Source organism: Corvus moneduloides, chromosome Z (genome assembly GCF_009650955.1).
Source record: "Corvus moneduloides isolate bCorMon1 chromosome Z, bCorMon1.pri, whole genome shotgun sequence".
In the NCBI taxonomy this organism is placed as follows: Eukaryota; Metazoa; Chordata; class Aves; order Passeriformes; family Corvidae; genus Corvus; species Corvus moneduloides.
The window spans coordinates 66,362,755-66,651,112 of NC_045511.1; the positions used below are offsets into that span (position 1 = coordinate 66,362,755).

General features: G+C 38.9%; 4 protein-coding genes across 18 annotated transcripts; all 4 read left to right on the forward strand.

Moving 5' to 3' along the window:
* The first annotated feature begins 17,061 nt into the window (after positions 1–17,061).
* TNPO1 (transportin 1) lies at positions 17,062–91,267 on the forward strand. Of its 3 annotated transcripts, XM_032095438.1 has the most exons (26): positions 17,064–17,174; positions 34,115–34,297; positions 34,473–34,586; positions 37,192–37,267; positions 54,404–54,553; positions 57,959–58,065; positions 59,191–59,324; positions 61,588–61,669; positions 62,344–62,466; positions 62,946–63,064; positions 65,387–65,447; positions 66,048–66,216; positions 67,734–67,886; positions 69,108–69,333; positions 71,954–72,125; positions 73,351–73,437; positions 74,215–74,322; positions 74,499–74,657; positions 74,751–74,838; positions 75,808–75,906; positions 76,121–76,216; positions 79,046–79,121; positions 79,912–80,011; positions 81,374–81,448; positions 84,125–84,267; positions 85,807–91,267. In XM_032095438.1, the coding sequence occupies exons 3-25, from the start codon at positions 34,482–34,484 to the stop codon at positions 84,230–84,232; spliced, it is 2,673 nt and encodes an 890-aa protein (XP_031951329.1). In that variant the 5' UTR covers positions 17,064–17,174; positions 34,115–34,297; positions 34,473–34,481; the 3' UTR covers positions 84,233–84,267; positions 85,807–91,267. The 3 variants fall into 3 exon arrangements, with proteins under 3 accessions (XP_031951332.1, XP_031951329.1, XP_031951331.1); XM_032095440.1 differs by lacking the exon at positions 17,064–17,174 and having other exon boundaries at positions 33,930–34,297; XM_032095441.1 differs by lacking the exons at positions 79,046–79,121; positions 81,374–81,448; positions 84,125–84,267; positions 85,807–91,267 and adding an exon at positions 79,208–79,280 and having other exon boundaries at positions 17,062–17,174; positions 79,912–79,986.
* A 17,816-nt stretch (positions 91,268–109,083) lies between these two features.
* Positions 109,084–195,071, forward strand: FCHO2 (FCH and mu domain containing endocytic adaptor 2). 8 transcript variants are annotated; one of them, XM_032095122.1, is made up of 27 exons: positions 109,090–109,218; positions 118,004–118,095; positions 123,929–124,003; positions 125,323–125,464; positions 125,558–125,710; positions 129,764–129,868; positions 131,842–131,940; positions 133,001–133,097; positions 152,118–152,162; positions 153,903–153,975; positions 157,002–157,026; positions 164,452–164,506; positions 166,955–167,133; positions 167,732–167,746; positions 168,153–168,177; positions 168,875–168,917; positions 169,855–169,949; positions 173,185–173,694; positions 174,305–174,408; positions 177,331–177,460; positions 182,764–182,875; positions 183,489–183,644; positions 184,568–184,700; positions 187,473–187,672; positions 189,889–189,953; positions 192,405–192,569; positions 192,798–195,071. In XM_032095122.1, the coding sequence occupies exons 1-27, from the start codon at positions 109,192–109,194 to the stop codon at positions 192,818–192,820; spliced, it is 2,943 nt and encodes a 980-aa protein (XP_031951013.1). In that variant the 5' UTR covers positions 109,090–109,191; the 3' UTR covers positions 192,821–195,071. The 8 variants fall into 8 exon arrangements, with proteins under 8 accessions (XP_031951020.1, XP_031951013.1, XP_031951014.1 ...); XM_032095123.1 differs by having other exon boundaries at positions 167,735–167,746; XM_032095124.1 differs by lacking the exon at positions 167,732–167,746.
* Positions 195,072–210,859: 15,788 nt separating this feature from the next.
* Positions 210,860–226,203, forward strand: TMEM171 (transmembrane protein 171). Of its 6 annotated transcripts, XM_032096970.1 has the most exons (7): positions 210,860–210,979; positions 211,245–211,439; positions 213,817–213,908; positions 216,305–216,433; positions 216,894–217,587; positions 219,223–219,364; positions 225,882–226,203. In XM_032096970.1, exons 5-7 carry the CDS (start codon positions 216,957–216,959, stop codon positions 226,108–226,110), a joined length of 1,002 nt encoding a protein of 333 aa, XP_031952861.1. In that variant the 5' UTR covers positions 210,860–210,979; positions 211,245–211,439; positions 213,817–213,908; positions 216,305–216,433; positions 216,894–216,956; the 3' UTR covers positions 226,111–226,203. The 6 variants fall into 6 exon arrangements, 5 of the variants coding, with proteins under 5 accessions (XP_031952861.1, XP_031952865.1, XP_031952864.1 ...); XM_032096974.1 differs by lacking the exon at positions 213,817–213,908 and having other exon boundaries at positions 225,882–226,129; XM_032096973.1 differs by lacking the exon at positions 211,245–211,439 and having other exon boundaries at positions 225,882–226,129.
* Positions 226,204–226,427: 224 nt separating this feature from the next.
* TMEM174 (transmembrane protein 174) lies at positions 226,428–238,003 on the forward strand. The gene is made up of 2 exons (XM_032096976.1): positions 226,428–233,399; positions 234,334–238,003. The coding sequence occupies exons 1-2, from the start codon at positions 232,768–232,770 to the stop codon at positions 234,434–234,436; spliced, it is 735 nt and encodes a 244-aa protein (XP_031952867.1). The 5' UTR covers positions 226,428–232,767; the 3' UTR covers positions 234,437–238,003.
* The last annotated feature ends 50,355 nt before the right edge of the window (positions 238,004–288,358 follow it).

Genomic DNA, 288,358 nt, shown 5'->3' on the forward strand with positions numbered 1-288,358 from the left:
TCTAACTAAGGCAATTTAGTGCTGAGAAAGAGTGAATGCTGAAAAGAAAAAGTCCTTCTCTTCTAGGCATTTTATGTAATGCAACTGTGTACATGAAGAGGAAGTAAAAATTCACACTACTGGCAACCTGATACACCACTGATGTGTCATTGTTGACATTCCCAGAGAAATAATTTTGCCAGCAAGGGTGTGTCAGATGTAAGGAAATAAAATTTGGATTTGCTATTCTGGTTGTCGCAAACAGAGATCTTTACTGTTGGAAGCCAGCCTCCTAAATACCCACCATTTGAATCAGCACCTCCTTTTCTTTCACAAACCAGACCTTTTTGTGTTCTTCAGTACTCTTATTTATGATTTTTTGGGATATTTTGGGAACCCTTTTGGAAGATAGTTTCCCCAGCATTATGCTGCATACAGGCTGCCTCAGAACTCACCTACTCACCTCTTGAAGTTCTGAAGGAGAGAGAGAAAATAGGGTATAAAATGGAGGAGGTAGAAAGGGAATAGATGTGTATGAGGAAAAGGAAAAGAACCTGAAATAATTATCTAGGAGATTAACTATACCTGTAGCCTTAGTCAGTCCTTGGTGTCTCATTCTCCCAGTAACACAAATATATACCTTTCTGTTCTGTTGAACCAATGTAATTATGTACGTCTGCTTCCCAGTCTGTCTAACTTATTCCCAACCATTTCTTTTCAGATGGACCTTTCCACAGTCGAATGGTCCATAACTTTAAAATTTTCACTCTGGTATCATTCAAAACCTCATCAGTCCATTTTTGATTTCTCCAAAGCCTCAAATAATCCTTTAGCACAGAGCCAATGTAAACTTTTAAGCAAATAACTGGAAAAAAAAATCAATTTGTCGATTTGTCTAAAACTGCTTTTTCATTCTTATGCTCCAGAGAAATTCCTGCAGAAGATACTATATTATAATTTTAATAATTACTGGGTCATTTTAGTATACAAGCTTGCTTTGGTTGCCACATTAATTACCAGATAGCTATAAATTAGGAAAAAATTGCTCCCCAAAGCATTTAGCATTTCAGCAAACACTTCATGATGCTATCAGCAGCAATTTTATACCCTCAAATTAATAACTGGAATTATATGCTATTCTGTGTCACAAAATTATGCCAATATTCAGGTGAACTGTGTCCTGGATTTTTATGGTATTTTTATTATATTGATTTCCAAAATATATTTAGGCATTTGCAAATCCAAACATCATTTTTAATATCTCAGATTTATTGAAAAAACAGTTGAACTATTGACCCAAGAAACAAACCACCGAATAAATTTGTCAGATTTCATAAGACAACCCAGATATTAACTTGCAAGGAAACAGCAGAGTACTTAGAAAGACAAATTATTTATTATCTATTTAACTGTAATTTCTTTAGTCATAAAATAATGCAAAATTCTTATATTAAAGAAATGATGGTTCTTCTCTTTCTTTACATTTTCAGACCCATTACAATGTCTCGGAGTACAGTCTAAAAGTTACTTTTAGAACATAAATGTCATTCGTTCTATTATTAGGGGCTAAAAGGTACCCAAGCAATTAGGTCAATGTGTTTGTATGTGCTAAAACAAGTAAATCTTCAGGAAGTGAAGCTATTTCTTATCCCATGGCCAAACATTCTCTTTACTGACTCAAAAATTAGAAGAACAAGTCAGTAAGAAAAAGATACATAAATAGGCATTTTTTAACTGATAAAATGTGACAAGGTGGTCTACTATAGATAAAAGGCATCAGTACTGTTATGTTCCTGTCATCTGGCTTTCCTGATAGGCTACTTTCAGCCTTTATTTCATTAATTTATTATCAGTATAAATATATTTTTTAAATTGTGATCTGGACCTGTGCCTTTTTGTTTATAGTAAAGACTGTTCTCTTAATTACATTGTTAAATATAGCTTCATGAATGGACAGGAGCACAGAGTATAACACAGTGCAGTCTGGGTTAGGGTCATCAACAGATTATCTCCAGATTATCTGGATTACATGATTACCCTTGTGAAATGTAGGTGTGTTACAAATTGAAAATTAATCAGATTTTACAAAAACTATTATTAAGTCAAAATAACAATGGTTGGCCTACATGTATTTAAGTCATGATGTATTTTAGGGTGGATTTGATCAATAATTCAGTGAAGCACAAAAAGAAAGTTCAAATTTTTAAAAGGTCTTGCACTGTCTTTACTGAGTAGTCTCAGTACAGGGGTTTTGCTGTTGCTACCCTTCCCATTCCCAAGTGAATTTCAAATATGTCTTTACCTTGACCATTTTTCCCTCCTACAACATTCTGCCAACACTTTTAACAAAGCCAACTTCATTTTTTCTTGGCAAGTTGGAGATCTGATTCTCCTTGGAATATAGTGCAGAAAAAGGCTCAGGCATTTCCCCAGCTATGTGAAATTCAGTGTAATGTGTTGAAAAAGTTCAATGACTTCGGTGGGGAAGACACTGCAGAACAACCAATATGATTGATAAAAGCAAGCTCCGTTTATTAGCAATCCAGAGGCACTTATATAGTATCCCAGCTTGTTAACTGTTAAGTGGCTTAAACCTATCCAAGCGCATTTCTGCTTCTACATAATTAGACTACCTTGGCAAGCTTCTACTAGTTATGCTATGATTAAAGAATTCAGAGTTCACCCTCCCTTCTCCTGGTCAGTACATCTTACCTGCACAGCTGCACATCCTCAAAGCTCCCTTTTTGTTCCCAGGCCTGTTTCTTACACAGGTGCTTTCTCATGCAGGCAGTTTCTCACACAAACCTTTGCTTGCAGGCCTTTTGCTTGTACAGTTCTGTTATTGATTTGTTCCCTTTATCAATAATCCATGTCCCTGATCCTCTAATCATTTTGCAACAGTAATGGGTCAAAAATGTTGTGAAGGGAAAGAACTCCTTTGGAATTCTTGTTGTGAACCAAAATGTCCATTCCATAAGATCTCATGCTCTGACCAGAAGAAGCAAGTCCATTCCAGGGATTATCCAGGAAGACTGGCACATAAAATAACCCTGCTCACCAGCAGCTGAGGGCAAAACTCACTGATCCCTCTGCATTTCTTGGGAAGAAATTACTTGATGAAATTGTGGTGAAGACAGAGTTCCACATTGTGCACATATCTTAACATTTATATACAGAGACATTGAAACCCTTTCTGCACCTATCATGTAACAAAAGTTACCTTTTAAATAAAGGACTGGAAAATAAATCAAAACATACCTTCAAAATTAAGTATAAAGCTTTCTTGCACTCTTCACTAGGAAACAATCCATGTTACAAAGGTATTGCTAAGATCACTTCTTTAAATAGGATATGTACTGGAAAATGTAAGCACAGAGACGGTTAGTGCTATTCTGACTGTGCACTGTGGGACCTCAGCCCAATAAAGGAACTACATGAAAATACTGACTTAGGTATGAAGGTCAAATTTAGTTCAGTCAAATTTACAATAAAGCAAATATGAAATCAATGAAACCACTCAGAAGAGACAGCTGAATGACATGAAAATATATGAAAATAGTATCTTTCTATTCTTAATCATTAAATACTCCATGTGAAAGGAATTGTATTTCTCCTGCCCAAATAATCGGGCCCAAAGTCTGTGGGTTAGCAAGGTTAATAGAGAAAGACATACACAGATCATTGAAAAGCTCTTCTGGACATGCTTAAAAACTACTTGCTAGTTGTAATATATCTATGTGTGATTTAGGATTTCATTATTTGTAATGCAATCTAATTACTATTTGCATATCTACCACTGAAGATTGTCTTTATTGTTTGTTTTAATTTGCATGCTACCCATGTTTTTGGCAAAATAATTTTGATATCCTCAGATGTTATCTTAAGGAAGTACTTTGTCAACAGCTGTCAGAGCAACCTCAGAAGTCCTGGGAGAGACCAAGGCAGTCACAGGTGATTCAGGATTTGCTCCTGTAATAGCCTGTTAACAGCAGTGGTGAAATTCTGAACTATTTGTCCATTATGACCAGGCCTGAAAACCAAAGTTTTTTGGCTTATAGCCTTGTAAAAATCAGGCTGCAATTTTCTAGCTGTTTAAGCTTGAAAGTCTTATTTAGATTTTAGTAGGTAAGAGACTTCAATCTGCAGTGTATCCTACCAGCTGTTAGACACTACTATGGAATTTGAGAATGCCAGCACATCAGTGGATACATGCAGAATCTTTCATGCTTGCCTCTGTGCATAAAAAGCTTAATGGCCTGGACTTCACTGCCACATATTTATATTTCAGCTTTTACAGGGAGAAAGGCGGTCATATATTTCACCATTGTGATATATTAATAAGTGGAAATAGAACACCATTGTTATATAACAATTTCTATCTTCTCTTACTTCATTATTTTCATGATTAGAAGTTTTATTAGAAGGAAAACTATTGGTAGACTACTGCTATGACATTTTAATTTCTACTGTGGGTAGGATTACTGATACCATTTCATGGCACCAGCATACATGACTACAGGATTTATTACTCAGCTCATGTCTGCTCTTATATGGATTTCATCCAAGAGATGCTTGAATACCAAGCTCTTGAAATGTCTCCCTTGTGGTGATTCAACTGCACTGAGCTGCATCAGCAAATAGCATTGACACGAAGGCAGCTACTGTTACATTACAGCATAGCTTGATTTAGAGCAGAATTTTTTTAGATGTATTCCACTGTAACCCTTTTTTACCCATTACTTAATGCAAGCCAAGTCAAAATATCAGTTTAATGACATTAAAAAGATTCCAGTATTCCTCTGAAATTTTATCTTGCAAATATGAAAAAATAGCAGCACATGTATGATTACTCATGTGAAGAATAATCAAAATGCACTATATTTTTTTCAAGTCATGCTTAAGTACTTAAAGAAAAATGGTTTAAGAAATCTCTAAACAGCTAGCATTTTTGTTTACATATTCAATGATGAACTGAGGATATCAAATAACATTCAGGAAGCCTGATGCATGCATAAAAGTACTTGTGAGTGAAAATTTGGGCATGGAATCATTGACACATCATTAAATATTTGGCTCTAAGCTTTACACTGGTACGTCAACATGCAGTGAATATAAAGCAGGTTAAAGGAAGGGGTCAGTATACTGCTAGTTCACTAATCAGCCACTGGCCTCTTACCAGAAACAGCACGTAAATCTCATTAAACTGCTCTTTATCTAAGTGGGGGAAGAATGTATATCAGCTGCCTTCATTGAAGGACAAATGGCATACAAGTGCTAAGACTCTTACTGCTCTCAGTGGTAGAGGCAAAGAACAAAAACATAAAGACAAATAGCATCGGCCAGATGTTGTATTGTAATTGTTAAATAGTGGAAAACACTGGAACTAGAAAAGACAGTGGCTGGAACCTGATGACAAGTATGAATGAAGCATTCTCAGTTTTGTGGTTATAAAGTGCAAGTCTCAGATCTGATAGATTAAAGTCAGTTTTACCATAGCACAAGTTTCCAAAGCACTGTATGAACTTCAAAGCAACACTAAATTCTGCATGTCAATAATAATTCATTTATGGATTTTGTTCTGGGAAATTATTAACTGTGCTGAAATTATTAACTGTTATAACTGTTCTGAACTACAAAACTGATGCACTAGATGTGGGGTATTACTTGGAAACTACATCTAATTATGTACTACAGGTTAAATAGTGAAGTAAATCCTGTTTATGGTTGATTTTAGAAAAATTACTATCATTACATTGTCCCTGACAAAAGCACAGGAATAACAAATGGAATGTCTTAAATGCCAAAAAAAAAAAAACAACAAGGTAGTTTTCTCCAAGTAAGTCTCTTATAAAAAAAAAAAAACAACAAAACAATACAAGAACATGATTTCTTATGTAAAGACCTTGCTATAAGGAAGGCTAATGATATCCTGGGTGGTATTATAAGTATTACCAGCAGGTCAGCGGGGCTGATCTTTCTGCTTTCCTCAGCATTGGTGAGGCTGCATCTGGAGTGCTGTTTCCAGTTCTGAATAGTGCATTGCAGGGCGGATGTGATCATACTGCAGAGAGCCAGAGAAGGAATGTGAAAATGGTGAGGGGAGAAGAGAATGCTCAAGGGAAGTATCATCAATGTGATCATGAAGGAAGGGTACACAGAACAGGTGTCCAGGCTCCTTCCAGTGGTGCCCAGTGACAGGACCAGAGGCAGAACCAGAGAAGATTCCTTGTGAATGTAAGGAACAACTCTTTTTACTGTGAGAATGACTGAGCACTGCCACAGGTTGCCCAGAGAATTAGCAGAATCTCCATCCTTGGAGATCATCAAAAGCCATCTTGGTCCCAGGGAACCAGGTCTAGATGACCCAGCTTGAGCACAGAAGCTGGACCAGATGACTTCCAGAACTGCCTTCCAACATCAACTATTCTATGTATGAAATACATTAGAATTTGAAAAATACCTCCAAAAGAAAATAAAGCCATTTCTGAAGTTTATATGGAATCACATGCTGTTATGTATTCAGAAATGTGGTTTTTCTCACCTAGAACTGCCATAGCCATATGCTTCTTCTCTTAACAGCAAATTATTTACCTCATCGTTCCAAAATTAAGCATACCAAAGGAATGAAAGAAACATGTTAAATTGACTTATTGTAACTAAACACATTTTCTGGTTCGTAACTTTTTTTTTTTTCTAATTGGTATTTTGAGGGGGTTTTTTATTATTTCTCAAGAAGGGTGCAACACAAAGTTACAAACATGGGAAATCGGTCTTGAAGAATTATATCTATGAAGAAAATAATTAGCACAGGTTTTAAAGAGAAAAAAAAAGAAACTGTTCTCCAGCTGGGCAGTAATACAAGTTTTGTGAGAAGAAACGTCAGTAATGATTTCATTTTTAATTGCTAGGGAAGAGAATATATTTTTATTTGATGAATATAAATTCTATTTAAAGATGACAGGCAGAAAGGATGCTTACCCTCCCTGTGCAGAGGAACAAATAGGTTCACTAGTATGCAGTATTTTCTATGGAGTAAGCACACTGGCTGTTGAGCTCTGCTGCAAGCTGCTGTCTAGGGAAATGATTTCCAGCCTGAAACTACTGATGATCCATGTGGTCATGATAAGTGGTCACAGACATATAGGGAACAATATAAGCCAGCAAAAACAAAGATGTGGCATTTAAAAATGTAATGTTAAACTGTGCAAAAAAAGGAAAAAAGGCCACAAGAAAATTAGAGGGCTGACAGAAGTCAGTTAAAGTCTGTAGGAAAGGGCTTGCAGTAATGCCAGGAAGCTGACAGAGTCTGAGGTCTGCAAAATTATTACAAGCTCCCCTTATGACAAGAGGATCTACATATAAACTAAATTCACAATCTGAATATGACAAAGGATGAGACACTTTAAGAATTTCTTAAGACACTTAAAGAATTTTCTTAAAGAACAGAGAACTGCTTGGGACTGAAAACTACCTTGTTAGTAACTTGGAGAACAAAAATAGCTTTTAACAGCCTAGAAAGATTTCAAACTAGAAATGTTAATGTCTAAAATTTTTATGCTTATATTGATTTTTTAACAGAAACAAAAATTCCACAATTGTAAAATGTTGCCCATTATGGCTGTTCTTCCTTTCAACAGCCAAAATTAGAAAATAGCACTGGATGAAGATCATGAGAGCCTTTTACTGTCGGCCAGTGAATGAGAGCCACAGACATTGCATAAAAATAGATTAAGCGTATAGACTTTCTTTTTGTAAACGAAAACATTATCTAATAACAGTGCTAAGAAGATTGAAAGATACAGACAGCTGACTTTCATCCCTGATGGGGCACATTCCTTTCCTCAGCTCCCACATCTCCAAGGGAAGTAAGCCTGGTGCAGAATGAAATGCCACTCTGAGAGCCGTTATGTGTCTTCCTGGAAGCATCCTTTCCAAAGTCCAGGCTCTCAGAGGCACTGGAAGGGTATGTGGGAGAGGACCACAGCTGCCGTGTCCTCCTCACTCCTTTACCTGTGACATGAAGGCAAAAACCAGCCATATTACGTGCCTGAAGGTATGCAAAGGGAATAAAAGACCATCGTGTAACCTCCACCCCTCCTTTGATATCTGCAATACGACCAGGCACAGTTTGCTCACAAATAGTGAAATTATCATTGCTTTCAAACTTCACAAGTGAGTTCAAGGAAGATTGCGCAATAAATGCCTTCAGTAATCTCTGGAATGATTCTGGACAGCAGTCAAAATGCCTCTGGAGGTCATGATAAAATACATGTCAAATCGAGAGCTCTGGTGCCATTCAACCAAACTTAATGCCTCATGTACTCTAAATTAACTTAGTTCTGTTAATGTCTGTTAGGAACTATGATTTTTTTTTCAGGCTCATCTCTGATATTTTATAAAAGGCTATTTTGCAAGGAAAATGTCAGTAAATCTATCTCCAAACATGTTTCCTTAGCGAGAATTTTTATAGCTTTTACAGGAGTGCTTTCAAGGGACGCTTGTTCTTCGACAAATTTCCAATATTCAAAGTAAATTCAAGTCATTAAGTTACTTATTCTTTCTTTTGGGAGCTTAGGGAGAGGGAAAAATTTTTTCTCTCATGCCTAATATGTTCACAATTCTGCCTTTTTTTAAAATCAGATTTGAAATCCTTGTTTTTTATTGGGGAGAAAAGAGAGTGATGCTTTTTAAATTACAGTGATTGTGTCTTGCTAAAGAGATGCTATTAGACTTATTGAAGATGGTTGCCACAGCAATACTGTGATAACAAAGAGTTCCTTTGGAATTATTTTTCTGAGTTAAACATAAGCATTTTATTAAATGTTTGACCTCATGATTATATCTTGGTGGATATTCCCATGTTTAAAAACTTGATGCCCTTGAGAAATTCAATTCTTTGCCCTATTGGTCTACATTGGGCACTGAGTGAAATCCTAGTACCACATAAAATGTGGCAATGCTGCCAATGCCTTTGATGAAACCAGAATTAATTAGGGACTATGTCATAATTTTATATTTACTATACAACTTTCCTGACTATCGAGACCCAACCATTACTTGAATGCTGTAATATATTTTAAATTGTAATTTTGAAACACATGTAATTTCTTCTTTATATTTGTAAGCATAACAAAAAAACCTTAAAAATTAAAACAGAAGAAAAAAGCAACCTAAGTTTGTTTGTAATACTGAGATGTTTGATAATATAGTTCTTATACTTCTTGAAAGTCACATTTGCAATGTCATCATTTTGGCTTTCAGTACTAAGTTATTTACAAACATGACATGCTGGAATGCAAACAATTGATTTCTCTATTTTTATGTCATCATGGCTGAGTACTTGGGATCATGTATCATAATGGTCCAGTAATTGAATTTCTTCTTAATACAGCATAATGCATATGAGGATACACAAATGGCAGCTATATCAAACCTGGCACAAATCTAGCTGACCTGTCTACAGATGGAATTTAATAGTTAGGGTATTTTTCATGCATGAGATGAAGATTCATTGAGCAGAGTTCTGAGAAAGAAATAAAATTATTATGTTACTTGAGAAAAATACTGCAAGCATGTGTTTTTATCAGAACATTCAGGGGCAAATATATGTGTGTCCTTGGGTATCTCTTGCATCCAGAACCTTGAAAATACCCCAAAGACAGCACACTCTCTGTGTGTGGCACTTCCAGTAATCACACAAACCAGTAATCTCTGCAATTTCTAGGCCACTCTTTCCCAAAATCTTTTTAGCCAAAGACTCTCTTCAAAAAATTAGTGGTATTCCACGGAGTGCTCATTCAGCATCCCATTCCTGTCACCACCTCTCCTTTTCCCTGTCAGCTGTACTGCTGGTGCTAAGAGAACTCTCACCCAGCCAGGCTCACCAGCCAGGCAAGCAGGCAGGATCCTGCATCAACAATACAGACAGATCTGCCCTGGCTCCCCAGCACACTTGTCGCAGGAGCACAATGCAACAACTCCCAGGCTGCTTCTCCAGGCCAAAATAGTTTCACCAGGTACACTCCATACCTCATCATTTGGAAAGTGGTGCTTTCATAGAATCACAGAATCATGGAATGGTTTGCATTGGAAGGGATGTTTAAAAGTCTTCTTGTCCAACCCTCCTGCAATGAGCAGGGGCATCGTCAACTAAGCTTAAGTGAGGCATAATAATTTTTATTTCTTGTTGTTAGCACAGACATTATCTTGAATAATTACAGAAATGAACATTAAAATAACCAACATCTCAAAATCTCATGGAAGATCTCAATTTCCTATACAGTTTTCCATTAAGTTGACATGGAATTGCAAAAATCGGTGATTTAAATATTTTTTAATTAGTAGTTATCATGCAACATAATTCTGAATGTAACACTTGAATCATCACAAGCATGAACTGAAAACATGAGAAAATCCTACCCTAAAATTTGATCCTACCCTAACAAACAAATAAAACCACTGAAGATTAATAGTCTTGTTGTTGAAGTCTGTTGAAATCAAACTCCTTTCACGATTAGATTCTAAAAGTTCACAAAAATGTAAATCAAGGAGTTACAAATTAAGTTATAGAACACTTTATCATAAGAAAGAACTAGGTAAATTACAAGGAAAATGAGAGACCTGGCAATATTTCTCTTCCCTTTCTCAGAGTCCTTTTTATTCCCAGCTTCACTGCTCACAAATCTTTGATATCTACCTGACATCTTCACTAATTAACTCAGTTTTTTTCTACTTTTTTTCATCTTTTTTTCATCTTTATCAACTTAGCCAATCTCTAACCTCTCATAATATTTTCTTTCAATCTCCTCCAGCACAGTTATCTTGGAGATAACCCACATAGAGACCTTCACCATTGGTTAATGTAGTCACCAGCACTGCTCCTGGAAAGAGGAAAAGGGGCTTTCAACACTCTTTTACTGCTGTTGCCTCCACTCCCTGTAAAGACAAAAGTAGGAGGACTATGCCTGTGTCTATACACCATGAAACAAATCTTTGACTGGTAAGCACTTACATCTTTTCTGCTGGTTCTACTACTGTCCCTTTTCCACTCATGCAAACGAATTGGAAAATAAAGCAGTCATAGAGACAACAGATTACATTCTTCATGCAGCTCATTCTGTGCCTTCAATTATCTCCAAAGATTTCTTCTCAGAATTCCTGCTGTTTCCAGATGGAAAAATTAACTTTATGAAACATGAATCAAACAGGTTCCACTGAAAAAACTCCAGTGGCCAACCAAGAATAACATGAGGATTTCAGAAAATGTTCATAAAGAATTTTCTGTAAAAATGGTACCTAGACAGATGATGAATAGTTTTTTTATGTCAGCAACTGCTACCAGCCTTGGTTTACATGTTGATGGCCTCCTTCACATATTTTTCCTATTCTTTTATTTAACATACCAGCTTTTAACTTTTTTGACCTTCAGCCAGCCCAGTGAAACTATATGCTTAAAGCATATATTTAATTTGTTTTAAACGCATTATAATCAATACAACTTGACATTTATTCCAGAATATTTGTATTTTAAATTCTACTTGAAATGTACTTGGCATGCTATGACTAATCTCAGAGAATTGGCTGGTGTAGAATGCTTTGGGCAATAACAGCTTTAGTTGCTACTGCTAAATTTATCTTCAATTGTGAATCAAAACCTTTAGGAAAGCAGCTTATTCCTTTGTAGTGATACAAAATAGAAACTAAGTTGAAATAGATCGCAACAGCTAACACTAAACACCATCTTGTCAGAATGTAGTTGAAAAAATATTTTTAGCTAAAAAAAAAGTGGATCAAATTCTTACAAACAATTCCACAAACACAAAAAATTGATATGAAATTTCTCTTAACAGTGAGTCCCCATATAGAGATAGTTCATGAACTTCACTAAAATGAAGTACTCTTTGGATAGGCAAAACAGCAGTGATATTTTCAGACTCTCGCAAACCAGGAAATAGTTAAGGGTGTAACTTTGCACATACTGAAAATCTATTAAAAATTTTGTCCATGAAATTAATTAACCATGCCTATGAAATTAAGCAATCTGTGTTATTTCTGTCTGACCAGGAACACTGGTTAATCATGTATTTCTCACAGGTACTGACCAGGTCTTTGCCGAGGTTACCATTTTACTTTGTTTTCATATATAATGCTTCCAAAACATGTAAACTGCATATTGTTGAACAAATCCTGCTTTATTTTACTATAATAATTAACTGTATGTGAATATATATTTCATTTACTACTTAAATCTTCCTTCCTTCCTTCCTTCCTTCCTTCCTTCCTTCCTTCCTTCCTTCCTTCCTTCCTTCCTTCCTTCCTTCCTTCCTTCCTTCCTTCCTTCCTTCCTTCCTTCCTTCCTTCCTTCCTTCCTTCCGAATTCCTTCCTTCCGAATTCCTTCCTTCCGAATTCCTTCCTTCCTTCCGAATTCCTTCCTTCCTTCCTTCCTTCCCTCCCTCCCTCCCTCCTTCCTTCCTTCCGAATTCCGAATTCCTTCCAAATTCCTTCCTTCCTTCCAAATTCCTTCCTTCCTTCCAAATTCCTTCCTTCCTTCCTTCCACCTTTTTTCTTCTTATCGCCTTAAAAACAGTGTAACAATGCAAATACTCACATTTACACCTTGTTAATCTTATTTATGGGAGTGGTTATCTGTCAGATTTCTCTCTTTTTTTTTTTTGTTAGGTTTCTTAATCTGTGTTATTTCTTGTCTGGTGACTGCTACTACTCTGACAAATTTTCCAACATTAAGTAAGAATAAATGTCGGAGACTCACAATTTTTGATTGTTTTCCTGGTTTTGATGATCAACAAAACAGTAATATTAGCATTTAAACATGGTCCATGACTATGTAAATTGGTATCTCACTGATACGTATTGGACAGTAACACCTCTTTTGCCTGCCATTTTCCAAATTGCAAATTCATGCAAATACCAAAACATCTTTACATTAATTTCTAGGTTTTATTCAATCCTAACTTATTCTTACTTATAAATGGAAGACTAAACCTGGAAAAATTGCAGGACACATTATCAGCATCTGTACAGCACCTCAGGTTGTTTCCGATTCCTCTGTACAACAATCCAAATACTCATTTAAGTCATTCTTTGTAAGCTGGAGGGCAAATTTTCACGGGAACTGCACAGCTTCATTTATTACTAAGAAAACTGCCCTTGCAGTTTTCAGATGATGAATCTCTGTGCTTTCAGATGATGAATCTCCATGCTTGATCCTGTCAAGAAAAATCAGGTGCTTAAAATCCAACAAATGATAACAAATGATAGTGAAAATAACTAAGTCTGCTCCAAAAAAATAACCTGCAGTCACACAGACAGAACTGCAGTGTCAAATTAAAAAAAATTTAAATGTATATCTGTATAATGCATCATCAGCGCAATGTAGACATGATTAGGCTGGTTTCAAATAAATTTAGGAATTGTTTAGCACAGCCCTTTGGCTTTTTCAGTCAAAATTATTGTATTGAGAAAACAGATAAATTAGCTCTGCCTTGCTATGTGCTATCATGACTAGGCTGCATCTAATACCCAGATACCTCACCATCCCTAAAGACTTCGATGCCTGTATGTGAACATGGAGACAATGCTCATTTTTCAGTAACCTGTTTCCTTCATGTTTTGCTGATAGCATATAATCAGCACCTGAAAAGGACCACCAGGGAATGACCTTCCTTTGTATGGAAGATGTCTTTCACAGATGATGTCAAGTGTGCATGGAAAGCAAAACTATTTAAACATACTCTGCTGCAATCTATCACTAGAGTAAAATGGATACATAGATTACAGTTTTATTTGCCTTGTTTAAGTACAGCAGACTGGTGCATCAGGTCTGAAAGTGCACTTCAACGAAAATGCATTACTTGCTTCTAATCTTTCATTTTATGAAAACAAAGAAATCATTAGAAACTTGGCAGAAAGTTAGTAATCTGCATTTACCTTAAATCTGGTTAAAGTCAGGCAAAGGTAGGTCTTATCTTTCATTCTTCCATTCTACTTCCAGCAGAAGGACACACTAGGCCTGGTTCATTTTAATGATGCCACCAAAAAAGCATTTCTGCAGTTGGAGATGGTGATGTACACCAGCAGTGTGGTCACACTGGCTTCTCTGTCCCCTTTAGCAGAATCCTTGAGTAGTTGACTATGCTGCTTTTGTAGCTTTCTTTTACTATAAACTGGTTTAAAATACCTATATCAGGTACCAAGACATGCATCACAACTTGAGTATTTGTAGTTCCCCGTCCCATATCCACTAAACCCTGTTACCACGAGCTCCCTCCCACATCTCTGGGCAGACAGCTGGGCCAGAAACAGTATTACAACTCTCATTTTAAATTATGCATGTCGGCTGGACCAACTAGTATGTTGTCAGTGATAAATTAGTAGGATATCAAACAGGCAGAAACTATCCCTTCCTTCTACTATTTCCAGCATTTCCTCATTATCCCAGCCCCTCTCCTATACCTAGCTCCCGACTCTTTGTCACAAGCCTTGAACTTCATTATCTTTTGGAGACCCTCACCTGTCAGTCAGATTTGACTGCAGCTGACCAACAGGTTGAAAACTATCAGGAAGAAAACAGCAGAGGATTTGGCATGCAGGCAGACCATGATCACACAGAATCTTTTCACAAGGAAAGCAGGCCAGCACTTTGCCAGCAGATTGCTGGCGAAGGTGGAAGTAAGCTATAGGACATATGTCTCTGTACTCAGGAAGGCTGAACTGGATGACACAGCCCCACATACCTACTTTCCTGTTAGCTGAGAGATTTTATTACAAGATAATGAATATACAGTGACTGTTGCAGGTGTAAGTATTAAAGTATAAATCACAATTCAGCATATAACTATATTACAATCTGCTCAGAACAATACACAGTAAAATAATACTTGCGGAAATTAACTGGTATTTAATTTGACTGTGTGGGCAGGAGTTTCAACAGAGGGAAGCAGTCTTTTGAATGTGCACATAACACATCTTCCTGCATGAGGAGATTTAGACATAGTACTGAAGTGTTAGTATTTGCAAGATTACCAGACATATCCTATGAAAAAAAATAAATTGAGATAAGTGTTGGAGTAATAGATGATGAACGTATCACAAGTCTAAAATTCTGGTGTTCAGACCAGTTGTGTTTTCAAGTTTTCCTCTGCAACAACAACTAGGAAATGTAGTCTGGCACAATGCTAGAGCTGACCTTATGCAGCAACATTTGAGTGCTGACTTAGACAAGTGGCTGGGAGAGCAGCTCCCTTTATGGAAGACACTATCAAAAGCTTTTGCTTGTTGTGAAATCATAGTAGTATGTGGGATTGTGGAAGGGTTATGTGTATGCCAAAGAGGCAGACTGAAAGGATTGTTTAAATGAGGACTGAGAGAAGACTATGTGTTTCCAAGAGCAGAAGACACACAAGGGGACCACAAGCAAAGTTACCAACTGCATTTGTCTCAAGAATGTGCTTTTCTAAATGGTCTATAAGCTTTAGAAATTGGGTAAATGTGGTGATGCGATACCTTTATTGTATTTTTATATAAGTTTTCTGTACCCCAATGGTTCATCCCTACCTTCCCCACTCCTATTCCCAGTTGGCTTCCCCCAGACCCAAGCCTCTCCCCCGGTGCTCCCTACATGGTTGTTCTCCTCCCCTTGTTCTAACTCTTTCCCTATCAATCACCCAAACCCCTCCTGTTGTTCCCGAAGGTCCAGTGTCCATCATCTGAAACCTCCCAATTTACCCTTATGTGGTCCCATCAATCCCCCGAGACCCTACCCCTCTAGATACCTCCCCCCTTGGAAATCCCCTAAACTTCGATGTCCCATTGGGGCATGTGATCCCTTTCCCTCCTCCCCTTGAGGCTATTGGCCCAAGGAAATATCTATCCTCGTCCATAGCCCTCCCTTAGAGATTTCTATTGGTCCCCAGTTAAGCCATCCCCATTGTAACACCTCCCCTTATAAGGGGTTCCCTGGAGCTGCTCGAGGCTTTGTCTCCTGTGAGTTGCTTCCAGTAGGTTTGGGTTTTCCCGTGTGGCAAGCCTCCTTGCTACTTTTTATCCTCTCCCTTGTCGGGACTGCTGACAGCCACTGTGCCTGCAGCTTCAGCTCCCGTGGGCAGAGCTGAACTCCCGAGGAGCAGCTTTAAAGCCGAGAGCCTCCAGCTGCTCCCCACTCCTGTCGCACACCGCAGGGGCTAGCCTGCGCAGTGGTCAGTGGCGGTCATTGCGACAGGTAAAAAATATCAGCTTTCATTGTTTAATAAAAAGGTAGCTAGTGCTTACAGTCAAGGAGAGAGTTTTGCAGCACAATTAGAAATTGCTACTGTAACGTGCTGGGACGCCCACAGCCATGAATGAATATGCAGCAGTCTTCTTGCCAGGACACCTGGCTACATCATAGAATTATAGAACACAATGGTTTGGGTTGGAAGTGTGTTCCTCTGGACCTGCTCCAACAGGTCCATGCCTTTCCTGTGGTAAGGACTCCAGAGCTGAATATAGAAGCCAGACGGGAAGAATCACCTTCCCCAGGCTGCTGGCCTCATGTTTTTTGATGCAGCCCAGTATGCAACTGTCTTTCTGGGTGGCAAATGCACATTGCAAGATCATGTCCCACTTTTCATACGCCAGTACCACCAAGTCCTTCTTCTCGGGGCTGCTCTGAATCCATTCACTCCCAGAGAAGTCTGGGAAGACCCTGGCTGTGCACTTGCACTGCCTGCCTATGATGAAATCTAGGGTGCTCTACCTTTGCTATCTAGACTTTAGCCTCATTTTTTTGTTTTCCGTGATTTTGGCACGTGTCAGGCACCTTCTGTGGAGCGGCTGCTGCGGGAGGGGTCCGGGCGTGAGGGGGTGCGGGCAGAGGAGCCCGACCTGGGGGGCCCAGGGGGAAGGATTCCTGTGCGGAGCCCGTTCGTGCCGGGGTGCCGCGGCGTGCGAGGCCGGGCGGGGCCGGACGGCCATTTCACCGCTGCCTCCATCCCGCCCGCCGTTGCCGCGGTGACCGGGGCAGCGGCGCCCCCGCCCCTGGCACCGCCCCACGGCCAATCGAGGGGCGGCGGCGGCCGAGCGAGTTCCCTTTGTTCAGCCATTTCGGGGGCCGGAGCGGCACCGCGCGGAACTGCGGAGGGAGAGGTCGGGCTGCTCCCTCGCCACTCCCCTGCCGCCGGGCTCTGGGATGGTGTGGGTACGTGTCCGCGTTGCGAGGGGCGGGCTGGGACGTCCTATCCCCGGTAGTCGCCGCCGGGTCCCCCGGCCGATGTCAGGGGCCTCCACGTCGCTGTTGGGCGGGGAGCCGTGGGGTCTCGGCCGTGGGCTGCCTCTTCCACTCCTACCGGGGATGGATTGGATGGAATGGATGGATGGATGGATGGATGGATGGAATGGATGGATAGGTGGGTGGATGGATGGATGGAGAGATGGAGAGAGACGGGTCAGGCAGCGGCTGGAACCTGAGGGCCCACGGCCTGGGTCCTGGGGAGGCCCCCGAGATACCCCCCAGCGTTTCCCCCGGCTCCTCCCGGTGTCACGGCTGGCGCCGTCTCTGCAGCACTGGAGAGAGCCGGAAAGTGAAAGTCGCTTCAGGATAGGGAACGTGGCCGTATTTCCTACCCTGGTTTCTGGCGCGCATGGGGTCCATGCTGTACAGATTTGGATAGGTGGGGTTTTAAATTTTTATTCCGAAATACTAGAGAGGCGAGAATTCTCGTGTTTGTCTAGTACTTTCGTTTGCATGGGAAGGTTGTTAATTTAACTGCTGGGCGGAAATTGACAATGGAACTTGTGAACCTTTTGTGGGGTGACTGTAAAAAGGACAGGAACGCTTTCTGGATTGGTATAAATGGCTTGATTAGTCCGCGAGATGTTTATCTCCTTGCTGGGAAGGTAATAATTCCTCTCACTTGACTTTCTGCTCAAGACCTGAGAAATCCTCCTACTGTGAGGATTGTTCTGCGATGTATTCAGGCCACCACAGCTTCTTAACCTGTTTGCCTGTCCTCTTGCATAGCTAAGTAGTCCTTAATGTGGCATTCGAATGCATCATAGGTGTGGTTAAATCTTTACAAAATGCACTGAACAAAAGGTTGACTTGCGTTCCTTCTGTAAATGAGTAATTGAACAGAAAAAACAGTCGTATTCCCGAACTCCTAAAAGGAGCCTTTGATAGAATTGGAAACTGAGCCCATAAGTCTTCATTCTACATCTGCTGTGTGAACTGTAATTATTTTTGAGTGATATGTGGGAGGATGGAGGAAAGGTGCTTACAACTGGGAAGAATAGTTTCTGCGTTATCAAAATTACTCTAGAATGCATTTTTCAAGATTGAGCTAACTTATGCTCAAAGCAGGATAAGACAAAAGAATAGTTATGATGTTGCAAAAACAGGGTTACAAAAGCAGTTTATTGACTGCGTTAAAGGAGGAGGGCTCTGGTTAGAATGAATATTGACTAAGGACCGTGATTACTGTTGGATACAGGCAATGACACATTTCATGGACTAATACAGGTGCAAGCACAGCTACTACATTGTGCTATGCCTTTTGACAGAGAGGTTAAAACAACATAATAATGGCTTTATGAATGTAGGCTTTTACTGGCTTATCTGACACACTTTTCTGTTATATTTCTTTAGAATCCAGTTTAGGAGTCCTTGTATGTGGGTATTCAATAAAGCAGGTATGTGTGCTTAACTTTTAGCTCCAGGGATGGAGCTACCTTTGAGTGAGGTGATAGGTATGCACAGAACTGTTCAGCAGAGTGGCAGAGCTGTGGTAGAGTATATGCTGTTCATGCTTCAGGCACACCAAGATGCTATGGCTACAAATCCTCCTTCATCGAATTCAGAATCTTTCCAGTTAAAGATTGGGGCTGAAATAAAGACTGACATTTTATCTTTGAAATGTCTTAATAATAAAGATCTTCTTTCATAGACCCAGTGTTGTTGTCAGTGTCATAAAACAAATTGTACAACAGGTCTGTGAACTTGGTATGCACTGCGCAATGCATTATTATCAAACTATGTCAGTAGCATGAAACAGGGAGGATTTTTCCTTTGTTTTTGAAAGGGTAGGACTGCTTTTTCATTACTTTCATGCCTTAAATATGTTGTTGTTGTGGTCAGTTTTGATCCCAGAAATTAATTTTACCCATTAATTTGGTTCCAAATTCTACAAACATTTAAATACATGTAACAGTAGTATGTTTCAATCACCAAATCCATTGCTTTCCACTGTTTTATATACTGATTTGGGTAGTCCAGGTAGCCTTTCTACATATATTGATAGATTTCAAACATATACTATACAATATTTTTATTGCATGTATTGTACATATATAATAATAATATGTTCATATACAGAAAGATACTAATATCGCTATATTATACAATTCATACTGAAATTATTTTAAATCTCTCATTGAAAGAGATATAGTTGTGTAGATCCACTGTTTAGCTTAGGTATGTTAGGTACAGACCTGTCATGTACATGGTGAAACACTGTACATATTTATACTTGTATACATGGATGCCTTTGAATATGGCATTTGTAATAACATTATGAAATAAACCTCCAAATGTCACTTTTAGCCTTTAGGAGGTTTTCTTTTCCAAACCAGGCTCCAGAGTGAAATTTAAACAATTTTAGAACAATTGTTTGTTAATTTCCTGTGTACTGAATGCATTTGAAATTTTGAGTTTGTGTATGTGTCTGTGTCTGTTGTATATGTCTGTCTCTATATGAGTGAAATCTCAAGGCATAAAATCAAATAAAACTTGCGTTTAAAGAAAATTTTTGGTTTTTAAACCTTGACTATAGAACAGAAAATTACTCTTAAATTATTCTCCTGTTAAGTAATTTAGTTTTGTAGAGCATTTTCTACAAGCCACTGTGAGATACCCTTAAACACTGAAAATGTGCTGCTTATGGTGAGCATGCCACTGAGTGCATTAGTTTAAATATTAGATCAGTGCTATATATGAGAGAAGGAAAGGCAAGACAAAATGTTTTTGGCAGAGAATAGAAAATAGATAGTAGGTGGTACAGAGATGCAAGAAAACTTACTGTGTTAGAATTCAAAAAGAACAGACTTGCAGAAGTAATTGTGAGACAGTACAGACCAGAAGTTCCCAAACTTACTTAGTAGGTATGTGATTATCATCAGTCACTTCTGGTATCCAGGGTCACATGCTTTTCCAACCATGCCAAACTAGAGCCTCATCTATGGCTCTTCTCCCACCTTCCCTACTGCATGTTCCTATCATTCAAGCTAGAATTGCAGTCCAATGCTCACATTTAAGCTTCCCTTTCTGTTTGTGCACCCATACAAGTTTATTCTTCATTTCAGACTTCAGTCATATCCTTTCTCCTTCACGTACATACCCATATCATCAACCTTCACCTCCAGCAAAATCAAAGTGGAACCTTGGCTTCCTCTGCATGCATGTACCTCCTTAATCCTGTTCTTCCTACTTCACCATGTCTTGGTCCTCTTCTTCTTCTATCCTGAACCAGCAGTGCAGGTCTGCATGGGGACAGCAGAGCTATTCATTATGTTGAGTGTGGGTGGTGGCTGCCGTAGTTCCTAACTGTTCCCACAGATTTTGTGGAGGCCAGGGGGGCATTGCTGTGCTGGCTGTATATGAGCAGTGAGACCCAGAAGCTGTGCCTCGGTTAAGTTTTGAATGTAGCATGGAAGGAAGCATAAGTGGCATCTGCACTACACTTTGACCACCTCTTTTACAGATAAGGAAGAAAAGTCAGTAGCAGACAGGTGTGGGAAGGCAAGAGTAATTTTCATCAGAGACTAAAAAGAGCACATCTGCTTCTTCTACCAGATAAGCTAAATCAGTGCAAAAATCTAAACAGATACTTCAGTCTGTTTTACATCAGTTTTGCTTGAGTCAATTCATCAGGGGAAAAACAAAGCCAACCTTAAATTACAATAAATTATTCTTTTGTGCAGGCAAGCCTCAAGCCATGTCTCTGGAAATCAGGAGTGACTGTAGTCCATTAAGTGTAATGTAAATAGATGAATTTGGCATAAGAGATGGAAGCTTCAGTTGTTGAACCTGGCCCACAAAAAGTAGTTAAAACCAAACAAGATGAACTTTGAGTGGGAGCTTTTGGACAAATGGGAATCACATTAAAAAGAACACAAGACTCATGTAATTGCATTCTTTACTTGCATGTAAGAAAACAGTCATTGCTAGGCAGAAAACATTGGTGTCTGAAGCAGAGATGCTTTTGGAGCCCCTTGGAAAAGGAATAGAAGTAGGTCAACTGATGACAGGAAATAACCATTTTAAACCAGTTTAAAAATACTTAATTGTTTCATTATTCTCTCTAACATAGAGAGCATGTATGCTCTTCGTGCAAATATATGTGTGTTTATATATCATATGTTCAGATGTCTTCCTGTCTTAAAATCTTTTCATCTTTAATAAGTAAGAATTTATTTGGTCATGTGATTACATTGACAAATTACTTCAGACACCCTCCTTACAAAATCTTCCATGTATCTGTAGAAGACTTTATATTGTCTCCTTGTTTCTCCACCAAAAACTGGGTAACACACTGTAACCTCAAAATTCTTTGCTTCTGGAGAATCCCCTATTTCCCCAGGAGATAACTGTTGGTTTTTGAACCAATGAGTACTTGTAATATATTTTACAATCTGTGATGATAGTATGTTTTTCAGTTTAGCAAGGAATCCTATCAGGTTAAGCATTGTCTATTCCAGTGATTCTCTTAATTTCTTGGTGATTACACAGAATCAAAATAGCAAACAAAAATTAAATACAGCACAATTGGCAATACTTGTAGCGTCCCTCATTTGCATTGTACATTTCAAGATACTCTTGTTCTGGTTGCTACTTCCACTTGCAGTCTTTTCAGATGTGGGGTGGAAAAAATGATGCTGATGAGGGGATTCTAGGTTAATCTTGCCTATAACCTCCACAGAGTTCAGCTGTTGTGTGGATTGTTTTGTTTGTTGTTTCTATTTTTATTTTTATTAATTGCTTTATGATGTTTTAAAGATGAAATATTTCACTTAGATATGAGAAAATTAATTACTATATGAAGCTGCATTTTTTAATATTTTCCCAGTTGAGAATACGAATTTTTGTATCAGCACATGAGTTTGAGAATCATCAGATATTGAGGATACTGTCCTTGCTTTGTTTCTTTTGTTCCAGGTAACAGGGATAATGGATCATAATGAGTCTTTGATAATTTTAGCTCCATTGGGGTGAGATTCTCTCTCTCTCTTTTTTTTTCTTGTTTTTTTAAAGGTTAAATGAGATAGCAGAGGCTACCTTTTGATGATCTCACTGTAGGTAATAATGGTTTGGGTAATAATGCAGATTTAATTGAACATAAGGACAATTTCTTTGCCACAATTTTTTCTTGGAGCTTAGGAGAAAGAGTATACCCATGGGACCAAATAACTACCCTGAATTGTGTGAGGGCATACAAGTTGTACTTAAACTGTGGTGGAAATTTTAAATGTTGGCCTGTGAATTATTCGTCATCTGACTTGCTATTTTCACAGATAAAATGTGACACTTATATATATGTTTGGTTCTGATGTAAAATTCTACAGGTAGAAAGAGCAATAATAGAAAATAATATTTGTATTTTTCTTCATATTTTCTTCTTGCTCTTGTTTTATCAGAGATAATAGCAGAAGCTGTAAGAGTTAGAATTAAGTGTGATACAGTGATAAGTAAGGTGAGACATTAAAAATTAATTTGAGAGTTTGATATCTGTGATAAAATATTACACGTCAGAAGGAATTCTAGAAAAGGTGCTGTAGTACATGGTTTTGTGCTCTGCAACATCCCTTCTAGTGTCTTCTGTGGAGCTTACAAAAAGGTACCTCAAGTTCAGAGTGGTTAGATATAGTGTAATATTTTCATTGCAATTTAATCCTTGGGTCCTCCAGAAGATGATATCAATGTAAGATAATAAAATTCATTACTCTACTGCATCAGTACTGTGTAGATTAATTACTTCAGCCCTGCTAGGGCCAGGTAGGTCTGAAAGAAGGCAAACAAATTTTTACTTCAGTGAAGCTCAGCTGTCCTGTTTACATTTTCAGTAAGTGTTAATTAGAGAGAACAATTTATTATACAAACGTCCTTTCAGATTATGCTAATTTAGTTATGTGTTTGAAACTGACCTCAGATTTCCTCAGTTAGACTTTTAAGTTCAATTTTGAAATCCTGAAAAAGTATTAAAAATCAACATTGGTCTTATCTATACTGAACAGCTTTAACTCTCTTGGTGTTAAACCATCAGGCAAGACCAAGTTTTATGAAAATGTTTTTATTTGTGTATAAGACACCTTGTTTATAAGACATTCAATACATTGTCAAACAGTCAGGTTTGTTATTGAAGATAATTTGAAAGAAGTTAAAAAAACCTGGCTGCCATATTATGCAGAAAATTGCTCAATTTTTTTTTGCAATTTAATATGTCATTTTATACTTAATTTTCAGGTATGGTAGTGCCCAGAAGCTCTACATATAAGGCTCTAATGTGTCGGGCATGTAACGAAACAGCCTTTTCTGCATACCATTTACAACTGAATGACAAAACAGAATATAAATGTTTTCCAGTAGGCAAATACAGGGAGAATGAGAAGTATGAGAGAGACTTAAGACCTCTGTGAACATTTCACCTAAGGAGAATTTCCACATAAAAAGTGAGAAAGGGCAGAAAGTATCTTGGAATGCTTTTTGTATTACACATTTTAAAGGGCATCATATGACAAAGCATGGTGCAGGTCAATAAATTGATTCTCAAGGTGAAGATCATAAAATCACTAGCAGGAAAAAAAGCCTATATTCTGCATTATGATAATGTATAAGAACTGTTATATAGGGGAGAGGTGTTAATTTATTCTTTTGGCTATACACAGTTCAGCCTGTAACTGTAGTTTCAACTCTTCATAGCTTTATGTTTCATGTAGTGGTTGCATACTTTTTAAAGACAAAGATGATTTGTAGAATGCCAGTAAGTTTATTTAGTGGAGTTGGTGAAGTGATTTGCCACCAGTTTTTATGAAAAACGTATTTTAAGTGGCCTTCAATTTATTAAATGACCTGTGCATTTAAGACAGATTGAATTATTTTAAATTACAGTTTCTCCACTAAATAAATTTCTTTTATCTTTGGGCGAGGGAAAAAGAAAAGCAAACCTTTAAAACCCTTGAATTTTTTTTTTATTGGTTGTTTTGTTTATAGCATTTCAAGGGAATTCATTTACATATGTATCATTTAGAATAAGGAACTGATCACAGCAGCTAGTCTCTGATTCAAATACATTCTGATATCCTTCACAAACCAACATATAAGTATTTAAATGACTAAAATATTGAAAACTTATGACTTAAGAATTACAATTAGATTCTTCATCTAATTGCATTTTTACATGTTCAGATTCTTTCAGTCTACCTCACTTTTCTAACCCGAACGCATAATGTACTTCTAATTTAATTTTTTGTTTCTAATGTTTCTTCTTTCATGAAATGCTGCATTTGAACCAGAAGGACGTAAAAGAATTGCTAAGGGGGCTGGTAGCAAGTTGATTAAGGCTGCATAAAACTGCTCAAGGAATTTTATGTGATCATTCATCTGTACAATAACAGTCTCTATCTGTGCATTAACAGCAATGTAGCCACTTCAGCACAGGAGCTTTAGGTAAGGTGAATTACTTGCATTCAGATTTGCTTGCAATTTCCTTTACACTGGTTCAATATTGTTTCAAAACTGATCTAACAGCTACAGTTGAGAGGCTAGAAATGAGAGAATACAGTAAGAATTAAACTGTTACACTTTTGTTTTTAAATTGCTTCCTATATTTGTGCCTTGTTTTAACTAGACAGTATAAGTCCACCTGTCTACTTGTAATTATTCAGTGCTCTCTTAACATCCGTTGCTGAAAAGGGCCATGAAGATCTGTGTAGAACAATTCTTTAGGTTTTATTCTGTGATATCTGTTGGCTTCAAACTATAACAACTTGAATATCTTGTTTAATTGGAAGTCTGAGACCTCTCTAAAACCTCATCTTCAGATGTCATATCCAAGAGCATTAATATGCTTAAACTGAAAAAGTTAAAGCATTCTTCCACTGGTTATTTCTACTGGATATTCAGTGTGCATCTATTAATGGAAATAGTCTTCGCTCTTAAGATTATGCTGCTTTCCTTGCCACAATATGCAGTCAGTTTTATTGCTTTGGTCAAATGAAAACTGGAAATCTTCTTTAGGAATTTTTAATATTGTTTTAATTTGTATTAATAATGTGTCTTCAATAAGACAGACATTTCTCTGTTCTTCTGTAGTTGTCTCACAAAATTTCTGTCAAGTTAATTTTGAAGCACTTGGATCATACTGTTCGTTGTATTAAACAATAATAAATTCAGCTCATATAATTACTTATCTGAAAATATTGATGTTCAGAGAAGGCAAAAACATTGGTTTTGATGTGTCTGCAAATTCCACTGTTTATATAGATGCAGGAACAGTTTGGGGGTGGCAGTACTTCTGCCTTTATTTACTCCCTTGTTTATCTGAGGCTTGAGAAACAAGGATTGTGCAGTCATTCTTTAGCATTCTCATTAAGATCAGTAAGTCCTATTTGCTTATTTACCATAAGAGTTTTGCTTCTTTGGTTAGGGTGGTTAGGGTATCATCCTTTTGTTTATGTGTATGATTGGAGCAGTTGACTGCTCCCACTGAGGAACACATTCTCTTTTGGAGGGAGCTTCATTCCAGATCAGTAATTATTTCCTCACTCTTTTCCATGAGAATGTAGTTTCTTTATATTTATCTGACATTAGAGATTAGAGAACACCCTGTACTCAGGCTCACTGGGTAAGACCGAATTCCAGTTTCTTTCTGAAGGTTTGTAAATCTTCTTCCACTAGTGTACCTGCCAGCTCGTCTATGACTCCACCCATAAATCCCTATGCAGGACAGATACCTGCTTACTGGAGACATGCAGGGACTAATAGAAACTGAAATACTGCCATTTCCTTGAGGCAACAGCATCTTAAGAACCTTAGATAAGCCACTCACTGCAGTAAGGAAATTGATCAGCTATGCAGGGAAGAATACACTAGCATTCTATTACAATAACCAGAGATAATGATTTAGCCAGCACTGTTGCTGTCAGTATTGCACATATCACCAAAGCACCAGTGTTGTCACCAATGACAGATCAGACAGTGGTAGTGTCACTGACAGTCGCATGTCTTAGTGCATGTTCTGTGTGTAAAGGTTTTAAAACACATGGAGTGTTCAGAAAAAGTCTGGGAGGAAAGTAGGTGAGTGTGTGGTTCTGAATTATGTGTATCCTGGGATGCAAGGTATTTTGCCAAGAAGTAAAAATAAAACCTAATCCTGATTAATCAGGTCTTAAGGCTCCCAATATAATTTTTGTCTTGAACCCTGTACTGAATTCCTAATTATGCCTGATGGCCTTTCCAGAGGAGACTTCTCAGTTTTTTGAGGCTTCCTTTGTACTCATTTCTTTACAGTTGGTTTCTTTCCAGTGAGTGCATACCATGAAAAGACAGTGGTCTGATTTAAACAGTGTAAAATAACTAATTTTAGTAATTTAAATTGGAAGGTCAAAAGATTTAATTTTGTGTATTTGGTTTTAACTTAGCTTTTCCACAATAGATCATTTTTACCTCATTTATGCATCAAAACTTACTTACAAATAAATACGCCACTTGACGTGTATTTGTTACCTCTTTCTACTAGCAAAAGGTCTTCAGCACCTTTACAAGTTCTGTATCTTATTTAATGAGATTCCTAATTTTTACCTTCTAATGTATTATTATTGTTTATGATTGTTAAGATAGTGTTGTACAAGAAGGAATTTAAATTTGTGAACTGTTTCATGGGGAATATATACTTTTTAATATACATTTTGCTCTAAACTTGGTTGGTTTATAAGTGCCTACATTTTGACAACAGTTGGAGAACTTAGATGTATTTTAGTTCATCATGGTGCAGACATTTTCAAAATTATCTTAAAAACAGATCACTGCTTACTTAGATTAAGTTTTTTTAATAATTGTGAGTAACTTAATTTTAAATAAACAATGCATTCTTTTCAGGGCCAAGAACTTCCCCAAATTTGGCACTATCCCATGATGAGGTGTTATCTCCTTTACGTTTGCTGGTTTTAGTAGCAGAGATGACTTTGTCTGCAAACATTACTGAAAAAGAAGAGCAATGGATGTAAATCACGTGCCTGTGCCTGTCTGTCTTGGCTGAGCCATGTGAGAGGAACGGGCACCATGGAGTCTCTCACTGTATGACTTTCTTTCCAAGATTTGCAGGGGCTAGAACCACCTTTTCAAGCATGCAGTAAGTCAAAAGAGGAATCTTGCATCTGTTAGTGTCTTTATTTTTATTAATCTCTGTTAGTTGATAAGAATGAATGCATAACTGAAGGAAAGTGAATGCTAGAATTTCAGGGACTGCATCTTTTTTCACAGTCTTATACCCATCCAGGTATAAGGATTTTTTAAGCCGTGACTTCATTTTTAAGTTATATCTGCTACTTGTCTCAGATGTTTTCAGAAGTCTGCATTCTGATCTGTCATGAGGAACAGGTTCCAAAGCTGTGTATCATTTTGATTTTTATCTGCATCTTGAGGAAGCCTGAATTACTAATTAGAAAAACAGAAGTTCAGCAAAAATCCTCCAGCAGACGTCAGTTGCTTTGCCTCCTACAGCTCAGAGAAAGAAATCTTACTCTATACTTTAAGTAGGGAGTAGAATAGGGTTCATGTGCACTTGACACTAACCATGTTTAAAAGAGTTTTAAGCTGGCAAAAATTGCATGCTGGATTTCAGACATGAAATTTGACAGTAGAGGTTTAAATAAAACTGGGCTCTCAAGAATGATGCCTTTAATCCTTTGTACACCCACTTACTCCCTTTACTAATTTCGATTTCAGCTGATTGATCTGGTATTTTCTGTCACAAATTCATGAGGTGATGTTTTTCTCAAACAGCTCTCCATTTGGTCTTAGATTGTTTTCTGACTGCCACCATTAAAAGCATGTCTAGATACTGCTGTTGTAGTATCCAACATGTGTGATTTCAGTGGGGCAAATCATTAGCCGCACACTATTTTTCCACTTGGTATCTCTAGCTGTGGAAATGAAATTATCATAGAATCATCAAGATTGGAAGGGACCTACAAGATCATCTAGTCCAACCATCCATCCAGCACTACTACTGTCACCCCTAAACCACTAAACTACATCACCCAGTGCCAAGTCCAGTTGCCTGTTGAACACCTCCAGGGATGGTGACTCCACCACCTCCCTTGGCAACCTGTTACAATGCTTGATCACCCTAATAGTGAAAATTTTTTTCTAATGTCAGAATCTCTCCGGTCTCAGCTTAAGATCATTTCCTTTTGTCCTCTCATACTGGTACCTTTGAAGAAATGGTGCATCCTTGTCTAGATTAATTGATCAAAGGCATTTTAAATCTAGAGATCTTTGCAGTTTTGCACTGTCTACTACTTTATTCAGCTGGACTTTTCATGAATTACAAGAATGGTATTCCATCCTGCATTCCATCAATCCTTGATTTCTAAAGCAGAATTCAAAATCAAAATGCTTCTGATGATGTTCTAGTTGGTGAAAGCTTGACAGGTTTTCGTCCCTGCAGCTGAAAATGTTACGTATCTTATTTAGCCCATGAACAGCAAGAGATTTGGGTTTCAGTTTTGACCTGTACATAGGCCTGTGCTATATGTTGGTGTTTGTTACCCTAATTTGAATTAAGTCTTACTTGTTCTACAAAACAAGAAATGTTAGTGCATGCTGAGGCCAGCGATCCATTTTATCCGCAATGGTGTGATGGTTTTGTACCTTCATATATATGGAAACTGTATTGCTGTGCTCTTTCCTCTATGCTCGTTTGATGCATGAGAAGCAGAGGTATTCATTAAATAAAGAGGGAATGTACTTCTTGTCAGTAGAGTGGAATTACAGGCTGTCAGTTTATCCTGAGTACTGTTTCATCTGTTCGATGGGATTCCACGGCGTAGGCTTTTACAGACATTATCTGCAAAAAGAAATACTGCTCCTCACCTTTGAGAAAAGAAACCGTGAAATCGTGGATGGTGATTGCAACAATAATGAGCTCTCCCTTTCACACAGGCAACAGTGTAACAGATTTCATGAGCAGATATGTTATTGTAACTGTAGATATGCTTGGAAAAAGTCTATCATCAAACTGATGGCATTCCATGGACAGCAAATCACATTACAGGTTTATTTGCCTTGAATATTGAAATGCCAGTGTTCCATTATGAGGTGTTGTACTGTTGGAACATTTGTATACATACACAATTTCTAGTTTCATATACAACATAAGACAAAACGAATTCTGGCTAGAATTGTCTCAGGAGAGTAGAAAGCTAACATAATATCTCTCAGTTTCTTCAGCTTCTTATTCTACTCCTAGACCTACTGACCAGAGAAAGTGAATAACAGTAGGAAATAATGGTCAATTAATGGTACACAAGTCTGAAGTTATATTACCTGAAAGCCCATACATTTGCTGCTTTGAATGTTAATTGTATCAATGAAGCAAATTCTTAGTTTGCTACATCCACAAAACTTTTTTCTTTATTCCAAGGCTTATGATTATATGGTGAATCATGTTGAATTCTTTTTATCTTCTGCTAGGTGGTTTTCCTCTTGGCCTTTTGTCATCTAATGTGACATTGAAGAATCTTTAAAAATGGGGGGTTTTTTGCAACCGTTGTTACCAGGAAAAGATTCCACTCCTGCATTTGGCAACTTAATATCCTTTGTGCCAGTCTTAACCACAAAGTTCTACCTTCAACAGAATTACACTTGCAATAGTGGATTGGGTAGTGTTGCATTAAAAAACAGTAAGCTTACAGCCTTTTTTGGCTCCCATTTTTATACAACTCAACACAAATATGAAGTAATGTTGAGATCCCATCTTAAAAATATTTTTCTGAAGTTTGCTTGGGCTTCTGTTTAAAACAATCCTTCTATCATAACCAATCAGCTCTGGAAAAGTAGAAAATTAATTTCATGGATGTTTCAGTCAGGAACACAAAATCCTTTCAAACTGTCTTCAGTCTCCTTAGTACCCTCTCTGGTGCTTCGCAGGGTTAAAGTGTCTTCTTCTTCAAATTAATTGTTGTGTAATAAATACTGATCTTGTATCGTACGGCTGAACTCAAAGACTGCACCAAATGTTTTAGAATGGATGCTCATTTGATATGTTGGATGTGAGGACTATCAGTATTTTTTTAAAGTGAAAACTTAGGGCACATCTCCAGGCACAAGGCATTGCAAAATAGTACAGCAGTAGCTATTCTGCATGAGCTCCTTCACATAGACACATTTATTCTGTGTTATGAGAGCTTTTCTTCTGCTTAGCTTAATCTACATCACTCTTAGCTTGACATAAAAGGGTTTAAACAGAAAGCTATTGTGGAATATCTGTTATTTCCTCTGTGCATGCAGTCCTATGCAGAGAAACACTATAAGCAGTTTGTGTGGAAATTCAGAAGCCTGGATTTTAGCAACTGATTGAATGATTGATTACCATTAATAAGTACCAATATTACAGGTTAAAATGCCTGAATTTTATGACAAGAAGGTTGCTATTAGAATTCTCTCAAAATTAGAAAAAAAATCCAATTTTACCAGTGGAATAACACTGAACAGTCGGAAAAATTTTCTCAAGGGTAAAGTAGCTGAAACTGTCTAACAGTTCTGAAATGATGACTATTTTGAGAATTAATATTTATTAGAGAATAATTATTTGAAACTAGTTTCAAAACCACTGGCAGTGACAAGTTGTAGTTCCAAATATACAGCTTGGAGACTATCGCATTTGAGGGATGGGACATTTTCCTAGCAGTGCAGATCTCAGGTTTTTTTCTGATTGATTATTGGGAGGGATTTGCACCAGTCTCCTGTTTCTTTTTTAAGTGCACTGAGACTATGGAGCGATGGGGTGGGTATTCTATAATGAATCTCCTATTTGTTCTGTCTATATGTGTTTTGAGTATCATCTATCAATTAATACATGTTGCTGATCAGAAACCAGATTCTAATCCAAGTTCCTGTTAGTATCTGTTTACAACATAATGAAAAGCAACAAGAGAGATTAAAAGACATAGCATCAAATACACTCTAATGTGATGGTAAGGACACTTAGCAGAAAAAAAATTGGGTTAATCACCTTAGGAAGAAGCAAGAATCAAATCCTGTCTCATGCATTCACAGCTACTACTCTGAAAAAACCTGGATTTTGAATCGTGTAACAGCGGTACATATGGTAGTCATTTATTTTTTTCCTTGTATGCCATGTATGTGTCATTTCAGCGTGAATTAATGGGGAATTCTGAGAGAAAAATGGAAGAGAAACTGAAACAGACAACGGAAGATAATTTCTTGTAGGCTTGTTGTGGACACTTAAGTAGCAAACTGCAAGGTCTTTGAAGAGAGAAATATATTAAAGATATAGGTTAGTGTTTGGGCTTGTAATTGTTTTGTTTGTTTGTTTCAATATTACACATTGTGATAACAGTGGATTATGGCTAGTGCATGACTTCTGAAGTCTGCATAACAGAGAAATCAAATTTTAGCCTCAGCATTTGTGCAAGAGTTCTGTCTTCAAAGAACTTCTGTAATCTTAACATTTATAGATGAAGTGTGTCAAATTCAGTTCTGCTGCATTTTGCTGATCAAGTGGGATGAACCAGGCTGTGTTTTGGAGGGTAGTGTTTAGTTTAGCATTGATTCTGATTTCTTTTCTATACAAGAAGATTCTTGCTTGGGGAAAACAGATAGTAGAAAACAAAAAAGGCAAAGCATACATATATAAATACAAAGCATACAGAAATAAACAATTTTCTGGGGGGGTTTTTTCTGTAATGCTTTCAACCTGAAGTTTTTTTTCTTGGCTCAGTCAAATTGTTTTGACTTCTTTTGCTTCCTTACATAATTTGAAGGACTAGAGATAGGTTCCTCCTTAGGTTTCATATGTAGAAGCTAAAGGAGACACCTCATCTTGCAGAATATCTTCTCATCTTGATAATGTCTCATAAATTATTCTCACCTATCTTAGAGGATGATCATGTAAAGCACTTAGATGTCTCCACTAGAGGTCTTCTGTAGAGGCTCCCAGTCATACTTCAATTTGTAGGCCTTTTTCTCTCCTTTTCATTGCAGAAAGTGGAAATTCTTACCAGGATTGAATTCTAGTTACATTCTTGGAAAGGAAGCCTACGTTATTCTTAGTTATGGATCCATGGCGTTCTTCTCTAGCTGTTCTTTCCTGTTCTGTATCTCACCCTTCCTTTCTGATCACTTCCCTTGTTTCCCATCTTTAATGTTGTTCTTGAGCACACTTGGTTTCCAGATATTAGACACATATAATCCTTGTGTCATAATTTCTGAATAGTAACTTTTGAAGCTCTAATCAAGTTCAAACAAACTTGACTGAAGTGGGACAGAAGTCTCAAAGAAAAATCAAGTTTCTACAACCTTATTGCTAAGGCGCAGTTAGGGGCATGAGGCTCACGTTAGCTCTTCCTTGATTTGCTGGACTTCAGCTTTCACGTGTTCCAACTATGCATGCATCCCAGAAAGATGTCTCCTGCCCACACAGTGTGACCCATTAGCATCAGTTTTAGTGGTCTGGGTCAAAATCCTTGTTTTGACATGTTCCTGTACTAGAGGGAAACCAGTGGAGATTCACCCTGATCACAAAAATCTCATGTAAATCTTGTGCCCATTCTTTCCTAGTAAATGGTGGCATGTCTTTATGTACCTACCTTACTGACTTCATCTTGGTTAGGTGCTGTAAACTCTCAAGAGGTGCTCAGCTTTTGTAGTCTCCCAGAAAGTCCTTTGATAATTACAGCAGTTGCTAAAATAGAAGAGCTTAATAAATATATCCCATTATTGGGGTTTTTTTCATAAGCTGTTTTTGTTCTCTCCATTGACTTTATCTTGTATGCTATGCAGCATACTTCTCTGCTCCTTACTCCAGTGTGCATTCTTTCCTGGTTCATCAAAATGTCTCTTTCACTGTACTCATCCACATATGTAGTATAAGTACACTACCTGTCTTCTTGCCTATGATGGCTCCTTTTGCTGTTTCGTTGGAGACAAAATCAGTATTGCATTGTCTCCTTCAAGAATAGCATCACATAGTAATAGAAGGAAAATTAGCTAAGAACACTTCTTAGCACCTGAGACTGGACAGGTGACTGTCAGTGTTGGGGAGGTGAGACAAAGAGCCACATAGCAAATAACCTGGGATGCATCCTTAGGAATCAGTATTGATCCCTGTCCTCAATGCCTCTGAACAGTTGTTACGGCTGAGATGTGTAATGTTCAGACTGAGTTCTGTACTGCAGCAGAAGCAGTAGAAACTAGTTTTCATGTCAAGTGAGGTGCTTACAAACACAGTGACTAAAAGTAAGATAATAAAAAACCAGGGAATTACTGGCTTTCATTTTCCCGTTTTAGACCAGTTTTAAACAGCACGTATTCTTTCTCGTTAGGATAGGTATAATACATTAAAAAATCTATATACATACATGTGTAATGCATATTTTACATATATACATGTGTATATATGTATCTAAATTTTTAATTTTAACCTGAGATCTCCCCTGATATATTTTGGGGCTAAGTTTAAGGTACGGTAGGTATTCAAAACAGTTTCTTTTGAGTTTGCATGCCCCAGCCTCCCCCTCCTTCCCCGCGTACTTAGTCCTGTTCCCTCTTTACACGTGGAATTGGGAACATCTGAGATCTGCTCAGTACTCAGACAAATGACGCAGAAGTGCAGCAGGTACCACGTTCGTGACACCGGTGTCTACTTTCGCGCCCGCACTTCTCCGTGGCGGGAGCCTCTGCACTCTGCCGGGCGCTGCCCCAGGGGGCTGGGCCGCGCCCGGGGTGCCCCTTCGCCCCTCGCCTGTCGCGTTCGCTGGAGGTTTCCGTCTATTCTCGGGCGGGCGGCATGGGCTCCCCGTTTCCCGTCGGCCAGGATTGAGGTGCTCGCGTTCTGTCGCCCGCAGGCTGCTGGCAGTGTGGGACGCACCGGGGAAAGGCGGACGGCGGCGCCGGCAGCCCCGAGGCGGCCCGGGCGGGCGGAGCCGTGCCCGGCGCTAGGACCCAGCAGGACGCGAGGCGACTCTTCGGGCCGGATCACAAATTCGTCGTGACTCAGTCTCTGCTCGGCGCGGAGGCAGCGGGAGCAGGTCGGTGTCCTACGTCTATCCGGCGGCTGCTGGGGTGCGTGGGGGCACGAGAGCCGGAGCGGACCGAGCACTGCCGCGCCCCTTCCCCGGTCCGGCCTTCCTTCCTCTACGCCCGCCCCCGCCCGGGCCCTGCCGCGCCGCCAACCGCGGCCGCCTGTTGTCTGCTGTTTTCCAGACAGCCAAGATGGAGTACGAGTGGAAGCCCGACGAGCAGGGGCTCCAGCAGATCCTGCAGCTGCTCAAGGAGTCCCAGTCCCCGGACACCACAACGCAGAGAGCCGTGCAACAAGTATCCTTGGCCGAGGCTTGCGGGGCCCCGAGAGTGGGCCGGGGGCGGCCGAGGGCGGGCGGGGGGGAGCGTGGCCTGCGCGGCAGCGGGGCCGGCGCTGCGGCAGCCGGGCCTCCTCGGCCGCGGAGCCGCCGCAGCGCGGGGGGCCGAGCCCTGGCCGGGGCGGGTGGCGTGGCGCGGCGTTTGAACCGTCGAGGTGGGCCGCGGGGCCGTCTTCACCCGGGGGGCACTGGGCACCTGTTGCGAGCCCGGAGCCAAAGGCCGCGTTGGGCTTGGCCGTTGGGGGATTTTTTTTTTTTTTTTTTTTTAAATTTGTTTATATATTTTCAAAGCCTGTGCTTTGTTTCGTCTCCGCCGATATCCGCCGCTCTTTCGGATTCCCCCGCCCAGCCCCGAGGGCGGCCGGGCGGGAACGGGGCCTTCGGCCCGGCGGGTGCCGCCGAAGGGGCCGGGGGTGCCCTGCGCGGTGTGCCTGCTGTCCCCGCGGCAGGGCGGGGGCGAGGAGGGGCCTCTCGAAATAATCTGGCGCCGGGAATCGAGGTGAAAGCCGTAGCTGGTGGGGGTAGTGCCGCTGGCAGAGCCTCTGCCTGCCCGCCCTCGTGGGCCTGCTGGCTCTGACACTGCGCAATTTGGTACCTGGTGAGGATGTTTTTATTTGCCTGGAAGCCTGATCCTGAAACTGTGCTCGTTAAAATTCACGAAAAAGGGGAGCTCTATAGCAGTGGCTTCTTGTGCTGCTTTGCAGTACATTTGGTGTTGGTGTTGTGGATTGTTGGGGGTTTTTACCCTCGCCCCTCCCCCCCCTCTCCCTCCCCTCCCCCCCCCCCCGGGTCACTCTTGATTGTAGAAGTAATGAGTAGCAAGGTTTTAAGGAGCAAGGATTGAGAAAGCAAAACGTTAAAATTAAGACTAATAGAAGCACAGGCCTTAAAAAATAAAGCCTCATCTATTGTCTCCTGCTCCTTGAGCTAGCCATAAGTGCTTTGAAATTTATAGAAGTGCTGAAATTCTATGAAGGATGTGAGTTTGTTATCTGGATCCCTTTTTATTTAAGGCATTTTCTTGAAGGTTTCCACAGAAAGCAACAGAATTTATTTAAGTAGGTAAGAACATATGCGTGTCTGTATATATTTATATTAAGTGTTTAGCTTTAAGCCAAATTTGCTCCACTTCTAGACTTTTGTAGCAAATGCAGTGCAGATCAGGAAGGCTTCTGCTCCTGTCTGAAAGGTGAAGGTCCATTTCATTTTGATCATCTTGTTCTTTCAGCTGTGTTCCAAATTTTTAAAATGTGATTGCTTTCTTCAAAAAATCCTGAGCAGGAGAGTCCAAAGAAGTAGTGTTCTGATAATGCCCCAAGCTTAAACCGGTGCTCGTTTGTATTTAAAATACCAAAGTGTTTATAGGACCAGTGTTTATGGTGTAGCTGTAGTGTAAAATTATATTTTAAAGCTTTGCTTCAAGTAATTTAATTACGTCTGGTTTGTTTATTGAACTATAGCATCATATATGCAAGATGGGCAGTGTAAGTGATGCTGGGTGTCTTAATGATGTATAGAACTTGACCTTAGTCAAGTCCTTTGAATAGTCTTTTCAACTGATGCTTGAAATTCTTTTTAAGTGGTAGTGAAAACTCCGTGCTGTGTTGATACCTGTTCTTTCTAGTAGGTCCTCATATGTTGGCTTGTAAAGGTTGGAGAAGTGGGATAGTTTTAGCAGCGTATTGTACATCAGTTTGGGAAAATGGTCTAATACAGGCCGTGTCCTATAATCTAAAAAAAAAAAATTAAAAAAATTTATGCATGTCCTTTGAGACACACACACACGAAGTTGTGATGTCTTTTGTATTGCAGAATGCTGTTTAGTAGGATGTCCAAGAAGGGTTGTGATTAATGGTTTCGAATTTAAAGTACACTTAGTCTCTATTTTTTGGTAGAAAAATCAAAAAAACTATGTGTTTATTCTGTAATGCTGTTTCTTTATGATCCTGTTTTAGCACACTTGGGTGTTTTGATGTCAAATACAATGAAGTGGGCAGTATAGGTTAGCTAAAATCCTTTGCTAGTAAAGATATGAATTGGTATGGTTTCAGATATTTTTCCAATTAAGTTATTGTATGTTTCATGGAATAAAAAAAGAAAAGTTAAGTGGGTGAAGAAGTTGTTAAGAAAAATAGTCTAAGAGCTGGTCTTCATTTTTTAGACCAAGTAAGTGTTTTCTCATTAAGTTTCTGTTAAATACTGCTCTTTCTGTTCTTTCTTCTTCTTTCTGATACTTTTTGATCCATTTGAATACACAGTTGTTGGTAATGTTCAGCTGCCTGTTTCAGTGATATTGCTTTATAGATATTTTTAAGGATCTATTAATTTTTATGTCTGTCCATGGATTATTCTTTTAGACTTCCCCATAACTAAAAGCTATTGCTTCAGTAAGAAAATCACAGAAACTGTTTTTAGGTTGTTCATATTCTGTATATCGTGAGCTTATAGTCACAGCTGGTTGAAGTGATGTAGCAGTACATAACGAATATAACAACCTTTGTATCCAGAAAGCTGTAAATGTTGTATGTAAAGATTCAACTTTCCTTAACAGTTTCTCTCTTCAGAAACTAGAACAACTCAATCAGTATCCAGATTTCAACAACTACCTGATTTTTGTTCTTACAAAGTTGAAGTCTGAAGGTAAGTTGTGAGATAGTGACTGTTTTATTTTACTTTTCTTTGCCTTTAAAAAAAAATTATATTATTAAGCTTCAAAGAAATAGAAAGCTGACTCTAGTCAGTTTGCTGGTTGGTTGAGCTCCATACTTACGCACTTGGGGGTCTTTGTGGGGAAAAAATCTGATAACTTACCAGTACTTGCAGTATCAGCCTTAGAATGGAATCCATTCTAAATGTCCTATGAAATCTTCTGAGAAATGTTAGAGTGTCATACCTCTATTGGACTGCAGTGAAGTTGGGGAATAACTGTGATGAATCATGACTGTATACATTATAAAACATACTGCTAAGTTCAATTATCATAATTATCTCCATAGTAATGAGACTGCTAAATACTTTGAAGACTACATATTTAGAGTTGTCCAAAGACGTCTGTCATAATCTTCACTCTGAAGTTTTAATTGTAGCAAGATACAGTTAGAAATCAATCATGTTGTTTTATTGTTATGGACATTACAGTACAGGCTGTATATGGCATAGTGTGTACCCTCTACCAGTCGGTAAATTCAGCCAATTCCTTTGTGATCAGGTTGCATGAAAGATTATCTTTTCCTTGTACTACAGCTATTGTTTTGAGATGTCTTTGATAGAAAAACAAAATTTGTTTCAAGATCTCTTTAGCACATCTGTCTTCTTTACATTTGTTTGTAATCATTGTGTTTGGTTGTTTGGGTTGTTTTCTAGGTTTTTTTCCTTTAGTGTTCTGCTACTAGTACTTTTTCTGCCATTTAGTGTTTCAAAACTTTGTTTGTGAATGCTTGCTTTTTACCCTTTGATTTTACTTTTGTGTGGCCCTGTAATGTTCAAAGAATTGTCAAGAACATTTTTCTACATTTTAACTACTGGTTTGGTTGTATCAGCTTACTTCAGGAGGAGAGAAATGGAGAGGAGTAAAGTATGTTTTCCTGTTTGAAGGTTAGAGTACATCTCAGTGCTTTTGTATGTTCTCTGTAGGAAGTCGCCTGTAAAGTCCTGGGGGAGTGCCTTAAGTCTGAGAGCGTTTTCAAGACTTAAGTCAGGCAGGATACTGAATCTTTGAGTAGGGCACCAGTGTAGGTACACCATGTCCTTTATACCATTACCAGAAAAATGAAAAGCAAAGCAATTCCAGTAGTGGGATATGGAATCTGTACAAAGGATGTGACAAGAGGGATGTTTCACTTCTTTTTTTTTTGTCCATGAATTTGTTTTCTGACACTAACCCAACTTGCTAATTTCCCTTTCTTCATTCACTATTTGAGCCTCAGGTTCTAGATTGTCACAGATGTTTGGTGTTTAGTGGTGTGTCAGGATCTCCCTAACAGAACTATTTCAGTTATTCAGTAGTCATCTTTTCCCTTCCTAATGTTTAATCACATTGACCTCTTTAGAATTGGATAAAGAGTGGGAGATGCTAGCTGTTACAAAATGGTTGTGTAAAGCTGTTTTATCTGAGGGAGAAAAAAAGCAGGTTCCAGTAGGTTAAGGGGCCAAGCAAGCTGGGAAGAAGTAGCAAGTTAACTTCCAGGGAGAGGTGCTTTGGATCAGATTGCACTGATACTTCTCACAAATGCATCAGGCCTTTTGTGAGACTGCTGAAAAGCATCTGTTATTTTGATGATGCTCTTGTCCTGCATCATGACATTTTTAGAGTCATAACCTTTTGTCCAAAGCAACTATTTTTTAACTTTGTGTTTCTGTTTCTGGAAATTTGCAAAATATTGAAAGTACCGTAACCAAGTCTGGTGTTGGTATTTTGCATAGTGTTTGCTGGATTCTAAATACCCTGTTGCCTTGGTTGGGTGGGACTAACGAAGAATGGCAGAAGATTGTTGATTGGATTTGCTTTGAATCCAACCAAGAGCCCTTCATCTTCCCTCATGCTCAAGTAAGGTAATGAGACTCTTAGAATTGCTGGTCAACAGCTGCAGTACTTGGATGGACTCATCCCAGTAGGTGCCTGTCTTCAGTACTAAGAAATCATTCTGCTTTTTTCCCTCCTAAAGCAGGTTCTCTTGGCTGTCTGTGTCTACAGCCTTTCCACAGACCAAAAGCATAGATATTCATACTTTTCTATTCTAAGATTTTTGGAGCCATACTATCCCAGCAGAAGGAGCAATAAAAATAGGCTTACAACATCTCTGACTATCATGGACTATCAAAACACCTTAAAAACGAAGGTCTTTTGATAGTCCGTGAGAAATCTTGGCTTGGTAGCAGATGGAACTAACCTTTGATTCAGGTTTTGCTACTGTTGAAACTTCTGCTGAGAAAATGGTGCGTAAGGATACATTTAGGTGACAACTCCTGATTGTGGTCATTCTGTTATTTCGTTGGTTGAAATGTGTGTTAAATAGTATCATTGTATTGCAGTGAAGAGGGCACCGACTTACCTTTGACCTGAGTCTTGCACCTCTGTGGACAATTAACTTTGCAAGAAAACTTCTTTTGCAAAACTGGCTTTCACTGAGTCTTGCCTTTAAGATACTTAGGTAAACCTTTTGTGTAGGAAATTTCCTTTGTTTTAGCAACAGAGGGTTATTACTATTCAGTTGAAAAAACTGTTAACTTCTTTTCCTCTAGTCTTAGTGCCATCAGGCTTATGTTTCTGAATACTTGTGACTTACTGGTTCAGGATCTGTTGTGATAGTCCTACATTTAAGTAGGGGTTTTCTTAGTTTTGTATTGAAATTTTTCTGGGCCCTGTCAAAGCTTGTTAAGCTTGCGCCTTTCTGGACACAGGAATGCCCTGCTACCATTTCATCAGTGAAAATATATGGCCTGGTTTGCTGCTACAGCATGTCTATGCCCAAGCTTTAAGCACTTAATTTCTTTTTTCTTGGTTTTCTGGATTTGGGGTTTTTGTTGGTTGGTTGGTTTGGTTTTGTTTGTTGCAGGGGGAGGAGGATTGTGTTGTTTTTGTTATATTTGTTTTGGTTGGTTTGGTTTAGGTTTTGGGTTTTTGTTTGTTGAGGTTTTGTTTGTTTGTTTTGATTATTTTAAAATTAATGTGCATTTCTAAGAATAGTGTTGGGAATCTGAATGAACCCCAGTGTTAAAAACATCACAGCATAAAAATTGTTAAGGAAATTCAGTTAGGCATTCAGTTAGCATTCAGTTAGGCAGTAGGCAGGCTGATGAAAATAAAATAAGATCCCAAAGCCATTAAAGTTTAAGATACAGATCTCTAGAATGTACTTCCCATGAAGTATTGTGCTCAGAGATCTTTCTTATGTAGGTAAGATGGAGTCCAGATTGACTGAAAAGTATATGAATGAAAAAAGTGTTGTTTTGCTAATTTATCTGTAAATGAAAATATTTCCTGTAGGCACTGTTAGTGTAGTTATTCCTTCTTGGATAGGAAGGTAAAAAAATCTCACAGATAATGTAGTGATACTGCCATGTATCAACAACCACAGTGTTGATACTGTGGTTTTATTCTTTCAGTGTCCCCTGAGGTGAGCTCAGAATCCTGTAGTCTTCTGTATTCTGTTAATAATTCGTTTTCTGGAGTGTATGCATGTTGCTTCTGCTTCTCAGATGGTTTTCTGGGTTTTGTGTGGTTGTCTGAAACAGTCCAGTGCTACACGGAAGCATCAGTTCTGCCTCTGTTGTTGCTTTTTTCATTTAACTGCAGCTTTCCTGCTTTGATCCAAGTCATGCATCTAAATCCCCCTTTCCTTGTTTGCATTATTGCGTCCCTAGTCCAAGTATGTTTCTTTGAAGGAAAGTATGAGAATGTGTTTTCCTAATTTCAGCCTCTTTGTTGTCTTACTGAGACCTGTTCTAATCTCTGCTTAAGGTGTATTGAGGCAGTTTTCCAAGATATTTGAAGCCTGAGGCAGATCAGGACCTCTAGATGTCATAACATGAATAGTTCATATTGCAAGCAGAAGTACTGAGTTTGTTTCAGACCTTCTTGACTGCAATGATGAAATTTTCAAAGTTGGCTGTATGAAAACCTGTTTATGCCTTTTGTAAATCAGTGTTTGTAAGATACCTCTTTCTCCCTCTGCTCTCAAAGAGACAGGCAGAAATGGCACCCTTCTTAATTTCCATTGTTCTGTTGTAGGACAACTTCATCAATTTCCTGGTGTTTTCTGCTTAGGTGCAGTCCAGAGTTACACCATGCTTTATTTCAAACAGCCTCCTCAGCTTTGTGAATGGGAGATGGATGTGGCTTTGCACTAAATTATCAAAAGATGATGTCCGTTGTTATTCAGTGGGTCATGGTTAGTTTTTCATCGTTTCTGTAAAGTTCTGCATTCATCTCCCCATCCGCTGGGCTCTCAGCAGGTCCTGCCCTAATGGGAAAATAGTGAGATAAGTGCATGTTGGTCCTGATACTTTCTGCTGGCTTGTGTAACTGCAGTTGTCTATCCTGCTGCAGTTACACAGTGGTGATCTTATGAAGGTGCTTTAGTGACTGACTCTTCATCCCATCCAAACATGAGAACGCTAATATTTATTCTCCACAGAGTGTTATCTCAGTAGAATGACTGATCACAATCAATGGTGTAAGGCTATTGCAGTCAAGGATCAGAGTCCTTGAGATGATCTCTTACTCTGAAGGTGGATGAGCTGAAGCTGAGAACACTGCTTTAGTACTGTTTTTGTCACAGGCTTTGAGGATGGTCTTTTGAGCTCACTTCCAAAATACTTCAGGTTTTTATAAACCAGTTGAAGATGGAGGAACAGTGTCTCTGAAGTTCTTGGTCTTGTTTATGTGATGATCTAGTCATTCAGAGTACTTTACTTTGACCTGGAACATTACCACGGAGAAAGGTCCTGTCCCCACCCTACTCCCTCCCCTCCCTTCCACACCAAATTTTTGTTTCAATGGAGCTTTTCCCTGATGGTAATTTATGTTCTGGTAATCATGACACTAATAATTAATCTTGTTTTGCACATATAATTTGAAACAGCTTTTTATAAGGTATTACTGGAATCCAAAATGGTCATGTGGGTTTGATGTGAATGTTTCTGATGAGTCTTGAAATTTAGCTTGATCCAGAGAACAGTTTTCATGAGTCTATTCCATTAGGTTCTTTCTTGGCATGTTGGTGTTGAAAGATAATTGAAGCTGAGCAAAAAAAAGACCATTATGTGAGATCACATGTTAATTTGCCAACTACCCATTTCAAGAAGACATCTTTGATTGGAAGGATTAATCCAGAAAAGTGATTCAGGAGTTTTAGTTGTTAAATTAAAAAAAAAAAACCTCCCCTACGACTTCCCCCTAGTACAGTTACTACATATCATTATTAAATATACAAAAATAATTGTCAAGTAGTGGGTCTGATTGCATTACTATTCAGAAATCAAGTCAGATTAATGTGCCTTTACAGTTTAAAATGCTGCATACCCTACATAGTGTCCTACTAACAGCAAAACATTTTCTTCTCTGAAGTTCAGATACATGAAGAATTACAAAAAGACTGACTTTTACTAACCAGTGCATAAATCTAATAGTTGAGTTGTGTAAATATCTTAAAGGAAAGAGTAGAATTACAGAATGTCCTGAGTGGGAAGGGACTCACAAAGTTCATAGAGTCCAACTCCTGTCTCTGCACAGGATGCCCCCAAGAGTCACACCATGTGCCTGAGAGCATTGTCCAAATGCTTCTTGAACTCTGTCAGGCTGGTGCTGTGACCACTTCTGTGGGGAGCCTCTTCCAATGCTCAGCCACCCTCTAGGTGAAGAAACTCTTCCTGATATTCAACCTAAACCTCCCCTTACACAAATTTAGGCCATTCCCTCAGGTCCTGTCACTGTCACCACAGAGAAGAGATCAGTGCCTGTCGCTCCCCTTCCCCTCACAAGGAAGTTTTAGACTGCAGTGAGGTCTACCCTCAGGCTGCTCCAGGCTGAACAGAATAAGTGACCTCAGCTGCTCCTCCTACGGCTTCCCCTCAAGGCCCTTCACCATCCTCGTGGCCCTCCTTTGGATGCTCTCTAGCCTTACGTTAGGCTATTGTGGCACCTAAAACTGCCCCCAGCACTGGAGGTGAGGCTGCCCCAGAGCAGAGCAGAGCGGGACAATCCCCTCCCTTGCCTGGCTGTCGATGCTGTGCCTGATGCCCCCAGGACACAGGTGGCCCTCCTGGCTGCCAGGGCACTGGTGATTCGTGTTCAACTTGCCATCGAGCAGGACTCTGAGGTCCCTTTCTGTGGCACTGCTTTCCAGCATCTCATTCCACAGTCTTGTCTGCACATCCAGGGTTGCCCCATCCCCAGTGCCAAATCAGCACTTGTTAGAACTTCGTACAGTTGGTGATTGTTCAGCCCTCCAATTTACTGAGGTCTCTCTGCAGGGCCTCTCTGCCTTTGAAGAAGTCAGCAGCTCCTCCCAATTTAGTATCATCAGCAGACTTACTTAGTATAATATGTATCATGTGATAATTAATTATGTAAAGTTACTAAAAATTCCATTACTTCCCCCTATATGCTCGCTAATGACTCCTTTCCATGCTTCTTCAGGGATACTGTAGTGCGGGTTTAAAGTAAGGCTTCTCCTAACAGATTATTCATTTATTTAAAGTCGTGTAAGAAACTGAATTAGATTGTGGATTTGTTATGTGATTCAGTGCTTCAGGAACACTTCCCTGGAGCTCCTTATTGTGAACATCCAGAATCAAGAGTATGAAATCTCCATTGTTACCTCTTTCCGTGTCCCTGAAGCCCATACAAGGAAGGAATTGGTATGTCATTGCCTGAAGTTCAAGTAGTTACGGATAAGATCTGTTTTGGCCTTAAAAGAAATCTTTAGGTGTAAGGGGGAGGCATTTAATCAGCGATTTCAAGCCTTTCCCTAATGTGTCTTTACAAGCTGAATGTAGTCTTCTGGAATGGGTATTTCTTTGTATGCTTTTTTAAAAAGCAAACTCTAATACTTAGTAATGTTTGGTTGTTTTTTTTACATTAAACCTAGGTGTACTTAAAATGCCAGTATCAAGCATTCCTGTGGGGTGTTTTCCTACAGAAAGCAAAAGCATTGCCAGTGTTTCTAAAGGGACTTCTGTTCACCAGGTGGTATTTGATTTAATGCAGTTCAGAGGTGCCAGCTCTTTGGAAGGACCCACCAGCTCTTTTAGCTGGTGTATGATTTAGGGACCTAGGAAGCAATATTACCACTTTGTTCCAGATTTTCAGGAAGCATACTTGCTGTGAGGCATTAGGATGATAAAGGTGTTTCAGCATGTGTGTTAGCTTGCAGTGCTGGGCCAGATGCAACTGTATAGACAACCACTTCTATAAAGGCAAATTGGCTTTAGTAAAGGAATACCCTTTACCACTTTTCATGTACAAGTTAAAACATCTTTCCTTTAATGTCAGAAGAGAGTGGATCCTAAAAGAAAAAAAAAAGACTTTTAATACTACAAATAATAATACTCACAGTATGTTTTTCCAGCTCCAGAAATGAGTATCTTTACTGTCCATCGAAAAGGCACATCTTGATTCCACAGTTTCACACTAGTACCAGTAACAGGATAAGCATTACTACTGCTTTTGCAAAGTATTTTAAACGCCTTTCTTCTCCTTCTATAATAATGTAATTCACACCCTTCACAACTCTCATGAAGCTCAGGCCTTCTGCTTTCAACAGGCATTCAGGAGCAACTGTGCCATGAGTTACATAATCATCAAAGAATGATGGGTGGTTTGGGTTGAAAGGGACAGTAAAGATTAGTTCCAACTCGCCTGCCATGGGCCATCCACTGTATCAGATTACTCAGGGCACTATCCAACCCTTGAATAATTTCAGGGATGAGGCATCCACTACTTCTCTGGGCAACCTGTTCTTGTGCCTCACCACCCTCTGAGTAAAGAATTTCTTCCTAACATCTAATCTAAATCTCTCCTCTTTTAGTTTAAAAATCTTTTCCCTTGTCTTACCACTATCTGTCTGTGAAAAAAGTCACTCTCCCTCTTTTAAGTACTGAGAGGCAGCAATTGAGGGCTCCCTAAAGTGTTTTTTTCTCCAGGTTTTACAACCCCAGGTCTCAGCCTGTCTTCACAGGAGAGGTGCTCCAGCCCTCTGATCGTCTTTGTGGCGTTCCTCTGGACTTGTTCCAACAGGTTGTTGTCCTTCCTGTGCTGGGGACACCAGAGCTGGATGCAGCACTGTGGGTGGGGTCCCACAAGGACAGAGTAGAGGGGGAGAATCCCCTCCCTCACCCTGCTGGCCATGGTGCTTCATATGCAGCTGAGGATAGAGCTGGCTGTATGGGCTGTAAGCGCACATTGTTACCTCATGTCCAGTTTTTTATCCCTTACTCCTGCTGCACAGGGCTGCTCTCAATGGCTTCTTCTCCTTGTGTGTACTTATATCTGGGACTGCCCTGACCCAGGGGCAGCACCTCCACTTGAACTTATTGAACTTCATGAGATTCTCATGGACCTATTTCTCAGGCTTGTCCAGGTCCCTCTGGGTGACATCCCTTCCTTCTGTTGTGTCAACTGCACTGCTCAGCTTTGTGTCATCTGCAAACCTGCTGAGGGTGCACTCAATTCCAGGTAACAATGACTGCAGTCTGCACTCAGTTCTGTGTAGGGAGTTTATAACCGCTTTGCCCTACAGCAGTTGTCTGCTTCATCTAAAGTGTCATACACTGGCACTTCAGGCAAGTGTAGATTCAACAGGACAAATTTTTGTTTTGATACCTCCAAAGAAAAGGCATTCACATAACTTCAAGTGATGGGTGTTTTTCTCTGAATCAGTAGATACACTACTGATCAGAGAAAATTCTTACTGACAAGCTGTAAGTCTCAGGAGCTTTAAACATTCCAAAATGATAAGAGCTCCCAGTTTTCCTCATTTTCATCCCCTTATAAAGAAAGAGGACTGATGAAGTCATAGGTAGAAACTCAAAACTAAAGAGACTGAAGATGGATTTCTAATTGCTTGGAGTAGCAGTATGGTCACTCAGCAAAGCATCTCATTTTCACTCATACTCTTAACCTTCCTAATAAGAACTCCTGTTGTAGTGGTTTGGTACCAAAATACAAAAAAAAATAATCTGAGTTCCTAAAATAATAACAATAGTAAAATATTAAATGTATGAAAGTGTATTGAATTAAAAGCAGGTCTGTGCTCTTTATTTTCGTGTTTTAGCTAGATACACAGCTGCTTAGGAAGAACACCGGCAGTAGTGCCAGAACTATGTTCTGATGTTTACTGGAGTGCAAACTAATATTGCTAATTAAAAGTCTGATGATATTACTCAGAAAAGTCAGCCAGAATGAACAGGGGAAAAAAAAAAAGGAAGCACGCTGAGTACAGTGTGGAGGAAAGGAGGAGGTTTTCCTTTCACTAATTAGTCATTATAGAGGAAGAAGCCTTACTTGCTGGTGAGGGTATCAGAGAAACAAAGCAGTCTGGCTTTAAGACAACATTTACGATTGCATGCTACCACACAACTTTCTGTTAAGCTATACCTGTAGGATATAGACAGGAGGAAAACTAGGCAGAACTTCCACTGTGCAGCACCCTGTACAGCACCAGTGTTGTGAGTATCCTGTATTTTGTGTTTTCCAATACTCAGCAGTTTGAATAGGATTCTGAATTACTCATTTTGATAACACAGCCTTATTTTACTCATTCAAGTAATCCTTGTGTACTAACAGCTATTCAAATGACAGATTATCCTATATTTTAATATATAAGATTCACCTTCGCTATTCAGAGAGTGACAAAACCTCTACTCATCTGACGAGGCAATTTCTTCAGATAGATTAATGACTCTAAATCTGTATTCATTCACTGCCAGATGCTGTCTAAGCAAGTTCTGTTGGGAACGTCATAATTTCCTTTTCCTATGCACTTGACTAAGTGCAGAAGTCCATGTTGTTATCCTCTTCCCCGCCCTCAGAAAGTAAATGCCAGAGAGAGATGACATTACTTTTAAAATGTTTTCAAACTACTGCACTATCCTGCATTTGTTGTATAGTTTGAGACCTTGTAGTGAATCATGTTCTCATCACGCTAAATCCCTATTTCTTATTAAGGATTCTTCTGCTTTTGATAGAATTCTAGGACTATTTTAACTGCTGGATCAGGAGACAACACATGAGACCACATGAGAGAGGAAAAGTGCTGGGACAATTGGTTTGTGGAGATTTGATAGAGAAGCTGAAAGTAGGAGTGAAACCAGAAAATTAGTTCTTTAACCTTTTCTTGATTTTGCAATTGTAGAGATATACAGAATTTGGCACTCTGATTACATGTAGTAATTATCAGAATACAAAACCTTCCAGAACTAATTGTAGTGGGTTGACCTGGCTGGATGCCAGATCCCTGCCAAAGCTGCTCTGTAATTCCCCTCCTCAGCTGGACATGGGTGAGGGAGTACAACAGAAGTCCCATGGATTGAGAATAAGGACAGGGAGAGGAGAGATCATTCACTGATTATTGTCACAGGCTTGGGGAAATACTTTAATCTATTGCCAGTCAAATCAGAGTAGGGTAATGGGAAATAGAGCCAAATCTTAAAACACCTCCCTTCCACCTGGGCTTAACTTTACGCCCACTTTTCTCTACCTCCTCTCCCCCAGTGATGCAGGGGGACAGGAAATGGGGGCTGTTGTTAGTTCATCACACATTCTCTCTGCCACTCGTTCGTCCTCAGGGGGAGCACTCCTCATACTTTCCTCCTGTTCCAGTGTGAGGTCCCTCGCACAGAAGACAGTCCTCCACAAGCTTTTACAACATGAGTCCTTTCCACAGGCTGCAGTTCTTCACAAACTGTTCCAGTGTGAATCCCTTCCATGGAGTGCAATCCTTCAGGAACAGACTGCTCCAGTGCAGGCTTCCTATAGGGTCACAGCCTCCTTTGGGCACCCGTCTGCTCTAGTGTGGGGTCCTGCATGGACTGCAGGTGGATATCTCCTCCACCATGAACCTCCGTAGGCTGCAGGGGGACAGCCTGCCTCATCATGGTCTTTACCACAGGCTGCAGGGGAACGTCTGCTCTAGCACCTGGAGCATCTCCTGCCTCTCCATGTCTGCAAGGCTGTTTCTCACACATTCTCACTCCTTTCTGCTCTGGCTGCAATTGCTCTTGCATAGTAACTTTTTTCCTTTCTTAAATCAGAGAATCATAGAATATGCTGAGTTGAAAGGGACCCATCAGGATCATTGAGTCCAGCTGGCCCTGCACAAGATACCCCAGGAATCACACTGTGTGCCTAAAAGTGTTACCCAAAGGCTTCTTGAACTCTGTCGGGCTTGGTGCTGTGACCTCTTCCCTGGGGAGCCTGTTCCAGTACTCAGCCAGCCTATGGGTGAACATCCTTTTCCTGATAGCCAACCTAAACCTCGCCTGACTCAGCTTCATGCCATTTCCTCAAGTCCTGTCTTGAGGGTGAAGAGATGGGCACCTGCTCCTCTGCTGTTTTCCCACCATTGCTGATGTGCTCAGCCCTGGCCAGTAGCAGGTCCATCTTGGAGCCATTTGGCACTGGTTCTGTTGAACTTGGGGGACACTTCTTGCAGCTTCTCAGAGAAGTCACCTCTGTAGCCCCCATTCCCCTACCAAAACCTTGCCACATAGACTCAAATGTACTAGCCAACAAGTTTATTTCTGGTCAGCAGTTCAATACTCCTCCCATATTGTCCACAGTTCAATTTTATTTACACCATCATGTTAAGAAGTGTAACTCATTATTCAATAAATATGCAAAACTCAGTATCAGCAGAACATTTCCAGCTTTGTTGTGGTCTCTTACAGACATTCCTAAGCTTAGGCAATTGAGTTAAATTATTTTCCATGACTCACATAAGTCAATGGAGAGCACTGATTAACTTCAGACTAGTCACTACATTTCAAGGTCATTTATGTGTTGACATACACTGAATGTTTTGAAATACCACTCCAGCTCCAGACATGATAGTAACCATATCCATTTAAGTCAAAAGACTTACACTTAAGGCATAATCCTATATAAAAAAAAAAGCAGGATTTTTTTTCTGCTAGGAAGCTTGTGAAGCTGTTTTTGTACTGTATTCTTATATATCAGGATAGAAGAAATTGTTCATTTTCTGCTTCCCATATTACAAAGTTCTTGTAGAATTCTTATTTTTTTTGATTTTTTCTCTTTTAGCAGAGTCAGTCTCATTAATGCATCAGAAATCTTCATGTGCAGCAGTGACACTAGTCATTGTCAATACACATTTTGTATTGGTACATAGTAAATCCATATTGATAGTTAAAACACAGAATGAGCGCTTATTTCTGGAAAAGGCTTTACAGCTTTAAGATGGAGATTGACAAACAGTTTTGCCTTAGGAAACGTCTCACCCTCACATCTAGTGTTGCCAATATCGCAAAATACCACAGCAAATACAGCCATGCTCATAAATCATTATATCACAGCTTGTGAATGGACAAATGTTCTCATCCCAGTCAGTCAGTTCTTTTAGTGATCTAGCAAGTTATGTTTGACCTGCTGGTCAAACTAAAGGGCAAGAAGAAAATGCACAGACAGTGAAAGCAGGGGCGCAGCACAGGAAAGACTTGGAACAGGTCTAGAGGAGGGCCACAAAGATCATCAGAGGGTTGGAACACCTCTACTATAAGGAAGGGCTAAGAGAGCTGGGGTGATCCAGCATGGGGAAAAATAAGGCTTTGAGGAGATCTTACTGCAGGCTTTCAATACCTTATAGAGGGCCTATAGGAAAGACAGGGACAAGCTTTTTAGCCAGGCTTATTGTGATAGAACAAGGTGTAATGATTTTAAACAAAAAGAGAGTTGGTTTAGACTAGATCTATGGAAGAAGTTTTTTACAATGTGGGTAGTAGGACACTAGAACAGGTTGCCTAGAAAGTAGTGAGTGCCTCATCCTTTTAAACATTCCAGGTGAGATTGGATGGGGCTCTGAGCAACCTGATTTAATTGAAGATGTTCTTGCCCATGGTGAGGATGTTGGATGAGATAACCTTTTAAGGTGCCTTCCAACTCAAATCATTCTATGATTCCTAAGGCATGGTGAAATATATACTTCTCTGGGCTTGCAAAAACCTTGTAGCTTTCATATGTGCACCCTTTGTCATACAAACCCTCAATAGATGAAATGTGGCTGTTTGAGGACACACTTTGGCTCTTAAAAGTACTTTAGTAACCCTAAAATAATTTGTGTACTGTGGCTATGTATCTACTTGCTCTGTCTGTTATTAAAATTTGGAACTAGTATGAGAGTCTTGAAACAGAATTGAAAATTTATTGAGAAACAAATGACAATTGTTATATGGTTTCGTTTTAAAGTGAGACAATGTGAGAGATGAATCTTCAACTGATTAACTGATTTGGCACCAAAAATGATACCAAATGCCAGAGGTCTACTTCACATTCCTTCTTTTTCTTGTACTATATGTTCTTGTCAACTCTATACTTCCAAGTTGACTGAGATAAAAGGAGACAAGACTGTGAGCTTTTTTGATGGCTGAAGCATATGGCTGACAGAACTAATCACAAAATCTATGAAGACTAAGGAGTGTCTTACTCAGCTTTTAAGCCATCTGCCTGTAATTTTGGTGTTACAGCAAGAATTCCATCCAGGCCTATATTACTATCTTCTGACAGCGTAGCTGTTAAGTTGTTGAACACTGTGGATTCCATAAATAACCTTGTCCAGTCATATCTGAAATTGTTTTCTCAAACTAAGATTTTAACTATTTGTTATTTGTTTATTTTTTTAATGCTTGGATATCAGATTTGGGCTGCTTCTGTAGCTCAAGTGGTTGGGGGTTGTTCAGCAAAAAGTCCTTTGTGATTTTTGCTTGTCATCTCTCAGTCTGTTGATAATTGATTTTGGTTTTATTTTTAATTTTTCTTCTTTTTCTCATTTTGTTACTTCATTTGTCAGATGCCACTTCCATTATGAATCCCATGGAATCTTTGTTGCAGATATGTGGGATAATCATTCTATGAAGAATACTTTTTCTGATATCCTGTCTAAAAGAATGGATTAAAGATATTTTGTACTGCCACATACCATAGAATAGTTCGTGAAGAAAAAAAAAATGGTCCTGAAGTTTCACCTTCATGCGACCTTTATTTTTATCTAAACCAGTTGACTAATCTGTCTGTTTTTGACAAAAGGAACTTAATAGTATGTGTATCTCTGCTTGGTTAAATTGAAGCTGTTGCCTTGTCCCTTTTGTAGCTGTAGCCAGGCATTCTAATGGATTAATGTTTTTCCTGTTTATTTAATGTACTGTTTAATATTTTCATTCCTACTAGTGACTAGCCTACTGTGTTCTAATCAGACATTGGTTGTCACTGATTTCTTTCATACCAAGATAGTGCTAGATGATGAAGAATTACAGTGACTATTGTATTTGGTATCTGTGGGTGCTAACAATAATGGTTTTTTGCAAAAGTTTTAAAACATTTGGAAATTAAAGGAGGACTCCTTTGGCTTCTTTTCTCCCCAGGCACAATTTTAAGTAATTGTAGTAATTTATGAATGACTGAATTTCTTGAAGGTGTGTGTACCTATCAATGGAAGTTACGTAAAGCAATCAGAGTTTGACATCCGTTATTGGCATAAGAATTGATGTGAAGATTTTACTTTTAATTCAGAGACTACTGTGTCAAAATTACTTGATTTGACTTGCCAAGTAACTGTAGTAATACTTGTGACAGCTCACAACTAAGTTGTGTGGTGGAGAAAAGTTTGTGCATGCATACAGTCTTTAGGTTTTTATTTAAAATAAACTCTTGCTTCCCTCCTTCTCCCAGAAAAGATGCTGGCCAATGTAGTGCTGCACAAGTGAAATGAATTTTATTTTTTACATTGTTTATAAGTTGATACTTAAATCATATAGTGTAGATAAAGTTGTAGAATTGTCTCAAATATGTATTCATTGGGTGGCTTCCTGGTTTAAGAAGTTACTGAATTCTAAAGGACATGTTTGTTTCTGTATCAATACATTTGTAGTTCTGGAGCATTCTAACTAATGCTTCTTTAAAAGAACTGAAATATGAGCATAGAAGACAAGACTAAAAGGTGAATGAAGGCAGTCTGGTTTTGGCACTCAAAATCAGTTGATTTAAATGATTTTTAATTTCTGATCAGCCAAACAATTCCTTCTCTTCTGTAAAGTTCTGTTTCTCTTCTAACTGGTATAAAGTGTCTAATGTCCATCAGTCATGTCAGTCAGACATCCAGTGTTGTGAGAGTCTTGGTGTTCTGGTACAGTAGCTTTAGTTTGAAAGTACTTTATATTTGAAAGTTGTATCTCTTATTTTGCTTCTCCTTATTTCTTTTGGGATAATAATAGTTTTGAAGGGCTGGAATAGATCCATGTGTAGACTAATTCCTGGCACAAAGGAATTCCTTATTTCACCCAAATCAGCTCTTCATATCAACAAGTGGTAAAAATGCTGATTAAAATTAGCCTCCAGTGCTATTAGGATTGCTGTAAACTGTAAATTTAAATTTGTTTATACTGTAAACTAACCCTTTCTATATAGAACATTCAGATCTCACTTTCAACATATCTCAGATGTAATACAAAGTTACTCATGCCCTTGGTTAAGAACCAAACATGAATCTGCTCCACTATAAATGAAAAAGCTAGGCTGTTCTTTTTCCATTCCTCTACTTGGCCCAGTAACTTAGAGAAAGCCCAGTGAACAGAATTCAAACTGTTGCCTGAACTCCAGTTCTTACTCAATTCAGGTCAATTCTGGTTGTGTTTATTTTATGGCTCATACTGTGTAACACTTAACCTTATAATGTTGTCTAAAGATCTCTTTTTTCCTTCTCCCTCTAATTATCAATTTAGTAGATCAACAGAACAGCTCATTTCTGAAGGGATTTAAGTACCTTACTTTGTAGAAAAATTGAACATTATATTTCTGTGGGAATATGGGTAGAAGTTTTACTGCACAGTCCCTGCATCATTTCCATATCCTACTGTGGTGAAACCAGGTTTGTCACCAGTTCCTTACAATATCAGTGTTGCAGCAAGCCAGTCAGTGTAATCAGAATATCTGAATGTCTTTGGCTGACAAATGTCTTTAATAAAGTTTCCTATATCCTGTGACTTCAGGTCTATTCCTTGCTTACACGTCTATTCAAAACTTTCTCTTAAAATGTAGAGCTTGTAATCCAGTATTTTAGTTTTGAGTGAATAAAGATAGTGTATCACAGAATCAACACAATAGGCTGAGTTGGAAGGGACCAACAAGGGTCACCCAGTCCAACTCCTGGCCCTGCCCAGGACACCACAGAATCCCCTGAGTGCTTGAGAGCACTGTCCAAACTCTCCTTGAACTTTGTCAGGCTTGGTGACCACTTCCCTGGGGAGCCTATTCTAGTGCCCAGCCACCCTCTGGGTGAAGAACCTTTTTCTAATACCCAACCTAAATCTCCCCTGACACAACTTCAGGCCATTCCCTTGGGTCCCGTCACTGTCACCCGAGAGAAGAGATCAGAGTCTGCCCCTGCTCTTCCCTCACAAGGAAGTTTTAGACTGCAGTGAGATCTGTCCTCAGGCTGCTCCAGGCTGAACAGACCAAGTGCCCTCAGCTGCTCCTCCTACGGCTTCCCCTCCAGACCCTTCACCATCCTCGTGGCCCTCCTTTGGACACTCTCCAATAGCTTTGTATCTCTCTTATCCTGTGGCACCCAAAACTGCCCCAGCACTGGAGGTGAGGCTGCCCCAGAGCAGAGCAGAGCGGGACAATCCCCTCCCTTGCCCGGCTGGCGATGCTGTGCCTGATGCCCCCAGGACACAGGTGGCCCTCCTGGCTGCCAGGGCACTGGTGATTCGTGTTCAACTTGCCATCGAGCAGGACTCTGAGGTCCCTTTCTGTGGCACTGCTTTCCAGCATCTCATTTCCCAGTCTGTCTGCACATCCAGGGTTGCCCCATCCCCAGTGCAGAATCTAGCACTTATGCTTGTTGAACTTTATGTGGTTGGTGATTAATTTGTGTACTCTGAACCTGAAAAGGTTTGCTAGGTGAATTGATGGGTGTAGCTGGAAAGAGAGATAAGGAAATTAAGATTAATATCTCTATATAAGCTTTGATCCTGTGGCATTGTTTTGAAAATCTGCTTTATTCCTATGAGACGATTGAAGGGTTGACTAATTACTTTCTGTTGCAGATGAGCCAACACGTTCCTTGAGTGGTCTTATCTTGAAGAATAATGTAAAAGCACATTTTCACAACTTTCCAAATGGGGTAACTGACTTCATTAAAAGTGAATGTCTGAACAACATCGGTGATTCCTCCCCCTTAATTAGAGCTACTGTAGGTAAGTTTGTTCTTAATGCTGCCCTCTGCATACTGAAAATGTTACTGATTTGGGTGAGAGCTGTACTAAGGCTATAAAGAGTTACTAAACTCCTAAAATTTTTTTGTTTCTCGTAATTGCCACAACTTCGCTGTGTTTCAATGATATTTGTCATTATTGTGAATATAAAGATACCGCACTTTAAGTTCCTATTATTTTAGAAGTGATATAGCAATTCAGTTCATATTTCTTGACATGTAACTGAATATAAGTTTATTTTAATCTACTTAAATTCAGCTTGCTGCCGGCTTATATACCTAAAAACAGGAACACAGTAAAGGTCTGACTTAAGAACTATTCCAGTACTCTGATTGCATCAATGAAAACATTTCTGTTAGCTGATTTTCTACAACCCACCCCCTGTATGCACACATACGCACATCCCTTCAGGGAATCATCATACCATGCCTAAGCCATTCACATAAAAAGCTTCTCTTAGAAAACAGTAGATAAAGTGTGGTGTACAGAGCTTCATAGTGTCATAGAATCATGAAATGGTTTGGGTTGGAAGAGACCTTAAAAATCATCTAGTTCCAGTGAGAAGTTTTATTTGTTACATGAATTTTTGATTTTGTAAATACCTTGTTTTGATACATATGTTTCATAAAATAGGTATATTTGTATTATTTTGACTTAGTTCAAGGTAAAGTTGCTTTTCTGTCTGTTCTTTGAAAATACAGTTTCCTCCAACATTGTAGTAATTTTCCTGCTCTGCTCAAAAACTAGAAAAACGTAAAATACATATTTGAATATTGAAAGTACGTATGGGTGTCATTTCAGAAAGAAATTGAGCTTCTCTCAGTTGACTCCTCTTATAAAACAATCTACCAGTTACTGTTCTTTTGGAATCATTTGCTTTTTCTGTAGGACTCCCTCTCCAGGCATTCAGGTTACGGACTAACCTAAGACTAGAGAAAATTACTCATTTCTTAGCTTTTTCCTGCTGTCTTGTCAGTTGTCAGGCTGCTTTACTATGAATTTTATTAATGTCCAATATTCTAATGAGAGTAGAAACAAGTCTTTGAGTGGCAGGTACTCTTTGAATTCCAGGATGTAGAAGATGCTTACTTCTTTGTTCATAGGAGTTTTCAGTGGAGTACTATGGAGCTAACTAGGGAACATATTCCAGCTCCATTTGGTTTGGTGACTTAGGGTTGTTTGGTGATGGTCTGTGGGATGTTCTTTTGAGGAATGTGGGGGTTGTTTTCAAGCAGTTACTCTTAAATTTTTCCTGATAGGAAATGCTTGTGGATTAGTAGCTCAATTATTGTTCAGCTTTAAGTGATCCTTGCAGGGATTATTCAGCATGTATGAACTCTCAAGATGAATAGCAGCTGATAAGATGCATGCTTGCATAATTGTTGCTGTTTTGCCTGTGTTTGGCACCCTGCTGTTTGAATTACTGGATCCTTGTAGCTGTCTGACATTGGTCCAGTACCCACTGGTTTCTTGGTACTAGCAAGGTGTAAAGATATTACTGCCTACCTAGACTGCCTTTAGCATGAGTTGGCACGTGCAGATTAGAGTTGCTCTTTCTGATGAGTATATGTTTTTGCAATTCAAGCACTATCAATTTAATGAGCCAAATGCAAATAACATCTCGGGAATTCTGAGAGCAAAATGAGCAAGTATGTCAAAATGGCATCAGGGAGGATTTAATGCAGTGTTCACTCTCCTCTGTGGTCTCTAGCATCTAGTGCTAATCAGACAAAAGCAGATACCTTTTGGCCAAGATGGAAACAAAGTGATTATTCCCATCTTCAGAAGTCACCTTGCTGAGGAGAATAAGTGCATGCCTTGAGACCAAATGATAGCTACGCATTGTTTTATCCTTACTTATCCTTATTCTAATCCCCAAATGAGTTACAGAGTGTATCTTCTCTGTGCTGTTAACCTGTGGTACAGGTTTTAAAACCCCATGTGCTAATCTTGAAATACAGATTCAAGTTTAAGCTGCATTTGTTCAGGACGCACAAATCTACCAGGATATAAATACATCTCATTAGAAAGTGTCTGCAACTGTTCTTAAAGCTTTCTAGGAACTCTAGTCTGGGCAGGACCTTAGTGTAGCTCCTGCTTGGAAGCAAGCAGGGAAAATAGTGTTTGAAAGTAGTGGTGGAACTGGAGAGCTTCACTGCAGGAGGAAATTGAAAGCTAATGATTGCCCTATGAGGGGGAATTTTGTTACGAAGTTCAGCTTTTAAAAGTTAAGGAGTTGAGAAATCGACTTCAGGCATTACAGGGGCAAACCACCATCTGTACAGAAAGTTCATAATGACATATATGGTCTGAATTGCATGCTATATCATTTCATCCTCTGAAACCACTTCGAGGACCTTGAAAAGATCCAGCATATTGCATCAAAGGAACAATGCAAAAGTATCTCTTAGTTACTGTGTGTCCTGTCCAGAATGTCTTTTGCTCTGTAATGTTGTCCTCTATTCTTGTGTATTTAACAAGAATTTTAGCATTTTATTCCAAAGAAAAATTACATATTGTGAGTAGACTCTTTTTCCATCACTTTTTGCTTGGGAGATTGCCCCTTATAGTAGTATTGAGTTCTTCTGTGTTCGTACTCATTAGAAGTAACTGCCAGTAGCATTAAGGATTGTGCTAGCTGTTGTATTTTGCATTGAAGCAAAATGGACTCATACAAATTAAGTCCTAGTTTATAAGTAGCTTTCTCTGTCCCTGTCACCTAACTAGTTTTCCCCCAGATTTCTATATATGCTGGAAACAAACAGAATTAGTGACACTTTGGGCTAACCTGTCTGTTTACTGGCTCTCACAGCTCCTCACTGGATGACCTACCATAGTGTTTAAGCTCTTAGTAGGTATCTTAGTCTTAGAATGTGTCCTTAAGGCTTAGTGTAAACACAGTAAAGTTGTGAACACATAATTTCTCACTGGGTTGTAAGTTCATTGAATGACAGATTCCCACATTCATGCTTTTGTATCATAGTAAAAAAGAGGTGACTTGGGGAGGATACTCTGTACTTATTAAAGGTCCAGATTTGTACAGTGTTTAGTAAACTTAGAGCCAAAGCTGCCCTGCTATGTTATTAATTATAAATTATACAGATATATAAATGTTGTAATTTCCTTAAGTGAAGTTACTTGGTGCTTGATTTCTAATGTGTGATCCCTTTGTAGCAGCAGGAAGGAGCAACCTGCCTTTGCTGTTCAAAGCCCTTCAAATAACATTTAGAATTAAATGTACTTCCTCTTCTAATGTGTGCCAGTCTTAACAAAACCATAACTTTCTTAGTTCTTTAGATATTTAAGAGGAGGAAAATAAGAAAAATTGATATGAAACAAGTGAAAGCATGTGAGATCTCATTTTCTCCATTCTTCTGTTTCTTTTAGGGATTCTGATAACAACCATTGCCTCAAAAGGGGAGTTACAGAATTGGCCTGAACTCTTGCCAAAGCTTTGCAGCCTGTTGGATTCTGAAGATTACAATACCTGTGAGGTAATGAGATTTATAGAAAACAGAAGATGATCATCTGAATTTTATTATTTTTATCTCTCTTCACACACACTATGTATATGTGTATATACATATATATCATGTGTGCATGTCTGTATGTATTTATACGTGCCCATGTGTTCTCCTTGGAGAACAGTGGCTCAGATTTGATACTTTTTCTTCTACCTGTGGTCCACGTTCTTACTGTTCATTCAAACAAATTCATTTTCTTTGCATAAAAGCAGAATAAGATTGCAGATGGATAGTCGTAGTATCTCAGCTGAGAAGTCTCCTGAAGTTACCACTTCGTGATGCCTAGTCTTTTAGGCACCATTAGCATCATTAAGATGATGCTGACTTTTCTCTTACATAAAAGCAGTGTTCATTCTTCTTGTAACTTAACCTGGAAAAGTGATTGATTGCTATATCATGGTGAAATGAACTGTTTTGTCCAGTCTGTATGAAGGGAAATAAGTAAATAACAGTTCTAAACTATGAGAAAAAATGTAAAGCTATGTTTGATGTGAAAAAATATTGTGATCACACCATTTGAATTACTTGATAATGTCTCCATGAAAGTGTGAAGCATTTTGTATAAAGTGAACCTCAGAGATGACTAATGATCCAAGATGCTGCACTGTTATGTAGTGTTTTGGTGCTGCTTTCTCTTGGAAAAAAACCCTTACATTTGAAAGTGAAACTCAAATTGACGATCATCTCTGTTTTGCCCCATATTGAATTATGAAAGGAAATACAATTATATATGCAATTAATTTGAATACTTCTGCCTCATTCTACTCACTTCTCAAATAAGAATTAGCTTTAGCTTTTAAGTATTTTTTTAAAATATATTTGGATAGAGGAGCATCAAATCAAACTAAAATTACCACTTACTCATTGCTGACTCTCCCAGTGTGAGAGCTGACAGATACTCAGATGCTGGTTTAAATAAAATGCCTTTAAGAATATTTCAATTTAATCTTAATTAGTTGGCTGCATTTATAGTATTAAGTAGCTACATTTACTGTGTTGTGCTGAAGTTACCCATTCAATATGAAGTCTTCAGTTCTGTTTTTCTCAAAATGCGAAAGAAGATACTTATTTATTTGTTTATTCATTTTTAAACAGGGCGCTTTTGGCGCTCTTCAGAAGATATGTGAAGATTCTGCTGAAATTTTAGATAGTGATGTATTGGACCGGCCACTCAATATCATGATACCCAAGTTCTTGCAGTTCTTCAAGCACAGCAGTCCAAAAATACGGTAGGTTTATGAGTTGTACTTACAGTTACCTGTTAAAATTTTACTTAAATTATTTTGTAGATCTGTTTAAAACCTACTTAGCTTTTTAAAATGATCCTGCAGAGACCCACAGAGATTCCATGCATCAGTAATTTCATGTTTATCTTCATAGTTAATACAAGAATGTCACCTCCTCATACAATCAGTCAATGATTCTGAAAATCAGATAGTTTCAGTTTTTGCATGTTATTACAAAAAATTCAGTGTTGTGCTTAGAACTTAATATTCTGATTAGAAATAACAATTTTACTTTCCTTTTGTAATGGCTTCAGCAATGGAAGAGTGAAAATTCTTCTGCTGACAAAAGTTTCTGAGTTCTGACAGAAACAAATTCTGCATTTAACTGAACTTTCAGCTGAATCAAATTAAATGGGTTCATCATCCCTTCACTGTAAAACTGTATTAATCTCTCCAAAGCAACAATATAAAAGAAAAATTCCAGAATTAAATTGGTATTTGCTAGTATTCACTACAAAGAGCAGTAGCTCTTTACCCTGAATTGAGCCAACAGAGTGTCCCTGCCACAAAGAAGGCTAATGGTATCCTGGGCTTGAGTATTGCCAGCTGGTTTAAGGGAGGTGATCCTTCCCTTCACCTTCCAGGTGGGGCCACACCTGAAGTACTGTGTCCAGTTCTGGAATGTTCAGTGCCAGAGAGGCATGGATACACTGGAAAGACTCCAGCAAAGGGCCATAGCAGGAAATTACTAGGGACTTGAGACTCATCAACATATGTAAATACTTGAAGAGAGGGAGGAAAAAAAGTGTCCAGGCTCTTTCCAGTAGTGCCCAGTGACAGAAGCAGAGGCAGTGGCCACAAACAGAAACTCATAATGTTCACTCTGAATATCAGAAAATAGCTTTTTTTACTGTGAGAATGACCAAGCACTCGCACAGGTTGCTCAGAGAGGTGATGGAGTATCCGTCCTTGGAGACACTCAGTAGCCCGCTGGATGTGGTCCTGGGCAGCTGGCTGTAGGTGGCCCCGCTTGAGCACAGGCATTGACCAGATGACTTCCAGAGCTGCTTTCCAACCTCATCTGTTCTATGATTCTTCATGATTCTGTGAAATGTGTTTTATCTTCTGTTTGAAAATTATATCTGACGGCTTTAAGGTGGTAGTTCTTTATTGCCAAGAGTAGTAGATAGTGAAGACTAAGATGAAGATTATAACTCAAGATAGGATTCTAATACAGTTCAGAAAATCATCTATAAAAGAAGTTTGCTAAGAAAATCATGTAACAAAGTGTGAACTTGGTCTTGTGGAAAGATAAACGTAGTAATTCTCTGGAGCTGGAAAAGAGGAAGAAAAACATTCTTTTTTCCTCACCACACTGTATGGTCTTTCACTTCTTTCCTGTGCTGTGATGTTCATGGCTTTGAAACTTAAACCAGTTTAAAGTTTAAAGCAGGCTACCTGCCAACCCGCAGCGTAGTTTCAGTACATAATGCTGAGGTATGAAAAGGACTAGTAGTGTCAGTGCAATACTTCTATTCACTCAAAAGACAACTTTTGAACAATGTTTTATGTCACAGTCTTCCAGGAAATGTCTAAACAGAATAGAAATTTGGAGTTACAGTAGTAAAAATACTGTAATGAATATTCAAAGCGTTTTACAGGTAGTTTTGCCTTGTGCCTCTACCTTGAGAATTTGACTTCTGTGTTGGAGAATGAAAAAGACCTCTTAAGTAATGGCTTTGCATAAAATGGGTTAGAAGAACAGTGCTTCATTTCTTAGAATGTTTCTTCCACAAGTGTTTCAGTAGGTATCCAACTACCAGTGTGTTTTTGTTCTAAGCTACATCTACATTGTGGACGTATTCTGGTCTCACTAAATTCTAAACGTATTGCAAAGGTGGTCTCAACAGCGAAGAAGGTCAGGCTAAAATATTGCCATGTTGACTTGCATGGAATTATTACTATCTGAGAAGATCACAGTCATAATATGCTCAAAAAGAACATACATACTGTTCAGAGCAAATACACCAGCTGTAGTCATCCTACCCCATTCACTGAATACTTTTAAATATTTATTAGGTATGTAAGAGTATAAGGCAGTACTTAAAATGTAGTTTAGTAATTTTGCTTGGTAATGCTACAGGTGCATAGATTTGTTCTCTCTTGCCTTTGAAGATACTTGGTTTATGCTTTTGATGCCTGAGTACAGTTTAAAAAAATGGTTTTAACTCATGAAACATATATATTTTAACTGTTTCTGTTGTAGGTCTCATGCAGTGGCATGCGTCAATCAGTTTATCATCAGCAGAACTCAAGCTCTTATGTTGCACATAGATTCTTTTATTGAGGTGGGTGTGTATTCTTGGTCGGAGGTTTAAGTCAAATTACCTATCTGATTTATCAAGAGGTTTGAACTATGTTGTGCAACCCCTCTACCCCTAAACTCCGCATTTCTGGCTGCCCATTCTTAGCTTCAGTCCCCATGGATTGAAGTTCATTCTGTATGCTTGTGCTCAGAGCTAACCACTCTGTAAGCGAAAGAAGTAGGTGTATTTCAAAAGATTTTTCCTAATTAGGGGAAGCTCTTGTGTAAAGGTGCAAAAGTAATGGCAGCAGTCTGTCTCTCTTACCTGTCCTGAGAAGTGCATGTCACTGGGGCCTGTCTGCCTGTCTGAATGCTGTTACTGAACTTGGATGAGAAGGGCTCTGGATTGTCTGGACTATTTGATTTGCTCCTCTTGTGTACTGACACAATTTATGTTTAGGAGGTAAAAATAATCCAGGAAGTACTGTTTCTGTGCCAGTGTTAATACACAGTGTCATGTTCATGTATAAAATACACACTGAGAGACTGAAGTGTTAATTTGCTAACCCATACGTCTTTAAAAAATAAAATAGTATTCTGAGGTGTGGGTTGGGCAAGTACAAAAGTACATCTCCTTTAGTCAGCCAGTAATGTCAATTTTCATACAAGCTGAACGTGATGAACTGAGGTTTTTCAACTGTTACTACTTTCCAACAGAATCTTTTTGCACTGGCTGGTGATGAGGAGCCTGAAGTACGCAAAAATGTTTGCCGTGCTCTGGTAATGTTGCTGGAAGTTCGGATGGATCGCCTGCTTCCTCATATGATTAGTATAGTTGAGGTGAGTCTCCTTTCCTGGATGTTCTGCAGATTCCCCTGTTTGACGTTGCAAAAATAATAAATAAAAAGCATTCTTTAGAACATGTATGTTGCTCTTGCACTTGCCGATTCTTTGTTTCCCTTTAAGACTGAGATTACAAAACTTTATTCTTATCTAATTGCCAACTTGACATTGTGTTTGACAGGCAGTGCATATGGCAGTTGTTTATTCTTCATTAAATTAATTATCCTGAAATGGCTGGGATCACAGCTAGGCATTGCTTGACCCTAAGTGAGAAGATTATGTTAAAAATCTAGCACTAGTGCTGAAACTGCTTCAGTTTACACATTGAAGCTGTCTGTCACTTTTTGGGGTGTGTTGACCATAACAAGGTTAAGGCATGTTATTTTACATTGCTGAGATGCTCTTTGGGCTACTAATGAAAAGTTCTTACGTAAATGTTCTATTTTATACAAGTAATTAATTTTTATACTGTGTAGTACATGCTTCAAAGGACCCAGGATCAAGATGAAAATGTGGCTTTGGAGGCTTGTGAGTTTTGGCTGACTTTGGCTGAACAGCCGATTTGTAAAGAGGTATTATGTCGGCATCTTACTAAGTAAGTATCAAGAATTACAACTCATTTATTTTAAGACAGTTCTCTTAAAATTTCAGTGGACTTGTTCATGGATACTCTTAGAGACAGTGTATATGTCATTGCAGCTTAGAAGAATTCTTCCATAGCTAGTTCTTGTGCATAGTAAAATTGAAAAGACTTCTGAGGGTTTCAGACCCAGTGAACTCCAGAAACAACTTAACTGTGTTGCTGTAGTGCTTGCTAGGAAGTTAACAAGCTGCTACGCTTCACATGAATGCAAAGATACAGTTAAATGCACTTAAGCTCAAGTGAACGACTCCACGTGACATTACCCGTAATATCTGGTGTGTACCATGAACGTGTTGTCTTGACTACTGCTGATGTAGGCATCTCTGTGCAATGCTTCAATGTGCATAGTCATGCAAAGGATTCTTCATTTTAAAAAGAGCATAAACCAAAATGACATGACTTTGATTTAGAAATCAATTTTGTATCAATTACTGTTACAATTTAAACTTGAAGAAAGCCTGTACAATTTGTTCCTTCATAGTTATGCAGCCTGATAGTAGTTTCAAAACCTACTTTTTTGAAGTTTCAAAACCTACTTTTTTGAAGTTTCAAAAAGTTTTCCTATGCCTCAAGAGATAGATCTTTGATTGAATGGGAGTAAATATCCATGTTTGGAGTGTAAACATCTTTATGTCTGCAACAGTGCTTGCAACTTCCTCCAGACTGATTTGAAGTCTTTTACAACAGGAAATTAATTCTTCAGTGTTGACAGAAAATGAATACTCTTTCTTTTCATATATGCACTGAAGATTTTTAAATTAGGAGAGGATTCTCTCAAGATTTTGAGTGGAAGAATAGAATGACAGAAGAGACACACCCTTCTCAGCAGAAATAAGCATTGTAGATGTGAAGTAATTAAAAAAAGGAAGCAAAATTTCAGTTTTCTTAACCAATTAAAAAGTAGAAAATTGAGATTAAAACATGTACTGTAGCAGAGAAAGAATAGGAGTTAAAACCAGGGGAATAAGTTGTGAGAAATTATTTTTAAATTTTAAAGTGGTCTGATTTAATTCCTACTTTTGTAGTTCAAAAGCAAAAGAATGATAGTACACAGTACAAATTCCCAACACAAATCACATAGTTAATAACTACTAGTATTAAATCTCTTTTGGCCTACATGAACCTTGACACTGCAACAGCATCATACTCATTTTTTTAAGAAAGCTTTTACATTTCTAGAAAAACAAATTATTATTGAGTCACAGCATATTTTCCCCAAGATCTTTCAGTGTCATATGTGTTTAAGACAACTTATTTGTTGGCGAGTCCTGTTTCACTAGGGAGCTATGTAAGCTTGTCAGTACTTGGTAATCTTAAAATTTTGTAAGTTAAATTAAAAGTGGGACAAGATCTTCTTAAAACTTGTTCATGTGGTTTCTAGTATCTGTTCCATTTTATGCCTGTAGCTTTCTTATACAATGTATACTTCACAAAGTATGCTGCAGAAATGCCACTGAATTGGTGATAATGTTTATACTTATTATTCCTTCATTCAGAGTTTAAAATGTAATGTGGCATTGCAGTGCGTGAATATTAGAGCAAGCCTGATACCTTCAAAAACAGTACTCACCTGCAGAATATAGCAAGATTGAGTCTGTCACTGTTGCTGCGTCCATCCATGGTTTCCTTTGGCTTATATATTCTTATGGATTTTTTCTTTTGTTGTGGCAAACATGTTTTTATGGGAAGTATTTGACTTTTTCCCTTACTACTTTTTTAGCTATATATCTGTGCAGTTGGAGCCCCATAACCATAACCTGTTTAATAATGAAGTAAATCCTAATATGAATTAGTCAAGATTTCTGCAATGTTGAAGGCTTGTCCTCCTGAAGTAATCACGAGGTGATAGGAGAGCTTTATGTAGTTAGGCCTCCATCTTTGACAATGATGAGGTAGAGTCTTCATTGACAGGTAAATAAAGTGACAAGTACTATTGGCAAGAATCAACTTACGCATATTATGGGAGTTTGAATTCTTACTGGAAAACCTACAGATGTAATTTCTGAAAGTTGCTTCAGGATAAGTTCATCAGTTGTGCCATCTGGCTACTTCTATTTAAAAGTTTGTAATTTGAAATAACTCTTTTTCTCATTGCAAAGTATTGATGAGTCTTATGACATGGAACTTGATTTCGTTACTGCTCTTTTTATCAGGCTAAGGTATTTCTCTTTTGAGTTGGAGGTGAGGGTCACAACCAAAATTATGGCCCGTATAACTGAAAGCTGGCTTGCTTTTTTATGTGTTGTTTTGATATGTATAAATATTTCTTTGTAGGCTGATACCTGTGCTGGTAAATGGTATGAAATATTCAGAGATTGATATTATTCTGTTGAAGGTGAGCATCAGTTTCTTCTACTCTGTTGGAATAGTTGGTTAGGTTCTGTCCTATAAATCAGAATGATTCCAATCAGAATGGGCAGGCCTAGCCTACCATCTCTTCAGTGGAGAATTAGCTTTCTGGGGCAAGGTATGCTGTTGCAATTACTAAATGCAACTGATGCCATGTTTATTGGAAAAAAATGTGTGGCTCTCCTGCTTTGCCCCAGTCCCCTCTCACACAATTTAGGCAGTGCTGGGATACTATTACCATAAACTACTGCAGGAACTCATTCTAATGCCTTCTAGGTTGAATACATGGCTTTTTCCATCACTACATATGTCTGTGTATCAGAATTTCTCAATCACTTCTTTCTATTTCATTCTCATTGAGTAATTGCTTAACAAGAAGTATACTTTGTGGGTGAGGGTACCTCTCTTGCTTGTATCTTCTTTTGTTTTTCTGGTAAATGCAGCAGTAGAACACAGGAACAGTGGTATTTTTGTATGGGATGTGAATCTTTTACACATGTACAAAATCTTGAACTAAAACTCCATTGTTAACTTCCTTGAGCAATACAGTTGGACTAGTTTATCTGATAAAACAATTTGATCACAGGGGGATGTTGAAGAAGACGAAGCTATTCCAGATAGTGAGCAGGACATAAGGCCTCGTTTTCATCGTTCAAAGACGGTGGCTCAGCAACATGAAGAAGATGGTATTGAAGATGATGACGATGATGATGATGAACTTGATGATGATGATACTATTTCTGACTGGAATTTAAGTATGTCAAAGTAATGTGTGAAATGCTTTAAACTAGAGCTACTTTTATAGTACAAGAACCACAGTAAAAAGACAAGTTTGTGTATAGGAGTACTGAGGCTTTGTTTTTGACTACAGAAATAACTATCTGCTGACATAATTGGTGGGTATGTTGGAGGGGGAGCCTTTCAGATGACACTTTGACTTTATAACTGTATTGACGAAAGCTATCCATCTGTAAGCTTATTTTTAATATGGCAGATCGAGTTAAAAATATTTACTTGATACAATTCAATGGAGCTTTTGGACTTAGAATTTTAATTTATGAAATAATAAAAATCCTGTATCACTTATTTAATTTCAGTATAAAAAGAGAAAAAAAAAAAAGCTTAGTAATGCTTTCTTTAATTTCAGTCCTCTCTCTGAAATTAAGTTTCATTCAGTTTGGTTTGTTTTTTATTCCCACGTGAACATTCTACTACCTGTGGCCATTACAAATATTTTTTTTCTCTGTAGGGAATTTGCTTCTGACCAGAATACAGTACTTTAGTTTTTTTGAAGGTAGGAGATGGCTCTGAGGAAACCAGAGTTCAGATGGCCTGTTGTGGGGGTCATAAGACCTTTAGGCTAATAGGCCATGTTACAAGGAAAGAAAACACCACAAACTGTTTTTTAAGTTCAGTGACAGGAAATAGCTAGTGAAATTCTGACGAATCTGATTTGAATATGCATTGCGAACAGCCTCATTGTGGAATAATGCTTTGTGATGTGGACATAGCCATATAGGGTTTTCTTTCCTAAGGCCACAAGTTTTTAAAACAGGTGAATGTAACTTCAGGGTTATGGTTAAACAATTTTGAGACGTATCTGGAGAATTATTGTTGTTGAAAATATGAGTGCAAATACGCTTGTTTCTGTAAAGCTGCATCTTGGGAAAAAAGTATAGTTTTATATTCTTAATGCTCTTCTTGCCACTGCTGTGTGTAGATATTGCAGAATTAAATACGCCTTTTCTGAAAAAAAGCTCAAATTACATAAGGTGCCCTGTGATGCATGGTTTTGATTAAAATGGTGAGAAAGCTGAAGTTGTTCGGGAATGGTGGCCTAGAAGAGAAAGAGTAGAACAGTTTAGAAATCTGTAATGTTATATGTTACCTGGATTTGTGAAAATTTTAATTATCTGAAAATCAGAATTGTGTGCCCTATTTCGTGTCCAGTGTGCCGTATTTGACTTCCAGTATGAGCAGAGAGGAAGCACCAGCATAGCTTGACAATTAGCAGCATTGCTTACTAATGAGACCAGTGCAATTCTTTATGACAGATCAGGAAGGAACTGATATTATAATAAAAATTACTTTCTAAGAGCTGTGGCTTTGCACAGGAGCACAGTGTATCTCTCTGTAGTGTAATGGAGTGGAAGTGTGTTTCCTGCTCATGCACTGAGAATCCACTGGCAGCTCAGAGTTAAAAAGGGGATTATATTGCCTAACTACAACTATTTGTATAATAAGCAGAGATTAACACTGTAATTCCCTTCAGGGAAATGTTCTGCTGCTGCTCTAGATGTCCTAGCTAATGTGTTTCGTGATGAACTTCTGCCTCACATCTTGCCACTGTTGAAGGAATTGCTCTTCCACCCCGAGTGGGTAGTTAAAGAATCTGGTATCCTTGTTCTTGGTGCAATTGCTGAAGGTAAGGCAACAGTTCATATCAGGTTGCTGATTTTTTAATTGGTTCTAAAGCAGCTCGGGTGAACTTACTAATGCAAACAAGTATATGTCCTTGGCTGATTTGGTTTTGGTGATTAATCTTGTCATATTCTGATAGGTGACTGCAGTTATTTTATTTTTCATTTTCACACTTAGGCACATTTGGGAGGCTAAACAGATTACATAATTTCTTTTATTTCTTCCTTTTTAAACTTTGCAGTATACAATTGTTCGTCTCTCCCAAAATACTACCTTGATTTCATAGAAGATAACTATTTAATAAATTTTAGACTTAGATTTTAAGTGTTTTCAGAAATGGAGAAGACCACTCCTGTGATTTCAGTACACTAAGATGCCTTTTGTAGATGGTTCTCCAATTAAAATAGGCTAATTTCCATTCTTTTTTACTTACTCACAGTCTTGCTTGGCTTTTTGCCTGGAGTTCCAGCATCTCTGTTCCTTTTGAATGCTAAAGAAGTAGATTTGGGTCCATGCCTGGATTATATTTCTTTTCCCACAGTGTCTAATGAACATACTTTTTTTACTGCTACTAGAAAATTTTTAGTCGGTTTTGATTTGAAGTCCAGCAAGGTAGAAGTTAGTACTTCTGACAAATCTTGGTGTCTTACTGCCCTTGCAGACTTGAAGGGTGCAGCTTTTATTGGTGGTCAATATTTGTTCAATTTTAGGAAAAACAAAGAAATTTGAATTTCTTAAGGAATCCTTTTTCATGTGATGATTTGTTGTCAAGACAGTCTTTCTTTGCTTGGTATTTTCTTGCTTACTCTGAGTAGACTGAAATAGGAACTTCAAGCTTTAGAAACTTTATTTGGATGTACTTGCTATACTGCATTGAACAAAGCAAAATTTCTGGAGATTGGGGAAGCACTGAAGTAGAAATGTAATTGAAAAAATATAAGTTTAATTGAAGATTTTAATTATTATTTAAGAATTTTAGTATTTTACTTATATAATATTATAATTATAATACTTATAATTACTATAACTGTTATTTATTTAAGGGGTTTTTTTAGAACTTTATATAAATTAGGTAGACTTGCTTTGTTAAAATATTTGTATTTTTAATTTCGCATGTTGTGTTCCTCTGTGATAGAGAATGAAAATATGTCTCTCCATCAGAAACAGAAAATAATGGAACTTTTCATTAATTCTGGTACTGCAATAGCTATATTTTTCTTTCCAGGCTGCATGCAGGGTATGATTCCATATCTTCCAGAGCTAATCCCTCACCTTATTCAGTGCCTCTCCGACAAAAAGGCTCTTGTGCGCTCCATTACATGCTGGACTCTTAGTCGCTATGCACACTGGGTAGTTAGTCAACCCCCAGACACATACTTGAAGCCATTAATGACTGAGTTGCTAAAGCGTATCTTGGATAGCAACAAGAGAGTACAAGAAGCTGCCTGCAGGTAAGCCAAAGCTTAAGCAAACATCACTATCCATGATGCTAGTTTTTTTTTTTCCTGTGGGAAGCTATTTTAATGCCTTTATGAGTGAATACGTGACTCCATTTCTAGCTCTTAATGTATTTCTTTCTCTTACATTGGAGTAGATGCAACTTTCTCCCAAGTTATAATAACATGAAAAAAGTTAACATCTATTGCTCTTGTGCACTTTATTTTCAGAGTATGTAGAACACCACCCTAAATAATACATTGTAGTAAATTAGCTGTTTGCAGCACTTACTTTCAATATATGATGTTTCGTTGAGCAGAAATTTGGCCTTTTTTAAAATTGTCTATGAACATGGGCAGAACTGATTACAGTGGAAAGCTATTCTGTAATTGGATTACTGATACTGTTATACTTAGCTCAGCATTACCAAAACATTTCAGATTATTTCAAGGCATATTATCTTTCTCCTGAAGCAAGATGTTGGGAGATAAGATTCCCTTCTCCCCCTGGTCTACTTCTTAAAAAATATATATATATTGCTTAATTAGTGGACGCAACATTAATGGAATGGGAATGGGTGCACCCCTTGTGCACGTGGCTCAAAAAAAAAAATGTACATGTCAGTTTTTGTCAGACTGGAGTGTACACAGCAAGTTTTTAAGGTTTCTTCAAGAAGCAGTTACATCTGCCTCTGAACACCTGAAACTAATAGTAGTAATAATAGATAATAAATGATAATAATAGTAGCAACTGCCAAGTGTCAGTAGTGCCTAAGGACAGTGATGAGTTCAGGGTTGTTGGGCTAAGCTTTGCTCGAAAGGGGTGAGTATATCCTTGCCTGAGAACAGATACAATGACTTTATGAAAAGTACTTAGTGAGATTGAGGAATTAAATACTGTTTCCTTGTGTCTCCAAACGTTTGCAAAAATTTGGCTAGCAAATTTGGGTAGCTTTAATGTCTTCTCTGTTTATTCTATTAAAAAAAAAAAAAACAAATGCAAAACCCAAAAACCAGATAAAATAACCAACCAAGCAAAAAAAAAAATCCCCAAAGGAAAATATTCCACTTCTCTTCAAACTTCCCTTGTACAAAACATGGCTGAAAATCTGCATTTAGTTAAACACAGCTGTGTTGTAGTGTAGTTAAATAACCTCACATGGTGCTTATGAAGGATGTGCAATGGGCCGTGGAAACTTTTATAGTAACAGGGAATCTAGAATGGAAATATTAAAAATTACAGTATGCCTAATTTTTTTTTCTTTTTTTAATAAAAGTTCACTGTCAGACTTAGAGCATATTTTGAGATACTTTCTTTAGAACAGAGATTCAGTAAAATCACTGTTGCAGCTAAAAATAAACTGTCTGGGAAACTTAACTGTAAGGAAAATGTAGAGTTGTTACAAGTCAAAATGTATTTACTAGCTTTTTAAATTGTAAGGAAATACAATGAACCTTCTTGAACAACAACAAAAAGCTTCATCCCAACAGTGAATAGTTGCATAGATGTTAATGTCTACCAAATTGAAGATTGGTCACAAGATACTGTGTGTTTTTGTCCCTAACTTCTATATGGTATCAGATGTCTGAAGTTCACATCTGTGCTTTTAAGAAGTTGCTCCTTAAGTTGGCGACACACAAAATGAAATATAACTGAAATACCGTTTCCTGCACAAGTTGTATGCCTTCAATTGTATTCTGAAAGAACACTTCATAACAACAGAATAAAATGATAAATAAGTAAATAAAGTAAGAATGCTAGCCATTTAGTGTTCACAGTTCCCTTCTGTTAAGAAAACGGCATTTCTGCATTTGGTAGCACACACCTCGCGCAGTGATGCATGCATTTTTAGTGCAGAGACAAGCTAATAATAATCTTGTTGACAAAGCTAGGCCAGTAAATCTTCAATAGCTCCATATTATTTTCCTTTCATTAATGTTTCTCTGAAGCAGCATGTCTGGTGTGGGGGGATTGTTTTGTTTTGTTTTGTTTCATTTTGGATGGGTTTTCTTAATGCTGCCGTTCAAACACTGCATAGACAAGCTGAAATGTTTCCACGACGTCATGATGTGTGCTTTGACCAAGAGCAGCTAAAACTGTTCATCCTCTGTATTTGCTTTTAGTTTTCCATGTCTTTCTATATCTTTTTCTATGTGGTGAACTGCTGAGAGTACAGGCTGATGTTTGCATTGTATTGGCACAACAGCACCAAAATATCTAGGTGCAGCTACTGTATACATTAAAGATAGTAGTCCATTTTTAACTTGATAGTGGTCCAATTTAACTTAAATAATCAGCTTTTATTATGGTTCCTTCTATTTTAATTAGTATATTGTAACTTTTCTGCTAATAGTTCTCTTTATAGTGGGAGGCTTCCATATCCCTAATGAGTTTTATGGCAATATTTTAAAATTTCGTTCTTTACAATGTAAGAGCTGGATCCTTATGGGTGATCCTGTGTTCAGTCAAAAAATATCGAAGTTATCTAAGTATTACCTTTTTGGAAGCATATCCTACATGAATTCGAGGACTAAATACAGCTTTATGTTTAAACAGAAATAGGTTAAGTAGGGCATTTTGGGGTCGTCTTGTTTCATTTTGTCCAAGGTACTAACTTGTTTTATTGTCCTTCAGTGCCTTTGCTACTCTAGAAGAGGAGGCTTGTACAGAGCTTGTTCCTTATCTTGCATATATACTTGACACTTTGGTCTTCGCATTTAGTAAATACCAGCATAAAAACCTGCTCATTCTTTATGATGCTATAGGAACCCTAGCAGATTCTGTAGGACATCATCTAAATAAACCGGTGAGTATACTTTATGTTCTGTAGAAGGACTTAGCATATTTGAAAAACTTGTTCAGTGTTTTTTGTAGTATGCTTTACATGTTATAAACCAGAAGTGCTGATATTTCCATGTACCTTTTATTGTGCTCCATGTTTACAGATTAAATACATAGACTGCACATAATTTTCCTACTACACAAATATTTGCCATTTTGAGTAAACAAGCAATAGTGTGTGGTGTGTTGTGATCTCATCATGATTTCTCCTTCATGCTCAAAAGTTTTTTAGCTCAGAGGAGATATCAGTATATATACCCCTTTGGACAGGCAAATGTAATGGGGTTTTTTTTAGTGTACCTGTATTAATTAGTAGAAGATGTACATGTCATATGTTGGCATCTTATGATGGTTATTGAGACTTGTTTCATTTCTCTATAGTGTTTCTAATGACATAAATGCCCTAGAAAAAACATTTTTAGTTGTTTCCATGGTATTTTACTTGCCATCTGGACCCCACACCATCAAAGGACCTGTTTTTCAGTCTCTCTCTGAGCCTGGCCATCTTGGCATTTGACAGCAGGAGGAAGCTAAATGGCAGCTCCTCATGAGGGTGGGACTTTCTTTAGTCATTTAGAATTTTGTACCATTGGACATAGCAAAATCTGTTGACTCTTTAGATGCCTTCTGGGAGCAACAGTACTCTAGACGTGCCTTGCTTAATGTCCTTGTGACACTGTCTGTGCAGTGGCAAGTAAACCAGCTTTATATAGGCCTAAGTGCCTCCTTCTTGAGAGATAGGAGATTACTTTTTTCATGGGTGGTTGGTTTCAGGAAGAAGTTTCAGAACTTGTGGTCATGGAGATAGGATTGTAGTATCAGGACAGTGGAAAGTGGTTGAGAGAAGCAGGTGGCAGATGTAGAGCCACAGTGTAAATGTAAAAATGTTTTCTGTATGCCTTGAGGCAGTCAGATAGAATCATAATAACCCAGGCAGCTATGCTGAAACCAAACCTGGAGGAAGAGACTCCCTTTGTAATGGTACTTTCGTGCTTTAGGAAAAAACACCAAAACAAATTGTAAATTTTAGTATTAAAATATCTGTGAATTGCAACAGTGATTGAATTACAGTACACCTGATATTTCGTTTTTTTGAAAAAGTAAAATATATTTCAGTTCTTCTTTAGCTTTGAAATAAAATAGTATGCAGTAGAGTGTTTTAGCAGCTGATACATTTTCATCCTCAACAGGAATATATTCAGATGCTAATGCCTCCATTAATCCAGAAGTGGAACATGCTGAAGGATGAAGATAAAGATCTCTTCCCTTTATTAGAGGTAAATGTTAAAATATGCATATTTTGTATCAACTTATTTTAGAAACTATGTTTTCTACTAAAGGTGTTCTTACTAGGAAATATGACTATAAAAGCTGACAATGTTAGCTATTTTCCATTAGGGAAAATATATCCTGACTGTGGTAAGAAAGTTTTATGACTGAATAAATGTCCTTAGGTTTAGCAGAAATATTTAAGACTTTTTCTTGCCATTTTGGAGTGTTTTCTGTCATAGGATTGTTTTGGGGAAAAAAAGGGTTCTATCCTCCTTTTATTCTTCTCTTTCCTTGCCCTCCCTTCATCCTTCCATTAAAACTATTGTCAGACAAGCTGAAGAAGGTATGAACCAGGCTATGTAGTCTAATGCTCTGTATTTTCTGAGTGTGAAGCAGGAAAACACCTCTAGAAAAATTAGTTTTGTAACTCTTAGGTTATATTAGGGCTTGTTCATGGTCAAGATACTGCAGTTTGGTGTAAGTGCTGTCTGAATTATCGTAACTGGTTTTGTATGCATTTCCTTGGCTACCTCTAAGAAGATGCTGTTGCTGAGAAATTTTTTCAACTGGCATACACAGGAGTGAGTAACAACTTGCTGATAGTTGCCTTGGCTCAGCTAATCAGTACTGCCTTTCTAGGTTGTGTTTACTTAATCAGTTACATGTTGGTGTACTTAAAATCCTAATGTCCTCCAAGCTGCCTCTCCCAAGTAAAAGACTCTTCAGGAATGTGAGGAAACGTAGTGACTGCTTTCTCTCTCCTCTTTTTTTTTTTATTCCAGTGCCTGTCGTCAGTTGCTACTGCCTTGCAATCTGGCTTTCTTCCATACTGTGAACCTGTGTACCAGCGTTGTGTAAATCTGGTGCAGAAGACACTTGCACAAGCCATGGTATTTTGCTATAACTGTTCCCATGATACTTCGCTAAACCAATGTGTTAACTGTGTGAAATCAGAGGTTTGCAGGGAAATTGAATATCTAAATGAAGATGCAGTTCTGGAACTTTTTTATGCATACTCCTGAGAAAGTCTAGTATAATTTTTAAAATGTGTACTTATTTGTTGCAGTTGCATAATGCACAGCCAGACCAATATGAGGCTCCAGATAAAGATTTCATGATTGTGGCTCTTGATTTACTCAGTGGTTTAGCTGAAGGACTTGGAGGCAACATTGAACAGCTAGTGGCTCGCAGCAATATCCTGACACTAATGTACCAATGTATGCAGGTGAGATGAGTAAGCTATTTGAACCAAACATTTTCTTTATGCGGAGAATCAGAAACTCTTCTAGAATTGTAATTTTTTCCTTCCTCTCTTTAGGACAAAATGCCTGAGGTACGGCAGAGTTCTTTTGCATTGTTAGGTGACCTGACGAAGGCATGTTTTCAGCATGTTAAACCTTGCATCGGTATGTTTCTTTTACGTGTTTAACAACTTGTTTTGTAAGTGTCTAAGGGGTTGTATTAGCCATTGTTAAACTCCCTGTTCTGTGGGTTGCCTTTTTAGGGTGTTGTACACAGTCATTTTCCTTTATCAACAAGAGTCTGTAGTCTTTTGTCCTTTGAATTGTATATTAAGAAAAGTTGTTCCTATTTTTGTAGACAGTGCAAAAGTTCATTTTTCTTCTTTATTTTTATAGCTCTTTTTGTTCTACTGGAATTTGTTGTTAAGTAAAAATACATATATAAATCAAAAAATGGGCTAGAGGATAGGTTTTACTTTGTTTTTCTGCTTTGTTTTTTATTTCTGTGGGAAGTAGCATTGGTGATACACTTCCACAATATTTGCTCTTTCTTCCCACAGATACTGTTGAGATGCACTTGCTGAATAAATGCTTGGATAGGCTTGGAATTTAAAATTTTATTTGGCAGATGTTATAATGACCTTTTTGACTAATTTTTCTTAAAATTTAATCAAAGATGTGATTGCCTTCTGGTCTTTCTTGTTTTCTTAAGGGTAGCTGAATACATGGTTATCCAGGTGATTTGGGGGACGTTCAACCATATGATAAAACCGCTAGTACTTGTAGCTGGGTTTTGTTTCTTCTCTTCCTCTCTCTGCTCCCACCTGAGCAAGGGAAGGAGAGAAAAAGGTTTCTACATAAAAGTTACATAAAGATAAAGCCTGTTAGGAAGATTTTAAAAGCATAATTTGAAAATATTTGCATTTATCTGCTTAGGTTGTAAATTCCACATTAATCTGATATATAGCTGGACTATAGCTCCTGTTAATTTACATTTAATACTTTCCAAGTATTTAAATAGGCTTACATTATCTTTTTCTTAAACATTCCCTTTTTTTCCCCCTCACAGTCCTAAACTAATGGGACAAGATGGTTGTATTGTGTGATGAGATTTTAAAATGTTGTTCTTTCTAGCTGATTTCATGCCAATTTTGGGAACCAACCTAAACCCTGAATTCATTTCTGTGTGTAACAATGCCACCTGGGCAATTGGAGAAATCTCTATCCAGATGGGTAAGATTTAATTTTTTCTTTAAGTCTCTGCACATTTAGAATTATTTGTCTGGGTGTTCTGGGTGAAATTTTTTCAAGTGATACCTGTATGTTAAGATTTAAATTACATTTGTGATTCTTGTCCTTGTTAGTAAGTTAAGTGTACATGTTCTGTTTACATTATGTATATTAATGGTCATTTTCTTCTGAATTTCTTTTAAAATTGTTGTTTCAGGTATAGAAATGCAGCCTTATATTCCAATGGTCTTGCACCAGCTTGTAGAAATAATTAACAGACCCAACACACCAAAGACGTTGTTAGAGAACACAGGTACCCAAAAAATGAACTGTACATGGTGAAGGAAATGAGAAGACTTTTTTTAAAATTATTTTTTAAATTGCATAGGGGAACCACACCAGAACTGATTTTGTTATGTATTTGGCTTTTATAAGTAAAAACAACTCTGTTTTGCACAAGCTCTTACAAGTCTCAGTCTTGCAGCAAATCATATATCTAGATTTGAAAAGTTATTCCTTTTTCTTTTATAGCATTTATTATATCTATTTATCATCTGCTTTCCAGTTTTTATGTATTAAATATGACAAATTTTTCCAGTTTTATTTAAGTATTAAATATGACAAATGTATGCAGTAACACTTAAGAGACTTAATTTCTCACTGATTTTGATGTATGCATGTCTTTACACATGTACTGTATATGTATGTCTAGTGAAAAAAATGTAATTGGCATATATAAATCAATGAACTCTTTGAATTTACAAAAAAATGCACTTTTTTTTTAAAGATAAATTTACAATATCATGCATAAAAATCTAGATCTGTGATGGCAGTTTTACCACGACATAACAAAAATTATGTTTAATTTCTATTACCTGGTCACTTAATAACAAATTCCTGGAAGGAATTCTAATAATGGCATGCATATTTTATGTTCTGGCTTTGCATTCCAAACTCGGAGTAATTCCCAAATGCCTTACTGAATTGGAATTTCTGAGGCTTGTTTCTTTTGCATTTATAGAGGGCATGTTCTGGTATGAAAAGCACCTTCCATACTTGAGCAAAAATTTATGGATAATGCAATGGATTTATTGTTCACTATTTTACTAACAGAGGAATTTTTTTCCTTTTGTTTGAAAACTGTCTTGTAAGAAAATGACAGTTTAGTTACTATGTCTGACATGATTGAATATGATGCAAATACAATGGTACAGTTACACTTTTTAAGCAAAGCAAGAGATGATTTGGAGAGAGATTTTTCAAAGCATATTTTTCCTTCAGTATTCTCTAAGCTTAAAAGCTGCACTTTCTCTCCCCCTCTATCCCATTTAGTATGGAAGGTGAACTTGAAGGATAATTTACCTAGTTTTATAGCATATTATATCAACTACTTTCTGAAAAGAAAATTTTGAATCAAATACCTAGTTGTGGAATATACTATGGAATAGTGTAACAGTATAATACTATGAGAGTATAACAATATAAATTTTCCTTACCCCTGCCCTGACTCCCTTCTTCTGCACTGATGGATGTGTAATACATGTAACTGAAAGGCATCCAATACTTAGATGTTTGCTTCCATCATTGTTAAGAGAATTTTTGGAAGCATCCAAACACTGGTTTTTATTTATTTATTTTTAAATTCTCTTAATAGTTACTTTAAATGTGGATGGATAACTGCAAATAAATGTTGAGTGTGTTGTACTTATTATAAGTTTGTTGTGGGATATTTTGCTGTGTGCCACTAATATATGCAAGAATATTACTGGTTTTGCTGTAGCTTGCTATGTAATTAATTATGAAAACTGTCCTGAAAACACATTTTGACAGAGATTTCTCTACCTTGTTTATGCTGTAGCTCTAAGAATTTACAGATTAAGCTTAAAATTGTGTTTTCACTTGAGCTTCTGTGAAGTTTTATAAGATACTAAAAAATTTTAGACACTATGTATGGAAATTAAGTAACACCAGAGCAAAATAGTACATTAACAGTGAGCTGCGTCACACGGAATTAATATGTTTCAGACTGCTAGTATATCCTACACCAAACTTTTATTGGAGAAAGCATCATCTGCTTTATTGCATGTTTCATGAAACTGTTCACAAATGCCTGTTAATTAGAGTGTTGCATAGTATGTCCCTTGAACATAGGTTTCCTTTTTCTGCTTCATACAAATCTGCTGGATTTTAGTATTATTCATGTATTTTGCTTCAAGTAATCCTGATACATTATCCCCCACCCTCTCCTTTTTCTGAAGATTAATCTTTCGTGAGTTGAGCGAACACCATTAAAACACATTTGCATAATGTTACTTTCTTTGGTCTGTCCCTCGGAGCAAAGAACCAAACTACGTAATCATGTGATGAAGCAATTTTGCTTTTCATGTGTCCTCATGCTTTGGTATCAGAAATCAGATTCGTGTATATCTTATGAGGAAAGCTTTTGTGAGCAGGAGAAATACTAGGATTAAAGAATTAATGTTCTGCAGTCAGTTGCTTTGAGTTAGCAACCATTTTTAATTAAATTTACTATGAGATTATGAAGAAGACAAACATTTGTTGCTCTTCAAGAAATGTTCCATCTGTTTAGGATTTTCAGACAGACCACAATATATTCCATATAAAAGTATTTGGAAATGTATTTTACTGATAGATAAGGTCTCTAAAAACCTTGAATTCTAAATATTGGATAAAATAGAATGTTTAGAATACTTGATACTAAAACTGAAAATTGTTAGTTTCTCTTTTTAAAAAGTATCCATTATAGTACATTTCAATAAAAACTTTGAATGTGTAGAGGTCAATTTACTTAAATGTAGCAAATGATTACGCTGAGGAGGGGACAGAATGACTGCTTACATCAGAAATCCTTTGGATTTAAAATTGTGTTTTTGGTGTTCTCTCATACTTCTTTAATTTTTCTTTTACCTTGGAGAGTATACCATATATGTTGCTGCCTCTTATTTAGGGGGTGGTAATAAACAGCACTGGTGAAATCTTATGTTTATTATCATACACAGATTCTGTTGGTTTCTGTTTCTGAGTTATTTGTTGTTTTTTCTTTATTTTTTCTCCTCCCCCTTCATTTGCTCATGTCTTGGTTGGCGTTTGGTGGTGTATAACCGTGATTGCGTTACCTTAGCAATAACAATTGGTCGTCTTGGTTACGTTTGTCCTCAAGAGGTGGCCCCCATGCTACAGCAGTTTATAAGACCCTGGTGTGTATTATTCAATCTTTTTTTTTTTAATTCATTTTTCTTCACTCTCTTTCTTTCTTTCTTTCTTCTCTCTATCTCACTTTTAGATATATTTTCAGTTGGTTACAAAATCTCAATCCTTAATCATTGCCAACCATGTGACTAATCTTGTCCTATCAGGTTTGTGAGTTTTTAGTAGCACCGTCATGTATTCTTTATGTTGTGGCTAACGACTAATTTATGCATGGGATAAGATTGTCACATGCTTGCTGTGTTAAAGCTTGACTATGAAAGAGCATTTAAAATCCACCAGAATGATAATACAATGCATGCAAATACTGTAAAATTTAAACTGTGCATTACTTAAAATTCAGTCTGAGGCTTGAAATGCTGTAAGGAATATATGTTTATAGATTTGTTACGTATAAAATAGCTTGCTTGCTGCTGTTAAAGTTCAACAACTGTTCTGTAAGTGGTATCTGACATAATTCATACTGTGACAGTATTTCATGTTCTGCTTCTAATAATGATAGTTTCTGTAAGTATTCCAGATCCATGTTTCTTTTGTATTTAATGGAATACAGGTCACACTTCCTAACTACAGTTAGCAAAAAAGTCAGATTCTGGAGGTGATGCCTAATGGGATTGTGCTAGTAAAAACTGTGTGCAACAAGTGTTTTTTTAAGTGTTCAAAATTATGTTGCAGATCATCTTATCAGTGTGACTTATTCCATCAGATACTGTCATCTAGTTTTGACTTGATTGAAGAAAAGTAATAGAGTTATCTAAGTTTTGCTTTCCAACTTGGTAGGTGCACCTCTCTTCGAAACATAAGAGACAATGAGGAAAAGGATTCAGCATTCCGTGGGATATGTACCATGATTACGGTCAACCCCAGTGGAGTAGTTCAAGTAAGATACATTAATAGATGCTAATTTTCCTTTGCTCATGTGAAATTTAGTGAAAAATGTATGTGGAGTATGAAAAAGTTTGCCTTGAAGTGATTCCCTGCAGTATGTGATGTAGCTTTATTTTGAAGTCAAGGAGCCCAAAATGTTTATATTGTGAATATGTATCATGATGCTTCAGTAATTGTCATCTAAAAAGGATAGAAGTATTGTTAAAATCAGTTTTTGTCTTTTACTGGCAATGAATATGTAAATAATGAACTTTGATTAAAATAACTGTATTTTGATACTTCTGTCAGGTTGTGGTCAGGATCTGTGTGCAAATATAAGGTAAAAGCTGACATTCTGAAACCTATTTTCCAGATGTAACCTAGGCTTTTAAAAAAAGTAACAGAATAAAACCAGTAATCACCCCTTCATTCTTAGCACTAGGGTAGGGAAGATCCTGTTTCAACTTTAGATAAGTTGTTCAAATAGTCAATGTGACAAGGAACATGCCTCTCTTTAAAATAAATGGTACGACTGAAGAATAGAATATGACCTGATCTTTAATCTCCACACCTCTAAAGTAAAACTGTATCAATGTAGTATTGTCTAAGAGGAAAACAAAACTGGTTTTTCCCTCTTCTCTGCCTGGAAGTGTTCTTCCTGAAACACAAGAATCAAGTGTTTGCCTTGGTTTGAAATTTTCAATTCATTTCATTTATGCCTCATTCTGTACTTCACATTTCAGTCTTTTACTGTCTGTTCATTCATGTAGCTTACAAAGAGGGGTTAAATAAAAACCCATTTCATTAACTCACATCTCCTCTCTAGTCATCATCCTCAATTCCTACTGAAATTATATGCATTAGCAACATATATTAAAGACTGGTGTTCTATTGGTGTAGGAGGACATAATGCATGACAGCAGATGAACAAAGTGTAGGGATTTTGAGGTGGCTTAGTTTTGAACCTATATGATAAATGTTCCCTGTGTCCCAGAAAAAAAACTACTTAAATAAAACAGCTTTTTTCCCCTAACTAGAAGTGTGTGGGAGATGCATTTGTTGCTTAGACTAAAGTGAGTAGATCTTGCATTTGTATGTGTACTGAAAGAATTGAAGTTATACTAGTGTGGTGTAGAGGGGAGAGTTGGGGTTGGCTTCACTGTGGTTTAAGACACTCAGCAATTTCTGTTCCTGAACATTTAGGCAATGCAATAATTTACCATTGTCTGAATTAAGCAGAAAATAAATACATAAAAACAAAAGGAGTTGTGAATTGGGATCAAAGACTATCCATGGTTCATGGAATGAACAGCAAGCATTGTTTTCAGATGTATAAATTGAGGTTTCTAACCTATATGATTGTTTAATCTTATAGGACTTTATTTTTTTTTGTGATGCTGTTGCATCATGGATTAGCCCAAAAGATGATCTTCGAGACATGTTCTGTAAGGTAAGGTTTCTAAGATAACAGTATATTCTACATCCTCTGGTTTCTTTTTTTTTTTGTTTCACTGCTAGCACTTACTGTGTTTGTGGTCATGGAGGTTTCTCTGCGCTCTGTGGTCATGCAAGGTCGTAAATAGTCAGACAAAGCAACATGAAAATCCTGACTTTTTTTTAAGCTGTATCTTCTTAGATGCATTTGGATTATTCCAAACTTTTTTAAATGGCTGAAAAGTTCACCTGAGATGGTTTTTAAAGGGCTAATCATCCTCAAACAACTTTTCATAATGTCCAGCCTACTATGTTTTGCCTGCATTTGGAAGAACAGTGGAGTTTATACTACATGTAAGACTGTTTTTTTCAGAAAATGAGATTTGTAGGGTTCAAGACTACTTTTTGCCACAGAGATGGCTACTTTATTTTGGAGAAATACATGAGTTTCAAATTAAAGATATCGGAGTGGTATCTTATTTGTTTCTCTAACTCCTGCTGAAGATAATGGCTTGCTTAATCCTCCTCAGAATCCTTCTCGGTTGAGCTAGATTCAAGAAACTAACATACAGTGATACCCAAGAATACATCCCTAGAAAAAGTGTCAATAGAATTTAAACAAAAGGACTGTTTGCCTTGTATTAAATAAGTAAAACACAAAAAAACCCCACCCAGAATATGATATATTGTATTTTGGCACTAGTATCTTAAATTTGAAAAAATTGAGAGAGAGACAGGGAGAGAAAAAAAGTGGTTCACCTCACAAGTTCTATAGTGAAATCCCAATTTTTAGAAAGTTGTATGTCAAAAGTAAAGTTCATGATATTCTTAAAGCAAAAATGGAGCATATTCTTAAGGACCTATTAGAATCATAGGTTGGTATTGTGACTTTTTCTTCAATTAGTGACATGTGTGAGCATCAAATCAGAAGCTGGAACTTTTCTATCCCATCTTTAAGAGCAAAGACAGAAATCTCACTGTCCTAGTTAGTCTCTCAGATAACCAGTCTCCTTCCAAGGAACATTAGATCTAGAAAATGTACAGCTATGAGTATTCTGACATCAGCAAAACAAAACAGTAATTACAACTTAAAAGGAGGTCCTGGGTAGAGTCTGTCATGATTGCCCAAAGCAGTCTCAGTGCATGTTTTTGCACCAGTCCTTCAGCAAGTTAAACTCCTCTTTTTCAGATTCTTTGCAAGTTACCCATTTAGGAGACAATGCATTCAAACTAGACAGAGTGGTTCTTGGTCACTTGGCATAAGGACATCCTTGCTTTTTTAAGCAAGCAATTTTAAAGTATTTTTGTGGGTTTTGCCTTGCAGGAAAGGAGACAAAGCTTTCTTCAGTGATAGCATGCAGGGTTTTTAGACTACTTCTTCATGAATACATGATTATTGTAGTCCAGTTAGATGTTTTTCCAACAGTAATTTTGACTTTAAGGAACAAGGGAGAGAAACTGGATTTGTCCAGTTTTTGTTTTGTTTTGTTTTATTCTTTAGTACTAGAACTGGGAGTGAAAATACTTTCAAGAGCATGAATAGATGAGCTGCCAGTGTTAAAATCTGGCTCATAACCTTTTGTCATATCTGAGCATTCTTAGATTTTCAGTAGTTTCTTAGCACCTGGTTAATGTGACTCTTTGGGTTTAGGAAAGAGCCTGCTTGTGGGAAGGGAGAAAAGCAGTAAGTTAACTGGTTGCATGTAATATCATTTCTACTACATCTGTTTAAAAACAGCTCTGCTTGACAGTCCTGTGTGGAGCGTGAACTTGTTACCATGAGCTTTAATTTTGACATTGCTTTTTATCTGAGGATATGTTCCGGACAGACTTCCACAATTCAGTTATACTGAATGTAAAAAAGGAAAACAAAACTTCAGACTTTCTTGGTATAGTTTTCCATGAGGAACAGTAATTTTGTCTGGTTTTGTCCTTTCTAATATTTTGCGTTTACTTACTGTTTTAAGGGACATACTAAGGTTTTTTCTGATAGTATAATTTCATTTTCAGTTAGTTTATTGCATCAGAAGGTCCAGACTGAAACCTGTAGATTCTTGATTTTCCTCTTTTACTGGCTTTTGATTGCCATTGACTGTGGATCCCTGTTCTTTCGAAACAAAAAATATTTTAAGAGCTTCATTTTTAGTGAAGTTGTCTTACAGATTCCATGCAAAAAACAGAACTCTAAAAGATTTGACATATGTGCTAGAAATTGACAAAAGCTGGCTGCAGTTTCACCTCAACTTCCCACAACATACTTCCCATTTATTAAAAAATAAGTGTGAACACAGTAATCTTAACATATATGAGCTGTGATGGATGGATGGATGGATGGATGGATGGATGGATGCATGGATGGATGGATGGAAAATGAATTGAAAAACTTATAAATAGAGATTCTGAAATGGCTTAACCCTAGGTTTTAAGTTACCTATTAAAATACATACAAATAGGAATACACACACTAGTTTCCATGGGTAGCTGTATTCTTTATGTCACCTTTACAGAAACGCATTAAGAAAGACCTTGCTGTATCTACTTCCTTTGCTTCTTTGTAGCATTTCACTATGAAGTTGGAGAATTCAGTGGCCAGATGTACAACTCAGCAGTTTGTGGCTTACTGCATATGAGGCTAGTAAATAATGTACCCTCTGTTTTTTGCTTATTTTGACTTCCCCCTTCTCATTTGTAGATTCTTCATGGATTTAAAAATCAAGTTGGGGATGAGAATTGGAGGCGTTTCTCTGACCAGTTTCCTCTTCCCTTAAAAGAGCGCCTTGCAGCTTACTATGGAGTTTAACCTCATGCACTGTAGCTGCAGTCCCATCATTAGAGGTAAGCACATGAGTCTTGCTTGCTAAACAGAGCTTGGATGTCCTTCCTGTTTGCATCATATAAAACATAATTAATTAATCGGTCTAGAATTGCTGATCTACACTGGAGGAGGTATCTTTCCTTCCTGTATGAAAGGAAGAAAGAGGGGATGATAGTATACTTAAATGATGGTGGCTATAGCAAAAGCATTTGTCTGATTTTTTTTGTTGTTACAAAGAGAGAAAGAAAGAAAGAAAAACTGAGTCTGTGATACACACATTAGTTTATCAAGAAAGTTGGAAGTGTAGGTATAACAAAGTGCTGGTTCAAGTTTAATAAGCAAAGTGATGAATATGATCCTCAAGTCATCAATACTAAAGACACAGGCTACCTTATATGTTATGAATTAAGAGATGGCAGATGTGGTCTAAGCAGGAATACTCTTTTAGGATAAGAAAGCAGGTTTGTTAACACACTAGCTATGAGAAGTCTAATATACTCCTAACTACATATTGAATGATCTTTCCACTGAATAAAGAATGCTATGCTAATATGTAACTACAGTAACTGTAAGACTTTATATTTGGGGGTGGCTGATGTGTTTATTATTGCTGTGTTCCATTTTATGTGTCAATTCAGAAGTGTTTGACAGTTCTGTGTGGAGAATGATTCAGCTTCAAAAAGGAACAGTGGAAGTCCATTCCAGAGTAGCTCTATTATTATTATACCACCTTGCTTTATATGCTACCTGTGTACACTGTATAAAGCAAATTTCCCATGTGTGATACTGGGAAGAGATTATTATATTAGCCAAAAAAGAGAATGAATTAAGTTTGTTCATTTAGTCTTTATACAAATTTCATACTTTGAGTAGAATTTTTGTACTGAAATTACGAGAGTGAATCATGCAGTTCTGTTTAGTGTTGGAATGGACAACTATTTAAAAGTCAGTCCAAGATTTTTTCGAAGTAAGTGGCATAAAAAATCCTATTTGCATTACATGTTACATCAGAACAATGGATTAAAAATAAACTTTTCAAACAGCTACATACTTATCAATGAGGGCATTTTAGTTCTGACGTAAGGGTATTTTCTCCTCCTGATGAAAAGGAAACCAAAGTGATAAAATCCGCCATTATTGTCAGTTTCAACTTCGGAGAAACTCTGGCTATCTTGTTTAATCCACCTGAAAGGGAAGCTGCTGGGTCAGTTGCAGATATGTTTAATATTCTTTCTCAATGTCATAACTACTTCATAATTTTGAGCTAAAAATGGAAAAACTGGTTAGAATATATAGGGCTGCTTTTATCTTAAATCTAAGTTCAGCACAGTAGTGGAATTGTCAATGTAGTTTCAAAGCATATATTGTTGTTTCATGAATAATAATTTATCTGATACAAACAGGCTGCTTTCTTAACAGACTTAAAAGGGAACATTAGGCATAAATCCATTTTTAAGTTAAAGGTTGGCACTTAACTGCTTGAAAAAGGCTCTTTGTTTATGCACCTGTCAAATGTTCAAGGTAAGATTTAATTATACCTTTGTCTTTTCCTTTTACAGGTCCTTCAGTCTGGGAGACTATGAGGGAGCCTCTGCACCCAGGGAAAATGTTACCCTTTACTGGGGGGAAGGGTAAACCAGTAGGGAATACAGTACAATCCCAACCCTACTGGGAGGGGCGGGAGGGAGGTGTTGCCGTCACTGTATTAAGTCGATGTTGGGAAATGTTTTAACATCTGGAGCCTTTGTGGGTGGAAATCTGTCTCCTATTACACCTCTGCACTGGATGTGAAGAAGAAAAAAAAAAGAATCTAGTCACAAAACAGCACATTCTGGAATATTGTGGGGATTTGTACCAAAATAAGAAACCATATAATTGAACCATAGGGATACGTAAAGAGGAATAATATTTTGCGCACAATAAAGGAAACCTAAGAATGGGGGTCACAAACAGTAAAAGGCTTTCTTTTTGTTTTCTGTTTTTTTAAGTAAGGGTTTTCTACATTATTTTCATCCTGCTTGATGGGATTCCTAGGTATTTGCATGTTAATGAGAACCACACAAACGAAGTTAGTACAGTTAAAATGCAGCTTGTGTCTGTATTAGGAGCAGGCACTTGCAGTGTACAGTATAGAAACCCCATCATAAAGTAATAAAGTTAACTTGGGCAAAATGAAGCAACCTGCAAGCTGCCAAATAAGTCACTCCTTTCATTTTGGGGGTAAGAAGAGGGACACTGCAAAGAAAAGATTGACATCTTAATTTTTATGTTAAGAAAAACAACCAAGGTAGTGGATATGATTTTATTATTGTACTTTGTTAGTTTTAATTTCTAGAGTAAGGCATTATTCTTAACTTGCAGTTTAAGGTTCAGGCATGCGTTCTGGCTCATAGTGATCAGAAGTAATTTTAATTAGTGGGAAAGTAGCATGCTTGCATCACATAGAGTGAAATTGGTATACATTTACCTATGTTGCGCCAGTTTTGTGTTGCAGTTTACCAATTCAATATAGCCCTGCATTTAAAATTCCTTTTTAAGATTCAGTGGAATTTATTTTTATTAAGAATATAGATATAAAGTACTGTAGTTAACAATTAGGCCTTGAAATACCTTTTTAGGATCTGTTAAGAGTAAGATTGATATTGTATTGTGTGTAACCTGCACAATGTGGAAAGCTGATATAGCTGTGCAAAATATTTGCCTCTGTGCTGTCAGTGTGATGTGCTTTCTGCATGGTTATATACTAGTGATTTTATCAGAATCTCTAAAATTAATTACATGGTAAGACCCGTTAAAGGCTGCATAAATGTTAGTTGGCACGTAAAGACATTTGTAGAAGTTGATGACAAGATTGCTATATTTGTGTTTATTCCCACTCAGCGTATTACCTTCTACGCTTTCTTTTTGTTCAAAGCATGATCTTAAAGAGATGTTTAAGTTAATGGATGTAATGCAGGGTATCTACACTGTATTGGCGCATGTTGGTGGCCCTTTGTGATGTAGTTAAATGCACAAGGGTGCAAGTTTAAAGCTACAGAGTGACAGTTGGTTTGGATCCTCTTCATTTCATTTGTTTAGCTTTTCTGTTGTGTTTTTTTTCTCTACTTACATGTATTCCTGTGAATAAATCCTTGTTAAGTTAACCCTTTACTTTTCCTTCCATGTGTATTTTCTTATGTACTGTGAATGTGAAATCCTAACTGGTACACTTGATCTTGTGTCCATCTGAAAGTGGCAAGTCTTTAATAGTTTAGACTGCCTAAAGAGTATCCCATGATGATAAAGGAAAATGGAGAGATTTTTAACTCTGCTGGTCAGAGGTGAAGCCACACCTTTCCATTTTTCAAGTGCTGCATTATTAATCTGCAAAACAAAATTAAGCCATAACAGCCTTTTTGTAGATTTAGTTTCTCACCTTTGCATTGCAGAATGGATACTGGATAACAGTTTCTGGTTTAGTTGGTGTTTTCTGGTTTGGTTTTTTTGTTTGTTTTCTTTTTTGTTGTTGTTTTTTGTTTGTTTTTTCATTTTTTGTTTTGGGTATTTTTTGGGATTTTGGGGGTTTTTTTGGATTGGGTTTTTTTGGTTTTTTTTTTAGTTGGGGCGTTTTTAAGAACTTGCTCTTCTTTGCATGGTTCTATTCTTTGACTGTTGAATGATTTAGCCATTGCACTGAAGTTTGAGCTGTGTGAGTGTGAGCTTACAAATGCTGTTTAAAAAGTTTAGACCTTTTTTTTTCAATGCATGGTCACATGCATGTTTTATGTTCCTCCCCCTTTTTTTTGGCTTTGCAAATTTTAATGGATTATGCCTGAAGCATAGTTTGGTCATAAACTGTATGAAATACATTTGATAGTGCCAGTAGATAGTATTTATTCAATTTGATCAAAATTGCATATGATAACTTGCTTTCAAGTTACATTACTTTGATAGCAAACAAAAAATTCCTTCTCAACTAATAACTGATATAAATTACTAAAAGTCAATAAATAACCTTTAATTTTGAAAGGGAACACCCCTGCCCAACATTTAGCAAGTTGGAATATTATTTTGGACCCAAACTTGCTTTAATATTGAGTGCATTTGAACATTAAGGAAGAGTTTCAGAGAAATGACATTAAAAAGTTTGTAGAATAGAAAACCTACCCAAATAATATAGTAGCATAACAACTAAAATGTGGGTTTAACTAAACTTCTTAAATTTCAGAAAGCCCCTTTAACCAAATAAAACCACTCCGCCTCACCTTGGATTAGCTTAGGATGCCACTTTTGTACATATTTGTTTTAATAGATATTTGTACAGGTGTGAACTGATCTGGTATGACAGCAAGGAAAATAATTTAAAAGGTCAGGAATAAACAAAATAGTCTTCTGTATCAGTAAATTCTCTCATGGTGTATTTTAAAGCAAATAGACCGCATTCCTAATGCATAATATAGTGCAGAGATTTGCAGAAGCCTTTTAGGGTGTAATTTGAGGTAAGAGAAGTTCTGAAACAGCATTAGTATTTAAATCTGAATTATTGCATCATGGGATATATAAAAAGCATCTTAATTCTTGTGGTGTAGTCTTGACAGTTCTTGAATGTTGACTGAATGTTTATACTGCTAGAATTGTGAGTTTGTCTTTGTTACATTCCAGTGTTTCTGCCTCTTGGCATGCTAAAAGCACGGCTTACTTCATTTGCTCCTTACACACTGAAAAAGTGCTGTTAGTGTGCTAAACTACAGAAATAGCCGCTGCTACGTAATGGTGTAGATTTTCTACTTGAATAATTTTGTTGTAGGAACCTCAGGAGGTCAGTGTTTACTGTTTTTATATATGCCTTTTTCCTGTTTTGAGTTTCCCTTTTTGAAGGATTCTGAGAGTGAACAAAAGCTGCTGATCAACCTAAGTTGGTAACAGAAAGTGTATTTAAAATCCTTATAAATGCATCTTTTTGGCAGTTCAAAATTGCTGTTAAATTAGTCTTAAGTGAAGTTCAATATGAAATTTTTTTCATAACGCAGGCAGGAAACAGCTCATTTCATTTTGGAAACAGATTAGACTAGTTCATTAATTTAACCAGTGCAAGCAAAAATAATAAATTTTGTATTTTTTTTCCAAAGCTTGATTATTTTCTAAATCAGTGAATATGTATATATTTAAATTGTAAGAAGCTAATTCTTGTGCTTTAGTTCACTGCTTCTCGAAGCTTGTACTCAGAAGATCACTTTTTGAAGAATAGGTTAAAATTTGTAATCGTTATAATTTTTAAAAGTTATGAAGTAGCATAAATTTTGTAACTAATAATACTGACACACACTGTGATTTTTTTTTTAGGACTTTTATGTTAGCATCAGTCTTAATTACTTAAACTGCATATATTGTATAATAGTGAAATGTATATTTTAAAACTTCAAGTGGCTTTCCTCAAGCAAAACTCATTGCTACGTAGAAATATTCAAATACTAGCTTTATCTCAGGTGAATACTCTTGTACCCTTTTTGTTCAGAACACATGCTAATAAAAATGTGTTGTAATTTTATTGGTTATGTATTTCATTTAGGCAGCTCCTCTTGTCTTAAACTCACTCTAAATTAATCTTCTACTGTGGGACAATAATGAATTTTGTTTCACCTATATTATTCATATTGAATGTATTAACAGATAAGGTGCAAAAAACATTCTTCCCTTAAGGAGAATGCATCCATATTCAAACAACTGAAATATTTCTTTAAAAATGCTTTAAATGCAAAATTAAATTGGACATCTTTTGTTTCAGATTTTTCAAGGAAAGAAGTTGTAACTTAACACTAACTGCTTCCATACTGTCTCTTTCATGAGGATGATAGATACATAAAGCTTTTATATAGGGTCTGAAGAGTGACTTTTTGTCTTAGATAAAGGATAAGCTCTGCAGTGAAATGGCAAAACATCCTGCAGTTAATCTCAGATAGATGCTGATGTAGTTTGCACACGTATTTGTTACAATCTTACATAACCTCACCTTAAATAAATCTTGTTCAGTAGCTATGTATTTCACTCACCTATGCATTCTCCAGGGTGACTTGCATCCATCAGTCTTCTATGTATTCTCCAGTAGAAACTCCATTTTGTCTGCCACTGATGTTTGCTCTTTGCACTTAACGGTTGGAGCAAGCCAGTTTTAGTTTATCATTTTAAATGGGGAACGGAGGCAAGTACTCTTGTTGCTTGCCTTGTACATTCTGCTAAAATACTGATACTCACTTGAATGTACTTACATGAGGGAAGTTTGAAATGGCTCTACAGGATGAATATCTGTGTGGTGTTACAGTATGCTTTAAGTAAGCCAAATCCACATCTCAAAGAATTCAGCACTTACAGTATAGTATTGTTTTTCTATAAACTTGTTCTGTTGTGCTACTTTGCTTTAGCTCTCTATTTCCTTATTTCAGGTGAGCAACAAAATTAAGAAGGCTTGGGTGTTTTTTGTGAGGACAGCAATGAGAATAAAAAGATTGGTATGAGGGGGTTTATTTGGCTGTTGAAATCTGCAGTGTAGTATCTTTTTTCATGGAAAGAGATAGTTATGTTGTACATTGTCTGACTTAGTGATACTAGACACTTCTAAAATTTTAAATTGGATGAAATACACAAAATAGTTTTAAATGAAAGGTGACTGAATCTTTCTGCTGACAACTTAGGTTGTATAAGTTTTGCTTGAAAGCTTTAAATCTTATGTTTCTGTATCTGCCGCAATGTCGGAATGTTTCCTTCAAACATATCCTCCTGCAACCTCTCAAACTGTACTAAATTGAGTGATACTTCTTGAAGTCTGCCTATGTGCTAACAGAACTTCATTTTAAATAGAATATGGTTTTAATTTTTGATAAGCTGCTGAATTTTAAGGAGTTTTTGGGGCCACCAAATATTTTGGATCATGCAGAGAATATATATTGTACTGTAGTAATTTTGTATTTACATTTGTATGATGTGACATAATAGATGTGAATGTTAATCACTGCTTGACTATGTTAATAAAGTTGTTTAAATATAGATGTTGCATTCCAATTTTTGACGGGCGATTAAAGTTTTTTGTTCAAATTATTTTTTGCCTGACCCAATAGTGCGCTCTTCTGATTCACGCATGTAAGTACTAGAGCCTCTGAAATAAGGATTTTAATTTTATCAGAAAGAGAATGGTCTTTGGATAAGTTAATGTTAGTTTAGTTTAGATACTTCATGCTGCTTGAGGGCAGATCAATGTAGAAAAAAGGTTTAGGTGGATTGAAATGGAAACTTGCTGGGTGATAACTGGTAGCTACTTTACTGCTGAGAAATGTTACAGTAACTTTGTTTCTTGAAACAAATTATACTTGCTAAGTCTGTCCAAATGGGAAAGGAGAGAAAAATTTTGGTCTTATTCCCTGGGCTATCAATAATGTGCAAAATTAAACAAGGGGTAAACTAGAAATAAATTAAAATTATTCAAGACCTCGAACCAAAATTTGCAGTGGTCTTAGTCTAATTTTATCTAGCTTTCATGGGATCATGGTAATACAAACTATTTAAAGAAGTGTCCTTACAGAGCTTTAGAAACAGGAGTCTCTAAAACAAAAAAATGAAACAACAGTTTCTTTCAATCCACTCACATTGGTTTGAACACTTTATGTTCACTCCCAATCTTTAGCAGTTGGTCAATAGGATGTAGACAACTTAGACCATATGTCTAGCACAGATTGCTTATCTACTGAACATTTTATTGAACTTAGTCATTACACTGTGTAAGCAATCTGTGCTAGACGTATGTCATGGTGTAGGTTGTCTATATGCTATTGACCAACTGTTAAATATAGCAATAAAATGCATAGATATAAATACTTACTGTAATGAAATTTGTAGTAGAAACTAATTGCTCCATACTTGGCTGAAACTCTGCGTAATGAAGGACTTTGATTTCCAGAAACAAGAGAAGGCCATGGAACAGCAGTGTAGAGACAAGCTGATTAGCAGAGATACCAGTTCCTGGTGGCTGAACACATCGTTGGCTGTGTGGGAGGGGATTGGGGAAGTTTTGTTTTCTTTCAAATAGCCATTCCCACTCACCTTATGTTCTCACAGCATACTGCTGTCAGTAGTTTTGTTAAAGTCTCCTGCTATCAGCTCAAAGCCTGATTTTAAGCTGTAGCCTCTAATTTTGAGTCAGAGGTTAATTACTACCTGTACTTAAAAACATTAAAAGGGTGAAGTACATTTTGAGTAAGTGAAATGAATGTTACTTCAAAGCTTGTGGAACAGTGCAAAGGATTGAACTTTCATTGTACATCATGATATTTATTAAAAATAAAGACATTTAAAGTTGTACTTCAATGAAGAAGGATTTCAGTAGGCATAAAGGGTGTATAGAATAATTTATATATGTTAAGTGGTCACAGAATAGTTGTTGGTAGCTTTTGTTACTCCAGAATGACTCCCAGTGAAACATACTGCATATAGAAAGGACTCATCTTTCACAAGCATTTACCCTTGTTCTGCATAAAATGAGCAGTATAGCCAAAAGCCATCCAAATGTTAATCTGAATAATGACAGACTTAAAATTGAGTCATTTCCAATAATCCATCCAATTTAAGGAAAACAGATGTAATTATGCTGTACATGTACTAAAACATAGGTGTGTAAGTGAAGGCATATAAGGAATTATTCTTGAGTCACAGTTTTCCAGCTTTTTTGTGATGTCAGCTCTTTGTCTACCAGACTTCAATTTGAATTGTAAAAATTAAAATGGAGTTATTTATGTATATACATATATCTTTATCTGTAGATATAGGTGTCTTCAGGTATAAATACTACTTTTCAAATCTTAATTTATAATTTTGAAATATATGGAAATACATATTTCCATACTTCAAAATATATTTTAAAAAATGAAATAAAATGTTGAACTTTTATACCCACAGTTTTACCCATTTTTTACTTTTCTTAATGCCCCTTGGCAAAGTGAGTGGTCATAAATTTCCTATATTAAATACACAGGGGAACTTGAAGTCCTCCTGTGTTTAAAGCATACAGGTTAATTTGGATGCATAACTACTGCAGTGTTACTGTACCTTACACCAATATTTTAAAATTTTCCATTATTTCTCTCTGCACCCCCTATGCTTAATAGTACAATTTTGTTTCTGTGATAAAGTACACAAATAGAAATGAGGTTTATTTACCTGTCCTTTTACCCTGGAATTATTGTTAAGGAATATCTTTACAGGGTAGTGTATATTTAATTTACAGTTTTCTCAATCTATCTTTTAGCTTTACCTTTATGTTGGCTTACTGAGAGGATTCTGTTACTTACAGGTATAGAAACTAAAGGGTTCTGCAGTTTGAAATCTCAAAACGTAGTGAAAGATACCATTAAAAAAGGGATTTTGCTTTTAAACTAAACCACTAAAAAGAAAAAGTGCAAAATTGTTTTGCATCTTAATGTGGTATTTTTCTTCCTAGGAACACATCTTTCAGTGTCTTCTTTTAATAAAATCATCTCAAAAGGAAGTTTTCAGTCATCTTACATGGTGGGGTTTTTTTTCTCCTTAGCATATTGATGGTTATTGTCTTGCATGTTTTTCATTCTGAAATGTACATGCTCAAATAAACATTTTGGAATCATGTGTGTAAATATATACACCTTTTACTTCTACCTTTGGAAGATCAGAGGAACCACGTGACAAACTAAAAATTCAAATATTCAATTTTTTAAATTCACATACCTTAGCATAAGGCAGTAAGATAGTTGTATCACTTTCTCTAATACTCTGCCATAGAAATATGTAGCTAATTTTAGTTTTGGTTATCTTCATCCTCCTTATCAAGGCCTTGCACACCAAAACTGTTGTCATCTTTGGGCGAAAACCGGATGGAAGCTAGCTGGAACCTTAGACCATAGCTCTCATTGTGTCCCAAGCATTCACTTGGGTAACTGTTTCTCATTCCATGAAAAGGCAGAGTTGAACACAGAGAATTGCCTGAGGTAACAATTCAGAGCTTAGTTATTCTAATTAAGACCCATAGGTATCTTGACTACTTTTGTACCATTAAAACAAACAAACAAACAAACAGTAAACACAGGGGGGAAAAAAAAAACCACCAAACAAACCTCAAATGTCTTCTGTGTGAGCAGACAGGAGGCCTTCCAGATCGGTACTGCAGGTCTTCAGAAGGAATTAGGCTTTAAGAGTTTTATTGAAGTGACAAGGACACTGAAGTTCACGTTTCTTCTATTTGCTGAAGCTGGTGGCTGCCATTAGTAGGCACTAGTATGTCAACCTATCGGTGTTAAGAATCAAAGGTAAGAATCGTTTTCACATAGCACTACTTTTGCCCAAATGCAAGCCGTTCACTGACCATCCTGTTCATACTGACATTCTGATTTTTAATGTTCAATCCTAATTAAGGATTTGTATAGCCAAATCATTTTACTTCTTTCACAATAATTCAATAGCTACTTCTTACCTAGACAACTAAAATACCTGTCCAGACCAATATCTTTCATTATTTCATTAACTGTCTTGCATGAACTCAATCCCAAGCAATTGCTCTTCCGTTAGTGTAGTAATACTTAACAGCTATCTTTGGTTTATTAAAAACACAGGCACCATCTGTTCTTATACTATGGTGTCCTAAGAATACTTTCTTGAGATACCACGTAATCTTAATAAGCTTGGCTTCACACCCTTGTACCACCAATTACCTTTTCTGTTGTGTATTATAACAAGAGTGAAGATCTTTGTGCTCAGAACACCACCACAGTACGTGGTGTACTATGGAGCACTTTGGTACTAAGTATACAGTCAGAGCTTGCTCTTCTAAACACTTCATGTTTCTTCATTTTTCATTGAATTTCAGTGTATTAAATACTTCAGTCTTTTTATTTATTTATTTATTTAGGTTGTTTTTACTAGTTGACTGCAAATAAGCTGCTGCTGCAAGTTAATTGATTAAAATATTTGCAGGTAAGTACCTAAAGCATGTATGTAATATTAAATATATTAATGTGTCAAGAGTATGAATTCAACTAAACATTGAATGTACTCCTTAGGGTACAGCACATAATAATTTATCCTGTTATTTCCCCATCTTCTGTAGAATATAGATTAAAAACTTCAGTATGCTGTTACTGTAGTAATGCACCTCCTGAATATGTTAGAAATCTCCCAGAATTTTTCATACAGTATTGAAATGTGACAAAAAGTCAAAACAGAATCTACAACCATTCAACTATTCTGGTTTGTTTTTACTAATATTTACTAACACTTTCTGAGCCTTCCATTTGATTGATGGTTGATTTGGTGAGACGTGCTTTTGGCAGAAGAGTTATAAAGGTGGACCATTAACACCAAATGACTCACTGTGAAGCAATGCTGTTGGCTTCTTAATTTAAGTAATTGAATTAATGAATGGGATACAATCAAGCTTGGTGTCCATATCAATAGAAACATGTATTTAACTAAACAGTGAGTCAGATGATGCAGCCTAATGGAATATGTAATTCCAGGGAAGTAGTAAACAGTGCCATGAACAGTTGCTGCAAATCTTCAACAGAACACATTTATTATTCCTAAGTTTGAAATAACTTTGATGAAATATTGCACCAAGTTTAAAGAAATTCTATTGATCTCTTACTGTAATAACATGGCTATGAATCTGTGGACAAATATTTTTGTTCATCTTATACTTAGAAGTAACATTAGAAACACCCATCCTACTCAGAGTGTAATGTATGCCATAATCTCAGCAGTGTTCTCTCATCAGACTGTATTTTCAGTTTATGCATGTATTTCAGAAAAGGGCTTACCCTGTATTAAGACTGTCTGGGAGAATTCCTGTTGAATAAATTATTTCAAGTTAGCTGTATTTGCTGCTAGCTTTATAATGTCTTTTTCCTAGGCAGATTTTTTTTTTCCTGAACTTTACCAGCTCTAACCTTCTGCCTGTGGGATTTTATTGCACTTTCTGTACAAAAAATCTGCAATAAATGTCTAGTAATGAAGGTAATGTGTAGGTCATAAGCAAGTGAATTATTAAACTTCTCAGTAGTATCTGCAGGTATGCAGGTACCATTGCTTGGTTAGAACATAATCCTGGCAGCTTTTCAATCCTACAAGGTAACCTGACCAAACTGAAACGACTCTTGAACAGGATTTAGCTAACAATCACTCTGTCTTCACTTCATCTTTTGTTCTCCACCACAGTGGACTCTGGCTTTTTACATCCCCTTCTGCTGCTTGTAGTCTTTCTAATATACCTGTAGATTTTTGAGTAGTTCTTTTAGCAAAGACAATGAAGAAAGAAGATGCATTTTTCAAGGCATATTCTCAGTGTAGTATATGAAATATGTATGTGGTATATAAAACACCTCCATCTGCTTCTTCAGATCCTCTTTAAAGATAAAGTGTAGTGTTAGAGTATTTTAGCTGCATCTGTTTCTTAACTCTTTATAAGAAACTTTAAATGTCAACTAGCTCTTTGGCAATTCATGATGACATTAAGTTATATAATAATCAGAATAATTTTTTGCAATTGTTTGGACTAGTCTTCTTTTTATCTTAAAATTAGTACATTTAATTTTACTAATTACAATACATGTGTTAACAATTTTACTGATAGTTGAGTACGGTTGTTTTACCTAGAGTTTATAATTCATTTTCAGATGGCTTCGACATGAAACAAATTAACGTAGTTGCTGTAAGTAAAAACAAAATATACAATCTTTATTTAATATTAACACTTACAAAACCAGAAACTGGAAATATGGGAGAATGGGTGCATGGAGATGCATATAGCAAACTGCACAATCAGGGATGCTTTTCTGATAGACGAACTGGGCTAAATGCCTCCTTTAACATGTTCAACCCATATTAATGGCAAATAGCATACTTTTTCAAAAACTAGCATTATATTCTGGCATGGGTAGCCCAAAAAGGTTATTGTATTCTGTATCTATATGTGCCCCAAAATTGTTACTGTCTCTTTAAGACCCTGCAGCTGGAAGATGGAACTGGGGAGGGTGGTATTGTGGGCATTTTTAAAGTCGGCTCTAGCAAGCAACTCGTCCTCTTTTGCTGCCTAATTTTTGCCTTGCTGGGCTTTTCATTTTTGCTGAGGCAGAGCTCTCACTCTGGCCTCTTGGTTTGGCTCTTGGCTTCTCGCTATGGAGCTGAGGCAGTGTGGACAGAGGCTGTTCGGTTTTGGGTTCTCTTTTGGTTTTTTTTTCCCATCTCAGAGAGGCTGCAGTTAGTGGTCTTAGGCTGCCTCAGGGCAAATTCCACTAGCATTGCCTGGCCAAGGAGGGAAAACCACGAGTCAACCCAGTCCAGCTGCCCTGCCTTGCCTGCCCCGCCTTGCCTGCCCTGCCATCTCCTGCCAAGAGAAAAGTGAACTTCCTCCACGAGTTCTAGACCTGTGATCCAGAGAATACCAGCTGGAGCTCCAGCCATCAGGGAGATAAGCAGACCATTGAGCAGGGGAAGAACTGGCACCATTTTGCCCTTTGTCCATGGAACCACATGCTCGGCCGCAGAGAGCCATCTTGGAGGGGTGGTACCCTGTGAGATTTAGCAATATGGTATCTAGCAGTTATTTACTGTTATTCTTTGCCTGTTGCTGTTCTGATTGTTAGTAAAGTGTTATTTTTTTCTCTTACATCTACTTGTATTCATTCCTTATTGGTGGAAAAGAGTTGTTTAAGCCTGTAACAAGAAGCAACTCATTCCAGAGCATTTCTTCTTGAATTCTCTAAAACAAAGACACATTCATAAAATATAACTAGTAAATTACTATAGCTAAGACATCTCTTCAGTTCTTCATACCCTTCCAGTGAGGTTTGTTGTGGCGGTTCTTTACCTTACACTCATGTAGATGATGTGAGGAACTGCTTTTTTAACTATTAAAAAATCAACAATCCAGAATACAATTTCAATCTTCCGTGAACACTGCTGAAAATATGCAAGGAATTCTTGTTTTATTATGCAGGACTGTGTATTTATGGCTTTCAAAACAATGTCCCTTTCTCTATGCCTCCATTGCACTAGGAGAACAAAAGAATGACTGTACTGGGACAAACAAAGAGTCTACCTAACCTAGTATCCTGTCTTTAGCAGCCAATACCTAGGGAAGAAGATAAGATTAAAGAATTATAAGTTATACTATTGCAAAGTATCCTCAAAGACTTCACTAACATGCAGAGCAGGAACTTCCAGAATAAGGGACATTGTCTCTGCATTTAGTAATCCACTCCGGATTTCTCTATGTAGAAAAATCTAAAAATGTAACTATTGATCCTGATCATCATCTGTATCAAAGTGGTTTAACTGTATAGGTATAACTGTACCTATGTTGGAGCATGCCTTAACATTAAGATTGCATGTTTCACTCAAATTTATGTGGAAAGCTGTTGAAAACCTGAGGATGGGTTTGATATTTCTGTCATGGTAGTTTGCTGAAGAACTGCAGCAGTTGCTTCACATCTAGATATAGCAACACATAAGGTAGAACTACATAGCTTTGAAAATATGGAAAATGGGAACTTTTCTGTGAAACGTAGGAGTGAACCTGAGACTCCTTCCATCACAGCATAGTATCTGTCCCTGTGAAAGATGTTTTTCTATCTGCTATGGAATAGAAAGCTTCAGCTTTGTTCGTGCAGTGTTTATCTACTGTTTGTCCTGGTGTACACCCTTACAGATTGCAATGCACACTGCAAAATGTTCTATAATCATGTGGTTTTTTTCAGATCAGATCATAATTCAGACTGCTTACTTATATTAAGTAAAAAGAGGAATAAAGAAGTTTTTTTCAAATGTAGTCCTATAGCATGTTATTAATGATTAAAATGACAGTACACGTGCTCCTCTTATCAAAAGAGACATCCAGATCTAACAGTCTTGGGAATTTTAAAGAAATTTGTACTATGAAAGGAATACGAAAGTTTTCTCTGCATTGGCAAGTTATCCAGCTTGGCATACACTTCCATTGCCAGGAAGAAAGGAGCTTCTAAACTCACCATGGAGCTATGGAAGTGATGGACTAAAGCTACAACCATTTACCAATAACTGTAATACCATTTCAGAATGATACTGTTAATCTTCCATGAAAGTATCTCAAGTATCCATGAAAGTAAAGGTAGATGAAATTCTATAGCTGTGTAGACTTCGGAACTACATTTTTCCTAACCATTTTCTTTCATGTAAGTATTTACTCAGCATAAATTTGATACAAGCTGGTGAATTCATCATTTTCTTAGGGATGACTTGAATGTTCTTCTCTATGCCTTACCTAATAACATACAGAACAAAGTACGAAAACCATTAGTGTGAAGTTGAAGGCAGGTGACGTTTTTCACACTAGAACTAATAGGGTTTCCATAAGGAGGAAGGGAGCCCCCTGAACACCCAGCTGAGAATATCAGCTTCTTACTTTTTCTGGTTTGGATAAAACTTTGTGCTGACAAAACAATGGGTCAAGTTGGGATAAAGCACTTACTGCATGATTGCATTGGACGATGAGCTGCAGCCCCTCACATTGCCACTTAGACCTGGCCCTCTGTTTTTAGTCAAAGATGAAAACCTAACTGCTGTCTTGGGCAAGGAATCACCCTATTAAGGTAGAACAGGAACTCTTTGGAGTCCCAGAAAGAGTCCGGTGGTGCTGACTCTGCCACAAAGACTATATACATGGCAAAGGAGCACTCCAGGTACAGACTGGCCACAGGTGGCACTTGAGTGGCCCTGTGTTCTGGACCAAAAAATGGTACCAACCCCACTGGCTAATACACTACATTGAATCAGTGAAGGGTTGTCATAGGTTAGCAAGCATAGTCCCGGAAGGGATGTCCTTGCTAAGGGGTGCTTACAGTTTCCTCTGGGAACTGATAGAACCTATCAGCTGGCCAGTTTGAATATGGACAATTCTCTAAGCCACTTAAAGTTGTGACCACCTCTGTGATCCACATTTAAGAGTAGACAAACTCCCCCTCCAAGCTCTCTCTCGTTTCTGGCGCTGGCACAGGTGGCTGCGGGCCCCGTGTGGGGGCCAGTGGGCCCGGCCAGGCCCTGCTCGGGCCAGGCCGGGCCGGGCCACGGCCATCCTGGAGCCATGGACCTGTTCCACCTGTGGAACCCCCCCCACTGCCTTGCCGTGGGCAGCCGGAGCGGCTCGGCTCTCCCCCCTCTCCACTGCGATAAGAAAAATTCAACATTCCAGCTGTAAAGCTGCAAGGCCGAGGTGAGATTAACCCTTTTACTGCTGTGAAGAGCTGAAAACCTGAGGGAAGAGAGAGAGGAGATGCTTAAAGCTGAAATTCTGTTGTGAAGCTATGATATATCAGAGTATCCCGCTGTAATCTCATGAAGATCGGGGGGGTGGAGTGTTCAACTCGTAAGCAAAAGCACCTGCGCTGAGATAGGCAGATGCTGACGCAGCTGTAATTTCATGAGAAGTTTGGACAGGGAGAGATGGAAGCGATGAGGACTCTTGCTCCAAACGAGAAAGGAGAAAACCTCAGTCCCTAGAGATGCTCCCAGAGATAGTCCTAAAGATGAAGATGATGAAGACCCTTTGCTCCCAGGGAAGGAGAAGGGCCTCTGTTTTTGTTTCTGAACGGCTCAACCTGTTGCTGCCTGTTCTGAGCTTCCCCTCCCCCCTCCCAAAGACATGTGCTCTGAGCTCCTTTGTTCCAAGCGCGGGCAAAGCCAAATGTAACTCAGACTCTTCAGCAGTGTCTCATTGGCCGGTCACCCCGGGTCCGCCCCCAGTCCTCCCCTTTCCCCTTCTCCGAATAAAAGATGGTCGAGGGGAGGCAAACGCTCTCTCTCAGCTCAGCTACTTTCCTGTAAACATCTCTGGTCGTCTGTCTCATTTGAAGGCTTCTAACTGCAGGGAATTGAGCGAGCAGGGAGCTATATTTCTCCCTCTTTGCTTCTGCTGATGGTATTTGCTCTGCAGCTGATTCAGGTACCGATTTTAGAGCTACTAAAGTGCTAGATTGCCCGTGCTACCTCTCAAGGCTGCTCGAGGCTTTCTAAGGCATTGAAATACAAGCGCTAGCCGGTATAAAGCTGAAAAGATACCTTCCGCATTTGGCGCCCAGCGTGCTATCTCTGAACTCCGGTTCTGAGAGATTTTCAGGGTGTCCCGGCAGCTGTGTCTGCTGGAGTTAGCTCTGCACGTCCTGCTGTGCCAGCTCTGTGTGGCGAGGTGTTACTTTTTGTGTAACATCGAGCCCAGAGCCTCAGCCTGTACCCTCCCCCACGCCACGTGGCGAGGGAACGGCTGGAAAGCAGAAGACCCTTCTCGCGTTTTTTTTTTCTCCGGACCTGCTTTCCTGTGATAAATCCAGAATTCTGGTGAGTATTTCCCTGCTGGTTTAGGGGCTCCTGTCTTAAGCTGGTGCCGGTGCAAACTTTCTCTTTTTTTTTTCCTCCTTTTTGGCGAGTTGGGGTTGAGGTTTGGTGGTGCATTTATAATGGGATCTGAAGTTTCTGCACACCATAGAGAAATATACCACCAAGTTCAAAGTTACCTTTCTTTAACTGGGCATAAATACCCTAAAAATCTAGTTCAATCTTTTGTACAATGGCTTTTTCAGTACTTTCCTAATCTGACCTCCGAAGACATAAGATCTGCTGAATTTTGGGATAAGGTGGGGAGAAAACTCTCCTCTCTGAGGCGTGCAGGAGATGAAACAGTTTCAAAATTCTTTCCTCTCCTGTTACTAAGTTATACTTTGCCGGAGAAAAAGGCAGTACATGAAAAGCCACTGCGAAACCCCCCTGTTAATTCCGTTACACCCTCTTCCAACCCCTGTGTCCCGGACCCCTCTTCCCCTACGCTGGAAAACACAGCTAGAGCAGACTGCTTCTCAGCACAGGAGAGCTATCGTCCTCCTGGCTCACCCGTGTTTCCTCAGCACCCTGCCTTGGATGGGAATCCGGAGCCCATCCCAGGACCTTCCCAACCCCTTTTCTCCACTCCCTTTTCCCCAGTTTCTAGCCCTCATGTTTCAAGCGCGCGTAAAAACCCCTTCTCCCCCGATCTCTTTGTTCCCAGGGACGGCCATTGCCACGTGCTCGCAGGCCAGGAAAAAACCCCTCCCCCCAACCGCGTTTCTCCCAGTTTGTTTGTCTCCAGTAATGGCGGACGCAATGGTCCTTCCTCTCCAAACTACACCTCCCACAATCCCTTTCTCCCCATCCCACAAATCCCTTCTTGTCCCCATCCCCTCCCACTCCTGCGTCACAACCTGACCCCGCCCCCGACCCCGCCCCCACAGCGTCGTGTTTCACCCCTCCCTCTGTTCCCGCCCACGGCTCAAGTGCCGCCCCTGCCTCCCACAACCCCGCCCCCGACCCCTCCCCTCCTCCGGCCGTGTCCCCGCCTCCACTCCCCGCCCCTGCCCCTCCACTCCCCGCCCCTGCTTCCCATTGTCCCGCCCCAGGTTCCCACAGTCCTGTGACTGCCCCTCTGAATCCGGGAGCCCATGGCTACCAGGAAGAAACTCCAACTGCTTCTACTACACTCTCTTGTACTAGCAATGGAGCTAACCCTGACTGGAAACCCCTTTCTTATTCTGATATTAAGGATTTGTGCAAGGCAATTAAGGAGTTTGGAATGCATAGTTAATTATTTTAAGAGCCTTTTAAGTGCTACTTTTGCAACTCACTTACTTGTACCTCATGATTTACTTACATTAATGCAAACTCTTCTCACACCTGGTGATTTTATGGTGTGGAAAAAGCAATGGAAAATAATTTTATCTGATTTATTAAAAATTTTGTGGCAAACTCCAGATAATTACCTGGATTTTGAAAACAATTATATCACATTAGATCTTTTATCTGGTGACAATAATATGGCAAATCCTCAAAAACAAGCAATGCTTATCCCTCGTCCAGTTCTTACTGAAATCACACGTGCTGCTGAAAAGGCCTTAACATTATTACCATCTCAAACTCCTAATTCTCATTATACCACCATCAAGCAATCGCCAAATGAAAATATTATTCACTTTTATAACCGTTTGTACGAAGCTGTCTCTTCCCAGGTCCCTAATCCTGACCTCCAACAAGCGCTCCTACTCGAACTTCTCCAAGTTAATACGAATGATGCTTGCAAACAAGTCATTCTCACTCTCCCGCTGTATCCTCCTCCTACTGTTGAATCCATCCTTGAAGTCTGTACGAAGAAGGTGCAGCTGAACACAGCTGATCCCTTTTTGAAAAAAGTGGGGATGGTTGGGGAGGTTGTGGAGAATGTTACAGGTACAGGAGAAACTGAATCGCGCGGTAACTTTGTATGCTATCGTTGTCAGAAAAAGGGACATGTAGCTCGCAATTGCAGAGCGATTATAACTGCTGATAAAAACTCTCCAAAGACTGTTTCCCCAGGTCAACAGCAGGGAAACTAGCGACTCAACGCGTCCTAACAGCTCCGCATTCAGACATAAATAGGGCTGCAGACAAAGCAACTTGGACTTCTGGACTCAGGTTTAAGGTAACCTGTGATAAAGCACACCATTTCAACAACAACAAACAGACTGTAATACCCATCTCATTCCAGAATGTGGACGACATTCCAGAATTTACATACCTTTTTGTTATTGGGGACACTCGGGAAACACCTGCTGGGATAGAGGTTACACCCACACTGATGAAAGTGGATCAGAACGGGTGTTCTAACCTAATGGTACAATGTATATATCCACCGTATTTTATGCCTAAAGGTCAAGTCATTGCACAGGCCTTTCCACTGCCCAAATACCTGCCCACAGATGGTCATATCCCAGCCATCTGTTGGACTGAGGTTTTGGGAAACAACAAACCTGTAATAGAATGTAAGCTCCGTTACAAATCACATAAAATCAGTATAATGGGAATGTTAGACACAGGTGCTGATGTGTCTGTCATTCCATTTGATAAGTGGCCTACACAATGGGAATTGCAATCTCAGGGCATCATACATGGGATTGGAGGTACCCAAATTGCAAAGCAGTCCAAACACACCATCCAAATTGAAGGTCCTGAAGGACAAATAGTGACACTTCGTCCGTATGTCCTAGACACCAAATTCACCCTGTGGGGAAGGGATGCCATGTCTCAGTGGGGAACAAAAATTGATATCACCCCTAGACATCAAAATTTTCCCTTGCAGGCCACTGAAGCAGAGTGCCATCCACATAAATTAACTTGGAAAACAGATGAACCCGTGTAGGTTAACCAGTGGTCGTTAAAAAAAGAAAACTTAGAGGCACTCAAAACATTAGTGGCTGAACAATTGGCTAAAGGAAATATAGTTCCAACTAACAGCCCATGGAACACACCCGTGTTTGTAATACAAAAACCGGGAAAGAACAAATACAGGCTACTCCAAGATCTTAGAGAAGTTAATAAGGTTATTGAAGACATGGGACCCCTTCAACCAGGTATGCCATCACCTTCAATGCTCCCACAACATTGACATTTAGCTGTTCTTGACATTAAAGATTGCTTCTTTCATATTCCACTCCACCCTGCAGATGCCCCCCGATTTGCATTTTCTGTACCATCTCTTAATCGTGAAACTCCCATGGAACGTTATCATTGGCTTGTGCTTCCCCAAGGTATGAAAAATTCCCCAACTCTCTGCCAAGAGTATATTGCTAAAATTCTATCTCCCATCCGTGCCAAAGCAGAGAAAGCCATCATCCTGCATTACATGGATGATGTGCTGGTGTGTGCTCCCAATAATCAGTATCTCGAGCAGACACTTAACATGGTGGTTGAGGCCCTAGAGGCCAAGGGCTTTGAATTACAACCTGAAAAAATGCAGAGAACAAGCCCTTGGAAATACCTCGGACTCAAAATCACAGAAACCTCTATCACCCCAACACCTGTCACCATTAATAATAACCCAAAAACATTAGAGGAAGTGCAACAGATCTGTGGGACACTGAAGTATTTAAGGTCCTGGTTAGGACTCACCACAGAGGATGTAGCTCCTATTGCAAACCTAGTAAAAGGGGAAGGCGGTCCAGCATCCCCTCGATCCCTGACAGAAGAGGCAAGGCAGTCTCTCAAAAAGATACAAGAGCTCATTTCCACCAGACAAGCGCACAGGTATCAGCCCTCCCTACCCTTTAAGCTTGTCATTCTAGGGAAGGTACCACGCTTTCATGGCCTCATATTTCAGTGGGACAAAGAGCAGAAGGAACCCCTCATCATAATTGAATGGGTATTCCTTCCACTCCAACCTCCTAAAACCATCACACAGCCACAAGAACTAATGGCAAAAATTATCATGAAGGGCAGAGCAAGGCTCCGCACCCTGGCAGGATGTGACTTTGCAAGCATCTATTTACCTGTAACAACTGACGCGTTAGATCACCTACTCCAAAATAATATAAATTTACAATTTGCATTAGATAGTTACTCAGGCCAAATCTCAAATCATTACCCAAAACATGACATGTTTAATCTGCCATTCTCTTTCATCCCTCGAGAGATTCAAAGTAGAAAACCCCTCGATGCGATTACCGTTTTTACTGATGCCTCAGGAAAAAGTAAAAAGTCCGTGGTCACATGGAAAAATCCAAAGACGCAAAAGTGGGAATCTGACATCGAGGTAATCCAGGGATCACCACAAGTAGCTGAATTAGCAGCTGTTGTTAGAGCATTTGAGAGGTTCAAAGAACCCTTTAATTTGGTCACAGACTCAGCATATGTAGCTGGAGTAACTGTTAGAGCTAAGCACGCTCTCCTAAAAGAAATCTCAAACAAGAAAATTTATGATTTACTCTCAAAATTAATTTATCTCGTTTCCCACAGAGAGCATCCCTATTTTGTCATGCATGTGAGGTCACATACAAACCTGCCAGGATTTATTGCGGAAGGTAATCGTAGAGCTGATGCTCTGGCTATGCCAGCAGACATAGTTCTATCAGCCGACTTACCAAAGCTCCCCCAAGTTTTTGAACAAGCAAAATTGAGCCATGCCATGTACCATCAAAATATTCCTGCTCTTATCCGCATGTTCCATCTGCCGCGGACACAGGCAAAAGCAATAGTGGCAACATGTCCCAACTGCCAGAAGCTACAGCTTCCATCACTGGGCATGGGGGTCAATCCCAGAGGCATTAATAGTGGTGAAGTGTGGCAGATGGACGTCACACATTTCCCTGAATTTGGGAGATTAAAATACGTTCATGTTTCTATTGATACCTTCTCTGGTGCTATGTATGCCTCTGCACATGCAGGTGAAAAGGCTAAGGACGTTGAAAAACATCTTGTCCAAGCTTTTGCTGTGCTCGGTATACCTGAGGAGACAAAAACTGATAATGGCCCTGCCTACACCTCTCAGGAGTTCAAAAACTTTCGTCAGCAGTGGGGATTTCGACATGTTACAGGTATTCCTCACTCCCCAACTGGACAAGGCATTGTTGAACGTGCCCATCAAACCCTCAAGCGAATGCTGCTACAACAATCAGGGACCACCAAACTTAACTCACCTGTCCTCAGACTCAGCAAAGCACTGTTTACCATAAACTTCCTGAATGGCACCTTTGAGGATCCAAACCCTCCCATCTATCGTCATTTCCAGAACACCAGGAGACAGAAACTGCAGGAAAATCCAGAAGTCCTGATCCGGGACCCAGAGACTCAAAAAATCCAAGGACCATACAAACTTGTAACTTGGGGACGTGGGTATGCCAGTGTATCTACCCCTCAAGGACTGAGATGGATCCCAGGCAAGTGGGTAAAACCTTATGTCACTTCCTCAAAAGTTAAGGAGGTTAAAACTGCCTCCTGGAAGAGACGCCGTAAAAAGAATCCTGATTTTGCACCTTCATGTAAACCCCCTACTGCAGATCTTTATGTTAATCCCTTAAGTTAAGTTGCACTGTTTTGCACTCAGGTTTTTGCACTGTATTTTGTAAATCTTTGTCCTGATGCTCCATACCATAGATGTCCTGACTAAACCCCTGAGTTTTGACTGGGGAACTAGTTTAAAGGCATCCTAGGTACTGTCGAGGTGTAGGGACGATAGATCACAATTATATTTTGCACTGTTGTTTTGTTACTGTTCTATGCACTTTTAAGTTACTAAGAGTTACAACCCAGCTTTAAAGAAAAAAAAATAGGGAATTGTTGCTGCCTGTTCTGAGCTTCCCCTCCCCTCTCCCAAAGACATGTGCTCATAGCTCCTTTGTTCCAAGCGCGGGCAAAGCCAAATGTAACTCAGACTCTTCTGCAGTGTCTGATTGGCCGCTCACCCCGGGTCCGCCCCCAGTCCTCCCCTTTCCCCTTCTCCGAATAAAAGATGGTCGAGGGGAGGCAAACGCTCTCTCTCAGCTCAGCTACTTTCCTGTAAACATCTCTGGTCGTCTGTCTCATTTGAAGGCTTCTAACTGCAGGGAATTGAGCGAGCAGCGAGCTATATTTCTCCCTCTTTGCTTCTGCTGATGGTATTTGCTCTGCAGCTGATTCAGGTACCGATTTTAGAGCTACTAAAGTGCTAGATTGCCCGTGCTACCTCTCAAGGCTGCTCGAGGCTTTCTAAGGCATTGAAATACAAGCGCTAGCCAGTATAAAGCTGAAAAGATACCTTCCACATCAACCTTAAAATTGCACCCCAAAAACCTTCAAGAGTGGACCCTCGAAAGCAGTTGCAGGAAAAGCTGCAAGTCGGGGGAAGGGACTCATGCAGGCAGAGAGACTCCTCTTCCTAAATGGACTGAACAATATTTGGAAGTGGGTGGCTGTCTCGTTGTGATACTGTTTTCATAGCATGAGCAAGAAGAGACTTCTCTTTCTAAATGGACTAAACAAGGTTATTATGGAAGTGGTAAACAGACTGAAGGGCTGTCTTTTTACATTGTCAGTGGGAGAAGGGAGGAAGGTGGGGGGAGGAGGAGACTTCTGAAGGTGGTATAATTTTTTTTTTCTTTTTTTCCCTCTTTTAGGTCTATTAATAAACTTCTTTATATTCTTTCAAGTTTGGTGCCTGCTTTGCATTTCTCCTAATTCTTATCTCACAGCAGATAAACAGTAATGAGTATTTTGGGCCAAACCACGACACTAAATTGGTGTTTCCGCCCGGTTACAAACCCAACCCGCGACAAGGGTCTACAGACTGAACCGTCATTGAAGAAGGTGAAGATCTGAATTAATCAGTTTCTCCAGACACTTTGGCTTTAGATGCGGTGCATCTTTATTAGGAGCATGCCACTGGAACTGTAAAATTCTGTGGGACAATGTGTTAGAAGTGCAGACTATGCCTTATCTGCAACATTCCCTACGGGACTAATCATCACCTGCTTTCAAAGACCTTACTCTACTGGGCTGGAATGAGACTTAGCTGTGAAGCCACTTCACAGAATCAGAATATTCTGAGTTGGAAGGGACCCACAAGGATCATCGAGTCCAACCCTTAGCATCTTGGGGATGTAAAGGATATCCCGAAGACTCGAATCGTGTCCCCAGGAGCGTTGTCCAAGCGCTTCTTGGACTCCATCAGGTTTGGTGGTGTGACAACTACCCTGGGAAGCCTGTTCCAGTGCCCAGCCACCTTTCTGGGTGAAGAACCTTCAAAGAGCACGAAAGTGCTCTCCCCCGCGCCCGGTGACACTGAGCATGCCCGTTTCCCGGCGGTCACTGGTGCGTCGCAGCGCTTGCACCCGAGGTTTCCGAGCCCGCCCTCTGCAGCCGCGCCCGTGGCGCTGCCGAGCGCCGGCTCCCGCTGTCCCCGCCAGAGGGCGCGCGCTGCCCCCGGCGCTGCCGGGCCTGCGCAGCAGCGGCGGCGGCCGAGCGCAGGCGCGGGGCCGGGCCGGGGCGGGAGCGGCGGCTGCTCCGTCACGGGAAGGGCGGAACGCGGCGGCGGCGCCCGTTTCCTCCGTCGCGTCTCGGCGGCTGCGGCGGCCGCGGCCGGGCTCCCCGGTGGCCGGGGCGGCAGAGGAGGGATGGCGTACTTCGTGGAGAGCTTCTGGGTAAGGCAGCGCCGCGGGCCGGCGACGCCGCGCCGCGGGTGGAACGGGCAGGGCGCGGCGCGGGGCAGCCGCGGTCCCCGCTGCGAGAGCAGCCTCGGCTCTTACGCCACCCCCGGGACTGGGCCGGGGCCTTACGGCGGGGGGGTCGTGCCCGCTGCGCCCGCCGCGGCCGGGCTGGGCCGCGGTGGAGCTGGGTACCTGCAGCCCGCGGCAGGGCAAGGGGACCGCCGGCCCTGCCCGCGCCGCCGTGCTCGGCTGCGTAGAGACGGCGGGAAAAGGGATGGGATGCGATGCGACGGGGATGGGATGTTGCCGTGAGGCGCTGGGCCGAGGGATGCGCGGACACCAGACTCCGTGCGCAGGGTTCCGGCGCTCGCAGTCAGCGCCGTGCCTCGGGGTGACTTGGGCTGCAGGGGGTCTTGGTGCTGTACGGGAGAACAGCACGGGCTGTAGCAGCTTCACATTTGTTTCACGCAAAGGCAGAGCCGCGCCTCGGCGCTCCGCGCTTTTGTACCGCTGCCTTGTCTCCTTGTGCCCGTGAGGAGGTACAGCCCGAGCAGCAGCCAGCTAAGGGAAACAACAGGCTTTCCAGCTTGCTTTGGACATGCGATCTTACAAGTCACATCTGCGCAGATATCTGTATTTTTAAGTGGGTAGATATATATGGATAAAAAGTTAAATTATGGCTTTGGATTGAGCTTCTTGAAATGCAACTAGTTTTCATTGTAGCCTCTGCTAGTTTGAAACATTAAAGCAAGTGGTCTCGTAGTCACCGGACTGTTTACAAAGTTGCTACTGCTTTACATATTTAACGTTTTCTGTGCCTCTCTACCGGGAAGTAGGGGAGACATAGAAATTGTTACTTGATGAGACTGAAGTGAAAGAGAGACAAAATATCTTTTAGACTCCTGCTTTTCAGTTGTAAGCAGCAGTTACTCTTAAACTTCAGGAAAAACCAATTTCACAATTACACTGTTCTTGAATATAAGGCATAGCTCAAGTTTATGTTTTGTTTACAATCTTGTGTTTAGTTTTGAATCCTTTGCTTTCAACATACTATTAAAATTTAATGACCCAAGATACTAATTTGCTCTCTTCGCATACAAATCTGCTTAATTTGAAGCCTCACTGTGGGATATCAATATTAAACTAACACGTGGAAGAATTTTATCTTTCATAAAAATAAGATTTAAATTAATATAAAATGTTGCATTTTCATTGGAAAAGCTTCTGTCTTCTCCTAAGATTAAAGCAAAATAGAAGTTGTTTATTCAGCTATCACAACTGAAATTGAACACTTTTCTATTAAGCTTTTTTTATGTACTGTGGTATGTTCATTTAACTGTCTGATTGGTTGTGTTGTGTTTTGTTAGTAAGTCAGTTAAATTGGTGAAGGCAATGGGCTGTTCCCATACATTCTGTTTCCATGTCTGTGTCTTCACAAATGCTTCCAGCAAATATGAAGTAGTAGGCATCTACCCCAAATTCCTATTCTCTCTTTCTGCTTTGTAGATTCTCTGCATTATAGCTTTGTTAGCAAAACCCCTAGTGCGGGTTATCAATGAGTGTAGTTTTTCTCATACCTCCAAAAATGATACAAGACAGGACAGTAAGTTTGTTCTTGTTTGTCTTGCAGTGATGACAAAGACATTAGACAGGATCTTAACTTGCAAAATTTGACAAAGAAACTTTTGTAATACCATAGATAGGGTTCTATTTTGTATAGGGGTAAAATTAAAAGGAATAGAGAATGCTCCTTCTTTATTGCTGTGGGTGAATATTTTTCAAGATTAACCGTAATGATGGATTTGTAAAATCTGAATGTATTGAGTTTCTATATATCCTCAGAACTAGGCATAAATTATAGGTTTGTGCATTTTGAATCATTAGTTGTCTCCATTTGCACTAACATTTCAGAATAGGTTGTTGTTCAGAATTGTTACTGCTTTGGAAGACTTCGGAAACAATCTATATGGGCTCTGAATTATGGTGAGAAAGGTAAGATAGGAATTAGAAGTTATATGTGAAAATGTACTAAATGCATAATGACTAAAAATAATGAAGATAATTTTGTAAGGAGAAAGGAAGGTTGTAATATGTAGAACTTTGGAAGGATTGTCTTCTATTTCTTCCTTGCCCCACTAGCCAACCCCAGGCAAAATATTTTTGGGAATATGGAATAGGATAGTTAGGCTTTTTGAAGCACTGATTTGAAAATTAATCGAAAACATAATTAGTATTTAATTATTTGACATAGATTCTGTCATAAACTTGCAGCTGAAATTATGCATTGGAAATGGAAGTCTGGGTCTTAAGCTGTATGATGCTCTCCCTTGATTTAGTAGTTTGCTGTAAGTAAGAGGAAAAGAGATCGGAAACTTCAGGGACTTTAATGATTTCCCCAGAAAAGCAGAGTGGCATATATGTGAGTGTATCAATTTCTTACACACAATTTAAGCTGCTGCCTTCCTAAATGTGCTCATGTAAACAAATCTTACCTTCTTTGTTGTAAGTCTTGAAAATTGTCCTGAGGCTTTCCTCTTGCACTGCTTTTGAAAGTGTTTAAATAGTTACACATTTTGGTTTTATTGTTGTTAGAGGGTGTAAGAAAGTTGGATGAGCCTGCCATCTCTTGACTGCTTTGTAAGAGGTCAATGAGTGATAAATAAGACTGTTTTCAGGATGTGTAAAGCTAAAGTACAGAGACCTCTACTGTCACTTTAAAAATTTACTATCCCTTGAAAAATTTAAGGGTCTGCTAATGCAGCACGGCACTCTAGAGCAGCAGTTATCCAAACCAGGAGGATATTTTTGGGTGTCAAAAGTTATGAACTAGTAGTACAGGCTGTAAGTGGCTTTGATTCTTATGACTAAGTTTTAGGCATTCAAGTCACATGGCCAAACATTCCCAGCTCCTAATTAGGATTTGTCATAAAACATCTTACTCTTGCTGCTATGTATATGCTACATCAAAACAACATCCTAATTTAAAGGTAAAACTATCATAAACATAGCTGCATTTTATCACTTTAAATACACTGTTACTGGTATAGGAGTATAGAAAGTGTTCTTTATCACTGACTTTCTGTTTTCTTAACAGAAAACATTGCTCAAACTTTGACATTGTATTTAAACTGACCAGTGCAGGTGATTCTTTTGACATAGTTTAAAAGAATTACTATTAACAAATCAACAAGAATAAGCCCCTTCCAAACCAGTCAGTGGTTGTTTATGAATTGTTTAAAATTAATTTGATTAAACTATTGAAAAGTTCTATGAATAGCTGAAGGTGGTTTCTGTGTAACTCTGTGCTTGGTAGCTCTGGAAGTTCTTGCGTATTTAAATATATGTATAAATTGGCTTTGACCATTTTATTTAATTTTTTAATTGGTTGCTTTACTTGCAGCTTTTGAGAATGGCTGTGTTGAGGATTCCTTTTTTTTTTCCAAAGACTTTTGTGGGGCCAAGGCTTGGCAGTATCCTGGTTTAATAACCGTAGCTTTGTGAAGAAGCTTGCTCTGTTGAGCGTGAGATGTATTGTCTTATGAACTTGTGAGTATATGAGTAGCACTGAGACTTGCCACACTGACATCTGGAGTTACATTCATATGTTTACGCAGCACTACTCTTCTGCTGGGCATACAGCTGGATGCTCTGTTTCAGGGGAACTTGTGCAATGTTTGCTTAGTCTCCTCCCTCTGTATGTGTGTATCTAGCGTGACTTGGCAGCTTTCCATCTGTTTGTAAAAAAATATTTTTAGTTACCTATATATGGTGGAAAATATCTGTCTTGCCTCATATGCATAGAGCTTCTCTGGAGCTGATCTTTATTTGATATGTTGAAACGGGAAGGTGGAAATTGAAGCTGATGAGTTGTTTTTGTGTCCAATCTTCTCAAAACTTTCAGAACTGAAGAAGATACACTACCTGTGCGAGCATCAGGTGACTGCTTTTCTGTCATGTTTCAATGCTCTCAATTTTCTACAGCTCTTTCCAACACTCAGAAATTGAAATTTACTGAGAGCTTTCAAAAATGTAACACTGTACTATTAATCGTACAAGTATTTTTATGTATTCAGGGCCTGTTAAATTAAATTATTTTCTATGTAGACAGCATGAAAGACATGCTATTTATTTAAAACTGCAACAAGGATTAACAGTTTAAAGAACATGACAACAGTGTTTGTCAGAGCATCTAAAATGAGTTTACCTATCCCTGAATTTAGTATCTGACCAGTCACAGTCACCATAGTAGAACCATTTATTTGTACTGGGTAAATAGAAAGTGGTGTAACAGAGTATAAACTTTTTACACTAATAGATGTTAACGTTGAACAGTTTTAAACCAAAGGAGGCAGAGCTTGCACTCAAACAATTTGATTTGAAAATAAATGCTGCTGCAGATTGCCTAGAAATTTCTGGCTATTTTACTAAATGCAGAGTTTGAACTCAGAATTATTTTTGTTGCAACAAACAAACTTATTCTTAAAAACTTGAAGTATTTTAAGTAGTTCAGTAGAACAGAGTTCCTGTAATCTGTTTCCTGTTATGCACAAGTCATGGAAATGCTGATTTCTGACTACATGTTTGCTGACAGGGCTACTTTCATTTCCACGAGGAAATCTTTGCGACTAGTTCTTGATGAAGGGAAATGGAAGGACTGTTTGCTCTTGCTTTCCATGACTTAATTTGTCTGTGTACATAGTTGGTCAGTAATACTTCATTGTAGGCTTATTTAAGTGTTTACTTGTATTTGAAGTCTTGTTTTCTCTAATGGCTTGCTGTCAGGGGACGTCTATGCTCTCAATACAAAAGAGCTTTCTTACAGTAGTGTAGAGCAGGAAATCTCAGAACAAACACCATCTTCTGAAGAGAGTTTTGCTAGCTCTGAGTAAGAAGGAGAAAACTGCTAATGAACGTCAGAGTAATTAAATGGTGCCTATATGGAGAGGGGACTACTTACATTTTGCGTTCTCATACACAGTTTTACATTTGTTTTTTATTGAGTAATGACAGGCTCACCCTCAACAGATGGTGGTTTACCTACAAAATGACATTCAGAATGTTCTTTCAAACTGATCTGGAAGTCTGTTACCTAGAGCCTGATGTTATACATGACAACAGAGGATCATCTTTCTCCACAGTGCAACAACTTGTAGAAGAAGAATCTGCATCTGACTTCACTGTCTGTTGTACCAGTGGATGGTAATTGCTTATGAATGGGACTGGAACGTTTCATCATTCCTTCTATTATATGCTGCATTAATTTATTTTTAAGTTGGCCAGTACTGGACTGTTGCCACTAGGAAGGAGCAAGTAAAAACACCCAATTGAAGAAAAAGTGTCTAGACACACAATTTCCATGTACAGAATTCTATACAGTAAGTGGGAAGGAGAAGTGTTGAGAAAAAACAACCAAAACACAAACAGTGTTGATGGCGTATGTGCATGTAAGAGGATAAATACTTACTTGGCTTTTGTAAATTGAACAACTTTTCCTCCTAGCCACCATGTACATCTGTCTCTTTATCCTGAATACAGAACCTTAAGTCTGATTGCTGCTCTTCATGAATGTAACTACTGAATGGAGAAGTTGTGGAAGGGCTGTATAGCTTTTTCTAAAGCAGAAAAACATCTGCTCTCTGCATTGAGACACCATACTTAATTTGGTTTATGTACACATATGTCTGCACACATGAGCAGAATTGTCATCAGGTTAGTCATCAGAACTGTTGGTCATGTGAAGAGTTTTGAAGTCTAGATGTTTGTGCTTTTAGATAGAGCCTGGAATAGGTAATATGGGTTATATCTCACATTATGTTTACTAGTGAAGACATGTCTTTTAGTTGTGCCAGACTTAAACCATGTAGGCCCTCAAATCTGTGAGCCTCCTTTCGACTTGCTGTTTTGTTTAAACTTTAATATATTTTGCATATAGGTTCTTGATCTCTGATAACTATTGATAGTGTATAAGAGATGAGGCTTTCAGGAGACTTAACTGAGGAAAGTATCTGTTCCGTTTCTCTGTCATGCTTTCTACTATTCATTGCGAAGTCAGGAAGAAGAGTAGGACTGATTAGAAAATCTAATTTAAGTGGAAAAATTATTTCCTTAGCAGTAACCTTCAGTTACAGTTAAGGAACAAGATAATGATGGCAGTTGGTTGTTCAGGATCATTCCATTCTCTGAAGATTTGCATGGTTACATTTCTGACGGTTTATCAGGAAGGCTGCAGCCAGAGGCTGTGTCATGGCTGTGCTAGCTTTCCTGCATTTCTAAATTGGCAGGAAATTTATGGAACTCCTGTGTAGAAAAGGCCGCATTAAAAGTTTCCATTATGAAAAGTTTAGAAGCAGCCTATGTTCAGCACATTTTGATCAACATGCTGTTTTAGCTGGAAGAAACACCTAAGAGCAAAGAATGTTTCATATAGGAGAATTTGATTAGTTTTTCAGGAAGAAATGCCTAACACTTATTTGTAAATGTTTATCTATAAATTTGGGTACAGTAACAACTTTGGAGTAGTTAAATAAGAATTATATTCTCTATTCTAATTGAAAATACCAATGAAGTCTTATTATAATGCAATGGCATTCAGCATTTATATTGAGTAACTACATAAAGTTAATAAGTTAGGGCACCAGTATTCAAAGTTACTGTGGGCCTCAAACTACAAAGAAAAATGTTTAGATAGGGGTAAAAGGGGAGAGAAACTATTTAGACTGGTACTTGAGTAGGATAACATTTAAATAAAGTTGCATATTCTACTAATTGGTGCTCCTATCCTTCTTTTACTTTTCAAGCTTGTAAAAGCCTTGCTCTGTGGAGAGTCCTTTTAGAGTTTGCTGGTTTTTCACCTGTTCCATTTAGTTCTGCTTGTACTTTTTACAGACTGTAATTGCACTTATACCACTCTAATCTGAATTTTGGTGCACTTTTTCGGGTTACAGCTTACAGCTTACTGCAACCATGGAAACTGTGATTTTATAGGGTTTTTTTTCTATTTGGTTTTGGTTTTCCCAATGCTTGGAAGAAGTAAAGCAAATAATCCTGGCTAGTAATCTGTATCAAATTGCCTTCAGTTATCTGTTATTTGTAAATTTATGTGTCTGTGTGTGGTGTCCTTTAAGGCAACTTGAAACTTAGTGGAAGTGGACTTAATACCATGACTGCTGTGACGTGTTTCCATCCACCCATGACTGCTTCTCCTTATTTAAGACGGCAGGTCCCTGCATGCCTTCTCCTCCTAGCTCCCCCCTCTTCTTCTGAGCAATGCAGCTTGTTTGTGTCCTTGCAGTGATCTGGATCAGTGATTCTTGTTTTTATTTGCCAGCTTTATTTTTCAGCTGTATAATTTCCCTGATAGAGTTTGCCTTATGGCTGGACAAAAAAATTTTTGCAGAACTGAACAGACAGAAATGTTTGGAAGGGTATATGACCAAATTCTCAGGCTCCTCTCACTGGCAATATAGAGCTGCCTTTGTTAAAAGTCCAGGATTTTAAGGATGTGAAGGTACTTGAGTGCATCCAGAGGAGGACAACAAAGCTGGTGAGAGTGCTGGGAGATGTGTACTGTGAGAAGCCACTAAGGACTTTGGGCTTGTCTGGTTTGGAGAAAAGGAGGCTGAGGGGTGACCTCATTGCTCTCTACAGCTTCCTGAGCAGGGGAAATTGGGAGGGTGATGCCCATCTCTTCTCCCTGGGAGCTAAGGATAGGACATGTAGGAATGGTTGAAAACTGTGCCAGGGAAGGTTCAGATTGGACACTAGGAAGCATTTCTTTACCCTAGGAGGGTGGTCAGACGCTGGAATGGGCTTCCTGGAGATGGTGGTCAATGCCCCGAGCCTGTCAGTGTTTAAAGGGCGTTTGGACATGCCCTTAACACCATGATTTAACTTTTGGTCATCCCCAAAGTGCTCAATCAGTTGGGCTAAATGATTGCTGTAGATCCCTTCCAGCTGAAATAGTCTATTCCATTCTATGCTATCCCGTCCTGTTTTTCTTTCCCTTCCACTCTGAACATGTATGCAGTTTTCCTGAGGGCACACTTTGCACCTTCTATAGGAGCAGCATTATGGATCTGAAGCTTTTATAAGGCAGAAGGGGAATGGATAGTCTGACAAGAAGACTTTATTTGTAGCAGTGCTCTTATGCTGTGCCTTGCCTTCCTTTCATTTCTGTCATTCCTTTTTGCTGTCAGGAGGAAATTCATCATGGTGCCAGAGGTCATAACCTGGCCGAATTTATTAATCAGTGCTTAGAGCAGTGTCTCAGTTTTAATAGTGAGGTATGCCTTACTCACTGGAGAATGTTTTGAAATGAAACTTAAGAATAGACAAAGAGAAGGTGCTAGTGAGAAGATCAGTGATTCTTTTTTTAACCAGTTTTACAAAAAGCAGGGGAAGAAGGGTACCCAATAATCCCAATTAAATTTTAGTTCATGGAAAATAATGTAAGATATGAGAGGATAAAGAGAGAATACAGTATTTAGCATGTGTTTAGTAGGATGGGAAGTGAAAGAATACAAGACCCCTAGAAATCTACCACAGAAACGTCTTTGACTATAGCCTAGAAATATGTAATAGAAATGTAGTGGGGGCAGCTGAGGTGATTTTAGTTTGATTTACGTATATGGGATTTATGGGAACTAACAGCAACTGGTAAAAAGAAGAAGCATTAGAAATAATTAACTTCCTGATGAAGTGATTAAAATGAAAAGCAGTTATTAAAATGCACGGGTTCAGCATGTTGTGCTTCATAGTTCTACTTTCTGTTTATGTTTAGGGAGAAAGGAACAATGGCTTTGATGTCCTCTATCACAATATGAAACATGGACATTTGTCAACAAAGGACTTAGCAGATTTTATTAGAGAAAGGTAGGTATTCATCCTATGCATTTAATATAATATTTGTGGGTTTTATTGTTTGTCATTGCATTTAACAGTAATGTGTAAAAGAGGTAAACAAAACTCTAAAAATTCTAGTATCATTTTAATATATCTCTCATATTCTGCAGGACTGTCTATACTTATTCCATTCACTTAGAACTGAATAGGAACTTTTAAGCATCAGTTAATAACAAGCTTCTCATTTTTCAGGTTTCATTTAAAAGATGAGAGTAAAATTAATCCTGATTTTTCATTTTGTTTGGAAGAAAAATTATAATTTAAAGTTGCAAAAATTATCAGTCTTGCAAAGTTTTTACTATGGATTTGGAATTATGCTATCAGCAACTGCTAGTATAAACATTAAAAATATATACTTTCAGAAGCTGAGACGCTAGGTTTGTTAAAGAGAGTGATACATAGGGACAAGAAAATAATATGCAGAAAATAACACAGGTTCTTCTATATTGGATGGGAGGAACAGGACTGAAATCTGCCAATATGGCAACTTCCAAAACAATTCACCTAATGCTGCATTTAGTTCTTTGTGAAAGAAAACTGCTGCTGCTACACTGAACATATAGATTTCCTCCCTGAACAAAATTAACTGTATGTCTACTTTGGAATTTTGTCTTTCCTCAGTTACTGACACTAGATAACACATGGAAGATAGTTGCAAGGTACAGACTGAGGACCTGTTTCAATACTCACTTCTTGCAGAGGAAGCCATCGAAAAAACTGGAATTCTTCTTCAAAATTTAAGTTTTGGCCTCAAATAGACCGCAATTTAAAAAGTACTTTTAAATTTCCACAAAATGTAACCACAAATCTGACAGATACTCCATTGCATTGACATACACATAGATTCAAAGTGAATTGGAGAAAATTACAAAAAAACTTCTCACTAAGTAGAAAAGGGTGAGTTCCAGAGTCTGCATGTGAAGGGCAGTCTCCTTTTGGAAAGACTGCACAACCCAAGGAATCTTCTGTTTTATGAATACTCAATTTCAGAGAATGCATTATGAAATCACAAAGGGTTCTAGTGAGATCCTGAGTTGGATTGAGCAGAGGGATATCACACTGTTCACATTTAGTCTGAAATGTTTAATGCTTCACAAACTTGCACTTCTAATACTCGCCTTGTGTCATCTGTGTGAGTTCCTGAATCTTTCCTTTGAAAGCTGCTGTAATTTTTGGAATCATTCAGTTTTTATAGCAGCACATCATGGACCTAAGATGTACCTTACCTGGACACATTTAAGTTTATTTCTTTTACATCCTTTGTGTTTAGATTTACTTCCATATTTAGATGAGAAACCATCTTACTCTCTTTGCTTCTTGTCTCCTTTATGTTGTATTCTTTGGGCATGCTCCATGTATTTCATATTGGTCCTAAGGTGTAAGATCTTAAGTAAATGGGTAAAAAATAACTTGATGCTGTATCTGACTTTGTTTCTTTGTTTACTATACTGACAGAAATAGAACTTGACAGTTCTTTCTATACAAAATCCATAGTAAAAAGGAGTATGGCATTCTGGTTTTTTTTCTATCTATAAGCTGCTGCAAATTAAATTCTAAATTATTTTAAAATAACTTTTAAATTATGTGCCTTTGCAGTCAATAAATAAAATCTTTGAACCTTTTTCCGCATGTTAAAATGTTTCAGCTCAAGTTTCTGCCAATTACTTCTAGTGATTTACATAACATTTAAAGATTAATGACCATGTAGGCATATGTGAGGATCCACATGGGTACTTTATCCTCAATGAGAGGTCAAGAAATGTTTTTTCCTGTTCATGGATCATGATGTGCCAAAGAGACATGCAGCATTTTTTGTAAGATCTATGAAAAAAATTCAGTTCTCATTAACTCACTAAGATAGAATCTGAGTGCTGTATTGCAATTTACTTCACAAAGCTGCAGTATTGTTCCTTAGGAGTCAGTTGCCTGTGTCAATGATGCAGATCAGCTGCACTAAATTCAGTCCTTTCCAGTGACTTTCTCCTATCAGGATATTAAACCTCCATTGTGTATTCTTCAGCCCTGTTTTTCTGCTGCACCTCCGTAAGTCAGGCTGCAATACACAAAAGGAAGTTGAGTAACAGCTAGATACTTCTTTTCAAGTAAGGGATGAATGATCAATCACAGCCAAAGCTAGTAGTAGTTTGTGACATATAGTTTAGATTCAAAGAAATAGAGAGGAAAATGGAGAGACTTCAAGTATTTGGTGTCCTTACTTTAATAAAAATATGTGAGAATCCATATCTGTACAGTGAAGCCCTTTGCTGCTGTTGTGAAGTTACTGTAGGATGTCATTCAGCTTCTTGGGAATTAAAAATGGTTCAGTGGAATACATTTTTTCACATGGGTCAAATTCTTGGACTCAGAAATTGGATTGGGCAGTACTTGAGCAGTATTTTACAATGGTTCAGTTGTCTTGTCCATAATCTATTTTGCACATTTATTTATTGCAAAGAAGTTAAGAGATGTTGCACACAGTTATCTGTTCTCCTCCTTCTTCTGCAGATTATTGTCTGAATATTGTTTTACAGTACTGTTTTCTGCTGGAAATATGTTAAGTGGATGAGCAACACTTCTTAGGAGCCATCTAGATATAGTGATTTTATGCCTTGACTTTTGTGTACCTGATTTTCTGAACTCTACCCTATGAAAATGAAGTGTACATATGTTTGAACTCTGCATCTGTTCTTCCATTCCTTTTTACACATAGGCCTTTTTCTGTCTTTTTTTTTTTTTCAGAAGTGGATACATAAGAGAGTGAAAACTGAAAACTATTGAATAGGTAGAGACAGATCCAAGTTGGTGGTAATACTTTTAAGAAGTTGGAGTACATACCCTTTCTAGGTAGAGCAGCCGTCTGGTCAGTTGGGCTTGCTGGAGTCTCCAGATTAGCCAGAAAATATACTTTTTTATGAAGTGATTTTGCATGGAAAGGAGAGACGGCTCAGTGCATTTGGATGTACAGACTGTTCAGTGCACAAAGGATGCGTGTCTGTGTGAAGCCCATCTCTGCTACTTTTGCTGTTCAGAATAGTGTCTTAGTTGTGTGTAGTCTATTTGGGGGAGAGTATTGTTTCCTTTTCTCCAGCCTTAGAAATGGTAATGAAAAAATGTGTAAGATATGGAACTTTTAAAATTATAGTTAAGTATTTTAAAAAAACATTCTTTCAGAATTCCTGTAAGAGCATTCTGAGATTGTAAAGTTTTTTCTCTTTGAGAAAAACAAGTGTTTGAAATGTATTAATTTGTAACAATATTCCTATGCTGTATCTGATATTCCTACTTGATAGCCTAGAAGGAGAAGTTTTCCTCCTTGTCTGTGTTCAGTGAGTCAATATCAATACAATTTTCACTTTTTGAGTTTTGTTCTTGAGTATTTGTTATTGGTCATACTCTAAAAGAACTGAGAGCCAGTTGGATCTGTGGTTCAGAAGTTTGTCGTCTGAAGGAGTGAGTTTTCTGCCAGGCAGTCTGCTTACTGTTGGTAAATCTTGAATGGGACAGGTTAGCTGTCTGCTGAAAGATTAGATACCAGCTCTTAGAATCATCAAATCATAGAATGGTTTGGTTTGGAAGAGATCTTAAAGGTCATCTAGTTCCAACTCGCCCGCTGTGGTCAGGGACACCTTTCACTAGAGCAGATTGCTCAATGCGACATCCAACCTGGCCTTGAATAAAGGCCATGCTTTGTTGATAAAGCATGTAACAAATTTTGTTTTTTAAAGAAGTCAAAATAAGAAGGTTGAACTGCCTGCATAGCTGTTTTTTTCTTTAAATATGGGGAAGATTTTGTAGGTGAACTGTCATGTGTTTGTGTTCATTTAAAATCTAAACTTTGTATATCTAAGAAATCACTCTGCTTATCTAGGAAAGAAAGAGGTACAGGAATGTGTTGGCTTTTCTCCAGGAGTCTTTCTAATGGTTTTCTGCACCAATTGCCTGTAAGCATCATAGAAAGAATCTTCTAGATCATATAAAACTAGCAATGCGTATGTTTCCATTTAACTTTAAAATGTTTAGCAGATCCCAAGCAAAGACACATCTTCAAATGGGTGAAAATTAATTTACTAAGAAAATCAGTCTGTTACCTGTACTACAGAGTGTTCTGCAAAGTCAGTTGATAGAATGAATGTAGTAACTGGTCATCTTTCGGTTCTTAGTGTTTTTAACTGATACAAGTTAATACTCTGTGGTGAACTGCAGAACTCCAGTTTTGTGGAGATAATTTGGGGAAATATGCTGTAAATTGGTTCAAAGAAAAGGGATGTGGATTTTGGTCAGAATCTTTGTGCTTAAAGAGAAAAAATAAGGCACTGAGTTATAAAATCTGAAAAACTTTGATAGAAGATATGGATGATTAGTCAAAATATATTGTTCATCATGATAATTAAAAAAACCCTCATTGTTTATGTTTGGTGCATATGTGCTTGCTGCTGTGCAGCGTGCAAGATTTCCAAGCCTTGCAAATTTGAACTTTTTCGTATCATCAAAGATACCATCATATGTGGAAGGAGGATAAAGTTAATTGGCTCTTTTTAATGATGAATAACTTTGCAGTAGGTAATACTTAAAATGAAATTTATTTGTTGCATGTTGTAGTTCAATCTCCTTCTCCAAAGAGATTTCCAGCTAACTAAGTGGATAGTTATTTTGGAAGTTCAGTAGGTTTTAATACATTCCCCTCTGTTTCAGGTGAATGCCCTTATTTTGTTTTCATATTTTCACAAGACAATTCTTTTTGGCTGTAAACTGTTGCTGTACAGGAGAATTAGAAACCTCTGTCTCAAGTTTTATAGTCATGGTATAACTTGAGAGAGGGATGAATTCTTCATCTGCCTTTTTTTCTTCTCTCTTGTCCTGTGTAAAGGTATTACACACCAGGAAAGAAATTGCTCCAAGCTTTTCAAGAAAAGAAAATTACAGTATTTACTCTAAATCTAAGTTGACATTACATAATGAATATTGGTTTAGGGTGAAAACTTAAAATACTGTGTATCTTTAATAGTAGGAGGGTGAGGAAGATTGATGGGGAAGGACTTGCAGGCAGTCACTGCTGTAATAGATGATTCCATGGCAATTGCCTCTGCAGAGGCTCTAAGGGGGAAATCTGTGCCAACCCTTGGATTTTGCATCTCTGAAAGACAAGTGAAGTTGTGTGTTTGAGTGAAGGAAAATATAAGAACACATTGTGTAGGAAGAAGTTTTCACAAATTGAGACAACCTTCCATTAAAATGAATTGAAACAGTAGAATACAATACTTATCATTGCATGTTATTTGAATTTCCAAACTCAAGTATCACTATGTGAAGGATTTAAAGGAAAAGGCAACCTACCCCCAACATGAAGACTAAACGAGACCTCATTTTGTTTAATGTGATTGCTCAGTAAACACTGTTTGTTTATTGTAAAGTTTTCATTACATTATTTTGTTGCTGTGTAACACTCTCCTGCTTAGACAGTCCTGGATAGATGATTGTCATGGCGCTTTGTTCTGTCTGTTCTGTCTGTTAAGGAATGTTAATGGCAGTTGAGAACAGCAAATAGAGAGAAGGAATTGTCTTTTTCAAGGCTTGAGTTCCTAGGTTTTGTTTGTTCTGTTCTCTGCAATGTTCTATCACAGGGTTCTTAGATTATTTTTTAAAAATATACTAATGTGATTTTTCATACAGCTTTTGAGAGATCATTTAAATGGAGTAATTTTTAGCTCACGTAAAACGTCCTCTGTTTTGTACCTTTAGAATGCATATTCAGTCTTCATATCTTCAAAATTTTGATTATGCTTTTGATGGCTTTCTTTGGCAGGGCTACAATAGAGGAGACATATTCAAGGTCAATGACAAAACTAGCCAAATCAGCAAGCAATTACACACAACTTGGGTAAGTAAGTGTACATAAGAGAGAAATAAGTGAGTGTGTACATGGTAACAATCAAGTTTGATTCTGAAGATTTTATTGATGATGTTGGATGTTATCATAACTTTGCCACCTTTAAAAGTGATTGTTAAGTCTTCAGTAACCATGCAAAAATTCATGCAGCTATGACAAAGAGAAAGACAGAGGAGTTCTTTAAAACTGAATAAAAAGACCAAAGCCCAAACATGGAAAAACTGTCTGTTCCTGTGTGTTTAAAGCTGAGTTCTTTTCAGACTTAGTGACTTCTATTATGTGCTCATAAGTCTATGGGAATTATTTTGAAGAGAGACCATGTGGCCTGCAAATGTGGCAGTGAATTTATTTATTTCTATTATTTCTGATTTTTGGAGTGTTATCTGTTCTCAGAGATGTTCAGAATGAGACTTCTCTGTGGAATAAATCTATGGAAAAACGGAAGTTTTATACATACGGTATGTTTTTAACAACTGGAATGATTAATGGATGCTTTTTCATTAGAAAGATGAGGCCATTGAAAACTTGGACTTCTGAGATAAAGCTAGATTTATTTTTTTATTCGTAGTAATGTAATCTAGAAGTGTGGGGAGCTTTCATCAGTGGATAATTTGATAATAGTTGTTGCTGCTCTTTAAACTAACAAGCAGGTACAGAACCTCTGAACACAAGAGCTTTAAAGCCTATGGTTAGTATTGACTTTTTAGCAGCATTAACCACAATAGCAAGGCAGAAGTGTATCTTTAGAATAGCTGGAGAAAGCCCATTCAACACAGAAATCTGAATCTGGGAAATGATCCCACCTCTTTGTTCATCTTTATTAATCACTAAATCCCTTTTAGTGGCAGACCATCTTTGCCAATATATTTTCCTCCATCTTGTGGCTGCAATGATGTAAGACAACTAGAAACGTAACTAACCAAGAAATTTCTGATTTGTTCACAGTGTTCAAGTACATACATAGTAATACCTACTACGTGTTAAATTATTTTTAAGCTGTTCTTGCGCCATCTTGACACTTGGCATTATTGTGTGCTCATCATAGCATGAAATGAACTTTGCTGTATTTTACGTATTAGAGTTAATACAAGTAAAACATAAAACATGGAAAAATTAGTGGATAGGATGCCAAGTACATTGGGAACATATTTAATAAGAATTTACAGCAGTTGTTGGGTGTTTTGTTTGTTTCAATTTTAAGAAGAGAGGTGAACTGTAAACTTTCTGATTATCCCTTAGCACTACTAAAAAAATTGCCAACTGAAAGAAAAAATCCAGATTAACATTACATATTATTTTCCTCAATGCAGGACATTTGCACCAGTTTGGGATGTTTTCAAAACCTCAACAGAAAAACTAGCAAGTTGTCACTTGGATCTTGTGCGGAGGTTACAAGAACTAATAAAAGAAGTTCACAAGTATGGAGATGAACAGATCAAAGCTTATAAAAAGGTTATTAATTTTTTTTTTCCTACATATGTCCAATGACTTGTTAACAGTAAAATTAAAAAGGTTTGGTTTTGACAACCATGTGGTATTTGGCAGACTAAAGAAGATGTTTCAGGAACTTTGGAAGCAGTGCAAAATATTCAAAGTATCACTCAGGCCTTGCAGAAATCAAAAGAAAACTACAATGCAAAGTGTGTGGAACAAGAACGCTTGAAAAAGGAAGGAGCAACACAGAGAGAAATTGAAAAGGTAGCTCTTACTTTAGTTGTTACTAATTGTCTTACATGTTCACCTTGTTTTAATAAGTGAAATGCTCAGAAAGGGTTAAATGTAGTTAAAAGTAGTAGTTGTGACTATTTTGTAATATGCATAATATTGTGAATACCTAATTATGTTTTGTTTACAGTTACTTCCTTATCAGTTCTAGCTGTACCGTAGTTCTAATTCCTCACTTTGTAAATACCTGCATCAAATGATAGTTTTGTGCAGTGGCTTCAACAGAAATTGTGCTCAACTGTTTTAGCATCTCTTATGTTTTTGAATATATTTCCTTATGTAAATACTCAAATACTCAATGCCCTTGTTACTGAACTCAGGAGTAATTGTGTTATCCCTGCAATGAGATAAAGTAGCTAAGTACATGAGTATTTCAAGTCTGTTCAATAAAGAAAAATGTGTTACCAACAGTTTCACTGCTGTTTTAAAAGGTTCCAATTTCATGGACCAGAGACTCAAGGGATGAGTATCTTGAGATGTATTTAGTACTGTCCTTGGGTTATGGTGGGGGTGTTGATCCATTCACAGTATCACTCAATGACTGAGGTTGACAGGGACCTCTGGAAGTTATCCTGTCTATTCCCCATGCTCAGCCAGGACCACTTCCAGCCAGTTACTCAAGACCTTGTCTAGACAGCTTTTTAGTATCTTCAAGGACGGAGATTCCACAGTCTCTCTGGGCAACCTGTGCCGGGGCTCAATCACCTTCATAGGAAAAAGGTGTTTCCTGACATTCAGAGGGAGGGAACCTTTTGTGTTTCTGTTGGTACCCATTGTCTCTGGTTCTGTCACTGGTCACCACTGGAAAGAGCCTGACTTTACCTTCTGTGTACCCTCCCTTCAGGTATTTATATCTCTTGGTAAGATAATCCCTAAGGCTTCCTGTCCCCAGGCTGAACAGTTCCAGCAGTCTCAGTCTTTTCTCAAGGGAGAGATGCTTCAGTCCCTGAATTATCTTCATACCCCTTTTCTGGACCCTCTCCAGTATGTCCATGTCTCACTTGCAATGAACAGCACAGAACTAGACACTACTCCAAGTGGGGCCTCACCAGTGCTGAGTAGAGGGGAAGGATCCCCTTCCATGACCTGCTGGGAAAAAAGTAACTTTTTCCTGTTTTCAGGAATCTAACTAGCAGAGGAAGGAGGTCACATTTCCTTGTCTCTAATTATAACTTCTCTTATTAAATCTTGATTCCTCTGGCTATTTCCATTTCAATTAACTGATCTGTGTAGGACTTTGTTTTTTGTTAGAATGATCTTTTTGCTTTTAGTCCTGCTATCTTAATGGAGAAGATAGCATTGGTTATTGTCTTTTCACTGATGACAAAAGTGATTCTGTTGACTATGTTTCAAATGTTTTATCTTGGTATAAATCTAGTTTTTTTCACCCCAGCTTTTGCCTCAAATGACAGTTGATGCTGGATTCTAGACATGAATCAGACGTGTGTGGGCAGATGTTTCCCTGTGAGTGTATTCAAAGTACAGTTTTCTTGAATTCTTCTAAATAGAATTTCAGTAGGAAAACTTGACTTGAGGGAAGGCTTTTTAACATGTAGCATTATCCTTGTTCATTTGGAAACAAAAAAATCTTCAGCATGACAGATGTCTACATGAGAAGGGAGAAAGAGGAAGCACTGTAGGAGGAGGGTCAGTTTTTTACTCTTGTATGCGTCTTCCTTAGATACAATCAGGTCGTAGCTGGATGCTCTGCAAGTACTTAAAAAATGTTTCCAGTGGGAGCAGGTAACTGACACTGTCACATCTCTTCAGTCATGCCTCTATTCAAATTTACACTTGCAATTTCATAAACAGAGTGACCAAAGATTGTAATAATTTATTTTTCCTTTGGTAGAAAATAGCTTTATTACTTTCAGTGCAACATGAAAACTATTTACTGGCAAAATCACAGAATAACTGCTTTGTCAGAAAACAAGGGATCTGCACCAGTATACTAAGAGTTTATCACAAAGCCAAATGTTTGGAGAGATACTTTATTGAAAAATCTGAGGAGGTATCTGAGACCTTGCAAGTCTCACTGCAGCTGAAAGTTAATACTAAGTTGTGTAATAATTTCCTGTTGTTCTCTGACACGTAAACTTCTCCATTTATAGTGACTTAAAAAATACTTGACTGACCCTTATTCTTTCACATACTGTAAATCTTGTCACATACTGTAAGTCTGGTAAATAGAGTTCTAGCAATTGCTGCACCTGAGAATAGTCACATCCTGTTTTCAGAAGAGATTGCTAGTTAATCATACAATGTCCATGTGTTTTATCATCTTGTCTGTCCTGCTGAGTAGTTAGTTTTTAATTGCTCTTCAACATGTAATACTGGCATTCTGCTCCTTATTAAACATGATAGGAGGTGAAGAATGTTTTTGTTTTGTCAATCTCCCTTGCACATGGGGTTCAATTAAAAATGCTTTACCGAAAAATAACCCCTTTTTTACGTCTTTTAACTTGACATTTCCTTCCTTTTTAGTGATGAAATTTGGAATCAACTGCAGAGGAGCCTTAATTTTAAAAGCAAGATTTCATGGAGCATGTTGTATTTTCAGCATAGTAAATGGCAATTGGGAAACAAGATAGGGCCCTGTGCTTCTCGGTGGTTCCCCTGTGTAAATGTGTAAGAGTGAGAATCATGAAGTAAAATTCAGGATAATAAACTGATGGGTTTGATAAAACTTTTCTGAATGATTCTTGTTACATGAAGTATTTTCAGGTTCTGTTATGCTGAGTTTAGAAGAGTATGTGGCTAAGATCTGCGTAAGTTTTCATTGTAACTGGAAAAACAGTGGTAGCTTCAGTTCCTATTCCTTTGGAGTGCTAATGATACACTGTTACTCATGATTATCTGTTATTTTTCTCTTGGAAATTGCAGAATCTCTCTGTCTGTCTTGCCAGAGGGCGTCTTTCTGTTAATTCATTTGAAATTATGGATAGCACTCAGCTTCACAAATCATTGTTAGTAAAAAACAGTTTCTAAAAAATAGTTAGACAGATGAAATTGATTTGAAAGGAGGAGGAGGGCTAATCAGAACTAGAACAAATAGTGAATATACAACTCTCTTAACTGATGTCATTAACAATTCAGGAATACTTTTGAGTTACAACTGATGGGGAATTACAGTGAGACAGTAAACATGTTGAATAAAGAAGCTAGGAAAGAAAATGGTGTTCAAGATGATTTTCATTGGCATTTAACTTGGAAATAGAATATCAAAGGTTTGAAAGACTTCATCTTGTGCATCACACTGTAAACTTTGAAAATAACTTTTTCTCTTCTACAAGTCACCTCATTCAGTTTTATTCTGCATGTAATACTGAGATTTTTCCTGTATTTTGTTTTGTGTTTTACTTAACTCCCAGAAAGAAGATTTTTGTTTATTAGCAACAAATAATTAAAAGAAAAGGATAAATCCCCAAAAGATTATTAATTATAAAACTGACCTGCCTATATCTGACCAAACACTATATTTTGCACTAGCTTCATTTTCAAATATCTGTTAAACCATTGATGTAACTTCCATACTTTTGAGTTTCTTTCTTCATTTCTCAGAGAACTTCACCATCTTGGTATTTTTACCATTGATTCTTTCAGAATTGCACTTATAACTGTTTGCTCTGTATTCCAACCCTGCTTTTTTCCTATTTTGCTGTTGCAAATATAAATTTATTGTTCATATTTTACAAGAGCTAATGAGTTATCTTGAGCAATAAAAATTTTATTTCAGAAGTTTTATTATAACTATTATTATAAAATTTTCATTGCTTATAAGGGGAAGGGATTTAATTGAGTTAAATGCTTTGTTACACTTGTATGTGATTTATGTACAGTAAAATCTCTAATAGCTTTAATCCGAGATATTTGGTGTTGAAATTTTGTTGTTACACTTCTCTGTTTTGGTATGCCTCTGGATAATTTTTAGAGATCTTTTAGAGATTTTTAGAGAGGCTTTCTTTTAATAGTAACTTTAAAATCCTTTATGTGTGACATTTGACACATTTTTGTATTGATCTATAGGCAGCAGTTAAATCTAAGAAAGCAACAGATACCTATAAACTGTATGTGGAGAAGTATGCTACATTTAAATCTGATTTTGAACTGAAAATGACTGAAACAGCACAGGTAAGTTTTGCATTAAATGAGTTACCTTTGAAGTAGGTTAATGTATTCTATTTCATTTCTGGAGCTTTCTGAAATGGAAGATTTCAGAAAACTGGTCCCTGTGGAAATTGATTTGTTTGAAAGGCAAACACTGACTGTGTATGTTGTGATAGCACTGTCCTTGAATGACACAGTGGAGTGCTGGCACTCTAAATGTTTTGAAGAGATTTTTGGAAGAAAGGAAAATTAACTTCTAGAAGTATTGTATATGCATTGTGTTTATGTGGAAAATCCTCTGAATTGCTGGGCACCCAGAAATCATTCATAGGAGTTTCAATACTGAGATCCATCATGGCTTTTCATTATTATTCCATCAAAACGCTTAAGTTGCAGCTTGTTAAAATGTGTACCCAGGATTTACCTGATGTTATGAAAAGCCATTATATCTGTTCAAGATTCTGGGGATTTTTAAAAGACTGTATTCCGGAAGATTTCAGGTTCTCTGTGTCATTGCGTATGTCATTTCTTGCTACATTTTAGACCACAGTTGACTAGATGCCCTTAGTTCCTTTTACTTAAAGTTTAAACTTTCACTTAATGTTTTAATGGACACTTGTAAACTTTCCACATCTGTCCGTACTGGAAATGAAAATTGCCAATTAAAGATATATGTGTGGAATTCATTTAAAGTATAATGGTGTAGCTGCACCCACAGTTTGGTTGCACAACAGCTGCTTTAAAGATGATGTGATAGGAAAAATAACATCCATGGATATATGGAATCCTACTTTGATGTGAAGCACACACTGTAGTATCCTAATTCAGCCTACATTTCACTTGAAAATATGCTGATTAATTCTGAAAATAAAACCAGTGAGGGGTGTGAGTATTTTAATTTCTTTCAGTGCACCATCATTTGGTTTAGCTTAAATCTGTCTTACAATGTCCAGTAAAAGAAGTAACATTATAGGGTAGGCTCCACAGGATGACCATATCCTCTGTAATTAAGAGGAAGGCTGCTGGAGAAAAGGAAAATAGTTTTAATCTCCCTGAGTGATGACTACAGAAGTACATAAATATGGAAGAAGACTGAGGGTCCAAGAAGCTAGAGATATTTGTCTTGTATGTGTGGAGTCATGATTGTGAATCAGAGTAGCAGGAGATGTGAGATGGAGATCTTCACAGAACCCTGTGCAAACTGGAGAGAGGGTTAAGTGGTGCACCAAAGTTTGGACACACTTAAAAGGGCAGTTACAGAAATAGGCTAGGAAACTAGGAGAACTAGGAAAGAGCAGAAGTAAACAAGGATTTCAAGACTATTATGGTTCACTGTTGGGGAGGATGAGAACATTTTTAGTTCTGATTTTTGGCCAGAAAGGGACCATTGAAAACTTTGGAAGTAATTTTAAAATGGCTGTCAGATGACAGCCTGGGTAAAAAGGAACAAACTGTAAAAATTATGTATGATAGGTTTAAAGATTATGTGTAAGTTTAAAGATCAAATGAATCGTATTTAAAGAAGCAAAGAATATAGATTTAACTAGAGAAAGAGTATGTATATTTACAAGGAGGAGAGTGTTCTAGAAAGGAAGTACAAAACAGATCCAGAAATAAGATTTCTTGGTTTAGATGAAAAAACAAGACTCTTCAGTAATGGCGAAAAGAGAAAATTTGAATACCCTCTAAAGCTATTTTCTTTTGGTACAAATAGATCAGATTTTTTTGGAAGGGTTAGATGAAAGTTCAAAAAGTAAGTAAAAAAAGTTCAATAATGGTTCTGAAAGGATATATTGCTTACTAAAGTGCATTATTTCATAACACTCTGCATTCTGCATCTTGCTTTCTTATATGTAATTATCATGTTAAAGATGTAGAGAGAAAAAAAAGAGGCTTATTTGATTTTTTTCATTTTAATGTATTTAATTATTGAAATGTAAGATTTAGTGTTTCAGGAAATGTTTTCATTATGATTAATTGCTCATATTTGTTTGCAGAAATTTCAAGACATAGAAGAAATGCACCTTCTTCGTATGAAAGAGATTATACAATCATTGTCAAATACCATAAAAGAAATTCATTTTCAAATAGGAGAGGTATTTTTTATACCATAATTTTTTCTTGTTCGGATCATGCTTTATGTTTTCTTAACTATAAAATGGCATATTTCTTACTGTGTTTATGGTAATTACGTCTTTGAAATTATGGAAAGTCAACATAACCTGAAATTGCCATGGCTTTCTGTTGCATTTAAAAGTTCAGTGTCACAAAATTTACAGAGTAAGTCTGAATAAATTTTGTCTTAACAGAAAACAAAATATTAGGAGAATTTGAAAGTGGAAGAATTTTTAGTGTATTTTTTAGTGTATTTCTAAGTTCTGCTCCCTGGATATTAACTTAGTACTCATTTCACACAGAATTAGGATACTACTTTTTTAATTGGAACGAGAAATTATATCACTCTGAAAAGTTTCCATATATTTTATACTCTTGGATTTTATGAGCAAAAGATATTTAGTAACAAAAGCTTTTATAATATCTTTTGTTTAGATATAAGTTGGTTTAATTAATAATCTTTCTAAGCAGTCCTTAATTTTTTAATTTTTGAAGTGTCACTTTATTTGCTTACACTTCAGTATTGACATTTTCTGCTAATAAGTGATCATCACAAGGGTCATGGTATTTATTTCTAAAGCACATACATATCCTGCCTTGTTGGAAAAATCTATTAACAACATGTTGTTGTTCGTTTGTTAGACCAAAACTATTACAACAGTAATGCTTTTACTGAAGCAGGTGGGAGCTGTGATAATACAGTAGTAACAGTTCACACCCTAAACTGGTGCTGGCTTAAAAAACTGCTTGTCTTCCTGGCATTATAGTGGGATATACTGACAAATTCAGAAAAATACATATACACAAGTTGTTTAGATGGAAGAAATAGAAGTAAAACCTAGACCTGTCATTTCATTTTTTGTCTGTATTGTACCCACACTCACTAATACTGCAGGAAAGAGAAGGGGGTTCCTAGATAAAATAACATGTTCATTTCTCTAAGTCTTGTAATGTATTTTAGAGGGAAGTATTTTTAACCCTAACTATAGCAAAAACTACTTTTTAAAGTTAGTCACATTCTTTTTTTTTTTTTTTTTGAAGGTGCACGAAGAGTTTATTAATAACATGACAAATACTACAGTTGAGAGTTTAATACAGAAATTTGCTGAGTCAAAAGGAACTGGCAAGGAAAGGCCTGGTAAGAGATTAAAACTAACAGAATAGGAAATGTTAGCTTTAAAACTGGTAATTTCCATTTCCAATAAAAAGTCAAACCTATATTTGTTAATGTGCTATATTTTTAACATAAGTTCACGTTCTTAGTACTCATTAACTTTGATATTGAATGGTTCATAAGAATTGGTAACACAGAATTCTTTATGTGCATGTTGTATTTGTGTTCATAAAGCTTGGTAATTTATAGGTCTGTACTACCAAGCTATACTGTTTCCTGGAACATCAGGGAAATCGGTCAAGGAACTGTAGTTCCTTGTACAAACTATGTGTTGTCTGCTATGTGTTTCTTGTACACATTCTGCATGAATTATATTTCAGACCTGTATTTAATATAAACATATTCAGAGCAGATGTCTATAAAGCTGCTTATTGAAGTGCTGGAACAGCTGCATCAGTTTATTCAGCTTACCAACTAAAATTATATTTTTATTAAAATTATTATTTTAATAGACAATATTTATTTTTCATAAAATCTATTTTAATATACAGTCATGTGTATTGCTTCTTAGGTAAGTAGTAATAGTACTTTCTATTCTAGTAATACTATTTTCTATAAGTAGTAATAGTAAGTATTGAATAGTACTTTCTAAAGGTTCTACTGGTTGGTTGTGGTGTATGAGACTTCCCTGGACTGGCATAAAAAAGCATTCTCACAGTATGGCCAGTATAGTGTCACTTTAATATTGGCATGAATATACAGTCACCAGGCATGTGAATACAGGAATTAGTAGTACTGTTTCCTTCAACACTGGGAGTCCTCACTAGCATGTCTGTCTTCTAGTAAAGGTACACAAAGATGTTTTTTTCCAGAGCAAGAATGTACATACCAGAGTAGATAGTGAAAATTTATAGAAAATTGTTAAATATGATTATTAGGTATCTTGCAGTGTGTCTGTGAGGTGTTTTTAACATAACATTGTTTCATATTCTTTCTGTGATCCTCTAATGCTGATATCCAAGTGGGCTGAGGTAAGATCACATATGGAAAGATTTTTGAGAGTTTCCTGTGTATTTATCAATTTTTCAGTAAAGATCAAAAAAGAAAATGTGTGAACTTCAGGGTTTCAAGTTCAATTGGTCTGAAACAGGACAAAGACATGTGACAGTTCAGTATTCAGACCTCTTTGATTAGCTGTTGCCAAGATATCATGGCTAGGGATCTCCATCTTGCATTTAAGATTCTGGCTGCCTGGCTTACAAAGGTCCTTGCTAATTTGTCCTAGAATAGTGTGCACTTCAAGTCATCCATCCTATTACTACAATGTTGCTAGACAACATTGTAGTTTTAAACGAAGTAGTGCTTAACTTTTTAATTTCATGGAGAAATTACACACTTTTTGCTTACTTCCTGCTTTACAGTTCTTCAAATCCTGTCTGTACTCTCTGGGGCCAAATAAAAACTTCTTCAAATGTATTCTAAGAAAATTAGGCAAAGTGTTTTAAGGAACGATAGCACATTTAGTGTGTAAATGTATGCACCTTGAATTTTCTTTAATTACTGTGTTAAATTATTGTATTGATATCAACTTTGCAAAAGCAGTCATGGTACAGGAAGAAAGCACAGTCAAATTCAGCAGCAAAAGAATACAAATTCACAGGAAGTTTTGAAGTGTCAAAGACTAGCAACACAGACTACTAATGATGTTAATTATGCTTACTGCTTCTAATATATTTGTTTAATTAAATTAGAATCATAAAACTTTGACAATTTGAAAGATTTGGAAGGCAAAGTGAGGTATCAGCCTTCTAAGAATGAAATGGAGACATCCACTGTTAAGGACTGCTTTTTTTTTTATTAAACCCCCACTTTTTTATGTCTGAGAACTTTTCATGATGAAAAGATATTTTAATTCATGGAGCAAATGTTAAAAGTCTGTGGGATGTATTTATTAATTAGGCTGAAGAAGGAGGCAGCTCCTCAGAAAAATCTCAATATTCAGTGTAAAAAATGATACTGACTTGGCTTACAAAACAAATGCGGAAAAAATGTCTTCTGAATGTCACGGACCTAAATCTGTTTGAAGGCAATACTTTAAATTTCCCTAGAACTATGTAGGCCTTTTTTCATCCATATTATTTGTGGGCTACTATGACCAGTGAGATGGTAGGTACTTTCAGATAAAATAAACTAAAAAGGTAATGCATAACGAAGTATTTTAGTTTATTTCAGTATATTCTAGCTATTTATAGTTCTTCACAGTAGAGTTCACTTGCTTTTATTTATATCTGTAAAAATAAGAATGAATCTGAAATGAAGTACTGATAAGGGCTGTTTTATTATGGAGAACTAAGAACCATTTACAGTAAAGTTTATTGCGTATCTGAAATGTGTCTGTACAGGGATGTCCTTTTGACCAGATTATATGGACTCCCCCTGGTGGCTAATTTCTGTCACCTGGAGTCATAATATACAGGGGCATCTAGAATTTAAGTTTTTCTAGCGCAAATAACAGATTTTCTTTCAAACAGTAATGCTTTGTGAGAGTTTTTTAATTCACTCAGGAACTTCTTTACAATGGCTCTTTTTGCACTGCTACCTAAATAACTTATCTAGTCAGCTTTATAACCTGCTTCTTACCGAATTTGTTTTAATTTTTTTTCTTTATTAAATCAGTTTAGAATTTAGAGGTTTTAGTAATACAATATTTGAAGAAGTTATATTTTTTGCTTTCTGACTTCCATTCAGTGTTAAAAAACCAAAACAAAAGACGAAATTATTACATCCTGTTGCAAATCTTTAATTTTAACTGAAAAAAAGGTCACTTAGTGTAAAACACTGAAAAACGAAGCTGGCAGAGTCAGTAAGGCTTCAGATCAGAATTTAATGTGTTCCTTGAACTGCCTCTAACATCCAGAGGAACCAGGATGAGGTCAAGGAATGGGCCCATGTGATCCCTGATGAGGTTCAACAAGGCCAAGTGCAAGGTGCTGCACCTGAGTCGAAGCAGTCTCTGGTATCACTACAGGCTGGGGATGAACAGATCAGAGCAGCCCTGCCCAGAAGGACTTGGGGGTGCTGGTGGGTGAGAGGCTGGACGTGACCCAGCCATGGGCACTCACAGCCCAGAGAGCCAAATGTGTCCTGGGCTGCATCCAAAGCAGCGTGGGCAGCAGGGCCAGGGAGGGGATTCTGCACCTCTGCTCTGCTCTGCTGAGACCCCACCTGAAGGGCTACATCCAGCTCTGGGGTTTCAAGCATGGAAAGGTCATGGAATTGTTGGGGTGGTCCAGAGGAGGGACACCGAGTTTATCAGAACACCTCTCCTATGATGACAGGCTGAGAGAGTTGAGGTTGTACAGCCTGGAGAAGAGAAGAAGGCTCCAGAAAGAGCTGATTGTGGTTTTGCAGAGCTCAAAGCAGCCTTATAGGAAAGATGGGTACAAGAAAATAGGGCCTGTAGTGATATGGCAAGGAGTAATATTTTTAAACAAAAAGAGAGTAAATTCAGATTAGATAGAAGTAAAGCCTTTTTTATGATGAGGGTGGTGAAACACTGGAACAGGTTGCCCAGAGAAGTGGTAATTTTCCCATCCACAAAACATTCATGGTCGGGTTTGACAGGACTGTAAGCAACCTGATATTGTCAAAGATGTCTCTGCCCATTGCAGGGGGGTTGGACTAGATGATCTTTAAAGGTTCCTTCCAACCCAAACCATTCTAGGAATCTGTGGTATCTTCCTGGTGTTAGGTTTAATAGCAGATTTGATACCATCAACTGGAAGATGCTTTAATCATTCATGAAGTCCTACAATGTTCATCAAAACTTGCCCACTTCTGATTTGTTTCCTGTTTGTTATAGTCTGATGCTTCATATTCCTTGGAAAATTTATTTATTGTATGGCAGAAAATGTCTGCTTTTCTTCCGAACTATATTTAAATCAATAATGCAGGTGATACCAGAGTAATCTTATTCCAGATTAGAGAGGTATCGATGAGCTCTAGCTCTAGATACTTAATCTTCTATTAATCTATTAAAAATTGGTTTGTTCTAGTGTGCAACATTGGTGCACAAGACATAGAAACTGCTAAGAAGTTTAAGCTCATGTTCTTTTTATATTTGATGTCTGAAATTGTCAGGTTAATATCAAATGTCTTTTAAGAGGTTAGTGAATGCCTATATATCTGTAGCTGATCATGGGTAATTTTTAATTTTAGTTACTTAATTACTGTGTCCTCTTCTCATACATGGGGACCTAAATATGTGTGTTTGTTCCTTTATTAGTTTTTGCCCACTACATGGTTCACCCAGAAGGCCCCATCCAGCCTGGCCTTGAAGACTTTCAGAGATGGGGCATCCACAACCTCTCTGGGCAACCCATTCCAATGCCTCAGCACACTCACAGTAAAGAATTTCATTCTAGTATTTAATCTAAACCTGTCCTCCTGCATCTTAAGGTCATTCCCTCCTTCCTGTCACTACATGCCCTTGTGAAAAGGCTCTCTCCAATCTTTCTTGTAGGCCCACTGTAAGTACTGGAAGGTGCTCTAAGTTCTCCCTGGAACCTTCTCTTCTCCAGTCTGAACAACCCCAATTCTATCAGCTTTTCCTTACAGGACAGGTGCTCCAGACCTCTGATCAATATAGTGGCCCTCCTCTGGAGTCAGTTCAACAGGGTAGCTTCTTGTGCTGGGTACCCCAGAGTTGGATGCAGTACTCCAGGTGGAGTCTCACCTGAGTGGAGCAGAGGGACAGAATCCCCTCTTGCCCTGCTGCCCACACTGCTTTGGATGCAGCTCAGGATACAACTGGTTTTCTGGGCTCTGTGCACACATTGCCGGGTCGCGTTAAACTGCTTGTCCATGAACACCACCAAATCTTTAGTCCCCAAGGCTGCTCTCAACCCATTCTCTGCCCAGCCTGTACTTGTGCTTGGGATTGCCCTGACCCAGAATCCTGCACTTCGCCTCTTTGAATTTCCAGAGGTTTGCAGACGTCCATCTCTTGGGCCTGTTCTAGGTTCTTCTGGATGGCATTCCTTCTCTCTAGTGTTCCCACCATGCCACATAGCTTGGTGTCATTGGCAAACTTGCTGAGGGTGCTCCCAACTGTCCATATCACTGACACAGATGTTAAACAGCACCAGTCCCAATACTGTCCCCTGAGGAACACCACTTGTCACTGCTTTCCACTCGGACATGGAGCTGTTGATGGCAACTCTTTGAGTGTAACCATCCAGCCAATTCTTTATCCACCAAGTGGTCCATCTGTCAGTTATGTGTCTCTCCAGTTTACAGACCAAGATGTCATGCAAAACAATGTCAAATGCTTTGCGAAAGTCCAGGGTAGATGACATCAGTTGCTCTTCCCTCATCCACCACCGATGTAATCCCATTGTAAAAGGCCTTTGTCTTCAATAATTCGTTCTGGTATCATTATTAGTAGTTGGTGGTAGTTTGTTCTCTATTTTTGCCTTTTTTTCTTAAAAATTATTAAAGATTAAATCAAGAATTTTAATGTAATGCAGATAAAACAATGGAAAGCCATAATCTTTGTTTGCTCCCTAGTTCTCCAATAAAACAATGATGTGCAGATGGCAATTGCTACATATGCTGTGCTGTTATTTAGCGTGAGAGAGGCATTGGGTCATTTTCAGTTATAATAATTTTTTTAAGTATTGGTTTTGTGCTAGCTTGATCCATGTATCACAATCTCTGAGCCCATAAAATTACTTCTTGTCTCCTTTCATTATCCATTTAATAAACTTGAACTTTTTACAGGGCCTAAAAGAGGTTTGTATTTTAAAAAATATTGAAAATTCGTGCCTACAATTCATCTACTCTTCGGATTAAATGATAACAGTACATTACAATGTTTATTATCAACAGTTGCTGTTTGTCAGCCATCACTGGCTCTTGCACATACAGTAAAGTATTAGACTTTTGTTCTTCTTGCCGTTTTACATATTAGAAATGTAGTATGAGTATTTTTAATAAAATGGTGCTTCCACAGATAACAAAATTCAGAAAAGGACAGATGTAATATTTTTATTCTGTTTCTTCCCTCCACCAAATGCAAAAATTGACAATTTGGTCAGTAATCCTGATTAAAAAAAAGTCTGGTCTGTTGATTTTTGGAGCTGTTGAAAACCTATTTTACTTTATTTGCCCATGCAGAAAATCAGTCTCAAGGCTCCTGGTAACTCCAGTCATGGAAAAGAGTAAGATTGTTCATGTAAAGTGGAGATACTAATTTAGGAATTTTTTTTGTCATTTTGAAATTCTTTCTGGAAATGATATTAAGTAGATGACGTGGCTTGACACTGGCTAAGCTAACCCACTGGGTAACCCATGAAAAAAACCCACCTACTTATTTTCCTCTGCTGTGGCTGAGCAGAGGAGGGGGAATTGAAAACTTCATTTTCATGAGTTGAGATAAGGATTATTGAAAGAAAACCAAAACGCTTTCAGGCAACACAGGTTCATACTTAAACAGTATAAAGAAGACTTATTATTAACAGAACTAAAAGTAAAGAGGGTAATGAGAACCAAAGCAAATCTTCAGAACACCTTTCTTTCCCAGTCCCTCCCTTTTTCCACTGACAGCGCAAGAAAACGAAACATGGGGTTTCGGTCATTATTTCACTTCTTAAAAATCTTTCTTCAGTATGCTTAAGGAAAAGAGTTTCTTCTGCTGTGCTGTGGAATCCTTGCCACGGGAGATAGTTCTCTGCAAACTTTTCTAGTGTGGTTTTAACTTCCACAAGCAGCAGTCCCGCCTGAACCTGCTCCAATGTGAGTCCCTCCCAGGGGTCAAGCAGTCTTCCCACAACTGCCCAGCATGGGTCATTTTAGTTTATGGGGTTTGGTCTTTTAAGGATGAGCTGTTTGTCTTGGTTTGAAAGACAGGTGTCTGCTAAGGAAGGCAGGAGCATCCCTTGGAATGGCAGATGTGACCCCCCCTTTCCCTCTAGAGTTATTATAATTTTGAAATCAAGGGGCTTTTATGCAAAGATGTGGGAAATAGGAATAACAGTTCTTTACTATTATATATCTATGTGTGTATAACCAGTCAAACAAACAGCAATAACTGCGGCAGTAACAGCAGACAGAAGCACAAACCCAGCCCCAGCCCTCTCGGCTGTCGGGCCCTTTCCCCTCGGGTGCAGTTCCGCTCGCAGCCGGCAGGGGCGCTGGCGGCTCCCGGTGAGCAGGGCAGGTGCGATGGTTCCCCCGCGGCTGCAGGGGGCGCTCCGGAGCGAGCTCGGGGAGCACGCGGCAATGGCGGCCTGGGATCCTGGGGAGGGATGGGACAAAGGCTTCACAAACCCCTGGGCAGCCGATCCCGGTGTCCGGCCGGGCCCTCGGGAACAGCAGGCTGGAACAGCAGGGACGAGCACAAATCTGGGGTGGCAGACGAGATGTATCCAAACGGGGAACCCCCCGGAGGTCTGGGCAGGCAGGGCGAGCTGGGCTACAACGCAGCGAAGGCTCGAAACAGCGGCGGGGCAGGGCGGCCACAGCCTGGCTCCCAGCGGGGCAGGGAAGGTGGGCTTGGGATCCTGGGGCTTCTCTGGCAGAAGGAAAAAGCAGCCGAAGAAAGCAGCCTCCCTCTCCGTCCAAATGCTGGGACCGACTGACTGCACACCCAGGTGAAACAAAAGAGTAGCCAGATGCACCCCTTACCCAGTGGCTAGCTCTTTTGTTTTTCTGAAGTACCCAGCAATTTGTCCCCCTAGCAACATGTATGGGGAAAATTCCTTAAACAGAAAGAAAACCCAGGAGAACTCCTAAAACCCCAACATTGTTCTAGTTTGGAAATTAAGGCTCTCTTCCTCTATTTCTAAAAGCAGGGGTCATCTCTCTCTGTTTACTAGATTACAGCTTTTCAGTATCCACGCGCTCCAGCGTGAGCACTCTTTTTTCATGGGCTGCGTGTGGATCTCTGCACCCCCCAATGCACCTCATGAATTATAGGGAAACTGTTGTATTATAGTTCTCATCATGGCTTGCAGGAGAATCTCAGCTCCGACGTTTGGAACGCCTCCTCCCTCTCCTTTTTTTCACTGACCTCTGTTAGAAAGGAACTAACTTTTAGATACAATTAAATGGGGACAAAGTCCTCGAAGCAAAAGAAAATTGTTTATTAGTAACGATTCAGCTGAGCTGGGTGTGTGTCTCCCTCCCCTGAGAGCCGAACACACACACCCGCCATCTAAATGGCTATATTTTTACCCTTTCCGGACCGGGGCGGTCCCTGTCCCCTTTCCCATTCGCTGGGTTCTCAGGAACTTACATTCTCTCCAGACTGCCTACTTTTCTGTCCCCTCCCCCTCATCCTACTTCCTTTTTAGTCAGGTCTTCAACAGCACCCAGCTCACAGCAACACCCAACAAACCAACCAGAACAAATTCAAACCACAAACAACAACACATAGAACCAACAACTTTTATTCTTTAACTTAATAACCTTTTGGCTTCAGCAAAATATCACCTCATCTCTAACACCTCAGTGTTGCCATGTTGGTTTTCCTCATGTGTCCTCACTTTTCCTTTTTCCCTGTCTTGAAAGAAAGTTGGTGTCTGTAAGTTACAGTCGAGAGGTTGATCTCATCTGGGCTCTGCATCGGGGAACTGCTCGCCATGTCTCTTGCTGCTGGCCACATGGTCCCTGCCAGCACCACATGGCCGGCCCCGGCCGCGTGGTACTCACCGGCACTGCACAGGCGGCTCCAGCCTCAGGAGGGCCCCGGCCACGCAGTCTCCGCCTCAGGAAGGTCCCCGCCGGGATGGGCCCCGGCAGCCACCCCACCACCTCTTGGCAGAAGAGAGAGAGCTTCCCACGGTTTTTGTTTTCTTAAATATGTCATCACAGAGGCCTTACCAACCTGTCTAATTGGGCTAGTAACCTGCCCATTGTCAGAGCCTTCAGAGACTGGCTCTGTGCCAGACATAGAAGTTTTGAGCAGCTTTTCTCCCCCCACCCACAAAAAAGTAGGCTGTGTTAATCCAACACAGCAGACGAAGTTGATACATTTTTTAGTGAGTTAGGACTTCTATAGTCAGGATCACTACTTTTTCACAAGGTAGCACGTACCAGAGAAAAATATCCTGGCATCTTTCTCAATGTGCTGGTGATCCTCTTCTGTTCTGAGGGAACACATGTGGGAGCTCTACCTGTTAGCAGAGATCATGAAGCACTAAAGCTTCAAGGTAGTAAACATCTTAATCCCAACTTTTACGTAGCCTTTAATTCAACTGATTTCTGATTCAGCGAACTCAACTGAATTATTGATTATTTGATTAGAAAAACATTTCATGTGGCTGTCTGTTGGCAGTGATGAGGCAAAGTTTGGTGTGAATTTATCAGATGCTTTCAGGCCTTTTGCAATTGCTTATTGTGAGTGTTTTAATTCTAAATGTCCATGGAAAGTACTGCTTATGTGTTTTTTCCAAAGCAAATACAAGAGCGTCAAAGTGAGCTGCACCACAGCGGAAAGATAGTGCTGATAGTGTTAATGCACAGTTGTGCTCGCTCCATGTTAATACTCCTTTTTAGTTAGTCTTTTGTGTTAAACTGCATGTTTGGTATCTAATGAAGAAATGTACCAAACAAACAAGATAAAGCAGCTGGGGAAAGAAGAGGGTTAAGAATAAATGTATTACTCCTAAAAATTTTTAGAAACAAGTTAATCCTTTCCCAGAGTTTGAGAGGCAAAACAAGGGCCATGGAGTATGGAAGCTTGCTTTGATTAAAGCTACTGGCATTTTATGTGGTTAAATAATGTACTCTGCTTTGAAAGAAAGACTTTAAACAGTGCTGGGTGTGGCATTTATTTTTTCCATGGGTTTGTTTGATAACGTAGTAGTTTACAGCACATATAAAAATACTTTTCTAGGTTACTAGACAAGTAACAAAGTAGATGGAAATAAACACTGAAAATGGTTAATACTGACTTTTGAACAACTCTGCAGGACATCTTTGAGCTTCTTTTTCACAGGGAAGTGCAACAAAGCAAGTATTTATTTTATGTTCTTATAAATAATTTTCTTTATATTTTCTTTAAATACTGTGAATATTTTAGTGCTGCTGACGCTTGTGCTTAAATGCACAAATAGCTTGGAGTGTCACAATTTCTCAAGGACTGTGCCCACATATAGTTCTACACAGAAGGCTGGCTGACAAATGAGCTTACTTTATCAACACTGTCAGTGTCCAAGGGATTCAGCAAAGTGTTTTTTGTAAAGGAAGGCAGGTCACTGCTGTATTTTGGAAGTTAATGGAAGAAATTAAGTGGGAATATCTTTGAGTATTTTTATGAGAAGCTGGGCTTGAGGCAAATAGAAAAGTCTCTAAGGGTCTTATGCTGTAGAGCTGTTTTCAATGAGGAGCTAAAAGCTGAAAAACTGGACCAGCAAATGTATCTTAATTGCTGTCCTAGATGTCTGTTTTATTTTGCATGCAAAAATTCAGTCCTTTCTTCACCAACAAACTGCCAAAGCTTCTGTGCGCTTCTAGTCTGATCTGCCCGCATAGATTTTTAATAGTTACATGTATCTAAGTTGCAAACTTGTTTTATAATGCATTTTATTGATTTTAATGGTCTGGAGAGTTATAAGGGTGCAAGTTTTATTGAAAAGATCTTTTAATGCAAGTGGAAGAATTGTAGCCTTGGTAAAAGTATCTTAGACAACATCAGTAGATATAACAGGGCAAAAGCTAGATTGTGCATGATCTGGAACGCTCAGTAAGATGAAGTACTGTCGGGCCCACTGGAATTTTCTTGCTACAGACAAACAAATCAGTTGCAGCCTGGTATTTAAAAGAGTTTTTTGGGACTGCAGGAGCAAAGCAATGTCCATTTCAGTGACTTAAATAGGAAGAGTATATTAAGTAGGTGATAGTCATCAGAAAACACGGTAGTATCCATGATGGATTCTACTATGACCAGAAAAATTGAATAGCTTTAAAATATCTGAAAATAGAAAAAACATACTGAGATGTTTTATGCTGATAAGGTAAATAAGACCTGTACTTTACTTATATAAAAGCATAACCTTATATGTAATTAGTATTTAGGAAAGGTTTGAGATTTTTAACTTATTTATTTGGGGTATATTTTTCTTTTAAGATAGGAAATGTTCTTTGTTTTCTAGTGGAAAAAAGATATTTTTGTCTGAAAAAATCTGGATACTATAAAATATATTACCCTATTTTTACTCCTTAAGGTCGCATTAAACATCTTAACCTCTGATGATTTCGTGGGCTTAAGTTCAGAACTTCAGTAAGAAACTATACATCTCTTCATTTACAGGGAGAATGTGTGACTTAAAAAAGATGTGATTCTTTGAAGACATTTTTTAATATGTGGGCTATAACTTGACATATTTACAGTGTCTCTAGTGTTCCAAAATCCTAGCTGAATCTTTTTAAAAGTGAATGTGTCTGTGCATTTCTTTCATCACTGCATACTTGCATGGTCTACCTTTGGCAGGTGCATCATGCACCATGTAGACAGGCAGAGCCATTTGTTACAGATACTTACATTTATAGACTAGAATTATGCAGTTGCTTAGTACTTTTTCCACACTTCTCCTACAATTTTCACAAGACTGCTACTTTCTACACAATTTGATGGAAAAAAAGCCTAGAAATGTGGAGTTTGCTAGAGAAAGAAGAAGCATCCAAACCAGTAATGTCATATCAGGCAAAGCCAGTTGAAGTTATGTAAGCTATTCATTTGGAGAGTCAGCTGAGCATGTATCTGTATGTATTGTTTATGTTGGCCTGCCACTTAGCTTGTGAATGGTTAAAACCAGCCATATCTCATACCCTGTTTTTTATGCAGTTAGAGAGAAAATATGGAGTGAAGTTGAAGCAAAAGCAGGAGTAGAAAAGGATGAGAAAAGGGGCTGGGATTGTAACACTCTGCAGATTGGTGCATTAGCTGACATTATTTTGTTGCTCCCAGACCTCACACTTTCATAGATCATAGCTGAAACTTGAAGTGTTTGTTATCATACTCAGGTGTTGCAGCCTAGATGGATCTCTACCTTGAATCATTGCCTTTGGTACATGTTTCCTGTCTCTTTTGAAAACTAGTGTGTTATCAGAGCAATGAAAAATATTTTGTAACTGATATTTGCCACCTTTTTATTTTAGAGGAAAAAATGCGGTCTCTCCTTCTGAAATAAACATCTTAACTGATAATAATTATTTTAAGGTTACTCAGGTTATGATCCTTTTCTGTTTTGTTTTTTCTCCGTAAGCCACGTAGAAATACTGTCCCCTGAGTATAGTGTACTTGCTGTATTCACATAGTTTGTACCCAGAATACCAGAAAAACCTGAAATTAATGTTTCCTTTGAACTAGCGAACTGAGTGCAGGGCTGAAAGCCTAGTAACAGAATCAGGGTTAAAATTGATTGTTTGTTTAGATGCTCTCTTCGTATGTTAATTTCTTCATCTGAAAAAATTCTTTCCAAGGAAGTGCTGCCTATGTCGCTACTGATAATTGTCGTTATTTCTGATGCCACTATCACCTCTACCTTTCCTTTTTTCTCCATAATTGAATACTATTGCCGTGCTATAATTTTCTTTTTTTAACATGATTTTTTTTAAAAAAGAAAGATTTCGTGAAGCCTTCAACATCTCTAGAGGCTATATATCAGCCAGGCTGGTATATCATTCTCAGGATGTAACAAAGAGTAGTCAGAAATTCAATGATTGGTGTGGTGGAACCATATTTATAGAATTATATTAAAGGATAAGGTTTTACCAGTATTATTTCAGTGTTTTCCGTCAGACTGACCTGCTAACTGGCCAGTTTTATTTCCTGTCCCTTACCCTCATTTTGGCAAAGAAGAGCTAACCAAATCCATAAACTAAGATTTGCTTGTAGCAATTTGGTACTAGCATGATACCTGTATCACATGTATGAAATTTAGCTTAAAGAAAACAGGTGGTCATCTTTACTATGCATTCCTCCAAGTAAGATATGCTTGAATTCAGGGTTTTTTTCTTCTTTTTTTTTTAATGTAGAATAAGAAGTCCTTTTCTAGGAAAAAAATTCTTATTGTTTTATAAAATCATTTCTCATGTATGGATAGGCAATAAAAATGGGAGGTTAGTGTTAGAAACAAAATATATTTGGGCTTCCTGGCTTCTGTTGACAAAATATATTTGGGCTTCCTGGCTTCTGAATTTGAAAGCTGGAAATATTTTACTGAACATGTCACAGGATCAGATGATAGCAAGAAAAAAATTGCTTATATGTTTGTGTACATACAAAATTGACCTTTGTGATGCAGCTTGACATCTAAACACTAAAAGCAGTCATTTGTTTTGACAGCAGAATTAATTGAGGCTAAAACAGTCGAAATTCCACTTGTATCAAGCTGTTCATTAGGAACTGCTGTCTGGCTTTAGTGCTGTCAGAAAAATAACCTGTTCTGCTATGATTAAATAGCAGAATGATGGTCGGTCCACTGAATTTGAGAGAGAGGTTGAATAAACTTTCTACTGTGGAAACAATTCAGAAGTGACACGCTGCAAGGGGGGTCAGAATGTGCATTGATATCCAGCTGAGCTGTCAACTGGCACTGAGCCAGGCACGCAAAGCTTTGCTGTTTGAAGCAGCATGTGAAGCATATGCAGTTTAAAAATCTGTCCTCCTTTCATGCATGATTTAGACTCAGAGACAAATTTTGTTTTTGTTGAAAACAAGAATATGGTTTGTTATTCTATTTGTAACTACAGGTACAGATTTATGGAGTATTTTTAAAAGCTTTTTCTTGAAACAGATAATGTTATTGTTTATAAGTGTGCATGCATGTGTGTAAACTGATTCCTCAGGTTGCAGGGAAGGGCAGTTTTCAGGGGGGTTCTGAGTGTCTGAGTGCTTCCCGTTACTGAGAATTACATGCAGTTAACACCAATATAATGTTCCTTTCTGTCATGCATGCCCTCCTTAAAACTAGAAAGGAGATAGTTTCCAAAAGCAGATGCAAATGTAAAGCAGTTCTTATTTGATTTGTTGACTTCTTGATTTGTTTACCTTTTTAGCTCTGTGGGATTTTCCAGTTCATTGATATACCTTCTCAGGGCACTTTTTCAGGGTATGACATAATATTACATTTTTGTTGCTAGTAATATTGGTTGACTTTTGCATTTTACTTGTTTATTTAAGGAATCCAAACAGGAAAACCTTTTTTTTCCTCTCAGTTGAGGAAAGTGTGTATTATTTTATTGTTTTGACATTAGCAAAACATTCTCCCAGTGTCTCCCTCACAGAGGTTTTGTGTAAAAGTTATATAAACAGGCTAGAAAACCTGCATCTAGGATTTTATGGAGAGAGGTTTTGTCTTTTTTCTTAAGTAACAGGTATAAGATAGCAGTTTCTGTAGTTGCCTTTAATATACCCTGAAAGTACTGTTCCCATAGATATGAGCTAAATATATAGGAGATTCTGTAATATAATTTACAGTGCAATTACCTTCTTCATTTGTCTGTCAATAAGAACAGTATCTCCTTATTGCTAGCTATATACTCTACCGTTAGTGGCATGAAAGCTCACATACTCACATGGTACTTGTAACAAGAAAAGCATTACATGTAGTTACTGAACAGTCTAGGAGATGCATCCTAAGATGCAGACTTACTGACTGGTGCTTAATTTATGCAAGCATCTTGTAAATTATGAGATTAACTACAATAAAAATTTTCCATTTATACAAGTTACTTTTTCTGTTCCAGCAAACCAAAGCTGCTTTATTTTCAAGAACCTAAGAACTGACCCAGTCCTGGTGTATTTGCTTCAGTTTCTTGTCAATTAGCAGCTGTCTGCCTTCATGTGTTTGTGAAACCATCCTCTGTTTGCCTTTTCTTCTTGTCCTTATCTGTCCCAGCTGGTAGAATACTGTGAGCATTCAAGAACTCATTGCAGCTTGCAGTGATGCTTGGTGGGATTTTTTAAGTACAGTTAGAGGAGCTTACTGATTTTTGATGCCTGCTTCCTTTGTAGAGTACTACATTCTCATTAGCATCCCAATAGCTAGGTATTTATTGTTAGGTGACTGAAATCCCACTAGATACTCATATCTCTTTCTGTTACAGAGGCTAAACTTCATTTATGCACTGTATTTATTAACTTTTTCTGTTCTGTGTGTCTACAGTATCAAATACATGCAAGTCTATGTAGACATATTTGAGGTGTTAAAGCCAGCATTACCAATGTATGGATTAATTTAGCAGCAGGCAGAGTAGACTTTGAAAGTTGCACTGTCCTTGCAACAGAACATTAAATCAGACACCTTTGCAAGGATTGTACTAGATCTCAGCTATAACTTCTTATTTACTCTGAAAAAGTCTTAATGTCCTTTTGATTTTTACAGTACTACTGTAGTTTTAGAATTTGTTTTTGTGTTCATATGAAGGCTTGAGAATAGGCTTCCTTCTCAATTCACACTGTTGGTCTGTTATGAGAAAAAAAACAAAGGAAATTTCAGTGCTTTGATTGCAGTACTGCCACATAGCAGTGTAATCACCATTATCACCTGCACTGCAGTATGGCAGCATTTAGATGGCTCTTTTAGTGCCTTAGGCTACCACATGGCATGGACTCTAAAGACTGCTTCAGGGAAAGACTTCAGTCCCCAACATCAGCACTACTTCTTAAACATGAAGCAACTGCTTTTCGATCTTTGAATGTTGCAATGGACAGTGAATCTGTTTACTTGCATCAAAAATTTTAGTCATTGTAATCATCCAGATTTTGAGCTGAAGTCCTTGTTGGTGTTAAGCCTTTGTCTACACTACAATCACTGGGCTCCAGTCTGTTCTGAAAACTTTTAGCCTCATAGAGGTAATGCATCCACCTTAAAAACTTCATGTAGTTGTTACAAAAGTTATTGAGATACCAGGACGTAAGATGGCATGCTTTGACTTCCATCTGTATATTACATCCATCTGGCAATCTCCATTAATGCCAATCCACTGGTAGTGCTTGAGTATAGCAACTAATGACTAAGGAATCAGAAAGACAGACATTATGGTGTTTCAGAGGAGAAAGCTTTTGAGTTCAGGTTTTTTTACGGGTTTGGGGGATATTTTTGCAGTGCTAGTGCAGCTGCTTTTGTTCCCATGTTATACAAGGACAGTGGGCAGTGCTGGAAAACTTCTTAAGAAACTGTCTGAATTCCTTATTGATGCTATGCTCCCATAAAAGTATGTATGCCTAAGGCCTTCTGGCTGGCTAGGACACTGGAGCTGGTTCTAGCAGAGGACAGTGTGGTGACAGCACACAATTCTGGCTGGACAACGGTATTATCACCTCTTTGGACGCAAAGACATCGGTCTGCAGGGGACTACAGCTGTTATGCAGGCTATTGAAAGCTTCTCACAGCTATCTTGTTTTCTAAATTAGTACACTATAGAGGAAACGTCTATTTCTGAAATGTTACTTTGACTTTAAAATACTATGCCCAAGGCAAAATATAGTGCTCTTCCTATTGACATATAGGAAGCAGAACTGTTGGGAGGTCTGACGTTGCAGAAAAAAACTTGTCAGGAAATTTAAAACTGCTACAAATTTCACTCTGCTCCATTCAAAATGGCAAACTGTATTAATTTGCCTTTGCTCTAAGCAAATAATGCAACAATGCATACGTGTTATATTGGTGAGGGTGGGTTAAATACAAATTTTACAAAAAGAGGACAATGCTGAACTTAATTTATTAGTATTTGTGGAGTAATTAGAAACAGCCACTGACATGAATTTCTGAAATTCCAAAGGAAGAGGAGCCGTATTCAAATTTGAGTTAAGTAGGAAAGGTAAGTTAGGATCAAAATAGGTTTTTGAATTGGAACTGGTTCACACGATATCTGTGTGTTTCCGTAGTACAGAGGAATGTGTCTTCAAATAAAAATGTTTTAGAAAGGTCTAAAAAAACCACTTTTAAAGACAAGTGTTTTAGGCAAGCATAATGGAAAAAATAAAGGAACTTGGATGTCTTGTTAAAGCAAATCTTTCCTTTCTGCTTGTTTTAGGAGTGAAAGTTAAGATACTGATCTGAAATATGGATGACCTATACTTCGGCCTTCATTATTTTTTTTAATCGTTAGTGTAAAAGTCTTAAAATTCGGGGGATCAGTCTTAGTAGCTGGAAAGGATAAAGAAAAAGGTGGAATTCTGAAAATGTCTGAGTATTTTATTCCTCTGAAATTATGTTTAAGTCTCAGTGTTTACAGGTTACTTTCTTTTGTTTTGGGGATGAGTGTTTGTGGTTGTTTTGGCTTTTTATTTTATTTTTCCTAGTGAAATGGGAGTATGTATAGAAGCAAGAAACAGAAGTAGTTGAATCATTAGCAAAGTGATGAAAAATGTGTTGTCCAAAGTGTAGTTCTGAAGAAGTATTGGTTGTGTTCTTCACCTCCTATATTTTATGGCATTTTTCTGAATTTCTTGCTTCATATCCTTTGAACAATAGAGTTTAAATTTGTAAAATAAAATGTTGATTAAATCAGTGTGGAGATGTAGACATGTACCGTTCTAAACATCAGTTTTCCTGGATTTTTTTTTTTTCTGTTCTTTTGTTTTGCAAGATACCCAGGTTTGCCTCTTTTTGGAGCATACTGACTTTGTTTTACTGTAAATTTAGTGAGAGCCAAGGATAAAGGATTGCAAGACCAGCCTAAAATGCACATGTATTTACAACATGTAAGAGATTGAGAGAACTGTTAGGAATTTGCATCTTGTTTTGCTACATTAAATAATTAAACTAGCATTTGAAGTGATTTACTAATTGAAATTTAAAGGGCTGTTAAGACTTGAGATTTTTCTTTTAATATTCTGCTTTCAAGAGCATCTTTTGGAGGCCAAACAATTACATTATGATAAAAGAGATATTGATGGGTTCTAGTCCAAAATTCTCATCCTGCTGTTTTACAAATACTTACATTTGTTTTTACTGATAGGGAAAATTTTGCAGACTTAGTCTTAATTACAATAAATATAAACCAAGACTTTTTGCATGCCATAATTTTTTTTATAAAAGCAATTAGAAGTATTTTTTCCCTCTGTCCTACCTGTAATGTTATCTGTGTATAAACTTGTGTGTATGCTATCAAAATGTTTGCGGAAATGTAAGTAATAACCCCTGTGGCACAGTGATAGCATGCTAAACTTTTTCTTCTTGGGGGTACAGCTACAAGATAATGAAACATGGGCTGGAAGAAAAGGTGCCTGCCTGCATGTGGTCTCTGTTTTCACTGGACTTCCACAAGGGCTGGTATGATTCTGCCATTCCCTAAACAAGGTCCTACAGAAACTCACACTGCTTTCTGTACACTTGGTCCCTAAAATGGCTCATACTGGGATTAAATAAATCCTAGACCTAGACAGATCGAATAAATGAGAGTTAGGTCATCAATTTGCAAAGTCAACTGACTTGTTTGTGTCAATTTGTGTCAACTAATTTGTGTCAACTATAATGTGAGGAATTTCTTTAGATCCAAAACTTAACTAGTGTTTCTGCCTTTTTTTTTTTTTTTTAAAATCCTGTTGAGTCTTAATGATTTTTTGAAAAAAATTGTCCTCTTTATTGCTTTAGTTGGCTATAGAGAGGAAACACTACAACTAGCAATGCAGAGTTAGCAAAAGTGTGACTTTCAAAATCATAGCTTCTCCTTTTCATTTTCACTTATACAACTCTTGTTCATTAAAAGAAGATACATTGAAAACCTTACACTGATGTTATATAATAGGTGCAATTTTGAATAAGGACACCAATTAGATGTTGTAGTAGCATAGGCAATTGAATTGTAGTTATATGATGACTAGTATTTTAATTTTTCAGTATGAAAGAGTGAAAATACTGCTTTACATATATGACTTTGCAGTATCTTTGGCCATTGGCAGAGTAATTGTGCCTTTCAGTTATTACCTACATTTGTAACTGGATTATCTCACATTTTCAGGAAATACTAGTTGCCATTAAAATAGATTAAATTTGACCTAATGTTTATCTTCATTTTCATTTCTTTAAGGCCCTATTGAATTTGAAGAATGTAATACATCCAGTGTAGCCGAAGGTAAGTTGCCATAGCATAGTTATTTACACGAGAATGCTGTGGGTAAGGACCTGAACTGTGAAGCAAAGGGTGCTCAATGTGTGAATCTGTATAACTTTAAAGTATAACTTTAAAGTATAACTTTAAAATGCTCCAGTAGACTAAAATGCAGTTTTCCTTTTGAGAAACAAACTTCAGTGACAAGAAGACTCATAAAATTTTTATAAGACTGATGCATAAAGGTCAGATAATTTGAGTGTTTCCTACAAATATACTTTGGCTAAGGCTTTGTCTTTGCAGAGGTTTGGATTTGATTTACTTATGAATGTGTTGTAGCTTAATTTACAAGTGTCAAAACATGGCCCAGGCTCTTCCCATTGTTACTGTGTCAGTTAAACCAAGCCTAATGTAATGTTATGGTTGCAAAGTCTTTCTTTGTTGGTGCAGCTTATTTTCCTTAGAGGATTGTTTTAAGTGGTTAAGAACTGCTTTCTGTCCATAAGCTATGTATTTACTTGTGGAACAGAGGAGTCAACAGTGTAACTATAGCATCCAAAAAACTTTTAAGTTGCCAAGACTGCAGCTGAGACTTAAAATCTCTTCTGTCTGAAGCAGAGAAGATTCGTGTTCAGAAATTACTCTTATGCTGCATTTGCCATTGTTTTGGGCTGCATAGGGCAGAGAGAGAAAAGAAAGCCCAGACATTTAAAAAAAATCTTGGAAGAAATTATGTGCCTCAGTATATATGACTGACTCTACAGCTACCTGATTTGAGAAGTTTGGAATTATTTAAAGTTTCTAGGAGAGGAGAGATTCCTTATGTGCTGTATAATGTATTTTTGTAAAGGTAAATATAATAAAGTGCTTGAATTGACAGTGGTTTAATTTTGGAAACCAGATTATTTCTACCACTCTGCTCAACATCATGCTGTCAGTAGTATCATGCATCAAAACAGAACTGTAGACTAGTTGGATCAGATGCTTGCATTTAGTCATTTTTTTTGGCAGTCTGCTCTGCCTCAGCAAACATTGTGAAAAAGCAGATGTGGCAGTAAGTCTGAGGGAATATTTAAGTGTATTTTAGTTTTAGTACATTAAATGGGAATGAAAGCAAACTTTTTTCAGTACTGTAGCTATATGTATCCAGTGCTAAAAGCAGGGAAGAAACAAAAGGGGAGAAGCCTATGCCAAACTCAGTGAGAACCAGTCTTAGAGCTGGCTAGAGCACTGGGAAATCATAAATTCACATCAGCTGGAAAGCCAAGAAACAATCTCATTTTTAACAGGACCAAGATCCTGCTTTTGAGGAAAGATGGGGGCTTGCAGCTGCTGGGAATATGCAGGGAAATAACAACAGGGTGTTGAACTGCAGTAGGTGGAGAAGGCCGCATTCAGTTTCTCATCCAAGTGCATTGGCTATTCAGGATTGCCTGGAGCAATAACTCCTGTTGAGTTTTTGTGAGCAGAGTCCTGTTCCTCAAAACTATTAAAAAAACATAATCTGTATACCCAACTCGGTGATGTAAATCAGTTTTTAAGGATTTTGTTACTAATGTGTTGAACCATATTTTGATTTTTTTTTAATTGTTATTTTACCTAAAGCAAATTGGAATAATGTTCCCTTAATTTGGCTCCATACCTATCTCCACTGCATACCTGTGGAAGCATTTAAAACATTGGCATTCATATGCACCTGTGTTTGACATTGCTAAATATGCATTTATCTCTTTGATCTATAAATGAAAAATGTTTGTTCCATAGGAATAAAACCACGGAAAAGGAAGCCTTTTGGTTTACCAGGAATAATGAAAAAAGAAAAAGATACTGAATCTGTGTAAGTGTATTTCCACCCTGAAGCTTTGTTTTGTATGAAAACTGTAATGGGGATGAAAATGAGCTGATATTTAAACAAAAAAATGGATTTATAACAGCGGTTTAAAGGAATGTGATGGATATGAAAACACCACAGTTATTTACGATTTTTATGACCAAGGATTTTAACATAAATAACAAAAAATAACGTAAGTATTCATAGCAGTCTACTCATGTTTCATTCTTTGGTGTGCATAGGTAAGTATTTTTCCATTCTTCTACATTTCAGCATTGTAGATAATGTAATTCACATTAGTCGTAATAAAAGAATATGTCTGTATGTGGTAAAAGTACTGGATGGCTGTGTTTGCAGAATTGAAGCTTCAGTTATTCTTCTGTTAGAAGAACTTCTACATAGACTGTTGAAGGACAGAAAAGTCTTTTAATGTTTATGCAGTACATCACGAGCCTACTCCCTTCTCAAACACCATCATTCTAACTCAGGACTGATGTCCCAAATATACCCTTTGCCATATTCTTTGTATTGCTTGGTCTCCCAGGAGATAAAACTCTCCAAAAAGTGAGCTTGAGTAACAGTTCTGAGGTGAATTAGTCACAGTGTCTGTATTAGTATTTATGGTCAATGTATTTTTTTCATAATTTCTACATATATTTCAGGAAAACAGCTTACAATTTGACAAACTTAGCAATATAGAAATGTTTCCAGAGGCAACATCTGCATACATGCTTTTTAAAATTACTTTCTAAAGTAACATTTTACCAGTGCTAGTTTTTTTAACATACTGCTGTAAAATTGATGACCTAAGAACAGTATGTGCTTATAGTATTTTGTTTCTATATTTACCCACTACAAAAGTGACTAGATTCTGAGATCAGAAAGAAAAAAGTATAATGGCATAATGTCAATCTCCTATGTAATGTGTGCCATACATCGCTTTTACAGAGATTCTTGCATTAAACCGTAACCACTAAATAAACTAGAACTTCACAAATAAATAACAAAGGATTCATTACGTGCATAAAATATTCTAACACTTCTTTTATGATCTCTTTAGAGATATAGATTGCTAGTCTGTATTTTGTCTGATTTAATCTTCAGCTTGATGATCCTGTTACAGACTGGAAATGATAAAACTGTCATCAGAAACTTCTCTGCACAGAGATGTCAAGTCCTCCCTTGGTCTCATGTTTTATTAGTCTGTAAGCTTGTTTAGTTTGTGTAGGGCAGACTTTCCACATCTAGAAAAAAATCTCATGGTTAGTAGGCTTTTCAGTTTGCCAAGACAGTTTTTAAACTGTTGATGCCTGAACTGGTGGTGTGCCTAGTAATGGCTTTAATTCTGGGAAATACCATACATGGTGTATTCTGTTACATATTGCTGTTATTCGGCCAAGGATTTCACTTCTAACCACTGCTTTGCATGGTTTGGTTGTTCTAGTTTTTATCTACAATCCTTAAATTCTCTTATTAAATCTCCATTTTCTGAAATACTACCTTATACCAGAAGCATGACCTAGTTCTTAAATTTTAAAAGAATGATCATAAATCTAGTGATTTAAAAGTACTTTTGTCTACAGCCTGATATCCTCATTTTCCACCTCACCAACAGTTGCAAACAGTTGTGTTTTCTTTGCATGTATAGAACAGATCCTGAGAGATGCTGTTAGTTGCTCCTTTGAATTATAATAGTTCTGCTGTTTCTGTTTGAGATCTGTTAGCTCACTAATTTTTAAAACCTTCATTGTGGGCTGAATTATAATCATTCATTTGCCTCATATTTCACATATCTCAACTTTTATGGACCTCAGGCTGTCTTGTTTGCATACAAACACTTTTTGAAACCACATCTCTCAAGGGAAGAATATACTTTGTCTCTTCAAGCAGTAAAATATCTTTCAAAACAGCTCTATTACTATGAAAAATGTCAACCAACTAGAAATTTGGTCACATATGTCCTCTTTTGTGTAAGCCCTTTCAGAGAAGATGGAATCCTTCATCTCAATGTCATTTCCTTAACATGCTGTACTGAATTTTATAGTAGTGCTTCCATGTTAGCAAGTTTTTCGTACCTGTTTTTAAGGCACTGTAGTAAAAACTACATTTTTTACCTTTAACCGATGTGTTTTTTCAGATAAGATGTTCTAGATTGTAATAAATCAGATTTTTTTCCATGTTCTTTTTTCTATAAATGCATGTTTAGGATGTTCAGATTAATGATATAAAACCATTGTTGTTCAGTTAGACCATCACTATTTGTCAGGGTGCAAATTAGAGAGGACTTGCATGCTACTCAAGTATTCCCACATTCTGTAAATGTAATTGCTTCTGCTTTTTGACGACATCAGAGAGAATCAGTGTCATTCATTAGTTTAAGTACAAATCGAAGTTGCAGTGGAAAAGTTTAACACTTGCGAATGGTGTGCTTGCAACCACTGCCTTTCTGCAGACAACTTTTTGAATTTTTTTTTAAGTGCTTATTAGGAGGGTACTCAGTTATTTTGTGGAGCCTCTTCTAGTACTTTACTGCAACTGTGCTTGACACACATGAACTAAGAATGAAACTCTAGAAGAGGAAGCTCTGAATTCCTCTAAAGAAAATCTTAGTTTCTTTGGGAACTGGTTTTTGTCCAAAATGTTTTGCACTTTCATGTGGACTATTTTGTTAGGATCGGTGACTTCTACTTACTGCACACATCAGCCATGAGGACCTGAATCTTAAAGTATGTTCATCCAGAACACAGTGATAGTCCTCACCTTTCTGGAGTTTTTGGTTATTATTTTTTAATTCTTTTCACTAGTATGTGAGTTTGATTTTTCATAATTTTTTTTGAGTTTTAACTGTCAGCTGTTATTTAAGTCTCATTCAGTTGAATGTGGATTATTTAAAGTAAAAATTTCAAGAGTCTAAAAGGCAAAAGGTTTAAATGCACTGTTTCAAATTAATTTAAAATATTGAAGGAAAAATTGTATGAATAAAATAATTTGTGCATTTTATAATTGTAAATTTTCTTTATTTTTTTTAATAGGGAGTGTCCAGATGCAGACTCAGTTGTAAGTAGACTTCTTCCCAAAATAAATGCATATGCTAATACTATCAAGCCCTACGATCTGATGAAACTTAATTTACATACAGTCCCTGCAATACATTATTTATCTGATAGAGGTTTTAGTATTTTCATAGCATAGTCAAAGTGCTAATTTTGTGCAGTATACGATCTTCAGCAGTATGTACAAACAAGTGTCAGTAATGCATTTTTGTTTCCTAACAATTTTAGGTTTTAAGCAAGGTGTTTTTACTGCAAGTGTATATTACTTTATTTTTCAGTTAATAGTTTAAGTTTTTTGGCTAATAGATTCTAAGAAAGAAAAAGGTTTAGTTTATTGTGGACTCAACTTTGTATCATCATATTCCTCTGCTTACTACTGGTTCTTTTGAGAAATCCTTCTGATATTGATAATGTTCTGCTTTACTACTGGCAATAGAGTGTAGGGATAGACTTTTTAAAATATGGCTTTAAATGCAGTATTTCTAGATGCACTTTTTTAATGGTTTGGTTTTCATTACTGTTAGTTAGATCTGTGCTATGTTTTACAATTTTTTTTAGTCAATTCAGGTAAGTGGCCATTGCAATTTAATTTGAGTGGCCAGGTAAAAAAATTAAACTATGTTAATTGTTTTTTATTTCCTTAATTTGATCTTTTCTTTTTATGCAAAGATGTATCTTCTCTTGAATTAATACATAACAAAGATTGTAACTCCCTATAGCTATATATGGGAAAAAATTACAGAATAAGTGATTTTCTGTAGACTAATTTGGTTTTAGTTTATTTATTTAGATGCCAATTATATTACAGAATTTAAGTTTTCAAGTTCACTTATTTTGTAGATTTTCTTATTTTTATTTGCTAACTAGGAGGTTTTAGGACCTAATATTAAAACTTGTTTTGAGAAACTTGATTTGAAACATCTAGTAGCACCATCCTTCTAAATGGGGAAAAGTAAGTTTTGCCACACAACAGAACTATATGTGTAAGAACATGTGAAATTCTTGCCAAGACAGTTGTTTTATACTATGCAGTCATCTTGACTAGCAGCAAATTTCTTTCCTTGCGTACATTTAAAAGAAAGTAACTATCGAATGATCCTTATAATTATCAAGCTTCTCATGGAAGTAAAATCAGGTTGAGTCACTGGAGTGAACCGCAACTGGATCTGACTTGCAATGTTTATTTTCTTTGCTTGTTTTGGTCTCCATGTTTTTTGAAAACAATTAGTTCCAAAAATTCAGCTATAAATTGGTTGGACATTCTTTCTGGCTGCCATATGATCATCTATGTTAATTGTTATTGTATTTTGTTGTATTTTTTTTGCCTGCTTAACATTTTATGACTGTATTGGAGTTTAAAATTTGGTCTATGATTTCTTCTTGCTTTTTTCAAGCAACAGCGGTATTCTGTAGAGTGATAGAATGTTTTAATAGCAGAAATCATTACTGTAATTCTAGTGAAAAAATGATTTGAGATATGAGATTCGTTTCACCCCTTACAAACAAGCAATCCATTGTGCTTTTATGTTTTAAGGTTGGAGTCCTCTTCTGAAATGTCGCATTTCAAATGGTTTTAATTTTTCTTGGTTTTTACTTTTGCATTTCCTTTCTGTTTGATTTTTCAAACCTGATCTAAATAGTTTAAACCATGAATATTATCTCTAGGAGGATTTGTTTTTATGGATATTTGCAATAAATTACACATTTCAAGAACTTGAACTTGGAAACCTATTATTAAACAAACAAAAAAATTAAGGCAATTATAATTCGTGTTTGATTGCTAGGAAATACTGAGGAACAGACCTCAGAAAATTCAACTCGAGATGTTCCAATTATTTTGTCAGTTTTGGTCGCTTACAGAAAACCTGTCTGGCATATATATGATTAATGTGATCATTTTTTAAAAGGTGGCTTTTGTTTATTTTTCAAGAATTTTAATTGTGTGAAAGGAATGTAAGAAATAATCACTCTACAATTATATGAAAACATAAGTACCAAGGTAAAATACTGAAAAATTTCAAGTTAAGGATCTAGGAAGAACTGACTTCTATACATTATCTACTAGTTCTGTGTGCTACTGTGGATCTTTGAACGTACTATGTAGTCAATACCATGAAGGCCTTCTCACTAGTCCAAAATTTATAATGCAGTATTGTATTCTTCGTTTCCAAAAACAAAATGGTGAGGTGGTCCTAAAAAATGTCTTTTGTCCCAGAATGGACATTCTCAAATTTATCTGTAGTAAAACAGATCCGCTTTTGTAGCTGTCAGATTATATATACTGAAAAATAAATTAAGAAAATGTTAATTCCTGTAAGTATTTTTTTGGTAAGAGGTCTTCATGTGCTCATAAGTAGGCAGCTGTGGACTAAGAACTGGTGTTTGTTAAAAAGGTTGACCACTTCAATAAGCGGTCTCTGTTTAAATATAGGTGACAATATCTCATGAGATTTAAAATTCCTGAGTTTTTTATATGTCAATCTGTAGTGTAACTTTAATTAAGCTAAACCTTGATAATTAAGAAAAGTGGAAAGTTTGTAGTAGGAAGTGTGTGCACTAGAAAGAGATAGCAACTGAAGGCTGACTCTGTATGGGGGTTTTGGCTTAGAAAGTTTTTATAAAGGCTGAACTAACTGTCTTGTTTCCCATGAGTTTGCCATGTCTCTAGAGATGTTCCCTAGGAAGATAGGAGGTCTAAAAGAAACTTTCATTTTGGGGAAGCTTTTACAAGGTTCCACTTGTGTCCAGCAAGATCTGAATTGGGATTGCAACCTTTCCCTTGGCTGGGATGCTTGCTGATCTCCTTCTACTTCACTGCCTATTTTCATGAAGACCGTAGCAATGTAATTATCTTTGAGTTCTCTGTTCTGTCTGTCAAATCCATTTGAAATTGTCCAGTAAGTTCAAAAGTAATTAAGAAGGGAGTCACAGATGTGCAGAACATAATGCTGAAAGTTTTTTTTTTCATGGGAAACTGAAATGCAAACACATATCAAGGCATCCAGAACTTTTCATTAACCTCTTCACATGCGAGTGTAGCATAATTACAGTTATATAGAATTATGGACCATTTTTGTTGTTGGGGACTGGTTGAATTTGGAGCCATCAGATTCTGAGAAGTGGAGCACAGGCGTAACCTAATGTTTAGTGAAATTAAAATATTTTTCTTTATTTGCATTTTACAGCATTTGATTTTGAGTAGCTGCTATTGATACAGAGGACAAGGCTTTCTATCACAGCACAAGTCAGGGGCACTTTGAATACCCATTTTTCTTTCTTTCTGCATTTCTAACAATAGGAGAAACTGACTGTCTACTCTCTTCTTCTGTGTCTTTTGGGTTAATAGGCACCCTAAGGAGAGGAGGCCAATATTCTGCTTCTGTCTTAACCTAAGGGTATGCCAGAGTCAAATTTTCGTCTCAAATATGTCTAAAGTGGAGAGGCTTTTTGTTCTCTTGTTCCAGCCTATGAGATTCAGCTGCTTACTTAGAGTCCTCACCTGGATTACAGGAAGTCAGTTGAGTTCTGGCAGAAAAAAGCAGAGTGAGCTGTTCAGCTGCACTGCATCTTGAAGCAGACCTTCAGGAAAACTTGATAAGGAGCTCTCATAACCACTGTAGTTATCCCAGGAGAAAAGGAAATATGAAGAAATCAAACTGGAGCATAGTGAAGGTTCTTCGCTTCTTGACTGATGACCAGCCTGTCAACAGCACAGAGGAAGGGCCAAATGAAGTAGCTAGACTGCTCCATATGTTCCTCTCTTGTCCTTTGTATGTAGCCCAGAGACACTAATGACATGGTAATGGTGTGGCTTCTTCCATCACTTTTGGATGACAGATGGGACAGAGCAACGAAAATGAAATAAATTATTCACCAAAACTAAAAAAATATGTTTTGTCACTGGAATGCTGGGTCCTCAAGCTTCTTATATAGGCAGTTATATTTTATTTATCAAGGCCTTATGCTTTACTTCTTTGAAAAACTATTCACCCCAGAATGCTTGTAGAATATACCAAGACAAAGACAAAGGTATACACCTAAGCTTCTGGTGTATGTTTAAAGCTATATAAGATCTCAATTAATGTGTTGTATTACATCTGCAAACACAGGGAAAACTGTGGCTTTTAAAGCTGCATGTTTAATTGCTTAACAGAACCTCAAAAAGGCTTCCTGGAAGTCCACCATTCCAGTTACTTCTGCAGAGTTCAATTTGCATGCATAATGAGGTTGTTGGGATTTTTTTGACTGCAAAGACCACTACGCATGTTTGTATAGGGGGCTAAACCAGACCTTCATCCCCATCATATTAATAGTAACTTTTCCCAAAGGCCAAAGTTTGCAAAGACCATCATCTTGTGTGCTGAAGTTCAAAAATTATACAGGTATACATGCAGGTTGTGAGCTTAACCTCTGATCAACATGATAGGCAAATCAGGTCTTGTCTGTGTTGTGTGCCTGATACTTAAGACACATTGTTGTCCATGACATAATATATAGTTCTGTAACTGTAGGAGTGTGGAGAAGGGAGAAAAATTAGTCAAATAGATGTACATGCCTTCATAAGCATCAGATTCATGAGTATGGGTCTCTCTCAAGCTGCTGTGTTGTCTACCACTGTTATTAAATGTAGATTTGCAAATAAAATGTTGGTATTTCAGAAACCAGAACATTCACCGGTTCAACCATTCATAATATTGAGAACAGTATTTTGAAATTACTACTTATAAGATTGTGAGGTACCGTTTTGCTTGTTTGTGACACAATTTGCCTTTGTCTATTCAAAGGTATATCAAGTATCTCTTCCACCCATTTTTTATGTTGGTTTACACAAAAATATAAATTCAGTGTCTCATTAATTAAAGCAGGTGTTAAGAATGATCATAAATTGGCACAAGATCGATCTGAATTACTGAAAAGGCTGGAAATAAAAAGCAAATTATTTATGTCTATACACTGCTGAGAGTCAGATTTTTGAAATTACATTTAAATTTTAGATATTGGAAAAAAAATTATGTTTTCTATACAGGGCTAGAAAAAAAGTGGTAACATAGACCAGCTGAAAAAGAAGGAAGGAATTTTCTTCTCCTATGTTCAGAACTTAAACTGTTAAGTATCCGTCTCTGTTATGTACATGAAGTTGTGAAAACTGACTGCATGCTAAAGGGCTATTTCTGAGGAACAGATGATTCAAGTATATTAGCAAGACCAGAAATAATTATCATGAAAGTATTAAGAAAGAAAGTAAAACAGTTTAAGATTTTATTGCATTCTAAGGACTTACTTCATCCTAGAGATTATTCAGTAAATTAAAAATAATGCAATGAAAATAACTTCTACAAACTAAGTTCTCTCACAATTTTATATCAGAATAGTTTTTCCAGCTACATTGCGTGTGCTGTGTCAGCCCAGTAATAATATACTTTACATATATGGCCCAGCTGTAAGAAAAATTAAATGTTGTATATTTGAAGATTTTCATTGATTTTCAATTCTTCTTAACCATGAATGATCCTGATCTATGGAAAATTACCTAGTATGACAACTAAAATAATTTCAGAACTCAGAATTTTTAGTGTTACAAGAAAATATACTTACCCTTTAGCTGTATGTTTTTGTTCTGTTTACTTTGATGTCAAGTTTCATTAGTGGTTTCTGGTATATAAACAAGGTCAGCTTGAGGTCAAGCGTAGCTAAGAACCCTGATTTGAGCGAGTAGAGCTAAAGTATTGGACCGTGTGATTGTAGTCTTCCTACTTTTTTTTGTTGTTGTTGTTCTTATTTATTTACTTATTAATCAAATAGCAGTGAAGTCTAGATCCTACAAATATTTCAAGAAATTCCATCTATATGTTCTATATTTTAAGGTTGGAGAGCTTAAATGTTGGGTTTTGGCCTTACTTTGATGTAGTATTTAATTTGGTACAGTCTTACATCTGTACAGGATTCTATTTCTTACACTTTTTTTAGCAGAAAGTTTGAGCTATGTGTAAATTCCATTTATTTTAGAAGTGCTAAATTTAGGGACCTGTATAGAGGAGAATCTTTCTTAGTAAATTACCAGAGATCCCATTTGTGATATATGTAAAAGAAACAGAAGGATAACTACATTCTAATCATTTTAATGTTTGTCTTCTGTACTTCAAAAGCTATTCAGAGATATTCTCTTTAAACTTGGCTTCAAATTTTAGCTGAAGTCATGAATTTCCTTGCTTGTCCACTTGAAATCACCAGCAAAAGTCATTTTGTTGTATCTCATGACTTCTAATAAATTACATTTTCGCCATACTGTGTATACATATCTGTTGGTCAAATTGCTTCCCAATACCTGCTTTCTGATAGAATAAACTGATTGCTACACTAGAAGAAGTCACTTTTATATTATATATATTTTTATATGTATGTCTCCACAGTCTAATTTTTATAAGATATTAATAACTGCTAAAATCACTGCGTTTTGAAGACACCTTGGTTGTGGTTTTTTTGTGATAAACGTACTGAAACATTTAGCAGTTCACATACACTGCCTATGCATACAAAGTTGTGAGTGGATGTTTTTCTTCTGAGTGGGGAAAGTATCTACGTATCCACATATATATAATATACATGATGTGGGGGTTTTGTGCATTTTTAAAATTTAGATAATCTTGGAGATTTGTTTCTCTCTGCTCCAAAGTTTTTTTAATGAAGTTATATGCTTAGCTCAGCATTCTAAGTTATTTTAACATCATTCTTTTCAATTTCTATTTAATTGCCTGCAAGAACGAAAAAAAAGAACTTGTCTTATGTTCCCAGATGCTTATTGGCTTTGAAGATTCAGGATAGTGTTGGAGATGTGTAAAGGAAAACTTTGGAATAAAATTTTGAGCACTTGTGATGTGGATATTCTTTTCTGAAGCAACAGTGCAGGCATGCTGCCTTTTCTAGGGGGAGTGGAAGTTGCAACCTGTGCTTTTGCTTGCATATTTAAATATTGACTTAGTACTTAATACAGGTTTTGCCTCTGCACCATCAGAACATCTTGTGTCTTAGCTGAGAGCAGTAAAAACTGAGAAAATTTTCTGGGGCCAAGAGAATGGTAGGCTAATTTAACTCAGTCCTAAAGCTAAACTAATGTTAATTTCTGTCCTTTTTGATAAAGTAATTGATTAGTAGTTAATCAATTGGTAATTAATTAGTGATTGATTAGTAAAAGTTGACGCATTGCAAACTTGCCAGTTTTCACAGGGAATTTAGAGCTTCTTTTGTTACATTTTGTGCTGAGGTATCTTGTCACATAATTTCTGAATGACAGGTCGTAACTTCAGATAACTAATAATGTTGAATAATGTTGTAATTTTAAGTTGTCAATGATGTAAAATTCAGCCTGATGTAAGAACCACATTGTTTTTTAGTTATTTGTCAATAGCATAATTTTTGTTGTTATTTTTAGAACTTTCCTGATGTAGATGATGAAGGATACAGCATTAAACCAGAAGCAACACAGGATATCCTTTTTACTATTGTTATGCCAAGTTATTTGATGTTACTACAGTTCTTTGGAGAGAGGAAGTACTGCCTAAAGAGTTAAGAAAGATAAATGACATTTATGCCTATGTTTCAACCTTGTATTCTTACATTCATATCTTTTGTAAAATGAACCACATTTTTTCTTAGATGTGGTGTTACATGTTAAATGTTACAGATTAGATTAGATCAGGTCTCTTTAAAAGGAACCATAGTGAACTGAGAAGTTCCCTTAAGGAAACTTTAAAAGGACAGTAAAAATAAAAAGAAAAAAAATAGCCAGAACAAAATCTTCCATGCAGATCTCTCTCCTTGAAAAGATCTCAGAGAGTTTATAAAGTAAAGTCTGCAAACTTTTTAAAGTGGATGGTGTGGTTATCTGTACTATACCTGCACCCTCCCATTTTTTTATTGTGCCATTAAGATGATTGGGAGCTCCAGCAGTGTAGAAATAGAATTTCTGTTACTTAATGAAGGCATTACACCACATGCTGTTTCTAGTTGGTGCTTTTAGCTTTTACTGTCTTTTTAATAGTAGCTTTCATATACAGAATAGATTTTCTTCTGAGTCACATTTATGGAGGCTCAAGATTTTTTCTCTGCCATTCCCCTGTTGCTTTGGAGGAAAATTCTTGTCCTCTTTTTTCCCTACCATCACAGAGGAATGCTCTTCTTAATAGCTGGGTATAATTACCATAGATCTAAGCAAGCCTAGTATGTTAGCAAGATAGCTAATTTTTGGTAATGTATTCACTGAATTTTCTAGGTACTTCAGATGAAAAGTGAATTTAGGCTGTAAAATTACCTTAAATTGCAAAAACTTTTAAGCAGTTAACAGCTCATTGCGGTGGGCCAGTTCATAATAATAACTTCTTTGTTTTCATCAACTTTGCAGAATATGCCTCTAATGCCCACATGGAAGAGTCCTGTAGCAACAAAAGCAGTTGACGTTATTTCCTATTTACAAAAGTGATATAAGAGTGGCATACTTTTATCCAGTTCTGAGAGGAGTATTACTTCATGCTTTGCATGTATTTCTAAAAGTGAGAGAGAAGAAAACAACATTCATACTTGTAATGAATGACTCATCTGGACATCCTTTTTTTTATTATCTCTTTTTTTGTTGTGAAACAAGAGAAAAGGCATGCATTCAGTGAAAAATATCAGTGATTTGCAATCTGTAATGAGATAGTACTTCAGCTTCTGAAAATCTTGAACAGATTCAAGCTCCCTTCCTCTTTTCCTCCCTTAGCCTCTAGAAATTTATTCTGTTGATGGGAGCTCTTGAAATAATTTTTGGAGGACATTAATTATAATGACAGTCAATAAGTCTGACTTAAATCTGTATTGGCAAAGCACTTTACAAGAACTGTCTTATTTGTACGAAATGAATCTTGATGGTCAGTGATAATTTTCAGGACAAGAAATCTTTTGATGAAATTAAAATTACTTGTCTTTGAAACCTTTTCTACAGCTTCATTTTGAAGGAACAGGTAGTCTGTCAGATGAAGATATATGGCTTTTTCCTCACCACAACTTTCAGATCCTTTCAGCTGAAGTAGGTTTGGAATGTCTTTAAGGTTCAGGTTTAAAACTGTGTTAGGGAATAGTTTGAAGGAATTTAATGCAAATGTCTGTCATATTTTCAGGTGAAAATAACAGAAGCCACTTAGAGAATATGTACAGTTCTTCCAGGTGGTACAAAACTTTTGTATTTCTGTAGAGGGAAATTTTCAAGTTTTTCTTGCCAAAACAGATGCAGTTTTCTTCAGTGCAGCTCCTGTGCATATAAAGGGCTGTTACATTTTCCTTATTTTGAAGGCTGAGATGTCATTGTGATTCCTTTTTTTCCCAAGATGGCAGTACTTTAAGCAGTTGATATTGTTCAGTTTACTGTGCAGCCTTCTGGCATCCTTTCTTGTAAAATTTTCAATGCCACACTGTAAAAGGAGCAGGTAACGGTAGCTCCTGTTCTTTCCTTCTCTGTTAGTGTTAGGTACAGGTACCAAGGGCATTTCACTGCTTATTAAAGAACCTAGGCTTTTCTTCACTCGGTTTAAAAGATTTCTACATTTTCCATACGTCTGTTAGAATCCCTGTTGGAGTCTTGCAAATTATAATTTGAACATGCAGAAGTGTTGCTGCTCTAGAATCTTAAATTTAACCTCATGCCTTCAAATATGCAGTTGTTCAGTTATATAACAGATAGTGCCATTCTTCAGTTATGACATCATGTTTTTCTGAACAGAATCATCATTATGAAGATAAGTGGAATAAACCCCTAAATTTTAACTCTGATTTGTGATTTTTGGACTGTGGGTGTAAGTAAGTGCACAAAGAGGTCACTTAAATGAGCATTTTGTGGAGCATAATTATGAAGTAGATTAAGCAGATGACTTTGTGGTATTTCCACCTTAACTGAGAAAAACATACCAAAGAGAACCATTTCTATTCATCCAGTGATTCTGACTCTGAAGATGATGAACCCAGGAGGTTCCATGTGGAAATAAAACCTGTCCAGCCCAATAGCAGCTCTCAATACACTATGCCTTCTTTGGATGAATTAAAAGTGTCTATAGGGAACATCACTCTTTCTCCAGCAATATCTGTAAGTTTTGTTCCTCATATTTTTAATGTGTAGAAAAGTGGTAAAGAAACTGTAGTGTAAAAATATATTATAGTGTTCAGAATTTATTCTAGGTTCAAAGATCCTTTTTTCTTGTGCACTAGGTCATTTTTGGTACACTTTATATTCCAATGTATTTGTATTGCACTTTTTTATTGCAATATAACATTAAGTACTTTTCTCGTATTTAAACTTCCCTATGAGTCTCTTGAGTGCTCAGTTCTTGTCTTTGTGCTGTTGCCACCACAACATTCAATTACATTACAACACAAGACATTCAATTACATCTTAGAGTTAGCCAAGCATGGCTTTTAACATAATTTGCTAATTCATTTTCAATAACATACAAGTTTTTTAAAACAGATCTTATAATGAAGATACATGTAATATTTGCAGTACAGCTTTATGACGTATCCTGCCAATTCACAGAATAATCCTTTATACCACCAGATGATAAATAATATTAGAGTATGCTAGTACAAGATTCAGATCAGAATAAGACTGGTTCTGATTTTAAGCAGAATAGTGTGCATAACATATTAATAATTTTTCTTTTTTTTCTCTCACCACATTTTGAAAGCAGAGACACAGTCCTGTAAGTAGAGAATGGCTTTTTATTTGCATTTTTAGTTAAAACCAAGTAAGTGTAGTGCGTGGGGAGTTGTTGGGAAAACATGAGGAATGTTTTGTTTCATCTATACTGTGTGATAGATATATAAGCTGTTTTACTGTCCCAACCAGTAAAGAGATTTTAAAATGCTGCTCCCTTTGTCAGCTCTATACTATTTATTCCTGCATTTTCATACTGGTGTGGCAGATGCACACTGGTTTCTCTGTCCAGGCTCATGTTCCATGGTCTTCCACAAGCTCATGATGTTTTTACCTGGCACTGAAAGCAAAATACCTCATAGGAAGTTGAGTGGAATTAAGAACTCTGGGACTATTAAGTGCTTTATTTCACAGTAGAAGAACTTACTCCTAATCTTTTTTTCCTGTTTCAGGCACAGATGAATCAAAATTCATCCAGTAAGTGTGAATCTTTTAGTCTGTTAGTTTTTTAACATAGAATGAAAACAAATTCCTTTTTTTAATTGTTGGATACATAAACTTCTTAAATATCTGTATTATAAAGGGAACAAAATTTTTCTCTTGTTAGTTTTATATACCTCTTTCTTATCTATGTACTTGGCTGTTCTCTGTTGTGGGGACCAGATGAACCTGTCTCTGACAGTAATGAGGAACACATCCAGATGCCAAAGGGGATTACCCCATGTAAGAAACTCCAGTGCAAGTTCCTGAAACCCTTCCACTTGCTCAAGTTTAGTACGACCCACAAACCAGCAAAGCACACTCTGTGTATGATGTAAAATAACGACATAGAGGACAGAGCATTAGCTTCTATTATGTGGGGGGTGGAGGGGGCATTCAGTGGGAAACCAGGCCAGATTTGCTGAAGAACAGTATTGATGTAAACAATACAATCCAAGGAGGAAATTTCAAGTAAACACTACTTCCTCATGAAATACATTGCTCTGTGTAGTCTTCTTGTATTTCAGGAATATCTAAACCTAAGTTATCAGAAATAATAAATTTTCTTTTTCCCATTTTAATAGTAATTTGTTTTGAACTGTCAACATTAATATTAACTATCTTTTTATATTGAAAATGAAATTTTTATTTTATATTTCACAATTTTAGTGATAATGCTATATCTTTTTCTTAGGCGAAGAGTTAACAAAATCAAAACTTTCTGCTCCAATTAATGAGTAAGTTCAAATTTAAAATTCTATCAAATGCAGTTTTGCAGGAATTTGTTCTTATTTTTCTAATACTCAGAAACTCATTGGAAATGACAGCTGAGTCCTGTTTTAAGTTGTAACTCTATTGCATTATAAGACTAAGTGTATCAATGCATGTTTCCATCATTTGTTTACCCCTTCTAATACATTTGATTTATTGTGATCTGTCTCAGTTGATATTTATAATTACATGGCTACACAAGGTTTCTAAATAAGACAGATTTATTTTCTGTCTATGAGTGTTCCATGGTAAAGAACAGATTGCAAACCCCAAATTTACACAGATCTGCATACATTGCTTATGTGTATATACACTGAAATAAATGAATTTGAAGATATAGGTCTCAAAAATTACAGTTACTTAACTGACATTATGAAGTATGTCCACACACAAATTTGCACCTAGGTGTTGGCTAAGATAGTCTCCTTTTGTGCAAATCAGTTCTTCAACCTGCAACTTTAATTATTTTCTTTTTAGATGCAAAGACTAATATAGACTTATTTGTCAAATTTTTTATCATATTATTGAGGGACTTTTTACATGGGTCACGTAGTGCTAGGACTAGGAAGAATGGCTTTAAACTGAGAGTAGTTTTAGATTAAATATGTGGAAGAAATTCTTTACTGTGAGGGTGATGAGACATGGAAACAGGTCGCTCAGAGAAGTTCTGGATGCCTTGTCTCTGGAAATGTTCAAGGCCAGTCTGGAAGGGGCTTTGAACAACCTGGTCTAGTGGATGTCAGCATGGTTGGAACAGGATTTTTAAAGATCCCTTCGAACCCAAACTATTCTGAGATTACTATAATTATTACATTATCAAACTACTATGAAGTTTATGATTTTTATGAAATTTTCTATTTCATAAATATTTCATTTCTATTCCAATTGTAACTCCTAATATAGAAAGGGGAACAGTGACTTCCTGGCATGGGATCCACTCTTCAGCACTTCTCTTGAATCTTCCTCTTCAGCTTCCTTGGCATCCTCATCCTCCTCAGGTAAAATATTTGGTAGTAGAAAATGTTTTCTCCGTATATTTCACGATGTTCTGGTGTCATTTTTTCAGTTATTGCGAGGGGCTTTGTTTTGACGCATAAATGATAGAATTTTATACAGCAGTACACTGTCTTAGAAATACTACACAACTGAGAATGCAGTATATGAGGCTTTCAAGCTAGAAAACAAGAGGGAAGAGGGAGTGCTAGACTCTTTAGGAAAATTCTGTCTTGCTCCTGCCTTTTTTTATTGCCTTCTCATACTTACTGAAAAATTGCTCACCAATAATGTAATCCTTTTTTTTTTCAGCTGGTAGGGCTGAGAGATTAAATGGAGGTTTTTGCAGCAACTGTGAGAAAAGCTGAATGAAAAAAGCACAATGAATAGGGATGGATTTCTTCTTTCCAGGAAAGTCGATTGGGCAATGTAGTACAAAGGCATTGCAGAGCTTTGCTGTGGGAAACTTGTTTCCTGTAGGAAAGCATGATTCTGTTAGAAGATGTGAAGGCATAATCCAAGGGGAGATGGATAAAAATGGCAGGCCTGAGACTTGAATTAAGCTGAGATCCTGAAAGCAGGGATATTGCAAGGAAAAGAATGGTGTGTGGAGTATGGGACGTGGGGGAGAGAGCCTATGTTGCATGGGAATTTTGGGTTGCAGAATATTAGTGTTGGTAGGACACTGGCAGGTTTTCCTGAAACCCAGTCTTTGCAAAAGATAGTTCCATGGTTCTTTTCAGTCTACCTGCTGTGTATCTGTACTCCAAAATCTTAATTTTCTTTTAATGTAGACATTTTTCTCCTCCCACACACCTGAGAAAGGAAGTATGTCCACTGATGTTTTTTAATGAAGTAGTTGTATTCCAAAAATAGTCCTCAATTCTTTGTTCATGATCATGGCTTTCTAGCAGTTTTCTTCTGTGCTTGATCATGCAGATTGAAGAACAGTAAGGAAGATTACATATAGGAGAATTCTGAAGAAGTTATGTTACTTCTCCTTGGCTTTAGTAATGTTCTTTTAGCAACAATCAACATTGCTTTGTAACACTTCAGAATCTAAGTAGAACTTCGTCTTTCACTACAAACTCGTGTTTCTTAAAGCTTACGGTTTTAACAAATCCAGCTTACAGAATTCATCATAACTTTCTCATCCTGACTTACATAATTAGTCAGTAGTATTGGCTAGTGAATCCACCATGTGTGGTAACACATTTAAGACTAAATTCTAGAGACAGATATATTACTGGAATATTCTGAAAAGACGTGGTGCTTTCTTAAAATATTCTGTTTTGATAGCTTTGCTCTGGTGTTGGAGTCTGCAGAGAAAGGCAGAGGATACTTGTTGTGTTGGTGGTTGTAGCTGTATTCAGGTGTTTATTGCTGTGCCTGCAAGGGAAGTTAAAGCACATTAGGAAATCTTCATACAGTCCCTCCTGGCAGCAGAACTGTGGAGAAAGTAGTCTCTGGTTGATGAATAATGACAGAGATCCATAATATCCTCTGTAGCTATATCTGGTAGGAAGTCATCTACCCTAGTCCTCATACCCATGAGGCTTATGCACAGAGCCCTTCAGTTCACTGGAATTATTTAAAGGATTGTTGTTCTAGGTGTTATCTAAAATATTTACATTTGTGAAATAATCTGTAGAGTTAAATATAAAGTAAGTGTTCCGAAGTATGACAAATTTCTAATGCATTTGGGGCAAAAAATCCAATTGGATCAATATAGGTCATATTGTTGTTTAAATTGAGTTCTAATGCTTACTAACTTGCAACTTAGTTCTGAGGTTTTTAAAAAAATACTAACTGATCTGATTGTATTTTCCTTGAAATCAATGTTTTATCTTCGACTTGAAGGTTTGTAGTAAGATGGTGCTTAAAGTTTTTAAAAATCTCAATCCAAAAGTTAAATTACATACATTAGTTGTTTGGAATACAGTATATGTCCCTTACTGTTTAAACATTTGTTTAACTATTGTTTTATAACTGTGTTAATCATTGAACACTTAAACTACCTTGGTATTTGAGCAGACAGTGGTTTATGCAGCACTGAAGTAATCTTTGGTCATCCATGAATAATCTTGCTTTATTAGAAGTTTAAGCTAACTTAGTTATCTTGAACAAACACAGCAGACATTTTTTAGCTAGTTCTTGATACTGTAAAAATGCTTCTATTTAGTTATCTTTGTTATTTTCATCCATATGTACTTTTAAAATAGTTCTTAACATCACTTTTTTTTTCAATAGGATTTGTAGTAATATTTTAAAGTCTTTGAATCATAGTTAAAATATCTGCTAGAAAGGGAAAGCTGTGTTAAAATTCTTAACATTCAGGTGGACTTAGAGAATGTATTTGTTTATGGCAAAAGGGCCACTGTAGAGAGGACAACTGTACTTATGACCTGAACTTCTAAATGTGTTTCTCTCTTTTTTTGATTTTGGTTGTCACTGCTGTTGCTCCTAGCTCTGCCAATCTGCAAGATGTTGAGAATTGACTAACCTTGCATTTTCTGCTTCTGTTGTCATCTAGAGCAACAGGCAACAGCAAGTGCAGGGAATACTTGTGGAAAACTCCTTTTTTCAGCAGTCTGAAGACTATAGGATGAGAGAGGAAAAAAAACTGAGGTGGATGATGCCTCATCCATATTGTTACTCTCTAGACACAGGTTGATAGAGACAGAATAAATATCAGACTGGATCTCATGCCTGTATTTTCTTCATTCACTCCCCTGAAAGCCAGATCTGTTGGACCTTCCTATTACAAATGTTAGGACTAAGAGGATCAAAGTCTTTGGAAGGAACAGGGTAGGTTTGATTAAATGCCTTTGAAGGAGATTAAAAGCAGAAAGCTGTGGAGAGGAACCAAAAATGGAGTAGGATGCAAGAAGGAAAAGACAAAGATGAGAGAAAATTAAATCGCAACAGGTAGGAAGTCAGAGAAATAAGGAAAGCTGTGAGAAGTAGAGCCTTAAGTGGAGAGATACATAATAAATTATTTTTTTATGTACTAAAAAATGGAAAGTGAGATGGTTGGCAATACAAATGAGGTACATATGATATGTTACTGGCTTTTTCCTTTCTTTTATTTGTAAGGGGGGGGGGGTTAGCTTAGTAGAGGAGTTATTTTTCATGCTGGCTGGTAATCCTTGTGCAGTGGATATTGAATACTTTTTTGAATATTGAAATTTTAATCTTTTCATTGTCAGTCCTAGTTTCAATTCTTCCCTTTTCCTTCAGCTACCCTAACAGAGCACAATAGGAGCTCCTCCTCATCTACCACTGATTTGCCTGGGTGTAGAGTATCTCAGTTTTTGCTTGGACACCAGACAGATTCTGGGTCTACAAGCCCATCCTCACCAGACTTTACCATTAGCACTTTGTGCAAATCTGGTGTTACAGCAGCGCCATCAGGGAGTACCAGTACTTCATCCTGTTTTTCACGGTCTCAGAGTCAGTGGATTTTCTTTGCTGATGAACTTCTTACTATTAGACACACAAGCACAGACAAGAAGGAGCCCCAAAGATTGCATTTTAAAACTGAAAATGCCTGCCTTGCCTCTTCTGCTTTGCTTGGGAATTCTTCCAACAGCTGTGCTTCTGAGGATCAAAGTGACCTTTTCAATAACTCTATATGCCATGAACAATTATTCATTGAAGAAACTGGCACTGCTGCTGAAGTATCTTCTGCATCATCTTCAGCACTACTGGACTATAGTTTAGTGTCTTCTTGTGCTCATACAAATAAGGGTATGCCAAGCATGCATTCTGTACTGCTCTCTGCTAATAACTGACTCCAAAAAGCAAGCTTTGGACTCATTTTTCTTTTTGTTATTATTGCTCAACTGATGTTAAAATTAACTCATCTTCTTACTTAGAATGTACTAAACTGCTTGTTAATACCAGTTGGGACTGTGAAGTAAATATTCAGCTTGAAATATGAAGAAAATTCAAATTATTCATTTAAAGGCATTGCTTTCTTTTAACTATGCAGTGTTGTTTTTCTAGAAATGGGAATGTATTTTTGTGGAATGTCAGGCAGCAGTGAGATCACAGAGATTAAGTAATTGCATTTGCAAAACAATTCTTTTTACATACAAGCTTCCGAGAGTGGTTGGTATAAAATCACTTGAGAGCAATGAGAAAGCCCATGATGCTGTTTTTAGAGTCACTTTTCAGGTTATCACATGGCACTATTTTAAAAGCACCTATGATTTGTGGTAACTCTTAAAACATAGCACTTGTAAAATAGGAACTTCTAATAAAAATATCACTTCCAGATATTCTACTCAAGTAAAAAAATATTTATGTCCAGTGTGACCTTTGTAATATTTATTTTGTTAAATTTACTTTCTTTCAGCGAGGCCCACCACTCCTCTTTCTGTGGGCACCATTGTACCCCCACCAAGGCCTGCTTCAAGACCAAAGCTGTCTACTGGGAAACTTAGTGGGATTAATGAAATAGTATGTACTGATTATTAATTTTTTATTTGCCATTTTGACTTGATTCCAGATACACCATTTGTTTACACTGTTACAGTGAAGTTACTTTCCAGCCTATGTTCAAGGAATCATATAAGCAGATTTTCAACATTGCCAAATAGGCATGGTAATAGTTTATAATAATAATCTTATTACAACAGATAATTATTAACACAATACAAAGGTCCAAACCATAATTTTTGCTTCAGCTGAGTATTTTTAATTGAGCAAATCAGTAATTTGATAATGAAAGATGGTGCATGCAAAGATCGAGGTTTTCAAAATGTAGAAGTACTAGTGAAGTTTTTAACAAACCTCCTTTGATTTAGGGATATCACCAAATCTTTGGGAAATGAGTGGGGTTTTTTCAGTCATGTATTGACAAAAGTAGTCCTGTTGTGACTTCTCCCTCCCTTGCTGGTTTGTGGAGAAGGGAGGTGGTAGATCACAGCAGTTACCCATGAGGGTAGTGAGAGGTTGTGCGCTGCCTGCATGTGCCTGTAGTGCAGATTCACTTGCCGATAAGGAATGTGGTAAAGAATGCAAGTACCCAAACAGCCTATCAGTCTTGGCCATGCTTAATTTCCTCTGTAAATATTAGTATTCTGCAGATTTCACTTGACTTACTGACTGGGAAAAATGCGCCTGTGGTAAAATCCTCTTATTGTTCTTCAAAGTAGCAAGATATTTTCACCATATTCTTGTTATAAACAAAATTCTCATTGTATGCTTTGACAAAACTGACAAAACATTTTCAAACTGTTTTGCTTTTCTGTAGGATCAGAACAGAGTTAATTTTGAAATTATTTCTCTTTCCAATACAGAATTGTAGTAATTGCTCTTAGCCCAAGGAATCTGTTCTTCATGTCATCATAATTAAATAGAAATTATCTGGTACTGTTCTGCTGTAAAGTATGATCCTGAACAAAGCTATATTCATTTTATACTGTTGCTTTAGAAATTGGCTATTATCTGGATACAAGTAGAAGGTTGTCATTTGTCTTCATTATGTCAACTCCTTTTGCAATTCTCATACTCTCTATCAAAGCCAACAAGTGCAATAGAATGGGGGAAAAAAAGTTACAGTGACATCCTGCCCTTAGGGGGAAGGAAACACCCAAGATTCACAAATGCTAGTGGTCGAAAGGAATGGCTAAAGACAGAGGGTCCACAAAACTCACGAAGCTTTATTATTAAAGTATGCACTTGGCATGGAAATTGGTATGTTAGTTCCTGACCTACAATATATGCACATGACAGTGGGTTCTGGATAAAAAGGTAGAATAAAAAAGGAAGAGACAAAAGAACATATTTATTAAACAGGAAGAGGGGGAGAGAAAGGGAGAAGAAGAGATCACCGATCCTGGTTCCAGTGTTGGTTCAGCTGATGGGGTGTTCTGGGGGTATCACCCAGGCTTGGTGGGGGTACCTTTTTATAGACAGGTTTTCCCCACCCTGGAGCTAAGTTTCTCACTTTCTATGCAAATCAGTTATCATGCACAGTTCATTCTTTCAGACCTTTCTGGAACTGAGTCAGAGGGCTTTGGGGCCCTTGGGTGGTCTTGATCCCCCCCTACAAGGTCCATTCCCACTTCTCTGTCTCATTCCTGCACTTGAGCTGTTCCTGTACTTGTGTTTATCTGCAGGAGCCATAAGAGGATGTTTGTCCTGGAAAAGTGCTGCCTACCACTGCATAGCCCCTTCTCCAGCCACATCTTGTTATTTCTCAGTTTGTTATTACCAACCGTCCTCGGTTATTACCAGCAGACCTCATCTGTTAGTACCAACAGTCCTTTGTTATTAACAACAATCTTTGGTTATTACCAGCAGGCCTTGTCTATTAGTACCAACAGTCCTTGGTTATTACCAACAGTCCTTGATAATTATCAATAGTCCTTGATCATTATCAACAGTCTTTGTGTGTTATTACCAGCAATCCTTGGTTGGCTCTACAGCCATCCAGCTATCAGTGTTTCAGACATACACATTAGCCCCTTATCTTCTGGGATTCTACAGTTATCCTGCCAAAATGATGCTTAGGGGGTTTCTAAACATTTCAGATAGGTTAATCCCAGTGTGATCATTACTTAAATACCTTAACAGTTAAGCGTATCCTAAAACCATCCAGAGATTTAGCATGGAAGAGACTTTTAAGTTCTCTAGGCCAACCTGCTCAAAAAAGGACTGACTTCAAAATAGTATCAGGTTGCTCAGGCACATGCTGAGTTTTGAAAATCTCGAAAGTGGGAGATTTTACAGTCTGCCAGTCTGGCAACCTGTCTCAGGATTTCACCACAAGGTTGCAAGAAGGAATTTTTCCCAAAGTCCAGCTGAAATTTCTCCTCTGTAGCTCTTGGTCTCTTAAAAGAGCCTGACTCAGACTTCTTTGTGTGCCCCTTTTTACCTAGTAAGAGACTGCTAATCTCTTCTTAGGCTTCTGTTCTCTGGGCTGAAAAAACCCTGGTCCTACAGCCTGTTCCTCTCTCACTCCTGTACGCTAGTCACAACTGTTTTAGTTGCCCTGTGCTGCTCTCACTTCCAATTCTTTAGCAGCTCTGCTTTAGCTTTCTAAATCCATGTTTGCCACACATACACAGGGCTGTAGTCTTAGTTTCTGATACTGTGTTATATTATTATTATTGACAGGCTGCTGCATAATCAAATATATTAGACTTGACTACTCTGTCAAAAAAATTATCATCTATGAAATAATTTAATTTACTCCAATGGACAATGTAGGTTCTCTGTTTTACACTAAAAACTAGGGTAAAACATTAAATAAACTATGTTGAGAAACACTGTGAAATTGATTGGGGCATGAAATAAGAACTTTTCTATTTACAAAGTTTTTTTTCATCTCTTTAAAACCACTTTGTGTTATATTCTTGTAATCTCTTTTTTCAGCCTAGGCCTTTCAGCCCTCCATTGACCTCTAACTCAAGTCCACCTCCAGCAGCTCCTTTGGCACGTGCAGAGAGCATTTCTTCTATATCCTCTTCTGCTTCCCTTAGTGCAGCAAACACACCTACAGTTGGTAAGTTTAATTAACCATTTAATCTTACTTTAGGAATAGGATAACTCAGCACCTGTTACAAGAACCATTTGTTGGAGTTAGTTGTTTCATATGCGAGTCTAGGTACTTGGAGCATCCTTTGCAATATCTGCTTCCAAATGACACTGAGATGCAGGAAAGTGAACTAAATTAGATTAGACCATAGATCCAATTATGGCATTTTCTCTAGGGAAATATTATTCACAATTAACACTCCGTGAATTCTTATTTGGTATGCTTGTATATCCATCAAATACAGCATGTTATCATATATTTGTTCAGAAGATGTTGTTGTATATGTGCAGAAATACTTAGAGATACTGAAAATTTGAATGAATACAAATGTTCACAAAATTGAGTTCTTTAATGTTCTTTTAATTTTGTTTGTTGTTCCATAATTGCAGTTTCCAAAAAATAAATCTAATGCATCTTTTTCTTTAAGTTAGTTAAGAATGTAAGCTAAGTGAATGTTCAGTAAAAGCAAAACAGTTAAACAAGAAAGATAAAGATGAAAAGCAAATTAGTCTTCATGTGTTGCCACTAATTTCAGAAGGTTTTTTCTTGTTTTTAAAGGGAGGTCCTTCTGTTTTGATATTTGATTATAACAAGTCAAAAGGAGACATTGGAGTTTTTTTAATTAGATGGGGTATTTTGTTAGTTTGGGGAGGGCAGAGCTTGAGATGTTTTAACTTGTTTATTTAGCAGAGTTGAATTCTTTAATTCCTGAACACTGTAACACCTTTAGTCACAAGTTAAATCAAGTTGTCGAGTTATCATTCAGTTATCTGCAAATGTTATTGATGCCAAGGATTCCTCACTCAGCAGCTCAGAAGAGCACCTCTGCAGCACCTAGTGGGAGTTCTGCAGTGGAGTTGTTTCCACCCTGTGCAAAGCTACTGAGTTTTGCCCAACCTTAGCTCTTACAGTTCAATGTTCACCAGTTTCACAAATGCTGAGAAGCATCACAGAAACACAACTGATATTTTGGTTGCAAGAGTCTATCCAGGCTGACATCCTCAGGTCTCAGCTCTGGTGTCGAGGAACCAAAAATTGGTGGCAAGAGCATCAATATTCCCAGCTCTGGGGATATGTGTCTATGTTGTTGGAAACAGTGGCAGAGTGAAATCATGAGGTGAGGCAGGAGGTAAGGAGGTGTGTGCTGACACTGAGATTTCATGTGGTTATTATTGCAGCCTAGGAAAAATAAGTAAGACCAGTTTCATCTGCACTGACTGTATGAATTAAATAGTCCTGGGAAAATGGGAAGGGCAGTGCACAAAGCTGATATACTTTGGGGGATGAGGTTATAGTCTGCAATACATTCTGTATTCTTTTGACATTTGCACAATCCAGTGTTCCCCTTACCCCATTTGTTCTGAATAATGGAGAATTGACTCTATAATTATCTTTTTCCAAGTGAACTTTAAGGCGTGCATAACTGAGTTTTTCTTTTACACTTTAGCCTTAATTTAATTTGCAAAGTATTTTTTAAATATTAATTTTTAACATCTATTTTTTCTTGAAATACTTTGTTTTCTTGCAATGTTTTGTTTCATTTAAATGTAATAGACGATGATATTTTGATTCGAAATCTTCCTACAATTGAAAAGCTTTGTGAGACACCACCAGGTATTGTACTCAAAGCACATTTATGTCTTAACTAATCATCCTAATACGTGATATCTAATGAAATTGTATTTCTTTTGAAACAAGTTTCTCCAGATATTTCTGGTATCTGGCACATACAAGTTTCTTCAAATCTCAACTACATAACAAGTTGTATGTTGCTGAAATCACCAAAACTTGATATAAGCACTTTTATATAATGTTATCTTCTGTCTATGCACTTCTCTGCTTCGTAAAAAGCTGGCACTTGGCCTTGCTTCTTCAGTTTGTCATTATTACTTTCTTTCAAGTGAAGGGAATATACTTTTACTTTGATAATCCTTTTTCTCCTAACACAAGTAGGTAAAAATGTTTCTATATTTACATCGAATTCAAATCTTAGAAGACAGACATAATAAAGGTAGTACGTTTTAAAATAAATTTTATTTTCATGACAGCTGTTTAGCTAATATTAAAATTGTCTGGATCTTTGTTCCTAAACTGAACTAAAACCATTTGATCAGCTTTATTCATCTGCCCTTTTTATGACCAATGATGCAGTCTTTTGTTCTGCAGTTTTGGTCTGCACCTTGAGTGTCAATGCAACCATTTGCATGGTTGTGTCACTAGCTCTTGTATCAGCACGGCTCAGGGGCTGGTAGTGGTTGTGAGGCTGAGGCAGATGGCATGGCATTTAAGCCAGTTTTGCCATTCCTGTCAAAGGTGCTAGAACTGGAGCCTTGATCTGGGCTGCAGCCTGAGATGAAGTGAGGACACCTTCATGCATCTCTGTGATGTCCCTTCCATCTGAGACCTCACAGCAGATATAGAAAGTCCTGAAGCTGAATGTTGCTGCATTGACTTGTACTTTCAGCAGCAAGGCAACAAAACTATGACTTTCAGCATCAGGATAAGTAGTTATCTTTGGTTCATATGCTAGAATGATGGAATCATGAAGGTTGGGAAAAGACCTCCAAGATCATCAAGTCCAGCTGTTGACCGATCACCACCTTGTCGACTAAACCATAGCACTAAGCAATCCAGTCATTTCTTGAACACCTCCAGGGATGGTGACTCCACCACCTCCCTGGGCAGCCTATTCTAAGTGAAGAAATTCTTCCTATTGAGCAACCTGAATCTCCCCTCTCCTCTTTTCCTATTGCTGATTGCCTGAGAGAAGAGACTGTCCCCTACCTTCCTACACCCTCCTATCAGGGAGCTGTGGAGAGTGATAAGGCCCTCCCTGAGCCTCCTTTTCTCCAGGCTAAATGTCCTGAACTCCTTCAGCTGTTTCTCAAATGACTTAATCTCCAGACCTCTTCCTTGCTTCATTGCCCTTCTCCAGACATGCTCCAGCACCTCAGTGTCTTCCCTGAACTGAGAGGCTCAAAACTGGACACAGCACTCAAGTACGGCCTCACCAATGCTGAGTACAGGGGGACAATCCCTGCCCTGGTCCTGCTGGCCACACTGTTGCTGGTACAGGCCAGGATGCCATTGGCCTTCTTGGCCACCTGGGCACACCCTGGCTCATGTTCAGCTGCTGGCACCAGCACCCCCAGGTCCTTTTCCTGTGGGCAGCTTTGCAGCCACTCTGCCCCAGCCTGAGGAGCTGCCTGGGGTTGTTGTGACCCAGAGGCGGGACCCAGCACTGGGCCTTGTTGAATGTATAGTAATTTATTTATTTATTCAGCTTATTGGTTTCTAGGAGAATGCATAGATTTTTGAGTCAAAGGGTGATGAACAGTAGGAGCAGAGCAAACAAGAGAGAAGAGATCTCATTTGTAGTTCCCTAAATAGGTCTCAAAGAAATATCTATACATAGGTATTTGCCGTGGTGTTCCCTAAAATAAAGTAAAAATAGTGTTATTATTTCTAATAAATTTCACTCTTCAGTCAAGAAAAAAATATTTGTCTTTTACCAATAGGAATACAATGAATATATGTGCATTACTCTGCATAATTTTTCAAATACTGCTATAAAAATGTACATAAGGCCGTTAAGTAGAAGATTTAAAAATAATTTATACACCTATAATAATATAATCCTATCTCCTCTAAAGATGTTTGTTGTTTTTTAGTTAATTGTCTGAAAAAGACATTAAAACAGCTCAGCAACTGTCGTGCCACAAAGTGTACACATTGAATGTACACTTTGGCTTTAGTGAAGAATAATTCTGGAGTTCAGTATTTCACCAAACAGAATTTCTAGTAATTGATAACTCATTATTTTATTGCACATTTGCTTCTTGAAATAATGATTTCTAGAATCCTGAGACTATTGAGAATCACAGCCTTTGTTGGTAGTTTTCAAGGAGAGAAAAAACTTTGGAATCATGATCTATGTATTGTCTGAAAGAATAAAGAAAAACAACCTACTGTTCATACTGAAAAAAATTAATAAATCAGTGGTTTGTAGCCAGAATCATAATAATTAGTTCATTTAAGAATTTTTGATTTTCAACAATTGCAAATAGATTGTTTGGATCTAAGGAGGCCTAAGTGTTGCACAAATGTTTTCATGGTACTGTGAAGCATTCTGAACATTTTACTACCTTATGCGAGAAATTGTAATGGAGAGGGAGGTATGAAGTAGCAGAATTAGACCAGCTTGTGTCTTTTGCTATGTCACTACTTCACTCACTTATCTCTTAATTTAAGGTCTAATATAAGGTATTAGGTGTTCTGTGAAGAACAAGGCCCCAGCTTCCTTTTTGCTTCTGAAAGAGCTCAGAAAGCACAGCCACTTAAATAGGTTTAATTTGCCGTGAGCAATATTGTACACAAGCATTTTGTCTCTGCTTTACAGTATAAAAGAGAAATTTTTCAATTTGCTTATTAAAAGATCAAGATTGTGCTTCCTTTGTGGTAGATAATACTATGTGATACAGACAATTTCTGCACGTAGAAAAAACCATAGTAAGATGCTATATCTACTACACTGCTGCACTAAGAAAAAAAGAAGGAACTTCCAGTATTGTCTTTTATATCCCATACACATAGAAAATTTGTGAAAAGTGAAATCCCATGACAACATGTTTCATCAACTGAATATGCACGTTTCAGAAGCCTTAGCATGAGGTCTTAGTTGATTTTTATAGCTCCATATTGGAATTGTGTTGTGTTGGTGCAAGCAACAATTGAAGACTTCTCCACCAATTTCTGCTTGGGAATTGCTATGTCTGTTGGCTGCAAAAGTTAAAAGAATGTTCAAGAGTTCACTTATGTGGGGTAATATTGATGAATTTACATTTAAGTTCATTTTTACTGTAAGTGAATTATTTGTATTTCTGTGACCATTTTATCATACATTTGTCCATACAAAAAGCATACAGTAGGGATTTTTTTAAAGCATTCTAGTCGATTTGCTTTGGGTCTGTTGACTTCACTCCCAGCAGTAGCCATTTTAGTGCAGTGTTCTTCTGTCTCATGTATTTCCTTGTGTCTGTTTACATGATGTCATACCAATAGGCCTGTGTCCTTAGGCTGCTAAGCAGCGTTTTGCTAGGATTGTACTGTACTATGTACTGTACTAAGTGTATTTCTACACGTTTCAAGTAATACCTCAGATGGTACTGTGACCTTGGTGTAAGCTCATGTGAAAATTACAGATGTAGTCAACCATTCTGAAATCTACTAAGCTTTTTGAAAATTAAATCTATACACTGTATGTATTCTAGGTGTTTCACGTGGTCCCAGCCCCGTCAGCCTTGGAAACCAGGACACCTTGCCTGTTGCAGTAGCCCTTACTGAATCTGTTAACGCCTACTTTAAAGGAGCAGATCCCACAAAGTTAGTTATATAGTGAATTGTATTAAATGTAATGAGTTACAATAAGAAAAGCCACTGGGTCTATGTTTCATACTGTGGGGGGGAATGAGTATGCATTAGAAGGGGAATTCAAAGGGTTTTTTGCACTGGGTATAAATGACTATGGGTATAACAGTGGCTTATTGCTCTGTAATGGCCTGCGTCCTGCCAGAAGTTCAGATATACCTGCTTTACAAAAATGTGTTCAGTGAGAGCACTGAGAATTACAAGGATTTTTGTCATTGTCAGGTAGGTGTTACATGTAATTTTGTGCAGCTGAAAGCACTCATTCCCTGTCACCTCCATTGCTATGCTACTTAGGCCTTGCCTAGGCATAGCTGTGCCATGTTTTCAAAGCCTGAAAAATATCCAAGACTACTGTATGCTTAAGCAGTTAAAGCTTTTTCTTTCTTATTTCATCTTACTTCCAAGTTGAACGTGACAGTACATAGTCACATTGCCTTCATTTGAGATTGATTTTCTGGTTTTAATTCAGTTCATCAGATTGTAAAAATACAGTGGCTGCTTTAAAATTAGTATTATAACTAGGCAGTTTATGAGTTGCAATGAAGCTGATCTTTTTATTCTCTTCTAGATGTATTGTGAAGATTACTGGGGATATGACAATATCATTCCCAAGCGGGATTATTAAAGTCTTCACCAGCAACCCATCTCCTGCTGTGCTCTGCTTCAGGGTGAAAAACACAAGCAAACTAGAGCAGATTCTTCCAAATGCACAACTTGTATACAGGTTTTGTATTTTTTTTTTTCAATGTAATTGTAAACTACAAAATTTGTAAATTATGAGTTGTTGTGTATGTAAATCAGAATTCTTTGCATTCTGGTTGATTTAATTACATATAATTTAATTTTCTGAATTAATCTTGTTCAGCTTAGTTCTCTCCACTGTCACTATTAAAAATCTCAGCGATTACTGGACTTAAAACTTGTGCTGAGTATAACAGGAGCCATAAAAAATAATGTGTAAATGTGTCTATGTTTTTATATGTATTTTATAAATAATTTCTTTATACAGGAGTAATAGTGGTAAAACTAAATGATGAAACAGTAGGCTTAAATGGAAAACAAGTAGTAGGAGATTCATGTACTCTCATTTGCCATCTACTAGTGCATTTTAAAGCTGACTCATTACACTAGATTCTTTACATTATTATCTCTCAGATGTGTAGCAGCATGCTTGGAAGAATTTGTAAGAAAAAAGGTTGCTGATTAAGTACAGTAATTGTTGAAATTGCACTTGAAGATACTATTAAAAAAAAACAAACCAGAAAATCTGGAATTTTTTAACAGAAATCCGTTTCAGCTGAGCAGTTTATATTTCATTTATTGAAGATACTATTTGAACACTAAGTTAAATGGTTTTAAATGCTGTATTTTTTAAATTACTAAAATAATGAATCCAACCATGTGCATGTATTCTTTTTTATTTAATTTCATTTTGTTAGTTCATACTTAAAGTAATGAATGATTCACACAAAATTAAGTTTAATCACTGTTGGATATGACAGTTTATAACTGAAAAGTTAGCAGAGCTGTATCTGACAAAGTGAATTATACTGACAAAGCATATTTTGCAAAAAAAGGTTAAAATGCCTAGTGTTTTTGTATGAGTGGCGTAATATTTCACCCCTAATTAGTGATCTTTCTTTGTAGTGATCAGTCACGAAGTGACTCCAGTACTAAGGATTTTTGGATGAACATGCAAGCTATAACTGTCTACCTCAAGAAATTATCAGAGCAGAATCCATCTGCATCCTATTACAATGTGGATGTTTTAAAGTATCAGGTAAACACTTCTTTCATTTTGGAATTTTTAAGGAATTCCAGCAGATCTGATGTCTACCCAGAAATTAAAATAATTATTCTTTGTCTGCCAGTATGGAGATGAACTGTCATGCCTCATCTAGACCAATTCTGGGTATGTCTCTACTTACAATACATAAACTCTGCCCAGGCTTAGCACATTCCTGCTATGCTTCGTGTCATTCCCTAAGATATAGGGCTTGTTTCAGCTTGCTAATGCATCAGCCCAATCCCACAAGCAAGCTTCAAACACTGCTCTTTTTTTTTGTATTTGTCAGCAATGTCAAATTTTCCTTTAAGAGATTTGGTGGGGACTTGCTATAGTTAGTACTTGTACTGTCTTTTGAGTTTGCAATTGTCTAAGTTTTGGATGCTGTAGCTGATGAATTTTAATGCATGGTTATGGCTTGCAGTTGAAAGAGAGTAGGTTTAGATTAGATATTAAGAAAAAATTCTGCAGTCAGAGAGTAATGACTCACTGGCACAGGTTGCCCAGAGAAGTTATGGATGCCCCATCTATCCCTGGCAGTGTTCAAGGCCAGACTAGATAGGACTATGAGCAACCTGGTCTAGTGAAAGTTGTCTGTGCTCATGATGAGGGTGAGTTGGAACTATACAATCTTTAAGGTCCCTCCCAATGCAAACCATTCTGTGATTCTGTCTGAGAATGTATGACATTCTGATTTCTCACAATGTAATAAAATGGGAGTAGTCAGAATGCATTTACTGAGGGACAGTCATGCTTGACTGAGCTGACAGACTTCTGTGATGATTTCCCCTGTGGATGAGGGCAGAGCAGTAGATATTGTCTGCTCAGACTTCATGAGGCCTTTCAACACCATCTACCACAGAATCCATATAGAGAAGCTGGTGAAGAACGGGCTGGATGAGCAGACACTCAGGTGAACTGACCCCCAGATGACATATTAATTTTACATTTTAATAGTTTCATTAATGATCTGAATGATGGGACAGAGGCAAGTTTGCTGATGACACCAAATGGGGATGGCCCTCTGGATAAACCAGAGGGTCATTCTGCCCTCCTAAGGGAGCTCAGCAGGCTGCAGAAATGGGCTGAGAGAAACCTCATGAAGTTCAACAAGTGCACTTGGGAGTCACCAGCTGGAAATGAGCTTGGCAGAAAAGGACCTCAGGGTTCTGTGGGTTACCGTGTTGAACATGAGCCAAGCAACTTGCTGCTCGTGCTGCAAAGGTGACAGATTGTGTCCTGAGCTGCAAAGTATTGCTAAGTGAAGAGAGGGGATCCTTCCCCTCAACACCACACCTGGAGTGCTGTGTTCAGTTCTGGGTTGTTCATTGCAAGTGAGACTGGATAGAGATCAGCAAAGAACCACGAAGATGATGGTGGGACTGGAGTATCTGTCCCGTGAAGAAAGGCTGAGAGACTTGGGACTCCTAAGCCTGGAGAAGGAGAAGTTCAGGGAAATCTCATCAATACGTATAAATACCTCAGAGAGGACATAGAGAGGACAGAGCCAGGCTTTTTTCAGTGGTGCCCAGTGACAGAATCAGAGGCAATGGACACAAGCTTAATCACAGGAGATTCCCTCTGAACAGCCAGAAACACTTTTTTCCTGTGACAGTGGCTGAGCACTGGGCACAGGTTGCCTAGAGGGGTGGTGGAGTCTCCATTTTTGGAAATGTTCAGAATGTTTGGAGCTTAGGCAGCCTGCTAGAGGTGGCTCTGAATGAGCTGGAGGGTTGGACCAGACATCCTCCAGGAGGTCTCTGTCAACTTCAGCCATTCTGTGAATCACCGAGAGGATGGTCTGGCTGTTAATAAAATGTCTTCATGAATACTTAAGGCAGACTCACCTCAAAGGGAGAACAGGGATTTTCTAGGCCTGCATTGAAATGTCTGAATATCTGAGACAACCCTCTACACACAAAAACCCCCTGAAAATTACTTGTCAGTCCAACTGTTCATACCTGTAGTTTCCACATCTGCCTAGTATGGTTTACTGAACCTGCATAAAGGTTGGCTTACTGAACCTGCATAAAGGTTGGCTTACTGAACCTGCAAAAAGCAAGAATTAATGAGAAAGATGGAAGGAAAAAACCATTTGGTTTGCTGAAATGAGTACTGTGTATTCTTCTGTAAAAATGAGGCATTGGCACGTGGAAGCCCAGACATATAAGAAAGGTTTTGGGCTGACAAAGAAAGGCAAGAGTGTGCACCAGGACACAGGAGGTTCCTGAAGTAGATTGAGAATATGGCTGAGATGCATCAGTGCAGTAGAATGAGCTCAGCTACAGAAGCAGCATTCAACCCTCCTGCAGCAGGCAAATAATGCTTTGAAGAGATAAAAACTGTTCTGCTGGCTGCCTGTCCCATAATGACAGGTGGTGTTCTCTGCTGCTGGTTGGTTGGGCAGCTGAACTGGCACAGCACACAACTGCTAAGGATGAAGTAATTTCGCTGCAAGCATGCATGTTGCATAAGGCAGAACACAACAAAAAGAAAGCTTACAAAACGTTATAAAAGAGCAGGAAGGAACCTCATAGGCCAGAGGGAGTTTAAATCTTTTCTTTAAGTATTTTAATTTAAAATTGAAGTAACAGGAATTCCTTTAGGCAGCAGTCTTCTGAATTCTGTAATTAAGGACCCAGGGGTCAATTGTTCTCTTGGTATTTTGTCAGCACTGAGACTTATATTAGTTACCATCACCCCCTAATTCTGCCCAAAAGGTTGATATTTTAATTAAATTGTTTTCAATGGTTTATTCTTTTACAGGTATCCTCAAATGGCATACAGTCAACTCCCTTGAATCTTGCAACTTACTGGAAATGTGATGCTGGCACTACTGATGTGAGAGTGGATTATAAATACAATCCAGAGTCTATGAATGTGCCTAGTATGCTGTCTAATGTCCAGGTTGTGGTACCAGTAGATGGAGGAGTAATAAACATGCAGTCACTTCCACCTGCAAAATGGTAATATCAATACTTTTCAGTATTTTTTCAGATTCATTTCAGTCTATTCTTTAGTGTCATAGCCTGAAAAATTTCACAGGAAGAAGTAGTAAAATGTGTAGTATCAGATGTCTAGACATTTGTGGTTTAAACAGATTACGTGCAGCCAATTCACATAAACTGAGACAGTAAGTACCCATCCCAGCTGTGTAATAATATAAGCCTTTATGAATTTTCCAATGTTAGCTTTATTTTGGCCAATAGATTGAATAGACAGTTTTAATACAGTAATTGGAAATGGTTAAAAAACATTTTCTCTGTGTGTGTATAAATGTATTCATATAAGGGGATTATATAGAAAAAGTAGCAGAAATGCAGTTTTTAAAAAGATTTCCTGATTGTTCTAGCTTAAAAATTAGCTTCTATTGGAAATAATTTTAAAACACACCTCAGTAACTGAGGAGCTCTCTATAGATCAGGTAGCACTGTCTCTCAATTCAAGTGTCATGCAGATTATTAGACTAGCAGCTACCTGCCACCACCTTCTGAGCCTGCATTTACAGTAGCACTTCAAAGTGTGACATAGATATCAAGAAATTATGTTACTGCAAGTTTGTGGAAACAAACAGAGGGTAGTGGGACTAGACAGAGTAGTACAGCCCTGGAGCAAAAGGTGAGCAGAAGTCAGTCACTGTGCCTTGCAGCATATACATACTTGCCCAGCTGTAAATAAATCCTGGACTGTTTATTCCCCAAATGGTCTTTTTAACATGAGGAGGGCAAAGAATAGCACATTGAAGGAAGTTAGAAGTTAGACTTTGTTAACCTTATTTCTTATAGATCAGGTTACCTTACAAAGCAAGTTTAAAAGAAAAATAAACACGATGCATTTATTGGGTAGATTCTAATGTTTTTGGAGCCAATACAGTTACAGGTGTTTATTGGACAATGTAGTAATAAAGTATCATTTTAAGTGGAAAAAAATCCTTACAGGACTGAATCTTTCTTGACTTGGTATTTCAAGGAAACAACACTTTTAACCAAATTTTAAGTTTATTCTGAACAAGAATGTATTCAGTATCCTATCTGAATGACACAACTACACTGTGGTGAAGCCAATCTCCCTGCCCAGGCTTCTTCCACAAACCCTGTGTAATGAAGCCAGAGTAAAAGCAGGAACACCCATCCAGAACACCTAGTGTTAGCTGGGAAGACTTAGGGATACTTGCATTAGTGAATTCACCCAGACAACTTCCAAAACCCAGAATTTTGAGCCTGGCAAGCTGACCAAAAAAAAAAAAAAAATCAGTTATGTCCCAGGCAGGTATAGTATTTGTGATGTACTACCTGTTCGGTCTAGTGGATTGGGTGGTGGGGTTTTGGTCCTTTTTTAGGAAAAAAAGTGGCTTATAGCTTGACTTCCTGTGAGTAAATGCTACCATATGTGCTACTTATGTGAGCATTTCAGTCCTGCTACCTCAATGCCAAGAGTAATTTCAAACCTATCAGCACTTCATGCTGCTCACAGCTTTAAGTTGTTTACTTTCCTTTCATGCAAGTACTAGAAAGTCCTCCAGGAGTTAAAATGCCCTGTCAGCTTAGACACTCTTGGTACCCTTTTTTGCCCCTTTACGGTTTCTGAAGTTAGCTTGAGCAATGTGTCATGCCAATTAGTGTTACTAGAATGGAAATGAACTAAATGCGTGCTCTCAGGACTCTCACTTAGGGGAGAACAATCAACATTGCTCCCCAGTCTACCATCATCACGAAGCATCAAGGCATAGCTTCCAGACTGCTTCAAAAGTAACTTATGCTTTAAGACTGCAGAGGGTTTTGAAGTTTGGAGCCATAGGTGGGGACACAGGACAGTGTTAAATGTGTAAAAAATTGTATAAAATGTGTAAGCAAGTGTGTTCGTCTGAGCTTGCTGCTCTGGAGTGATGCAGACACACCCTTCGCTTTTCTTCTTTTCCTCCTGTAGTTTTCCACAGACTTACCTTAAATGTGCAATTATTTTTATAGACTTCCATTTAGAGATGTCTGTACCAGTGTAAATCAAGGGAAATAAAGTTCTAAAACCAGTGCTTATAACTAACCTACTGTAGTTTTCCACAGACTTACCTTAAATATGCAAATATTTTTATAGACTTCCATTTAGAGATGTCTGTACCAGTGTAAATCAAGGGAAATAAAGTTCTAAAACCAGTGCTTATAACTAACCTACCATTCTCTTACAGGAATGCAGATCAGATGAAAGCATATTGGAAAATATCTAGCATTTCAGAGAAGTCTGAGAATGGAGGCAAGTTGAACTCTTTTGTTTTGCTTTCTTGTACAGAAAAATTTTAACAGTAAACAGGTGATCATCTTAGCCTCTATACCCTCTAATTCCTTTTTACACATTTTCTCATGCTGTACCCCATTTACTAGTTCACCTTCTTCTCAGTTAATTGCTTCCTGAGAGATTCCATTATGAGTGAGATGTCAAAATATAAATTAATTATTAGCTATACAAGGGAAAATAGTGAAGTACTCTGAAAGCAGTTAGTAGTTCTAAAACAGAGTTTAGATGGGATAGGAAATTATTGCATTCATGCCATTTGGAAGTGAGCAGTTACTCAAATGAAAATGAGTTTAATATCTGTGTCTCTCTACACATGGGTAATTTAAATACATTAGAAGGAGATAAATGGAAGAACTGGGAGTTTAAAAAAAAAATCCAGAAGTCCTGTGCTTAGATAGGTTATTCTTGACCAATATTTTGAATCTTGGTTTTGACCATAATGACTCCAGGAAAAAAATTAATCTATGCACAGCTGCTCAGAGTGGTAATTTATACAATATTGCGTAAGATACTGATAGTTGTCCTCTGCCCAGTGCCTTTCTCTTAGCTCTAATTGATGTCACGACCCTTGCAGTCTCTGCAGGTGCAATATTTTTTGAAGTAGTACAGGAGCCAAAGGGAAGCATCTCATCCTCAAAGCCTCTGTGGAGAAATGAACTGCTAATGTAAAGGAAAGGCCTTTAGTCCTGTTAAGAATTTAGTGAAGGGGATTGTGAAATCACAGATTTGCCTGTAAATATGACTGGTTTCATACAGAAAACACAAGCATGAAAAGAGAAGACAACTTCTATTCCTGCAAAGGCTGCAAAGTGTCTATCATTCAAACAAAATTAGAGAGAATTTTATTGGACAGAGGTGATTACTCTAGTCTGGTGTACTTTGTCCTTCACTAACCTCACAGTTCTTTGCTATCTGTTTTCCATTACATTGGAATAGCCCTCTCTTTTTTTTCCCTTCTCCAAACACTGTGGCTTCTTTTAAAAGAAAAAATCGTACTGAAACATAAATGCAGCCAGATGAAGAAGAACTGTACACCTACAGAGCAGCACAGAATTGGCTGCTAGTGATCCAGTTTGCATCTTGTGTGTTGACAGCAGACTCGCACATATCCCACTGCTTCTGCTGTATTTTTTCTCTTTCCACTATCTTTTCCTCCCCTTTTCTTTGAGTATAAACATGTATAGTGCTCTCAGTTCAGGAGGAAGTAATACTGTGCTGATCTTGCACTTACAGAAGCAAAGAGAGAAGTTGCACAAACACTGTCCATGTCAGGACAAGTGTCTTCAAGTCTTCTTTCCTGGCGGACAGCATGATAAAATGTTTTGGGGGTTTTTATGGTCCAACATATTATGTGATCTGTCAGCTGGAGAGAGATAAAACACAGAACAAACTTTCAAAACACTTGAATATATGAGTTTCCATCCTTAGAGTAGAAAGAACTGCCACTTTACAGAAATAAGGCAGACCTACTGAAGATCTTAAGCTAAATTTATAAAGAACAAGACACTGTGTGAAAGAATTTCTTCTAGTTCCTTTTACCTCAGTAACATTTCAGTTACTAACTTTCCTTGTCATTTAGCAGTTCTTATTGATAGGAATAGCAAGTTGTTTTAAAGTAAATGTATTCCATTTTTAATTATTTAAATCTCATTTTCCCAGCACACTTCCCAAGAACAAGAGAAGACCTGTTATAAAACTAGAAACTGGTAGCAATGTGGGGATTTTTAAAATGCCTTTCATTGCCTACAGAGACATACTTAAAGTAATTTTGAACAATTATTGCTTTATAATAGTATCAAAGTGATGCCACTTCACCACTGTGTCTGAAAAAAATCAACTGAAATTTGTAATAAGTATTTAATCAGACCTTTTCTTTAATAGAAACATAGTAATTGCTTTCCTCTGGGTACATTACTGTATAAATGCTTTTCTTCCAATGTTTGTGTTCATGTACTTTCATCTAGAGAGATCATGACAACTTTTAAGTGTTCTGATGTAGTTTCAAATCTGCTAGTGAAAAGCATATAGTATCTACCTATCTATCCATCGGATACCACCTACCATGAGATAGATGGTGTTAAGTACTTAGAGACCAGCAAGCATAAATTATTATAGGGACCAATCAGATAAGTAGTAAGTGATTGCCAGGCTGTCTGATATGCACATTTTTTATAATCTTGCAGAAATGTATATTGTTTCTCTTCAAATCATTCACTAGTCATTGTCTTTGACAGAGTTTTGGAAAAAACAGACTTATACTCTTACCTCTTTTGATAGTATATGTAGGTCAGCCACTAGGAATGAATCTCAAAGCTCACCCTGTTAGTTTCACTTCTTACTACTAAAAATTTGGAGACATCATTTTGTTCTTGCAAAACAATCAGCTTCTCAATTTTGTTGTTTTTATAGGTTCTGGATCCCTCAGGGCAAAATTTGAGCTTTCAGGAGGACCCAGTAAACCAGCAACACTTGCAGTGCAATTCATCAGTGAAGGAAGCACGCTTTCAGGAGTAGATGTGGAACTTGTAGGCACTGGCTATCGGCTTTCCCTTCTTAAGAAGAGATTTGCCACTGGTAAGACACTGACATGCTTATATATCCAAATTAATATTATATATTTGCTAGTGTTAAATTCTAAAATATGAAACTGTTAAATGAGTGATGTATAAATAGTTACTCTTTATTGAAACATTTCTGACAAGTCAGTTTGCTTTTCCATAGTTATTCAAACTGCTCCAAGGAAAATATTGACAAAATCTGGTTTATCTACTGACTGCAAAAAAACTTACCTTTGTTTTTCAGGACGGTATATGGCAGACTGTTGATGCACCTGTGAAAGTCGTCAGATCAGGAGTGCAAGAAACCCACTCTGCCCTCTCTAATTTTCAAACACTATTTTAACATGCATTAATTTTTCCAAAATGTTGACCTACTTTGAGGCTAAACTACAGAAAGTAAATGCACTTTTAAGAGTCATTTTGAAAACTTTTTATTACTTTACAATAGCACTGAAGTTAACTTCAACACTGTCTGTAAATGATCAACTGCAATACTTGGGGAAAATTTGTTGAAAAATTAGTAACTTTATATAGATGAAGTCAAAATAGTAATCTGCAGTTGTAATGAAAGTATGAAATTTTATGTTGTACTGTAAACATTAAGCCTAAAATGTAGGGGAGTTAGTAAGAAATATTTGAGCTTTTCATAAGTAATACTCATTTTTCAGATTCTTTAATTGCCAGCTTTTAATTGACAGTTTATAAAGATAGCAGAGGCTAAGTCTTGTGTAGTTCTTCTATCCACTCATGCCACAAGACCAGCTGAGTGAGAGATGTGTAAAAGTAACTTGATGCCCATGTATCATTGTTTTATATAGGTTTTTTTTTTTAACTAAGTGCAATGTGTTACAAATTGCAAAACACAGCCGAGATTTACATCTGCAATTAGTCAATTTTTTGGGCCTTGTGATTGAGTTAGTGCAGTAGATTTAATTTATTTTTGTATTAATTGCATAACATTTGTGCCTTTCAAAAAAAAAGCCTGTGCCTATCCAATTTGATACTCATGTGCCTCACTTCCTTTTTCAAAGTTTGGCTCTTCATCAAGGAAGCGTGGTATTTGTATTATACACACAACTGTTTAAAAATTATTTTCACTGCAATTTATTTAGAAGACAGGTTTGCAAAAACTCTAGTTAAGAAATTTAAAATACTGAATTACTTCCTCGTGGAATAATTGCAATAAAATGTGGTTTTATTAAAGGGAGATGCATCATGCAGGACTCAGATACTTTTTCATTAAGTAACTTTAATGTCACCAAAGAGGAGAATCTGAAAAATCAGTGAAGATAGGAAAAACAAACTTCTAAAAGCAAACAGCATTACTCTTTGCTTTGGCAATAAGTCTTCAGACTTCGAGTGCTTTTGGGGATGTGTGATGTGAATGTACATATAGTACTTCAGGAGGCATTTTAAAAGGATATTTTATGGCTGCAGGATGACAAATCCTGCCATGTGTTCGTTTTTTTTTGTAACTACCAATTTTAATATTTGTATTGTTATCTAATCTGCTTGCTACAGCCTAAGCATGGGGATGTGACACATCAGTAATAATTTTTTAAAGCAAGTCATTAATTTAGAAAATCTTCTATGTATTTGTATTACCAAGTTGGCTTTTTTTAAATGTTGAAATCATAAGCATTAAGGCAAAATAATACAATAACCTGCATATGAAAATTCTAAATGAACATACTAGTGTCTATTTCAAATTCTCTATTAAAACAGTAAAACGTGCTTGAGTTAATTCATGCAAAGCCAGTAATGAATTGGACTGCTGAAGCTTTACAAGAAATTATGCCTTTGCAGAGGCTGCATAAATTGTAGTGTACACTAGACATTTTTGCAGGTGAGAGTTTCATTGTTAGTACTAAGAACATACTGTACTGTAGATTTGATTGGTAGAGTACATTTGGCTCCTAATTTGCTAATCTTATTGATGATAAATTTATAACTGATAAAATGGTACAGTCTTTTTATTGGAATTTTAATTGTAACGTGCTTTACAATCAAACTGATTAACACAACAATACTTTATAAATGAAAAACAAAACCTATTATTGCTATTTTAATCAAGTATTATATTAATTTCTAAGTTAAATGAAGTAGTTAATGTTTCAGCACTTTTAAACTAGCCTTCATTCAGGTGTTTTTCATACATTTGCATTGGGTGCAGGTTACAATTTTGAAGCCATACAAGTTTATATAGACATTTTGTAAAGAAACTCAAAAACAATGTAAAAAGTACGTGTAGCTATCTGATATTGAAAAAAATAAAAAGTATGTAGCAAGCTGGTTCTTGCTTGTGTATACAGCAATATCCCTTGTAGCTGCCTCCTAAGAAAACTAATTTGTAAACACAACTCTAAAGGATCTGAATTTTTATGATTTGTTACTACATTAGACTGTAAATTAGAGCATACAAGTTTATCTTACAAAAATTGTAAATACTTCTGAATTTTCATAAAATGTAAATTTAAAAAATGTGCACCCATAATAAACATGTAATATATAAATTAAATACTGACTGATATTACCTGAACTTTTGCAGTTAGTTCCACAGATCTTCTAAGCAATAAGGTAATAGAGCAAAACCACGCCTGTATTAAATGTTTTTAAAGTGTCGATTGATTTTAAAGTGATAAAGGGTAGAGATCATTATGAACTCTTTTGTATATTTAAAAACAGAGGTAGATGGAAAGATGACTTCTCCAAAACGTTTCATCTTTACTAAACTGGAATGTCTGAGATGTCTATACTGGCCTATGCCTTTACTAAATTGATATGCTTCACTAATAAATTAGATTAGGTAAAACTGTGGATATGTTTATGAGAAAAATCCTAACTTGTGGACATGAGCTGCTGTCTGTAAGTAGTGCTATCAAATGCTGTAAATTCCCTGTCTTCCTTGATAAGAAAGGTATCATGTTGTCGCCTATATCTTCTTGTGTGTGCAGGAGAAGAATTAGTGACAGGATTAAAGTAATTCTTTCTGATTTCTAATGTTCCACCAGTCACAAAGAGTAGAAAATTTAGTACTTCTTCAGCGTTCTGGGTGGTATAGTCCTTCTAAGCTTTGAGCACAGAACAGAAGTTGCAACTGAACAAATGTTTTTGAATCTGTTTGTTTCCTACTAATCCCAAGGCCTTTAGAAGCTTAGTAAGTAATGACTTATTAAATTCACTTTCTCAGCTGGTTGGATATCACTGCTATAGAGGTACCATTCTTGTCATGCAGGAAAGCAATAGTCCAAGGGCTTGATTCTTATCTTCTGCTGGCAGGCAGGAATGATGAATGCAAGTGCTCAGTGGTCAGACTGAATGGTCCATCTAACACAGCAGTCTCTCTTCAACACTGGTGAAAGAGCACACTAGGGCCTTGGAGAGCTCATGTGTCATTTGCTTTCTGCTCCCCCAGAGCACCTCAGTTATTGGATAGGGATGTAAAAAGGTGTTGCTCAGTTCTTCTAGTATTCATTGAATTTAAAGTTAACAGATCTGACAGAGGCTGCTCTGGCATGTCTGTTGACACTTGACTTGCACCCAGGTACTGTTCACAACTGCTGCAAACTGGATCACTACTGTCAAAGCAGGTTTGTGATTATCTAAGTACATGATCAGGTAGTTTTTCAGGGAAACCTATCTCTACCACTGCCAAATAACATTTATGTAGGGTATTTGAAGGAGCTAAGGTATTTGATTATGAACTGGAACAGTATGCGAGTTATAACTGGTGAGTTTTGCTATCTAACTAAAATGAAAGGTCTTGCATCATGCCAAAAAGAATTACATTTCAAGTCTTGTATGTTTGCAAAGCTTAAGATACACAAATGTTAAGATGGTTATCTTTTGTTTTGCAATTGCTAGATAATTGGCTTCCATTTCAGTTGTTATGAAAGGGAAATTATACTTAAGAACATGCAAGACAGAAAGTCAGGAATTCCTCCAAGCATAGAATAAGCTAAAAACAGTTCAAAGTACTAAAGCAGCAGATAACATATCTACTGTTGAGGTGCTCTTGATTGGACTGATTACCAAGTCTCTCAACTGAAAACTTAATGTTTATCTTTAACTCTACATACTATTACACCAGTAAGTATTCCTCCTCAGCTCACTTTGACCTCCATGTTTACTGGCATGTTGATTTTTGGGTTCTCCCCAAGTTCATTCAATAACCAATATGAGGCATACAGTCTTAAAAGAATAAAATAATCTTAAAATACAAGAGGCCTCTTCTGGATTCTGTTCAATTACTTATTGAACATTTAATACTCTAATTCTGCATTTTCTGTAACTGCTTTTTTCACTTCCTTTGTAATCCATTCTTCTTGATTTTAAATCTGGGATGGCTATTTTAATGATTGTAACCTAAAATATTATTTTTGTTTGCCATTGTCCCAGCTAAATTTATTTTAAAAAGTCTTGTTCTGTAACTTAGTTATTATTATTACTCAGCAGGATTTTTTTAAAGGTTAATAATCATAAGCTACAAATCATGCCAATTTCACTACTCTGATTATTCAGCTTTTCCTCTTATTGTGTCCCAATCTGCCTTCTTGAAGTCCTCATTTCTTAAGTCATGTTTTCTGCTCCCAAAAGTTAGCAGTAGTAATGTGTTCAGCGATGACTCCAATCTTTCTCCATCCTGGTTAAGGAAGCAGCCCATTTTTACAACAATTGCTGATTCTCCCCTCCAGATGTTCCCTCCTGCTTTGCTGTTTGATAAGATCCTTATATAATATCCACAGCCTTCCCTTCTGCTTCCCACTCTTGTCATTGGTAGGTTATACAAATAGTCATCACTAATAAAGAAATGTTAAAGCTGCCCCAGTGTTAGTACTGATGACATTGCAGCCAGGTAGGATGCACCACTGCAACTTGGGAAGGAAAAAACCCAAAACCCAACAGCCTAAGCTCAAAAACTGTTATTTATCTCCCACCTGTGTTGAACTCTTTTTCTGGCACCTTACAGGACCGTGGATTTAGACAGGGAACAGACAGAATTTTCAGCCCGTAAGCACCTGACCTCATTCTTCAATGCAAGTTTCTCTTTCTCAGGTGAAAATCCCTTGGCCTGTGTGCATAAGTCCCTTCTCACTTCTGAGCAGTTCCTAGATTGACAGCACACGCTAAGTGCTTGAGTGTGTGAGCACAGGAGGAGTGTTGTAGTCTATGATTTGCCATCTCTGCAGCTGACATCCCTTTGAAGTCTCACCAGTCTTTTCCCATGGGTAGGCCAAGTGCTGCCACACCTTTTCCCCTGCTGAAATCACAGTTCTATACTCTGAGTCACTTGATTAGAAACACTAGACTGGATGTCTGCTTCTAGTGAGATTACAGAATAAATTTAGTTTTCTTTCAGGATTAAAATGAAGATTTCTCAATTTAAAAACTGCATCTTGTACATCTAGCACAAGAAACTCAGCCCTCAGATGACTGCTGTTAGTCTGGCATAATTTCTCTAGATAGTATAGAGGTAGTATAGAGCAAATACTACTCTCACAGGAAAGAGAATAAGGAAATAACAGGGAAAAATGAATGTGGGCACCAGTGTTCTCTTTGGATTAAGGGGAAGAATACGTATTTGCCACAACTTTCCCATAGAGGAGCTGAAAATGTAAAAAAATTCAGGATGATGGGCCATTAGAGCTACTTCTTTGGCATTTTGCAAGATACTTGAGACGACCATCAAACTTCTCAAAACGGAAGTTGTATCCTTAATACGATGGGAGAACATGGAGGATATCTTCTCTGTCCACCTAGCTATGAGCTAGAACTTGTCACTACTGCACTCACTAAGTACCAGCCTTTGCTTACAGGAAACAATAAGTTTCCCAGCAGGAGAAATATGGAACCTGGACCCCCATTTTCCTCAGCTATGACCTTTCCAGATTGCTCAAGGTGGCAGTGCTTTTGCCAGCTGCTCCCCAAGAGATGCCACAAAAACATACATTAGAATTCAGAGGTTTTTGGCAAATAGCATCCTCTAGTCATTCCTCCAAGTGATTGTCCAGCTTAAAACAGTCGTACAGTAACATGGTTTTGGTAAAGTACAGTGAAACCATAATTTGTGTTTCAGGAAGCAGTTCATCCCATCTGTAGGCAGCAACAGTGCAGTCTGGCTTTTCATGCTACCCACAGTTAGGAAAAACAGCTGTTGCCACAAGTTGTAAAAGAAGCTTTCAAAAAAATGTTACACTGTTCTTGAAGTGGTGACTGTTACCTCAGCATCAGTTTATAAGCAAAAAATTACCCTTTAAGAGTCCTCCTGGGCCCAGGAACATAGACTCAGCTATACCTTCTATCTAGGTATCAGTAAAGGTGTTTGTACCAACACACAACAGGAGCAGTAGTATCCAGAAGACATGTTCCCTATTTCAACTACTGACAACAGTCTACAAGCCATTATTTTAGTGTGTGGAGCAAAAAGACCTTGCTTGTATGAGAAGCAGCACCAGTGTACTGCTATGTCCTCTTCACAGAAGCTGTAAAGTAGTAACAGCATACGATGCCATACACAGGAGAGTCTCAACAGAAGACAGATTTCTGCATCAACCCTGTAAAAGCTAAGTGATTTGCAACCTCCTCCTACTCCATTCAGTAATCTTTTCAGTTGTTTTTAATGGAATTATAAAAACAGTAGAATATTTCAGTTAAGACCTTGGTTGGTGTTTGTAGGGAGCAATATCGTACTCATCTGTTCAGTCAAAGATTGGTTATACAATTGTTTTAAACTTCTTGTTAAGTCTCTTTTGGACACTTGTCTTTAGTTAAAGGATCTTCTATTCTTTTCGACATTTAAAAGTGTTCCATACTTGCTCTGTATCTCCATTGAAGTTTAGGAAACCCTTCTTTGCCTCTCTCCCATCAAGGTAGGTGTTTTAATGGTTATTGCTGCCACTGTCTATATTTAAAGACACATGAATTGTATGTTTACAACAGATACACGATGCACTCTAACCAGACGTTTGCAAGTAGTGATTCAGATGAATATTAGACCACATCAGGTATGTCTTCCATTGTTCTCCGTAGTTGTTACTGGCTCTACAGAGAATACTGTAGGCATATGCTCCACTGTCATCTCTATAACTCAACTATGGTGGTAGTAGTAATCGGGTCAAAGTGAGGAACATGTTAAAAATAGTGTGGGATTATTTCTATGGGAAGAAACTGATGTCAGCCTCACAAAATAATGCACACTGCATGAGACCTCCTTGCTGTAGTCAATATTTACTTTTAAATCAGAAAAACACAGCTGCTGGTAAGGATCATATTGGAATTACTTACAGTCTGCTTATACCTTGATTTACAGAGATACTGTTAGCTTTCAAGTGGTCTTCTGTCAGCCATGTCTAATCTTGGAGACCCCCTTTGGAACACTTGCCTGAGTTAAGGAATTCAGTGCTCTTGTACAGCAGCTGTTTTCTTCTGGGAAGGTCCTAGACTTCTGCAGAAGCTGCCACACTTGCTGGCTGTGAGCACATTATGGGCAATTCACTTGTAGTGCCAAAAATTAGCTCAAAAGTGGGGTTGGGAGCACAGCAGTTGTGGAAATAAACATAAATAAAATGCTCTCTGATGCAGTTGACAAACAAAGAATCATAAATGACACTTAAGTTGCTTATGTGGACTGCACAAGCAAACATTAGTGACAATCAAGTCACCACTACTTGATTACATTTGTTGTTAGTAATCAGGTTCAAGTAGTACGGCCAGGTTCTACTAAAAATGGTCAACTTTTAGATTTTTGGATATGCTCATAATGCAATAATTTCTTGATTGAGATGCCTAGAGTAATTGAACACAACTCAACTGGTTTCGGCTACAGCTTCATAATGAGTCAGTTTGCTCAATAGTACAATATTGTCAAAAGGCATGGGCCAAGCTGTCCATCTTCACTCAACACGAGCTCTGTACCAGCCCTGTACCAGCTTGTGATTCAGCTTACCAACCAAATGTAAGTCAAACCCAGGAAACAAACAAAGTTCTGTTCTAAGTTAAGCCAACTGAACCAACTTGCAGGAGGATCTGGCAAACAGGGATTCCCAGCCTAGGGGTGGAGATGTGATAGAGAATGAGATCTCCCACTTTAGACAAAAACACATCACCAGCCCAGGCCACCTGTTCACTAAATCACAGAGAGGGGAACTAAAAACAGTTGTCTCCAATGACATCAGGGAAGGCTTCTCTTAATAGTGGCTTTAAATCTTGAAATTATAAACTATACAAGATTTATAAGAAAAGCAAATTAAACACAGGGGGTAGGAAAGTCCACAGAGATAGTTTGACTGAGGGTGATAAATAGGTGTTTGCTCCAAAAAACAACAAAAATGTTTAACTTCCACTGTGTTATGGGATCCATACTAGATGGAAATGCCAGAATCAGTAAAAACAAAGAGTGAGAAAGAAAAGTATTCAGTAAATATTTTGCCACATTTCATAAAGGCTATCTAGATCATGTAGTCACATGGTGAAATACTTTGCGATCCAAGAGTATCTGAAGAGAGATATTAATACATCATCTACTAAAGCTAAATATTTTTAAACCACCATATCAGATAAAAAACATCCAAGAATTTAGGAAGTTGAATAAGTCATACTATGGATGATTAATTTTTATTTCAGTGATTCTCAAATACTGGAGAAGATTAGAAGATTAAAAGAAAGATAACACCATTACAGAAAAAGGGGGGGAAAAAGAAAGAAAAAAAAGAAAAGGTGTCAATCCAAATAACTGTAATATAGAACTTGGTGAGAAAATTTAAAAAATACATAAGATAATTAGTGTCAATCATGGATGTACCAAATGGAGGTCTAAACTAATTTAGGATTAGTTTGAAAATCTGGATCATAAGAATAATAGGGTCAAAGGAAAAAAGGATTTATATAAGATGTCTGATTTAGAAGTACGCAACATTTGGTTTATAACTAGAGCAATGCAAGAACATAGTAGATTAAAAAATTAGTCTTAAGATGTAACTGAAGAGGGAATCAACTTTAAACACCATTCTGTTGGGCTCCTGCAGGCTTTATAATATCTAATATTTTTCCAATTACTGATGTTAAAAAACCTGAAGCTTTGCAGATGACAAAAGGTTGTAGTAGAAAAAAATAAGCGAGGTCTCAAGTGCAGTTTTTAACCACTTAATCATCATCCAAAATGGCAGGAAGATGCTATAGTATCAAATAAGTAAGAACAAAATAACATCACTTTGGGATAACTAAGGACTTTCCTGAACTATTCTAAAAAAGCCAGTGCTAGATCTTCTGAGAAGTCTGCAGATCTTCATGGGATCACAGAAGATCTGAGGCTAGATGGAACTCTGAACAACATCTAGCCACTTCCCCTGCTCAAAGTAGGGACAAACTTCCTGCAATCTCCACCCATGTTTTCCTGCATCCATGTCAGATCATATGAGACCCTTAAAGACAATTAAGATGTCTGATATGATTCAGGCACATATTATGGACCAAGTCAAACGTTCTTATCCCTTAAATAAGAGCTCTAACACAAAGCTGAATTCACTATATGTATATAGCATACACTATAGTATAGTCGCATACTGTGCAGAGAAGACACAAACCTTGGTGGAGCAGTGTCCTAGGCACCTTCTTCTTATGTTTCTGAAATCTTTCCTCAGATAATCCAAGATGTATCAGTGATTCCCTGTTTGGAGTATAATATAAGAAGGGAAATGGACCATTTGTCAGAAAAAATATATTATCAATATTCAGAAATTCTTCATGGCACATAGACCAATCATCTCCCTTTCTCTCTGCCTCAAGGCTTTCAGAATACGTAAGAGAAACCTGAATTTGAGAGAATTCAGCAACCTGTGGTGCCACACAGACATTTAATATCTTTTAACATTGGGAAGCAAGTAGCTTAGGTGTGTGGCAGTAGCATGCAGTAGGTACTGTTAGTTAAAGAAAGGCCTTTGGCTCCAGTGGCTGGATACATCCATGCACAGACATGCACCTGCAACACTCAGAAGAAACAATAACCTGCCTTACTTCTGTGGTGATGAATTACTCAATATAAGAAAACAAACTTTGAGATTGCATGGAAATTAATTACCAGCATCTATAACAGCAAAATAAATAGACAAAGTAAGCAAAATATCATCAAAAAATCAGCTTAGACAAGGGCCCCCCTACAAAAAAAAAATCCAAAAGCAATCCAACCAAAAAAACTTATACTGCATTTATAATCATGCGTGAAAGTACTGGTCATGAATAAGATAAAAATCCTTGTTTCTTTTCTTAATTTTTAAACAAGATGCACTAACATGTGAAATGCAGAGGTAGAGACATTAATCTTAATATTATTCATTTACATTCCTTTAAAATCAATATGGAGGGTATTGAAAAACAAGCTATGGGACTTGCAGAACAAGTGGAATAGAACAGCTGATTTGAGTCTATTTTATACTGTCAAAGCCTAAGGACTTACTTCATCTCAGCTGATATGAACCTAGGTAGAAAAACAGTATTCCATGGCAACAGCACTGTATAGGAAAAGTTGTCAGAAGCTTTCCCCATGTCCAGTAGAGCCAATGCCAGCCAGCTCCAAGATGGACTTGCTGCTGGACAAGGCCAAGGCCACCAGTGACTATGGCAGAACCTCTAGGGTAACATATTTGAAGGAAAAAAAGTTATTGCACAGATGTAGTTGCAGCCATGGAAGAATGGAGGATCTCAAGATCATTAAGTCCTGGTCGGACTTGTGACCCTGTGGAAGAGTGGTCCACGCTGCACCAGTCCCGGAGAGCTGTTGCCCATGGGATGGAATCACAATGGATAAATTCATGGAGAACTGTCTCCCGTGGGAGGGACCCCATGTTAGAGCAGGGGAAAGACTCCTCTGCCTGAGGGCAGGAACGAAGTGTTACTGTAACCCTCATCCCCCATCTGTCTGCACCGGTGTGAGGAGGAGGTAGAGCTTGAGGGGGAAATGGTTTTAAGATTTATTTTACTTCTCATTGTCCTGCTCTGATTTTGAGCAGTAATAAATTCAGTTAAGTTCCCCAAGTCAAGTATGTTTTGCCCATGACAGTAATAAATAAATGATCTCTCCCAGTCCTTATCTCAACCCATGAGACTAGTTATGTTCTCTCTTTCCTGTCCAGCTGAGGAGGGGAATTACAGGGCGGCTTTGGTGGGTGCATGGCTTCCAGACAGGGTCAACAATCACAGGAGTGAACAAAATATTTATCAAGCCAATAATGTTTGGCACACAATCTCATAAAGTTCTGCTCTATAACTTTAATAGAGATACTAGTTTCTATTCAACATGTGTCAATCCAAGAGGGCCAAGTACAGGATCCTTAGCTCTGATATAGCACACTGATGGTAGAGGGTGACAATATCTCTTGCATAACTTCGATTCTTTCACTAAGATAAATGCAAACCAGCACATTTTGACCACTCAATCATTTTCAGTAGTGCAAAAATCAAAACAATAGATCTCATTGTATACTTCCAAATAAATCCTCACCTCCCAGTTGGGACCCGTTCTTAGTCTGGGAATTCAAGGTCTTGCTTTTATTTAAACTCTGCTGTAATTTGGGCAAGCACAAAACCAGCATCTACAGCTCCGTAAAACATTTGGGTGGGAGCACAAAAACACCTGGACTCAGCTCTCTAGTAAACCAAAATACAAATCTCTCAGGTCACACAAAATAAGCAGTATGACCTTGTAGCCTAGAAATGAACAATCAGTCCCAGGAGTCACAGAAGCACAGAATTGTTTGGGTTGAAAAAGACTTAAGGTCACAGAGTCCAACCACTAACCCAGTGCTGGCATGTCCACAATTAAACCATGTTACAAGTGCCATAGTTGCATATCTTTAAATTTCCTGCAGGGATGGTTTCTCCATCATTTCCCTGAGCAGACTGGTCCAATGCTTGCCAACCCTTTCGGTGAAGAAATATTTCTTGATATCTAATCTAAATTTCCCCTGTAACAACTTGAGGCTTTTTCCTCTTGTCCTATTGCTTGTCCCTATTGCTTGTCACTTGGGAGAAGAGACCAACCCCCATCTGGCTACAGCCTCCCTTCAGGCAGTTGTAGAGAGTGATAAGGTCTCCTCTGAGCCTCCTTCTCTCCAGGCTAAACACCCCCAGCTCCCTCAGCTGCTCGTAATAGGAGTTGTACTCCAGACCCTTCATCAGCTTTGTTGTCCTTCTTTGGACATGCTCCAGCACCCCAACCTCCTTCTTGTACTTTCCCCTGAACTGGTGCCACTTACTCATTGACATTTAAAAGCTAAGTGAACTCAGTCATTGTCACACAATCAATGTGCATTTTTTTCCTGGTTAAGTGTATATCAAACCTACCAGTTGTTACAGTGGGGATACTGCAACACACATATCAAACAACAAGGCCCGTGGAAAAGAAATATATATGGACAGATTCTTGATAGATGTTTCAGAGATGTTTATTTCTCCAGCCTCACGGCTGGGATCTGCTGAGGAACTGCGGCAATCACAGGACCCGAGGGTCCTTGCCCACGCAGGGGAACACAAAACAACCAATGGGGAACGACCACATGGCAGGGGGAAAGGGACCCCGACAACCAGTCTTGTGTTCCTTTAAAATAAGGGCACCAGTGACAAAATCTTGAACAGAAAATTACATATGTTTTAGGATTTCAAAACTGCCCTTCTAACAGGTGGACAGATTTTCTCAAGTCCGGACTGGGTCTCTTCATGCACTGGATGAGAAGTAATAGAAGAGCTTTGCATTCCTCTTTCCTTCCATCCTCAGAGTGACCAAGCTGCCCTTCCGCAGAATTTCATTCCTGACTGTGAGAAGCAGCACAGCCTTCAGCCAGGGAAGGTTGTCTGCCTCAGAACCCTGTTCTGACAGGTGCAGCATGTTGTCTCAGGCTCAGTTCCTCATCCCAGTGTCATCACAGCACAGTGCAAGAGGTTATGGGTTTCCAGTGCCACCAGCTGAAATAGCTTGTCATGCCTGTCTCTTAAAAATCAAATGTAATCAGAATAAGCAAACCTAACAAATTAAGATGCAGATTTGAGATATGGATCTACCTCTCCTGGCCAAAACAAAGCTATTTGATTTTTATGAGGGTTAATGCATAACCTCTCTGAATTTCATTAATTTTTAATCACTTTTCTCTTACATCTTTTCAATACTTACAGGGAGCTTATAAGAAAAATGGGTATAGAGCTTTCAGCAGGGCCTGTTGCAATAGAACAAAGGGTTTTAAACTGAACTAAGGGTAGATGTAGAGTAGATAGAAGGAAGAGATAGTTCATGATGACAGTGCTGCAGCACTGTAACAGGTTGCCCAAAGTGGTGGTAGCTGCCCCATCCCTGGAACCATTCACGGTCAGATGTGACAGGGCTCTGAGCAACTTGATCTAGTTGGAGATGCCCTTGCTCATTGCAGGGAGGCTGGAATAGATGACCTTGAAAGATCCCTTCCAACCCAAATTATTCTGTGATTCACTAACAGAAATACGAAACGAGTCTGTTACATTCCCACACCTTTTAGATGGGTGGAGCAAAGAGGTAGGGAAAGAAGACTTATTAAGAGGAGATGGTGACCATCAGCCAAGTCATGGACACTCCTGGTATGCCCAGGCTCTGAAGAGAGCAGTCAACTTGATCTTCTTATTGGATCTTTCTCAGTTGCTCCTGAGTAGGGATCATCACATGTCACTAGGATGCACTGCACTAGTGCACAGATGCCACCGACCCAGCTGGCTGCTGTTTTGTGGGGAGAGTGTCAGTCCCCCATTTATCCTCCCTTCTAGCGTAGACAGCAACATAGTTTTTTCTGTGGTTCTTTTGTAGTTATCTGCTGAACTAGAAAGAAGAACTATTTCAGGATTAATTAAGTTTGGTTCCAAAGCTTACTAAATGCTGGCAGCAATGTTTTTGTCTTTTCTAAGCATATAAATTGACAAATTTAATAAAATAAACATTTTATAGACTTGTATTTCTAAGTATAGATCTTTTGAGTCTACCAGAACCTAAATAAACCAAAACACACAGTTCTTAACTATTCCGTCAAGCTTTGCACTTTCTATGCAAACCAACTTCTTGATGTGAACTGGCTGCACAGAACTTAGTGGGAGCTGGAGAGCTGGGTGACTCTTGACTTCTGCATCATCATCTCACTTGGTCCATACCATCACAGCAATTATGAAGTGAAATGTACCATGTGTTTCCTCCATGCACTCTTCAGCAAATCCTGCTCCAAAGTATACCAACAAAAGGTCAGCTGTCACTGAAACAAAGTGAGTAGCATCAGCCTTGATTTAAGGGTCTTCTAAAAAGCTTCAAAGTGTGCTGTGAATTATAAACACTAGGTATTTTGATGATGGCTACATTTTCACCAGGACAGTTTAGGACAATCTGGATTCTCTCACTGGGTTTTCAAACATCTGAAAACATTCTGCAGATAATACTTACTGTTTCGAGCTGAAGCAAAACCTCAGCACATCCAGTATTTCACATGTCTACTTGCAACAACTGTGGTTTTACTGACTCATCTCATATTACACACAACATATTAATACCTCTTCTGCACAGTGGAATTTTAATCTAGAAGTGACCAGCATTTAGTTTTACTTTACTTAAGGGCATTTGTACCCTTTGTCTTGGTTTGAAAGACAGGCGTCTGCTAAGGAAGGCAGGAGCCTCCCTTGGAATGGCAGATGTGACCCCCCCTCCCTCCGAGTTATTACAATTTTGAAATCAAGGGGGCTTTTAGGCAAAGATGTGGGAAATAGGAATAACAGTTCTTTACTATTATATATCTATGTGTGTATAACAAGGCAAACAAACAGCAATAACTGCGGCAGTAACAGCAGACAGAAGCACAAACCCAGCCCCAGCCCTCTCGGCTGTCGGGCCCTTTCCCCTCGGGTGCAGTTCCGCTCGCAGCCGGCAGGGGCGCTGGCGGCTCCCGGTGAGCAGGGCAGGTGCGATGGTTCCCCCGCGGCTGCAGGGGGCGCTCCGGAGCGAGCTCGGGGAGCACGCGGCAATGGCGGCCTGGGATCCCGGGAAGGGATGGGACAAAGGCTTCACAAACCCCTGGGCAGCCGATCCCGGTGTCCGGCCGGGCCCTCGGGAACAGCAGGCTGGAACAGCAGGGACGAGCACAAATCCCGGGTGGCAGACGACATGGATCGGACTCCGGAGCCGCGGTGAGGACCCCCGGAGGTCCGGGCAGGCAGGGCGTGCGGGGCTACACAGCAGCGAAGGCTCCAAGCAACGGCGGGGGCAGGGCGGCCGCAGCCCGGCTCCCAGCGGGGCAGGGAAGGCGGGCTTGGGAATATCCCAGGGTTTTCTTCTGAGGCACCTGAGCAGATGGTGAACAAGTCCCTCTCTTAGTAAGGTGGGGTGTTGAATCGGGTCCCAGTGCAACAGCCGCTCCAGTGAGCAGGCTCCACTCACAGTAGAAGGAAGGCAGCCAAAAGCAGAAGCGTGCAGTGCTGACCAACTCCCTCCACAACGATGGCAGCCTCTCTCCCTCCGACCACCGAGAACACCAACCAGCCAGGCGTGTACCCAATCCCCAGGTGAAAGGGAGTAGCCAGATGGACCACTCCACCTATGGCCAGGTCTTTTGTTTTTCTTAAGCACCCAGTAATTTGTTGCCCTGGCAACAGGTATGGGGAAAATTAAGAGAAAAAGAAAACAGGACGACTCCTAAAACCCCAACACCTTGTTTCTAGAGACCATCATCTTTAGGCAAACAATTCAAACCAACTGTCTTTGACATTTATAAGCATGTCTGCTAAATTAAAAAAAAAAAAAAGAGGCATTCAAAGTTAGTAATTTTTCATTTATATTTCATCAGATTATTGCTATAAGCAGTGGCTTCCATCAAAATAGCCTCAACTAATTCCCAGTCACTAAATCATGAGCAACTATATTTCTCTGCTCATCATCCTGAATGGTAATCTTCTTGTCAGTGTCTTCATGAGTGTTACTGACTCTAACCCCAGAAATCATTTCAAAAGCAGTGACTTTCTGGTAGCTCTGGGTTCCATGTCATACTCCAGCTGTGAATGCACTGCATTTTTTCATAGCTCTAGCATTGCTTCCCATGCCAGTCAAAAATACTTTCTTTTCTCTACTAGCACTAACATCCAAAAACTACTGTCATACAACTATGTCCAGCCTTAATATAAAAAATTTTCTCAGTACTTTCCTGTATGGTAAAATCCAATAAGACTCAGTTTTTGCCAAATACTACCATTTATGCTGTGAACTTAAAATATGCATTACTTGTAGTTAAACAGTTACCTTTAAAAAGTTTAAAAATATATAATTTTAAAAATAATTCTTATCTTAAATCACAGTATATGGCTCAAGATCACAGTTTTATGACTGCAGTCCCATGGCAGGAATCAACAGCCACTTAATGCACTGAAAACTCATACCAGGCTGAGTCAGAATCTCAAGACCTGAAGAATGATATTCCTGAAATCCCTTCTTTCATCATGGGGGTGAAGTCCTTAAGGCCAAGATTACAAGAAACCCAAGTGGTGGATGGAGGGGAAAAGCTGATGACAGGCTTTGTAGACAGAAATCATTTTTAGGTAGATGCTGGCCAACAAGCCTGCTAATTGTTATGACTGACTTTTTTTTTTTTAAGTGAAATTCTTGATATGTCAGGTTTGGTACAAGAAGTATTTACATAAAATAAAAAACTATTTATGTAACAGGAAAAGAGACAGAACATATATCACAGCAGTGGTCCAATAATTTAATAGTATCAGAGAACCAAAGAAAGCTTAGCCTGACAAAATACTTCATACAGAAATGTGCACCACAGAAGTGCTTTTATTAATTATTTAAATTCTATGTTGAAAAAACAAAGTAACCAGAATCAGGCATTAGAAAACTGACATATAAACATAACTAAATCTCCTTTTGTCACTGCTGTTAGACTTCATAAAACAGTCTGATTCTACCTTTTGATGCTCTCTCATTCTTCGCAAGAATTAATCTTCAGCTTGAGTTTTTAAACAAGCACAGGTCATTTTCTTTTGTTGTCTTCAAACTTTTTTCTTTATCCTTCACTGAAATAGTTCCTTCATCACAGAACACAGGAATTGTTACTTCCCAGTCTCTCCTTACCACGAGACCCTTCTCAGTAGTATCACGAGTGTTACACGACTGAAGCCCCTACAGTCAATGGTAGCTCAGTCAGGACACAAACAGTTGAGATAGCAAAGGGTCATTAACACTCAGGAACCTACACTTCTGGAAAGCTTGAAGCCTTCTACACCATTACAAGCTCCTTCCTACACCCAGCATGTATTTTCATACCCTCTTTGGTAATCAATTCAATTCCAATTTTCCCTTGCTCTCTACCCAAATGCAGATTGCCTACAAAAAGTTACACATAGAATTTTCACCCAATCTTACTGTCTAACCAAACTATCTCTCTGTCAAGCAAGACTTTAATCACTCTCTTTTCCTCCTGCCATATATTTTCCCGGCATCACTCCATCCCTGTTCTGGCTCATCTTGTTTTGACTTACATAAACCCAAACAGGTTTCCCCACACCTCACTGGCTACCAGGCTGCTGTTAACCACCTTGGTAAACTTTAGTCACGTTGTCTTGGTCCTGCCACTGTTACAGCACTTACAAATGGCCCATCTTGATCTTCCTTCCTTGGCTCCTTTTCTGCTCTCACAGCTGCTTCTTGCATGTCGCAGCTCTCTTGTCTCAGCTACCAAAGCCAGCTTCTTCCTCCTTCCACTGCATGTACCTGGCAAGGAAGGATCTTCTTCTATTTCCACCAGCTAAAGCGGCTCACCACTGAAGGAAATCTGTCACATTTAAGCTCAGCCTGTCTTTAAGTTGCCTAACAAGCTCCCAAATGTGTGGAGTAAGGCAAGTGTTGTTGACCACAACACTGAGGGCTCCTGAGTCTGGTTCTAAGTAATGCCAAGACTGTGGGTTCCATCCCTCTATGGGATATTCACTGGAGAGTTGCATCCGATGATTCTTGTGGGTTCCTTTAAAATCAGAATATTCTGTGATTCTGTGAAACGGGAGACGTGGCACTAGCATCCTTAGGGGGCTGCTCACCTGCCTCACCTCGAAGCCACGGGTATTTCAGGGGCACCCTTGACTTCGGCCCCGGACTCCAGAGTTGCGTGCCACAGCCCTGCCCCGCGAGCAACACTCGCACTCGGCCCATCGGCTCGGAGATCTCCCAGCCGGGCAGCGACGCCCGCCCCCGGGGCCGGGGGGAGCCGCGGGCAGGCCCGGTCGGGGCCTCCGCCGGGCGGGGCGCGGGGGGCGGTGCCGCCGCACTCGCGCTCCCCCGGGGCGGCTCGGCTGGGCCCGGCCCGGCCCTGCCCCGCGCCGCCGGCCGCATGTGCTTAAATAGCGGCGCCTGCCGCGCTGCCGCGTCCTTCCCGCCGCCGCCAGGTAAGGGGCGGGCGCCCGGAGCCCTTCGCCGGCCGCTCTTCCTCGCCAGGGGCGGCCGCGGGGCCCTTCGGCTGTGCCGCCGTGGCGGGGTGGGTGGGAGAGGGGGAGCGGGCGGGCGGTCCCGCGGGGTCGGGGCAGCGCGGCGGGGCGGGCGGGCGGCTCGTCCTCCGGCTGTCCCCGGCGAGGGGCCGCCGCGGGCGGGCGGGCGGGGTCCGCCGCGTCTCCCCGCAGCCGCCGCCATTCCCGTGTTTTCACCCTTCTCCAGGCTGCGTGAGAATCATCCGTGGAGTAAGTGTCCTGTCTTGTCCCTGGAGAGCCCACCGCTCCCCACACTGCTTTCCCACTGTGACCTCTACGCCATCCCTGAGGGAGGATGGAGTATCACTGAAGGGGCTTCTGCAGTTATTCTGGCACGCAGTACTCTCGTGGCTGGTGCTGGCGTACAGCTGGGAAGGCACAGGTGAGGAGGTTCAGGTGCTGCTCCATCACGGAGAGGTGGTGGAGCGGTTGCCCTGCATCACTCCTTGCTCCGGTGTGATGCATGACAGCTTTTGGGGCATGGCCCATCGTCTTGAAGACCTTATTGTGACTTAGAAGACTAAGTGACTTAGAATAGAGCATGCCTGATGGGCTGGTGCATGAGGAGGGGTGTGCCATAGAATGCTGCTCTTCCTAGATGGAGTAGAGCTTAGCTGCTTGTCCATTAAATTGTCTGGCGTAATGCCCCACGCCAGCCTTAGGGAACTGGGACAGGATGGCTTTAGGTAGCTTTTGGAGTCCTGCATCTCCCTAATGGTCACGATGGTCTCTCCTGTGGTCAAAGATCTGTAGATCTTTTTGTCTTGTGCCTTTTGCTGCTTTGAAATACATCAGCATCCTGGGACAGACCTTCCTGTGAATTTCCAGAAATTGATCTGTCATGTATTACCTGTTTGAAAAACATCAGCTCTGGTGTTAACTGTATCTGTCTGCTTTTTCCCCTGTCTCCTTGCAGGTACTCCAGAATATAGGAGCTGCTTTGCCACAGCTCTAGTGTGTGCCTCTAGTGTGTCATGTAAAAAGCATCCTGCCAACAAGCATGTCACCCTTCAGAGCTCATTTTTGAGTCTAGGTGCTGTCCTAGTTGCCTGCATAGCATCCAGTCAAAGGGTTACCAGGTTTTGCTTTGCAAGCTCCTCACTGTTCAGACAGACTTTTGGGGTCCTCCTGTCCAACTGTGGTGTTGGTGTTCTATCTGGTGAAGTGAGTGAGGAACATTTGTGCATCATCTTTTACTGTAGCTGCTTTTATCTTGTAGCCCGAAGGGACAGGAATTGGCAGCTTTACAGAATGCAGTTCTGTTTGGCAGTCAGAATCCCTGACAGTGCGGATTTGTGGTGAGAAAGATCCTTGGTGCACATGTCTCTGGAGACTGGCAGGATTCACCCCACTTCCTGGAAATTCCTACTGCAGCTGCTTTCCAGCACTTCTCCAGGTGGCTTGGGCCCCACCTGCAATGGCCATAAATAACAGCACAGCATTACCCTTCCTAAACTGTGAGCTGAAACAATAATTTTGTGAACCCATATGGGCAGAGTTCCTGTGGCATCCACTCGCAGCTTAGGAATCTTTACACACACTGTCTAAATCTTGAAATCATTTAGGATATCAGAGTGTTACGTTCTGGGACATAAGACCACTGTCAGTCACTAATTAGTAACTGCATACATAAGAGATCAAATTGCATGTATTTGACATCTCAGAACTTGTTACTGCTTGTAGTCTTGTTTCTTAAAAGTAGAAAACTGAAAGGACATCCTGTTGGGCATTTCCCACTAGCTCTTCAAATAAGTGGTTAAAAACACCGTGGGGATGAAGGTTGCACATTACAATTTAGTTTAACCAGCTGTACTCATGGATGAGTGTTTCTGAATGCCAAGTTGATAGTCCAGTCCAGGGGGAAGAACAGGAAATGGTGTGTGTACAGAAGCAGATACGAACAAAGAAGGAAATTTAGACATAGGAAGCCATTTACGTTCTAATATGGAAGTTAAACTGAATGAAGTTGAGAGCATTTTTCCTTACAAGTAACTTGACCAATAAGGAGTCATGGTTTAATTTGAAACCTGGGGAAAAAAAAAATACCACAAAAATAATCACAAAATGGCAGTGGCAAGTTCCCAGTAGCAGTTCAAAATTTGGAAACATAGGTGAAAAAATGGAGAAATTAAAGTCCTTGAAAAGGATGCCTTATAAATTCTAACGGGATTGCCATTGTGGACTGCAACAGTTTTATAGTGTTTGAAATAACACAGACTAGACCTAAAACTTCTGCTTGAAATTATTTGTGTGCTTTTGCAAGCAAATAGAGGGGGAATGGTCCTACTCTGGGAAGGACAGCAGTGTTTTAATTCTTCCAGTGCTTTTCTTTGAATTCTCTGTTCCTGAATTTATAACGTCTGCATGAAGAAATCAAATTTCATATGAATAAGGGGGAGTAAATTTGTAGCCCTGGTGTTTGCAGGGGAAATCTTGGAAAATATGACTCTGAAGGCTCAAGAAGAATTGTAGTAGAAGTATTTTTAAATTGTTGGAGTTGTCCGTAATATGAAAGTTGTAATACAAGTGTTACACAGAAAAATGACAAGAAATTGCAAAGTTATTTCCTGTTCTATATGCCTGGCATAGGCCTGAGTTACAAAAAGGTAAAGCACTATATCATTTAGGTTAAGCTTATAACCAGACTTCCTTTACGAACTATGCTTCCAATTCCCTCTTCCCATCGTACTTAATGGCCTCTACACTGCTGGATTATGTTCTAATGGTTTCTGACCTGTTATTTCCATGTCTGCTTTCAGACTTGAGTTTGAAGGGAAAATTCCATTACAGCAATATGCCTGTGGAGATACCAGATCTAGTGGAAGTATTTCAAGCACATAGACAATAAAAGGTTTGCTTCTTTGTTAAAATACTTTTTCTTGAAACACAGGAAGTAAATTTAATCTTACGTTGGGTTTTCTGTTAAAATTTCATGGTAGTGTAAATGGAAATTAGTCCTCCCTGATTTTCCAGGATAAAATCTATGGCTTTCATCTTCAAAACCACAACAGATTGTTCTGAATGTTCCTTCTTTTGTGGCCTGCAAGAATGAAGAAAATATGTACATGCTTAATTTCCAATGTGTGTTTTAACTTAATCTCATAACAACAAGACTGGTGGAAAAGAAGCAGGCACTGTGTTGGAGAAACGAGGACAAGTCTCTAGACTTTTCTTTGTAACAAAAATATATTTGAATTTACTTTTTATTTTTTGCCTTCACTTTATTTTGTTTTGTCCTAATTTGCTTGTATTTAAGTCCGTGTTTTCTTCCCTGCAAAGAAAAGATTCTGAGTTGACTCAGATTATAGAGTGTTGGTGTTATAATGGTTAATATGCCTCAGCAGAAAAATGTCTGAAGACAGTTGTGTCTGAAGCTGGGCTTTGCTGAGATATATTTATTTATTTGTGTATGTGTGTGTTTCAGAGGCCTTTTACTCAGCTTTGTACGTTTGTTGGTAAGTCAGGAAGTCTGAGCCAGCTCAGATAATTGATGAGAATGGAGCATATGCAGTTATCAGAAAGAATTTTATTAACTTAGCAAAGACCGCTGAAATCAGAGAAGTGACCAGCCTAATCCATTTTTTTCTGCTCAGAAGTAGAGCCTTCAGACTGACTCCAGCTCATGCAGTATTGAAAGTGTGCTGAGCTAAAGGTCTTCAGTTTGAAATCAATCAGGATATTTTTAATTTTTTTTTTTGTGACATTCTATCCTATCTTTAGTGCTCCTTGTAATGATTTTTTTTCCCCCCAGAGTGAATCTGACTCTTCTGCTGAGGGATCCTCAGTTAGCAGTTTTTCAAACCGATCTTAGTAGAGGGTTATCAGTAGACTGAATTCAAAACACTGAAGAAACACTTACCAGACACAGTTCACAAGTTAACTGCTCACAGTAATGGAATGCATTAAGGGGCAGTCCCTCAGTTTTGCTGTTGGAGACGGCCAGCTGGGAAGGAGACTTGGTTGCTTTCTGCAGTGGCCTTCTTGCTGTGTTCCCTTGCCTCTCAGATCTTGTGCTTATTATTCCTTTTACCTGCGTGATGTACTCTGCTTTCCCCTGTGCTCTTGGGGGCCTGGTTTATTGTTCAGTGGTAAAATACGTAATAACTTCATTATTCATGTATCTGCTCAGCCTGTTCTTTAATTGGGTTCTACTCTTTTAAACTGGCTAAGTAGTGACTCAATAGATCGCCTTGCATTGCAGATAAATAATTGTGTTTTAGTGACTAGTGGGTTCTGTGGTTGTGTTTTGTTTTCCTTCCTCTGGGGCACTGCAGTTACTGGAGAGTGACACAAACTTTGTTGTGGCTGACACATGTTCAACAGTTCGCTACCAGAAATCACATAATACCTTGTTTTTATTGTGGAATGTGTACCTGAGGCATATGTAAGGAGGATCTAATCTAATTTGATGTTTTAGGTTCCAGTCATCTGAATTAGTAGCAGGGCAGTAGAAGCTGGTAGAGAAAAGGCTGAAGGTTGACTAACAAACAGCAGTAACTAAGCTGATTCCCTGCTTCCATCCGTGACAAACTCCACCAGTCCCTGTATATCAGCCCTCAGATATCCAACACATAGCTGAAACTGTCTGTCACGGGAGACTGCTGATGAGGGGAAAAGGGCAGTGTCAAAACGCTGCAGCACAAGCATGCTTAAGTACTTCCTACACTTGGTAGGGAACGGCTTTCTATCCATGAGACTTGTTATTTTCCATAGTCTGAACCTCCCCTGCATTTCAGGTTGGCTTTTGATGGATGTTAGCCAGGATGTCCATGGTTGCTAGTCAGCATGGAGTGTGGTACTGGTATCCATCTGGCTCTGTAGGCTAGTGTCAGAGTAGCAGAAACTTCCTTGTAGGTAACAGCAGAGTTTATTTTTTTTTTTTTTACTAGAGCTCACTGACTGGAACTCTGGCCTAACTTTCAGTCAGGCTTCTCTTGCCCCAGTAAATCCACATCCAGCAGATTTGTTATATCATATGGGCTGTTATTGGCCTCAACACTGTTTTCTATTTTCTTCTATTTTACTTCTGAATCTAGAGTCTTGTGGGCTCAGAAGCCTTCTGGGAGCTGCCTTTGTTAATTTCTTTTTAAGGATCTCTGGAGCACAGACAAAGTATCCAGAAGTAGGGGAAGTGGAAAGGAAATGTAGGATCACTATGCTTACCAGCTCTAACTATGGAATCGGTGAGACTTGAACTGGTCTTCAGAATGGGGTTTTTATTTTCTTTTTTTTGTTTTGTCATTTCAGAACAGAACCAAAAATCATCTCAGTACTTGCTTTTGCAGCAGCATAGGACAGGAAGCTCATTTAAAGAGAGAAACAGAAAGGTCTTTACTGACTGAGGAGAGAGAAGCCAGATTTATATGCTTTGAGAAGGTATGTAATAGAAGGTGTACTTGGTTAAAAAGTCCAGTAGTCATTGCTCATTTCCATTAAGGTACTATCTCTCACAAGTTGTCACGTCCTGCAGTTCACCACAGAAATTTCCTGTAGCTTTCTCTTTTCAAGGGGAAAGCTAGCCTGTCCTTGTTCCAAATTTTCAACTTTTGAAAATAATGTTCCCGTATTCATAAGACTGTTTCTCTAAAGAAACAATTCATTTAGCTGTGCAACAATAATTACAGTTGGTTTAAGTTGAACTGTAAAGCAAGTTCTGTCTTTTCATTGGCATTTAATGCCAATGGCCCTGTAATCCATAGTGGAGGTACTGCAAAACAGAAAATACCAGAGAGTATGCAATAAAGACTGAAGAGCAAATTTTAAAGTGAGAAATATAATGTAGCTGTTCTTGCTGGGGTTTTTTCTTCTTTTAGTTTGTGTATTTTCATGTTCACAGGTCTACTGTAGTTTGCTGCCATTTAATGCTAACAACTCATCTGCTTGAGGAGATTCTGTTGTAATGTATCCAGTGGCTGTTCCTGCACCAGGAGGTGAAGGAAGTAATGGACAACATGGGAAACTTATTTTTTTCCTTTTTGTTTTTGGAGCTGTGTTGCTCTGTGCTGGATTCCTTCTTTCAGTCTTTATTCTCCAGTCGTGTCCATCTGGAAGCTTCAGTGACTGTAATGAGGTCCTTAAGGCTGCTGGGCCAGTGCTGGCTGTAACTGGACTGGTTTGTGTTTTACTGGCACGATCAAGGGCCAGGATGTATATAAGACAAAGACAGTTGCAAAATGAGCAGGTGTACAGCCTTGTTTTTTGTCATGGGAACTGTCAGTTTGCCCAGTTTCTCATATTTGGATTCCTGTTTTTAACTAGTGGAATGCTAATTAGCATCCTGGGCATTTGGGTTCCTGGTTGCAGCCCTGGCTGGCATACGATGCAGCTCAACCACACTGGCAATTCTGATGTGGACCTCCAGGGCTGTGGATTCCTGTCACTTCAAATCATGGGACCTTTGATTGTGCTCACTGGGTTGTGTTTCTTCGTGATAGCTCATGTTAAAAAGAAGCAAAACTTAAATCTCAACCAAGAATCCTGTGAAGGTGAAGAACATCCTCAGAATCACGAGTCTTTTCAGGTTACAGTAGGTGGGTAAAAAATGTTGGAACTTTACAAATGTTGGAAATTAGTAAGGGTTTTCTTCCACTAGGAATTTACTTCTGGATACTACTTATTTGAGCTCTAAGCATGTCAGTTCTGCCACGTCAAGACAGCCAAAATAGAATAATGTTGCTTTGTCTCATATGCTTTCTGTATGGTCAGTTCAGTTACCTTTCTCAAAAAGGCAGAATCTCTCTTGGCGTAAAAGGAAAGGTCTGACTGTGTAAAGCAACATAATCTGACACAAATGAGTCTAACCCCAATTCTGTTCTCAAATGGTGTAATTGACGCTGCAGATCACAGACTTCTATGACTATATTTAGCCTTGAGCTCTGACCCCTTAAACAGAAGATTCCGATTCATAACAGTGTATTGTATTTTTTAAATTGTGGCCACATCCTCAATCAGTCAGATATATAATTATAAGATGCCTCTGTTAATCTCACAGTATTTGAGCAAATGTGGTGTGTTAGCAGGGTGTAACACCCTGCATATGGCCCTGGTTTTAGTGCCCAATGACTACATTGCATGCATAGGTTGTTCTGATAACTTTGATTATTCTGATAAATTCATTGATGGATGAGTCAGTCATAGTGTTGTTTCATTGCTGTCTGACTGACTGGACCTGAAATTCATTACGAAATTCAAGGAAATGTGTAGACCTGGTGACACTCAGGAAACAGAAAGTTTGAAGTCAGTTTTCCAGCCACCAACATAAATTAATAGGAGGGAATTCAGATTGTCTTTAAATGCAAGAAAGCAAAATTAGTAGATTCTTTTTATACTTTTAGACTTTAAGGAAAAGTAAAACTGAAGGGCTGAAGGCTGAGGTCTAGTTGGCATAATGTTGTTCTGGAACAGTGCTGACTTAGCTAGAAAACGCCCCCCACCTCACAATTCAACCATTTTGATGTTCTCTGATCTGTCCCAGCACACAAATTACGAAGGAAGAAAAGGTGCCAGGCAGCTGTGAATGTGTATGTAAATTATGCCAGCTCACTGAATGATACAAACTTTCTGTTTAAAAAAAAAATTTGTAACCTGTTCAGTTGCAGAATGGAAATTGGTAGATTTTTTCCTGCACAATAGTCTGAAGTAGTGAACTATGTATCAAGTCATGGTTAGTGTGGTTTGAACTACATGTAACTTTGTAGGGAAACTGTCATGGCACACAAAATCAGTCCTCAGAACCATTAATGACTGCCATTATAGAGCTTCAGTACATACAGAGAAACTTAAAATTACTTATTTTAGGTGTGGGAAGGAAACTCAGTACTTTCCTACCCTTAAAGTGGTCCCACAGTAACTGTGTGCTTTGCACTTCTGCTTTTTGTAGACACAACCATGTTTGTGTCTCTTAGCTAGATAGAACACTCCCCTTCCTCAACTGTATTGTCTAAATGAAATCCTTCATTTATAAATACGTTGCATCTTTATTTTGGGATTATTTAGGTTTTGAATGTACCTCCAACTTAGTCTGACAGCCCAGAGTGTAACAATTCTGTATGTGGGATCATTGCACTTTATCTTAAAAGCTAGGCAAGTAAAAATTCTAGGATACTGTTAATATAAACAGAGGGGCTCCGTTTTTCAGAGGTAGTAATTGGTGGTTTTTCCCATAGGTGATGCTGTGATGGTATTCCCACCCCCACCACCTCCTTATTTTGCTGACCCTATGTCACCAACTGTGACACACTGTCTTATGTCAAGTGTTTTGCCTACAAGTGAAAATCCTCCACCATACCACTCTATCTTCAGTGATGGGTAAGACTGTGTTCATCTCTGACTTTAGAAATTTGAGCTCTTTCTTTAGGTATCGAAGACCCTGTTCTTACATAACACTGTGAATGAGCTACTAGGCATGACAAAGTTTTCTAGTACATAACTCAACTTACTTCAGATACTTCACTTGAATTGGCATTAAAATACTCTAGTATACTAGGGAAACTACAAACTGCTGTGTCCTTTTTGAGGATTAAATTATTATTGTGACTGGAAAGAACTTCTGAAGTGAAAACAAAGTCTTAAATCATTGGCCCTTCGTAGATTTCTTCCACAGATTGTCCAAGAGAAGGTGCTGCTGACAGCAGTGCAGCAGTGACATGATATCCATATTGCCAGGTTTTAGGAGTCTGTAGAAACAGAGCAGCAGTATTTTATGACCCCTACCCACAGACCCTGGGAATGTTACTTTTTCTGCCAATGTGTTCCGTTCTCCTGTGTCCCTTACATCTCTCTGCCTTGAGGAAGAGAGACCTGCTGTGCTGGTCTGCCTTGTTCCTGCTGTGGCCATGTGTCGAGATTAAAGGATACCTTATATTGCAGGAGGCTCCAGAGTGCTGGTAAAGAAGGATGAAAAGCCAGTTTCATCTCAATATGTACCTTATCCTTGCAGCCATTCCTTACATATGTGGATTGTAACTGAATTGCCCGATCTTGACCCCAACAAGTTCAGGGAACAGGAGCTGCCAGCTTACCAAAGACTTGCCTGTGCCACAAGAACTTGCAGGGTTATTTAGCCCCTGTGGGTTACCACTAGTGGGCTGCTAACTTCAGGGTGAAAGAGGTTTCTGCAAGGGCCACGTACTAGAAGTTAGAGCTAGATCTGGCCAGAAGAGCTAGGTGTCACATGTCTAGAGTTCCCAACTTACTTTCAGGACCTTAATGATGCAGAATTGACTTGACTTAATGCCTTTAGAATGGTCCTACATCAGCCTGGGTTTGAGCTGTGAGTCAGTAGGTTATGTGGGACTGTCATTTGATGACTTCAGTTTACAAGACTGTATGTGCAATATTGTGTCACTGAAAACCGGTAAAAAAACTCTCCAACCAATTTGTTACATTACAAAGCCAACATTAGAGCAGTGCTGGAGGCATGGGGAATTCTCCTCAAAGCATGTATGCTCAGTAATCTAACAGACCAGGTTATATTCCTGAAACTATACATATCTCCTGAATACATGCATGTATGCTAATTATTTCCATGGACTTGCTTGGATATGGTTCCAGATCTTCTGATGAATCTTTTTTTCTTGAGAGTATCTCAAATAAGTCATCAGGTCATAATGTACTTCTTTTATCATTCTTTTTTCCAACACACAATCCTTGTTCTCAAAACTAAGATACCATCTACTGCATATTAATCACTGATATAAGGAAGCGTTAGCTGGAGCAAGACTTATTAGTCACAGATGTAGGGAATTAACACAAGGCCACATTAATCTCTGGTATTTGTGCTAAGCACTGTATGGGACAAAACTAAGCATTAACCATGAATATAGGGATAATACACTATTATGCTAGAGTTAAAAGAATTTTCTAACACCATCCCCTACTGCTGCATAGACTTCTTCTTACAGAAATGTAACCTGTTTGGTAACAGTTGGACGCACCATCACTGCCGCTGGTGATGAGTGTCTGGAAAGTTGTCTGGCAGGAAAGGACATGGGGATGGTGGTCAATACACCTGAACATGAGCTATCAGTGTGCCCAGGTGGCCAAGGCAGCCAGTTGCATCCAGCTGTGTAGCAACAATAGTGTGGCCAGCAGGACCAGGGCATGTAAATCCTCTCTTCAAGGGGAGGGGGGCAATAACTGGCTTGTTCCTGGCAAACTCTGGGATGAGAGGCAAAGTTTAGAAGGACAAGATGCTTGCAAGGGTACTCTGCCACTGACTCTGAAGTGTGCTGGCTACACGGGAACACACTTGCAGTCTTACAGAGTTGAGCCAAGGGCTCCTGAGGTAACAGAAGCCAAGAGGGAAACACTGGAGAATTATCTCAAAGGAATTAAGGGATGTTCCTCTAGGAAGGCAACATGGCCAACATCTCAGCTGAGGTGCCTTTACACCAGTGCACGCAGCATGGGCAACAAACAGGAACAATTGGAAGCCACTGTGCTGCTGGAACGCTGTGAACTTGTTGCCATTCCTGAAACTTGGTGGGATGAATCCTGTTTCTGGAGTGTGACTTTTAATGGCTACAGGCTGTTCAGAAGAGACAGGGAAGGAAGGAGAGACAGGGGTTGCTGTTTACATCAACAGGTGGGTTGAATGTGAAGAGCTGTCCCTGAAGAATACCCATGAGCAGGTGGAAAGCCTGTGGGTAGGAGCCAGAGACCAAGGCTGCAAAGGGAATCTTGTGGCTGGGGTCTGCTACAGCCGCCTGACCAAGGGCAGGCCACTGACAAAACCTTGGCTTCAGCCACAGGAGGTGTTGTGCCTGCAGGGTCTGAGTTCTGTGGGGGGAACTCAGCCACCCCAGCAGCTGTTGGGAAAGTAGCTCAGAGGGCTGTAGGCAATCCAGGAGACTCCTGGAATGCATGGAGGATAACTTCCTGACCAGGTGATAGACAGCCCTGCCAGAGGGAATGTGTTCCAGGATCTGTTGGTCACCAGTGCCGGTGAGCTAACTGGGACACCAAGATTGGAGGCAGCCTGGGCAGCAGGGATCATGCCCTGGTGGAGTGTGCAGTCCTGAGGGATATGGGTTGGGTAAGGAATAAAAGTTGGCTCTTGAACTTTAGGAAAGCAGCTTCCAGTCCTTTGGGAACCTAGTCAGTGGGATCCCTTGACAGACTTCCCTCAGGGACAAGGGAGTAAAAGAGAGCTGGCAGATCTTTAAGGAACTCTGCCATAGAGTGTAAGAGCTGGCAATCTCCAGGAGCAAGGAATCAGACACAGAGGGCAAGAGACAGGCATGGCTGAGTAGGAACTTGCTGGTCAAAATAAAGGGAAAGAAGCAAATGCACAGGCAGTGGAAACTGGGACAGGTGAGCTAGGAACTGTTTAGAGATGAAGCACAGCTGTACAGGGAGGGGGTGAGAAAGGCCAAGGCCTGGCAAGGGACAGAAAGAATGGGGAGGGCTTCTACAGGTACATTAACCAGAAATGGAAAGTCAAAGAAGGGATACCCCCTGATAAACAATGCTGGAAGAGTGGTGAAAAGTAGATGAGAAGGTTGAGGTACTCAACAACTTTTTTGCCTCTGCCTTGAATGGCAACCTCTCTTCCCACTCAAGGATGGATGGACAGCAGGATGGGGACTGGGGGAACAAAGTCCCTCCCACTGTAAGAGAAGATCAGGTTCATGGCTCTTAGAGGAACTGGAATGTACATAAGTCTGTGAGACCCAATGAACTGCATCCCAGAGTCCTGAGGGAATTGTCAGTAGATGTAGTCAGTAGATGTCAGTCAGAGGCAGTTGACAAGTCACTCTCCATGACGCTTGAAAAGTGACTGCAGTCAGGGCAAGTCCCAGGTGACTGGAAAAGGGGAAACATTATACCCACCTTTCAGAAGGGCAGAAAAGAGGACCCTGAGAAATACTGACCTGTCAGCCTCACCTCTGCCTGAGAAGATCATGGAACAGATGCTCCTAGAGCTGTGCACATGTAGGACAGGGAGGTGATTCAGGACAGACAACACAACTGCACCAAGGGCAGGTCCCGCCTGATCAACCCAGTGGCCTTCTGTGATGGGGTGACTGCACCAGTGGACAAGGAAGGGGCTACAGATGTTACTTCTCTGAACTTCTGTAAAGCCTTTGGCACAGTTCCCCACAACCTCCTTCTCCCTCAAAATGGAGAGAGAGGGATTCAATGGGTGGAGTGTTCGGTGGATGAGGAATTGGTTTGACAGTCACATCTAGAGTCATAGTGGTCAATGGCTCAGTCCCAGTGGACATCAGTGACAAGTGGTATCCCCCAGGAGTCCATATTCGGACCTGTGTTATTAAGTATCTTCATTAATGATATAGATGAATGGATTTGCAGATGACACCAAGCTAAGCAGTGCAGCTGTCAGACTTGAAAGATGGGATGCCATCCAGAGGAATCTGGACAAGATGGTGAAGTGGATCCATGGGAATCTCATGAGGCTTAACAAGGCCATGTGCAAGGTGCTGCACCTGGGTTGGGGCAGCTCCTGGTATCACTACAGGCTGGGGATGAACAGATCAGAGCCCTGCCCAGAAGGACTTGGGGGTGCTGGTGGGTGAGAGGCTGGACATGACCCAGCCATGGGCACTCACAGCCCAGAGAGCCAAATGGACACATTTGGGCTGCATCCAAAGCAGCGTGGGCAGCAGGGGAGGGAGGGGATTCTGCCCCTCTGCTCTGCTGTGGTGAGACCCCACCTGCAGTGCTGCATCCAGCTCTGGGGTCCCAGCACAGGAAGGACATGGAATTGTTGGAGCGAGTCCAGAGGAGGCCACCAAGATGACAGAGGTCTGGAGTACCTCTCCTGTGAGGAAAGGCTGGGAGGGTTGGGTTTGTTCAGCCTGGAAAAGAGAAGGCTTTGGTGTGACCTAATTGCAGCTTTCCAGTACCTGAAGGGAGCGTACATGAAAGATGGAGAGGGACTTTTTACAAGAGCATGTAGCAGGAAGGGGGATTGGTTTCAAATTGAAAGAAATTTTAGATTAGATATTAGAAGAATTTCTTTACTGTGAGTGTGGTGAGACACTAGAACAGGTTGCCCAGAGAAGTTGTGGATATCCCATCCCTAGAAGTGTTTAATGCCAGATTTGGATGGGGCTCTGAGCAACCTGGTCCTCATCACCTGGTCTTGTGAAAGATGTCCCTGTTGAAAGCATGGGAGGTTGGAACTAAATGATCTTTTAATGATCCCTTCCAACCCAGGCTATTCTAGGATTCTGTGGTTCCGTTTTGGGCCCTTTGTGAGGAGAAAGACACTGAGGTCCTGGAGCATGACAAAAGAGCAGCACAGCTGATGAAAGATCTGAAGCACAAGTCCTGTGAGGAGTGGCTGAGGGAGCTGGAGTTTTTCAGTCTGGAGAAAAGGAGGCTTGAGGGAGACCTTATTGTTCTCTTCAATTGCTGGAAAGGAGGGTGTGGCAAGATGGGGGTTGGCCTCTTTTGCCAGGTAACAAATGACTGGACAAGAGGAAATGGCCTTAAGCTGTGCCAGTTTATCTTAGCTCTCAGGAAGGTTTTTTTCATGGAAAGGTTTGTAAAGCTTTGGAGCAGTCTGCTCAGGAAAGTGGTGGAGTCACCATCTCTGGAATTGTTGGAAAACCATGTGGATGTGGTTTAATACCTGTCTGGATTTCTGTCTTGTGAATGTATGTACACAAAGAGGCAGTTTGTTGGGATAGTATCCAGTGGAGTGGATAAAACACCTCAGGCTTGAATACAGAACCCAGAATGCCTAGCCTCATGCTTTGGGTGTTTTCTGGCTGGGGGTGCTCTAGCTGTTGCCCTTCCATGCTTCCCAATGTCCTCACAGATACCTGCTGAGCTGATACCGCCTCTGGGTTTTTCACTCAATCCTGGTCTCATGGTTCAGCACTTGCCGGCAGTCAGGGCATACTGACTAGTTCAAATTGATTCCGGAGCACTTTCATGGAAGAGAAGCAATGGCCTCATTGTTCATAACAGTGCCATGGTTGAAGAGCCCAAATATGGCAGGGGATACACATTTCTTATGTTGGTGGCTACTGGACAAAGGTGACTTGCCTCTTTAGTTCATTGCTCAGTGTTCTGTCAGTAACTCACTCAATATTGGTATAGGTACAGATGTATGAGATGTATGTACAAAAGCAAGAGTCAGCTCTGGGAGTGAATCATGAGGAGTTCTTCCCTTTACTTGGGAAGCAGCTGAAGGAATGTGCTGAGGGCCAACTCCAGGGCAAGGGTTACCAGAGCAGTGTGGGTTCAGCTAGTTTGGATGCTGTGATGGTTAGAGAAGGACAGTGAATACTTGGCTGCTCACCTTGACTATCACTGGGAACTTTGCAGTCTGGTCATGTCCAGTTGTTTCTGTGTCTCCAGCTCTGCGCAGGAATATGACTCCTTATGTCTGTCACGGATTGCTGGAATGCCTAATAAAAGTTTGATTGCCTTTCATGCAAGATCTCAAAAGGCTAAGGATTGTGATTTTTTGTGATGCAGTTCTAAGTCTAGTAACTGTCTTTCATAAAGGAAGGGGACTGTTTATATGATATATTACAAAAGGGGACATACATTGGGAACTAAGGATCAAAAGAAGATTTAGTAAGATTGTGAAATAGCACAGCCAGAAGCAGTTAGTACCCATAAGCCAGGCTGTGACTGATGATCTGAAAGGTTAGAAGGGAAATTATAAAATTTTCATATGAGTCATAATGTAGCCCACAAAAAGAAATCCTAATACTTATGCAAGTTCTTTGCTTCAGGGATTTTTAGGAATTGTATGCATATATGTATGTTTGTGTAAATCAAGTCAAATTTCACTCACTGTGGCTAAATGAATTATGCTAATACACAGTTTTGTGTTTTATAGAGCACAGCTTGCTGATGATGAAGGAACAGTTGCTGTTAGAGACTATGAATCCATATATACAATTTCTGGAAGCAGCTCACCTTCAGATATTTTACCAATGCTGTACCTTTCTTCTGAATCACCACCAAAATATGAAGAAAAAGCATCAATAACAAATAATGAATATTCACCATCTTCTTCCTCATCTTTTTCATCTATTTCCTTAGCCACATCTGACACCAGCTCGTAAAGGACGGACAGTTCACTTAATTTTTAATTAAAATGTACACAGATTCACAATTTTTGAATTTATTTACATTTTGTAATAAAAGCAATAATGTTGGCTGTGTCTAATTTTTCATCAGGAAGAATAAACAATGAATGTGAATTTCAAAAGATACTAGATAATGCTGGGCCTCTGCTAAAGTAGTCTGAAGGGAGTTCACTGCAAGAACATTAAATGCTCATCTTGTTCTGTTACAGCTTCAGTTTCTTTTTATAGCTGTTCTTTTTATTATGAAGGCACTAAGTAGAAACCAACTTTTTTGATTATTTTAATTAAATATGTTTGGAGCTTCAAAAAAAGGAATAATTAGGAAGTGTTTTTATTTCTATTTTTGCGTTACTTTTGTGGAAAATACTTGTTATTGCCTTAACAAGTACTCTGAGAGCATTCACAAATAGGGGTGTTAAGATTGGTACCAAAGATGCCATGAAGAGCTTCAGTGGTTACCTTTTGGTCTGCCTGGTAACAAACACTCTGTATTTAGACTATCTCTGGTCCTTATGTAAGTATAATCCCCATGAAAATCAGTTTTAGCTGCAGTTAAGAGCCTGAAGGGAGCCCTGAGGATAGTTAATAGGCTAACAGTTTAACTGTGGTAATGACTGGTTTCAAGGGGATTATTCTGCTGTTTTATATCATCATTCGTGGATTATACAGAAAGTGCTTATTGTGTCAGAGTGAGTGCCACAAAGAAATGGTATCTTTGAGGTGCAGACATTACTTATCAGCAGATGCAGGAGAGGCGGTTTCATGGAAACCCATGCAACAGATATTTTTAATTGACACAGGACTTGACAGACTCTTCAGAAATACAACCCTCACCTCTGCCATCCTGCTGCAACCCCAGAGTACTGGTAGTACCCTGCCTTAAGGTTCTATTTTGTGTTTGTTTGCACCTGTTCCCAAACTGAAGGATTAGCTTGTAGTAGGTAAAGATAATTAGGAGGAACTGAGTTACTGCTAATCTTTGACATTTTATGGCTTGCTCTGAATGCTGTTTGAGAAAAACAGACCTGATTCTGTGCCCCTAAATAGAAGTGGCAGAGCTACTCTTTGGGCTTGGTTCAGCCTGGTGAACTTGCCAGCATTAAAACTTTTAACAAGAGCTCACTGTCTTGTTCAGTGAGTCTCTGAACACCTGTGTGCTTTGGGCCCTCAGTTAAAACTCAGCTTGTCATCTACCATGCTGAATTTCAGACAACTTGGCTGTAACAGAATGCCAAACTATGAATTAAGAACTTAAATTCCCTCCTGTGCCTAGGGAAAGGTGATTGCCTTGTGTCACCTTCCTATGAATGTGCTTCTCACCTGCTGAGTGCTTTAGAGAGATGTTCAGGAGCTCCTGCATTTGCCATTTATTTTCAGTTCTGTGTCATTCCCTCAGTCATGCTAGGACAGCTCTTTGTGCAGCCACACAAAAACAAACCAGCCGGCGAGGGAGGTATATTTAGCCAGCAATAGAGCTAGGGGCTTATGCATGCAGAGTAATGAGCAAACACAGCACAGAGGGGGATTTAGTATGTGGGAGCTGATTAAACTGGCATGACTCAGCTGTGGGAAATGTCTATATGAAGAAAGGGAATCCACAAAAGCCAGTAGTCATTTTGTCCTCCTTTCTCTGAAACATTTTTTACCTAGTGAGTTTTTCAAGATTGTACGCAATCTTCAATACAAACTATAGTTTTCCATGTTCATGATTATTTTTTTTAGCTTTTGCTCCTACTATTTTAACAGTGGGGCCCACTGCCATGCATGATTCATGCATAAAAAGCTTTGTACATGTCTAAGGAGCCTGTTACACTCTCAATTTATCCTTATATTACATAACAAGAACAGAAGCTGGGATATTTTACCTGAAAGATCCCATGCAGCAAAGACCCATATTAGCTTTATGCTGTTGTCTGGAACACTCATTTTCTGAAAAGGCTAAATATCAAAAAGTGTTTAAACGAATCTGGAAATATTTCACCATCTTTTTTTTAAAAAAAACCAGTTGCCTCTGGTGGCAAACTGCAGAAATATTAACCTTTTCTGCTGCCTGCAATTTGCTCAGTTGATTGTTCCCAAGATGTACCCAAGAGACCAGGCAAATCAAGCAGAATATGTTGACTCATCTGAGTCCTCTGTAACAGAGACATAATCTTGTTTTCCTTTAAGGTTATTGTGTTTTGATCATCTACTGCTGAGTCTTCAGTGTGGATCACTTTACTTCTAAAAAAGTAGTCTTCACAGAAACCATGGTTCAGAAAGTTGCTGACCTGACTTCAGACTCAGCACCTGAGTTTCCTGGGAAGGATAGGTGTTACCTCTGAAAACAAGGAGTGAAAACAGAATTTACGTCTGTATATTTTGCAAAGATGCTTAGGAAATAGATTGGTTTACAGCTGTATTAGCATCTTGTGTTTTTTACTTAGAAAATCATTACTTGCAAACTCAGTGGATGTGCTGGATGCATCTCCATAAACTGCTCAGCGCTGAAGGAGTTAACATAGCCAGTGCCTACAGTATTTGCTTACTGTGTTGTTGAATCTGTGGCAGCAAGGTCAGAAGAGGTGAGTAAGAGGCTAGCAGGTCTGCCGTCACCACTGAAGGCTACCACTGGATGAACGGCATTAGAAGGAGGAATTTTTGATGTGGGGAGTAGGAGTGAAATGTCTGTATTAGAAAGGAAGCAACACCTTGTAAAACTATAAAAGTAGCTTAAAATAATACAGAATAGCATTTTTATTGAGGAAGTGAGATACTTTACTGTCCCACTAATGGTGCTATAACCCACCTTCTGCCCTAAGGCTGGCTTAAGTGTTTGACATACAAATGCTAGGAGCAAATCAAGTTGGTTACTGATTCACACGTACTTAAACAGGCAAAGTGGGAGGTAAAGGTTGCCTGCCATCTCTAAATGAAGTTACGGTCTCTCTTCCTTGCTGCCTGCACTGACGTTGCTCTGCTTCTAACTGCAACAGTGCAATCCTTTGGATATGAGAGGGATTGACAAAATATAAATGAATGCCTTTTCTCTAGGAAAAGTCTTCCTGCATCACAGCAGCTAAAAAAATGAACGGGTAACCCATCTGAAAAACTAAGATTGCACAGATCTTTGCAATGTTGCTATGTTTTTGGGATAGCAGCACTTGCTGGATTGAACCCACCCCATCCTTGCCCTTTGTGGTTTGTGTTGCTGTATCCATTTATCCCTTTTCCATCGTATCTTCAGAGTCATAACTTGTAGGGCCAATACCTCCACATTGCTGCAGTGAACATGCCAGACTTCATCTAGATCAGTGCTCCTCTCTCTATCACACATGCATGCATCTGAACAATTAGGCATGAAATACCTTCATTTTGGTGTGCCTGCTCACAAGACAACATTCCCTGGAGCATATAAAGCCACCTTGCTGGTAAACGCAGTTGTGGGCAGCAGGCTGAACCTGCTCCTCACAATTTATTTATGCTTTGAGGCTGGCAGTGCAGTAGTTCAGGGGTGAAAGACCCACTCGCAGTGGTTCTTCATGTACTGCTCTTACACACGTAATTCATGTTTTCCACTAAAGATGTAATGTGCAGTTACCTTTCTCTTGGAAAAGTCCCACTAAATCAAATCATTGGCTCCCTAATCTCCATACAGTTGAATGTTTCATTATGGAGTGGTAATTTGTACTTACTCATTTTAAAGCTAATCAATGTGCAATACCGTGTGTTGTGCAGCTTCTTTTGCGTGTTCTTTGACTAAGTCCCTGCTTATGTTACTGGCTTGTAAGAAAATAAAACCTTACTACAACAGGCTGATAATGTGAAAAACTATGTTAAAATAGGTAACATGAGGAGACGAAAAAAGTGATGAAGTGAAGTGATGGCCTGTCAGTGTTCACTAGGATGCCTCTTGAAACAGGTTAGAGAACTGAGGGGGTGTAGAGCACCTGCTTCCAGTAGCAAGCACTGCAGGAGAAGTCTTCATTGGTAATAGAAAATTAGGTGGAGGAACAGAAAGCAAAATGGTGGTGCTTGTGTTCAAAGGTAAGTTCTGAAGCAGATGAGAACAAAACTGTAGTGAGATCTGAAAACAGCACTCATTCTGAAAAACCTTACTCTGACCAATTTTCCTTGGTTTCACAAAACTGTTTTGCTTAGGAGTCATACCAGGTAAAAAGGATGTATTTAGTAAATCAGCATTTTAAGGTGAGTCCCCAGAACACACATTTATTGGCAAAGAAAAGCACTGGTCTTAAAAAAATCAGTGTGATCCAGTAATCTCTTAGGACCTTGACAGCTGCCTGACTGCAGCATTACCATTCTCTGGGTGAATAATTGGAGAAATATGGGGAGGCATAGAGGAAACTGTCTTACAAAGAGGGGACAGTTTACAGGGAAAGGAGTAATTTTAATGCAGATCCTAGCACACCAAATGGAGAGTGTTTTCCATCCTGTTTTATAAGTTCAAGTGGCATATAGCTTTGGAAAAGAAAAAAGAAGCCTATGTTCTCCAGCTCTACTATGCACTTGCTAAACAATCATGAAGTCATGTCCTAGACCAGAGGCAAAGAGACAGCCGTGGGATGACACAACGCCCAACTCGGAAAACTCTGATTCCAGACAGGATCTAAGGACTATTCCATAGGATTGAGGAAGTGCACTGGCATGATCCCATTGCAAATAGCAGTTGCAGAGTTCTTGAATGAATGAAAGGAGCAAGATGACACTACATCTGTATAAACTAATAGCTAGACAGCTCTTACAATGTAGTGCTGCTTTTAAGCGGATGTTGGAAAGCCTGAAAGATTCAGCAGTGGCAAGAATGATTCATGGTATGGAAAAACCTGACTTGTAAAGAGCAGTAACAGTTCATTCCATTAAGTTTAACAAATGTAAGGTTGAAGATGACTTAGACTTTGGCTATAATTACCAGTAGAAGGACAGTTTATCTAGTATTTCAGCACTTTCTAGTTTAGTTGTCATCATACAAAACCACTGCATTGCAAGACTGGTCTCTTTGCTCAAGAGTTGCAGAGAATCCTGACCAGACTTAGTGTTGTGGGATAGGCTGATCTTGAGTGTATTTGTCAGAAAATTTGTTGACACCATGGGTAATAGGACCGACTCAATAATGCTGAGTTTGGAAACTTAACAGCTGTTTTTTTAAGGAATCCAGCACGAATATTCTTCAAGGTCTATGTGCTAAAAAATGAGAAAGACATCTGCAATTGCATTCAGCTTCAGTTCTGAAGGTGCCAAATTTGGTGAGTAGCCCTTTCCAGAAGAGAGCTGTTGTCACACAACAGTTTGTTTGTTGTCTTGTTTGTGTTTTGTGAATGCACAGTGGACTAAAGGCACTTTTACTGACTTTGAAGAAGCAGTCTGAAAGATGAATTTTTTAGTTCTAGAGCTATTTTTAATCTTATAAATCTCAGGATAAGCTTGCTCCCCCAAAGCTGCTGGTAGCAGGAAATAGCATTATGTGTTCTACTGCCTGAGTAGTAATCAATGTCCTGTGTATAGTACCCTGCCATGCTAGTCAAAACAGACAGAGTACTTGGAGATTTTTCCTCAAGGAATTGTACAAAGACATTCTACCAGAACACTCCAACAGCAATTACTTCAGTCTGAAACTGTTAGGAAACAGAAAATCTCAAAATTCAGTGATCTATCTGTTTAGTGTATGAGACATAAGTTCAGCAGAACAATTCATTGTGATATGAAGAAATATCCTAGGTACTTTTGAGTACAGGATAAGATTCCCCACTCTGTCAAGCTTAGCATAACAGGAGATGCTTTCTCATTCCTGCAGTGATGTGCTGTGCAGGGTATTTGGACATTATTCTGTATAAACCTTAAAGAAGGTGTGGAAATCCCACAACAAAAAATGTCCACAATTTAGGGGAAATTACAGGGTAATTATGCTACCTTCAACCAGCTGGAAAGTTTTGGCTGGCCTGAAATAACGTTTCTCCCACAGCCAACAGCTCTCCCAGGCTGTTCAGTGCTCACCATCCTGTTGCCACTTACCCTCCTGCTTGCCTAGTGGTTGTCCCAGAAAAATATCAGAAAGTCTACTTTGATATTTTTTTAAACCATGAACTGCAAAATGAGCTGCAACAGGCGTCCAGGCATGACTATATATGTCACACTTCAGAGCATGAAAAAGCATTCCTACCAATGGCCATGTGGAATTTTCCTGCAGAAAATGGAGCAGGAAGTGGAGAGCAAGGATCTCCTCACTGCTGTTGACTAAACATGTGCTGTCCATATGCTGGATGCATCAGCTAGCTGGTGCCAAGGAAAAGCTGTGATAGCTCCAGCTTGCTTTTTCTTCTATCCAGAATGGGCGCAGTATCATGGGTGCTAAATTAAAGAAGAAGAAACACAAAGAAACAGGCAGCCATGCAGGGGTGAAACCATTTTGGAAGTGATGGTGGTAATTCAAGAAATCTTTGGTGATGGCTTCAGGCTTCACTTCCCAGACCTTTATTCTTCCAAGCAAAATTTATTCTTTCACGTGATGGACTCTGTTAACCATACACATGCAAAGTTCTTGTATAACTAACCTGAACCTTCAACTTTAAATGCTCTGCCAAGTCCTTTACAAGCCCCCTTTCTCTTGTGGGAGAAGATACATTATACTCAGTAATGGAGCAAAACAACAACAATGTAGAAGATTTCTCCTTGAATGTCTTTTCTGTCACTCCTTGTCAGCCAAACAGATCTGATGCCCTTGTGTCAGATGGGGATAAAGCTGGCACAACCCTGCTCTTTTCAGGTGTGTTTTTGGGACTGGTGGGGATCACTTTCACTGTGATGGGATGGATAAAATATGATGGCATTACTCACCTGGAGTGGACTCAGTTACTAGGGCCTATTCTGCTGTCTGTTGGGGTGACTTTTATTCTGATAGCTGTTTGTAAATTTAACATGCTTACGTGCAAGCCCTGTAAAGAAAGAGAGGAAAATACGTCGGAACTTGACCAGACTGCAAGCGGACAGTCCTTTGTCTTCACCGGCATTAACCAGCCTATAACTTTCCATGGTGCCACAGTGGTGCAGTACATCCCTCCACCCTACCCGTCCCAGGAAGGCGCTGCTGTGAGTCCCAGCTACCTTCACCCGGCACTCAGCTGCTGCAGTGCTGTTCCCCCCAGCGCCTCGCCGGTTCTCAGCCCGGGTTCTCCTCACTTCTGCCCTGCCTACGCCCTGGATAACCTGGCTTTTACTGGAGATGAGAACTACACTACTTACCCTGCAGAGAACACCAGGAATCAGAGGTACATCTTTTGAATAGTGTGTTTGGACACAGGCTTCTGAATGTTTTAAGTACTATACATGGTTTCATAGGAAGCTACAGCTAGTTCAGGGTATTATCCTTCCTCAGACTTTTTTTTGTTTTTGTTAGGAATTTTTCTTGCGTGAGGAAACATACTTTTCCTGTAAAGTGTTTTTATACAATTTAAATTTAAATTCACTTAAAAATGCCTTTCAATTTTCAGTCAACTAAATGTCTTTTAAGATATATATGCTCCTGTTTGTGGTGGTGTTTTTACGCTTATCTTACTTACCACCTTTAGTCTATTATGTGTACAGCCAGAGGCTTCCACTCAAATCACAACACATGAGTCAGCACACAAACAGCATTTCTGCAACAATGCAAGAATCAGTCTGGTACCAGATGCTCTCGCTCCTGAATACGCCTGGTCACAACATGTTCCTCTCCCACTGTAACAACCTTCCAGCCCTTCCACTTTTCATATTTTTGAGGCGTAAACAAGATTGCTGTTGTTGCACAGCAGTTTGTAGCTGCTCAAATTGTACACAAAATAATTTTATATAGTTCTTTCCTCTAGGAAAAATATTGTAATTATAGGAATTACTCATAATTATATCCTTTCTACAGCACAAGTCACTGTTAGTTCATTTATCAAAGTCTGTTTGAAAAACTGCTGACTGACCCATTGTCCTCAGCAATATGGGTGACAGGCATAGGGAGGGCGAAGACAAAGGTCACCTCCTGACACTTTTAAACTTCATGAAAAAAAACACAGGAAACAGCTGAATCTCAGTAGAACTTCATCTCACAGCATTTTCTCAAGAAGCCAGGGAGTACTTTGCCCAGATAAGGCTGGGAAGATGAAGCACTGATATTACTTGCATGTTCTGTGTTTGGTAAATTCTTTTTGCATCTGCTCCTCTTACTCTTTTCAGGCCAGAAGACAGTTCTGATGAGCCAGAAGGACTGCTGGAAGACTATGCCTGTAATAACTTGTCCCCTCCACGTTATGAGGAAATATACCCTCTGTCTTCATAAAATCATCACAGACAAGAGACAACAATCCTAAGAGATGCCAACAAGAATCCAAAAAAATCTTTTCTTTAAATACTTGTGTGATAAGACAGTGTGAGCAAGATCTTGATATTGACACACAGTTCAGTATCACTGAAGATATTTAACTGATCCCTTCCTTCTTCTCTGTCAAAGTTCACTAGCTCTTTGCGATGCAGCTTAATAGCAGAGCTATTAATTATTTAATAGCAAAACTATTAATAGCAAAACCATGAAACTCAACGATATAAATCTATATTAGGATTCCCCAACAAGAAGCTTAATTTTCAGACTTGCTGAAACCAGCGTGAACTGTGAAAGCACAAGATGTTTGTGGAAGATCATGATTGCTCCTGGACATTCAGCATCTTTAGAGAGCACTTGATTTTCTCTTGATGTATTTTCATTCTTAATTGCTTGAGAAACTTCAAAAGTGCTCAAGTGTCTGATCCATGAAAGTGAATATTATGTCTTAATTTTGTCTGATTCTTTAGACTAGCTTACTCATTAATAAGTCCAGTCTACATATTAGACTTCTTCTGCTTGGTTTACCTGTACAACTCAGTCCTGTTCCACAGCCCTGTCCTGTAGACATTCTTTGGAGCATCCTGCTTGAGACAGAGCATCTCAGAACAGAGAAAACAAATAGTGACTTCTGCCCACTTTTACATAGATCTCTAAGAGATCCTGCATGCATCAAATTCAGTTAGTTCCCTTCCCCACCTGATGGGAGGTCTCCCACCAGTAGTCTAATAACTACTAGGTTAATGTCACTACAGAAAATGGCATCTTTCTGAAGCCTCTACAGAGGTGTGTGATCCTACCACTGTTAAGGACTGACAATCACAGCTGCTGCACCCACACTCTGTGGGAGGGCTGTGATGGAACATCTGTGAGGTCCTTTCTTATTTGAATGTGGGTCTTAGGCACACAACCCAGGCTGCACGTTGCCCCCAGTGTGGGCTGTAGTGAATGTTCTTGCTCAGGTTCAGGTGGTTCCATGCATTGAATCCACAACAACTTGAGATTAGCTTATTTGATTAGAGAATGGTGTTGCTGAACACTAAGACTGTGGGTTTGATTCCTATATGAGGTATTCACTTAAGATTTGGACTTGATGATCCTTGTGGGCCCCTTTCAATTAACAATATTCTGTGATTCTGTGAAATGTATTTACAGCTGTATTTAACAAAGGATAAGGTGTATTAGCTCTGAAATTTTGCCATCCAGAATGAAGATCCAAAAAAGCTTTCCTTGGGAGCTTTTTAAACCCCAGAGCAATGACAATGCCATAAGTCCCTACATTTTTATTTTATTTTTCCACATATATTTCAGGTTTTGTTTTTGAATGTGCCTAGAAGTGCGTCAGAGCTGGACAAGCTAGTATATCATTATGATGATCCCATGTCTTAGTTCGAGATAAAATAGGAGGAAACGTCCGAAATTAATGTGTCCTCTAATAGAAGGCAGGTTTCAGCAGCCCCTACCCACCAGGTTCAGAAAGAAATTTCTTGGAGGAAAGTGAAAAAAACCTGTTTATTTAACAAGCAAAGTCCATGCAGGAACAAAATGAATGATGTTAGATAATGAACCTTTTTGTTGTGGAGAAAACGTGGTAAATTCAGAGTCCTTTCTGTAGGTGTGGCTCTGCTCTCTCCAGAGCTGGGGTGCTGTGTGGGCCCCTCTAGGCCGCGGTGTGGGGCCTCCTGGTGGTGATGCTCCAGACCAGAGCTGGACAGTCCCAGGAAAACTCCTTGCTTCAGCTAACGAACAAGAAACTAGCTAAAAAGTGAGAGAATGCATCTCTCTGCCCTGCTGCAGAGCTGAGAGCTGGGGAGAGAGCGAGCGAGTTATCTGTGTTTTTGAATACAGGCCGCCTTCCCCTCTCTCTCTCAGATCTGTCTTAAAGGTGCAACCCTACAATAGGGAATACAGTATCATACAGTGACCCCAGGACACCCTATTAGGTTTGCCTATCTCCCTCAGAGGGGTCAAACCAAAAGCTGATCTCGGCTCTCACCTGCTGGAGTGGGCACCACAAAAAACGCTCCAGAGGGCAATGGTCACTGTCCAAAGTAACCAAGCGGTGCACTGCTGGTGTGCCTGCAGGTCAGTCTTCTGGCCTGGCACAGCACAGCTCAAACCAGGTGTCCATTATGGAAGGCATCAACTTTCTCTTACTTTGAACACAGCTGTCTTGGCTCTTGCCAGATTCCATCCATTTGTGATTGATCCCATACCTGGGTGCTGGAGAAGCTTGGCATTTGAGCACAGATGGTTGCACACCAACCTGATGTACCTGACAGCTGGAAGTCTTAGAGTTTCTTTGCAGCTCCTTTAGCAATTAGGAGACATAGCTCTGGATGGAGATGTGCATTCAGAACACTGCCCAGCTGCATGGACCTTGCAGGTGCACACCTCCCTGTCCTGTATACTTAGAGGTTGCCAAGGAATAAAGCATTTGTGGGGAGCACAAAAAAACCACTGTGCTCCACAGTGATGGAAAAGACATTGACAGTGGTCGTATTTGGGACACATCATTTAAACAGACTCAAAGCTGGATTAGCAACTGCAGAAGCAGCTACTGAACAGTGACTGCAAACTTTGTGTGAGGTTTTTCTTGTTAGAGAAATATGGGACACACTGTTTTTCAGCAGTGATGGCCGGGTGTTAGCAGGTAGTTGGAGAAGGGGAGGCACGTGTAGTTGGAGAAGGAGAGACATGCTGTGTTCAGCATGACCTCTATGGGATTGAGTGAGAGAACAGAAGATCTAAAAATAAGTGCAAGTTTCTCTTATGGAAGTGTCTTTCTCCTTTTCTGGAATTTACACAGAGGTGAGCTCATCCTCCCTCCACAGTAGGAAACTGGAAGGTCCCAAATCCCCAGTTAGTTCCACATGGACAGAGCCCTGCACTTAGCACTTAGTTCTGCTGACTCCAGCAAGCACTGCAGTAGCACAGGGGTCAGGCTTGATGGATCCAATTGCAGGACTGGGGTCAAAATTTCTGCCCAGTCACCCTCCCCCACAACAAGAAAATTCCTTCAGTCAGACACCACAGATTTTTCCTGCTGCTCTTTCCTCCTGCCTTCCCCCACCCCCCCCAACATAAATTTCATGAGGTAATCATATCTTTATTTTTATTACATCAAATCATACAGAGTAAATATAAGAAAACCCAGAAGGTTGCACTGTGGACTCCATATTGATTTAAAGTTTACTTCTAGCAACACTATATTCATTGAAAATAATTGAAAGAGCCCTGGGTTTCTCTTTAAAGAGAAGATTGAATATTAAGTTTAAATAGTGACATATTGAAATGATCTTGACTCGTCAGATGAATTCTGTCTGAATTCTGTGGGAGTCTTTTCATGCTCAACAGATATTTGAGAAACTCCAGGGTGATGACATTTCCCTGTTGTACTGAGTGCTGATCATCAATTTTAAGAACAGAGAGAAGTTCTGTAAAGGCTTTTTCTTCCTTCCACCTTCTACTTTCATCCCTTTTTTTTCTGTTTTAACAGTCTTTTTAACTTTAGGGTTTTGGGGCTTGTTGGGGGGGGTATGTGTGTTTTCTTTGTTTTTAGGATTTGGGGGCTGGGTTTTTTGTGTTTTACTGGGATGTAACCATCACATAAATTCACTTCTTAGCCCTATGATTTCTTTCTGCCCTATGATGAGCAAAAGAACAAACCTTTTTGGGTGAGTCTTCAACCAAGGTGAATTGTCACAGCCTTAGATTATACTGGTGTAACTGCACAAAGCACCTGGAAGACTGTATTTGAGATTTTTCTCAATCCACTTTTAATTTAAGCTGGTGCTTTTTAAGCAAAATTGCATTCTTCCACATTGCCTGCAATGCTAATGCAGACCTGCAGAATGCTGGGGTTTTAATAGTTTAAGGTGTCTTGCATTCTAGTCATAGTGACAGAACACCGTATGTATTTTCAGCTATGTAACCCTGCATGGGTTCTTGGGATTTTTCCTAATATAACTCTATTTATAAGATTTTGATCATAAACTGGTTAACATATGAAATCAGTAGAGCCATGTCTATTGATATGAAACTGAGCACGATCTATTCATTTCAGTAAAAACTCTGCGCAGAGCTTTTCTAAGTTCGAGGAGCTATTTCCAGATACTGAATGCCACATGCTGCAGCGTGCAAATTTCTTCTCAGATTAAATCCAAAATCTGCTTTTTAACACCGGCGCTGCCGTATCTGCGAGTGAGTACGGGAGTACACCAGGCACCGTTCTGTTTGCTGTGCTTTAGCAGCACTTCCCACAGCAGCCGAATTTCACCAGCTGTTCCCGTTCCCGACCCGGGTACTCCTGTGCGAGTGATGCTCCCCAGCGCAGACCACGCACGGGCGGGGGCGCTGAAGTCCTTCGAAGAGCTATTTTTAAACTGAATCGGGATTTAGGAAATCTGGGTCTCCGGGAAAAAAAATAAACCTTTAAGTAGGGCTCGTTCCTCTCCAGAGAGCCCTAGTGACGCACACGGCAGGCCCCAGCGCGGCGGCCCCTCCCCGCGGGGCGGATGCTGCAGCTTCCATCCCGCGTGGAGCCCGAGCCCCCGCTCCCGCGGGGCCGTGTCCCAGCTGGACCGCGGCCGAGGGGCTCCCCCCGGGCCGGAGCGGTGAGTGCCCGGCTGTCTCGCCGCGCCGGCAGCGCCAGAGGATGCCGGGGCCGCCCGGGCGCAGCCGCGGCCGCGGAGATGCTGTGCCGGCGCGGCAGCTCCGCAGGCGCCGCCGGTGCCTGCTCTACTCACCTGCCCGAGTTAAAACTGTGTGGGTGTAAGGAGATCTGTTCCCCCACTGACTCGACGGGTGTCAGAAATGCACAGCCGACACTTTGTAAGCGGCCCCTCGTTGTGAGACACCCGGCGTTTGAGCCCGGGGAGCCCAAGCTTTTGTCCTTTGCTACGAATACTAAAGATGAAAAGTATCCTGTGCTCTCTCACAACCAAGGGTTGGCTTATTCAAGAAAAAAATACTCGTCGTGAAAGACCCAGTGAAATCGCCAAAGAACATTGTACCCGTCCCCACTCTCACAGCAGGAGTGGAGACATCTGGAAGGACTGCACAGTGCACTCACATGCACCTCCATCTCCTCCTCCTCACCGCTGTGACCTAATGGGACAGGCTTCTGTCTGCATGAAGGAGCAGGGGGGAGTCCAAGGGTCATTTGCGAAGAACTAGGGCATGCTGTTCGTATACAGAACCTACGGTAGTCTGTGCCTGCTGCAAGTATCGTTATTGGCTCCACTTTAGCTGTCAGGGTGAATAGACATCAACAGGACATGCTGAACATCGCTGTTGCTGCTCCATCCCCAATGTGAATCAGTGTGTTTGTCGGAGAAGCATACAACAGAGCCAGGTGGGGGATCTCCTGGGCTGTGCCTGCATTAGCTGAGCAGCACTGCTCAGCGGAACTGGATCTGAAAGGGAAACAGCAGGTGCAGAGAACCCAGTGTCCACATGCACTGCATGTTGGAGAGGTTTATATCAGACTTACTCCTGTGGACTGGATGCTGATTAGCAGTTGAAATACGCCTTGATCTCCTATGGTGTGTTTTTTGGTACAGCTTAATCCAACAGAAATTATTCATCGCACACCTGTGATGTGATGAAAAGCCTCATAGAGCAGGTGGGGAGTGTAGGGAGTCTCTTCAAAAAGACCTGATTTAGAGACACTTGTTGCCCTTCAGACGTGGAATGACTTGCAGCAGCTGCAGGAGTTGCATGTGGTACAGCAGAGAGGCTTTTCTCACCTTCCTGACTGCAGTGAGCTCATGGGAGAGCTTTCCCCAGTACTGATGGGGGTTACTTTGAGAGATCTCACAGCATAGTGTTGACACCTCCAAAGGTACATGTAGTCTAATTTTGATACGTAGCAGGCTTGTGCCTTCCTGAACAATAATTGCAAAGTGATGAAGAAGTTTTCCCACAGGGAAGAGGAAAAATTGCTCCCTAGCTTTTGTGGTCTTGCACCTCATTCCTTATGTGATAACAGCACAGGGTCAAGGGTAAATCAGTAATGGCATGATTGTTTGTATCTGTGTCGTGCGTGGCATCTCTAATGAACAATTGATTATATCTACACATGCTATTTAGCAAACATCATGAGACATGCTCTAGCAGAGTAGCTCTTGTACTTTTATAAAATCATAGGATGAGATTATTGCTCTCCTATTTGGGTTATATTGTGTCAGATTTCGTTTTGTTTATTTGTTTATTTTTGCAGATGAACTGTCACTCTGTCGCTCTATATGTAAGAGGCTGTGCTTGCTTCTTAGGGAACAGGGCATGCTGTTAACAGCCCTGGGTAGATGACCCGATAATTTCATGTTTTGCATAACTGCAGCGTCCTCTTTACTTACAGTTCAGCGAGTCTGCTCAAGAGCTGAGCTCTAAGGTAAAGCTTCATGCTCTGTCAGCTGAAGACGTACGTAAAGAAATACAGAACAATAAAGCAGTCCAAATACATGACTTCCAACACAAACTGATGAACAGTCAAACCTAAAACAAAGAGGTGTACATTTTAAACTTCTAACCATGAAACTGGTGGTAACTTCTATGTTAATGGGCACTACTTGAGGTACCCTTCTTGTTTTTCTGCTGCTCTGCAACCCAAACCTAGCCAGAAACAGTCAACACTGGCATTCAAGGCAGCATTGACTTGTCACATTGCCTTTTGTCCCCAGGCACCTGCCACACATCCCTGTGGTCAGCTGACAGAGCTTTGCCTCACACAGAGGCCTGGCACAAGATGGCAGTTTGAGAAGGCTGTGATTTGCACCTCTTTGCTATTTTTGTTTGTCACCATTTGTTTTTCACCATTTAACAGGCCACCTTCTGCATTTATGCAGAGCAGGACAGCAGTTACCACAGCACAGACATCATGAAAAGAGTTTCATTATCTTTTTCGAAGTACACATGCATCACGAAACCATTCAGCCTGACTCTGCTTATACCCTCTTAAGAGAGGGAAGAAAATAAGCTAAGACTTCACCAAAAATCAATCTCTTCTGAACTGTAGAGGTGCTGCAGGACTTTTTTGCCACGAAACAGAAGTTCCCTGCAAAATCTTTCATGAAAATGTGCAGAAGGAGACACACTATTGTGAATATACATATATAATCCATCAATACAGTGGTCTTATTAATCCTGATAAAATATTAAGAGAAAATAAATATTATTTTTACTGTATCGGTTCAAATAAGATATTGTTGTTGTTATTATTATTATTATTATCATTATTATTATAATATTCCACTTCCCCAGATTTTGCCCTCAAATCAGAGGTATATGAGTGTTTTGCAGTGTGCCAACACTGCACTATTGTAGAGTTTTCTATGTTGTTTTGGTCTTTTGCAGACAGACAGGTGGTTTATCCTCTTGCCCTCCGTGCTGACTGAACAGGGACTGATCAGCCCACCTATAGACAGCACTGTGCTGCCACAGGAGCAAACACAGATACGCATGAACCCAGCACACACATGCACCGAGTAGAATGACTTGTTTAAAAATCACCTTCTGTAAGGCTGTGTCAGTGGGAACTGGACTAATGTGCCAGTTGATGAGAGTCTGCAGCACTGGGAGCATCAAAGTGGAAAAGATTTGCACGGCTCCTGCTGTGGTAGGCAACTGCACAAGCCCTTTCATAAATTGTTCAAGCCCCATGTTAGAATTAGTTAGGATTTGGCCTAGCTTTTAATGGAAGGGAGGGAAAACTCAAGAAGAGAAAGAAAGACTCAACATGGCAGAAAAGAGAAAACCAGGTAATGGTTGGGGGGGAAAAAAAATAAGCTCCTTTTACACATTATGATACCTGTTTTAATGCCTTTGCCTTCTCAGTCCATGCTCTGCATGTTGCTCTTTAATCAAAATCAAGCAACAAATGTGTTAATCTTTGATGTTTACTTAGCCATACAGAGACCAAGAGGTGGTGACCCACAGGGTAGCATTACTGAGACGGTTGTTTTTACATTACATGTTCAAGTATTTTATGTTACCTTCCTGTTATTTTCACAAAAAACAACCTCTCCTCCATCTGTTTAGGAAAAAAAATATCCAAATGAGCTGCAAAACTATGCTCCTGCTTCCAAACAAGTAGTGAAACCTTAATGTGAATAAACATGCCATCATAATCAAAGCTATGTTTGTGATCTAACTGGATAATAATTCACTTGTAATATCATCAGAGCAGAATGAACATCAGTGTAAGTGTTGTTGGTGCAGGTGTAACTTAATGAGTTCAGGCTCATTTTATCTGGCACTTAGTTGCTTATATTGGTGTTGGGAGCATTAGGTCCCTCAATTTTTCATAACGAGCAACACCATTAAACTGTCACAGAGCAACATAAATCAGAGATTTTCCTTAGACCCCATAAAACAACTAACGAAATTGTTATGGTTGCCAGATTCATCATGTGCTTTTTACACATTCAGCAAACAGTACTGACTATAACCCTTTCCCTCTGGCTATTATTTTTGCTATTGTTTCAATAGTGTATGAAAATCTATGTGAAAATATAAGGTAAGTAGGCTAGCCTGAAGAACTCACTGTCAAAGGCATAGAGGTGATAGCAGGTTCCTGAACACAGCACAGGATCTCTGCTTGTATTCTTCTCTGCTGCACTGGACACATATTTTAGTCAAGTTAAATACACAAGCAATGAGGCCAGAAGAAAGTGTGTGATTGCAGAGTCGTGTCACGAGCCCATTTAGAACATCTTGGGTTGTACATTTGCATGTAATTCATAATCACATGGGGACATGCCTAAAATGCTCACATCTTGATTTAGCCTATTGACACTAGTCTGTATTAAGTCACTGAAGACTGAAAAGCAAGAGTGGAAATACTAGGAAAAAGTATCCATTGGTATTTTTCAGAAGTTGATGTTACTGTTTGTTGTTCATTATCAGAGGATAAATTATGTTCATTCCTCGTTTAATTGGAGTCACAATACATTTAATAATAATATATATAAAGTATTTCATAACTTGTATCTTGCAGTTGAATTTTACATCTTCTGTTTACTAAAGAGACACCTAATCCTAATTTGACACCCTTCAACAGCAGAATATTATGTTACCCAGCTCTCTTCCTTCTGACCATGGTGAGAGTAAACTTTGCCTGACGTGCCACAGAAAACTGAGAGAAATCTATCTATTTCAAAAGTGACAAATTACACACTGCTTTTTGTGTTCATACATGAATATGTTTTTTCAGCCTTCTATAGAAACTTCTAAGATGTCCATTATCTGCAAAATTGGAATAAATTCAGTCATGGTTCCATAGGTGCAACCAATTAAAATAATGTTACTGGCCCACAGTTGCACCAGGCTAGCCCAATACATCTAAAAATAATTAGCTTCATATCAGGTATTCGTAGTCATTTGCCAGCCAGCTATAGGACCTGAAGAATATGATGAATGCTTCAAGCCAGTTTTAATCAAATAGCTGCCAGAAAATGCCTGAAACAGAATCTTCCCTGCTTTTATAAATACTTTTTAATTAACGTATGAATAAACTGCATATTTGAATTTTCACCAACACAACTGTTTCCCCCAGGAAATCACAGTTGAAAGCTGAAGTGAATGTTCCTTTAGAAAGTGCTCTTTGTTTATAGAAATAGTCTTAGCAGTTAATGGTTGGCAAGGCTTCAAACTTGGAATTACATTACATTGGTAATTTTAACTTTGTCATCTTAAATAGATCCAGTTTGGATATATGAATACAAGCAAAGTAGGACAGCCCTCAAAGAACTGCCTTTAAGCAGGCTTTATTCTGTCCCGTGAAGCTTTGTAATTCCTTCTGTTATTATTAATAGCTGTTAAGTGCTGACAGCATGCTTGGCACTGAATGAAACGCAGGAGCAGACATGGTTCTTGTTAAGGGTGGCCCTCGGGAGGTCATTTACTGCGTGTAACAACAACAACAGCTTTATTGGAGTAGTAACCCACTAACACAGCTGCAGGCTGGGTATCAGGAGGTGTCGCTGTTTAGACGAAATAGTGGTGTGCACAGACATGCTGGTATGACTCCTTTTACATGTTAATTTTTTCACAGCTAACAAGGCTGTCAGCTGAGCAGATAAGACTTTCGGGGGTAGCCAAAGAAAAGCTATGGCCCAGAATGCCATTTTGCAGGTTTTCCTCCCTCAGCCAGGGGATGTGCAAACTACAGGGACAGACCAAGCACTTCGGAGCATGGCAGGTTCTGGATGCACTGGGATGGAAGGACAATCCTCTGCTGCTAGAGGTTGTGGCAGGTTCAACCACAGGTTTAAAGGAAATGGCAGAAAAGGACAGGCAAGAATTTCAGGCAAAGGGACCTTGAAGGTGCCCTATGTAGATGGCTTTCTTTTGAGCCAGGAACTGTTGGAAAATAGTGTTGGAGGAATGGTGTGGAAGACAGCTGCAGACCCTGACTCCTAGACAGAGGGCTTCTGAATCCCTGAATCCTCCTAGAGGGAGCTGAAGCACCAGAGCAGAAAACAATTTCTGCTCTTCTGCTGCAGGTAAAGCTGGCATGCCCAGCAGACACCATCTGTCTACAGTCACAGAGACAATGCCCAATTCCTGACCTTCAAGGTCCTATGAGATGCCATTGGCCAGTTTTAGCTAAGCCGAGAGCTCTACTGCATCATCACCTGTAGAGGGTAGAAGAGAGGGAGGAGAGGCAGTGGCGCCAAACCTCACCAAGTTCCCGCTCCAAGAGGTATGTGAGCCAGGAGCTTTGCAAGGGATGTAGTCAGGTGCCTGTGCAGTACCCAAAGCAGAGGAAAATGTAACTGACTCCTCCCCAAAGGTGACTGAGTCCCCAGCAATGTCATTGCTGACCCCCTCCCCCTCAATGTGAGTAGTGCTCACATCCACCAGAGATTCTGATTTGACATATTAATGCCACTAAGGCAGGGTTGGCCATCCTCTGCTGTCTTCTCCTTTGGATATGCACTAGCACTTCGTACCAGTGTCCAGGTAGTACTCTTAATGTTGCAGCTGGACTCATGTTTGTATCGTCTTCCCCAGGGCTCTGCTCTTTTACTCCAGCCATGGCCACAAACAACTTTACATCAAGCAAGGCTGGCTGGGGGTTTCTGACCTGTAAGCAAGAGTGGTAAAGCTCCACATAAATAGATGCTGCACCATGCAGGAGGTAAGTTACCCCTAGGTGTACAGATGCTGGTCAGTGATAATGGCAGGAGAAAGTAGGTCCAAACAGGTCAAATAGTTCTCTCAAAACTGTTTATCGTAGTTTCATTTTAATTGCCTGGCTGTCTTGTTTCCTGCTGCACAAAACCTTCCTGCCCCCTTTAACATCACCTACTCTTGAACAAATACTAACAGGCCTCCTCCCCTCTTTGCTGTCTGCCTCCTAACCCTAATTTTAGATGCATCTGCTTTTTGAGTACCTCTGGTAAAAGCAGCAAAACTTTCAGAAAATGCTCAAAAACACTATGTAAAACCACATAATTTTAAGGTGTTATATCTGAGTACTCAAAAAAATATTAATTCAAAAGTCATTAGTCACTTGTGGCCATTTGGGCTATATAATATATTAATTAAACAGATATTTTTAACTTCCTGAGGAATAGCCTTGCTTTCCATACTCTCATATGCAGTGTTCTCAATGTTGTTAAAATCTGCTTTTCTGTAAACCCACTGATTCTGTTGTATTAACACTTGAATTTGCAAAGGCTGCTCCCTGCACAGTGTTTAGTGGAGTTACACCCATTTGACCATGATGTACTTTTCAAAAGAACATTGAAGGGGTGGCACAGGGGGAATGTCTGCAGGAACTGCATAGTGACTGTGCAGAATGAGCTGATTCCCATATCATTCCTCTGCTGGGAACATGCTCTCAAACCTCACACAAGAGCAAAGTCATGACAGGGTGATTTGCAGATAGACACCATGAGATAGGCATCTTGCAATGCATCAGAGGGATCTGAGATCATAAGTAACCTGTCCAGATTGCTGGGCTCTGCGACTGCCCTACAAGAGAGAGAAGATCCAGCAAGGCTAGAGCTAGTTCATCAATGATGCTACAGCTGGACTATGAAGAGTGTCACCCAGTTTTTTGGCTGTGCTGCATCATGTTGCGGTGTCTATGAAATAGACTTCCCCTGGGCTTTTTGCACCAATGTGCTGCTGATATAATCTTAGTCTAAGAAAAGATAGAAGGTACAAAATGCTGGTCAATCCAAAAGTCTCTCATTTTCCAGAAGATTTTGATTGTGACAGCAGAAATAATGTATCTGTTACAAGATAGTGAATAGGAAGCACTTCACAGAAGGGACTGTTCTCTATATTAGAATCAGTATTTACATATCCCTGGTTTCTCCTTTACTTTCAAATAACAATCTAAACCAAAAAACTTATGGATACAGAAGATGTCTTCCTCACCCTCACTGTTTACTACCATTTACTGTGTTTCAGATAATATTGTTCTTTAAGACCAAGGCCATTCCCAGTCTCCCTCCTCAACAACTCATCCACTTGACATGTCACCTCTCACTGCTCCTCATTTCCTTCTGAACTTCAGCACAGAGCATGCTTGGTTCAATTGTTTTTCAAACATTAACTCCTCCACCACACAAAAAAGAGCAACTTTGTGTATCTACCATAATAGTAGTCTCTTTATTTTCCTGTTTTGTAAGTAAATCAACCAGCATTTCACTTTTCCAATGCCATTGTATATAAGATATTAATAAAGGCATTTTTGAGCAGGCTTTGAGAAGAATTGAACAATGAGTTGCAAAGCGTCCTAATTAAGGCACAAAATAGGCCTGGCAATCTTCATAGTACTTATGTACTTAGTACTTAGTCATCGTCTTCCTATCTCTTAAACCCAATAACCTGAAAACCACCACTATATTGGAGCATTATATCTGCCATAACTTATGTCAACTTGGATCACATCCCCCCTCTTTCTTAAACAATATTTGGCAGCCAACCAAGTGTGGAAAGTGGACTGTTTTACATTAGCCAGAAGTACGTTTAAATCATTCTTACTAAATGATTTACTGTGGATTACAAATTCTTATACGGCATTTTAAGTTAATGATTAGGCAAAGTAATATATCACTAAAATGATTGGGTGCATATGTATTTAGCTTCCATGATTCTAAATTTCTCTTTGGTTTGGAAGACTTCTCTGCACTTATTTTCCCCAGTTGCAGGGAAAATAAAAAGGACGAAAGAGTAGGAGACTCTAACATTTCTGCCTGTCTTCCTAAACTATCAATTAAGTCAAGAGGGTTTTTCTCCCTACAGAAGGGTCAGGTCATGAGGAAATACAGTAAGTTGATTAGTGCTCTTCAGGCAGATATTGGCAGTATTGCACAGCATTTCCTAGCCCTACTGCATCCCAGTGAGAGGAGGAAAAGCTGGACAGAGAAGGATTAAGACTTTATAGCAATTGAAAAAGTGAATGAACCATCTGTAAAGACAAGATATTGTGGCAGAATATGTAAACTATCTCACAGGGAAAACAGAACAGGACAAAACAAAGCAAACAAAAACACTGACAAAAAAATAAACAAAAACCCAAACAAAACTGTACTCATCCTCCATGCACAGACATTTCTGTGGAGTTCTAAAAATTGTAGGTGTCCTATGACAGTGGAAAAAAAGAGATTTGCTGACTCTGTCTATCAAGTGGACTTTGAAACCCAAGCGAAAGAAAGGTAGAACACACTAATAAAACGTGGGCTGTTACACCAGATGCTCACAGGTGACTGGAATTCTTAAAAAGAAACAGTGGCATACAATAAATTATTTGTTTAATTTATTGCTGGGGGCCAGGATCCTGCAAGTGCTGAAAGATAACAAGAAACTTTGCATTTACAACTTACATGAAACAAGGAAGACAATTCTCTCTGCTGCAGAGGTAATAAAAAGAAAGGAATTCATTCACCAGTGCAAAGTTACTTGTGTGTAACTGTGTGCAAATCAAGACTTGTGGCCCTCACTCTCTGGTCTGCCGCATACAAACAGCTGCCCAGTTGGTTTCACTGAGGCTGTGTGTGGCTGCAGTGATTCATTCATAAGGGCCTTGTTCTTAGCATGGCAACGCCAGGCCAAATATGCACTGCACACTCATTTTGGCATCAATCACATCTTTCATCTGCAGTTGCAGATTGCTGACAAATAAAAGACAGGATAACTGCAATATTTATTTAATTTAATAGTGCCCTTAGGTCTTAAAAGCATATAGGGAATAAAAAAAGAGTAAGTGCCAGATACGAAGGAGTGATCTGATATTCATTATTGACTTCTGCTTGGATTTCCCGAGCCACTCCTTGGGGTCTCCAACACATTCTGTAACAGATCATGTATTTCTCAGAGAAGTCTACCGCAGGTCATGCCACAAGGTCAATTTCTGCCATCATGATTCTTCACTAAATGTTTTTAAAGAAAGGCATCTCTCTCTCCTTGCACTAAACCCAAAGATGTTAGTTCTTCTTCCTCAATCAATGCCAACACTCAAGAGGTGACAGGAGGAGAGAAGCTGGGACAAGATCTCAGATCACCAGACAAGGCCAATGCTATGTGTTGGCCACAGGACCAAACTGAGAACCACCGCCAATCATAAATCATAGGCACAAAGTGTTTTTTGGTGGAGAGGTAGATTGAAATGTATGATGTTCAGGACAAGTGTCCAGAAGGAGCATTCAAGAGAAATCTAATCCTGAAGTGAACAATGCAGGGATAACTATAGCAATGTGAGCCTATTTGGGGAAAATAAAAATCACAGATTCTCACCCCATAGAATCATGAGACTGCAACACAATAAAGAATGAAAGCTGACAGAAACTAGGGGCAACACCAGACCACCTGGACTGAAATCTAAATTCAGCCTAAATTGTCCAGGTTTTCTCTACAGTGCATGTACACCTAATAAGAGGAATAAGAAGAAGGCCCAAGCAGTTACAAGATGGGAACACAGAAGGGGCTCACAAAGAATGCTAGGGACAGGGGAAAACCTGAAATCCTATCTGGCCTTTCACTGTTTAAGCACCTGATGGATATATCTGTAGGAAACTGCCTTCACCTGCATAGGCAATATGGCCTAATATCTCCTTTGGATCATATTGTACATACACAGAGTATGTGGTTACCTCAGATGAAGAAAATATTACCAGTAGCTATATAGTAAAAAATAAAAATCTAAAAAAACAATTACAGCGTTTTCTCTGGAAGTAGGAAGGATGGCTTCATTTCCTTAGCACAGTGACTGGTGGCTCAAACCTACATTCACCTTTTCCATAAAATCACAGACATTCCATATTCTAGCTATGTGGAGTGAAGAGTGTCGGTTAGCACAGTGAGTAAGCACTGCTCAACCCTCATAAATAGCATCACTTGGAAAGCATGGGAGTTCTGCGGCTTTGAGTCCTCTTCTGAGGAACTAAAAGCAAAAGCATTAAATTACAAGTATTAGCAGAACAGGAAGCAGGTACCAGAAGCATAACTAAATGCCTGAAAATAAAGGATCCAGAGCTGTATTCCACTTGCACTGGCAGTGCAGCTCACCTTAAGAAGGGTGATGGTTTAGATATTCTCATCACAAATGGGAAACATAGATTTCATTCAAAATTTTTCAGCCTCTGAGGCTGAGGACACCGAACTCAGGTGTCTCACTTCTGTCACACTGTTACATATATAATGGGCTCCATCATCCAGTCCTGTATTTCAAGCTGGCATCTGGCAGCACATTTAATCCAAAATAAATTAGGTCCAAAGTCAGATCTTCCTGGTGTGTTCTAGATGAGCTTAGAATTCCCCTGTTCACATAGATGACATAGGAAAGTGTTGGCTAGGGACAAAACTGACAAGAACTTAGATTAATATTTCAGCATGAAACTGAAGTCTTAGGATTCCATTCAACAGCCCTTGGGGAGGGAGAGGGGAAAGAGAAAGACCTTTAGCAACATTATACAATGGCACCCTTAAAGATGGCAAGTCCTCCTACATGTCCAGTGGAGCCTGGTATTGACCGGGACACTCAGGTTTTTGGACTTTCAACAAACTTATTAAGAGTGATGGTCTTAGGGCTTAGAGTAAAATGATTTATAGTAGGTATATAAATTTCTAGAGATGTTACACATCTAGAGATGTTAGAGTTGGTATTGTGTGGGACCCAGTGGGCATTTGGTTCTTTCTCAGCCCCCTCTGAATACTATTATATAGTAACGCGAGAGATTGAATTAATTATCCAGTGTTACACAACAGGACAGTGACGATAAGACAATTCCAAGCACTAGTTTGTGTTGCTTCTTCTTTCAAAAAAGGTGAAAACTGGGACATAAGTGTTTTGTATGTAATATTTCTGAGCTAGAAGAAAAACAATCTTCGCTAAACAGTTTCCTTATAAAGACCCAAGATACAATCATCGTGGAATTTTTTTTCTTCCAGCTGAGAAAGCAGGATTGAGCCTTAAAGTATCTTTGTTAAACCAGTTAATAGATTATTGTCCAAAATAAACATATTTCAGTAAGTGCAAGACTGTTTTTTCCTCTCTCTTTCTGTCTTTTGTTCAACTCAGCTATTTATGATTCATTTCATGAGCCACTAGGTTTTCTCTGAAGGCACTAAAAAGGGCCAGAGCTATCAAACAGTTTTAGTGACTAGTGCCAACAAGGAACTGTTTTCCTCCTTGCTATAAAACAGGCACTGTCAATAGACTACAACCGGCAATAAACTATTAAAAAAGGAATTTATGATGGCTACTTATTATCCTCCTGAAATAATGTTGTTACAAGACTGCCCTTTCCAGTCCTTCACACGGATCACATGGCAAGTGCCTAACAAAGGGAAAGGCCCACATCTGCAGGGACTGTCTGCAAAGAGCCCAGGAATTACCCCATGTTATGTGGGCACACACACCACACCAGAGTTTCAAAGCAGCAGAGAAATTGTCCCACACTGGACTTGGGCTTGTTACACACAAACATTTGATTTAAGGTGGGGTCTTAATTAACTTATATATAGAATATGTTGAATTGTTTTAATAGCTAAATATCAAATTATGAAGGAATGTCTATTATTGTTTAGCGAGGAATTGGTAAACCACAAGGACAAAATAAGAACTGGCAAAAGCTCAAATGCAATCAGATCTGCCTCTTATTTTAGATTTCGAAAAACCTCCCAGTTCTAGCTCTTTTCCCTTCCTCTCCAACTTCATAACAGGCTTTCTTTTTTGCTGAAGTGTCTGCCCCTGTTAAGTTTACATTTGACTATGACACTGATCTGTAACTGCTACAAATTGTGGTATACCACTTGCATTAATAGGTATGTCTTATCTTACTCCAATTAATGAAATGTTGCCTTCAATAAATATTTTAGACAGACCGAAATTATACAGTTCAAACTTCAGTGTCATTTGGATTGACTCCTCCTGGTCTGGACCTTCATACATTGTGCCCCTTGGATCCTCAGTATATCAGTCTGGAGATGTACAGACTGCGGTCAAGGCTGAATGCACAGCCCTGAAAGGATGTATCCTAATAACATGCAGCTCTCAGGAATGACAGAGAGGGTCCTAAAGGTGTGTAGAAAGAAGAGGGGTGTGGTTTGAAGTTCTTGAGAGAAAAGAAACATTTTTGTCTAGAGAAGGGGGAGCTAGGCTGAGCTGAGAAAAAGAACAAAAACTGAGGTGTGGCGAAATGGGATGGAAGGACACAGTTACTGAGCTTTGGATTAAAAAACAAAGCAAACAAACCAGGAACCAAACCAAACCAAACAAAAAAAACCCCACCCCCAAATACAAAAATACATTTGCAGCATTAAGATTTCTCAATGTCCTGATCACTTGAAGTAGAGTTATCGAGGGTGAGGTTCTCCTCTTGTTGATTTCACTGCAAAAGAGTAGTTGCCTTTTATTCTGTTTCTAAACAGTGCATCTGGTGGAGAGAAGACGTTATTTAATAGCAGACATTATTCTGAGAACACAACACTTATTCTCAGCAAGGGACTAGTTTTAAATCCAGTTTTGTAAATTTTATGAACATCAAATAAAGAAAGTACACAACAGAAAATCATGAAATAGCATGTGTAGAGACCTCAGATGGAAAATAACAATTTCAGTAAGAGAAATTATTTTACACATACCATCTGTATGGTAAAAGCACTGGTGAGCAAGAGTTAAACTGCCGCTGAGACTATAACTCTGGGTTTACATTGTTTTCCCTTATTATTTCTCAGTGAAAAAGACAGTCCTGCCTGTGATTGTCTCTCACTGGCTTCTTGACTTCACAACTCAGTTATGATCACATCTCTACAGTGAGAGGAGCAACAATTAAAATACTCCCGCAAAAACACTGAAGTTGCTCACATAAATCTCCAAATACTTATTTACATATAATATTAATATTAATATTAATATTGACATTAGTTTATGTTTATTATTGTTATTGTTATTATTGTTGTTGTTGTTATTATTATTAGTAGTAGTAGAAGAAGAAGAAGAAGAAGAAGAAGGAGAAGAAGGAGAAGAAGAATTATTTACATTCTCTTTCCACAGCACCTTCTGCCCCTTGCAACCCTCCCATGGTCTGTCTGCAAGCACCCACCCAGAGAGCCAGGGCATGGAGGGGAAGCACAACCTGCAGCTGGCTGCACAGAATATTCTCCCCTTCCCTGGAAACCCCTGCAGTGAAATATGGTAATTAATCATTTTTTGGCTCTTTTAATTAGTGTATGAATAGTCTGAAGTGAAACTATCACCTTTCACTTAGCCCTTAGAGGACTGCGGGAAAAAGACCTAAGTCTTTAAAATCTATGGTATGGCAGCATTTTTTAAGCAAAGGGCTTTGGAGGCAAGTAAAAAAGAAAAGTGTTTAAGCGTGCACGAACAGAGAGAACCATTTAATTAAAAGCATGAAAGAGGACTAAAGACTTCATTCATTCCTGCTTTTTGGTAACATATGCCTATCCTATAATTGCCTGTAAACAGCCACTGCAAAAGCAACTCGGATTAGTGGGTTTCTGTATGAGGGATGGAAACTCTGACGAGTTCAGCTGTTGAAATCTTACATGAACTAGTGCTGTACGGGGATGGGGCGGGGAGGGAGGGAGAGGGGGGCAGAAAGGGGGGCGACGGGTAAGGGAAATAGTAAAAAAAAAAAAAAAAGCTAAACCTATAGAAACTCTGGCTTGCAGGGATATTTTTCTAATTATCACCTTGGCAAGATACAGTTCCGTACCTCCAAAGCCGAGTTCTCCCTCACCAGCACGGATTTTGTACTCTCGCAAATGTTCTCCACTTCCGTCCCTTCCTCTCTCTCCCTCCCTCCCTCTCTCCCTCCCTTTCTCCCTCGCTTCCTCTCCGACCTTTCCACGGGTTTGTACAAATCACCCACAAAAATGCCCTCGGGAGTTGCTTCGCGGTGCTCGGAGCCGGCAGGCGAACAGGGCTGTACCAGAGGTACCCGCTCCCACCGCTCGGCCACGGCCCCTCCGTGGCACAGACAGCAAAAGCCGCTCTTTCTGGGCCACCCCATGTCCTCCACACAGGCTTGAAACACCTTTTTTTTCCCCTGTGTATAGGTACCCCTCTGCCAAGCTCCTCGGTAAGACGCTGCACATTTTAGAACAGAGACGCAGAGCGGTCCGCGGGGAGAAAGGAGAGGGTCGGAGGAGAACAAGAAGCAGAGGTGTGCCCATTGGGACCCCTGCGGATCCCCTCACAAGTCCGCTCACCCCCGAGCGGACATAGCTGAAGCCCGCAGAGGCGAGGTCCCCTCCAGCATCCGCCGCCGCAGAGTCCTGGTCGAGGCGGAGTGCGCCGGGCTGGGGGTCCCTTTCCCGGGAGCCACCGGCACCGGTGACCCGGAGGGGCTGGCGCGTAGAGGATGCAAGCGGCTCCGCGGGGGGAGCGATAGCAAAGAGACCTCCGTGCGCCCCTCGGGAGGGTGGGGGGCTGCGAAGGGGCGGCGTTCTGATTTCTCAGCTGTTTTGTTAATAATAACGCTTTAATGCTTTGGTTACAGCACACTCGTCCTTCACGGTATCTTGCGCTGGGCTGATTTTATGAGGAACTGAACCGCGAGACGAGGATTTACACTGAATAGTTATTATTGTCCAGTCTGATGTATTAAACCACGCCAGGTTTCATGGCTACATCGACAACTTGTTTCAGGCACAAATATTGGGATATCAAGCTGTCACAAATTCCATCCCCTTCCCTGACCTACGTCCATGCGATTGCACTGGAACAACAGCGGATGCTCGGGAAAATATTTGTTCCCGCAAATTCATCGCCCAGTCTTTCCCTTCGACCTCCGCCGGCCGCGTGTGAGCACCCGAGATCGGGGAGCGCGGCACCGCCACCTCGGCTCCCCGCCGCTCTCCGGCACTGCTGCGGCTCCCATCGGCTCCCCCGCCGGCAGTCTCCAAGCCGGAGAGCCGCGTCCTCGGTGTGAGCTTTCTTCGCTTCCTGAAAGGCACCGCCGGGGCTCTTCTGCTGTACGTGCGGCACCCGGCAGACCGGAGAGAGCGGGGCAGGCAAATTTCCTCTGTGACATCTGACCGCGAAAATCTGGTTTTGAGTTTTCCGTTACCTGTTGACTGGGATCACGCATATAGGGGAAGCTTTCGATATAATGCTGCTTTCGCTCACTGTAAATCCCACATGTTGCAGTCAAATTCTTACCAGCTGGGAGGGCCAGAGCAATAAAACCCAGCAATTCTGTTTCATCATAAATCAAGTTTATGAACTGTAGTACAAGGTATATAACTCTGGAAGCTGAACGTTTTGGTGGTAAATGACTGTTGAAATATTCGACTGTGACATTGTCAAATTCCCTTTTCCACCTAAAACTTGACACAAGTTAATTCTTACAGTTATCGGCGCCTCTTGCTTAGTTTGAAAGAAAACCACCTGGCATAAATTGCATTAGACAAAAGAGAAAAAGAAAAGAAAAAGTTAAAAAGTAAACCTCACAGCATAGTATTTAGAATAAAACCCCCAGGTACTGATACAGCCTACGGTTCTGATCCACATATTTGTAATTAGATATGTGCAGGAGCCTGACCGCAACAGACTGTCACGCAGTGGTAGTCAAAGAGTAAGTGACCTCGTTTTAAAAGGAAATGTAAAAGTACCCATTCAAATTTCGTTTTTTAAGGCCACTTTCCTCCCTCTCTATACTTGCAATGAGCACAAGGTTGGAATGCCCGCACAAGACAAATGCCATTCCAGTCTTATTTCCTCTTCGCTTTTAATTTCTTACTGATTTATTCTAGCGCTTCCTAGGAACAGAGATGCTGAAGGAATAAACCCGTGGTGTCCTCTCATTTGTGCTGGGATGCTGGTTTGCAGTTTCTTGTTCCTCCCCTAAAATTCAGATTACCAGCTACACCGAAGTTCGATGTTCCTTGTTCGGGGTTTGATCGTGCACTAGGTAGGAAGGTTGCCCAGGAATATCTGGAGAAGTGTAGCTTAGTGCATTATTTGCTGCCACAGTTTTCATACCTATGCTTATGATAGGAACGAACTACGGCATTTAGCAAGACACCGATTATGGTTACTATTATAATCACAACCACGAACATTGCACAGTCTACCAATAAAATAAATCGATCTAGCAGCAGAGAGCACAGTAGTACGGCAGCATAATAGAAGATTTGGGTAGACTTCTCTGACTCGCGGCAATCAGAGTAGGGTCTCTATCAGGGCTCTTCTGCTTGTCCAAACTTGTCTGATCAAAGGAAGTGAAAGTGAGGCGTTAAAGAATTGGGATTTCGCCGTGTAACTTTGGAGACGGGGGACGGGTTAGGGATCGAGTTTGCTCATGCCATGCCTGTGAGGTTGCAGCGGGCATTTGGGCTAGGAAATAACTCCGGTAAGCTGTTAATTTTTCTCCACAGAAATCACCCAGAAGATTGTCGTGAGAAACAGTTGTCAAGATTTTACGCTTGGGGAAAAGAAGAAAAGAAACCACACGCCACACACCCACACACTACTGCATATAAATAGCAACCTGTTATGTGATGGGACTCCAGGGTTCTCAAAGAGGTGTCTCGTACATTTAAAACGATTTAGAGATACTTTAAAACTAAGTATTGTTTGGTTTAATAACTGTTCCATTTTCCCGTCCATAGATATCTGCAGCCGGTATCAAGAAAGTACGGAGACGTGCTGCATCTGTCCCCGTGGGACGGGGCTTGAATTTTACTTCGTAATGTACTTATTTTAATGTTTCTGCTTTTGAACTTCCACGCATTGTTTTTGTGCAGCTGAAGAAAGAGACAACAACAAAAAAATAACCCCGAGGATGCTCTTGCTAGCATTGTCCGTGTGTGATAAACTGTATTTCCCTCCAGAGTTTGCTATCCTGACTCTTGCGTGGGGGTTGCGGTGCTGCCGGCATGGACAGAGTAGGCGAAGGCAGGGCAGAGGCAGAGGCAGCCTGCCCGGTGTGATGCTGCGCCTGCCTCGACTTGCGGGAAATGGGAGCATGAATGTGGGCAATTTACATGCTTACTTCTTTTGGAGTTCTGGAAAGAGACTGTAATTTTATATATCCTTAACACTTTTTTTTTTTTTTTTTTGACAAGTATAAACTGTCTCTCTTTGAAGACAGATTTAGATTAGCTCCTAAGAATGCATAAAATCCAGGATAAATGGAAAGAAGAACTGCTATAGTTTGTAAATTCGTCATAACTGTGTAAAAAAAGATCGGGAGTTTAAAATCCTCCTATTCACGTTATTTTTCGATGTATTCTGAAGTCACCTAGATTCCGTGTGTTTGGGATCTTGCAAGGAAGTAGCAAATTTCCTTTTTCCTTTTTTTTTTTTTTTAATGGAGGTGACCTCTAGCAGTGGAGTCTGCTCTGCTGGAATTAGATACGCTGCCGTTTTCCGTCCTCGCTATTTTTCCTGTCACTCTTCAGACCAGTTTTGTACGATAATCTGTATTCTGGTTTAGCCTGCAGTAGTACCACACCACCTAATCTACAACAGTTCCAAAAACGTATCTTGATTTATGTTTGCAAGCGGCGCTGCCACAGCAGTGCTGCTGCTGCTGCTAAAGACATCGTTTACGAAACACGGCCGCCGTGCCTCACTCTTCTTCTGAAGGAATATAGCTCCATTTTCATTTCCGCTTCACAGACGAGAAATCATAACTTTGCTTTACTTCCCCAATGGAAAAGCAATGCATCTGCATGTCTTTCATTGTTCAACGCCTTACTCTATCGCATAGACCATTAACACACAAATATAACCTCTTGTTCAGAAGTTTATCTGGTCCGATTAGGCCAGCAGAGTGCTGGCTGAGCCGATCCTAATGCGAGCCAGAAGAAGTAGGCAGGACCAGGATGGAGACAGAAGGCGACCGGGAATAGCTTTATTAGATAAATGTATTAATCTGGATCCCAGCTGTATCTGCAGTGTTTTCCAAGATTCCTTTCAGAAATCATTCTTGTCGGATGTGGGTTTCCCTAATTAATCACTCATGCCATTGTATACATTACAGCTCAAGACTGTAATTTTAGTCAGTTGTTTTGAAGAGCGTTACCGTTCCCATCTGATCTGCATTTGTCGATTGAGCGTGCAAGAAACGTAACACTTGTAGATAGGAGTCGCGATACGGGCTCCCCGCGGCACCCGGGCACCCGTCCGCCCTCGCCGCCGCTCGGGGCCGCCGCTCGGGCCGGGCTCGGGCCGCCGGAGCGGGACTCGCCGCGCCGCCCTCCCGCCGTGCCTCCCGCGGCCGATGCCGGGGCCGCTCGGGTGCGAGAGCCGAGGCCGCCGAGCCCCGCAGCCATCCGGGCCCCGACAGCGCCCGTGGGCGGAGCCGTCCCGGGGCGCGGCCTCCGCTGCCCCGCCCGCCGGGGAAGGGCCTGAGGCGGGGCCGCCCGGCCTCTCCGGTCCCGGCCCGCACGGGCCCGCCCCGCCGCGCCGCGGGCGCCCGGGGACATCTCGCTTCATCTGTCACCAGCTCTGTTCGCCTGCCCAGCTGTCAAAACAGGGGGTGTCTTTTTCATTCCAGCTCACAAAGTACCAAAGGGGGAAAGGGCTTTAATGCCTGTGTTTGGACACAAGCAATTATCCCTAATTATTGTTTTTCTTTTGAGCCTGCCCGTCCTGCTGGAGAGCCAGCAGATGAGCATGCCCTAATCCTCCCCAGTCGGTTGATCTCAGTGGGTTTTGCGGGACAAACCGGGAGAGAAGGCTTCGTAGCTTTCATCTCGATGTGAGTTTTGAACTGATTGAAACTCATTGCGATGGAAGAATTAACCTCGGAGCCCGGGCTTTCAATGGCCCCTGATAAGAGATTATACGTGTTGATGGCAAGCTTTTCTTGGCAAAATGTTTTCAAAGGACTCGGAGCTGTTAAATCAAAGCCCTATTGAATTGCTGGTCGGCCCCGTAGAGCTCTCCCTCCTTCTTCATTCCCCGGTACTGTGTGTTGGTAATTACTGGCAGGGGTGGGAGAAGGAAAACAGAAAATCCCCTCGGAGGTACACACACATGCGCACAAGGGTGATGAGCAACATTAGACGGAGAACTACGAGGAAGACACAGGAAAATTTCTTAATTCCATGGAGGATAATTCCATAAACAGTCAGGCCAGTGCAATATTGATCCTTTTCTGCTGCAGTCTCCTGTCATATGTCTGCCCCTTCGTTTTGTGAAGTTGCAATAGCATTCCAAGGAATCATGCTTCCATGTAATTTCCTCAACAATTCGTCCTCTTACATGTATGAAAAAGAACTAGGAAGTAGAAAAACCACAGAAAAGCTAGAAGCTATGAGGATCTGTCAGCCACGAGTATGTGTGGGTGTAAGAAAAGCAACGTAATATTTAAGAAAAGCAAAAATCATAATGAGATCTTTTTAAAGAAGAGATACTTATTCTTCAAGTTTGCTTCTTCACCTGTCCAAAGTGTGTGTCTTGGGCTCTGGAATTACACATATTGGTAAAGAATCACCATATATATGAAACCTGGGTCATACTTTGTTAAATACTCTCCCTTTCACTGTCTCCAGAATGGGAACTTTGAAAAACCCTGCATGCAAAGCTAAAAGTTGTCTGCTTCCACCATTTTCATGACTTAGGGAATCTTTGTTTGATGCACCCTAGATTTTGTAAATGAGTGTATGTTTTTTCAGAGGCAGTTCTGGGGTAATGGATGTGATTCTTAGTTTAACAGTAGAAGACTGAGGTCTAACAGAAGAAAGACTTTGAGGAAATAGAGGAGGAGATAAGCATTTTCCATTGGAAAATCAATCCACTTAATGATAAATGCCGACAAGCACCCACTGTAGAAAAGTGTTGAGCTGGAGAAAGAAATCTGCTGGCAGTCAAGGACACAGGTTTGGGTGGGCCAAATTTTTTTTATTTACTATCTAGGGCCATGGGACAATGTTACTAAAATGATGTGCGTATTGGATGAGGAGTAAAAGAAAACATTGATATCCAAGACCAGAAACATATGAATAAAAGAATTTTAGGGGTGCTACTGGCAGTAAAATATTACCTTCTCCAGTATGTTAGCCTGCAGTGGTAATGAAGAGGCAGCGAAAGTAGTGGCAATATGGAGATAGACAAACAGCTTGATGGATAAGATACCTGGAAACTGCCTTAGAGGGAAGAGATCAGCACGGCCAGGAGCTGGAGGCCTGTAAACCTAGACAACAACCTATGGAGTTATTACAGCCAGCTGCCTCAGCTGATGCTCCGGATGGAGGAGGAGGCCTAGGCGCAGTGCTATTCAAAGTGTGTGCTGCATGCTGGTAGTCATACTACCAAGACTGGCAGTTTTTAAAATTGACTGTTTATTGCATTTGCTTTTTCTCTCTAATAACGCTCCATACATTTAGAGCTCTATGTTTAAAACCTTTTCTTCCGAGGAAACATTTTCGAGTTTAGAATGCTCTACTGAATACCGGTACGCCTTGTCTTCCCAGCTCCTGACCCAAGCTCTAGCCAAAGTAATTTACTGAAACCTCCATAACTTTGAGCTCAGCCCTTTATAATGCCTGTCAGTGTTTGCCAGAACACAAACATGCAATCCTTTTTTCTTCTTAATTTAGAAGCTTAGGCTGTAATAATTAAATATTATGATTAAACTGCAATTGCCTGTGCATGGGCAGTACAAATGCCAGAACAGTAACCTTTGCTTTTAATGCGGCAATAAATTGCCACAAAAATCCAAGTTTTTTGGGTTCCCTTCAGGTTGTATTTTATCACGGAAGTTTCTTGCCAGCAGATCTTTCAGGGGAAGTCTTGATAGTAATTGCAAAATAGGCTTTTAAGTTGAAAATTTGTAGTGTTTATTTGCTTGTTTGTTTGCTTTTGTCAAACAGCATCTCAACAACAACAGGAATTATAGAATGAAAATTTTGGCTTATTCACTTCTTACTGTTGACTGGGCCTGTGATTATTGTGGAGATTCTGGGAAGAATAACAACAGCTTTACTTGTTTTGGTTGTTGGACTGTTCTGCCAAAGGGATCCTAGAGAGTTCATAGGCTGTGCAGGATCTTAGAGAACCTATACATGGCAAAGAGTTTATTCTTACTTCATGAAGTGCCTAAATCATCACTAAACCATTGTAAAGCTTGTTGGGAAGAATGTACTTGCAGACTTTATACTCTTCACAGAAGCAAGCAAATGCAATGGGATTTTACAGCCACCATAGGATGAAATAAACCTGTAATAGAAGAGAAGACAAACCTGTAATAGAATAGATAGAGTAGCTGTACAGATATTTGGCAACTCTGAAGAGACTTCTGAGGCTACATCTGTTTCACAACTACTTCAGCAATGCCTGCAAGTCCCAAATAGTTAAAAAGTTTGCCACCTAAAATAGTGTGTCTAGCTTGTAAAGTTAAAGATTTAGTTTCAGCCCCAAAGGCTTTAAAATTTATATACTCAGAGAAAAGCAGCACTTGGATCCAACAAGCAGATGGTGGTAATGTGGTATACCAACAACACCCTTATTAGCAGCTGCAGCATGCCAGCTCACAGACCAGCATCCCAGACAGATGTAGTCTCTGTCACCAGAGGAGAAAGACCAACAGCATCTAATACAATAAGAGAGCTTCTGAGGTTCTTGGGATCAGGAAGGTGTTTTGGGTCAGTAGCTTACACGGTCTTGGCACATTGGAAGAGTTTTGGCTCTAACAGCATCTGACCAAGTTCTTGATATGAAAATAGGTAACTTTACCACTGTGATTCTCCATCCCATTCATGCCAGGACTTCCAGTGTCTCAGCTGTGGCTCTCTGGGCTCAGCAAAAGAGTCCTTGTTCCCTAGAGCAAGGAGGCCATATTTATATTTTCTATTGAGATATTTCATGTACAAACTCCACATGTTGCAGGACCACTGCTGGTTAATAGACTGATTAACCAACCCAGAGAGAGAGGGTTACTATAACTAGTTGCTCTACTCATACGGATTTGCCATCTAATGACATACAAATAGCTACACAGTACAGTCCCCTCCACCGCCTTTCTCTTTGCCATAGCTCAGTAAATGCTCCATTCTTCAAAGCAATAGCTAGACCATTTAGAATTAAACTTCAGTTGTTGCTTAGCAGGAACAAAAAGGGGATCTTACATGAAAGTACTGCATAGGTCAAATACCATCATCCTTACTCTTTCTACATGCTACTTTCTTGCGAATACTTCTTTTGGTCTCTGCAATTGTTCCCAACATTTATTATCACTGAAGGACAAAAAATAGTGGCAATAGTTACCACACGCCCTGTGCCAAGTACGTAATATATGGTATTACAGAGAGAGAGAGCAACATTTGTAGCTGGAATCTAGTTGCCAAGCATTAAATCAGTTTTAGCTCAAAGTGAATCCTGATTTTCGACTTCCACTTGTTTTCTAACAATAAGGGGTTTTTTTAAGTAAAAGATAAATGTTATCCTTATTTAGCAAAAATTTACCTAGGTAAGATAATTGTATTTCTGTGTAATCTGATACCATGTAGCAGGATTTCGGAAAAAAAAAAAAATTAGCCCAAGGGGATCTGCAAACACTTAAAAGAAGAGCCATTCTTTATGGCTTATGAGATCCAAAAGAAAGAATATTCTAGCTGTAGCAGGTGCCACAAACCACAGAGAAGAAACTACAAAGAATAATTATATGCAAATGTATCAAGGGAAAGAAATGCTAGCCAGTAGAATTTAATGAAATAAAACAACAGGTAAGTTAAGACACACAACAACGGGCTCAGACATTACTCAGTTGTTAAGAGATGCTTTGCTGACAGGATGATAGGTACTTAGTTCATTCTGGCACAGTCTCCACAAGGTATCTGTCTAAGACGCAGAGTAATATGTAAAAAATCTGGTATTCTTCACAGAGGAAAAGCTTGGATTAACTCCCTTTTGCTATTGTGGTTTCTATAACCATATCAGAAGGGAATCTTAGTACAGAATATTTTGCTTGATGTCCCTTACATATAGACTAGTAAATCCATTATATTATTTAAATTAATATGTTTACCAAATGTTTCACTTATTATTCCACTCTTGTTCTGTTTGAAATAGTACATTTTTTAAAATAACTAAATATATGGTTCATAAAAATAAAATCTCTTCCCCTTGCACATTCTGAAGAATGTTACTGGTCATTTCCCAGTACAAAGCTATGTACTTGTACAGGACTATGATCTTGACCAAAGCCTGCCTTTTACCCCAAATGCGATACCATAGCTTGCCTGTGCAGTTTCCCCAGACATCCCTGTATGTTCAGCTGCACAATTCATATCCACTCACAGCCTTCACTTCAGCTGCAAACATACTGTGTCTACTGGCCATACATGAATGGACATAGATGTGAGCAGGGACACATGTTTAAAGGATTTATTTAAAGTTTTGAATATTTTGTCATCTTGAGGGCTTCAGTTTGTTTAGAGGTTCATACTGACCTGTTCAGTGACTCACAGCGATAAACAGCCTTTTGCTTTTTAAAGCTTGGGTGGATGACAAGCGCTTTCAGATTAAACACCAGGACTGTAGGAGACATTTTTCGCCTGGTTTTGTTTGGTTGTTTTTTTCTGGTTGTTGTGGGTTTGGGTTGGTTTTGGTTTTGCTTGCTAGCTTGGTTGTTTTGGTTTTGGGGTTTTTTGAATGGGTGTCTTATCTATTGTACTATTTGTCTGAATTCTGACAAATTTTTTTCTGTTCTTTTGTTTTGATAGCACACTTTTCTCTCCTCTCACCACACAATCCAAAAAACACACCTGTGCAGATTTCCCTGGACACATGTGAGAGCAGAAAGGGATGCAAGGGGCATCCAAGCATCAGTGGCTTGAGAAAGCAGTGGCAGAAAGGGTTGAGTACTTGGCTGAGTGACAGCAAGTGTTGCTGAAATTCAGTCCTATGTAGCTATCTGGGTTAGGCAAAGAAATGCATGCAAATATCCTGGTGCAGCTTTGAAATCAGGACAATGTCTGCATGAGGGCTTCCATACCCACAGAAATGAGAATTTAGAAACACATAGACATCAAACTCTCTCTGGTTATGTCTCTTGACAAACCACCAAGAGACCTTGGAAATTGAGACTGTATAGCAGAGTGACCGATCTGTGTGTCACAAACTGTAAAGTTTAAGCCGCAAGTGCAGCTCCTCTGCCTGATGATTCATGTCTGACTGTGGCCAAATTCCCCATGAAATACAAAGCAATAAACACTAGTGGAGCAGTGGGACCTCAGCTGGCTTTTGTTGTATCTTGGGTGCTCTCTGTTTCCCTCTTTTCGGAAGTGTGTGATACATGTCTCTAGTTTCTCAGTCCCTGAAGATTCTGGCACACAGTCTGTGTTGTACGAGATGGTGCTCATCCTTGGCCTGAGGTTCAGAGCTTGGGATGCCTTGACATAAACATGGCAATCTGAAGTCCCTGCAGAAAAGCAAGGGAAGGATAAAATGCCTGACAAACCTGATGGTTTCCTCTGAATCTGAAATGGTGTCATATAATCAAAACCCAACAGCAAGCAGCAAAAAGGAAAAGGATATTTTCTGTGTTACTTTAAGAGTGCCAGTCCAGACTTTCCTCCAGCCTCTACTTGTGACCAGTCTTATAGCCAAGTGGAAAAGACAACCCTCCTTTTAGAGTAAATACGCTGCAGAATGTGCAAGAGAGATGGATGCCCTCAAAGGAGGTTGTGACCCCTGGGAAGCCTGTGCTGGAGGACAGAAGGAACTGTGCCCACTGGAGAGAAGAGACCACAATGCATAACAAGTTTGTCGGCAGAATTTGTGACCCCATGGGGTACCCCTGGTAGAGCAGTCAGATCCTGAAAGACTGCACCCCACGGAAGGGACCCATACTGGAGCAGTGGGAGAGTGTGAGGTGTCCTCCTGCAAAGGAAGGGGAAGCAGAGACAGTGCATACTGGACTGACCACAACCCCCAACCCTCACTCCTCTGCACTGCTGGTGAGGAGGAGGGAGAGAATTTGGGACTGAAGTTGAGCCCAGGATGTAGGGAAGGGTGGGGGAAGACGTTTTAAGGTTTGGATTTATTTCTCATTATCCTAATCTGGTTTAATTGGTAATATATTAATTTCCCCTAGTCAAGTCTGTTTTGCCCATGACAGTAATTGGTCAGTGTCCTTATCTCAATTTTTGAGCCTTTTGTTATACTCTGTCTCCCCTGTCCAACTGAGGAGGGGAGTGACAGGGTGGCTTTGGTGGGAGCTGGTGTCCAGCCATAGTCAAGTCTCCACATTTGTGTTTAATTTACGTCTAGGTGAGAGAAAACTTTTTGTGTTTACAAAAAAGAAATGCTCAAATGCATGGATAACAAACTTTTAAGACTTCAAAATCAGTGTGAATTGACCTAGAGGAGGAGTAAAGCAAAATTTTCTTGGAAGACAATGAGAAGTGATTCACACAATTGTCTTACTTTAATTAAAATCTTTCTGTCTTCAGTTTCCAATAGATGGTTTTGTAGAAGTGTGACAAAGGAACACTGATATATAGCTAACTGCATTAATAATTTTGAAAAGTAATTAATATGATAAATTTTGCTCTTTTATCTCAAACCTATTTGGTTTACTTTAGCAGATGTCAGCATCTTAAATGCAGTTGGAGCCTGTATTCTGAAATAATTGTTGAACCTGAAGTCATTTATGATCAGCTGCAGGGATGATGTGCTGGACATTACAACCTAGAAAGCAGAGTGCTACAGGCACGCTCAGTCTACAGATGTTGCTGTGTTAGTTTTTGGTGTCCTGGAAAAAAGTATTCAAAGATATTGAAACCAGCTGTTTCTCCTGTTACTGCACTGGATGCTTATCTTCTTGTTCTATATATCAAAATATCAGTGTCAAAATTTACTATTACTGCATGAACTGGAGAGACTTTGATCTAGAGATAAGATGGTTCAGTCAATATTATATAACAGCTGCCCTTAGTATATTTAAAAACAAAATTTAAAAAAACATTTATTATTGTTACAATATGATAAGCATGAATTAAAGTGAAATAAAGCGATAGGACAGTCACAAAATAATTTTGAATCAACAAATTATTTTGAAATTAAATAGAAAATGCATTTTCAGAAACAATTTTAGGTTTTTTACATTTTGTATTCTCAGGGCATTCACAGTCTGTATTTTTTCTTTTTTCTAATTCCATGGAAACAAAATTCCAAATTTTACTACAATCTGTAAAGTGAAAGAGAATTCAGAGTGATGACAGGCATAAAATGTTGCTTGTATCCCAGGAAAACTTTACGACAATTAATAAAAGTAAGATGTGAGATAGAGAAAACGTAAGAAACTTTCAAAATGCATCTGTGAAATGACAAGGGGTCCTATTAGTAATGGTAGCATAACTGAACAAAGGGAGGAGGGGAAAGAGCACGGAGAATAAGGAGGGAGAAGGTGACACCTAAAGGTCTATATATTGTCACAGAAGAGGGTGTACAGCATTTATTTGAGAATTAAAGGAAGATTTCATATACCTGTATGTCTTTGGCAGATCATGAGAGGCGTGTTACAGCAATTAGTGAACTTTTTGATTCTTCTCTGGGAATAATCATGAACGTGTTGTTCACAAATGTGCTTGTTTGACAAACTGCATAAACACATTTGTCAAGGACTCATCTCCCAGATGTCCTCAATTCTGCATGCAGTCAGCAAAAGCAATTGACAACCTCCCCTGGGTCAAAAAAAGGCCCATTAGAAGCATTGCTCTCCTACCCATCTGCTGAAACTGTTATCTGAGGCAGCTAATTATATGTTTCACTCTTTCATTTCCAGAATCAAATATACCTCTCAGTCTCTGTACCATTGATTGAATTAACTGGAAATATTTGCAGGTATCATGGACAGTGAACTTTACTTCACCCTGAAGGGAGGGATAATGGTCCTTTCACCTTTTTTTTTTTTTTTTTTACTTTGTAAAACTGTTTAGAACAGAGAGAGTGAACAGGGATAATTCAAAAAAAGAAAAGCTATTTTTGCATATATTGCATTGCCTGTCATGGAAGAAAATCTGACTTGGCTTAAATTCAGGAAAATCTAGGACTTCTCAGGACTTTGTCCTAACCACTCCCATGTTCTGCTTAATCATAAATTCAGATATCTGGCATACTTCTTGCATGATATACAGTTATGAATGTTGGTCATGAGATGGTTATTGAAGTACATTCTATTGGATCATCAATATAGGCCTATTTAATATTTTCTTTTCTTGTTTAGCACCATATTGCTGCAGCAGACCACAGCAACAGGGAGCTCACTGCTTTGCAAGAGGAAAGTGTTCCAGAAATGTGCAAGTCATTTCTCTAGAGTTGGACACTGCTGGTGAACAGCAGTGTGTGCTGGGAAAGCATTGCTGAAGGCCTGGAGTGGCCACAAGTGAGCACAGAAGAGTAGTGGGGAAGATGTATCACTGACGGTGGGCTATTGGATGCAACTTAAATCAGTAACAGGCACTTTTACTGCTATCGTACATATCAACCTTCATGACCAAAACAGGCTTTTAGAAGGAAGAAACTGGTTGACTGGCCTACCTGACTCCACACTAGAAATAATTTGCCTTAGTTGCCAAAACATCGCTTGTGTGTTTTCCAAAACGCAACTTTGAAAAGACAACAAGTCCTTAAATGGTTTAATCCAGGAGAGATTAGTGCTAACATGAGTTTTTCTCATTGGAAGCTGTCCTACAGAGTCCAGATAGTATATTCAGAGACATTATTTGTGAGAAATATATTTGCCAGCTCTCTTCATATAATTTATCTCTGCCCTTAACCAAAGGAATATAAGCCATGGAATGTAGCATTAATTTTCTGATGTTTTGTTCTTTGGGCTCCTTTTCAGTATGAGCAATTTCAGCTCCATTGGAAATGCTCAATTGGAGATGATATGAAATCAGAAAATTTCCAAACTCATTGTCATTAGAAAGGGTCTTAAACCAGAACAGTATTTTCAGATACATGTCTTCCCTTTCTCTGCAAGATGTTCTTAGATTAGATTCATAAAGCTGTTTATTTTTATTGTCACTCCCTTATTTTGACTGACCATTTTGTTTTATATTATCTGATGGTTATTTTATTAAGTTAAAAGTTTAAATTAAAATTAAGTGTTACATATGATGTTCTTGAAATTCAAGAGAAAACTTTAAACTATCCTTGAGAATGTATTAGAATCACAGAATGGTTTGGCAGAAGGGACCTCAAAGATCATCTAGTTCCAATCCCCTGCCATGGGCAGAGATACCTTTCATTAGGCAAATTTGTTCACAGCCCCATTCAACCCGACCTTGAACACTTCCTCAGATGGGACATCCACAGCTTGTCTGAGCAACCTGTTCAGCACCTTGCCATCCTCATGGTAAAGAATTTTTTCCTAGTATCTGATCTAAACCTACTTTCTTTATTCTTTATGTTTGAATCCATTGCCTTTTGTCCTGTATCTACATACTCTTATAAAAAGTCCCTGTGTTTCTTGTAGAGTCCCTTCAAGCACTGGATGGATGGCCACAGTTAGGTCACTCCAAGGCCTGAACAATCCCAATTCTTCTAGCCTTTCCACATAGGAGAGGTCCTGTACCTCAGTACTACTGCGTTGTGTCAGTATTAACCATTCAGACCCTTATGGTGATGCAATGGTGCTTATTTTGAGCTGTGTGACCAAAACCTTGCTTATGATAGCACCACTTCACTTAGGGAAGACTCCAGGCTAGGAATACAGGAGAAATACATTTTATATGAAAAGACATTTTATATGAAAATCCCCATGGATTTTCGAACATCACTTCTGATGTCCTGCAATCTGAAATTCTTAGTTGCATACAAGACATGCTCAAAGTAAGACAGTAGAAATTTGTTGAATCCCATGGGAACAACATAGTTAAGCATCTAAGTAGCTCTAAAGTTAAGAGAAAAAAACTGCAACTCATGTTCTGTGAAGTACATCAGAGACGTAGTTAATCGTACAAATATATTTTCTTTGCTTATCTGCTGGTAGATGTGTGTGTTATCCACTGTGAAATTGGTTACGGTGCTGGAAACAATCCCTTTCAGCACAGGCTTTGTATTCTTGTTCCTTCCATGGGTATTTTGAAACTGCTGGCAGGGCATTTGTTCTACTTTGCTGACACACCAGTAAAAATACATAAAAACTCTTTCGGAGTTTTAGGTCAAATTTTTGTTCTTCACTATGCTAATATTAATACAGAGAAAAGCTACAGCATTTCTACTTGTGTAACCAAAACAGAGCTTTGTCTTAAGGAACATGAGTGCAAATGGCAAGGTATTAGAAATACAGATGAAGAGAGAAAGGTCCAGTGTGGTTTCTATTAAGAAGCAGTTGCTGAAACAAATGAGAGTTTTGCCCATGCAGGGCCGACTTGATTCTGTATGTTTTAGAGACATGTATAATTTAGACAATTTGTTCTGCCTAGTCATGACTGCTTCAGATCACTTCTCATCTCCTCAGCACTCTTTTGGTATTTTTTTGGACTGATGCTGAACCAAACTTCCAATTCTAGTTGTCCATATATTCAACCAGTGTTGACAGAAGAGATGTGATTGTTAATATCTTCAGAGCATTACTTCCAGTTAATCACAAATGTTGATTGTGACAGCTAGCTGCATAGAATATATAAACCTTTCAATTTCCTTGCACATTAAGAACTTCCTAAATTGTCTGCACAAACTTTCAGTCTGTCGCTGTAATACCTGAAGGAATTTCTGAGGAGAAAAGTTCCATGAAAAACAAATTCAGGCCTGTTCATGCTGAACAGAGATAATAGAAAATATTAACCAAAGTGATTTCTGTTTCTATTGCCTCCTGAGCAACTTCGGCACCAAGCTTTAGCACTCCTAATAACAAGATAATATGGTATAATAAGATAATAGGGGAGTAATACTGCAATAATAGATTAGTACTCTAGCAATAGGTGAATAATAATCTTATTTTTTCATTGTCTTTCTTAGGTGTAGATCTTGGACACTATGGTCAGAACTTCAGTTCCCTTTATCAAAATATTCCTCAAGATCAAGGCTGACTGTGGAAAAAAGTGTCAGTCATGGAGTCAATACTGAATTGTAAGAAGCAATCATAATAATACTAAATGGGTATTTTTGAATGTTTTATTTTTCTGAAATTATGTTCACATACCTTAAACACTAAGAGAATAATACAATTACTTTGAAGATTAATTCTGCTCTTCTGCCAGTCACAGGACTGTGCTATTTCTAACGGCTCAGCCACTTTTATGCTTCTGAATTGGTAGAAGTCACCTCATGAATTATGTGTCTAAAGATTATAATTGCTAATGTATTTTGCATTGAAACATGCAATCGTGCCTATGGAGTAGGTGTATCTCTTATTATTTTTTACCACCAGGCTGAGTTTGGGTGGCCCTTAGGGAGTGTGTGTGTAAGCAAGTGGACACATGAAATCAGCAGAGCCCTGGGTGTGTGCCAGGAACCTCCATCTTGACTTGCTGCTAATACTCTCTAAAATAGGAAGCAATGATGCATTTGTTCCAAAATCCTGCAAACAGCATGGAATACTATTTTATGCATAGTAATCCAGCATAAACGTAGTGGATTCTTCTTGGTGAACATGAAGAGGAGGCAAGTCCTGAAAGAAAATGTACTGCTTCTCTTCTTATTTAGCTTTGTGTTTTGTTATCTGTGCCTGAATTTGTCTGAGCCTGGAAAAACCATGAAGCATTCCCAAATCATGCTGAGTCCTCTTAATATTCTGGCAGATGGCATAAGCACAGTGTAAGTGCAGGCTCCTACCAAACACTGTGGCCCTAATGACAAGTGACTTTTTGCTGTCCCAGGTCATGGCAATGTCTCAGTGGCAGGGGTACGTGGAGGTAATGTGGCTGGGCAGACACTTCCAGGGCTCATCCACACTGCAGGAGAGCATATCCCAGAGAGTGTTTAAATACTTGGTGTGCACATGAGGTTTTCCCAGAGAAAACTAGTTGAATGGCCGCAAACCACTCAAAAAGCGCAGCAGGTAAGCAATGGTGGACAGAGAGCTTAGCTTCAAAGCCACTTGGCATTGCAAGGTAGATATTATCACTTCAAGATTATTATTTGCTTAAAAATAGCACTGTTTTGAGCAAATTATAAATCTTGCAATAATATACAGCCTTCAAAGGGGGCGCAGTTATTTGTCTTGCCAATTTGTACTGTTCTTCTCTTTGACCTCTATATTTTTAAATAATTTGAGCAAGCAACCAAAAACTTCTCAGTCATAATCACAGAAGAAACAGTAGTCTTCTGAGTTCCAGATGTATGCTTTGGTGTAAGCTCTGAGTGTGCCTAATTAATTATTATCATAAACGGCAATGTCTACTAGCGTATGCAGAATTGCTCATAACTTAGCAGATTCGTTAAAGCTGATGTTATTTCATGCAAATGTATTTTGAGCATGTCTCTTAGTGTGGTGCCTGAAGTGAAATAAATTTCACTGCTCAACTTCTTTGCTGTGGCTGACTCAATGACTTCAGGCATGGCTGTGAGCAATACTTCATTCTCTGGTGTAACATGTATATATGGCTTATTCAAGAAAAATTAACTCTTTCCAGTGAAGCATGGAAAACAGTGCAAAATAGATAAAGGAAGGACAGTTATCAGGGCACCATAGTGAACGTAGAACATATGGCAAAGGATGCTTTTTGACATCGGCCTTTAGAGCTAAATTAGTGAAAGATCAAAAAAAAAAAAAAAAATCTTAAATAGTTTGGAAAAGTAGTAAGTACCTAAGAGAAATGCCATATTGTTACATCCACTGGCAATACAACTGAAAGGAAACCAAAGAATTATGCTTCTATTAAAGTTTGGAAGATGCACAGATGAATTTCTCATATACCGTGAAGTGCTAAGAATCAGTAACCACACAGCTACCAAGCTGATACTGTCATGGCATTGGCATTGGACACAGTCACATCAGTGGCACTGAGCAGTAAACAGACAAATAAGCCGAGGACAGAACTGGCTGAAAGAGCAGATGATTCACATGAGATCAAGCAAAGACATAAACACAGACTGAAACAAACCAGAGCAGCTTTTGTGCACAAAAGGATAAGCAATATAGAATTTATGGGAGAGCATTTGATGTTCTCTCCTTTCATGATCTTGTGTCCAAAAAAGAAACCACTGTGCAAAAACATACATGTAATGCTAGAACCATTCCCATCTAAGTGGATGGTGAGAGTGGCAACCTCTTTGGTGGGTTTGCCTTCACTAACACTTGCTAGGAGATTCCCTGCAAAATGAAAATTAAGTATTACATAAAATTTCAGCCATGACCAAGGCAATTAGCTCAGAACTGTAGTGCAGTGGGTTCTTTAATTAAGAGTAACTGCAGGAAGAATTTGCAAGGGAAGCTGGTAAGATGCTCTGGACAAACATTACTTAATGGTCTTTGAGAGTAAGCGTTTTGGGATGACATCACTGATAGATCTAGCCAAAAGTAGGTCTCAGAGAGGACATCTTCAGAGCACAGCTGGGAAGCACAGACACCACCACCCTGCTTTTTGAAGGCAAGGAATAGAGAGAATGGAATAAAGAGCTGTGAACAACATAACATAATGGTAATGTCATGCCTTGCACAATTCTATCTTCTTGTACTCAATGTAGGAAGAGATACTTCATTTATATAAAGATGCTTTTAGAGGCAGTCCTTGCCTTCTTGAAGAACAAGAACTGGAAAACAGGTCTGAGTTTAAACGAATAAAATTGCTACCAATGAGTAACAATTCTCTTCAAGAAGAAAACTTAAAAACCCCCAAACTTGAGAACCATGCAGAGATGAGGAATTTTAAATTAAGTTATGCAACTAACAGAATGGATGAACAATATGGTAGCTATTAAAAACCAGACAAACCATACATGTGTATTGTTCAGATCTAAAATAAAATTGCATGATGCGGAAGAGAGAGAATTGCCCTGTAATTACACTGATAATTGAATGTGTTCAGCTTCAAATAGGAGAAGAGATGTGTACTAGTTTTGTAAATCAAGTACCCATATTCCTGCCTTTGTGTAGTTCAATTTCATGTTAACTATTTATTGGTACTAAAATTGTGCAGCCATGTTCATAAATTTTAGGTTAAGCAAAGTTGCAAACTATTTCCTGAACACATCTGCTGAACAGCTTATATTATCCAGCTCCAAAGCAAAAAAAAAAAAAAAAAAAAAAAACCAAACCAAAACCCAAAAAGTGCATGTCATGCCTTTCTACTGTGTGTACAGTTTTTAAAGGAAGAAACATGTACAAAAGAAGGAACTAAATTTGCCATAACATCCCTTTGTATGTTAGTGGCTGAGGGAGTGTGCACTGCTCTGTGGGATACTAAGTATATGCATGGGGCATCAGAGACATGGATGTGTTCCGTGACATTTTGCATGGCATGGTTGGAGAGAAATCACCAAAGGCAGAGCAAGGCAAGGTAAGGCAAGGCAAAGCAATTTTTTCATGGTTCCTGAAGCTTGTTTCCCCAGCAGTGTGAATCAGAGACCCTCAGCGAAAGTCGAGGCCCAGTGGCTGTAGAGAGTGAGGCATTGTGGTGAGCTGTGCCACAATGACACACACCAGCTGAGGAGGTCCTTACAGAGAGGCCACCAGCATCTAGTGTGGAGCAAAGCCATGTCTAAGCTGCTGTTCCTTGCTGGAGCACAGCACTTTCATTCCTTGGGATTTGGCCCAAACTGGGCCAGGGTCCTGCACTTTAAAACACAACCACCAAAGCTATTGCCTGCTATCTTTTGCTAGTCTTCAAATCTGTTCATCAAAACATAGAATGAGATACTCATGTACTGCCTTTGAAGAGAGAGGCCCATTTCTCAGACTTTGGTGCAGAGAAGTGTCATAACCTCTGCTGCACAAGCATACAGCCTGCACAGCCACTGTGTAGCCCTCCTATAGCCAGAACCATGAGACTCTATGCACCCTGGCAACTGGACACGAACAAGTTTTTGATGTATAAGTTGGTATGCAATAACTCAAAGCTTAGAAAAACTTTGCATCTACTGAAGTGGGGTTTTTCTGTATTATTTTCTTGGATTTGAGTACTTCCAAAGAGTATTTTTACATGGCTAAGTAACCTTTCTAACTCCTTCCCATTAGTGCCTCCAGTTCCATGGGCACTGTCTCTTGGAGGTAAACCAGAACAACAGCACAAAATGCATTTGTTTTCTGATCTAGGCACTACACCCATAATTGTCACTGATGAAACTCAAGGATCTCCACTGTTTCTCACCCAGTAATACTTCCACATTTGGATGACATTATTCTACAGGGGCTTTTCTGCCAAAATGTTCTCCCTAGCGTGCTACCCTAGGAGATTTTACTGTGAGGAGGAACCCCTTGCCCCATCTGCTGGAATGTGACAATGGCATTCTAATTTCACATTTGAAGGCATGATGTAGGCTACAGTTATGTAACTTTATTACTTGTTTAATGTGAAAACAACCTAAAAAACATATTTCATTCTACTCACTTGTGGCTTCCCCATCTGGAGGGCATTGAGCTAGTCTCAGAGAGAGCTCTGACAAGCATACTGGGCGGATCAGATCCCTGCCTGTGTCAGTGGGACGTGCACACTCTCACTCCTTGATTCTACTGGCATTTTTATTACAGCACCAAGGAGGAACTATGCTCTTCCATTAACTGACATTCCCATATGAACCAGGATATCCCAGTGTTTAGAATTTGTGAACTGATTAAAACCAAAACCAAATCACATGCTTCTAGGTTATACTGCCTCCTCGCAGGCTGAGTGTTTTAGAGCTGTGTGTATAAGCCCTAGGAAAAGTGGCAGCTATTGTGATGTGTATTTCAACCAAAGTTAATAAGGCAGCAAAGAGGAAGGGGCAATTTTAGATGATTAATGGAGAGAGCTCTGCAAGGAGAGCATGTGCCACTTAGGGAGGCCTGGGGCTCTCATGGCCCCAGGAGAGGTTCTGCTGCTGCTTTAGTGCTGTGCATCAGGGCACTCCCACTGATGCATGACTGGCTGCATCATGACACAATGTGCATCATGGGAACCTGAGTGGCTCTCTTCTCAGCTGACTTTGAATGCCTCCCAGACAGGCATCTGCATCCAAACTAGGCATCTAGACTCCTTTATGGTCAACTAAAGCTTCTGTAGAAGATGTTATTTCACTGAATTTCAGTTAATGAGATGAATTTCATTCAGAAAATGTCCTTTATCTTCTTTTTCCCCGCTACTGTAAAGGAAATACAGACTATTTACTTGATGTACAAAATATTTTTGTACAACAAATGAGGCTTACCCTCAACAGATGTGTTTACATGTTAGGGCAGCATGAGTACTGAAGCGAGAATTTGGAGCTTACCAGAACTACCTGCATGCATGCACTTCACCTAACAGCCAAATAGTTAGCACTAACTTTATTTCCAGATCACAGAATATTCTAAGTTAGAAGGCACTTATGAAGATCAATCTCACTCTCAAGTGAATGGTCCATACAGGCATTGAACCCACAACCCTGGCATTATTAACACCATGCTCTGATCAACTGAGCACTCTCAGGGACAATTCCAAGTAGCAGACCATCCCCAGAACTTCCCTCACCTTGATTTGGAGGGGGGATTGAACTAAGTTCTCCCATGTCCCAGGAGAGTATATCCACTGCCAATCTGTTGAATAATTGCGCTGCCTCGCTCCCATTGAAGCTGTTCTCTATGAATAATTAACTAGTTGTTGCAGCAGTGGTTTGAACCTGACTTGCCCACTTCCCAGATGAGCATGCTAAATAGCAGGCTGGAGAATCACAATTTCCCATTCCCCTGTGTGGCTCACTGAACACTTAATTATTTATACAAAGGGATTTAGGAAGCTTAAAGAGAAGAAAGGCTCATCTGGGGATAGCCTGGAGAATGGGAGACCTGAATCCAACCCCTTGCTCTGAATCAAACCAGTAGAGAATTTGAAAGCTGGTCTCTGTCTTCAGGTAAGCTCTTGCTCTTGGGACCATTGAGTTAAGTCTAGTTGTGCATGCAACAGGGCACAGGGAAAGACCTTCCTCCTTGAAATACTATAGCAATGAAACCTCACTGTCTTCTCCCAGAAAAGGGGCAGTAGTTGCAAATCCCGGCTGCATGTAGCTGGGGAATCATGCACCTGCATACCTTAGACATTGCTGTCCCAGCATTTCCCACCGAGAAAGTGTTTCTCTTATACAACAAACCTTTCTTTTGGTGTGTATAGGGAGTGAAAAGGGGTCCCCAAAGGGACCACAAGCCTCAGTGTTACACCTTTGTCATCTCTATCCTTGTTCTTCTTAACTATAAATTGACCGCAGGGGCTTCAGGAAATTATAACTGAGTCTTTAGATGCTGCCATTACATTTAAGACCTGATATGAGCTTGAATCCTTCACCTGAATCAGTGCTCTTTGGCTGCATCTGTACTGCCCAGGCTTTGTGTTTCTTTCAGATGTTGCAGTAAGAATTGCATATATGGGTGGGATGCCAGTGTACATGGAGTACTTCTGCCACTTGGTGCCTTTTTTCATAGGAGTCAGGGATCACAGGCAAGCACAGCGCCCCTGTGCACACTGGCAGTGGATCGGTGTGATCAAATGTGAAATCAGGCATTACAGCCATGCAGGAGGCAGGGACACCAGTCTGACATGTGGTCACACTGTTTCCAAATGCAATGACGTGACATTTATTAAAAAAACCAATGTGCTACAGAATCTTTCCTGCTCTATGGGTAGTCAAGGGAGGAAAAGCATTTCTGTTGACATTTTCATGTTTTATAAAGAAAGCTGAAGTTCAGAAAGAGGAGAAATTCTACCTAAAACCAAATTATTAACCAAATTAGGACTAATAAGTGTTGTAAGTCCATCCCATTAGAACTGTCTCAGCCAGTAAAGATATGAGGGGAGATCAATATATGCTTCCACTTGTTAAGTCTGTGACTCTCAAGGTACTGCATAACATAATGCCTTTGCCTCTCTGACCCAGAAATGTTGCTTCATCATGTGATTGAGCAGCAGAGTGAAGGGGGTGATGGTCTGCCTGGGCACGCAGATTCACCTGATGCAGAAAATCCAGCTTTCTGTATTAATGGCTCTTGCAAGAGATGAGATCCATTGCAATAGGCTTGAATTCACAGCAATTTGCTTAAGTGAACAGATTTATTCACCAAGATTAGAGAAATCCAGTGAGGCGTGTTGTATTTGTTTCTGGAGCTTTTCCTTCAAAAAAAGAGGAAAACCAGCCCCGAAGTACAGGTTCTATAGAAGGTGCTGAAATAAAGCAGATGGATTGGAAATACGGCCTGAATCTTTGGAAGTGAAATATTTCTTATAGCATTGTCTTTACTTAGCATTATTCTCCTAAGGAGTACTTATTTTTCAGAGATATGACCCTACACATACCCACCTTGAGATGTTAAGGCTCCAGCTTCCATCTTCCACTGGGACAAAGTGCTCAGATCAGTCCAGGAGAAGGTTTGAAAATGAACACAGGATTATCTGTTAAACTGAGTCATTTGTGAAGAGCAAATATCTACCTCTTGTCTACTTCAGCCTGAAGGCTGAGCCTGCTGGTTATGTGCTACAAAATTTGAAATACCATCCAGCTGGTTAGGAGAGTGCCACTACTTTTTTTTTCTTTTCTGAGACAGAGCATGTGCTGTATGGTTATTTTTGTTAATTGGAGTTTTTTTCCTCTTTGCTGGTCTGCCTACACCTCTGAAAGCTGCTCCCTCTTGTGGTCTAGTGAGATTTATGGCTTAGGATATTAATTACACTACGCTTGACCCTTTACATAAAAGGGGGAGCAAGCCAGAGGTTTATGAACTGTAAAGGGATCCTGTTCATAAGTTTATTTATGTCTGGCTGTCTTTAAGTTTTGAAAGGTACCCACATTCGCCTTCTTTAGAGACAAATGCTAACACTAAAATGACTAACTAAACATTTGCACGTTCTTAAAAAAAAAAACAAAACCCAATCCTCTTCAGTAATAATTTTCCTCTCAAGGAAAGAAAAGGCAGTGGTCCATTTCTGAGCAGTATTATAACAGTACATGGCACATACGTATCTGCTTTCCTCTGTAGGAAAAAACTCACAGTACTACTACAAAACCTCACTTTGTACTACTTATAAAGGAAGTAATTTCATAATGCGATAGGCATAAATAAGTGAAGGAGCTGCTCAGCATCACAGTAGTTTCTTTCTGTTGCTAATTCTACATGCTGGTTTGATGTGTATATTCAAGGCACTCAAAATTATGATGGCAAGCTGATGGTGAATTTATATTCTTGTTATCAGCACTGATATTCTTAGGTGGCATTGGTTTTGATGGACTATGGAAGAATGTCTTTCTGAACTTTTAATTTTTATCATATGTCTTTGTCCAACAGCAGATAACCTAAAATTGAGGTGTCCTGCAATTAGTGTGGCAATCATCTCAAATACTCTTGAGTGTGTCCTTCTGGATGCTAGTAGGAAAATATTTTCACCTTACACAGTGACATGTTTGTCTCTGCTGATATCTTTCATCAACACACATCACAGATATTCCAACATATATCACAGATACAGGATATTGTGTGGAATCCCCTCCGTCTAGCTCCTTTATTCCTGGAAGTTTCCGTCTGCTGGGCTGAGGGTACAGACAAAAAAAACCACTTCCCTCTTTCTTTCCATCTGCCTGCCCCTAAAGGATTCACTGTCCTCCCCAAAAAATCAAAGTCTGGATGGTGAGATATGTTCAGCTCTTCTGCCTCACATGCTTGGAGGATCTGTTATTAAGCCTCTTCTCTTTTGTGAATCTACATAGCTACATTTGCTTAGTCTTCATCCCTTGAGACCCTGGGTGCCCACCTGGGTCTGTGGCTTGCTTCAGGTGGCAGGTGGCCACCATCTTCTTGCTGACTGCAACCTTCATTTCAGACTACACTGACAACAGACTTGAGGCCCACAGCAATGTCTTTCTGGTGTTTTCCCTTTCATTCTGTGGTCTGTCCCCATCCCTTTTCTCCCTTCATATTTTGCCTTTGTCCTGCTGCCTATTGCTGTTACTATGATGCCGCTGGCCTTGTTGCCCTCCCTTTACACATATCCCCTGGGACCTATTGCTCCTTTTCAATATTCACTATAATTTTTGTTTCCCCATCCCCAAAGCCTTATTATTTCACTCCTTTACAACCCACAGTTACCAAGCCTCTTGCTTTATAACTCTCCAGTCTTTCCGTCTGTTTCACCTGGAACCACATACTCCATCTCTGGCCAGCTCTCTCCATCCTCTGTCAGTAAGTTTCTTTGGCTTTTCACATCAAATTCTAATTTCGCGTCTTATCCACGTTCCATGCTTAATCACTTCTGCCTGCTTTTTTTCTTGTTGCATTTCATCTCCTGTGCCAGTCAGTCTCTGGACTCTGCACATTCCACTGCACCCTCCTCTGTCTCTCTCCTAGTCAGGGTTCCCATCAGTCCATACCTTCCATCTGCTCTTTACCTCCAGAGTTTCTTCCAAGCCTCCCTGTAAACATACAATTCATTAAGCAAACCAAGAAACAATTTTCTGCTCTCCTCTTTGGACACAGAAACTTTAAAAAAACAAAAGGGAGAAAGGTCTCAAAGATTGTGAAGGCCTAACAAAACAAACAAATGATTTTTCTATTTGTCATCATTTCACGTCCAAGTATCTCCTAGGATCTATATGGAGTGCCTGATAAATGACTCTGTAATGACTTCATCTGGATATAATGATTAGCAGGACCTTCCCCACCCTCCACAGGATTTTAAGTCCTTCAAGATATGGATGTTGTCTTTGACTTGCCTATAAAATAGAATGCACAGTTGTGACACACAGAAAATGTGGTGCCTTATGATGTCTTAGTAATAGTGTCATTGGTGTGATTATGATTATTGATGCAATCTCAAGCAATTAGTGTCCGTTTTAGTAAAGGATTGCCTTCCTCCGAATTGGGAATAATAGCTAATATTTTACCTTCCTTTTTTTTTTTTTTTTTACATATTTTAGCCTTAAGTTGTGAAAATCCATTCTAATCTTCACTCCATTAGATATTTGTGCTGCCCGAAACAGAGTACCTGTTTCTGTTTACTGTAGAGAAACAGTTAGGAGCTGGAGGGTAAGAAAAAGGAAAAGAAGGGTTCATACAAGGATATGAGTTTTCTGAGTCATCTTTAGAACCTATCATTTTTTCACTCACTTTAAAAACAAACAATCAAACAATAAAACCTGGTTTCTTTGTGTTTTTTGTGCAGCGTGATGAGGGCATCTTGTGTCACTTTATGTAGCATCACATGCTGAGCTGTTTTCTATCCTTGGATAACCTGAAGCAGTAAGATGCTCTTAGAAACAGAATTGCAGATGGTATTTCATCTCTAATGTGTCAGTAGTTCTCTGATAACCACAAAAAGGCTTGAAAACTTATTGTTTTGGTTACTGAGTACATTTTAAATGGACAAATTCATCAGAAGGGTGATGTTTTAAAATGCTTTTTTGCCTATCTTTTGTATCATCCACAATTTTGCCATCAAAATTTACAGCTGCAAAAATCGGTTGCCCTTTCATGTTACAATGTGAAACGAAGAGTGTATAAAAACATTCTGGAGGTAGTTCTTTTTACAGTAATGCATATGCATGAAAAAATAGCTTTGCTCAGCCTCCACCTCCAGTGCCACATATATTATCTTCTTTAATTGACACAGACACATTTCATGTATCTATGCTGTCACAGCTATTCTAAGAGTGAGGCTGTACTGCTCAGGATGCCATGAATTTGTTTTAGTGCCCTCCCAGTGACCTCTGATGTTGCCTGATGTTTAGATGCATTAATGCATCTAGCTTGTAGTATTCTAGACCCATCACTCCTCTGCTCAATCAAAGTGCCCTTGATAACAACTGCTACTCGCTACTGGTATAACAAGATGGCTCCAGATTACAGCAGTGTTCATGCTTGCATGCAGAAAGGGGGAAAGGAATGGTCCATAAATTTCTCATTAAAACAAACTGAAGTCATGACAGGAGCCTTTTTTGGATGACAGAGACAGGAAGATTGCACTGGATCTGCCCTACTCTTGCCAGTGGGTTTCACTTCAGTCGCTTGAAGTCACTTGAGAGAGATAATTCAGCTAGGTAAAACTGTCAGAAGATGTATCTGAATTAATCAAAACAAACATTTTTAGGTAATTATACCTTGGCACCACATTAGAAATGAGCAACAGCAAGATGTGTTCCAGATGTGTATAGTAAATATATATTATGCTTTTTGGAGTTATAGAAGTTAGTCAGTTTTCAAAATACAGAAAATAACATGAAACATGCAAGTAATCTTTCCTTTGGAGTCATTACAACCAAAAGAAGAATTCACAAGCTTTTTCAAAATTGTCTGTATAATGGCTTCTTAAGAAACTGCAGTAATTTATTGGGGTTTTCTAATATTTGAAACAATTGTTACACGTTAATTGTTGCATAAAAATTTCAAATCCCAAGCAGTTCTCAGCATAATTATTACAGAAGTATTATTTTCATGGGTATTTTATTTGCCATGTGTGATGTACATATGTACATAGATGTTAGCAGTTCCTCTTCTTTGATAGGCTTGTTTCAGGATGTGCCCAGACTCCCCTTTCCCACAGGAGTGGAACAGTCTGCAGCTGCATCTGTATGACTGAATTCAGTTATTTCAACTGGTTTTTGTCTAATCTTGTTACACCTCCCCAGTCAGAAACCTCCCTGGTTAGACAGTGCAGTACCTTCCATTTGCAAAAGACCACACTGAAGGGCCCACCCCTAATTTGTTGTCTCATTTAGCCTGAAGGGAAAGTCCTCTCAACTGGCAAGCAGAAGCAATGCTGTTTCATTTCAGAGAAACAACTCAAGGGTGCTGTGGCGTATACTGTAGGCTTAATCTAAGACATACTTTGCTAAAAACCTCACATTATACTCAACATATGGCAGAGGATCATTATTTAACTCTTTAAATCAAACCAGATATCCAGTTGGAGGTGGATCTCTCATGATCTGGCAATATTTTCTATGAGTGCTCAATTTTAACGAGTGTAAAAAGGAGTTAGAAATTAGGCTAAATCTACAGTCATGTACTTCAGCGGTCTCAGGTGGCCTTCTTGGTTGTCTTTTATTATTGTCTTGCTATTAAAATAACCTCTGATTTGGATAATTTCTAGTGGTGTTCCCCTTCTCTCATGACTGTGCTAAACCAACTCAGCCAGAAATTACATAGGGACACATAAAACCACTTCTCTAAAACAAATTTTTCCAAAAAACGCCCCCTAACACCATTGTCTTTGATACAAACTGGTTTATCCTAAGTGTCAGGTATTTAAAATATTTGGAAGCAAAGATCTGCAAGGTCTTAACAGTCATTTTTATGTTATACAGGCTGAAAAACATTCTGCTTTGGGCTTCAGCTTCACTTTGAAACTGCTTTAGCACTCATTATCTGTTCTTCATATCTTCTTTGTCCTGTGTTTCTGCCCATCTCCCAGTCCTGTTTTTGATTGTTTTGTAGTAGTTTGTTGTATGGGAAAATAGTACAGGTAACTCGGATCCTTACTTGTCCTTCCTGCAGCATTCCTACCAGGCTTACAAGTACCCACTGCAATGGAAGATTAGCACAAGGATGAGGCAACCTGTTCATATTTTAAAGCAGGAAACCACTTGTTGTGACAGTTAACCTTCCATAAAGGGGCTTGCATAAAAACAGATACATATTAAATGGACAATTGTTAAAAATAAACAAGCAGACCCAATGGACAGGCCTATTTGCCTGAGATCTTAACTATACTTTTAATAAGCAACAGTATAAACAACCCTGATTTTGCAATTATGTGATACCACTCAGACCCAAAAAATAATTTAAGATACACCTTACTGATATAGGAAGTTGCTTTGGGAATATGAGATGAATGTGGGATTACTGTACTTTAAAATAGGAGGTATCCATCTGGTCCACAATAGATGTTGCTATAAAGCCTGGGGTATGTCAATCTGTGTTTGAATTTAGGCAGGACTGGTTTTTAAGAATTAAATCTGCATCTGTGGTGGACTTTAACTTGCTGAAAATCCAGGTGGTCTGGACTCAATTAATTTAACTCAACTTTCTTAAAATGAAAAATCTATTTACTCTTAGCAAATCATAAATAATATAAACTACAAACCAGACTGAGTTAATGAGTCACTGAGAACCATATCTTGCAATGTTTTCATCCCAAGAAGGACGAACTTTTATTTCTTCTTCCATTTCTAATGGAAGTTCAGTTACGTATTGAGCAATGTTTATTGAAATAAGTAAGCTACAAGTGTTACAATGTTTATATTACAGTGTTTACTTTTTTATTAACAGTGATTTTACACTCACAAATATTTGTTTTTAAATGCTGGCTTAGTATTTGTAGCTAGCATACTTAACTAAATATTTAAAGAAATAAAGGTAAAATATCAAATGTTCATACACGTCGCCTTTCATCAGGCAGCCAGATTCAAAACTGTGATGAACTCAACATTTTCTTTCTCTGAAGTGTCACAAATTCCATCCAGCATGTTAAGGAACAATGGACACAAAGACCTTTTTTTTTTTTTTTTTTTTTTTTTTACTTTTGGTGTAAAATTCTATTGTTTGGTATCAGGGCTTTTGCTATTCAGTTTGCTTCCAATTTTGAAGAAAAAAAAAAAGAGTGGAAAAAGATGAATGACACCCCTTTTTTGGGGAGTAATGTATCCATCCTGTTCTATGCTTTGTTTCCTGCATAAGATCATGATTGTTATTCCATCTTTCCTCTGAAGACATATCTAAAATCTTAGTAATGTTGCCTGCAGAGAGGTTATTAGCAGTGTGTGTAGACTGCGTGTTGTTTTGCAGGTGTCTATGTTTATTATGAAAAACTGAAATTCAGAAGTCGCAGTCCGTACTTTGTCTGTCTCAGCTTTCAACTCGGCCTCTGAGTAACCTGATGCTCCAAACCCCACAGCTGTCATCTGCCCCAATATGAGACCTCAGCCAGGGGCCAGGCTCTGCTCTCATTTTCTACAGTGCAATTTCACTATGCCAATGGAGTTACTGGAATTCTAGGGTACACGAAAGCGTATTTTGGCAGCAAGAGTCTCTGTGCAGTCAAAGGAGGATGGTATGTTTTTACTGATTAGCAGAGCTGCATTGATGCTGCTGAGAATGGGGAGCTGTAGGAGGGAGCAGGCACTGAGCTATCCAATGGATTCCAACTGTGGCACAAATTAACCTTTGGTTAATGTCAACACAACTCTGGGTGCAAGAGGATTTTTCCAGTTTTCCCACAGGAACGCAAAGAACAGTCTGTAGGAAATGACGAAATGTTTTGCTGGATGTGTCTACAGACAGAAAATCTTTGCTGCTAATTTTTGTTTCAAGCCCTGGATGAAAGAGTAAGTAGGTCAGAGACACAGAGGAGTAGCTCAGGCAGAACAGAAGACTCAGCTAAGTGACCACTTCTCTCGTGTGTTACCAACAGTTGGCAGAAAACATACTTAAAATAATGTTTTTCTTTATAGAAACACCAGCTTAATTGTATACTGCTTATACTTGAGGTTAGCTGACCCTTTCCCTTCTGACTATTAGTGGTTACCAGGATTTCTACTTCTCTGAATGAATTTAAATAAATTTGGATTTAGAAAATATTTGCTTTTTATTTTCCTCAGTCTTTGCAAATGTGGAAATTCAGCCTGTCCTTCAGTTCACTGTGCAGCATAGAGGGAGAACAAACCAGTTGCAGGCATGTCACAGTGAGACAGAGCCAGGACTAGAGAATCCCATGCCTCTGGATTCAAAGGAATTTGGAGTAGTTGGGCAATTTCCAAACCATGAAAGTTTTTGGGTTGAAGGTGATTTAAAAAAATATATTTTAAAAATGGCCCAATATTATTTTATTTTTTTATGATGCATCAAAAAACCTGAGAAGACTTTTTGAAATATCACTTCTGCACATTCATTAACTTTGCAGTATCAGTAATACCAAGTCTGATCATGTCTACATTCATTATGTAACTTTTTGGTGAATTACACTGAGTTTGCTGTTAATCATGATACTTCAACAGGATAGCTTTTCTTCAAAATGGATGCTAAAAACCATATTTGCATTAAGTGGGGATTTTTTCCAGTTCTCTTGCAGACTACAAAAATATAGAATACTGCAATCTGCCTGGTTTTGAAGGAGTGTGCCATGTTTAAAATATTTGTACTCCCTAAATAAGACCGTACAGGTGGAAATACCTGTGTTGTGGCTTGGTGGGATGAAGTTCTTAAATATCACGAAGGAAAATATTTTATTCATTCTCGTTTTTTTTTCTTTCTTTGTCTTTTGGGGGGGAGGGGGTACAGGTACATTGAGTGGTCTTCCACTAAACACTTGTGTATAATAGCCAACACTACAACACGGGTCTTATTTTAAAGTATGTAAAACTTGTGAAAATGGAGTACAGGATCCCTCCCTTAATCTCCCCAGGACTGCTTAGAAAGAATTGTGAAACACCACTGACCTGGGCATGTCAGGCATATACCTTCCACAGCTTCCAGTAGGGAGACCAACCCTGAGAAGCATTAAGCATGGATGAAAAAACATTGAGTTCAAGCAAACACAAATCTTTGTTTGACATAAATATAATAGGCTAGTGGGGCTGTAACACAGACAGCAGAAATCTGCCAGCATTCCCTGTTACTGATGTGCTCATCAATCAACATCACATTGTGCTCAGTGTCGTACAGCGCCAGAAAAGCTCTTGACTGAAGGGCTTGTAATAGAACCTGAAGGCTAGACAAAGTAACCACGAAGTAAGATATATTTAAACAAAATGAAGGAAAAGCGACTAATTACATCCGAGCTGCATCTCTATTGGACAGATTTCTGGGAAGGACATGGGAATTTTTCTAGTTTGCCGTAGTTACATGATTTTTTGTCTAACTTTGCACATAGCAGTGGTTCCCACACTGACGTTTATGGATCACCAAGGAACAGTCAGTACATGGGATATTGTCTATGGAAATACAATATTCTACAGTGTTTTGGAGCAGAAATATTTAAGTAAAAGTTTGATGACAAGCTGGCAGAGTGGTCCCTTATGACTGAAGAGTTATAATGACTTGTTGGCCTAAAAAATTTGGAAATCTTTATGGGTTTCCACTGTTTAATGGTTTTTCAGCCCACTAACACCAAAAGTTAATACACCACCTTTTGGAAAATTTTGGCTTCCATTTTTGAAAGGTAAGAGAAATATTTCTTACTCTACTAATTTGTGAACTCTGCCTAGTTTTGGCAATTGACTCCATAGTTTTTAAGCAATGCACATCATATGTAGGTAGATTGTTTTAAGCAATGTATACCATTTATAGGTTATTCTTCAGCAATGTACATCATATGTAGGCTGAAGTATTAATAATAAAATTGGAGTTTAATAGCATGACTGATCTCTGAAGGGAAGAAAAAAGGATTGCAATATGGTAATATTGGATGCATGGTCACTACAGCACTAATGTGCTTGCTATAGAGAAAACTGCATGCAGAATCCTTTGTGTACTGCCAGGAAGTCCTTGTGGATAGCTGCAGTTCTGCACTGGCAAATAATAGCTCAATTTTAACTTCTTTAAACAGAAAATATGATCCTCCTTCACCATGGTGTGTGGTGTGTATTTAAACCTGTGTATTTTAAGTATTTTAAGATTCTTCAGGCCTGTAATGACTACAATACAGTTGTAGATCGCAGTGAAAACTGGAATGTATTTTTTTCAAGTAAGGTGTCAAAATTGAAAAGAAATTGAGTCAGTGTTTCCTTGGCCTCAAATCAAGAAGTTCTTTTTGTGAATCTGGAATATGAGTGAGTCGTGAAAAAGCAAATAGTTTTGGAGTTGAGCAACAGAAAGGCCTTGAAAGACTTTTCAGAGACATCAACCCAAGATTCAAAGAGGCAAGAATTTCATGCCAAGGAGCAGGAACAGATGTATTGCAACAGACAACCGTCAACTCCACAGATAAACACAGAAGAAAACATTCTAGAGAAATTGAAAAGGGAGAAGAAAACTCATGCCAAACAAAGAACAATGTCACTGATGTGGCATCTGACTTAGGAATGTGAAATGTCCATTTATTTGCAAACCTTCCACTAAGACGTTCTAGTAAAGGAAGGGCATGTGTTACAGTCAGAGTTCAGAGTTCCAAGCGGTGGAGAAAAACTGGTTTTGAAACCACGTGGGAAAGGATGAAACTGCAAAAGCAGAATACAGATGTTTAAAAAATACTTTGGAATAACACTCAAGGATGCAAATGAAGTAACAACTGAATTTCTACAATGGAAAAGTGACAATGAGGCACTGAAGTTAAAGGTTCAAGGTGAGATCATTTTTCCCTGGCGAGGAACAAATCCCACACTTACAGAAGCACAAACTGGGCCAATCACCAACTGAAATAAGGGCTTGCAGGAACATGCCACCTCTCACTGCTGTTAGACAAAAAAGCTATGCTGGTGGCCTAGTAACTACCAGTTATCTGGCAAGCTCTCAGGAACGGGATTGCTTTAGGACACAGACTCACCGGTGAGGCGGTGGAAGAACACAGAGTCTGTCAGGCAACCCACTGTGTTGGATCATCTTTTGAAGGGAAAACATACCACTAGAGGAGCTATAAAACATGACAGCAGATGGCATTGTTTGTAGAATCAAAGACTAGCAGTCTGAGCTGAGGCCCTAAAAACTGCGGGGAAGGAAGAGGACAGACTCAGACTCTGCAGTGACCTCAAGGAGCTGAGCAAGAACATTAAAAGGAAACATTTCCACTTGTTTGCAAGTAACAATATGTGTGCTGGGAGAGACAGCCAAATTCCTAAGCAAATTTGTTGCCTTGGCAGGGCTTTGGCAGAGCCTCCTGGACACAGAAAGCCGAAAATATTGCCTTCTCAGTAAACAGCTTAGCAGATGCTGCTGTGTAAGGTCACCTCTGAGCATGACCAGAAATGGTTCTGCAGGCACTGCTACAACAAACTACTACCAAACTACCAAAGGTTTGTGGTTGTATATTGAAACAACAGTTTCACAGGACTCCTGATGACATTGGAAAAGGCTTTTTGCAGACAACTGAGGGGCAAGAAGACTCAGAAAACTCATGCCAGCCTGTATTTCCTGCATAATTTTGCATGTCATGAAGACTTTTATTAGTGAGTTGTGGGGATTGAAACGGCCAGAAAGCAAGGAACTCAAATACTGTGCTGAGGGAAGCTGGAGAAAATGTTGCTCTTCTCCTTCTCTCAACTGTCATGCCGCAGCTATGAAAAACAGAAACATGGATTGCGTTTTTCCTGACTACTGCAAGAGTCACCAATATTGAGAGGAAAATTGCCAGCTGGTGTAATCAGCCTGAAGCAGCTCTGCTGACTCACACCCACAGAAGCCTTGGCCATACCAA

Excerpts from the sequence above, each read along its gene's own strand:
- TMEM174 (XM_032096976.1), top strand. The coding sequence starts at position 232,768 with ATGGAGCAAAACAACAACAATGTAGAAGATTTCTCCTTGAATGTCTTT. Across the intron at positions 233,400-234,333 it reads GAGAACACCAGGAATCAGAG|GCCAGAAGACAGTTCTGATG; the intron begins GTACATCTTTTG and ends TACTCTTTTCAG.
- TMEM171 (XM_032096970.1), top strand. The coding sequence starts at position 216,957 with ATGTATCCAGTGGCTGTTCCTGCACCAGGAGGTGAAGGAAGTAATGGA. Across the intron at positions 217,588-219,222 it reads GTCTTTTCAGGTTACAGTAG|GTGATGCTGTGATGGTATTC; the intron begins GTGGGTAAAAAA and ends TTTTTCCCATAG. Across the intron at positions 219,365-225,881 it reads CACTCTATCTTCAGTGATGG|AGCACAGCTTGCTGATGATG; the intron begins GTAAGACTGTGT and ends TGTGTTTTATAG.
- FCHO2 (XM_032095122.1), top strand. The coding sequence starts at position 109,192 with ATGGCGTACTTCGTGGAGAGCTTCTGG. Across the intron at positions 177,461-182,763 it reads AGCAAACACACCTACAGTTG|GTGTTTCACGTGGTCCCAGC; the intron begins GTAAGTTTAATT and ends TATGTATTCTAG. Across the intron at positions 187,673-189,888 it reads TCACTTCCACCTGCAAAATG|GAATGCAGATCAGATGAAAG; the intron begins GTAATATCAATA and ends ATTCTCTTACAG.
- TNPO1 (XM_032095438.1), top strand. The coding sequence starts at position 34,482 with ATGGAGTACGAGTGGAAGCCCGACGAGCAGGGGCTCCAGCAGATCCTG. Across the intron at positions 34,587-37,191 it reads CGCAGAGAGCCGTGCAACAA|AAACTAGAACAACTCAATCA; the intron begins GTATCCTTGGCC and ends TTCTCTCTTCAG. Across the intron at positions 72,126-73,350 it reads GACATCATCTAAATAAACCG|GAATATATTCAGATGCTAAT; the intron begins GTGAGTATACTT and ends CATCCTCAACAG.